We start from the raw sequence: 288,358 nt of genomic DNA on the forward strand, positions 1-288,358 counted from the left end.
AGAGACGAGAAGCTGGCGGCCCTCTGCCCAGAGGTCCCCACACTAAATATCATCTTGGAAGTGCTTCACACTGTTGCACCAAGGTGGAGTGGAATGAGATGGAATAAGAAGTCAGAAACAGTGGAGTTTTTATCTCAGCTCTGTCACTAATTACTTATTTAACCTTGGGCAAGACACTAAAACTCTATCTCAGTTTCTTCATCTGTGAAATGGGGATACTAATGACTGGCCTGCCTATTTCCCACGATTGCTATTTCCCACTATCTCACCATGGATCAAATGAGATAATATACTTAAAAGTGTTTTGGAAAGTCTAAAGCACTGCACAAATGCAAGTCATTATTAAAAGAAATCTTCCTTTTAATTCCTGCTTCCACAAACATCTCATCACATACCCTTGGGTTCCTGGGTTATGTGGTAAGATATGTGGAGTAGCTCAGCCTATGCATGATATGTACCCCAGAACCTCTTCTTCTTCATCTCCAAGATATTAAGACATTCTTCTAGTCTTGCATCTCTCCCCAATTTATATAGCTATATATGTTCCTTATTCAACGTTCATTTAAAACATATGTCATTGAGCACTTATATACACTACTATGCTAGAAACTAGGGCAAAATAAAAGAATAAGACAATCTCTGCCCTTGAGGATTTTCATAGCTTATTGGATCTGAGAGGTCAGATATCGGAACAAGTAAGTGCCCAATCCTACATTTGTTTGGGGAGGTAATTTTATGTTCATTTTAATTATTAATAGTATAGATATATATGTATAATTTTTAGTTTTGACTAAAACTAAAATTCTTGGTAGCCCCTATTCACATTTTTCTACCATTAATGGTTTTTGGATTTTAATTGTAGAGACTGGGAATCTTTTTTCAGATTAAAGTTTGTGGGATCCCATTTTTCTTTCTATCAGTACAGCTATGGAACTTTAAGGAAAAACAGCTGTGATTCATTATAGGACTCCCCCTGAATATTTTCTTGCCAATTTCTCTTATAAAGTAGGATTTGCTTTGACTAGAAGCACTGTCCTTGGGGAAGACCATTCCCCAATCCAGTTGAGCAATTAAACTGCTAGGTACATTTGGGGCTGACATCTCCAGGCAGATTCTGGCATTTCATGTGCTCATCTGCTGCTCAAGTTTTGAGACACCACCACAAGTCCCCCCAGCTTCTGATAGGGACCAGGAAAATAGTCACCTAAATGCACAGAGTAGAATTTAGGCTTAACTTTGGGGAAAGGCCAATCGCAAGAGTGCAGTGCCATACTGCTAATCAGTCAGGCTGCCCCCAACTCTCCCCAAGGCAGTCAACAGCCACTGCTGTTACTCTGACATTTTCCCCTTCCAGCTATATATCCAGTCCTTGCAAAACTGCACATCTATGTTAATAATGTTGTCATAGCTGCAGTCACTTCTGAAGTTGCTCTTTGGGGACAATTCTTCTTCTCTTGCCTACATATCTCCTCTACTAAATCTCCTTTCCCCCCCATCTTTCCTACATCTAGGAATAGCCTCATCATGCCTCAAAGTACTGAGGTCACTGCTTATACCTTGATCTACCTTTCCTCTCTCAACTATGCAGTTACTAGTCTTAGGAGCGAGCCACTGCCCATCTTTTCTGCATTCCCACCGCCCCTGCCTAAGTCCTTATCTTCCCAGTTCAGGGAAGAAGCTCTGATGTCTATTGTTTACCTGCCTCTATACATGTTTTTCCCATCCCTGGAACAACCTTAAACCTCTAAATATGAGAAATCTCCTCTTTTCTTCACTTGTTTAAATTAATCTTTTGGTCCTCCAATTATAAGTCCAGCTGTTGAGCTCTTCCTGGAAGCCTTCCCTGACTACCTGGGCTGAGACAGAGCCCTCTGATGCACATGATCTGAACTGTCCTCGCTTTCTTTATCTCTCAGCTCCTTGCACAGGATCTGGCCTATGGTAAATAGTCACTAAAATGCTAGTTGATGGGTTGGACTTGCTTGTTCTCATCTCTTAGTCTTTGCTGATTCCAATTTCTTCCCTTGATTTTCCACTCCTTTTTGGTTTTGTTTTTACCAGTTTATATCCATAGTGTCCTTCAAAACATTTCTTCAGTCATAGCCTTCTCCTATTTCCATTCATAACATTTGAACCTATGCAATAAGTTTAACATTGTAACAAATTCAACAAAAGTTATATGTGAACATAAGAGCTACTGTCTTAAAACAGTCACCTTGAGAAACTGCACATCTATTTTAACAATGTTGTCATAGCTGCAGTCATGTCTGGAGTTGCTTTTTGGGGATAATTACCTGACATTCTTCTGAATCTATTGTAATAGTGACAAATCTGACCATTGTAGGTGATTTTTCAAAATCTTCTATAGCCAAATCACTGTGAACTATCTTTAGTAAGTAAAGAGGATGATCAAACTGGTAACAGTTTGTGGGACAACAGCTAAAAAGTAATGTTATTATCTTTCTCTGAACGTATTTGCACAAGAAAAATTCCAAAACTATTTCTGACTAATTATGTTATTTTTGAAAAGAGTTTCTAACATCCCAAGATGAATACTTTCGATAATAGTATTTGCTTATCTGTTCTAAAGAGTTTATTAAAAAATATAGTTTGGGGACATTATAGGCCTATGCTCATACTGATTTGCACTTGTTTAGTGTTGTTGTTGTTTTTTTTTTTTTTTTTTTTTTTTTTGAGACAGAGTCTCGCTTGTTGACCAGGCTAGAGTGAGTGCCGTGGCGTCAGCCTAGCTCACAGCAACCTCAAACTCCTGGGCTCAAGCAATCCTTCTGCCTCAGCCTCCCGAGTAGCTAGGACTACAGGCATGCGCCACCATGCCCAGCTAATTTTATATATATATTAGTTGGCCAATTAATTTCTTTCTATTTATAGTAGAGACGGGGTCTTGCTCTTGCTCAGGCTGGTTTCGAACTCCTGACCTCGAGCAATCCTCCCGCCTCAGCCTCCCAGAGTGCTAGGATTACAGGCGTGAGCCACCGCGCCCAGCTTGTTTAGTGTTGTTTTACATTCTAGTTCAACATCTATCATGTGATAGGTGCTAGGGATGAACAGGCCATGGTCCTTGCCCATAAGGACCTCCTAATCTAGTTGAGAAAATAGAAATACAAAAAATCCTGTGTGAAAAATAGATATCGGTGTAAGATAAAGAAGAGTACAGTGTTGGAACTGTTAGGGTGTTGGCAAAGCCTTCTAAGGACTGAAATATGAATGATGATCAGAAGTTCATCAAGAGGAGGAGAGAAGGAAAGGAGGAGGAGTTGTTCTAAGCCAAGGGATTAGAAGGCACAGAGACTGAAACAGCAAGATATGTTTAGGGAATCTCAAGTCCTATAATATTATTATTGTGTCAAGTTCACAATGGGAACAGGGAGGACTGGAGATGGGGCCCAGTCAGGGAAAAGCCTTGTGTGTAACATTTAGAAGTTTGGACTTTATCCTATAGGAGTTAGGAAGAGGCTCTATGGGTAGAATTTCCCATCCCAACAGGATTGTAAACTCCCACATCCAATTAGTCACAATAGGTTTTGCTCCAACTCCCACCCTTGATTTTGTTTTTCAAGATTGTCTCATATCCAGCCCTCTGACATCTGCCTCATTAGTTCAGGCCTTCATCACTACATGCCTGGATTGTTTCACAAACTCTTGACTGGTCTCAGGGTTCCAGTTCACTTCTTGCCCCTGACAATCAATTTTGTACAGGATCATCATAGCAGTCTTCTCTTCCATCAAGTCGAACCCCTCTTCAAAACCTTCAGTAGTTTTCTGTGACCTGAGAGAAAACTGCCTCCCCATCTTTTCAGCTTACCATTCAAAGTCTGCACAAGCTGGTTGCAATACTCTTCCCTCCCCTCACTGCTAACAGTGCCAGAACTCATTTACTTATTCCCTTGTCTCTACCTTTGCTTTTATGATGGTTCTCCTTTGCAGTGATAGGCCCACACGCTTCTGTTGTTGTTAATTTCAGCTCTTGTCTTAGAAGCCCACTTGTGCCCAGGCCTGGTCACATGCTCCACTCTCCTGCCCTGGAAGTAGCTACTCTTCTGGTTATATTCTCTTACTATATATATGCATCCACAATTAATATACAGCATTGTTTTGAAAAAATTAAATATATGTAAATGGTATACTTTATGTCTCCTTCTGCAATTAGTATTTTCCCTATCATTTGTTTTTTAAGATTTATTCCTATTGACATATATAAAGGAAGTCTTTTGAACTACCGTATTGCATTGCTTTTTATAAATATACCACACGTTATTCATCCATTCCTCTAAGCGTGGGCATTTAGGTTGTTCTTAATTCTTGGCTATTACAATGTTACAATGAATATTCTTCGATAGTCTCCTTGTTTTACGGACTTGTTTTTCTCCTAAATTTTACAGACTTTTCAAGATCTTGCTTTCATCCCAGTTACTCCCTGAAAGCCTTCCCCGAATACCTAGCCCGCTGCAGCAAAGTCAAGGTCCTCGAAGTAGCCTGTGCATCTTTGGTGTGCCCCTGTGTCGAGCACATTGCTGCGCAAAGTGAGGCGCCTCCGAAACATTTGCTAAAAGAATGAATGAATGAATGAATGAATGAATGAATGAATGAATGGTGCAGCACAATCGAGGCCACAGCTCCGTTTCTTTTAAATGGACTTTGGCGCCTCAGCCCCCATTTCCTTCTCTGACAGCACTCGTCACTCTACCGCATTCCTCTACTTAGCAGGTCAGTGTGTGGATGTGTGGGTGTGTGGGGGCGATGCCGATCTCACTAGATGAGGGCCGCCTCTCCGGGCAAGTTCACGGTCCCGGCAAACCCCAGGGCGTGAAGTTCAGAGCCCGCACCCCCGCCCCCGCGCCCCGGGCAGGGGTCCGGCCCAGCTCAAGGCTGCCTCGCTTAGCGCGGCTCTCCCGATCCGAGGCGGGTCGGGGAGGGGGCGTCTGCCGGCGCGTAGTGGATCCCTCCGCGCGGAGCTCGGCCGGCGCTTCTTCCTGCGGGAAACCCCTGGGTGCCCAAGGCGGCGCGGCCGCGGCGACAGAGGGGCGGGGCTTGTGGTGGGAGCAGGCGGCCGAGGCGGAAGGACACACGAGGCTGCTTCGCTGCACACCCGAGAAAGTTTCAGCCGAGCTTCGGGCGGCGGCTGAGGCGGCGGCCGGGATCGACGGACTCGGGGCGTGGGGCGTTGAGGCGCTGAAGCCCGGGCTTTGCGGGGCGGCGGCGGCGCCAGGCTGTGAGCCGCAGAAGCAGGGGGAGGGGAGGACAAAGTGGGGCTCCTCTGGCGGGACCCCCTCCCCATGTGGATCTGCCCAGGCAGCGGCGGCGGCGGAGGAGGCGACCGAGAAGATGCCCGCCCTGCGCCCAGCTCCGCTGTGGGCGCTGCTGGCGCTCGGGCTGTGCCGCGTGGCCCCCGCGCGCGGTGAGTATCGCGCTGTCTCCCGCGCCCCCGCTCCGCCCGCCCGGCCGGCCGGCCCCTGGGCGACCGTTCCCCCTTCCGTCCCTCTCTGCGCGCGAGGGCCGGCGCGGAGCGGGGCCTCTGAGTTCCCGAAAGTCTGGCCGGCGTCGGGGCCCGCTCGTGGCGGCCCCTCCCCCCGCCCCCCTCACGCCTCCTTGGCCGGAGTCTCAGAGACTCCCCTTTTCCGAGGACTGGAGCTCGGGGAGTCGGGCAGTGTTGCCCTTCAGCTTGGGCGTCTCTGGGGCCGAGCGCGAGCAGCCCGAGCGGACGTCGCCGGCCCGGGTGGGCTGAGCGGAGGAACGCCGGACCCCGGCGCGGGGAGCGCGCGCGGGGCAGGGCCTCGGAGCCCCGCCGCCGGCACCTCCGCGGCCGGGCTCGGCTGTGCCAAGGGGAGGCGCGCACAGGCGGCGTGCGGGGGTCTGGTCGGGATGGCGACAGGGTTTTTCTGCGGCTCGCCCGGGTTTGACACTCCGGCCGGACCGACGGTCTCGATGAGGCAGGCGGGTGTGGTGCTGGTGTCTTTGAAAGGTGGAGGCACGAGCGGCAGGGAAACTGGTGTGGCTGCATGCTGAGGCACATGATTTAAAAAATCTCAACTGCTGTTATTCTTTCCGAGGCGCGGAGCTCTGGTGCTGTTTCAGTGTGTGTCCAGACTCTGGAATGTGGTGTGACGATCACCAACTCCTCCAACCTGGCAGCAGCGTTTGCTGCTCTTTTGGCATGGCTGGGGGTGGGGCAGGGGCGGGTGAGGAAAAGTTGGATACGTTAATTCAAAGCGCTTCCTTAGAGAGCCTCTTTACGGTTGGATATTTCCAACAGTCTTTCAGAACACGGTTGGAACAAGGAAAGGAAATCGAATCGAATCACGTCTTACCCATCCCACCCACACTATTAGATTCTGAATTTCTTCAGACTCTTTAGTAGGAAGAGGTTGGGCTTGGGAGCCCTGCTCTGTAATCCTGGCTTCAAATCTCTGCTGTAATATTAACTCACCAATAAAATGAGAATGAAATTACCCAGCTATTAGGATAAATTTAAAAATGTATGTTAAACCTATGGCACTTAAAAGGTGTTCAGAAAGTCCTTTCAGGGCAGGGACTGTGTTTTCTTCTTTATGAAATCTATTCTTCCAGTGGGATGATGCTTTGTGCATGTTTGTTGAACTGAAAGGAGCCCTTTCTTTTCCTGGGCCTAATCTGAAGAGAGATTTTGCCTTTACCAAAAAACTAGTACATGAACTACATCTCTTTTCAAAGAAAAGGTTAAGAAGATGATGAGCTTCAGAAAAATATGGTCTTTGTTCATTGTTAATAGGCAGTTGATATGCCAATCACAGATGTGTAAAAAGAGAACAAGGTTGTTTATCACCTGAAAACAGTACTGGGTTGTTCAGCACCAACTAGATACTTCTTGGAAAGTTCAAATTTCATACATCTCTAGGTGTAAGAATTTCAGAAGTGGACTAGGAGGCTTTGTGATGATGAAACAAAACTGTTGTTTCTGAAACAGTTAATAAAGAGCGTGTAATGGTATTTTTGCCTTTCCTTTTTCTCTAAGTGGAAACTTTAAGTGTAGATTTACGACACAGAGGAGCCTAATCAATGAGAGAATCTGAGGGTTACAATCCTTGCTCTACCATTAACTTGTTATAGTAAATAACTTAATTTTTATGACCTGGAGTCTCCTCACCTATGAAATAGGACTAAAGGAATAACCTACTTTAGAGAGTTGTAAGAAATAATAAATAAAGTGATTTGCAAAATTAAGTGTTAAATGATAAGACTGATGTCAGAGGTGGGATTACTCTGACTACACAGGGCTACTTTTATTCTAGTACTGCAGTGCATAAAACTATGAGTTACTGCTGTTAGTAGCTAGCTTTTAAGTAGTCAAGTTGAGTGTTAGGTTGGCTCAAAGGATAGGATTTAGATATTTTGATTTTTAGACAGGTGTTCTTTAGATGCTAAACTACTGCAATAGAAGAGATTAAGAAGTCTGTTTCTTGGTACAGATCTTAAATCTTCTCAGAGTCTAGCAGTGAAGGCTTCTTGAATCCTCCTAATTTATTATTGTGTTTTGTCAGGGTACCAATTATAACACCCTTTCAAACTTTTGAGTATTCCTGTGTTTGGCTTGTGGCCAGTTGTTAATTTAAACATCACTGAGTCCTAAGGCAAGGAGCTGTCATCCCATCTGTCTGATTGTCTAAACAGCTATCCAGGACCACCCTTTGCTCCTTGTTTTCTTTTGCTTTGCAATGGGAAGTGACTCCCTGATTTTTTTTTTTTTTTTTTTGCTGCCCTCTAGATACTTTCTCAGTTGAATTCTTCTCTTGCTTTTAAAAAAATCACAAAGAACAATTGTTTTTTTTTTCTTTCATATGGAGATGAAATTTACCCTAAAACTATTTTCCGTATTTCTTTCTTCTTGTTCTTTCTGTATTATTATTATTCTTCCTTTCTTGGGGTAGAGTGGAGGAGAGTGATTAATTCTACCCTCTCTCATTTTTCCTTATGTTTGGATTTTTAAGATATTTACCCACATCTCCTTGGCATCTCTTTGCCCCATTCCCACACTATTGCTTCTCCTGTAGGCTTCTGTGGCATAGAGGAGCAACTTTTGGTTCACCTGGATTATAATTGCTGACTTCAGGACCTTTAGAGAATGTTTAAATTCAGTGGGATATGCATGGATGCTTCAGAGCAGCCTTACAATACATTTTAAAAATATCACACCCACAGAAATTCTATTTTGCCCACAAAATTTGCATTGATCTAGTTCCCACTCTCTGATGCCATTCCTAGTGATCCTCCTCACTGCCTCTTCCTTTGTAGTAGAACACAGTTCTGTTCTGGCTGCATCAAAATTAGCTGGGGTGATTCTCAGACTCGAAATCCAGGGATTCTGATATGGCAGGTCTGAGAGTCCATATTTTCCCAAGGTTTACAGGTGATTCTGACATAGTAACATAGGTGGAACGCACTGATTATGTAAATTTTTTGCCTTTAGGTGTGTATATGGGCTCTTTCCTTCTAAGTTTCTTTCATAATTTCCATAATGAATCTAACCATAGCCATTCCAGTATTTAATGATTCTAACTCTCAAGGAGTTTTAAAGTTGCTAACATAAAAGCTATGGAGTATAATGTCATTTCTTTTGTTCATCTAGGTGCAATGAGTCTCCATTATCTCTTTAAAGGGCCTCATATATTTGAATGATATTATAAATTCCCCTCCCCTTTTCTCCTATTGTCTCTTTTTCCTTAGGCATTATTGACATATGTCATTTTTTGAACCTTTATTTGTCTGTAATGGTTTTAGAGAAAAATATTCCAAGGTAGGATTTGAATAGTAATATAAGAAGAGATTTTTGGCCAGGTGTGGTGGCTCACACCTGTAATTCTAACACTTTGGGAGGCTGAGGTGGGAGGATTGCTTGAGTTTGAGGTTTCAGTGAGCTACAATGATGCCACTGCACTCCAGCAGGGGGAACAGAGTGAGACCCAGTCTCAAAAAAAAATTTTTTTTTACATCATTGTCTTTGTGTTGTGTTTACACTCCATATTTAGGTGCATCCTTTCTTGAGATCTCTAGCTGAATGCCAAAACTTGAACTATTCATTTTCCTTCCACCTTTCCTAATTATCCTTCTCCTGTCTTCTTTCTTTCCTCTGTAAATGACTTGAAACCAAAAGGTTTTCTTTTCTTCTACTTTTCTTTCTTCATCAGTATCCTATGTGTGTAGTATTTTATAGAGATAACTGAAAGAGGAGCCAGAAGTCCAGAATTCTCCTCCAGGTCTGTTATTAATTGGTTTTGTGACCTTGTAGGAGAGACACTGTTTTGGTCCTCCACTTTCTCATATACCTTGTCTGTGGTCACAGAACCAGTGAGAGTTGATACTAGAATTCCTCTGTTCTGGTTCTCAGTCTGGTACCTCACCACTCTCTAGACTGCTTCTGTCTTATGTACAAATGAGCATATGTACACAAAATACCTATAACATCCTCAAGTGCTTATTGTTAATGTGTGCATGAGGAAAAGAATTGAATCTTTTAATTTATGTGTTTAATGCCCATACCCCTACCCCTGTACTTGGCATGGTGCCTTGACATCTAATAGGCATTCAATAAATATTTGTTCAATTGAACAATTACTTTTAGTCGTTTTCTTGTTCTGGAGTACTGTGGTACTACCAGATGTTTTTGAAATAGTGTTTGCAAGAATCATTTCTTGCCTTACATTTGGGGAAAAACCAAATTTTTCCCATCCCCAGAAATTTTATTTAAACTTGCCATTTTGAATTTCTTTGTGTGTGGGGTTTCTCTTTCTTTTTTTTTTTTTTCTGATCACTTCTGCAATTTATAAAGGTCACTGTGACTTTGGAATCTAACTTCAAAGGCGCTGGCATCCACTGCCTGCCTCTCACTCAAATTCGCTCTACTGCTTCCTGTATTACTATATTACTAGGTCAGCAGTTTCTATTATTGTGTTTATAGTTACCACATCTTATTGTAATTTTGTCATTTTTTAAATACTGTTTTTAAAATTAGAGTTAACTAAATTTATGTTTGTTTTGATGAACTTTGTTTTTGACGTTTTTCATCTTGGGCTGGATATTGCAAACTTAGGCTGAGAGAATATGTACATTTAGTAAAGTATATTTGTTTTTTTCCCACCAAGACAGTTCCCAAAATATCCTACCAACAAAAACTAAAGGTGAGAGATGATAAATAAATATCTGTGTGTGAGCTGTCTCTGCCACAAGATTTTGCTCCTTGAGGGCAGCGACTCTGTTACACACATCCCTTCTCTGTGCTATAGAACTTGTCTGGAATGTGCCCAACATTCAGAGTCAACTAAGCAGCAGGTCTTGGTCATAGCACCTGTGACTCTTGCTTTGCCACTTTTGGGGCATTCTGTAGGAGAGGCTGATGATGAGTCTGGGTGTGTCTCTATGCCCTTTATTCCTTTGAAGAGATAGGATCAGTTGAAAGCTGTCCACACCTACAGACTTGTATGTGATCCCTTTTTAATAATTAAGGAGTGGCTGAAATTTTCCTTTTTGTTGTCTTATGCAATGGCAGGCACTTTAAAATTTATCTAGTCCTTCTGTCCACCCCATGAATCTGATCCTTTTGCAATGTGTCCTGGTCAAGAGATAAGTGTACCTTCTGTCTCCTTGAACACCTTTTGTGGTAGATAGTTCCCTGCCTCCAGAGGCAATTTATTCCATCTTTGGCCAGCTTTAATTCTTAGAAAGATCTTATATTCAGCTGTAATCTGCCTGCTTATGACTTATACCCATTGAGATCTTCTCAGGAATTTGTCTCACAGAGCACTGTGTGAGTGACAGGGATCCAAAAGGGATGCTTATATGTACCCCCTACTGAATGAACACTCACCCTTCCATTAAAGGAGTGAAATCCAGTGAAGAGCATGAAGATGATCCCTCTGGTATGATTGCTTGGGCGAACCATCTTAGCCTTGTGTGTTTCATACCTCCTGGCCCAGGTGGATGCTGGTGGGAGAAAATAATTTGTGGAGCAGTGTTTCCTTTACTTCTCTTGTGATAAGAATACCTGCATGTTCTGGAGGTTTTGATTAAGTGGGTCTGGAATTGTGTCTGGGAATTTGTATGTTTAAGAAATAGCCAGGTGAGGCTGGGCACAGTGGCTCATTCCTGTAACCCTAGCACTCTGGGAGGCCTAGGTAGGCAGATTGCTTGAGGTCAGGAGTTCAAAACCAGCTTAAGCAAGAGCGAGACCCCATCTCTACTATAAATAGAAAGAAATTAATTGACCAACTAATATATATAGAAAAAACTAGCTGGGCATGGTGGTGCATGCCGGTAGTCCCAGCTACTTGGGAAGCTTAGCCAGCAGGATTGCTTGAGCCCAGGAGTTTGAGGTTGCTGTGAGCTAGGCTGATGCCATGGCACTCACTCTAGCCTGGGCAACAAAATGAGACTCTGTCTCAAAAAAAAAAAAAAAAAAAGAAATAGCCAGGTGATTCTTATATTAGGGAAGTTTTAGAATCACTGTAGAGTGAATCTGGGGAAGGTTAAGGTTTTTTGTTGTTGTTTTGGTTTGGTTTTTTTTTTTTTTTTTTTTTTTTTGAGACAGAGTCTCACTTTGTTGCCTAGGCTAGAGTGAGTGCCATGGCGTCAGCCTAGCTCACAGCAACCTCAGACTCCTGGGCTCAAGCGATCCTTCTGTCTCAGCCTCCCAAGTAGCTGGGACTACAGGCATGCGCCACCATGCCCGGCTAATTTTTTCTATATATATTAGTTGGCCAATTAGTTTCTTTCTATTTATAGTAGAGACGGGGTCTCGCTCTTGCTCAGGCTGGTTTTGAACTCCCGACCTCGAGCAATCCGCCCGCCTCGGCCTCCCAGAGAGCTAGGATTACAGGCGTGAGCCACCGCGCCCGGCCTTGGTTTGGTTTTTGTTTGCCCTTTGATAGTGCTAGACATGAGTTACTTTAATTGGGTTCTGGGGTCATTTTTATCCCCTTGAAAGTGCCTGCTTCTTGTTGAATGCCTAACTTACTATAGAGAAGGAAGTGGCTCTGGTATAAGAACAGTAAAGTTGTTCATTTTGTCTCTCTCTCTTTTTTTTTTATCTGTTAACTATCCCATGTTGTAGGACTTCTGTTTGTGTCATGCATGACTTTGGTGGAAGCCTCTTTATCTCTCCATCAGAATATTACCTGAGATGCTAGAATGTATAGGAGTTCACAGCTTTTTTGGTCCCCACTAAAGAATTCTGTCCTCAGTCCTTGTGAATGATGCTTCCTTTGAGGATGTCTGTTTGTTAACCCATGAACACATATCTGGTGTCAGGAGTTTCCCTCAGATGTGTTACTGTGAAGAGATAAAAGGTCACTCCTTTCAGGTAATCCTGTTTTTGGGGTGTCTAGGCTGCTGCAGTAAATGGAATAAGGAAGGGAAAATAAAGGAAGAATCTGGGGCCTCTTGAGCAAAGCAGAGCAGTCTGCAAAAAGGGACCCAGAATTGCTCCTCTTACATAGACATGATGTCCTTGCGAGGGGAAGGAAGTGGCTTCAGATCTGAAAGGATATGCTCATGGGCTTGGGACGGCACAGCTGTGCAATATTCACTGGTGTTGGGAGGAGGCTTGCTATACATCTGCTTTTTTCTCTCCCTTTTTTGAGGGGAATAATAGCTCTTTGGCAGAAAATACGTTGTGGCCTTAAAAAGAAGAGTAAAGCCAAGAAAGGGGATGATAAGAACCATAGCTTGGAGTGAGAAAAGCAAAGACATTTTTATATTAATTAATTTATATATGTAAATATGTATTATATATTTTTGTATAATTCTCTGGTAGGATGCCTAGTTCTTGGCTCTAAGATTTATTATTTTTGAGCTCTGCTGTCTTAATGGTGTGTTGGAGAGTATTGTGGTATGTTGTCACACTTAATTTGTGTGTTTCCCTTGGCATCATGTGGTAGAAAGTACAGGGTAGTCTGCTCTTCTAGATGTGTGGGAATCATTGACCAAGTGGAAGATATGGTCCTGCCCCCAAGGAGCTGACATCATCGTGGAGACAAGACAGATGATGAGCACACAGACTGTATTATGAAATACAGTCATTGAGTCATTTATCTACAGTCTATGAAAGCAGTTTCCTGCAGTCAGGGTGACTGAGAGCTGTAGGGTGTAGGGGAGTAAACTTTAGGTCCTGATACCACCAGGGAACAGCGACCCCAGCTCACCCTTGCTGGGCTTGTCTGCTTTTGTGAGCTGTCTGCCATTTTCTCCCTTCTTTGTTGTAATTTAGAAGTATCAAAACTTGAATTGGGAAAAGACAAAAACCCCTTTGTCTGGTGGGGGTGTGAATATATATTTGGCACATGTTGTGGTGTCTATTATGTTTATTAGTGGGTTTGTGGCAAGAGAGACAGCTGTGTTCTTAGTCCTGGGTGCCAAGCTTGATCTAGGACAAGTTAAGGTGGAAATATCTTCTTTGGAAGATCCAGTTCTCAGTGGCAGTAGGTGAAGGAATTTCTTGTCACAGCTAGGCAAAGACTGAAGTGTGGTGTGGTCATGCCCAGCGTTGCTGCCTCAGGTGGCATTGATTAATCATATTAACATCTCCCTCACCCATTTGTACTTGTCTTGGCAAAACCCTGTTCTACTAGCTCCTCAAACATTTGGGCTTTGCTAGATATGATTGAACAAGTTCTTGGGGGGTCATTTTGCTGTTCCTTGCCTCTCTTGAACTTCAGGCCAGCTACCTTGGTCCAGCTGTGATACCCTTGGTCTTTAGGGCAGACAGTGAGGGGGGTCTCTTCCCATTGTAGACTGAAGCACCTTTCCCTGGAAGCCTTCCTAGGGCAGGTTCTGGTCTCCAAGTCAGTTCCTTTTGCAGGATATTGGCAGCTGGGCAGGGCAGTAATTCTGAGTTCTTTGAATACATCAGCCAAACATCATGCCAAGCTGGACTCATTATGCACAAAGACAGGTTGGATTTATGGGTGTTGCAGAACCTGTTTCTGGGTTAAGAGTAGCTCTCTCACCCTTCTATATGTTTATTCATATGAAGAGTGTGTGTGTGTGTATTTTGTGAAGTAAGGAAAACAAGATGGTAATATTTTGATTGGAATCAGATATTGTCTCCTTAATAATATATTGCTTTTAACAAATAGTGTTCCTTTAAAATGCAATTTTGCTTGCTGAATAAAGTGTTATACAAGAAGCTGTGGTTATATTCTAAAGTAATCTGCCTTGTTCAGAAGCAGGTGCATTTTTAAATTGTTGTTTGCTTCTTTATTATTCTTATTCTTGTGAGTGTGTGTGTGTGTGTGTGTGTGTGTGTGAAGATTCTGAAAGGTTTTTAAGCCTTGAACATTTTCAATACTCTATTTTAACTGCTACCTAGCAGGGAGAGATTGCTCTGTTGGTGTATTTTTCTAACATTCAAGTAAGAATAATTGAATGCTGTTTACTTACTCTATTCTGTTGGATTTCCAAGTATGAGTAGTCACAAAACTAGATAGTGCTAATGTGTTAACTTTTATAAATGATTAATATGGTAAGCTCTGCAAGGACACTTGCTTAATTCCCTACTCTCACATGCTGTTGTTCAGAAAGTGTTGTGACTTAATTGAAGTTTGAGGGCATGTATATTTTGATTATTACTTTTTATTATGTTTTTCTTTGCTGTGAACATGACTTTATTTATTTGCTAGATCTTCTTTAATTAGAAACGTTAAGTTGGAAGATTGCTGGTATAAAAATAAAGAAACATTAAGGACATTTACTTTATGTTGTCATTTAAAGCACTTTTTAATTTTTTTGAGGATTTTTAGGGAAAAGATCATATCTCTAAAGATTTGAATCATGCAAATCTTTGACATTATGTTACTGTTTAAAGTAAGTAACAGTATATATAGTGGCTCCTGTGACATATACTTTCTGAGACATGAAAGGCAAATTGCTGTAACTAAAAACAAACATTGTAACAGTTTAAGGTAGGTTTACATAGCAACAGAATTATTTCTTATATTTACACACAATTAACTTATATTTATACTTTGTTGATTTTCTCTGGCACCTTTACAAGATTTTTTTTTTTTTTTGGTAATAAAGAGTAGTTATATTTAAAAGAGGTTAATGATATTTGAAATATCTAGAAAAGTATAAGCAAAATATTCACAATCATGCTACTGTTAATATTTTAGTATATATTTTTAATATTTTCCCCTTAGTTTTTGATTCATATATATACAATTTTCTGTTCTTTATTATAAATATTTTTCATATTTTCAATCATTTTTTATAAATTTAATTGTAATGGTTAAATGATATTCTAATAAATAGGTTTACTGTGTTTTGACCACTCTCCATTTGTTGCATATTTGGTTGGTTCTAGCTCTTTATTTTTCTTATAGAAATGGTATTGATCATCTTTCTACAAAATAAATTTTCCTCTTTAGGATTTTTTAATTAAGCTAGAGTTCCAGAAGAGAAATTACTGTATCAAAGAGAGTGATGTTTAAAAATCAGGAAATAGGATTTTTAAAAAATAGAAAAACATGAGAGAAAATTAAGATCTTCAGTAATCCCATCATCTCTAACCAAAACCCATGATTAATATTTCAATGCATTACAGTTTTTTTCCTTGTATCTATTATTGTAATTGGGATTTAAAAATATATAGTTTTATTATCTGCTTTTCACTACTTAAAATATTATGAACATTTCCTCACATATATAAATATTCTTTAAGAATATGGTTTTAATGCCTTCATATTGTTCCAGCTTAAGGATCCACTATGTTTCATCTAAACTGAAATCTATTTTTAGTTCCCAATTTTAGTAGTTGTAAATAATCATGTGATGAACATTTTTATTTATAAATCTTGGTAGGAATATTTATTTCCTAACATATTTCCTAACCCAGAAGTCAAATTATTGTGTCAAAGAGTATGGACCTCTCATATGATTTTGATTCATACTGTCAAATTCCTTTCCATATAGTTTGATCAAGTTATATTTTCATTAGCAGAATATGAGACTGTCAGTGTTTCCAGCCATTGTCAACACTAGATTTTATTTTTAAAACTCTTTACTATTTGATAAGTTATAAATGCTACTTCATCTTAATTTGTCTCTCTGATTATAGTGAGGTTGAATGTTTTTTCATATCCTCAGTGGCCATTTGTATTGCTTTTTCTTTCTACTTATTTATTTTGGTAAATTTTATCTTTTACTCATCATGGTATTCACTTTTTTGGTTACTGATTTGAAAGCTCTTTAAATATTAAGGGTATTAGTACTTTGTCTATCTTAAATATGTCACAATATGTATAGCAGTAATTAGCAGTACATAGTATCAAATTGTTGCCAACATTGATATAAAAATTGTTAATTTGATAGGTTAATTTTTTTTATCTTTTGATTTCTAATGAGCTTGGTCAATTTTCAATGTATTTGTTAGCTGGCATTTTCTGTATCTACTTTAAAGTCCTAATCTTACTGTATCGTAAACCAACATACCGTCATTTATGTGCCCAGGAAATCTACATTTACTTTAATTCCTAAAAAAAAAGATGTTGGAGGAAAACAGTATATTCTGGAGCCAAATATGTGATTTTGGGTGGGTGAGGGGTAATCTACTACTGTCCTGTCTTCCTTAAGCATTTAACACCCCTTAAAGGCAGGACTAATGCAATGTCCACCATACACTGCTAATTCTGACACTTTGACCTCATTGATTAGCCTGTACAGTGGTCTAGCCAGTCAGTTTGGTCAGACAACAGGATGACTAAGGTTCCCTCCTCCTCCCCTCACCAAATTGATTAGTTGTAGGACAGAACTGACTGAAGCAACCTGTTGTTTTGGCACCCTGTGGACACCACCTGTTTCTTCCATTCCTCCTTCCAGCCTCTCTCTGCCCCAGTGCTGTGTGCACAGTGGGTAGGAGATCAGTGTTGTTGCTGAAGAATGTTGCAATAAAGAAGAATAGATTGCTTTTTTCTAAGCTTGTGTGTTTTTAAGGCACCCCACTGCTTTTGGCATTCAGTGCTGCAGCTGAAATGCTCTATGCTGAAGCGCTGCAGGTCTCAAGTGTTTGTTTCGGAGTAATTTCAGGCAATATGAATGCTTTCTTAAGTATCATTGGAATTTACTGGGCTGGTTGTTTGCCAGCTATTACCATATTTAGCATGAGGAGACCTGGGGAATGAGGACATTTTTGGCCAACCAAAGAAGGAAACCTCTCTGAAGGACTGCAACTTTTTTTCTATGAGGTAGTTTGGAGAATGCCAGTTAGACTGAGACTTGAGTTTGTGTCAGCTGGTCTTTGTTTCTGGTCCCTCTTCACAAAATTAATTTAAGAACGGGAGAAGAGATTTGATAGTGAAGTTCTTTCTTACCCTAAAGTCTAATACTCTTTCTGGGAGGAATTAAGAAAATTATTATGCCCAGATTGTGCACTGAGAGGATTAATCAGCAGGTGAAGCTGCTGATTAAAAACATAGGTTGATGAGTATTATTCTCATCTATCTCCTTTAAGGCTTATTAGGAGTTTCTGCTTTGTCTTGGTCTCAATTTATTTTGGCTCAGCCCTTATGTCTCCACCCTACTTTTGGAACCATTAGCTTTCCCTCTATGGCTTAACATTTCACTACCTCTGTTTTTCCATTTTAAAGATGAAGAAAGTATTTGGAAGGACTGGTAAATACAATTAACATAAAAATTATTTTTATAGAATAAAACAGCCCCCAACATTTATATGGCAATTTATAGTTTACAAAATACTCTTACACAATTGCTTCCTTTAATCCTTACAACACTTTGCTGGAAACGAAGCCTCAGAGGAGTTAGGTGGCCTGTATAACATTGTTTACACCTAGATAATAGGTGACAGAGCTGGGACTTAAACTTGTGGTTTGATTTTTTTTTTTTTTTTTTTTTTTTTTGAGACAGAGTCTCGCTTTGTTGCCCAGGCTAGAGTGAGTGCCGTGGCGACAGCCTAGCTCACAGCAACCTCAAACTCCTGGGCTCGAGTGATCCTTCTGCCTCAGCCTCCCGGGTAGCTGGGACTACAGGCATGCCCCCTTGCTCAGGCTGGTTTTGAACTCCTGACCTTGAGCAATCCGCCCGCCTCGGCCTCCCAAGAGCTAGGATTACAGGCGTGAGCCACAGCGCCCGGCCTTGATTTTTTAAAACATTAGCTTTTTTCTTTTTAAAAAAGAATTTGTTGAATTTTTACTACGTGTCCATCATTCTGCTGGAAGCTTTACATGTATTTCCTCATTTAATTTACAGGGTCATCCTTTGGGGTAGACAGTATTTATCTCTATTACATATAAGAACTTTGGAGCGAGTCATATGGTTAGTGAGAGATGAAGCCAGGTTTCAAATCCCTGTCTGGCTCCAGAGCCTCAGAGTCAATCGTGGTATTTTATGTACATTCATGTAGTTACACTTCACAACAATCCTATGAGACAAGGGATAGGTAAATGGGGAAACTGAGGCTTGTATCATGCTCAGGATAAGTAGTAAGAGGCTTAGTTGAGATTCATAGCAAGATATGTTTTTATCTATAACCCTCACTCATTCTAGTATACTGCAGGTACATATTTTTATGATGCATGAACCAAATATTAATTCACAAAACTACCTTATTGACTGATGAATTGATGGCCCTTGCCTTCTCTGAGTTGATTTCCATTACCAGGACAAGCAAATAGAATTTGGAGAGAGAGGAGCTGAATTCCCATTAAGGATGAGGCTTTAAGCTAAATGGCCATAGCGACGAACTTTTCATGGGGTTGCTTGTAAGAGCAATGGTGCAACTCCTGTGAGCTCTGTTTTGGGACATCCCTGTTTGTATTTATGGAGACTTCTTTTTAAGGGAGGGATGTCAGATTTTGGGGAACAGGGGGAGAAAGTGGGGATACTTAGAAGTCTGGCTCTAAACCAGGCATCCTCAGACTATGGCTCTCAGGCCACATGTGGGTGTTTTTGCCCATTTGTTTTTTTACTTCAAAATAAGATATGTATAGTGTGCATAGGAATTTGTTCATAGTTTTTTTTAAACTATAGTCTGGCCCTCCAGCAGTCTAAGGGGCAATGAACTGGCCCCCTGTTTAAAAAGTTTGAGGACTCCTGCCCTAAACTCACCAGCCCTGTGTCTTTGGGCATGTTTCTTAAGCACTTTGTTCCTCAATTTCATTATTTTTAAAATAAGAACAGCAGTATTTAATTATTGGGGTTGTTATGAAGGTTAAATAAGCTAATATTAGATTCATTGGAGAATGCCTGGCACATAGTAAGAGTGTAGTAAATATTAATAATATTATAGTTATTGTTGGTGATATTATTTTATGTTGCACTATGGATTGGGATTTTGTGGCATTCACTTTTTTAAATCAAAAGTGAATGAGTGGCCAGGCGGTTGGCTCACACTTGTAATCCTAGCACTCTGGGAGGCCAAGGCGGGCGGATCACTCGAAGTCAGGAGTTTGAAACCAGACTGAGCAAGAGTGAGACCCTGTCTCTACTAAAAATAGAAAGAAATTAATTGGCCAACTAATATATATAGAAAAAATTAGCCGGGCATTGTGGCACATGCCTGTAGTCCCAGCTACTCGGGAGGCTGAGGCAGTAGGATCGCTTGAGCCCAGGAGTTTGAGGTTGCTGTGAGCTAGGCTGACGCCATGGCACTCACTCTAGCCTGGGCAACAAAATGAGACTCTGTCTCAAAAAAAAAAAAAAAAAAAAAAAAAAAGTGAATGAGTGATTGGGGACTTTGATGAGGAGCTTACCAAGTAGGAGCTTCTTATCTTTGCAACATGTGGATTGTTCACTGGTTTTATGTGATCTAATAAATATTTAAGGATTTTGTATTTGAATCTGTTTCCTTAATGGGATACGCTTCCAATTTGTCTACATGCATATCTCATTTTATTACACTTCACTTTGTTGCACTTTACAGATACTATTTTTTTTTTTTAACATATTGAAGGTTTGTGGCAACCCTGTGTTAAGTATATCAGCACCATTTTCCCAGTAGCACATGCTCACTTAGTGTCTCTGTGTCAGCATTTTTTAGCCATTACGTGTTTTTAAATTAAGGTATATATACATTTTTTTAGACATAATGTTACTGTGCACTTAATAGACTACAGTGTAGTATTAACATAACTTTCTTATATCCTGGGAAAACAAAAAATTTGTGTGACTCGTTTTATTGTTATGGTCTGAAACTGAACATGCCATATTTCCAGGGTATGCCTGTATTATACAAATTGCATTGATAGGTGTTAAATCATTTCCCCATTATTTATTAAGCAGATATTTGTGGTTGGATGTTATGTTTAGTATAGATATTGTGATTTTCTGAGGTGTAGCTTTGAGAACAATATCTTGTTCCCAGATTTCCTATGATATGGCAAACGTCATCACATGCCATCTGGTGTTGCCATGTGGAATACTAGTCTGAAGCCAAAATACTTGAAGCAAAATACTGTCTCTGTTAGACATTTTGAAATAATAAAAATATCCCATTGTCTCTTATTACAACCTCAGGGTCTCCTGGAGATGTTGGGATCTCAGGCCAGAAACACCCATCTAATTCATCCTTGTTTTAAAGATGAGGAAACCAAAAACCCAAAGAAGCAAAGTGACTGGCTAAAGTGCTCAAAGCTAGGTCAGGATTGAGGTCAGAATCCAAGCTCTTGCTTTTTCCACCAGGCTTATTACTCAAATGATGTATCAGTATATCCCCTCTGGTTTTTGATGTCTGAAAAGGGTTAATGTCAGAGCCAACAGTGAAGAAAGAGGAAGGGTGTGGGAGGGGAGAGGTGTGGCCATATTGAAAATGTCAATGACAACAGTGAAAATATTTGCCCTAAGTCCCTGCCTGTCCCTTTGGACTTCTTTGCGGTAGTTGAGGCAACCTAGCTGGTCTGGTGTCATTAGCGATTCAGCATTGGATTAGTCAGGACTGGTGGAGTTACTTTCTCAGAAAAGAGCTTCATATTTTAACATTTGTTTCCCATGACAGTTTGCTTATTCTCAAGTTTTGGCAGCCTTGAACAAATGGTTGTCAGGTTCTTTGTTTTGTTTTGTTTTAAGAAAAAATTCCAAATTTTATTTTGCAGATTTAGTAAACTTTTCTACCTACCACTCCCTTCTCTGCTCCCTCTATAATTATTTCTAAGACTTGTTTTTCCATTGTGGGAGCACTATGAAAAGTTTTCTTTTACAGTCTGAGATATTTATAATTATGTGTAAACACACAGTTTACAGAAAATGTAAGTGATGCATTTGTTAATTCAAATATCCTTAACCCTTTGCACTCGCTTGCTTTTTTCTTGATTCCTTTATTCTACTCAGGATTTAATTTTTTAAATACCTCAGCTTTTACAAAGGGCGGCAGTAGAATAAAAAACTAGAGTTTCTTTTCATACAAACTTATTTATTTGGATTTTTTTGTATTTCAAATTATTGATACATTCAAAGAGTAATTTTAATCTCTATAATTTTTCACGATGTGATATTTTTTGAAACATTCACCCACATGAAGACCTGGTTTACATTCACATGTTTCACAAATATAAATCATCTCTCTTCTTCCTCCTTTGATTTTTCTGTTAGAACAAACAACACAATCTTTGTGTTTTTTGTTAGGGTGAGGTGTGATTATATGGAGCTTTCCATCTAAACATTGCTCTAAGTTAGTGGATAATAATCTGCCCCTGGAAGTTAGTGTACCATCTCTGCATTTACATTTTACTTGTTCTTTCATGCTAATGAAAACAAGAAAAGATACTGGAAAGATAGACAAAAATCCCCCTTCCCCCCCAGGTGAAACTATGTGTTGAATGTGGCTCGACATACAGCTGCTACCGATGCTAACCGATGCTCACACTCGACATCTGAGTGCAGAGGGTTAAAACACTTAAAATATTTTGCAGTAATTTAAGTCTTTCCAAAAAAGCGGCTGAAGCTGCTTAAGGTAAGAGAGAAGTATACACTAAGGTTAGCAGAATTTGGATGTAATTAATATAGATAAATGTGAATATCACTTTGGAGGAACTGGAAGTATTTACATGAAAGCTGATCAAGGCATGCTTCCTTGTTAATAGAGTGAACAAAACAGACAAAACTCTTTTTTCATGGAGCTTATATGAGTAACAATAGCTTATATATACTGAGAGTTTATTATGTGACAGATACTTGGGAAGAAAGTACTTTACCCTGTTTCCTTTAGTTCTTTTTTTTTTTTAATTTCAGCATATTATGGGGGTACAAATGTTAGGGTTACGTATATTGCCCATGCCCCCCCCCACCCGCCTGACACCCGATAAATGTTATTGTTTCCTTTAGTTCTTAAAGTAGATGTTATGATTCCTGTTTACAAGGAACAGTCAGCCAGGTGGTATAGAGCCGCAACTGGAACCCTCTCACCTGACTCCAAAGCTAACACACTTCATAATGTTTGTTGGACATTATATAGTCTCACAGATAAAGTAATTTTGTATTTAATAATACTTTGTATACTAAACTGAATTATATTTTACTCTTTTTGATAATATCTTAACTCTGAGTGAACATTTGCATAACATGAGAATATTTAAACTATGGAATTCCATTTTGAGGAGTTTTAGTTGTTTTAAATCTTTTTGTAACCAGGAAGAATGGATTTATATTTGTTGTAATCCAAGGAAAGTTGTTTAGCATTTCTTTCCCTGCTATGTCTTGATCCTCAAAGAAATCTTTAGTAGATTAAAACCAGAAATGAATGTATAGCTTTTTTTAATAAAAAAATTAAGCCGGGCGCGGTGGCTCACGCCTGTAATCCTAGCACTCTGGGAGGCTGAGGCGGGCGGATTGCTCGAGGTCAGGAGTTCGAAACCAGCCTGAGCAAGAGCGAGACCCCGTCTCTACTATAAATAGAAAGAAATTAATTGGCCAACTAATGTATATATATATAAAATTAGCCGGGCATGGTGGTGCATGCCTGTAGTCCCAGCTACTCGGGAGGCTGAGGCAGCAGGATTGCTTGAGCCCAGGAGCTTGAGGTTGCTGTGAGCTAGGCTGACGCCACGGCACTCACTGTAGCCTGGGCAACAAGCGAGACTCTGTCTCAAAAAAAAAAAAAAAAAAAAAAAAAAAAAATTAGAAAGATCAAAAATGGCAATCCAGAGTCATATTTGTGCTCAGAAATGTTTTATGCCAGCATTTTTGTACAAATAGCTTTTTTTTTTTGCCTGTGCAGTTGTATTCTTATTGTATCATTCTGAAAGCCATGTCAGAGACCATGTAAAATGATTGGAATGCCTAAGCATCTGAACAATGGACATAGCCAATTATTAAAACTACCCAGTACTAACCTATCTTGGCCTGGGAACTTTGGAATTAACTGTTAGTAGCATTTCTACACAGATCATTACAGAACAAGCTTGATAAACTTGCTTTTTCTTTTCTGTGAATTTTTCATTGTTACTATCTCCTTTGTTGCTAAAAACTGGTGGTCATCTGTACTGATCGATAAGAGAAGTATGTTTAACACTAGTACATAATCTCAGATTATCCCTTCTGTTTTAAACCTGTGTCCTTAAACATGTGGGTCCTTTCAGACATACTGGACTTTGTCCTTAGGTTGTAGTTGTTTTAACTGACAGTTGGATGGTGCAGGAGAGAATGCCCAGGAATATTAAGCATAATAAAAGAGATAAATGGCAGTAAACATTATTTTTAATTATCTTTCAGAATGACTTTTAGATACCCTTCTCACTGCATTTTGATTTGATTAGCATAGATAGTAATTTTGATTACTTTAGCATAGATGGTGAGTTTTAGAATCAGGTAGACCTGGCTCTGACTTGTACTAGCTAATAATATTGGACAAGCCCCTTCTATAAGTCTCAGTTCCCTTATTTATATAATGGGAATAATAGTAATATCTAACTTACAGGGTTGTTTGTAAAGATTGAAAACAACATATTTAATTGTGCTTGCATGGTTTTGGGCATAAAATAGGCACCTAAGTGTGGGGACCCCCAAAGTTTTAACTTCATTAGTCTCATGATAATCCCCCCACTTTAAGATATAGGTTGGGTATACTTGTCTCTGGACCTCCTTGTTTCGGTTTCTTTCAATGACTCCCTTTAGGCTGTGCTCCAATGCCAAGGCAAGATTATGAATTACATAAAGAACAGACTAAAGGCACTATTGTCTAGTAATTTCAAGTTTGTAGATTAACTCAGTGTGATTTAAAAGCTTTTCTAACTCTTGTGTCTGTTCATAGTTTGCAGCATCTTGCACTTTTCATTTCGGAAATTGTTGATTCATAGAAAAAAAATTAGGATTTCAAATTAAAGCTGAAGAACTCTTCAATAAGAAGGAACCTATTTGGTTGGATATTTGTTTCCCTCTTTCACTCCTGAGTCTTCATGGAAATCAGTTTTGAAATGTTAGAAGTAGTTGATTTTCAGCATTGGGAAAGCTTATCTAATCAGGCATGTGAAGTGGCCTATGTCAGATTTCTGGGCCAGAGAAGGCTACGGGAGGTTGAGGAGATTATTGTACTTGCTTGTAATTCCTGAGCATGGTTGAATCACTGGGTGTGCAGTGTGGAAATTGTTTTTAAAAAGTGATTGAAGTTAGTTACCCTAGCCTAACATGCTTATACTTCCTAACCCCGTCTGTGCTGCAGGAATGGACCTCATAATAATATAGGTGTATGTGACCTAATTTGAATCATGTTATCATTTCTGAGCTAGATAGTGAGGATTTTCTGTTTCACATAATTTTGGGCTGAAATTGTGCTATTTATTATAAAGTAATATTTTACATTAAATAATGCTTTCCATATTATAAGTACCTTAATAGACATGATCTTATTTGAGCCACAGATGAACTCTTCTGAGGATGGAGGGCTGGTTATATTATTTTGCTTGTACAGATGAGAATAAATAATCCCAAGTAGTTTAAGGGAATTCCTTGAGATCACATGGTTAGTATATGGCAAAGCCAGGGCTAGGACCCAAATTCTGCTTTCTAGAACAGTTCTTTTTTCATTATACTCTTAATTCATTAATTCTTCCGTGATGTCCCTAAATCTGAATTCTGTTCCTCATGCTATGGAAGGATTCTGTTCTTTTCTGTTTGATTAGCTGTGTAAGTTAGAGCATGACCGTCATAAAGCAGAATTTAAGAATCTTTTCCTAGATGGGTCAGTTAGATTTTCTTAAAGCTATTCTGTGCCTGCATTGTTAATCAGTTGTCCTTGGTACCTAGACGGGGTGTTGATCCAAAGTGAAATAGGCAGGAGAACGTGGCTGACTCAGCTTACCTCATCACAACATAACTTTCATATGTTCTGCCTGTGAGTCTATAATGTCATGTTCATTTACAGGCATTTTGTGTTCTCTGATGTCTATTTCTTAGTATGTTTCCTCTACCATTTTTAATGAGCCCTAGTCTTTCCTGAGTGGCCTGAAGTGATTTTGTTGTTTCCTAAAGCTTCCCTAAAATTTCTCAAGGAAAAGCTGTGCTGTAGGCTCTTGATGTAATTTTATTTCCTAGCTCTTGGCATTTCTCACCTTAATCGTTATAACTTTAAAGGGAATACAAATTGTGTATGCAGATGGGCGTGTCAGTATTTTGCTGTCACTTATGTAAGTGCAGTTTAGCATTTCTTCTTTTCTTTTAATCAAAATGAGGAAATAGAAAATGTTTTGTTATGGTAGTTTTACACATACACCCACAAGGAAATGCGTGTTGAGCCTCTGTGGGAACTGTAACTGATATATTTCAGGGAAGAAAATGCACGATGGCTAAAATTTTAATTCTGCCAAATGTTTGCAGGGAAAGAAAGAAAAATTAGTGAACTCACATATTACACTTCAGTTTAGTCTACTAATTCTAAGGTTAATAACTTATATAAGAGTCCCTACCTTGTTTATATCTGTTCATATATGAAACTATGCTTGCCTTTCCACAGTAGTGCATTTCACAAGTTGTGCCTTTTGTTCATGGAGCCTTCTTAACAAATATTCTTTCAGGTGTCTAGTGTATGAAAGCTTACTACAAGGAGTGGCCAACTAGTTGAAGGTTTGATAATATCTTAATATCAACAAAATGCCAAGTGGATCATTTTGACTCTTACAGCAGTCAAGCTGGGCCATGCCCTGTGGTCAGCTGAGAGCTTCCTCCGTGAAGGCTACAGTCATGTTGCCACACTAGGGCTATGCACCTCTTTTCCTAGGAAGAATTCGGCAGTTGTATGTATATCATGAGAGCTAAGATTCACCATTCTCCGCCTTCCTGAGGAGAGCTTTGATAGCAGGGCTGCTTCTAAGGTACATAGATTATTCAAAATGCATGTAATTTTTTCATAGAAAATTGGGGGTATATTACATATTTAATTCAAGTCAGGTTGCAATTAATAAACTTGTTACATTCACTGCAGTAAAGGAATATGTATGGTTTTGGGAAATTTTTAAATTTTGAATTTGAAAATTTAGATATCTGAATTAAATATTAAACATCCCTGATGAGAGAGAGAGAGAAAGAGAGAGAGAGAGAGAGAGAGAAAGTATGTGTATGTGTTGGGAGGAGTAATAGACCTTGGAATTGTTTTTTCAAAACTTTTTTTTATCATAGTGCCTATTCTCAGTTGGCAGAGAATAGCTATCCAGAATGCTGCACAGGCCTAGTGAAAAGATTTAGGGAAGTTGTAACTAGTTTAATAACCATCTGTGGAGTGACATAGATTGACACACCCAATTACACAAGACCTGAGTCTGAGAACTGTTGATGTGCAATCATCCCATCAGCATCTGCTCATCATTATCAACAGCAATATGGCTGAACTATTTATTTGAGGCCACTTGAAAAGACAGTATACCTGTAGCAAATAAGTCAGATCTGACAAAAACTTAGCCCTTCTGCAACCCTTGTTCCCAAACTTCTTTTTAAACATAACCTTTTGTGAAGTTTTGAAATAATTCATTTCACTTCTTGTTTTTTTTTTTTTTAACTAATTTTTCTTCTTAAATACTATGCCTTTTCAGCTCAAATCCCTGCCCAAACCAAGAAGGGCCAATATACTGTGGGTCATTTTTCCAACTCATTTGTAATTTGAAGCCTTCTGTGTTTTCATGCTGCTTTATGTGTATGTACATATTCTATTTCTTTTCCAGTTTATATTTTTGTCACAACTGCTATTAAGCCACCTAAGGGCACTTTCTAATATAAATGATTTTGGTCACTGTGAGTGGGAGGGAAGTAATCAGTTCACAGTTGCATGTTGAGAAGATAATATGTAATAGTTGCAAAACACTTTCATGTGCATTGTATCTTTTATTGAGACAAGGCCATGTGTTCATTTGTAGAGACTGAGGCAGAGACCCTGTGAGACCTAAAGCAGAGAGTCACACTACAGGTACTAGGGCTAGTTGGGAGAACCAAAGCCAGACTTTTGTCTGCTTCTTGGTACATAACTGGATCATTATTTTATTGGCAGAAATATGGAATCTTCTTGTTTTTGAAAGGCACTCTTTTATTCTTAGAAAGTATGCTAAGAAATCCTTTTCAGAGTTGAAAGAAGATAGTTATATTTTCCTGCCTTTTGATGAAAACTATTGTGTTTTTTATAAGTCTTGGATCTGACTAAAGTCTGGTGGCATTGCAGGGCATCTAAGGTGCCTTTTGAGAAATTACCAAGCTTTTCCATTGCTTTCTGCAGGAGCAGCCTCAGTGATATAAGCATGTATTATTTAACTTATCTACCCATTACAAACCTTCACTTTGGAATTTTAATATCTCATTATCTTCTTTCTAAAATGTATATCTGTGCATAAAATGGATGCTTAATAAGGTCTTATTGTTTTAGCAAGTGGTGAAACACAAGATGAGTATTGGTAGAGCAGTGCTATTATAACTTTGGTGCAAGTTTCCTGTGTGCAGATTGGCTGGGGGACCTCCCTGGAGAATCAATGTAAAGTTTGAAGAAGCACCCTGAGCCTGCATTTTGGAAGTCCTGATAAGGACATTGTGAGCCCAGGAAATGTACTTAGATAAAAAAAAAAACATTTAACAAATAGATTTTGCCTTCCTTTAGGAGTCAGGCCTTGTGCTGAATGTTAGAGTAGTTTCTTCAGAGGATCTCTTTGTCTTGGTTAGGTTTTATTGGTGAGCTAAGAAGAAGCAGAAGAGGAGAAGGAATTCTTGGGAATTTCCTTGCAGGTTGTGGCTAACTCTAAAGAGTCTGGGTTGAACTAGATGAGTAACTAGTTCCTAGGACTAATGAACTTTGCAGGAATTCCTTTGTTGTACAGGCAGCTCCTTGAGATTGCTATTGGTTTCTAAATTATCACAGTTTGTAATAGTGTTTTTCAAATTTGAGTGTGCATTAAGTTTTGGAGGGCTTGCTAGAACACAGATTACTGGGCCAACCCCCAGAGTTTCTGATCTGATAGGGCTGGAGTGGGACCTGGTAATTTGCATTTCTGACAAGTTCCCAGTTAATGCTGGTGCTGTTTTGGGAAGTACACCTTAAGAACCACTGGCTTAGAGCAACCTCAGGGTGTTTGAATTTTTGGGCAGGGCATGCTATGCATACTTGGCTGGGATCTCTTCACAGCTCCTCCAGTGCATAGAAGCGAGCCTTTAGCTGTATAAATTCCTTCAACAAATATGTGTGTGCCTACTATGTGCCAGGCACTGCTATAGTTGCTAGGGAATATTGTGAAGAAAGTTTGTGGAACTTTAGAGGGAATAGGCCTGGATTAACCTGTTAAGAGTCCTGCTGATTATTGATACTTATAAGTGAGCCTGCTCCTTCTTTCTAGCCCCTTCCATTTATTTTGCTTTTTTTTTTTTTTGGAATCCTTAAATTTATTAATTATGATATTAATATTATTAGTCATCACCATAACTTTTTATTTAGTGTTTATTTTGTCAGATTAAGTGATTTACATTCATTATCTCATTTAATCCTTAAAAAACTCTAGCATTTGAATCTCAATTTAAAGATGATGAATTTTGAAAAGATTAGTAGTTTACCCAAGGTTGTGCAGCTAATTAATAGTGGTGCTGGGTTTGTGTGACTGCAAGGCCACACTTCTTACTAAATGCTCTAGTTTTGTGATTTTTAAACTGCAGATTGTGAATCACTAGCAGGTCATGAAACCAATTTGGTAGGTTTCAAACATCATTTGTAGAAAAAAAAGGAGTAGAATAAAGAGTATCACAGAGTTAGGCTAAACAGTGTTTCTTGAAATTTTTGCTTTTGCTATGTACATAAATATATGAATATCGAGTTCTAGTGTAAGATCTATTTCTTACTGTAGGTCACAGTAAAACATGTTTATAAGCTACTGCTTTGTTGGCTATAGGATCTTAGGTCATCAAATCATTTTTTTTTAACAGATTAGAAAATTTAGGCCTTAGAAAAATAAGTAATTTTTCAAGAGCACAAAAATAGTCAGTGGCAGTAAGTAGACAAGATGTCTGACTTTTTAAAAGCCCCAGGTCCACTGCTTTATCCTTCACACCATATTGCTTGCTTAAAAGTGCACTATAATGCCAGGGAATTGAATCTTATCTTTCCATGTGATGGGAAATATGTTGTGGAACCTTTAGGGATGTTGACAAAACCTGAAAAGGGAAGTTGAATCTCAGCCTGTTCTGGGTAGGTGAAAATTCTGCCCTGGAGTCCCCAACATCTGCAGATAATGATGCAACATTTTTCCTGTTCTGGTATACTGGATGAAATAAGGGTAATAATAACTATCAGTGCCAGGTTGTAAACTCGTTCATATCTTAACTTGTTTAATTAACAGTTCTGTTGATAGGGTGGCCATGGCTGGGACATGAACTCAGCTGCTTTGAGTGAGAGGGGGCAGCCTACCAGCGTGAGTTAGCACTTCTCTATGCTGTCCCCAGTTCCTCATTTTGTTCCTGCTGAGTTCAGAGCTATTTTCCTCATAGCCTGGCTTACCTGGGGATGGTCTCAGCTTCATTTTCTTTTGCTAGATCATATATCTTCATTAGGTGGGTAATTTTGGTTTCTGTTATTTTTTCCTCTAAAATTATTATATTGCTGATTTGGATCAGGTGCAGGGCTATTAATTGTCAGCATGATCAGGTGATGGTAGTTGTTGGTCTTGAATGCAGAATGTTGCCCCAGGCACTTTACCCACAGTAGCTTACAGTCTATCCAGAAGTAATGGGGGACACTGAAAGTGACTTGAAAGTACTTACAGACCCTTCCAGCAAGTGCCCTTTAACATCATAGAGCCATCAGTCCTTGGAAGCTGGGGGAATGCAAAGTCCAGGCCTCATCAGGGAAGGAAAGGGAAGGGAAGGGAGGCTGAGGTTGGGGAGAGTAGTGGCAAAAGTGTTCTAGTTGGAAGAATGATGTGCTGGAGCAGGAAGCATGTGAGGATGAGATGAAAAACTTAATTTGCCAATAACAAAATTCCAGTGGGAAGGAGCCCAATAGCCCTGGAAGAGTGAAGTGATTAGCCCTTGGTCAGATGGTGAGATGATAGAGAGCCAGGCATGGAACTCAGAACCCAGGTCATCATTTTGTGGCCTCCTTCATCCTAAGGCATGTTCACCACAGGTGTCTGCCAAAGCTCCTGATTACAGAGAAGAATTAATGTCACTTACCCTAGAGTGAGTGCGAGAGAGATGCCAGGAAGATGTACCAGTTTTATTCAGTTTCTTAGCATTTTTCCAGCACACTGTACTCTCAAGGGTATATATATCCTACTTTGTGAAATGTAGGGATAAAGCAGTCCGAACTTTAAAAAAAAATGTATGCCCCAAGAAAAACATTTTTTTTTGCCCTCTTTTTTTTTTTAATTTCAGCATATTATGGGGGTACAGATTTTAAGGTTTCAATAAATGCCCATTTCTCCCCTCTCCCCACAAGTCTGAATCTCCAGCATGACCATCCCCCAGATGGTGCACATCTCACTCATTATATATGTATATACCCGCCCTCCTCCCCCTCCCCAAGAAAAACACTTTTGAGCATAGATCCTCCCTCCATGTAAATAAATAAATGTTTATGAATTGTATAAATGCACAGCTATTGAACCATATACATTTGTTAACTCTTAGTAAAGCTTAATTATATGTTTTTACATTGTGAATTTGTAGATGTGCTAAAATTTCTTCCAGTACCCCAGTGGATGGTTTTCTACCTCCCCTACTTCTGGAGTACTCACACCTCATTCTTCAGACCATTGGTCCAGTCAGAGCTATTAATTCTTTTGTTAGTAGATTATCTTTTACTCCCAATATTTCTAATGTCCCTTTGCAAAATAATTTTTGAATAAGTTTTAAATTAACTATCTTTCTGGGTGGAAAAGATAAGGATAGAAGATGTATGCAAATTAGATGGAATCTGTCTCTGAGAGAGAACTGTTTTTATTCTAAAGAGAATTAATAACCTTCCCTTCCATGGTCTGGGTTGCTGTAAGTAAAACCCTTGTTTGATGTCATTAAGTCTTTCCATCCCACCATTATAGTGATTAGCCTGATTCATAATTTAGAGTTAGGGCTTTGTAAAAGTTACAGATTTTTTTTTTTTTTAATTCTTTCAGCACTAACTAGAGAGCAAGCAAGAGATGGCAAAGCAATGGAATAGAGAATCTACCAAACTTTCCTATGAGACTCTGTTGAATGATACTGGAAGCATGCAAGGGTTGTTGATTTGTTGTGGGCCTTCTACTGTGTCACCCAAATTTGAGCATGACATGTAACTAAAAGTAAGGAAAATAGATTAGACACTTGATTGTTTTCGGATTTTGGAAGCCCAAGACTGGGGTTTAGCCGAGATAATGATACACTGAGCATATACACTGAAAGATTATTTTGGTAATTAGAAGCATTTCCATTTTTGTAATGGAATAGATAGGAGTAACACTGGTCATCATTTGTGGAGAGACTCTGGAGAGCAAATTAGAAAGAGGCATGAAACTCTGGCTACACAGTCACACCAGACCAACTCAGGGACATGCATACTACATATGTAGGTGTTTCCAAATATTTTTTCAGTTGTGGGTATGCAAATCATTTCAATATTAGAGCAGCACAGTTCATTACTGTTACTGGAAAAACAGGTTAAACCAAACACATGTCCTAGTGAGGGTGAGTCAACAGTGTCATTTTAACATAAGGAGGGACAGTACATTAAGTGAGTTATTCCAAGTCCTGTGGTTTTCCTCCAGCTGAGCAAAGACAGCTGTTGTTTCAGAAGTGGGGCTTAGATGCACAAAAAGAAGTTGCCCATTTCCTTTCTTTCTTGATTATAGTTATTTAGTTTTCTTTTTGCCAGAGACTTCAAAAATTCATCTTCTCTTTACATTTCTATCATCAAATTTTCTGAATTTTGATAGTATTTATTTATAGAGTATATCATTTATTATGGACTTATCATAGTTTAAAATTTTATTTTATTTTTATTTATTTATTTTTTTTGAGACAGAGTCTCGCTTTGTTGCCCAGGCTAGAGTGAGTGCCATGGTGTCAGCCTCGCTAACAGCAACCTGAAACTCCTGGGCTCAAGCAATCCTTCTGCCTCAGCCTCCCGAGTAGCTGGGACTACAGGCATGCACCACCATGCCCGGCTAATTTTTTCTATATATATTAGTTGGCCAATTAGTTTTCTTTCTATTTATAGTAGAGACGGGTCTCACTCTTGCTCAGGCTGGTTTTGAACTCCTGAGCAATCTGCCTGCCTCGAGCAATCTGCCTGCCTCGGCCTCCCAGAGTGCTAGGATTACAGGCGTGAACCACCGGTGCCCGGCCAAAATTTTATTTTAATTCATCTACCATTTCAAGGTCCATGGTTGCTATATATGTCAGATATTCTTTTAAAAAACGTCATAAGGAAAACAGAAAAGAGAACTAATTTATTTAATATGTCATTATTTTCTACAGTTTTCATTGGTGTGAACATGAAGTAGGTAGTATTTTATGGGATAGTATACCAAACTGTAGTGATAAAATTTATGCTTTTGATTTTAGAAGATAAGAATCTAGTGTTCTTTACCATGTGGAAAAGACAGTGCTGTGAGCTATCTGAGATACCTAAATTGAAGTCCAACATCATGAAGGGACTATGTCTGGATAGTTTATGTCTTGGTTTCGAAAGGTGAGTTTTTGTGGGGTTTTTTTTTGTCCTCTCAGTTGATTCCTTTAATTGGAGAGAAGCAGACCAGATCAAGAAAATCCTCTCTTACAGCGTTTTTGGTTTATCACATTAGTTACTACCCATCTTCTCTGAGTAGCAGGCCACGCTTTTCCTGTTTTGTGGTTCAATTTTCACTAAGTTAACTACACATGTGTTCTTTGGAGGGATTCATTTCTAATCAATTGAATTATGGGTACTTTGATGAAATAATGATGAGTTGCCTACTTTTTAATAGGGTCACCATGTTTAAGAGTAAAATCTTGTCAAGATAAGGTATGATCTCTCACTCCAAAATTTCCTTTTGCTTCTGTGGTGCTACTCTGTTATTGAAAAGAAATGGTATTCAGTGACAGTTTTACAAAGAAAGAACTCTAAACAATTCCAGCCATTCTTTTACCTCATAGGATAGTTTTTTTTGTTTTTGTTTTTTTCTCCCCAGAGGAATAATACGTAGCAGTATATTGAATCTTAGAGTTGGCATGTTTTCAGAAGTGGGTTTCTTTTGTTGTGAAGGTAGGGACGATTCAGATGAATGGGTATCAGTCATTAGGGTGTGTGTTTGTGCGAAGGGTGGTCTGAGGTGCGCGGCATTGGTGGCCCTTCTTGTTCTAGAAACTCAGTCCTGGTTTTGTTTTTTACAAGCATGTGGTCATTAGCTGATCTTTGGTGTAAATGTTTATGTGCATAGCTGGTAGGTGGTTATCTCCTTGAGAATGTTGTAGTCACAAATGTATATTGTGGAAGTTTTTAGGTTATGGTGGATATCAGGTTTTTCTAATTGAATTTCTACAGATGTAGTGAGTGAAAAGAAAGCTGGATCAGTAGGTGACTTGTGTTGTGGTCCTCGCTCAGATACCTTGATTTGTAAGACTTTGGGCAAATCTTTTACTTTTTTGAGTTACAGTTTACTCTTCTGTAAATTGGTGCTAATACCAATTTGCATGCCTCATTGGGTTGTTTTGGGGATCAAATGATATCATTTGTATGAAAATATTTGTAAACTCTGAGGGTACATTTATTATAGCATTGTCTTTGGCTGGCTGACCTTTGTATAGTCAGCCTTTTCAGGGCTGGGAAACTGAGAGTTGTGAGATGCCTTTATGATATTTTTGGCCACAATGTTCACATAGGCCCTAGAATGCTTGTAGACTTGGGTGAGGGAGCATAGATGGAAATCAGTTGAAGACCCCTGCCAATCAGGAGCCGGGATGTTAATCCTAAATATATTCTATGGAGTGCTATCTGATGCCTTGCTTTTTTTCATGATGGCAAGTCAATATCAGCTTCTTTAGGTAGAGTAGGTACCTGTTACTCTAATTTGACTTGAAGTACACTAACCAGCCAACTGATTTATGATATGGCTGGCTCATTTCTTAAATTCACATCATTAAAGTTACTCCTTGAGAGTATTGTGTCTTCTGAAGGTTGCTGCTGTTGGGTTATTTTCTGTGGAAGTGGATGGGCGCATACAGAAGCTCACTGTGCTCAAATTTGTAAGCTTGTTCTACTTAGCAGTTTTTTGAAGCCAGATCATATTGGGTGGGGGAGTGGATACTAGAGTCACTTGATGTTTTTATATAAAACTTAAGAGTATCTGAGACTTTCTTTGGTAACATATATTTAGGCTCATAGCCAAAATGATTACAATGCTTTGGTTTTAATTTTTTCAATGAGGTAATGTGTGCTTTAGTGGGGAGGAGGAGAAATGTTATTTAACCGTCAGCACTATACTAATAACCACATTTACTAAATCCTTTGTCCTGTTGCTTGAACTGAGGGTTACTTGCTTTAATACTGGTTTTCCAAAGGACTTAATCCTGTTAGTGTGATGAGGTGATGGTGGGAAGGACATTCCCACTGGGTCTGGAGTGGTGTAACTGGTAAAACTCCCTTTGTAAATCCTTCTTGTTCAACACGAGTGTCACTCCCATATCTCCATAGTGGAATGAATTATTATCAAGGAGAGAATTTTAAGAGTGATAAACAAAAGAGATAAAAATATCTCTGCCAGGTCATTGTGACCTTAAAAGGCTAGAATAAACTATCATTTTGCAGATTTTCCTTCTGTCTTGTGGGAAATTAAAGACTTGCTTATCATTCTCTTAGAGGGAGATAGAAAACTACTGGGCCTGCTCCTTCAGCAGTTTAGCTTGGCAAACATTTTCCAAGCACTTACCATGTGCCTGGCATCATGCATAGCTGGGTTGAAGCTAGGTGGAGCAAACATCACTTAGGTATGACCCAGCTCCAGAATCAGTCCTCTCCTGGCACTCTCTTAGGTTCCCAGACAAGAGGAGTGGCAGCTAATCAGATGAGATGGGTAGGCCAGGGCATCTGCTTTTTATCTTAAATCCCTCTAGAGATTTATTACTCATTTATGAGAGTGGGGAAAGCATTCAGCTCAAGAAAGCTAACTCCTCTTACAGGACTTACCCCCCAATTTTTTTTTTTTTTTTTTTTTTGAGACAGAGTCTCGCTTTGTTGCCCAGGCTAGAGTGAGTGCCGTGGCGTCAGCCTAGCTCACAGCAACCTCAAACTCCTGGGCTCGAGTGATCCTTCTGCCTCAGCCTCCCGGGTAGCTGGGACTACAGGCATGCGCCACCATACCCGGCTAATTTTTTATATATATATCAGTTGGCCAATTAATTTCTTTCTATTTATAGTAGAGACGGGGTCTCGCTCTTGCTCAGGCTGGTTTTGAACTCCTGACCTTGAGCAATCCGCCCGCCTCGGCCTCCCAAGAGCTAGGATTACAGGCGTGAGCCACAGCGCCTGGCCTACCCCCCAATTTTTAATTTAATATATTGGAGTTTATATTGTTTCTTTTGACCTTTCTGAGAACTCCAAACTGAAGCTAGAATAAGAGAAGTCTTGGTCTCTGTAGAAAGCCTCTATCAAAGGCAATGTAACTTTTTTGGTTTGCCAAATCAGGTATTGCGGCAAATAGAGAAACCTAGGGTTTCCTCCTCTGCTGAGAGACACAAAGATGGAAAGTTAAAGTTCCAATGTGGTTGCTTAATGTATATAAAATTTTCGATCTTTGTCATTCCAGCAACAATTGAACGAGCAAATAGAATGGACCTGCGCATTTGCAAACCAGATTGTGACTGTCTGTTAGTGGTTTGGGCTGTTTTTTATTAAAATGACTGTTAAAACTCCACAGAAATTAGTCTTAGAGATAAATTCTTGCTTATACTCACAATAAAGAAAGAGTAGTTTAAAGGCTTATAGAGTTGGAGGACTAGTGTTTTTAGGAGGAACTGATTGAACATTGAAATTCTCAGCTCTTCATCAAATATCTTTAAGTGTGCATTATTATTATTTTTATTTTTCTGTTGCCCATGAGGCCCAAGTTCTGTTGATATGGGACATAGATTTATGTTTGCAAAAACAAAGGAAGAGAGAAATTGAAAACAAAACTAAATAAATATTGAAGTTTGGAGTTATATTTCATGTTCTTTTCCTCTTAGCATTTAATAAAGATTTTGCATTGTTCTGCCATCTTCTTTCCTATGTTCCAAAGTTTTTGGCCTCAGGCATGTTCTCTGGAAATGGGAATGATGTACATTTACCATCTCCAGATTTAGATAGTTTCTTCACAATGCTAGTTTCTGTGCTTATTTGAAATATCCTGGGTATGAGTTAAGGGTTTAGAACCTTTTGAGGCTCTTGGGTTTAGACAGTTCTCAGTGCTGTGTACAGGAATTTTGGGTTGAACACTGTACACAGATGGACAGTTTGTTTTTGGCTAAAAGTATATAGAGCCTCTGTGACCCAGATAATAATATAGAAATAACCCATGTGTTAGGTCCTTAACTTTTGCAAACCCTAACTTTAGAGCAGTTAGCTATACATGTAGTTGGACTTTATACAGGAGTGCCTGATCTACTATCCACCATTTGTGTAGCACATGGATGGTAGTGTTCTGTGACTTGCCTGATTCTTGTGAGTAGTCTTCATTCCGACCAGCCAAGGTTTTTTTGTGTTTTTTTTTTTAAAGGCCATGGGGAAGGATGCCCACAGGGAAATCTGAGGCCGTTTTCTGGATTTTCCCTGTTTGGTTTTTGCAAATCTCCATGATTTTATATAACATATAGCAATGTTAGAGATTTTTACATTTTCATTTTTAACATGATTTTGTCCCTTATTTTATGTTTTGGGGGGGGTCTACCTCTAAATTAACAAACACTAGAAATTATCTACTCCATTTAAAAAGTATTCTGAATAATTTAAGCTAAAAGAATACTTTGTTTCTTTTGGGTGAATAGCAAGAAGATTGTATATAATATTTATAAGTTTTTTTTCTGCAAAGAGTGCTTAAATGCTTTTGCATGCATTTAAAATTTAGGGTTTTAAAAAAATTAAGCTGTACTTAACACAATAGTCTTCAGAAAACTTCAAAAAGAGAAGATTTACTAAAAGTACAGGAAATTTGTGACAAGCAAAATTTGTCTCAATAACAAGAACAGATATAGATAGTAGAACAGAAGCAATAATAAAAGATATAAGACAATGGAATAATAGCTTGTATTGGTTTTTTTTTTTTTGTCCACCAAGTAGCACACAAATATATAGCCCTTTGTGTAGAGAATAATTTAACTTCTAAATATGATATACTTCTTCCTCTCTGTGGTTTTATTATACCAAGATCCAGAACTTTTTCTACATGTAAATAAACTCTGTGATTATTTTGGTCAATGTAATTTTACAAAGAATTATATACTTATGCTGAAGAAATACATTGGGGCTTCTTTGTATCTTTGGTACTTATTATTTGGATCTTTGGTACTTATTATTCCATGGATGTGTATCAGTAAATCTACTCATGGAGAAAATGGTACTGTACAATGGAAACAGACTGTCAGTGGCTTACCATTCACTTGGAATTTTTTATTGTGTTTTTTGTATTTTCCATATAGATATAAATTATTTTGGCTTTCATTCAACCTATTTCAAAAAATTTTTACCGTAATACATATGGCTTAAGATTCATATGGGGCCAGGGGTGGAGGGTGTATCTTCCTTCATGCAAATTTTAGGACAGGAACTTTCAGAAGTGCTTTAGTTTTATGAGGATTAGAAAAGTACAATTCCACTTTCTCAACTTTTCATCTTCTTTAAAGGCCCGGAAATTTGCATCATTTTTTCATTCTCATTTTGCATAGAGATGGGAGGTGAACCACCACTTGTAGAACATCTGCCCAAGATGAAATGGGAACAGAGGAGGAACATCTAAAGCAGACTGGAGGGTCTCCAAGGGCTTCTTAAGGAATGTAATGCTTTATCTATAGTTTGAAATATAGTAGGAATTTAACAAGATGGAGAAGGAAGAAAGGGAGAGGAAATATTTTTCAGGTGAAAGAATGTACATGTGTGTAGAGGTGATGATTAGCAAATTGGCCACATTCTGAATTATAAGTATATGTAGATTTATCAAACCTTATAGTTCATGTGGTAGGGCTAAAGGCATTAGTTTCTTCTCCAAAACCCAGGAATTGAAATTTATCTCATTCATAAATTTAATTTTTTTCTGCAGTCCTTAAAAAGACAGCAAAATAAAAGAAGGGGAAAAAAAAACAGTGCATAGTAGATTTCAATATAGCACAGCAAATATTGATGAATTTTGGTTGTTGCAATAAATCTAACCATTATAAAATAGGATAAAATTGGAATTTTTAAAATCAGATATGCTACGTTTATCAACTCACTGGAATGAATTTCTTTATAAAATGAAAATTCTGTTAGTAATGCTGAAAGTACTCTTATTTGTAAATTCAGTTTTTGTTGATTATGTTTTCTTAAATCAGGATATATTTTCAGTTTTTGAAAAGCAGAAGTATTTTGTTATGAACCCTATAGCCTAATCCTTATTCTCTGGATCTAGTGTCTTCATCTCAGGTAGAAAACACACTTTCTATTGTAGATGATATCTGTAAAGAGCATAGACATCTTGGAACACTATCAGGAAAATAATATTGTTATCCCTTACTGCATTTTTAAAAATTTTAATCAAGACAGATTTCAAGGAGGAAAACAGATGTTTCTCCACTTTGCTTTTAAATGTACCACGTGGGATTTGAAGCTTCTATACTTTTTCTGTTTGTTTGGATTTTTTTTTTCATGGCTTGATCCTAAAAAAAGGGATAAAAAAATTCAGTGAAAGCTTTGTTGTTTGAAATTGCAGGGTGCTATGAGAATTACTGCAAATCCCTGATGTCTCCTTGTCTGCCCTCAATTCTCCTATTTTTGGTAATAATGCAAGCAGTCATTTTAGAAAATTTTGCTTTGTTCATTTTACTGAGTCTCTTCCAGAGGCCATGTGCCAGAAGCAACAGCAGCCAACTGCAGCCAAGATCCTAGGGTGTAAACTCAGACTTCATCTGTCTCAAATACTGCTACTTGATATTTGCATAAATGTTGAAGAAAAAATTAAAAGAGCCCTATATAACTTCTCTTATATTTTAGGAGCCCCAGACATTCAAGGCATTAAAATGTCTTCTAAGTGAGCAGTGGGTATAAGCACAAATAGATACCACCCTGCAGACAGGGAGCAGGATATGAAAGAAATCATGTGAGATAGACAACAGACAGAGGCTTATTTGAAGAGGCTACAAAGCAACAAGTAATGCCAATTTAAAAAGATTACATGTTAGTGCAACAAGTGAGACACATTGAAGCCTGCTCAGATTACACCGGCTGGGGTACAAATTTAATTACTCATGTTAGAGATTCCTAAAACAAAGGGAGGCTTTCAAAGTAGTGATATGTAGCTGGCATGATATTGAAAAGCCCTGGAAAACCTAGGTATATGCCTAGAGGAAATTTTAAGGAAGATTTCATCAAGTGTGAACACCATAGGCCAATCCCTAAATGGGTAAATTTCTGAGGCACTAGAATTGGTTAAAATCAATAGAAAGTTTATTCTGCTGTTTGCAGTTTTTATATACAATTGGGACTGATAAACTTGAATAAATACTGGAGCCTTATCTCTACTGAGTTACAGTTAGTGTTGAACAACGAAGGTTCATGTTGTATGTCTTAAAGGTTCTTTTTAGGATGATTCTGAGATTGATATTAAAAAGGTATGCTAAGCAATTTTTATTTTGTTTGTGTTTAACTTAGAATCATTTGGGTAGCTCACATTCTCTCTATCCCTACCCCTAGCTTCTCTCCATTAGATTGTAAGGGCCATGAGGACAGAGATAGTTTTATTTGTGTTTAATTTCCATGCAATGCCTAGTAGAGGGCAATGCACACCATAATTGTTGAACAGATATTAGTGGACCTATACTAAAATTGAATGACATTTTTATTTATATGTAGTGTTTAATATACCTTTAGTGAATTACTTCCTCTTATGCCTGCAGTGCTATACCTTTTTAACAGAAGAGCAGTGAGCTGTTTTTTTGTTTTTTATAGTAGTTCATTAGGTCTTTTGTTAGATTGCTAGTGGTGGCAACTGGGAAGAATTTATTCCATTTATTGATAATCACATTCTAACTTTTGTAGCGCTCTTCTGTTTTTCCAGATTTCTCAGTTTGTTTAAACTGGGTTTGATTGATATAATAAGTTTGCTAAAGGTACCATTTATCATGCAATCAGTTACCAAGAATTTAAGTATGTGAGTTAGCCTTTCTTGTACGTTTACTGTGTATCAGACATTGTTGTATGCTCTTTAAATGTATTAATTCAGTTAATTCTCACCAGGATGCTGAGAGAGATTATCTTTATTGTATAGATGAGGAAACTGAAGCACAAAGAGGATACAGAGATAGTAAATGGTGGAGTTAGAATTCAAACTCAGGCGGAGCGCAGTGGCTCATGCCTGTAATCCTAGCACTCTGGGAGGCTGAGGCAGGAGGATCGCTCAAGGTAAGGAGTTCAAAACCAGTCTGAGCAAGAGCGAGACCCCGTCTCTACTAAAACTAGAAACAAATTAATTGGCCAACTAAAAATATATTAAAAAAATTAGCCAGGCATGGTGGCGCATGCCTGTATAGTCCCATCTACTTGGGAGACTGAGGCAGAAGGATCGCTTGAGCCCAGGAGTTTGAGGTTGCTGTGAGCTAAGCTGACACCACTACTGCCCTCTAGCCCGGGCAACAGAGTGAGACTGTCTCAAAAAAAAAAAAAAAAAAAAAAAAATTCAAACTCAGATCTGACTGATTTCAGCATCCATGCTTTCAGCTGCTAAAGTGTGTTGCTTCAAATATGCAGAAAAGAAGAACTATTTTCTATTTTCTAAGAACTTAAAAGTGAAAAAGCAGAGACAACTAGAAGACAATATAGAATTAAGTGCTAAATTATGAGTTGTAAGTGTTAGCCGATAAGGGGTGGCAGCCCTGTGAGGACCAGAACCATCAAGGGGAAGCTTTGTGGGTGAGGTAGGAGGTGACAAGGCCTTGGAGAAATGGGTAGAAATTTAGATAGCAATTAGGGGAAGAGGAGACATGAGTGGAGGCATGGAACTGAGTTCAGTGATGATCTGTTCAGGCAAGAGGGGATAAATGAGCAGAGAAGGCAGTGGAAGTGGAGGGAGGTAATACTGGTCAGGTAAGGCAGGCTCTGATCTTGAAGACCAGTGTGAGAGTTCAGACTGGCTGAAGTAAGAAATGGCTTGTCCTTGGAAGAAAAAGGTACCAGGCTTGGTACTGTGTGAAGGTATTTCATAGACCTCCCGTTGGCTCTTCTGAGAGCCAAACTAAGAGTAAGTTCTGCAAACTAAGGAAGAACTGAAAGTCATTATAGGTTAGATAGTAATGGGGTGATGCATTACAAGTGGTGCTTCCAGAAGGTTAGATGCTATCAGAACAAAATCCTTACCATTTTGGGGGAGCGGGGAAAGTGGATGTCTTCAGTCTAGTCTAAAAAGGGATTACTTGAATAAGCTTATATAAGAAAGGGGAAAAAAACCCTTCACTCACTAGAGCATTTCATAATCTTGACTTTTTCAAACATAAATCTGTATCGTTTTCCTTATTTAAAACAACCCAGTAGTTTACCCTCCCTTACAGAATAGAAACTGTGATCCTTACCATGGCCTTTTGTGATCTAACCCTTGCCTGCCTCCCTGCCCTGTCTCCTATTACTTTTCCCCTTGCTTAATAATCTCCAGCCATATGAACCTGGAATATCAGTCTCATTTCCACCTCAAGGCCTTTACACAACTGGTTGTTTCCTCTGCCTGAGGTGCTCTTCCCTCATATCTTCATGACTCTTCCTCATTTAAATCTTAGCTCAAAGGATTCCTCTTCAGGGAGATCTTTCCTGGCTACTCTTAATAGATAAGGATAGGTAAAGGATGCCTTTGTACCCTAAGACTTTGTGATTTCCATTAGTGAGTTTTGTATCTAATGTAACTTACCACTGTTTGAAATGATTTTATTTATTCATTTATTATCTATCTTTTTCTAATAGAAATAAGGCTCGTTAGGACAGGAACTTATTCCATTAACCAGGGTATCTCTGATATCAGACCCTGCACCTGCCCATAGTAGATGCTTTCTGAGTATGTTCTGAGTGTTATAAAAAGCTAGTCCCCAAACACACTGCCTTGAAAATATTTGAAAATTGGAAATTGTCAAGTGATGGAGCAATGAGATTGAAATTCATTATTTCTCTTTGATTCTCTTTATGAGGGCTTGTACAGATACACACATACACAGATTGATTTCAGTCAGCCAGTATTTATTGAGTGACTGCTGTTTGTGGCTTAACATGACAATTTGGGGAAAATAATCATTCTTTCTAGTGACTGGTTTCTCAGAGTCTATTAAAGCATCAGTTTAAGCATCAGCTCTCTAACTATGGTATGATTTAGCATTTCTGTTTTTACTCCAAAAACATGAAGCTACTTCTAATTTCATTGTTAAATTTGTTTTACATTGGAAAAAATGTAAATTGAATTTTGAAATGAGGTCTTTCCCATTCTTACTTTCATGGTTTCAAGTTATCAAAGATTTTCCTTTTGTATGGCAAATAATTACGATATTCATTTAGAAGTGGCCCCTGAGTAAAGCAATGAATCCCAAATTTTACTTTTTTATTATAATTGACAATTTATAATTATATAAATTTATGGAGTATGAAGTGATGTTATAATTTATGAATACCATGTGGAAAAATTAAATCAAGCTAGTTAACATAGCTATCACCTCAAATACTTAACATTTTTTGTGGTGAGAACATTTGAAATTTACTCTCTTAGCAATTTGAAATGCACAATACTCTACTATTAACTATATTAACCACACTGTGCATTAGGACTCAAAAAAAGAAAAAAAACATATTCCTCCAGTCTTACTGAGGTTTTGTACCATTTGGTCATCATCTTCCCATTCCTACACCTCCGCTTCTGTAACCACCATTCTGCTCTCTGTTTCTGAGTTCGATTGTTTTAGATTCCACATATAAGTGAGAACACGTGGTGTTGCCTTCCGTGCCTGGCTTAATTCATTTAGCATAATAATCTCCAATTCTATCCATATTGTTGCAAATGACAAAATTTCCTACTTTTTAAAGTATGAATAGTATTCCATTGTGTATATGTACCACATTTTCTTTATCCATTTATCTGTTGATGAACACTTAGGTTGATTCCATTGTGAATAGTGCTGCAATGAACATGGAGTGCAGACATCTTTTTAACAAACTTGATGTCAGATCTTTTGGGCAAATACTCAGAAGTGGGATGGCTGGATCATATGGTAATTCTATTTTTAGTTTTTTGAGGAACTTCTATATTGTTTTCCATAATGGTTATACTAATTTCCATTCCCACCATCAGAGTATAAGGGTTCCCTTTTTCCCACATCCTGTTTATTCAAGGCAATATATTATCATCTAAGTCTACAGTCCCCAACCCCTGGGCCATAGACTGGTACTGGTCCATGACCTGTTAGATACCAGCCTATAGAGCTCCACTGCCCTACCTCCTGCCCTCATCCATGGAAAAATTGTCTTCCATGAAATTTAGGAAGCAGGAATGGGGATGGCAGGGGCTGTCCACACAGCAGTAGATGAGTGGTGGGCTTCATCTATATTTACAGCCACTCCCCATTGCTCAAATCACCCTCCCAGACCTCCCCCCACACCATTCATGGAAAAATTGCCTTCCATGAAACCTGTCCCTGATGCCAAAATGTTTGTGGACTGCTGATCTAGATCATCCAAGATCTCTAGTAGATTATTTAGTTTTAGGGGATTTTAAAGTGAACACTCATGTCTTGGTACAGTGGTTCTCAAAGTGTGGTTCCTCAGACCTGAAGCATCAGCACTATCTGGGAACTTGTTAGGAATGCAGCTTCTTAGGTCCCCGCTCTGGACCTACTCAGTCAGAAACTGTAGGGGTCAAATCCAACACTCTGCATTTTAACAGGCCCTCTAGGTGATTCTGATGCTTACTAAAGTTTGAGAATCATGGATTAGTAAATGTTAAATGTTCAAGGTAGCCTGATCCCACAAATCAGCCAAATGGCATTAATTATTAGCCTGGTAAGCCCACCTCCTTTTCAGTCACTGAGTTTGATTGGTTCACTAAGGCTAGGCTATAAAGTTATTTGCTAGATTGATTGCCACATATTGACTTTGGATTGTTTGTATTTCTCTGAACCTGTCACTGTAATGATTTGCCAGGATACTTAATAGGAACAGGCCCTGATTTTTTTTGCACCCACGGCTTTCTGAGTCATGGGTGGCTGGGTCCTTATGCCCTCCTGGATAGAATTCTCTAGGTACTGGGCATGCCACTCATGTACTTTTTTTTTTTTGAGACAGAGTCTCGCTTTGTTGCCCAGGCTAGAGTGAGTGCCGTGGCGTCAACCTAGCTCACAGCAACCTCAAACTCCTGGGCTCGAGTGATCCTTCTGCCTCAGCCTCCTAAGTAGCTGGGACTACAGGCATGCGCCACCATGCCCGGCTAATTTTTTATATATATATCAGTTGGCCAATTAATTTCTTTCTATTTATAGTAGAGACGGGGTCTCGCTCTTGCTCAGGCTGGTTTTGAACTCCTGACCTTGAGCAATCCGCCCGCCTCGGCCTCCCAAGAGCTAGGATTACAGGCGTGAGCCACAGCACCCGGCCTGACTCATGTACTTTTAATGAGAGAGCTGTCATTATTGGATCACAGGGAACCTTCAGGGGGATTTAATCCATTTCCAGCTTGGTTTACACGTAGGGAAATTGAGTCCCCATGAGGTTGTGTTTTGCTTGACATTGCACAGCTAGTTAGGGGTAGAAGCAGGATTGTAGGTCTCCTGACTCCTTCCACTGTACCAGGATTCCTGCAGGGGGACAGAGCTGCAGCTTGTTATGACTGTAGGACATTCCTTTCCTACTGAGAGTTTTTTTTTTTTTTAAATTTTAAGGAAAAAAAGCAAATAGAAAAAAAGCCAGGAAGTTCTCATTGAAACTAATAAAAGTGTCTAAAGAGAATGAAAAAATCAGCTTGAGAACTTTGGTATGGAGGAAATAACCTGACATTAACTGTTTTAATTATAGTTGTTGCATTGAGCTTATCAGTGTGGGAAGAGGGAGCATTTGAGTCTTACAGGGAAGTGGGATATGGACAACAAGATGACCCTCTTCCTGAATCTGCATGTTCAGGCCGGCATGCTAGTGACTGCTTGTGTGATCCCAACAGTTGTCATGGAGATAGGTTTGACTTAGAACGAGACCTGGGTCCTGGGCCCAGCAATGCCACCAGCTCGTAGTGTGATGCCCCATGAAGAGGCAGTGTAACCTTCCGGACCATCACTTTCTGGTAAATGGGTATAATATCTACCCTGCCCATCCTAAGAATTGCCAGGTAGTGGAAGCAGTGTATCTCAGGGGTTAAGAGCACAGTCTCTGGATTCAGACTCTCTAGGTTCAAATTCGGGCTCTCTAACTCATTGGCATGATGATAGGCAGGTCACTTATCCTCTCTGTTCTCTCACCTGTGGAATGGGTATAATGAAATTAGCTGCTTTATAGGATTGTGAATTTTGAATTAGTTTATCCACATAAAGTGCTTAGGACAGTACGTGGTATTTAGTAAGTGCACTGTGTTAGCTGCTATTGTTATTACTATTAGTATTTAAAAATTATTATTTTAAGGATGAGGTGAGATTTCTTTAAACATGTTCTCAAGTGATTCTACTGCTTGATATAGTACTGGGCAAACAAAGGGCTCTTATGCAGTAATTGTTAATGGAGAAGTTGTTCTGACATCCAGCTTGTGCCTGGGCTGCTGGTCTTCATGCCCAGGATGGGCAGCCTTAGAGCCTCTGATACACAAAGTTCATACATAGAGTGGTGTGGCTAGAGGAAACTCAGAGGTGGGAACTTTTCAGTTTTGCTTTCAGATATTTATACATGAACCATCCTGGGAGATGGACATCTTAATAAGCTCTAAGAAAGAGCTCATGAACTTCAGTTTTGGTTTTTAATTGTTTGACTAGGTTTCTTTCTGTCTTGACTTTCTATGTTGTTGGACTCTTGATATGTATTTTGCTAATGAAAATTCCAACTCTAAAAGCGAAACAATTAATCAAGATATTGTAATTATCCAGCAAGTGAGTGGCAGACTTCTTCCTCTCCTGGCTGAGATCAGTAAAAGTTTCTACTAGTGCTGTTTTTTTTTTTAATAGTCTGTTTTTGGGAGAGACTCAGGTGCTAAAGTGGTAAAGACACTTTTTCATTGTCTCTCAGTGGGACTAGGGGAATCAAGAGTTTGAGAATTTTTGGTTTTTCTATATGTATAAAATTCTCATTTTATTTATTTTGATCTTCCCTCCTCTGCAACCTCTATTCATGATCTACTCTTCATCTTTAGGTAAGCTCCTAAAAGCTAGAGATTATGTTTAACTCATTTTTCTGTATATTTCATTTATCCTTTGTTTCTAGATCCTAATGTAGTGCTTGGCACACAATAGGCTCTTAACCTTAGTTTGTTGAATGAGTATTGCTGACATTTCTGATTACTTATTGAAGGTGGCCTGTTTTAAAACTTCACCTGAAGGCCAAGCAATTAATTAATATGGTGACTTAGTATTTACCTTATATCTTTCTAAATATCCATTGATGAATCCTTACATTACTCATTTAAAGTATCCAAATCCCAAGATGATCTGGCATGTCACAGGTATTATAGCTTTATTTTTTGACTGTCATTGGGAGATACAGATGCAACAGGTGGGGATATTGAAGTACAAAGAAATAAGAGCATCATTGAAAACCACTAAAGCAGTTATTGTGGGAAGAGATGTTTGGGATGAGCTTCTGTGCTAGAAGCCAAAAGCTGAAAAACTGATTAAAATTCTAAAGGGAAACCCAGATCAGGTTGGATGTGGGAATTAATGTTGATCTGGATCATACTTCTTTGGTGGCTGAGGGTTATGATCAGTGACTTATTTCTAATGTGCATTTGTTTTTATTTTTAGCATTGCAATGTCGGGATGGCTATGAACCCTGTGTAAATGAAGGAATGTGTGTTACCTACCACAATGGCACAGGATACTGCAAGTAAGTTTTTAATCTTCATATATTTTATTTTTACAATAGGACACTGAACAAGATTTGATTGTACTTCTCTATGTTTAATACTTCCGTGAAATGCTACTGGTTCTTAAACTTTCTTTCTTTCTTATTTTAAAAAGACAGAGTCTTACTTTGTCTGCCAGGTTGAAGTACAGTGTGTGATCACAGCTCACTGTAACCTCAAACTGCTGGGCTCAAGTGATCCTCCGGCCTCAGCCTCCCAAGTAGCTGGGACTACGGGCATGCACCACCACGCCCAGCTATTTTTGTTTGTTCTTTGTAGGGACTGAGGTCTCACTATATTGGCCAGGCTGATCTTGAACATTGGCCTCAAGCAATCCTCCTGCCTCAGCCTCCCAGAGTACTGGGATTATAGGCATGAGCCACTGCACCAGCCTGGTTATTGAACTTTCCTGATGCAATTTTTGTGGGAGGTGAGGATGAAAGGATGTGGATGTTAAATAAATGGATAGTAAGAACTTCTTATTATCTTACTCTGATCTTTTTCATTATCAAAAAAGACTTCAGTGAGTGGCTAGTTATTATACAGGGTATCGCAAAAGTTGCCATACATAAGGGGAAATTGTAGCTACGTGTACCTTTACAAAATATTCATTAGAAGATTTTATGGAATTTTTCCTTTGTATGGAGAGACTTTTGGGACACTGTTTATTGAATTCATTCTCCTGAATTTTTCAGTTTAAAGCATAGTCTTAGAATCTCCCCTCAACATGTTAGCTGTGATCTTGTTTTTAAGTCAAACCAAGCAGATATCAACTTTAATTCCGCTCAGTATAAGTGAATGTTACAGTCATATGAAACTTCTTTCTAGTGTAAAAAATCCAGTTCTGAAAGAGACAGGGAGGAAGATATACCCACATGTGTGGGGTAGGGAGGGCAGCAGGGGCTGTGGGTGCACATTATGATTAGGGGTTAAGAGTGAAGATGAAGGCTAGAACTGGGAAATGTGGGCTAGTTCTTAGCTCAAGAGCATTTTTTTTCTTCATTTTCTCCAACCATCTAGTCAAGCCAGACTTTTTGTTTGTTTGAGGAAGGCTATGAGATAAATAGCTTCCCTAGATTTCCTGCAGACCGTTTTTTCCTTCTATATCAATTGAAAATTTTCAATGGGAACATATATCCATTCTATTTATTTCATGGAAAATGTTGAGGAAAGATTTGATAATATGAAATTTCTCTTCGTTTTCTTTACTTTTATGAGGTATAGCTTTTCTTTGCTTTGGTGGAAGTACTTGCTTGATAAACATTTTAAGCATTTTAAGTGAGTTTATCCAACACATTTTTGTTTTTTCTCTGGATATTTAGTTGAATACCAAAAATACTGTTATGACTTTTTTTTTCCAGTCAAGTCCATTCTGACACTAGAATCTAAGTTCTTTAATGTCATAAACAAGATTTTTTTTTCTAAGTCCGAAACAATTTTCTTCACTAAAGTGAAAATATTTTAAGCTGTGATGATAGTAAAGCTTAACAATAGGTTGTTTGGATTGGAATAAAGATAACATTAGAGATGAAAGTTTTTATGTAGCTGATTATGGGCTGCTCACTTAGTCTTTCTATCTGGGAGAAAAAAAACATGTGCGTTCTCCTCTAAGAATGGAAAAATGACTGGAGATAATAAAGGAGGGAACTTAGTACCTTAGAATTGGCTACTGAAATCTTATTTAGTCTCTTTGTGGCATCTGGTGCCTTAGGTGCTTGCTTTATTCTATTACTCAGCTCTCTTTTGGTAGTTAACCCCATGCATTATGAACACTTGTTGATACATTTGTTTTTGTCACTAGATTATGAGGTCTCAATCTTATGCATTTTTGTATAGTTGATGCCTAGTACAGTGCCTAGTGTATAGCTATTGCTGAACACTGTGTTTCTGAACTAAAAGGTGCTTAGTAGATATCATCATTCACATGTCTCTTATTCACTTACCTTAAATAAGAAGACAATGGTTCTCTCTCTTTGAGAATTTTTTTCCTCATAGTATACAAGATGATAATGCCATATAAAGAGGCATGTTAATTCTGTTTGGAGATAATTCAACTTAATGACTTATGCAGGGAGAATTTCAAATAGGTTCTAAATATTGGCCTATATATTTGTGGTCTGACACCGGGAGAGAGGGTTTCTAGGGGAGACCCGTTTCTGAGCACTTACCAGGAGAGACACTAAGGATCACTTTTGGGAAGAAGCATATTTGTGGGTTGCTAGCCTCAAACTCTCCAGCCAAGGTCAAAAGAAAAAAGAAAGAAACACTGCTAGGGGGCAAGACACTAACTTTGTGGTTGATTAAAATGGAGCTGCCTATATTCTGTCCCTGGATACTTGATAATTGTTGACGGGATGGAATAGTTATGGATATACTACTGAGTGTGTCTCTTAGATATCTTTCAACCTTGTTGTGAGGGAAACAAACTCCTTGAGAAACGGAGAGTAAGAAGAAAAATTGGTGAGGCCATCCTTTTGGGAGACCTAGATGAACAACCAAACTTGTGAAAAGAGAGGTTCCCTACCTCAGCAAAAGTAATATTAGCATCTTCAGGAGTGACAGGGTCAGTGTAACTGGACACAGGAAAAGCAAGAACAATATCAAAGAGGCCAAGTCAATCATTTCTACAATGCTGTGCCAATCTCCACAGAATTTTAAGCAAAATTTTAAGCAAAAATAATGTCTGCTTAGCAGACCTTTCAGGATATTTTCACCAACCTTCCATTTTTCCCTGGGGAAAGAAGGTAATTCAGCTTGTTCAGTAAATATTATTTTTACCACAGTAGTAAATAAATATTAAAACACTTAGAAGGTTTATAAAAATTATATCAGGCATGTAGAACATGTGATTATCTTTTTATTCATGAGCTTGCTTAGTGGATTAAAGAAAGAAGGTTGAAGCCAAATTCCTTTAATGGGGGGGGGATTGGTGGAAAATGTTTTAAAGTAGAAGGTATCTGACTAAAGAGCATGATGCTACTGATTCAGCTAAAATATAATGATTGTTTATAGAAATTATAAAAGTCCTTGATAAGATCACATTGACAGATGAGGATAAGTACTTTTAAAGATTAGTTTTGCACTCAGCTCAACTGTTTTTTTTCTCACTGTTCAGAGTCTAAGTACCCAGTCTGTGATTAGATTTTGATGCCAGACAAGGAGAATCTGTGTAATCTTGCATAAAACTCAATTATTATTGCTAAATAGCTGCTGTCAGATCTTAATAAAACTCTCTCACTATAGAGAGATAAGACATTTTATTATTTCCCTTGTCCTACTGGAAGGTATAAATATATAATTAACTTTGGATGTCATTAATCACTTTCAGGTTGTTTGCTTTGGGCTTTCATATGTAAACCATTCTAAATCCCAATTTGATTAAAAAATCATGGGCAACTCAAGTTCACTGGGATGCTGGGGATAGGTGATTTGTACATCACCTACGATTTGTACAATTTATACAATGTGCATTTTAAGGACATATTTATTATAGTTAAAATCCTTGTCTGCCAATTCTTAACATCTGGGTTGTCTGTGGGTGTGTTTTTATCATTTGCTCTTTCTCTTGACCATGGATACAATTTCCCATCATAGGTGTGGTAGTTTTTAATTATTTACTGGACATTGTAGGTGACTCATTTTCACGTTTATCTTCCACTAGAGAATGTTGAGTTTTGTCCTAGTAGGTGGTTATATTATTGGCAGATCATCTTTATCCTATGGATGCTTGGTTTTAGGCTTTGTTAGGATGGGTCTACTTCTGTTGTACCCTTGGTCCAACCACATAAATCTTAGTCCTGGGATATGGCCTTTATTCCCAAGATGTAACCCTTCTAGGGGATCAGTGAAAAGTATGAAGAGTTTGCCAAGCTCTCGGTGTTTATCAAGCCCTTCTAATTTTGTCAGGACTTGAATTCAAACCTCTGTCTCTCCAGCAACAGGAGCTGTCTGCTCAGTCTCTTCAGCTTCCCGACTCTGGCTTTCTCTTGGGTTTCCGAATCTCATCTTGCTTGTGCACAGCCAGGAATCATTTAAGGATTTGTGCAGAGTTGTATATATACTTTGAGGCTACCTCTTTGTGGTTCTGTCTTTTCCGGATTTTTCCTCTTCAAATTATAGCTGCTCTAACTGCTCCAGATACCTCTGTGACACCTCAGCCCAATAAGACTTCCATTTTCTGCTTGCATAATATTCCTTTTCTGCTGCATGGGCTGGGGAGTATCTTAAGAAGGAAAGCTGGCTGTATAAATTGGGTTTCATGTAGTTTGCTTCCTTTTTCCTGAGGCTTATATCCTTTCCAGTTTCTGCTTTTGTTTGCCCTCTTGATGCCTTTAATATTTTGTCTGAAGTTTAAAAATTGTTAAGAGCAAGATGGTTGGTCTGATGTAAGTTACTCTGCCATCATTTTTTTTTTTTTTTTTTTTGAGACAGAATCTCAGTCTGTTGCCCAGGCTAGAGTGCTGCGGCATCAGCCTGGCTCACAGCAACCTCAAACTCCTGGGCTCAAGCAATCCTCCTGCCGCAGCCTCCCGAGTAGCTGGGACTGCAGGCATGTGCCACCATGCCTGGCTAATTTTTTCTATATACTTTTAGTTGTCTGGATAATTTCTTTCTATTTTTAGTAGAGACAGGGTCTCGCTCTTGCTCAGGCTGATCTCAAACTCCTGACCTCGAGTGCTAGGATTACAGGCGTGAGCCACCACACCCAGCCTACCATCATTTTAAATAATGAAAATTGGACATATAAAGGAATTTTTCAGAATTTCCTACATACCACTTAGGAGGTATCTAACACAGTGTTTGTGAAATAGTGGAAATTCACTATGAATTCTATAGGCTCCTGTGGATGGGTGCTTGCACTTGAGAATCTCTACTTTTTGCCAAAGTGCATATCTAAAAACGACATTTTAAAGTGAATTGTTATAAGAATTATAAATAAATGTCACACATTATCTAAAACTTGTGTGCTAGCTGTAACATTGAACATTAACAGCTAACAATTTTCCTTGCCAGGATTAGGGAGGAGTAATGGTGATAGTCCAGACAGACCTCTTTAAATCCATCCAAGAAAACTGAAGCTATTGCTTTCTTTGTTCTCTTGGTAAATTTCTGTATAGTAAGTAGAGAATAGAGACACTCAGAATCTCTCAGAACCCAGTTTATAATGGAAGATGTTTTGTTGTGCTGCTCCTCCAGGAAGACATTTTCAAAAGTCATGACTGACTCAACATTTTCCCCTTTTACTCACCTTGTTAGTACATTCAGTGCTATACAGGGGCAGTGCCGGATCAAAGAAATACCCAGGGAAAATATCAACTGTTAAATCACTTTCTTCCTCTGCTGAAACTGGTTCTGCCAGCTTCTTCCTTCAAGTGGGGTGCCCTGATTAGGGGAACATCATATATATAGTTTTTCTGGAAGATGCTAGCAGAAGCCTGGTCACTCTTCCATAGTTATTTTCTCTTTTTAACATAAAACAAAGAATGCTATCTTTTGACTCACTAAATACCTTTCACAGAGTAATCTTTTTATTGAATGTGATGTTTAAGGATTTATTGATTTAAGAGTTATTTATTGCATGCCATCTGTGTATACCCCATATAACAGATAAGTCTGTGGTAGCAGTTGCAATTAATTGGTATTGTTATTATATAATTTCACACTTCTTTGGGAAGTCATAAATAATGATCAGTTCATTAACCTGAACTTCTTAGAGAAGTTCAGAGTAAAGTCAGGTATAAAATAACTTACTGTAATGTGGTCTTCTTTGCAGGAACCACCAGTAAATGGCAGGGCTGGGACTAGGGGGAGGAGAGTGAGGGACTTGCCTCAGATGGGAAATTTAAGGGGGTGCCAAAAAACTCAGTAAACCAAGGTCAATAATATTTTAATGCAATAGTTAAATCAAAATTAATGGAAAAAAGATGAAAATTACCAAATTTTAAGTAAAGAGAAGGTCAGTATTATTGATTTTTTCTTTAGCCTCAGGATCCAGTATGTTCAATGTGGCATTGGTGGGTGGATTAAGGCACCTGGAAGAGCCTTGCCTGGTGATACGGAGAGGACATAGTTTTTTATGCCAGGTAGATTTTAGTTTGAGTTGTAATTCCTGTTAACAGTAGGATCTTTGGCAAGTTAAAGACTTTAATGCTAGCTAACATTTATTGAGCACTTACTATGTTCTAGAGTCTGTCCTAGAGTTATGCTCTTTACATGCATTATTTTAGTTCTCATATGAGATAGAAAGTGTTAATATCCGTGTTTTACCAATGAGTATATGTAAGCCAAGAGACGTTAAGCAATTTGCGCAAGATTATAGTCTTTAGCTGACCTGAGATGTGCTTTTGCAAAATGTGCTATTATTCTGAATCTCAGTTTGCCAATCAATAAAATAGGACAAAATTACCTATTTTAAAGTGGTAGTTCAAGCAGGACCTTCTGAAAAGAAAATGTGAAACATTTGAAAGTATGTGAAAGGTGGCTTTTTAGATCAAGAATATGATTAAGACTCTGCTTTATACAGTTTCTGAATTTAAAGTAGAGATAGTAGCATTAAGTAGGCCTAAGCATCTCATATAATACTAGAACATTGAACCTACTTATAGCTACATGAGTGTGCATGGGCCAGGCTTGGTGAGTGTGGCATTTCTGACAAGTGGCCTTTGATTGGAAAGCTCAGTGTAGTTATGTAGATGAAATATAAGAAGAGGGCAGTGAAGGTGGGGAAAGAGGATATTGTCTGTGAAAGTGTGCTTCAGTAGAGAAAACTAATTTGAAACTTCTCCCTTCTTTTTTTCTAATAGAACATAAGCAAGTCCAGACAGATTTTATGCAGCTGTGAAATTGAGACAGGTCAAATGCAATGACTTCTGATAAATGTTACTGCCAGCAAAAAAGTCCACAAGTTGTTAAACATGGCACCCTACATTTGCATAGTGAGTTACAGATGTACGTGTGTATGTCCTACAAGGCCTTCCTTGTTTAGGACTTGCAGCCTGGTCCCTTGGACAGTACCATTCCTTGGTGATTTTTATTATTAATACTTAATGTGCTTTAAAAATCCTTTACAAGTATGGTAAGTGTCCATGAGGGGTCTTTCATAAAGGAAGTCTTGATTACCAGCTTCTTATCAACACAGCAACAGAACTCCCATACTCTTTTCAACTAATCTTTATTCTTTAGGTTGAAACCTCTTTTTATTTCAGTGTTCAGTAGAGAAGTAGGAGAAGGTGATTCTTGGTTCTGCCTTTATCCTTTTGTCTGTCTTGGGTAACTGCCAGTAAGTTAAATCAACTAATTTTGGCCTACAAACCTGGCATTAAGAGATGTTGGTTTAGTAGATTCTTTCAATGTGGTCTCTAGGTTAACCATAATCCTACATGAAGTTTCTTTCTTATTGTTCAGTTGTGTCATGTCAGCACCATTAATTTAATGTAGGAATTCTCTTATTCTCCCTTTTCCTTGTGAGTAAGCAGAATGAGAAACATTTCTCTTTCAGAATCTGGAGAAGCTTAATTAAATCCTTCATTTCAATTTTGTCTATATTATCTCTTAATTAAGACTAGCAAAGGAGTAGGGGATATCAGAATGTGATGAAAATGTAATTATCTAAAAATTTCCAAGCACTTTTTTATTTGTTAAGCTAGCATAAATGTGTGGATGTGATGGAGGTTTTCATTAAGCTCTCTTCTCAACATCCAGTAGCTAGGAATTTTATAGGTAGGAATGAAGTTTCAAGTGTCTCCTTCACTCCGTGTGTGTGTGTGTATGCATGCATGTGAGCGTATTATGTGAGTATTTTGTTATCATATTTGTCCTAGTTAAGTTTTACCTTATATTCCAATGTAAGGTAAATTAAAATTTCTCTTGGATTTCCCCAAATTTTCTAGATCCTGTTTATTCGCTGTCAGTAACCTTCACCAGCACTTTTAGTCTTCTGTGTCTGAAAATCTATTGCTGATTCTGACTGATGCCAATCAGCCTTCCCTTATTAAAAATTAATGCAGTTACTGTTTAAAATGTTCCTCTCCTAAATAGTGTCCTACTTTATGAAAAGGGGTTTATGAAAGAAAAGTGAAAGCAAAGAGGAAGAAAGGCATTATTTAAGTGACTGTTGGTATTGCTCAGTGAACATATTCAACTGGAACATTCTGTTCAATTTTTTTTCTTCACATAAATATGAGGAGAAGGTAGGTGTTAATGAGAAAATAATCTGATTGAGATTTATGTAGAATAGTAGCATTTAGGGTATTGAATCTGTGTAGGTAGGTAGAGGCTACTTTCCTGCGGTCACTATTTATAATCCTGTATCCTGAACACTGATGGTTAGATTGATTCTGAAGCAGTATAGCATTCGCACTGTTCAAACAAAAGTTTAGTTTTCATCACACTCATATTTATTGAGCAGGCTACTGTGATTGACTGCTGTGCATAGTATGGTGAATAGCTAGAAAAGCCCAGGAGGCTTGTGTTACCCGACTTCCTTATTCACAGTATACATACCTAAGGAGTATCTGCCAATGAATGTTGTGTTTCTCCTGCATAAGACATGGTGGCAGTTCTCTGAAGTCTTGTTGGTGGGGAGATGAAGCACACATAGATGTATAAAATAAAACGGTCTGGTGTAAATAAAAATTGCCTGGTGTAGTGGCACAGATAATAACTGTGGAGAATCAGACAAGAGAACAACTACTGTGAGACAGAAGAGTAAAATCAGAGGATTTTTTTGGTGTACCACTTAGATTCTAAATCTTAGAATATTAGTGGTGCCTTAGGGGATGGATAGGTAGAAGAAGGATGGAGGTAAGGGGCCTGGGAGACTAGAAGCGACTATTATTTCATGGAATAGTCATTACAAATTTCTTCATCGTTTTTTCTTAATGACATAGTTTCAAAACTTATGTACATCTTGGTTGCTCTCTTCTGTCTATACTCCAGTTTTTGTGAGGTTTCACTAAACCAGTATGTGGATTAATCTAGTTTCACAGTGACAGGTAAGTGATTCAAAAGTCATTCCCTTAGGACGTTAGCTTGAATGTTTGGAGGTAGAATGCCTAGAGAGAGGGTTCAGGGGAGGACCAGGGGACAGGAAGAGAGGGCAGCTGGGAGCAATTGCCTTCCTACTCCAGACCTTTTTGGCTTTGACTGTTGATTCTTGTACTACAGCCAGACAGAGCAAGCAGGTAGGCTTGTGGCCAGGTTTTGCAAGGAAAATCAGAAGCCAATAATCTCTAAAGCAAGAACAAAATGAGTTGGGATGGGGGAGTGATAGAAGACAGGAATTTTCATATACTTCATAGTTCATTCTTTTCAGTTGAGAATTCAGGTATCTCAACCTCAAATATCTTCTGTCCAACATGTCATTGACCAGATCCAGTTCATTTGAGGGATCCAGAGTAAGCAAACATGTGTTAGCCAAGTCTTTGGTTACCCCAAATTAGCTCGGGTCCTTTACTGCTTGTTTCCTCTGATTATATGGTGCATGTCCAAACCCTCAATTATCCAGAATAAACCAGAGCTGCCTGTTCTGTATGGAAAACATTTGATAGTGATTATGATTCTCTTGCCTAAACCACGGTAGGGCCTTAGTTATTTAACTGCCTGTCACTTTAAGATTTTGAAATGCTGGGTCTTCTTTTATAAGCCAGACACATCTCCATGTGGAATTATTTTACTGGGCAGCTTGCCCATTGTGAAACCTCAGTCATCCTGCAAAGTATCTCAGGAACCTCCTTGCCTTTAATTTTTCTATCTTAGTCATATTTGTATATAATGGTTTTGGTGTCTGATTCTCTGTCTTGTATTGCTGAAACTTATGGCCACGGATTTCTGGATCACTCCTAAAAAATGGACGGAACTTGATTACTAATGAAAAGGTGACTCATTTCCTTCCAGGCAAAGGCTGACACTAACTATCAGGGTTCATAATTAGTCTTCACAGAGGCAAACTCTCTAATTATGGGACAGCACCTATTCTTTCTAAATTTTATAAGAATTAATGATAGCATGATGAGCTGGGGAAGTAAGATAGACATTTATGCTATGTTGAGAGGATACATAAAAATGATATCTGGATAAAGGTCCTCCATGAATTTATTTAAGTGCTTGATTCCCTGTGAGTTTAAATGTAGTGCTTCTCTTCTCAGACCATCATTTTATATACACATCAGTCATTTCTAGTCTTGTGTAATTTATCAGCAGGTCAGATTCCATAGAGACTGAAATGCTGTCTGTCATTCTCTACTGAAGAAAACAGGCTCACAGGTTGGCCAGTTGTTTTGGGGAAGATAGTAAGGCCTTTCTGTCCCTTTTAGGTTCAGGATTCCTTTTCATTCTGCTTATCTTGTTTAAATATATTCTTCCGATTCCTTTTCATTCTGCTTATCTTGTTTAAATATATTCTTCCTTCTCCTTTGCTGATGCTTTGCTTTCCTATGCTTCCTGTGAGTGGGTTGTGTCACTCATGCTTCATTTACATAAGCATGTATTGAACTATCTGTGCACTTAGAAGTGTGATAGGTAAGCACTGTAAGGGATATAAATGAAGACACACAGCACTATTCTTGCCCCAGGGAACCCCTGCTTGGAGTGGGGTAGTGGTCAAGTCAAACACAACCATGGACTTTCAAGCATTAATATCAGCAAGCATCATCACATCCTTGGGTGGTATTGCTGAGGGGATTCGAAAGCCAACATGTAGAGTCATCACACTATGAGGTTGAAGGGACTTAGGAGAGCACCTTTCATACTTCCATTGTTGGGGAGCCCAAGGCTTAATACAGCTAAATGAATTACCCAGTATTACATAACTGATTAGAATGTAGACCGGGACTAAGAGCTGTTTCTCCACATGACATTAAGCAATCTAAAGATTCAGCACTATTTCTTTTCATTTATGAGATCTAGATGAGCATAATTATTTTTGAATTAGGAATCTCTTCAGACCAAACAGTAAACTTTTTAAACTATCCTGCTTTTAGTTATTTTTGGATTTCAGAATTTTGAAGGTGGTCATCTGCCAGCATTGGGAGATGGAAAGCAGGCTCCCACGTTCCCTTTTCTTCCTAGAAATCTTGTTTAATTTTCACTGCCAGTGTCTAAAGAATCCAGCAGTTCATGCTATTGAGGCCACTTTGTAGGATGTTCTATGACTCAGGGCTCCAGGTCCCTGGTGGTTCATGTAGTTAATCTTCTGTCAAAGACTAATGAAAGACTAATAAAAGTGAGAGAGAGAAGACTCTGTGTGTGTTGGTTAACGTAATATATTTTTTTTTGGAAATGTAATGAAAAAAATAATCTCCATATGGGGTTGGCCCACTTTGAGTGATTTAGGGGTGAGTGAAGCTTAAGAAGTACTTTATATATATCAGGAATCTTGATTAGTTTTGAAAATCCTTTGGGTAAATAGCTCAACCTAGTGGTTCTCAAACTTTGAGTGTAATTAAAGAGTCTTTTTAGGGTGTAAAGATTCTATGCACCCTTGCATTTTGCCCTTTGTCTTGTTAAGAATATGAGCACTGGAGGCCGAGGTGGGCAGATTGCTTGAGGTCAGGAGTTCGAAACCAACTCGAGCAAGAGCGAGACCCTGTCTCTACTATAAATAGAAAGAAAACTAATTGGCCAACTAATATATATAGAAAAACTTAGCCAGGCATGGTGGTGCATGCCTGTAGTTCCAGCTACTCGGGAGGCTGAGGCAGTAGGATTGATTGAGCCCAGGAGTTAGAGGTTTCTGTGAGCTAGGCTGATGCCATGACACTCACTCTAGCCTGGGCAACAAAGCAAGACTCTGTCTCAAAAAAAAACAAAAAACAAAAAAGAATATGAGCACTGAATAGTTGAATGCTTTCTATATGCCATTTACTGTGTTAGGCACTGAGAGTATGGTGAAGAATAATTCTTAATCTATTAGGTAAGACAAATAATCATAATGAAGGCTAGTAGTGATATGATACATCAGGGTTATGGAAACAAACAGAGGGGGTGTCAAGGCTCTTTCTCAGAGGAAATAATATTTAAGCTAAGGCTTAAAGGAGTTTAAGGGTTTAACTATGAGAAGAGGATGGAGAAAAGGATTTGGGGCTGAGTAAACAGCATGTACAGAGGTCTGGAGGTGAGAAGTGGTACATTGTAGCATATTCTGGGAGTGGAAAGAAGTTGAGTTTAGCAAGAATGTAATGCATAAAAGAGATGATTTTGAGAGGAAGCCATTTCTCAGGCTGTTGTTCGAATACAATCTATGTCAAAGTCTGAGAATTCAAGAATTATTTTAATATAACTTTATGTTTTAATAATTATAACAGCATCTACATATGTTCAAATATGTACAAGATACATTTAGTAGTTTAGAGAGTGATTTATAAGGATTGCAGATCCCTTGCAATAACTCTGCAGCTTACAGCTTGGGAACAACTGGCTTAAGTCATTCATTTTTGCCTGTTATGTTGAAGGATGCTTTTTGTAAAACTCATTATGTCTAGGGTGTGTTCCCATGTTTTAATCACCAGTAGGTACTTTCTCAGGGATCAGTGCAGTGAAATACAGTAAGGTCCTGATTATGTGCTGGAAGACAGAGGAAAGATCAACTTCTGTTATAGCAGCAACACAAGTCTTTCAACACTGTGTGTCCCTGCCAGATCCTTCAAGTGATGATTGAAGAGACTAGGCGCTCAGATCAGCCTTTAAGTTCTGATAAATGAGCCCAGAGCATGAGCTGGAAGATGAGGGCATTTGCACAATTCTTATATAAGTAAAGTGTGGTTTCCCATTGCAGTGGCTACTGATTTTGGTCTCCAATGAAGATGAGTGAAGTTGTGCAGTAACAGCTTTAAAGTCTGTACCCCTTCAGCTTCTTTTTGGTTTGGATTTATTAAAATAATATGCATTTATTGCTTTGTTTGGATGAAGGGATGAAAAACCTGAACATATGTAAACTAAGTGAGGTGGAGTTTCAGACGATAATTCCCAGCCTCACAATTCCCCATGAAGTTCTTTTCCTGTGGGAAACTTTTAATTTGGAAGCATACAGCCTAATGTGGGAACCAAGATTAACATTTTCTGAAATACTTTTACAAGAAAAGCAGAAATGTTCTATCCAGGAAGCTGAATTTACATAGTAGAAAAATGGGCTGCCCTGCACTATTTGGTAGTCTTTGTGTATTAATTGTGATAATAAGTTTGTGTTGTGGGTGTGTGTGTGTGTGAGAGAGAGACAGAGAAAGAGAGAGAGAGGAGAGAAGAGAGGGATTGTATATTTGTCTTTGTTTCTGTTGTATCAAATTGGTAAGGCCCTAGAAAGTGTTTTACCACAAACAGCCCAGTTCTGGGCCCTCTATACATGAATACTTTTTTTTTTTTTTAGTTCTTTTTGTTTTTCCTTCTTGCTGAGTAAGCTATAGGGTTTCCTTTTTTTTTTTTTTTTTTTTTTTTTTCTATTTTTGGGGGATGGGAGGTGAGAGTGGGAGTGGGACTGGCAAGAAGAAGTCAACATGACAGAGCTTCTTCCCTTTTCTTCCCTTCTTTACCAGGAAGTTAACTAGAAGTCTTCATGCATTTTTTTTAAAACAGTCAGTAATTAGTATAACCCAGTTAGTTACCTTTACACAGAATTACAGAATTAAAAACGTTGACAGTCTGATGAGATATCCTACTGTAGGTGTTGAGAGGAGGGAGGATGAGTTAGACCAGTGGGAGGATGAGTTAGACCAGTAGGTGGATTGGGCCTCTTGAACACCACCCTAGGAGTTTAGACTGGATTATGTAGGCCCTGGGGTATCTATGAGTTTGCAGCCAGAGCCTTGGGAATTGAATGTTATATAGTAGCCAGAGCCTTGGGAATTGAATGTTATATAGGAACTTTCACTGGTTCTAGCCAGCCTTGGCTGTTAGCAATTATTTTTATCTACTTTAACAGGAGAACAGGGGAAGGGGCAGGAAACTAAGCTGGCATTATGGTCACAGGAAAGAACAGACTGATTTGGGGCCTTTTCAGACTGCAGACCTTTGTTACTGACCGATGCTTAATTTGGTTTCTGGGTTTTGTTAGTTTTTTCCCCTGCCCTTACCTCATTCACCTTAACGACAGCTCCCCCCTCTAGAGCTCAACTAGGGCAGGCTGCCACTACGGATTGGGAGGCCGAGAGGCCCAGAGCAAGAAGAAAGTGGGTTGAAAGCGGAGTTCTGTTTAAAGAATTTTCTGCTGGAAACTAGCCCAGAGGGAGTAAAGAGGAGCTTTAATGAGGAGCAGCTGCAGTGCCGACACAACCCACAGGAGACATTTTTTCCCCTTCGTTCCACATTCTGTATAGTTTTTTAAAAATCATGATTTTGAAATAGCTGTTTTGTAAAGCACGGCTCCCTTTTTCTTCTTGTATGTAGTGGAGTTTTGCTTTGTTGTTGTTTTCTTTTAATGGACAAATCCTCACTAAAAAAAGCTAAAGACAGAGTTGCAGCAAAGCCCTGGATGCAATTTGGGCTCACCCTGCCGATACAGAACATTCGGTGGAGAAAACAAGGGGAGAGAACACTAGCTTTCATTTGGAAAAGGGGCTTATTTCCTGCTCAGACTTCAGTCATCTTGGAGCTGACACAAGCTGCTACACTGTTTTAAGCTTTTCTCTAGACGAGTGGCTATTCACTTAGAAACGTGAAAGAACAAATTTTTCTGTCCTGTATTACTAAGGAGACTGATCCTGAACTGCAGCCATTGCCAGATAGGTTGGAATTGCTATTCAAATCCCAGCTTTGCTGAAATCTGTAAAGTGGCTACATGTAAACTAATCCAGGCTGCTGGTGACATGTGAGAGTTGGGGTCTGGTTTTTATCTGCTTCAGTGCGGGGGGACTGTATGGATATCCTTTCAAATGGAATGTTTTCTAGTTCCATTAGGAGAAATCCCTTGTTTTTCTCTCTTTTCCTCCCTCCTCTCCTCTTCTTCACCCATTCCCCATGTGTGTGTTTGAACAGTAACAATGAAAAAGTGGATCTCTTCATGTCAGAAACGGCAGACTTTTAAAGAAAAAATCATGAATGTATCTGTATGGACCAGATAAGTATTTGGACTAGTTTATGGAATTGTTTTACAGGGAAACTTGCCTTCCACCCCCCCCCCCCCACAAAAGCTTTCCCTGTATTCACAGCCTCATCTGTGAACTATGTTCTTTCAGAGTTCCAAAGCTAGAGTAGAGGGGTAGAATAGAAGAAAATCACTGAGAATTCCCTGCAGAAGGGAGGCATTCATATAGTTTGGGAACAGAAGACAACTGTTAGATTTATTTGGTTATTTTTTAGAAAGCTTTTTACATACTCTTATAGTCTAAGCTGTAGACTGTTTTTCAAAATTTCTATTAAGTGGGTAACTTAATAGAATTATAGATTTGTGAGAAAACTTGGATGTTTATCTAGCTATGTCTCCAGCCTCTAAACAAACTCATCTTGAGCCATCTCAAGAAGAGAGCCATTTAAACCATTGTTTTCAGCCAGAGAGTCTTACTTCCCATTTAGACTCGCAGGGTATATGGTATCTTTATATTATAGTTGAGCAGGGATTTGTGAGTTGAAAGATCACCTGCCTTAGGAAATGGGGGTTCATTATTTCCGGGTGCCTCACCCATTACTCCTCCATCGCATGTTCATAATTCTGCTTAGTTTCCTGGAGTATGAAGATAGTTGTGTACCTCAGGATGACTCTTAGGGTTGATTTGGCTTGTGTTCTACCAGGCAGATTTGAATCATGTACCAGATTTGCATTGAGAGACTGACTTTATCTATCATATGAAATTTAACCTGCCTTGGAATCAGTTGCTCAGTGGGACGGAGGTACTCATAGTATTCAAGAAACATGCACCAGGAGTTTAAGACATACTGTTTCTCACAAAAACTATCTATATGGGAGCTTGAGAGAAGCACAGGAAAGACATAACAATGGCTGAGATGAAGAAGAGCCATACTGTAGAAACAATGTAGTGTATGACATGGCACGACATTTGCTATTGGAAGGATCAGAGGTAGGTGGATGGTTTGGAGGAGGCTTACTGGAGGACATAAGCTTTAAGAAGATCTTTGAAAGACAGAGGGAAGAAAGGAACATATATTGGAGACATCTCAGAAGGGAAGCATAAAATTACTCACTGGAAATTAGAAAAAAGATTTTATATAGGGGACAGTAAACAAGAAAAGATTGTGGAAATAATCTGGAGTGTTTGAGTCATGGATTGCTAAAGAGTAAGATGGTTAGATGTAGGAAAAGGGAAGACAAACAGGTTAGAGATTCCAAGGAACTTGGATTTGAAAGGCTGGGTCCTAATGCTAGTTTCTAAGCAGAAAAGTGACATGGTCAAAATTGTACTTGAAAAGGATTATTCTTTAAGTAGTGTGCTTAGTTTCAGCAAGGAATCTCCAGACTGACTTTATGGAGAGGTGTGGATAGGATGCTGGTCCAGTTAGGATGATAGAGGTGACTGAATAGTCTTGGTACACTTTTAGTAGTCTTAGTAGTACACTTTAAGCAGTACACTGTGTTATTGAAAGATCTAGTGAAATTAGGGGTATCTTTGTAAAACTGGTGCAAATTATTAGATTCACAGATGACAAACTTGGGGCAGGTCAGTTAATTTTTGTATCCTTATCAGTGCTGTAAGAGGTTCAGACCAGTTGGTTTGTGAGGTATGGTTCAGTGCTGAAATTCTGTGATTGAATATAATGTAAAAGTTGTCTCAATCAAGGAAATTGGGGGTAAAGATTCAACATGGTAAATTTAAAAGGAATAAATGACAGTTCCAATTATTGGGTTCAAAAACATGTGGCACAAGTATAGGATGAGAGAAATATGGCACAAAAGTAGTTCATGTGAAAGAAAGCTCTGAACTTTTTAGCTGAGTGTGTCTTCGGTAGCACATAGTAGTATTTTATGGCTTCTAAAAAAGTGAACACAGCTTTAAGCTGAGATAGTAGAAGCATAGGCTCCATGTCAGGAGGTAATGGTTCAAGTCTGTGCTGCCCTGGTGAGAACACATGTGTTATGTGGTTTTCTATTTTGAGCCTCATCTTTTATAGAGGTTTTGAATGAACTGGAATTATCCAGTGGGAGGAAGCAAGATAGCTCAGTATCAAAGTACCCCAGCTCTAGGGTCATACTTGAGTTTGAATCCTGCCTCTACTATCTACTAGCTATGAAATCTTAATTTTTCTAAGCTTCAAGTTTCTCTTAAATAGTATGGAGATTATAATATAACATTATAAGGAGTAATAAAAGAGATAATAGCTGTAAAATACTTAGCAGGTGTATAGTACATAGTAAGTGCTTAAAAAAATTGGTCCTTATGAGTATTATTACTATTGTGTTAAGCATAGAAGAGCTACCTAAAAGGTGAGGAAGTGGGGAAATAACTTTATATGGAGGAATTGTCCAAAGCACTGAACCCTGGAAAAGGAGAAAACAAAGAGTCAACATATCTACCTTCAGATTCCTGAAGGGACTATGTGTAAGAGAAGTGGAGGTTTGTTCCTTTTTATTCTAGGAGGAATAGCCTGGAAACTGTAGAGAGACAGTTTGGTTATTTTATTTTATTTTATTTTTCTTTTTTTTTGGTTATTTTAAAAGTTAAGATATATTTCACATACTATAAAATTCACCCTTCTAAAGTGTACAATACAGTGGTTTTTAGTATTTTCACAGAATTGTGGGACCACCACCACCATCTAATCTCAAAACATTTTCATCACTGCCAAAGGAAACTCTGACTCGTCAGTATTCACTCTCCATTTCTCCTTTCCCCATCTCCTGACAACATTAATCTACTTTCTATGGGTCTTCTTATTCTGGACATTTCACATAAAGGGAATTATATAATATTTGGCTTTTTGTGTCTGGCTTCTTTCACTTAGCCTGATGTTTTCAAGGTTCATCCATGTTGTAGCATGCATCAGAACTTCATTCCTTATTATGGCCAAATAATATTTCGTTATATGGATATATCACATTTTATCCATTTGTTTGCTTGTAGACATTTGGATTTCCACTTTTTGGCTATTATAAATAATGCTGCTATGAATATTCTTATTGTGTGGACATATGTTTTCAGGTATCTTGGGTATATACCTAGGAGGAGAGGTAGAAAATGAAGAAAGAGCTTTCTGACAGTGGGATCCACCTTCATTGAAGACTGTTCTTTTGTTGAAGTAGCGAGCCAGTAATTTTATACTTTACTTAACAAATCCGTGGTGTTTACTATGTACTGGATAGTGTACTAAGTGCTTTATCTAAGTTGTTTTATTTAAAAACCGTATGAAGTAGATGCTGTTATTAAATCTATTTTACAATGAGGAGGTTTAGTACCTTGTCCAAGATTATGTATCAAGTAAATGGTGGAGCTGGGATTGAAATCCAGGTGGTCTCATTCTAGAGTCTATACCCTCTTTTTTTTTTTTTTTTTGAGATGAAGTTTCTCTCTATTGCCTAGACTAGAGTGCAGTGGTGTCATCATAGCTCACTGTAGCCTTGATCTCCTGAGCTCAAGAGATCCTCCTGCCTCAGCCTCCTAAGTAGCTGGGACTATGAGTACATGCCACCATGCCTGGCTAATGTTTTTATTTTTTATTTTTTGTAGAGACAGGGTCTTACCATTGCTCAGGCTGGTCTCAATCTCCTGGCCTCAAGTGATCCTCCCACCTCGGCCTCCCAAAGTGCTAGTATTTTTTTTTTTCATAAAGAGGTTTATTTGGCTCACGGTTCTGCAGGCTATATAAGAAGCATGGTGCCAACATGCTTCAGGAAGCTTCCACTCATGGTGGAAGGTGATGTGGAGCCAGCATGCCACATGGTGAGAAGAAGGGAGAGAGAGAAGGAGGGAGAGGAGGCAAGTGCCAGGCTCTTTTTAACACTGAGTTCTCACAGGGACTAATGGAGAACTCACTTATTACTGCACAGATGGCACCAAACTATTCAACAGGGATCTGTCCCGTGACCAAAACTCCTCCCCAGGCCCCACCTCCAACACTGGAGATCAAATTTCAACAGGTGATTTTGGAGGGGACAAATATCTATACTGTATCACCCAGGAATAACAGGAAGATTCTGATGAAGATTGGAGGAGAGGGGCATGATGCTGCACCGGCCTCAGATTTCTTTGTTTACTACACAACTGCTAAGGGAGCTTTGCTAGAAGGCCCCTTGGTGAGGAGTTAGGGTTAGCCCCTACTCCCCACTTCCAGGCTCAGCATACCACAGGGACCTATTGCTTATTAGGGCTAGAGTCACTCACAGGGTCATCCCTACAAGATCTGTTTGTATGAGGTCTATCTGTAAATTTTTGTCTTCATCATGTTCTGAGGGGTCTGTATTCCTGCATTCCTCAAACTCCCCCTTTTCACCTCAGTATGTCTGTGGGAGCCAAGAAACCCAGCTTGCCCTCTTGAAAGGGGGAGGTTGTTATTACAACATGAAATGGATGGTCTTTATTCCTAATGCAGGAATAGATCACCAAAATGACAAGTTTGCAACAAAGTCTTAGGTGACCAGTCCCCAGTATCCCCCAGATGGTCCCCTCAACTAAGCAGGAAGTCTGACAGTTGTTTCTCTAGGACAGGCCCCAAGTTTTGTCCATTTTTCCAACACAGGTCTGAGTAGGAAATCTGCAGCAGACTCTTGATTTGGATGAGGGAATTCTTTGTTTCCTGAGGATACCTTAGAGTGAACTGGTTCCCATGAGCAGGTTTTCCTATGATCCAGATCTACTCGTGGTGATTTCTAAGCAGGAAAATCAGCACAGCAACAATTAGGCCAATCATAAATAAATCCCGGTATGGTTCAAGGATGTTGTCCAATTTCATCCATTTCCATCTCATTGTAAAATTAAAAAGCAGAATATCTTGGAGCATATGCACAGTTTCCAGTTTCATGAGGGCAAAGAACACAGGTATGTGAGCATCTGGACTTGTTTGAGCAGCCATGTCATATAATCTCCTGGCCAAGTGAATGTCCTTTGCAATACCCAAGCCGTGTTCATACATGTAGGCCAGACTGAACATGGCTTGTGCACTGTGGTATTTGTCAGCTGCGATGCCATAATGTGTGGCTGCTGTTTGATAGTCTTTCTTAGTCTCGTAGCCATAGTAGTGGTAATCTCCAATTTTTACTCTAGCAAATGCATTGCCTTGAATCACAGCTCGATTCCATAGGACAAGTGCCATTGGATACATCTTCTCTTTTCCGAGAATTTTAGCATTTTTAGATTCCAAAATGAATGCTGAATTGCTTTGAGCTACTTCATACCCCATTTCTGCAAACAGTGCATACTGAATAAGAGAAGAATCTATATTACCATCCTTATAGACAAAGTAAGCTGTCAGGAATTTCTCAGCCCAGTGGCCTAGTTCACAGACACCTTTATATAGCTCCACAGCAGTTCTGCATGATTGTAACACTCCTGTTCCTATCGCATATATCTTGGCCAGATAATAAATGGTGAAGGGCTGCCTGCTCTGCGATGCCAAGTAAAAATATTTGAAGGCAATTTTATAATCCTTCCATACTCCAGAGCCAGAGTAGTACATGAAGCCTAACTGGAACTGTGCATTGGGCCACCCTTTCTCTGCAGCTTTTTGAAAGTATTTAAGTTCTTCAGAATAATTCACGGCAACTCCTTTTCCATAAAAGTAAAGAAGACCAAGCCCATGAAGACCAATTGCATTGCCCTTATTGGCTGCCATGGAAAAGTATTTGAAGGAAGTGGTGTTATTTTGGGGTGTGGCAGCATTCCCCTCTAAATACATTATAATCTGCCACCTTCTTGTAGTGATATAGGGCAATTTCATAATTCTGTAGAACATTGATTTCTGACAAATATCTGTACTTCAAAATCATCTGGGACATCATGCTTCCTCCAGCACTTCCAAAGGTGTAATATATCAGTGCCTTGGCTTGATCATATTCCATTCCTATTCCATAAGAAGATAAAAATCCTAATGCCTGAGACCATAGGAGACTCCACGGGAGGAGGTTGCAGAGGAGAACTGGAAGCAGAGACCTCCAGAGCAGCCTGGAGACCAGCGGCAAGGCAAAGTGCTAGTATTATAGGTGTGAGCATTGCACCTTGCCTAAGGTCTGTACTCCTAACAGCAGGAACAATAATAACTTATTGCTCATTAGATTTTTATTATTTGGCAGTTACTGCACTACATGCTTGCATTCAGGCAGAGGCCAGTGAACATGTTTCAGAAATATTTTAAAAATGATTATTTCATTTGGTAGAAATTACCTTAATATACTTTGAATCTCAAGGTTGTGTTATTCCAAGGATGGATGGGAGTGGGAGAAAAACCAGCAACAAGATGTCTAACCCAAGGCTTTTAAGATGATCAGTATTTGTATCAAAAAGAAAACTGAACATGAATGATAAATATTATCAGAATTCAGTTAACAACATTTGTCAGAATATCATAATAAATTATACTACATAAAGAGATTAACTAAAAGTGACTTTAAACTGTGAGTTAGAAAACGGTGCCTTAGAAAAATAGAGGAATTAAAGTTTCGTGGGGAAATGATCTCCTTTTCCAAGTGTTTAGCTTAATGTAGCATCAGGACATATTAGGGTAGATGGCTTTCAGAATATTTTGGGGTCATTTACACGAAGGTAGTTGTTTAAAATCAAGTGAACAGCAACAGCAGCAAATGCATGTGAGTTTAAGCCCAGACTTAAACTTTCAGATGGCTGTAATTGATGGGGAAGAAGGAGAAGAGGAATCAGCAATCTAGACTAAGACTTCACAGGGCTCTGAGATGGACAGAGGGAGTCGTAGAGGCCAAGGTTAAAAAGATTAAAATGGTGCATGGAGTGATCAGCAATACCTCCTATTGGAGAGAGAATTTTTTTTATGATGACATCTCAGATGAGACCACTTGACAGGGGGAAAGTCATTGCTCTTAGAACATAGTTTCTAGGCAATGATTAAAATAAAAGTTTTGTCACAAAGGACAAGTAAGTAGATGGAAAAGAGAGAAATATCTGTGAAATTAGGCTACAGTCATAGAGGGTTGGTTGTGAAGGAAGAAGAGTTTAGAAAAGGAAATGGGACTTAATGAAAAATGTAGGCTAACAGAAACTTGTATATGTTTCAAGGTAAATGTAAAGAACCATCCTTCTAGATCTTTTTAAATAAGAAATTAAATCTTTATTATACCAACAGTAGGTCTAGTTCCACATAGAGAAAAGATGTGGTTCTGTACATGGACTTTAGGAGAGTAAGTCTGTTGTACATCATATCTAAGTATTAGCTCCCTTACAGGAAAACCCTAAATTCTTCTTTATGATCAGTGGCCTAAGGGCCCTCCATGATTCGCGTTCCACATACAGGTCTCATCTATTTTCTGCTGCTATTTTTCTTACTCCCTTTGCTGTAGCCACAGAAGTAGTCCACCAGGTCTCCTTGTTCCTTAAACATGCCAGGACTCTTTCCTGTCTTAGGGCCTTTACAATTGCTGTTCCCTCTGTTTTGAACACTTTCCCCTTAGATATCTTCATGGCTAGTCCCTCACCTCATTCAGGTCTCAACTCAAATGTTGCCTTTGCCGTGAGTCCTCTAATTTTCCTATTTAAAACTGAAATACCTCTCTTTACCCACACCACACCCCTATCCTCAACTCTATCCCTTCCTGTTTCTTTTCATAGCACTTAATTCCATCTAACATATATCTTTTACTTATTAATTTTATTTTTGTCTTCCCCTACTAGAGTTTAAACTCCACGAGTGCGAGGATTTTCCTAGTACTAGAAAAATGCCTGGCACATAGTGGGCACTTACCATTTGTTGCATGAATGAATGAATATTATGAGTTTAATATTTTTTATGGAAACTCATCATTATTAATAAGCACATTGGATATTATTCATAGAATTAGGCTTCATATATTCTCTACTCAAAGGTTGGCAAACTTTTTCTGTAACGTGCCAGAGAGTAAATATTTTTGTAGGCCATGTGGTTTCATTGCGACTACTCAGCTCTGTTGTTATAGTGCAATATAAGCCATAGACAATCTGTAAATGAATGAGCATGACTGTGTTCCAATAAGACTATTTGTGGACACTGAAATTTGAATTTTACATACTTTTTAAATGTCACAAAATATTATCCTTTTTTGATTTTTTTCTAGTCATTTAAAAATTTAACAACCATTCTTAGTTCACAGACCATACAAAAACAGACAGTGGGCCAAATTAGGTCCACAAGCTATTCTTTGCCAATCTCAACTTTTATTAGTTTCTTAAACATATCTTACTTGAAACTTATTTTTCCATGCTTGGTAAGAAGCAACAATGTGGATTAAACTATAGAAAGAGATAATTCAGAAATAATTCTGTTTGGCTTCAGAAACTTTCATGTTGTTTCGTTTTTGTTTTCCTGGGAACCTTATGTTTTCATTAAATGCATTTGCATTCTCTTAGCAGATGCCACATGATAGTGTTGGGGGGGGAGGGTAATAGTCCAGGAGCAAAGCTGGACAAAGCCCACCCAGGTTTAAAAGCTTGTCATTATTTACAAGGTGAATAATTCCCATATGGGAGAATCAGGAGTCATCAACCAGGCCTAATGCCCAGAAGACTGTCACTGTGAATGAGAATTGTGTTATAGTTTTTAACATCATTTGTAACACATTTCTTGAATAAGCTGCAAATGCTTTTAATAATATATCTCAGGGTTAATTTTAGCTATGCCACATTGGCACTTTTTGCTCCTCTACATTAAAAACAAAAACAAACAAACAAAAAAACTATTCTCTCATCAAATCAGGTTGGGATTTTGATAAGGCGTCAGATTTTCCTCAATAAGCACAAAGGAGAGAAAAAAAAAATGTTTTTCAGTTGCAAAACTTTTTAGTATTTATAAAAGTTTTCCCGTACTTGATTTTGGTCAATTCTCACAGCAATCCCATGATTGTAGGTAGCCCTCTTAACTATTTAAAATGCAAGAGAATGGATAGTCAGTGAGGATATATAACTTGTCCAAGGTCACAGCACCAGCTGACCTTCTGAGGTGCAAACCCTTCACTGTTACCTTCAGCCAGTCATTAATTTCAGTGCTGTGAATGCTTCTTTGCTTCTTGGTGTTTGGTTTCACCTCCTCATGAAGATGCTCAGAGCCCCAGCTACTCCTAGCTCTGCCACATTTACCTGATACAGCTCTGGGAACGGGTGAGGAGGGTGTGTCCAGTTGTATCACGACCACTGTAGCTATTTACCAGCTCTGTTTTCTCCTCCAGGCCTTTTAGCCTACTGCACAATTCTTCTGGGCATGTTCTATCTTAGTTCCTTAATATGTGGCTGGCTTCTCTTCTCAATAATGGTGACCCCTGAAGACCTCCTCACTTTGCCAACCAGTGGCTAATGAAAGGTCTTGGATATGATTGGCAAAAACATAAAGTAGTCTAACATGACTGCAATGCTTTAGGTCAGGGGTCCTCAAACTTTTTAAACAGGGGGCCAGTTCACTGTCCCTCAGACCACTGGAGGGCTAGACTATAGTTAAAAAAAAACTATGAACAAATTCCTATGCACACTGCACATATCTTATTTTGAAGTAAAAAAACTAATGGGCAAAAACACCTGCATGTGGCCCACGGGCGTAGTTCGAGGACGCCTGGATTAGGAGAATCAGGACATCAGGGATTGGGCATAGGAAGACATGATAGGAGCTGGTCTTGAGAGGGGAAGATTTAGAGTTTGGTTTAAATGTGTTATCATTGAGATAGTGGTGGATCAGCCTTCTAGATTTGGTTTTCTGTCCTCCCAAAAGTAAAGTGAAGGAATAAGTTGAGCCAAATATCTGGGGCACCAGCCAAATATCAAAATTTATATAGTTAGAGTCAAAGTCTTTGTATTCCTTTTTTTTTTTTTTTTTGAGACAGAGTCACACTCTGTTGCCTAGGCTGGAGTATAGTGATGTGATCATAGCTCACTGCAACCTCAAACTCCTGGGCTCAGTGATCCTCCTGCCCACTGCCTCCTGAGTAGCTGAGGCTAGAGGCATGCGCCACCACACCTGGCTAATTTTTTCTATTTTTTTCTCACCATGTTGCCCACACTGGTCTTAAACTCTCTGCCCCAAGGAGTCCCCCTACTCTGACCTCCCGAAGTGCTGGGAACACAGATGTGAGCCACTGCACCCAGCCCCCTTTGTGTTCCCTTTAAATGCTTCTTAGAGGTGCCATTTAAACGTTTTCATTATGAAAACGGAGACTTCCCATGTCTTTTTGATATTGTTAAGAGAAAATTGTCATAAATATTACATACCACACAATTTGAGATAGTTGTGCATCTTATGAATCACAGGGTAGCATATACAAATATTCCTCAATACCCCAAATGTTATAGAATGTTATTCTTGAATTGTTTCCTTCCTTCACTTTGGTGTTTATATGGTATCTTAGATATTTTATGTTGTCTTATGCCTTTTTATTTGGTTAAAAAAACTACTCGCTACTTATATATTAACAAATTTTTAAATGCCACTGTGAACCCTTCTCCATTCTTGTACCTCCATCCCCTTTCTTTTTTCGGTCTTTGTTACCTGAATATAACCCAGAAAGTTAGGTATAGGCCAATTGATGTTTCTGTAGAAACAAGAGAAAGAAGAGCTTACATTTCTCAATGCTTAATTGAGAAAAAGCACATGATATCTTATATATTTTAAATTGAGGGGGATAAAAGAGTCACATTTATGCATTATCATGTGAACATCTTAATCCTATCAAATGGCTTGGTTAAAATGAAAAAGTAAATGAATTTAAGCAGACATGTATGAACAACGCTTTACAAAGAGGTGCTGTTGCACCATCCCAACCTGTACCTATGTGAAAAAAGCTATCATGTATTATGCCTTGAATAAGGGTCAAGCTGGCTGTCTATGGTAGACCCTGCTGCATCATGCACCTGGTGTTCTGGTACCTGCCAGGACTCAGAAGGACATGTGAGTATGTGGTTGATTTCACTAAGCACTCCTCCTTCTCATAAAGTAAGGCAGTTTTACATGTTGCATGTTTAGGTCTCTTGATTCACAATCTAATGTTTTCTTGAATAGACTATATTGTCTTACTGTAAGTTTTTGGATTTAAAAGAAGTCAGGTGTTTTCATGAACTCCTCTCTTTTCTGTACAGATGTCCAGAGGGCTTCTTGGGAGAGTACTGTCAACATCGAGACCCCTGTAAGAAGAACCGCTGCCAGAATGGGGGGACCTGTGTTGCCCAGGCCATGTTGGGAAAAGCCACATGCCGATGTGCCCCAGGGTTTACAGGAGAGGACTGCCAGTATTCGACCTCTCACCCCTGCTTTGTGTCTCAGCCCTGCCTGAATGGAGGCACCTGCCATATGCTCAGCCGGGATACCTATGAGTGTACCTGCCAAGTTGGTTTTACAGGTAACAAATGGGACTCAAGCCTATACTTTTCTACTTTCAGCAGATACCTTTATTTAGCATCTTTTAGATCTTGGTGTCTGGCTCTTAAGGGTTCCCCGACTCTGGTGCACATTTAACATTATGATAAGGAAATGGAATGTTCCAGACAACTATTCTTAACTTTGTTTTGCGAGTTTAAGGGGCAAAGAAGGAGAAAGAGAAAGGGCCAGATATTTAGAAGTATTTGACTGTTTAAGGTATATATGTCAGAATTGGGGATCAGAATTGCTTCACTAAAAGAAATACACTATCACCAGAAGAAAAGCTGCTGATACTATTGACTACCCACTTCTTGAAATTTCCTCTCCCTAGACATTTAAGGCACTGGCTTTTCTGGTTTTCTGAACTCTGATTGTTCCTTTTCTTCTCCATTTCCTTGTCCTTATCCATTAAATTTTTGTGTTCCCTTAAGCACTGTTTTGAGCCCTCTTTTGAGCCATACCCCAGCTCTCTGCAGGGAATCTCACTATCTTCATTGCCTCCTCTTCTGCTGTCTTCCTTAGTTGCTGATGACTCATGTAGTCATCCCTTTAGCTTCAACCCCCCTCTGACATTCAGGCTTATGTTTCTAACTATCTGTTTGACATTCTTATTGGGAATTTTACAGGTGCCAACTCAACATGTTGATAGAAATAAATATCACCAATGTACACTGCAACTACCCAAACTAAAAACTCTTGTTCTTATCTCACTTAAACTCAGTCACCCAACCTAACCTCTGAATTACCTCTCACCTGTCTTCTCTCCATTTCCTCTGCTACTTTATAGTTGAGGGCCATGTTAATTCTCACCTGGATTCCTGAAGTAGTTTCCAAATGGGTTTTCTTACATTTATTCTCTCCCCATCTCATTCAGCCATCATATTGCAACACCTTTAATTACAAATGTATATCTTCTAACAAACTCACCTGCTTACAATGTCTAATGATTTTTTATCATTTACAGAATAAACTGCAAATTCACACAGGGATGGGGAACATGTGGCCTTCTGGATCCTTGAGTGCAGCATTTTGATTGAATCCAAACTTCACAGAAGAAATCCCTTTACCTTAGGTGCAGTAGAGGGGCTGCACTTTTGGCAATCTGGAGGGCCACATTTGGCTTTGAGCCTGCAGGTTTCTCACCCTTGGATCCTTACATCTTTTGTAGCCTGACTTCCCCACAAGCATCTATGACCAGTCACACCAAATTCTCATCATTTCCTGAAAAATGTCATACTTGTTATTGCCTCCATGCACTTGCACACCCTTTTGCCTGGAATACCCTTTTCTACGATTGGTGATTGCCCAGTATTATTTAAAACTGTGTCTTAGGCCAGGTGTGGTGGCTCACAGCTGTAATCCTAGCACTCTAGGAGGCCACAGTGGAAGGATCAGTTGAGGTCAGGAGATCGAGACCAGCCAGAGAAAAAGTGAGACTCCATCTCTACTAAAAATAGAAAAAGTTAGCCAAGCAATTAAAAGTAGAAACAAAAAATTAGCCGGGCATGGTGGCGAGTACCTATAGTCCTAGCTACTTGGGAGGCTGAGGTGGGAAGATCACTTGAGCCCAGGAGTTTGAGGTTGCTATAAGCTAGGCTGATGCCACAGCACTCTAGCCCAAGCAACAGAGTGAGACTCTGACAAAAAAATAAAAATAAAAAATAAAATTGTGTGGGTCTTGGTGACCCTTTTATGATTAGGCAGTTTGTCTCTAAGTTTCTATTATTTTTATATGTCACATTTTATTACGATTATTTTTATACATAATTGTTCTTTAGAAATGAGCCTAGGTTTTATTCAAAGTAAACCATAAATGTTTATTAAATTAGATGAGAAAAAGAAGAACATTTTCTATTTTTTTCCCCTGCTTTAAGCACTAAATCAATGCCTCTATAAATCTACTAAGCAAAAAATGAAAAATCTACTCAGAAAACTAGACTGGATCAGTTAGTTTGGAATACTTGTTCTCCACAAATTTTTCCTCAAAAGATGTTGGTGGGGGTAGAGCGTGGTTAGGATGATCCATTATTTTCATCATGACTATGCTAGTATTGATGATGTAAGTCATTGAAGAGATTTGGTGGTTACAAGAGTAGTTTCTTCCTGATTGTCAGTTTTGAGTTGTTTTACTACCATAAGGCAAAAGAAAGGGCACACCCATTTAAAACATTTTAACCCTGACTAGTGGAAATGGCAATAATGCCTTCTTCATAATTAAAATGCTGCTCTGAAATGGTCCTTTGATGAAAACTTCTTCCTTTGCCATTAAAAGGATCTCTTTTTGGTATTCTCCAGGGTTCTGACCATCTTTCTACATTAGCTACTTTTGTCTATCACTTTAGGAATCACCACAGATCAAGTTCATCTTTTTGGTTTTTGTAATAGTCCTATACCTCGCCTAGTCAGATCCTGTTACCTCATCTCCACTCAGATGAATAAGCAGAGGCAGCAAGTTAGTGCCTATATATAATATAAAAGGGAAACCAAGTTCAGGGACCTTTCTGTTTCAGTTGTGGGCAAACACTCTGATATCCATGTTGCCAGAAGTAAGCATTTGTATTTCTTCTCTGCTGTAAGTAAATACCTCTAGTGGAAAAAATAAGAAGAAAAATAACAGTTCCTTCATTTTCTCTCTGCTTGGCACCCTAAGATATATGCCCACATTTACGTTGTGCCTTTCCCTTTTCATTGACATTTCCTGATAGGCAAAGAACATTGCTATGTGTTCATGTGCCACCCTTGTCCCCTGCTAGAAAAGCTGTCGTGTCTCTCAGTTGCTTTTCTATGGGGGGGGTCAGAGATTTGGATCTTTTCCTAGACCACAATTGTAGTATTAATAAATTCAGGCAGTTTTTATCTCTTTAGTTTAAAAAATAAAAGGCTTAGGCTAATGAAAACAAAAGCCACATGAACACCAAGTTCCATGAGTGTATTTGTTCTCTTTCTTTCTGCCTCAAAGAATCTTCTTTGCTTCCCTTGGAGTCATGCCTTAGGATTCAACATGTCAGAGTCTTCCTGCTACTGCTGGTACTTTCCTACCTGACAGAGTCCACAGACTTACCTTTCTAGAGTTCTATTCTCATAAAAGCTTTTATTTCTGTTGATACATAGGGAGCCTTCATCATCTTCAGACACATCAAGCAATATTTATAATAAGACAATGATTAATAAAATGTTTCCCAGAATGTTTGCATTGTGTTTAAAGGAAATAGAATAGTATTTACCTGTTTCTATCACCAATGGGTCTATTTAGTAACTAAATAGCAATACATTTTATTCATTCAATAGAGATGATATTAAAGCTTACTATAGGGACCAAGATGGCAGGTGGTATAGTAGAAGGAAATAGCAAACTTGGTGTATGTGTGTGCATGTATGTATGTGTGTGTGCATGTAGGGGGTGGCATAAAGAATGACTTTACAGAGGTTGTGACTTTTTTTTTTTTTTTTGAGACAGAGTCTCGCTTTGTTGCCCAGGCTAGAGTGAGTGCCGTGGCATCAGCCTAGCTCACAGCAACCTCAAACTCCTGGGCTCAAGCAATCCTGCTGCCTCAGCCTCCCGACTAGCTGGGACTACAGGCATGCGCCACCATGCCCAGCTAATTTTTTCTATATATATATTAGTTGGCCAATTAATTTCTTTCTATTTATGGTAGAGACAGGGTCTTGCTCTTGCTCAGGCTGGTTTCGAACTCCTGACCTTGAGCAGTCCGCCCGCCTCGGCCTCCCAGAATGCTAGGATTACAGGCGTGAGCCACCGCACCCGGCCAGGTTGTGACTTTTGAGTAGAGTTGTCAAAATAAGTGAGAGTTTGCTAGGTCTATAAAAAGGAAGATGGCATTTCAAACAGAAGAGCAGCATGTGCAAAGATTATGAAGATTTTGAGAGGGTGGATGGATCCAGACCCTCATTTGCCACAGGATCTGATAGAATCCTGCATGACTGGGCTTCATGTGACTAACATACAGTTTACTCTGTGTGCTCCATCCACTGTGTCTTTGTGTCTCTAATGAGGGTCTTAGAGAGTGCTCTGCATCAGACAATCTTGAAGAGACTCTGGTTTGGCCTTCTTCTGTAAGGTTCAGAGTTTAGAAATTCTCCATGCAAAAGCTCCCTAATGTCACCTATTTCATGGGGAAATGGGATTGTCGAGGATGGGGCTGGCTCCTGTTTCTGTGACCAGTACTGAGTTCTGTTATCTTTCCTTTAGGTAACCTGTGCCAATGGACTGATGCCTGCCTGTCTCATCCCTGTGTAAATGGAAGTACCTGTACCACTGTGGCCAACCAGTTCTCCTGTAGATGCCTTGCAGGCTTCACAGGGCAGAAGTGTGAGACTGATGTCAATGAATGTGACATTTTAGGACAATGCCAGCATGGTGGCACCTGCCTCAATCTGCCTGGTTCCTACCAGTGCCAGTGCCCTCAGGGCTTCACCGGTCAGCACTGTGACAGCGTCTATGTACCCTGTGCACCCTCCCCCTGTGTCAACGGAGGCACCTGCCGGCAGACTGGTGATTTCACTTTTGAGTGCAACTGCCTTCCAGGTAAGGAGCTCCCTAATGTCCTGGGGTTGTGGGACAAACCCCTAGCACAGGAGGAAGGTGGAAAATGTGGCTTAATTGCTTATTTACGAAGCTGCCTAAAGAAAAAGGGAAGTGAGAATTTGTGTGGGGTGGGTTGCTGGTGAGGGAGGAGTTTTATGGGCCCACTGTGGTCCATAAACTGAGTAGAGGATAATTTAACATGTCAGGGTTTATGATGATGAGTGGCTAGAAAATTGTTTATTGTCCCTTTTAGAGACACAGTGAGAAATAAGAGGAACAGAGCTCTGGGAAAGGGGCAGGCAAATCTAAAATGGAAAAGAACATAGTGAGAATTAGACATTGGAAAATATGTATGTGTGATTAATAAAGTGCATTTAATTGAATTAACACTAAAAATAGGTAACCAACTTTTCCTATATGCTTTTGCCTGTCTTGGAGTAATTCATTGTTTTCTTATCCACCTAAGTGCACCCACCTGCCCTTTCATGATATTCCCTGGACTACAGAGGCTTCAGAACCCTGTCCTATGTACCCTCTCTGACTTGGGGTATCCCTGCCCTAACTTGAAGCTGGGGAATTTTGAAACTGAGGAGGAGGTCCTCTGTGGATCAATGAGCACTTTTTGATGAGATAATGTATGTGAATCTGTGTGTGATAACAATCCTTTGTCACACTCTTCACTGCTACAAGTCCCCCAGAGCACACATACAACCCCAAGATAGGAGCAAAAAGACTACCAGTATCTGGGAACCTGAGGCCTGGAGTTGCATGGAGAGGGAGAAAGGAGCAAGCCTGGCCAATTTGCTTAACTCCTTATAAAAATGATGAGGAGGCTGAAAACCAAGAATTTTGATTGGGAACAGAACATAAGCAGCTGGAGCAGATGAATTACTAAGCAACAATGATCCTGTTTTTATACAAATATCCTTAGTACAAAAACAAAAGAAGGAAAACTGTAGGGGGGAATAATGTGCTAAGTTAGCAGAATCGCCTCAAAAAGAAGTTGTTCTAGCTACTCTTTCAGAGAAGGGATCTTAGATTCTGGTGTTGTCGATACGGTTCACATACAATGGGATTGTGTGTTTTATCTTTTGGGGATTAAAGGTCATATGTTGGTCCTCAGTATAAAACCACCAAATTCATTCAGTAAAAATTTACTGAATGTCAGCTGTGTTCTAGACACAGTGCTGTGTGCTTCAAATGCAGCAGTACAAGACACTGCCACATAATCAAAATGAAAACTTGATATTGTTTAATAACTTACAAGAACAAGCTATTTAATTATATTTTAGTTTTTCTTTTAATAAAGATTAGAAAATGTTATTATTCTTGATATTAAATAAATGTTTATTAACTTGATATTACTATAATCCACATTATCTTGTAGAAGAAATAACTAAAATGTAGATTTCTTCATCCCTGTATTTGTTTGCATTTTAAGGATTCAAGACAGAAAATAGAAATGTAAACAATTTAATATTGCAAATATTCTCACGGTCTAATATTCTGATAATCTAATTGGCTAGGATTTAAGGTTAGTGTGATTTATTGTTGAAGGCTAAATAATTTTTCAGTTTTAAGAAATATACTTTTAATAGTTGCCTAGAGAAAGAGGTTGATTTGGCAGCAAGATATTGACGGGAAGTTAGAGAAGTCAATAAAGGAAGTTTTTAGCTGGGAGAGAGTGATTATTCACTTCCATAGTCCCTGCATTGTTATCCATTAGCCACGATAAGAACCTTAGGGAATTCTGAGAGTGTGTCCAGGAAAGAATCTGTCAAACTAGAATAGTATCTCCTCCTTGAGAAAGGAAATAACCAGGGATTCCGCAGTCGAGAGGCTGCCAGAGCTAGTGAGATGGAGTAAGGAGATCTTGGCTGTCTCTTAGGCTCTGCTTATAGTTTAAAGCAAAACAAATTTATTTATTCACTGATGGCATGTATGTGTATATTTGTGTCTGTCTGTATTTATGTATATGTGGATCAAGGTGAAGGGTGTGAGTGGGGAGAAGATTTGGCAAAGAGAAAACTAACATTTTTTTATGAGTTCAGGTACTATGCCAGGTACTTCCCCATCCGTTAGCTCAATTACAAAAATCCTTGGGGACAGATATTATTTTTTGAGTTTTCCCATGTGAAGTAACTGAAGTTTGGGGATGTTAAGTGATTTCCCTGATGTTGCACAGCTGATATGTGGTTAGGCTGGATCCTGAAACCCAGGCAGGTTATAAAGTCTGTGCTTTGTGCATCTTACTGTCCCATACCACACTGCTCATCCTGCTTCCTAAAGGTGTGAAGACATGAAACTTTTTGTGAAATGCTTTGAGCTGTTTGGGTTAAAAAACATGTTCAATTATAAGAAAAATGAGATACTCCTAATTATAATAAAATAGGTATTTATTACATATCTATCTATATATCATTGTGCAGATATTTAAAAATAGTTAAGTAGACTAGTTCTTGCCTTGCAGGGTCCCATGATCTAAAAGAGATGACTTTATCTTTGGACAATGTATGGAAGGAAATTCAAAAAGAATTCAAAACAATAGATGATGCAGTGACACTATGAATAAATATGTATTTAAACAATTTGTAAGATTTTATACTCATTGTTTTTATGTCCCAGGTGGATTTTGGAGAGTGTTCACTTTATTTCCATGTAGGGAAATAGTGCCTGGAGATGGTTTTCTTTAAAAAGCCCTTTTCATAATGGTATGCCATCTTCTAGCCCCTCTTTCCATTGCTCCTCACACTTATCAAGTGACTAAAATGTTACTTCAAGTAATAGTCACCACCTCAATGTAAATAGCACCCTTATTTGAAAAGAATTATTATTTTGGTTCTAAAAATGAGGAAACCAAGTCAGCAGGAAGCAAAGTAGCATGTTAAAGTATTCTACAACTCCCAAATGGCTGCTTCCCACCACATTTCGTGTCTTTGCACTTCTAATTGAGGCCTACCCTGACCACCCTATTTGAAATTGTAACTGTTCCCCCAAACCCCTTAATTATTGACCCTGGTTTACTTTTTGTTTTCTTTTTCTGTAACTCTTATCTTCTTACTATATAATTTGTACTATGTAATTTACTTCATTATGTCTATTGTTTATTGTCTGTCTTTTCCAAATTCTGCTGCCTCCTCTTCCCCTCTCTAGAATGAAATATAGGATCTTTGTTTTCATTTACTGTTGTATCCCAAACACCTAACTAAGAACAGTGCCCAGTATATAATAGGCCCACAAATATTTATTGGCTGACTGGCTGTATGAGTTTAGTATCATGTCAGAGTATTGAGGATGTAACTTTGGTCTTCTCATTTCTTCCGGTGTCCTGCACCCTAGATGTAGTTTGGCTTCTCCCTTTGTCCTTATACACTAATACTGGATAAGAAATTTTGGAATCTTTTCCAACTCTGAGTCTGTGAATGCCATGATGATTATATTTAAATGGTTAAGTTATAATTCTTTTCCTGCAAAGGGTACTGTAGTCACTGTGAGTGCATTTTAGTATTATTTTAGGACTCATGGGGAGGGAATTAAAACTGCAAAAATGACTCATCTTATGTGACATAAAAAGAAAGTTTTCTCTACAGAGGGAGGAAAAAAATACTCTTTGAGAAAAAAACTAATAAAATCAAATCAAGGAACTGCATTTCGTTTCTCTCTGGATCTGTAACTGTTAATATTCCAGGCACTTCATGAGCTTTCTTTGTGTAAAGTCTTCAGCAGAAGCTAAAGGAGGGGCACTCAGCCACAGTAATTTTAACTTAAAAACAAACTAGAGCATGAAAATAAATTACTGAATCACTGACTCATAGTATTTTTGGGTTAGGGCCAACCAATGGGAAGAGAATGAGTTAGAATGGTTTTCTGTTTGTGGATATTTTAATAAAGTAGCACCAGTAATCAGAAAACAGTGGGCTGTTTTAAATCTACTAGCCATCCCTTGTGAGTTCACAGTTGGATTGGACAGTCCTCATTGTACTTTCCCTTTTTCTTTCTTTCCCACATCTCTTCATTCCTCTGTGATTTTTTTTTTAACTTCATAAAAAGCTGTCTGATCTGTCCTCTCCAAAACATGAAGGTTTATCCTTTGTAAACCACCTCTGCACTAAACAGGCTGATTATATGTAATATCCCTATAGCATTAAAATAAAGCTTAACCACACTGTGTGGCTTTTGTGTCTACTCAGTTATTGCTGAGCTTAAGAACTATTAGAAATAATTCCCTCTTGCATTTTCACACTCAGGGGCATGTGATGTTCTCTTGGGTATTATGCTAATCATATTTTGGCAGCTTTCTCTGGAGCAGATGCAGAAATGATCATACCACTTTCCAAGGTGTGTTATTTTAGCTCCTTTGACTTTGGTCCCAAGTCCAGTTTTACCTGATGTTCCTGGAAGTGCTTACTGTTCTCTCATGCTTGGTGTTTTTGCCTATACAGCCTCCTCAACTTTTTATACCTTCTTCCCATGTTTTATATAGAACTCATTTATAGTTTGTCAAAGGCACACTATTTCACTGAAATGCCTTCTATATTCCCTACCTCCATGTTAGAGACCTTCTAAGGTTTTTTAGCAACTGCATATCTCTAGCACAGCACTTATCAAGTTGTTTATCTGTTCATCTTTTCAAGTAGACATTCTCATTTTAACTTTTCCCTCTAGTAGCCAACATAGTGCCTGGCACAAAATTGAGCCTTAATGAATATTTAACAAATGAATGAATTGAACATGATAACCAGAAGAAAATTCTTATATTCTATAATTTTTTAATGTACTTAAATTATTTTAAATGCCTCCCCGTTGTCATTTCTTTGGCTTTTTTTTGGTAATAAAGTTAGAATAAAAGTAGAGATCACTGGGGAGATATCAGGGGAGGCAGGTGGGAGCAGCAAGCTTGAGTGGGTGAGGGTCAGGGATGAGGGGGGCTGCCATGGGGGCAGTGAGCTAGTCTGGGCCCATCAAAGGATGGAAGGTGGTACCAAGAAAACTAGCTGGGCAAGCATAGGACAGCAATTCTTGTATTCTCACACTCAGGGGTATGTGACATTTTCTTGAGGGTTATACTAATTATGTTTTGGATGGTTTGCTCTTATGATAGACTTCTTTCCAGAAAAAAAAGTAGCTGTGTATCTTTTCACCTTGGTCCAGTTCCCTGTTTTTTTCTCACTCTTTCATCCCTGTTCATGGAAGCTTTACCTGAGGACTTTCAGCCTGGCCTGAGAGAAGCTTGGTTGTGTTATCTTGTATTCTTCTTTCTGCTCTCTTCTTGTTCCTCTCCACTGAGCCTGCCCACCAGGGTCTGAAATGGAAAGACAGGGCACTCTCTTAAGAGATGCTGTTCTCTGTGTGGAATGACAGTGATTCTTTTCTGCTCCTTACCCTCGTTGCCATCATTAATCAGATAAGTGGCCTATAGTTTTATAGCAGCACAGTCTTAAAATGTTTCTTCTAAGTTTAATTTCTCTCCTTTTGGCCTTTTAAGGATGTGAATTGGCTTTAGGCAGTAGACTCCTTTTAGTATGGCATGTGAGCCTCTCTGTGAACCTACTACACCCATCCCACCCAAGGGTCTGCAGACTTGTCTGTTTCCCTTTCCCCTAAAAACGTAACATATATTTTTAAGGAGTGACTGCACTGTAACTTATTCAGATAGCCCTTTCCCCCTGTTTGGGTAGACTTTCTTATAAGAATTTGTAGTTCTTTCCAGAAAGAGTCCTGTATCTCTATTTTTAAAGTATAAATCCTGTCTTAACTTTGGAGAACTGATTTGGCTTGAGTTTTTTCAGACTTGGGAACTTTTGACCTAAGGTCAGTTTTTCACATTGTTGGAAGGAAACTCTGGGTTCTAGAAAACATATTGACTGACACTGGGTAAAGTTTCTGATTCAGCACTGATTCTTAACCAGCTAGCCATGTAATCTTGGGTAAGTCAGCCATGTGCCCCTCAACTTCCTCATCTGTAACATTAGAGTTCGAGTAGGCAGTCTCTAAGGGATGCTCTTAGGGACCATTGATATGTAATAATATTAGCTGATATGTGTAAGGCACTATTTTAAGTGCTTTCCTCCTCTTATAATGGGTTATTGAGATTTAATTTATATACTGTGCAATTTGATCTTTCAAAATATACAATTCAGTGGATTTTAGTGTGTTCATAGATATGTGTAACCATCACCAAAATCAATTTTAGAATATCTTTTTACTCCAGAAGAAACCTTGTACCTATTATCAGTTATTCCCCATTCCTTCTAACTCTGTCCCAACCCTAGGCAACTACTAATCTTACTTTCTGTCTCTATTTGCCTATTCTGGACATTTCATATAAATGGAAACATACACTATGCAGTCATTATGACAGACTTCTTTCACTTAACATAATGTTTTCAAAGTCCATCCATCTTGTAGCATGTATTAGTATTTCCTTCCTTTTCATGGCTGAATGATATTCCATTGTATGGATTTATCATATTTCATTTATCCATTCATCAGTTGATTGACATTTGGGCTGCTTCCACTTTAAGGGTATTATGAATGATGCTGCTTTGAACATGCTTGTAAAAGTTTTGTGTGGATATATGTCTTCATTTATCTTGGGGATGTATGTAGGAGCAGAATTGCTGGGTCATATGGTGAAACTGTTTAACCTTTTCAGGAACTGTTAGACTGTATTCCAAACTGGGTACATTATTTTACATTCCAGCCAGCAGTGTGTGAGCGTTCCAATTTCTCTACATTCCTTGCTAACAACACTTGTTATTATCTGTCTTTTTTATCATAGCCATCCTAACGGATGTGTTAGGATATCTCCTTGTGGTTTCGATGTACATTTCCCTGGTGGGTGATGATTTTGAGCATCTTTTCACATGCTTGTTGGTCATTTGTGTATCTTCTTTGCAGAGTATCTATACAGATCCTTTACCCGTTTTATAATTGAGTTATTTGTCTTTTTATCATTGAGCTGTAATAGTTCTTTATATATCCTACATATAAGTCTCTTATCAGATAATATTATTTGCAAATATCTTCTCTCATTCTGTACGATATCTTTTCACTTTCTTGGTGTATCCTTTAAGGCCTAAATTTTTTAATTTGATGAAGTCCAATTTATCTATTTTTTCTTTTGTTGCTTGTACTTTTGGTCATATTTAAGAAAATTTTGCTTAGTCCAAGTTATAAAGATTTACTATGTTTTTTCACCTAAGAGTTTAATAATTTTAGCTCTTATCTTTAGTTCTCTGATGAGTTTTGAGTTAATTTTTGTGCGTGAAGATGGAGTCCATCCCAACTTCATTCTTTTGCATATGGATATTTAGTTATCCCAGGACAGTTTATTGAATTAAGTGTTATTTATATATAACTCATTTAATCTTTACAATCTTTGAGGTAGGTCCTGTTTATCCTCCAAGAAATTTTAAGTATCTTTTCCACTGTCACTCAGCTATTGCATGGCAAGGCTGAAAGTTGAGCCCAGGCAGTTTGGCCTCAGAAGCCATGCTTTTAACCAGAATTAACTCTTTTACTTAGCTGCCTTCTTACCTATCTATCTAGGTAAGATAGGGAAGAACTACCTAAAAAAATAGTCAGTTTGTCATAAAAAGAAAATACTTTATTTCTTACCTGTTTTGATTATGCTTCTGCTTTCTTAATTTGTCTGTGGTTAGTGAATTCAGTTAGTTGTAACATTGGCTAATATCAAGTCAGGGCCACAGTTTCTATTCCTTATAGCTTAGTTACAAGGGCTTTACTACCTCCCTGATGCCCTAGTCAACCCTATTTAGTCTTAGTCACCAGAGAGATCAAGTTAAGAAGAGGATGATCATCACTAGTTCTAGTACATCACCAAACCACACAAGTTCTAGCAGTTGTGGGCTAGGAGCCCATTTCCTCCAACAATCTAAAACTATATCTTTTCTAACTGTTCTAAAGAATGTCTTCATTAAGAGTACTAGAGTAGGAACATAGATCTCAGTCCTCATTCAGGGACTGCTACTTGATAGATATGTAGATTCAGCTTCACTTTCTTAATCATAATTAGGGATGGCCTTAAACAGTTCATCATTTTCTGGCTCATTCGTCTATTTGTATGATTTTTCATAAAAACAGAAATTCATATTCCTATTTTTCATATAAACAGAAATTCATATTCATATTTCATAAATAGAAATATGAAATATAAATTTTAAAAATCCAGATATATTTTCATAGTCTTTCTTGGGCTTACTTAGTGATTTATGCACTTGAATGAACTGGGTACCAAATAACTGGAAAGATATAATTTCTTTCAATTAAGCTTTCAATTATTTCCATCTTCCACGAATTGATTTCCTGGTAATTTTTTTTTTTTTTTTGAGCCAGAGTCTTGCTTTGTTTGCCCAGGCTAGAGTGAGTGCCGTGGTGTTGGCCTAGCTCACAGCAACCTCAAACTCCTGGGCTCAAGCAATCCTACTGCCTCAGCCTCCCAAGTAGCTGGGACTACAGGCATGCGCCACCATGCCTGGCTAATTTTTTTGTATATATATTAGTTGGCCAATTAATTTCTTTCTATTTATAGTAGAGATGGGGTCTCACTCTTGCTCAGGCAGGTTTCGAACTCCTGACCTTGAGCAATCCGCCTGCCTTGGTCTCCCAGACAGCTAGGGATTTCCTGGTAATTTTTTTGGCTACTTGGTTTATGTTCATTTACTTGACTGCCACTGTATTCAGAGAAACCAGCATGTTCCAATGTAGCAGAGCAGACACAGAATTCCAGGTAACTATAGTAAGGAATGAATAAAGCAAGGTGCTACTGATGTCTGTCTCACTGACTAGATGGTAAATGCCATGGATGCAGGGACTCTGTCTCTTGTAATCACTATTATATCACCAGTGCCTATTGTAAGAAACAATAAATGTTTGAGGGAGCGAGAGGAACCTTAAGGGATATTTTGAGGAGGCCAAATACTTAGTTGTACTGTTTCATTGTACATTGTCTTATCTTAAAGCTGTTAGTCTTCTAATTTATTTGCTCAGGGCTTTGGTAGCCAGGAAAGAGAAAGGAAGTGGCCTAATATATAAATTACAGAGGACCACACTGTGAACAGTTAGGGTGAAGTTTGAGGTGCTGGATTCATTTTTCATAAAAGAAAAAAATCAAGAGGAGGGAAGCAATGCTTTAAATTCAGAGAAGAACATGAAGAATTTGAAGTGCTGGTAAGTTTAATTAATAGTAATGCCACTCCATTTTCAGCTAGAGTTTAACATTTGTATAGCACTTTACTCATGATGAGGCATTTACAACAATCTAGAAAGGCAGGCTGGGCAAGTGGAATTAGCCTTGTTTTACAGATGAGGAAGCTGATTCAGGGTTTTCTCTTACCATGTATTAAATAGCTTATAGGTAGAGAGATTGGGACTTGACTTACATCTTCATACTTTAAGTGCAATATTTTTCCTGTGTCCTCCCCTACACCATTGCCCACCTAGTTTGGAGGCCTCCTTGAGCAGTCATTCCAAGAAAAAAATTAAAGGAATTTAAATTTAATTAGGTAGTCTTTATTCTGTTCTTCCCATTAGACTAGTCTGGAGCTGGGGAAAATCTACTACCCTGTTTTTTAGAACCAGCAAATGTCTGTCCCAATTAGACATTTATCTTTCCTGGGATTTTATTTCATGAAAACATTTTGAAATACTTGTGAGGTAACTATGAAGGTGTGTCATTGGCATGAGTCACTTTGACTGTCTAACTATGCTTGAGGCCAGAGAAGACAGAGGATTGGGGAATTTTTCATGAGGTGAGTCCTGGATTGAGCAGCTGCTGGCTGCTGAACTGAAATCATGAAACAGGTCTGTTCTGATGACTGTGTCTTGTGGGAGAAGGGCAGTTCACTTCTTCTGTACAAGAATTCATCTCTTGTTCTTCTCTTACCAGGTTTTGAAGGGAGCACCTGTGAGCGGAATATTGATGACTGCCCTAACCACAAGTGTCAGAATGGAGGGGTTTGTGTGGATGGGGTCAATACTTACAACTGCCGCTGCCCCCCTCAGTGGACAGGTACGTGCAGTTCCGCGCATCCACCAGAGTGGGATGTGGATCGGTAACCAGAGGCAGACAGTGAATGAAGTCAGCACTTTTTACAAATTGTCTTAGGGCTGATCTGGAACTAGTGTGTGAACTGAGCGGAGTCTTCATGCTAGATCACTGGATATAATGCTAATCCCATATGTTCTCCCATGCTCACTCTAAGACATATTTTCACAGGTATTATTGGGCAGCTGCTCTGAACTCAGCACCTTGCTAGTTCTTGTGGCAGATATGAGAGAAGAGCTTTGCTAATAGACCCTAAGCTGCTTATCTGGAAAAAGCAGCATATTGCCTGTAACACAGTAGATGCTTAATAAATATTTGAGAGGAATACTGAAATGCCAAAATAAATTGCACAAACCACAGGAGTTCAGAGCTTATTGTTTGTTGATGGACAGAAATCTATCCCACCATATGGTTGTGTCCCATAACTAGGCAAAAGCTCGGGTAGGTACTCTTGATGATGTTATTTTTATGATATCCATCCTACATTTCTGTTTTTTCTTTCTTTTATTCCTTTTTGCACATAGTACAAAGTTAGATTTTTCTGCCTCTGACATTAGAAGAGTAGTCTTGCTTAATTTACAGCCTCTTAGAAGTTTCTGACAGTGTCTTAGGAAAGCTTTTCACTTATTTTTGAAAGTTGAGTGATTTTATATACACATTTGTTTTCAATTTCTCTTTATATCTGTTCATCTATCTACTGGAAGTGGAGACAACTGATTAAGGGACTAAGAACTGAGCCTTTTTGAGAGAAATTGATTGATTTAATGTGGAAACCCAAGAAGTAAGTTAATAATATAAGAAGAAACTACAGTCCAGTGATGGACTGTCTCCTGCAAAGAAGTCTTGATGTTGGATTGCAGCCGTTACTACCTGGTATTCTTTAGCGTCTCTGAATTGTTTTTCCTTATCTGTAGCATCTAATTACTTAGAGTACTCTTGAGAGCTATAGACTATGAATAGAAAAAGACAAAAAGGATTTAAAATTTCAATAACATGATTTCCTGGAAGGGCACACATGTCTGCTTTTAATCCTCAAACTGCGCTTTTTTATACTTTCCCACTGGGTTTCCCTAGAATTGGACTTCCCCTAGAATTTCTTCATTGTGTCTTGATCCTAGGACTTTACTCCTCTGCTCTTTCTGTCATATTATTTCTTTCTCTAGCTTTGCCATTTCTATGGTAGATTTTTCAGAGGCTATTTTTTAAACTTAGAAAATTACTCTAAAGTTAATTACACTCAGAATCCATAGGAACATGTAAAAAAAAAAAAAAAAGATAAAGTTAATTACACGAGAAATAATGACTGGAAAGATTTAAATTTTTTTTCTTTTTAATGATCCTCACAGTGTTGGGCAAGATGAAATACTTGTTAGGAACTTGACCCTGTTCTAATCTCTTGCTTGCGGTGTGGGAGAGTGACTCTGTCTGGTACCGAGGCTTCTGATGCCAATGAAGATCAAACGGCATTGTGATTTCGTTGCTGGTTTTTCTTTGATACCACACTTTGTTTCCTGCTTTGATATTAATTAGGAAGGCCTGCTCTTGGGGGAAACTTTCCCAGTGAAATGATATTTTACCCAAATTTCCTACCCCAGGAGGTTTAATAAATACCTCTTTTCTATCAGAGTCCTCAGAAGATGTTTCTTTCTGTGTTTTTGTATTTCTGGAAAGGGTGGCAGAGATCGTGGATAAGTTTAATGTGGTAATTTTTATTTCTTTTGATCTGCTATCTGTCATTTAGAGTGACCCTCAGCTTTTGGTTTTCCACCACAGGTTTCCTTCCTCTTTTTCACTTTTTCATGCCAATTCTTTTTTTGTTTTTGGAGACTAAGTCTCACTCTGTTGCCTGGGGCTGGAGTGTAGTGGCATCATCATAGTTCACTGCAACCTCAAATTTCCTGGACTTGAGTGATCCTCCTGCCTCAGCCTTCTCAGTAGCTGGGAATACAGGCAGGCGCCACCATGCCCAGCTAATTTTTCTATTTTTTTGTAGAGTCAGGGTCTCACTATGTTGTTCAGGTTGTTAATGCGAATTCTGTGATTTCCAATGACAAGCCTTGTTTTTTGCCCTGCCTGCCATCAACAGGATAAAGTCCAAGGTCTTTTCTCTGTTATGTAAAGCCCCATATGGCTTCAGCCCTGTCTCCTTCCCTAGTCTTCTCAGGCATCTGACAGCACTTCACACTCTAGCAATAAGAACTGCTCCCAGTTCTCTTATAATTACTGTGCATTGTTTTACATCCTATGTCTCCATTCATGCCTTTCCTTTTCTCTAGATTTCCCTTTTCCACCACTCCCCCTGTTCTCACCAATTTTGCCTACCTGATAGAAATTAAGTGGTTACTTTCTTCAGGGTGCCTCCCCTGACCTCTCTCCAGGCTGAGTTTAGCGTTCTCTGGACTCCTTTAGTAACACCACGCATTCCTCTGTGATAACACTCACCACATTTATATTGACATTCCAGGGGTCCTCAAACTTTTTAAACGGGGCTAGTTCACTGTCCCTCAGACCATTGGAGGGCTGCTGGAGAGTGTGGTGCACATTCCACACATGCACACTGTGGGCCCGGGATGAGCCAGCTGCTAAGCAGTACAGGCAGCGGTGGCAAAAACATTCAATGGGCTGGGTAAATGTCCTCTGCAGACCACATATGGCCCGCGGGCCGTAGTTTGAGTATGCCTGATATGATGTGAAGGAGATACCAAGTTATGGGGTGGTGGAACTGTTGATGACAGCAGTTAACTAGCACTTCTTAGAAACCTTTGTTCTCAGTAGCATGTAGCTGAGCTGGTTACCATCCTAGCCCCTCCATTATGAAGAGAAGAACAGAAGAAAATGTGTGTCATAGAGCTTCTATTTCTATTGATAATTGGATCTTTAAATTCAGATTAGTATTTTCTGCTTTATACAAATAGAGGAAATGAATGAGGTTGGAGTCTAGGAGCTAACTAACATTAGCACCCCAATACTGAGCTAATTACCATGTTTTATTTTATACAGTCTTTGCAGTAACTGTAATAGGGGTAGAATTTAGTAAATATCTTTTTTACAGATGATGACGCATATTCAAAAGGGTTAAATAATTTGCCCAGGGCACATAGTGGTTGGGTTACAGTTTGAATCTAGGCTTGTTGAACTCCAAATATGTGCTCTTTTTCTCTACAGAGTTGATTCTATTAGTTGCCTTGTCTGTTTTTTTAAGGACTTTGAATCTTTCTAATGATTTAAAATTTAATTTATAATTTTATTATTCTAAGATTTAGTGATTTACTCTTTTTGTTTTTGTTTTTAAGAACCTGGCTGGTTACTGTGAGGTTAAAAGTTAACATTATGTGAATGTTTTATATTCAGTCTGGTGCTTTTGTCACTATACCTATGAGCTTTATTACAACTTTCTTCAGAATTCCCTTTACAATTTCCAGCTGTAGAGTTGAAGCATGAACTGTTTGGTCTGTCTTTTGACAAAATAGAAAAAGGGTTGGAGTAGTCTAGGATAGGAAATAAAGTTGCCAGTTATCTGAAAAAGAATATGTGGGATTATATGTCTGAAAAAAAGCTGGGCATTAATCTTAAATAAATGGAGATTTGGGAATTTGCCTTATTTTTAATGAGAAGAGCCTGATAGTTATAGTTTTGTTTTGTAAATGCACATACATAAAAGGCTAGGTCTTATGTACCAAGTTCTAGACTTCAAGATGAGCAGAAATTTTTCCAGCTTTATTCATGGTTTGATTTGGGGTAAATATGTCAGATTCCTATTCTTAGAAGGGTTTATTTGCTTTTAATGAAACTGATATCTCTTACTTCTTTGAGGTATTGGGAGAATCAGTGATGTGATAAAAATCTTTTGATCTTTTCATTTATTCAGAAAACTATCATGCTAAACATTCTAGATTCATGCTGTTCAGCATGGTGGTCATGAGTCACATGACTATTAAATATTAAACATCTGCTATGTGGCTGGTCTAAATCGAGGTGCGTTATAACTGTATAATGCCTGATTTTGAAGATGTAGTATGAAAAAAAAGTAAAATACCTTTTTAATGATGTTTAAATATTGATTAGATGCTAAAATGATAATGTTTTAGATACATGGAGTTAAATAAAATATAATATTAAATTTAATTTCACCTGTTCCTTTTTACTTTTTTTTTTAGTGACTACTAAAAAATTTAAAATTATGTCTGTGACTCTTATTATATTTCTGTTGGGCAGCATTACTCTGAATTTAAAGATGGTATGTGGGTGCCACGCTACTGCTAAGTGGGAGCATCCATACTGATCTTTGGAGGTAGAAAGATAGACTTGTAGCCATCCATAGGTGAGGCCTTACGTTGCCATCAGTGGACGAAAGCCTTATACTGGTGTGGTTCTCCATCACCTATGGGCAGAACTGTGTTGTAGTCTAATGCAGGCCCTTTTACCTTTGGTGGCTGTCTAAATAGAGTTTCTTTGTGCCTCCAAAAACTATCACTCTTTTGCACTAGCTTAAGCTCAGGTGAAAAAAGAAATTGTTAGGGAGTGAGAGTGAGCAGATGGTTTACTTCTTAACAGGAATCTTGCTACAGAGATAAATCTGAATAACTCGATGTTCCTTCAGGACATGGAAGTATACCTAAGGGTTTGGTGAAGACAGAGCACAAATGTCTCTATTATACTGTAGTTGGCTCCAAGCCATCTTATCAGAGAAGTTGTGCACTGGCAGATATCCATTTAAGGGAAAAAAAGGTTTTAAAAGGCTCAAAAATTTATTAGAGCAATGTAGATTAATGTTTTGTCTACATAGATTGTTATTTGAGTTTTCTTTTAAAAGGTTCATTTCCTTCAGAATTAAAGTTGACTCTAAGCTCAACTCACAAATTCCTCTCTGTGGCTGCTTTTGGTTTTGGGTTCACTCCTGGGGCAGATGTGATTTATTTTCCTGTGCTTATTATTAATCTAGAAATGGAGTTTCAGCTTGGTCTTAGATTAGTGCTTTGGGACATTAAGCAGAAGTGAACAATGTAAGTTAGGTGGATATGAGTCACATAAAACCGACCAAATTTTCTCTCAGCTTTCCTTTATAGCATGATGATCCTAAAGAGTTGGTTAAGTTTTCCATTGCTGTCAGTTGCTCCAATTTCAGTAAAAATTTTTGGCATGAATTAGCAAGTACATATGCCAGAGGTGGTGCATGAGCTCCTTGTGTCTGGGAAGGGAGACTTTTGATGGTATTTTAATTTTGAACTAGATGTTCCTGTCTCAGTCCAGCCTCTAGTAGATGATAAGTTTTTCTCTAGCATGAGGCTTTTCTCACAACCACCACATTTCTGCCTTCTTTTTTTTTTTTTTTTTTTTTTTTTTTAAGAATATCAGGATAGAACTTTTTGTTTGAGTATGGAAATGATTTAAATATATCTGAGACTGCAAAGGTATTCTCATTTATATTCCACTTGGAGAAATGTATCTCAAATTTCAATTTCTCTGCTGTCAACTTGATTGTGAAAACTCCACAATAAGCCTGTTCTCTGGAATTCTGCCTCTTCACCCCAATTCCAGTGTCCCATCAGTTGGGCAGACTGCTGGAGTGCTAACCCGAAACACCCTCATCCCAGAGGTCCCAGCAATGATTAGTTGCCAACATGGTGGAAACAGGGGTGAGTGGATAGTACAGTCCTGCAGAATGCTAGAGATGACACCAAAGGATCTTTCCTGCCCTGTGGTCCATGACTCAGCGTCTAGCTTTGACTTAACTTCATGTTTTTCAAGTTCCCATGGAATGGTTATGAGTAGGTTCAATAACAGGTATTTATTGGTCAATTAACTACTCCATTCAATATATTGTGCTAGATACTTTAAGAGACAGAAAGAAAAAATATTAATTTCTGTGTTTAAACAGTGGTAAAATTTACTAGGAAGAAATAAGAAAGTCTACACATAACCACAATAAGTGGTAGAAGTAATGAATGTGAGTTTGAAAGAAGCATGGGTAGGAATTGGGAATCATGTAAGTACTTGGTGGGGTAAGGAAGGAAATTGAGAAGAGTTAACTTCTGCTTTCATCTGAGTAATGAGAGAATGTAGGGGCTATTGACAGAGTTAGAGAAATAGGGTAGAGACAATGGTAAGTTTAAGGTGAGTGTTCCAAGTGAAAAACATACAGCAGGAAAACGAACAAGCTAAGAATAAAGGCACTGGCTAGGGACTCAGATTGTAAGTCATTTTGGGGGTATCATGGGAATGTATCAAGTCTATAGTGGAAAGTATATGGAGTGAAAAGAAGGGAGGCTTTAGACAGGAAGTGTAAGAAATGTGTAACACTTCAGAAATGGATGGGGAAGGGGATCCAAAGAAGGAAGGCAAGCAAAGGGGAGGCATGATAGGTGGGAAGGGAGCTGGGCCATGATAGTATCACCAAGTCAAAGGGATCAGCACTGTAGATTGCCCTTGACTCATCTCTGCCTGCCTATGGGCAGCTCCTGTATTATTTTATGTCTCTGACTGGGTTTAGGTGCTAAGCTGACCTAACAGGCTATCACCCTCTGGAAGATTGGAAACTTTTCTTATTTTGACAACCCCAGGACAGATTTTTAACCAACTATGATTATTGAATGAATGACAACCAGCAGACCCCAAGTAAGTATGGTAACCGCAAAAGGTTAATCAGAATTTTTGAGGTTATTAGAAATCTTCTGAAATGCAGTTTCAATGCAAAGAAGAGAAGCTGAACTGCAGAAAGTTAAAGAGAAAAGTGAGTGTTGAGGAAGGAGGAAAGGTAGCAATGGGTTTGCATAACTTATTCAAGACTTTGCACAGAAAGGGTTTCCTCAAGAGGAAGAGAGAAGAGGTACAGGGCAGAGCTACAGGGGACAGAAACTTTGTTCCCGTGACCCACCACAGAGCCTTGGCTAGACTAGGAGATCAGACAGCTAGTAGAGGGTTGGCTAAGAACCAGCTTGTTGGGAGGGGTTCACTCTTACACTTGTAGGTGGGGAGTAAATTAGGTGGAATTGTTGCTGGGAATGGGAAAGGAAGAAGAAAGGAAATCATAGTTAGAGAGTAGAAGTGCCAAGTGTCAGATCTTGGACCAGAACTATGAGTGTCTTGTAGTGAGGTCCAGAAGGTGCGTGTGCTGTGAACTGGAGTGGATGTGGAGGTCTGTCAACTTGACAAAAGTAGGAACTCTTGGCTCGGGTGACCTTATTTACCCTCAGCCCAGATGTTGACTTCCTGGGAGACAGAAGGGGAAAGAGGGAGAAGAATATAAGCCACGTGTATAAGTCATTCAAGGAAGTAGAAATTGGTCCATGAGCCCGACAGACAGAAGTGCGATGAATGAAATTAGAATTTAGTATTTAGTATTTTCATTTTTATAGGAAAACATGTTTAGGCAAGTTTGGAGTTGAATCAATTAACTTCCCTAATTAGTTGTGTCAAAACTGACACTGTATTTACTGATTCCCTCCTATGTAAAACGAGGCGTTAGAATAGGTTTATTTCCTCTTCTGTTTTCCCTACACTCTGCATATTTTGTTTATATAATCTGGGATTGAAAATTCATTTCATAGTATTATTATGATTGAATTTTAAAATGTCATGCATCTTTTAAAAAAATTCTCGATATTCACAATGTTTCATAACCTAATTTATAATCTTTTAGCCTTAGTTTTATATGAAACTTGATTTGCATTAACTATCATGGCATTTATGTCACAAGTTTTTTATTCCTGAGTTCTTTAGATTGTTTTTTTTAGTCAAATAGCTATATCTTTGAGTAGTTTTTTTCAGGAAAGGTAAATGTTGGCATATATTCAGAGCTCTTGGATATTTAGAAAATCTCTTTTGATCTAGTTGTTTCATACACAAATGGCATCTCCTCAGTGACTAGCTTTGGCTCTGTTCCTGGCAGGATCCAGCATCACTTCATGGCTTTTCACGTTCCCACAGAATGGTTGTAAGTAGTTTCAATAATAGATATATCTTGAAGAGCTATTACATCCTATATATATATGCTAGGTGCTATAAGAGACAGGAAGAAGAAAACGATTCACTTGCCTTCCCAGATATTGAATTGTTGAGTCAAAAATTAATCTCCTGAAGCTCCTAGACCATTCCTTTGCTTCTCGTGGACAGTATTATGGAGAAATGTCATGTCAGAGTGTGTTTCCTCTTCCTTGGTAGCTACTCTGCCCTCCTCTCTCTTTCAAAACAAGTCTTCAACCACTATTTGTTTAGGTATACTCTCTTTTTTTATTGTTTCCGTCTGAGTACTTGCTGAGCCCTTTGGGTTTGCAGACTTAGATCTACTCTCAACTGAGAAAAGAGTGCCCTTGCTTGTATGCCTGAGTGCCTTCAGGAGCAACTGTCACCTTTGCATTGAGTCTTCCATCTTTCTTCCCCACAGCTCAAATCTTCTAATTTTTTAACTTGCTTGTTTTTCCCTTTGTATTTACAAGAGCTTCCTAAGCTTTTCATGTCTTATATTCTTTTTGTGCAGTGTCAGTTCCATACTTTATGGCTTCCAATCCCGGTTATTTATATTGCATTCTTATTTGCTTTAATAATTACTCTTCTCATTTAGGTCCTCTGCCTCTCAGCCTTCCCTCTTTGCATCTGTGTCTGATGTTCTATGTTATTTTTCATTTCCTTATAAAACCTATGTATGTGCAGATGTCTTGAGAACACAGAACCAATTTTTTCTAAAATGTATTAGCTTCGGAAGTGAATAATTTTCACAGTATGTTTTTTGTTACATCTCAAGCGTTATGTCCTCCATGTTTTATGTTGTAGAATCTTTTAACGGGTGCCATGTTGGGTTTTTCCATTTTACTCATTCTGTGCAGAGTAATTGCTTGCTCATAAATAGGGGAGATTGGTGCTCTGTGGATCCCCTCACTCAACCTGGCTACAGCTAGTTTTGCCTCCCAGTGAAGTGAGGGGCTGTCTTATGGAAACTGGTTTAACAGCCCAGCAGCCTAAGGAAGCAGGGAGAGAGCCGAAGAGTGAGGGCCCCCTCCGAGGGGACCAAGCTTGGCATTACTTTCCCCTCTGTGTGGACAAGCCTCTGCAGCAGGGGTGAGCTTTCTGAATGCCCAGCCCTGGCCCAGCTTTCACGGCTCTCCATGCCACTGCTGAGCCTGGGTGCTTTTTGGTGCAGCTGCATCTGGAATTTGCCCCAGGTGCACTGCAGACCTCTTGCTGCTAGAGTGGCCACAAGGACTGGACTCCCAGTGCTTGAAATTACTGTTGACCTGGAAGGGTGAGATGGAGTTCAGTCCATTCTCCTCACTGCAGCAGAGTGGGCTTTCTGAAACACAAATTGGATCGAGTTGTTTCTTTGTTGACAACGCTTCAGTGGGTCCTCCTTGTCTTTGGATCAAGTTCCACAGCTTTGTGTGTCACTCCCTCTCTAGCCACGTCTCTCTCCACTCTCCCATGCATGCCTTGTAATTCAACCACACTGATTTTTTTTTCATTGCCTCAAATGAGCCATGTTCTCTCTTCTGTTCAAGCCCATACACATCACTTCCTTCTGCCTGAAATACTCTTACCCCACCCCCTTCTCTACACACGCTCTCACACACTTGCACACTTGTACACAACCTGGCAGACTCCTATGTGCTCTACAGGCTTTCCCGTAAAAGCTTCATTCTCTAGTTTTTCCTTATTGTCCCTACTCTGTGCTCCCAAGGCACCAAGTGTCTGTTAAAGCAATTGTCATCCTATGTTATCATTGTTTGTGTGGTTATGAAACTTGTATTTGTAAGGTCTGCAGAGTAGAAGGCGTGACTGTTTGGTTCACCGTTATAATCCCCGTGTGAACAGGTCAGGGTCTGGCCCATGGTGTGCATGTGTGTGAGGGTGTGTATCTACATATATATGCATATATTTGTTGAATAAACAAATGAATGGATCAATGATAGTGTTCAGTTTTCCAGTTCCTGGCTTGACCTCACCTCTCCCAATTCATAGCTCTTCTTACCTCCCTGAGATACTTTAGTATTTTTTTTTTTTAGTGTGGCCCCGGTGTCTGCTAAATGTGTAAAGCCAGACTAATGGTACATGAAGATTATATTTGACAATCAATGTGAAGCACTTGTCACCATGTCCCACACCTAGAAATTACTTACTACATTCTATTTTTAGTGTTTGAGTTCAGTAGTGGCCTTGGGGAGTGAAGAGAAAGTCTGTCCTTCCACCCTGAGTTTCCTGTTGGTGGCAGTGTTTGGAAGAGGAGGACCAGAGAGCGCTGCCAGAGAAGGCCAACTGGGATGGTGTCTGTGGGGAGCTGAGGTGTCAGTCAAAGAAGGACGGTGTCCACCGTAATGGAGAGTCACCCGTGGCACATAGGTGAAGGGTTAGTGGGCACAGGCAAGGTGAACTTGGGTGTGGCATAGATGAGATGGAGTTTAGTGACAAAGGAAGGGGACTGGGATGCATAGGTTGAGTGTGGGCTGGTGGATATAGATAAGGGGGTGATGGAAACTTAGGGTATGAACAGATGGAGACACCCTTTGCTGCTGTGAGGGACGAGGTGAATGCTGGTCATCATTTGGGGATTAGGTTGATTGAAGGAAGAGAAAACAGAAGCAGATAAACATTCATTCAGCAAGTACTTACTGAGCACTTGTCCACTAGCAGTATTAGCTGGGCGATGTCCTAAGTGCTGGGGTCTCAGCGATGAGGGAACAAGCTACCACCCATTTCTTAATGGAACTGACAGTCTGGTGAGAAACACAGGCAGAGATCATGTAAGTACCTGTGAAACTTGGAACTATAATAAATGCCTTGCAGGGAAAGTAAAGAATATTAGTAGAGCGTGTTAATAGGCAGAAATAATGGAGGTTGGTGTAGGCAAGGTGATGTCTCTTTGAGAAAGTGACATTTCAGCTGTGCCATTCAGATTGGGCAGCCCTGTGGACGCCGGTGCTCATACAGAGTATTTCACCCAGTTCACTCAGCGTCAGTCCCAGTAGGTCGTGGAACAGTCAGGCGTGTTCTCTGTCTTTTAACTCCAGCAGCAGCATGGAAATGTGTACAGAGTAGAGGTTTTATAGCAGAGAGGTGACAAGAATGCTCTGTTGTGTATGAAAAGGGATGGAACTCTCAGGGACTCAGGAGCCTGGGTGGCTGCTGGTTGGAAGGATGTGTCAGAGACTGAATTCTCTTGACTGAAGGGGGCAGTAGCAGGGCCAGGGCAAGGGCCAGCCAAGCTCATTTCCTATATGTTTCTCGTGTGGGGATTGTTGTTGCCATGAGAGTTGACCCTTAGGAGGACCACTGATGTGATGAAACTTTTCCCACAGCCCTCACAGGGGAGAGATGACTGGGAAGGGTGAGGGCTTCTCCACAGACTGCTGAGACTGAGCAATCTTTCCTTTCCCTTCCCTTCCTTTCCTTGTCCTTCTCTTTCCTCTTCCCAGTCACCTGTCAGATTGATGGTTCGCTGGTGGTGCCCTGAGAGAGCCACAGTGAGCATTCTGTCCCTGTGTGCTATGGCTCTTCAGTGGTGTCTGTTCACTGGTCCCCACTGACTTGACTCGAGCATGGTGTTGATGAGGGCCAGCCTGTGGTTTCGTGTCAGCTTCACTCTGTTCTCTTTATTGCCACAGGCTGTGCCCACAGTCTCCCTCGTTCATCCTAAAACTGTAGGATGGGGCCACAAGAAAAGATCAGCATGAAAGTGACCCTAGTCCTGCAAAACCAGCACCTGATAGTTATTTCAGTCATGGTGGGTTAGTAGTGTCATGTCATCTGACTTGTGGCACAGTGAGCTGTCTTTGTCTTCCCCACTTCCCCAACAGTCAGTTGAGATTCTCCTTCTCCATTTTGAAAACTAACTTGAACTGCAGTAATCTCAGATCCCCAACGTCTTTTTCAGGATATAAAAAGTTCCATTTCCAATTTTCTGACAACTGGCTGTGCAATCTTGGATAAGTCACTGTACCTCCCTGGTTCTTGTTTCCTCGTCTGTCAACTGAGCATGTTAGATTAGATGTTGTCTGAGGTCTGTTCCTCCACTGACACCAAGGGTCTAGTGCAGTGCCTGACGTGTATACTGAGGTCAGTGACAGACATAATCCCTGCCCTCCTGGAGCTAATAGTGGAGTGAAGGAAGAGACTTTAAAGGTTAAATTAATATAAAATCACAGCCTGTGGTATATGCCAAGGTGAATCGAATGGAGTAGATGCAGTGGTAGCGAACCATGGGGAAGTGTGCACTTGGAGATCTACTGTAGTCACAAGACAGGTAGCTAGTCTTGTGAAGAAGGGGAAAGAGTCTTTTGGGTGTAGAGAGCATCATATGCAGAGGCTCTGAAGCCAGAAAGAGCTTAATGTTTGTGGATCCAACAGGAAGCCATTGTGGCTAGAGTAAAATGTATGAAGAAGAGTTATGGATTTGAGTGTATTTACAAGGCAAATGTGGTCAGCTAGAAAATTGTCCATGGCAATAGGTGGCTCTCAGTGTTTAAAGTATCACCTAAGCATTTTGTTGTTTGACATTTCAGTTCAGATTGGTCCAGACTCATGGTGGCATTGAAGAGGGTAGTTTCTAAAACAAGTTATTTCCTTTCCCTTTTGTCCATAAGAAATGGAAAGGACTTAACTAGTTCTTACTACTGATGGTAAAGGGCAGTAGCCTGCAGTATCAGGCAGGTGGAAATTACTAAGAGGATAACTATTGCCCTGGAAAACTTGCCTAACTGAGCTTTGTGCAACATTTTGAGAGTTCACCAGCTAAGTTTGTGTGGACAGAGGTGATGATACATGCTGAGACTTGTTTGAATTGAAGGTTTAGTAGCTTGGTTGAGCATGGGAACAACTCAGCTCTCGCTTTTCACCACAGGCTTTTATATGCTAGGTAGCTCATAACTTAATGCTCTCTCCCCATCTCCGTACTAAAAGAAAGGTGTTTACTTTTAGTCCCTTCTATGTTCTGTCCAGTTCATCTTCAGACATAGTGTGGATTATGTCATCCCCACCCTCGTTTGTTGTATCAAATTTAGAATTATATTCAAATTCAAAGCCTCAAGTGACCTCCAATCTTTCCTTCTTGTCATACTCCAGCCAAAGAATCCACTGTAGTCATTTTGATATCTTCAAGACACTGCCGCCCTTATTAGCAAGCCTTCTCCCTCCAGCCCAGGCTGGTCTTTCTTGCCATGGAGTGGTGGGGAAACGGCAAATGACCTTGGACCATACACCTAACACCTGTCGGTGATTGCCAAGAACTTTTCCTATCCTAATATCTAGTGACCTTCTGCATTCATTCCTCTCTACTATGGGTGTCCCGTCACTGTCCTATGCATTTATGCCTTCTCAGGGTGCTGTAAGACCCTGGGACTAGCGACCTAGTCTGTAGATCCTGTTGGTCAAATCTAGGGCTGGATACTCAGCTGTGCAGCAGCCAGAGAGCATCAGATTTACAGTCAGACTGAGTGTGTTTGAATGACAGTGCTCTCACTCAGCACCTTTGTGAACTTGGAGAGCTTATTTCCTCTTCTGAGTCTTAATTTCTTATTTTTGGGCCTCTGCATTGATTTTCTTCTGTGCCAGGACAGTGGTGACATGAAGGAAGTATAGTCACCACTCAGCAGATGTCCCACTGGAAATTTTGGAGCAAGCAATTGTAATAATGGCCAACCCGGTTACCATTTTGCTCATTCTGAATTTTAGAACCAGAATTTTAAAACCAATTGATAGAATTGTAATAAAGGGGAAAGACATCTGGCCAAAATAAGGCTTGGATAGATCGTTGTTCTGGAAAAATGTGCTTGAACCTTAGGGAAAGGTGATTAATTCTGTGGAAAGTTACTTATAAGCCAGTATGCTCTTGGGTCTCTAGTTTTCCTGTCTCTAACAAACACTACCTAACAGATACATGGTGCTAAGGTGTTCAGGGAAGGCATCTAATCTTCAACAGTCAGTCTCATTGAAAAAATAATGAACTGTATCCAAAAGTACATTTTCATTTTTTACAGGAGTTAGCAGTCACAAGATTTTCTAGTAACCTGTTGTTTAAATAATTATCTTAGTTCTCCCCTCCTCCATCCTCCCCACTTCCTGATGCCTGTGTGCCCTTGGGAAAACCAAGGCATGTAGAGACAGTTTGATATGGTCAAGTTCATACCTCAAGTCTTTGTTAAGAAGTTTTTAATCAGGCAACCCAATTCAAATCCCAGCTCTCCTGCACTCACTGCCTCATGTGGACAAGTTATTTTACCTCTCTGAGCCTGTTCCCTCAGCTATAAATGAGATAAGTTTTTTGATAGCCCCAAGCACAGTGTCTGCTTCATAGAAAGCAATCAGTGTCTATTGGTTTCCTTTCCTAAGAGTACCAGATTTCCATTGCAGGCATTGTTTTATTTACTTAGTCTGTCTAACTACATTACTTCAGTGTCTATTATAATGCATAAGAAATGTAGGGCTGGACATGGTGGCTCATTCCTGTAATCCCAGCACTTTGGGAGCCTGTTATAGGAGGATCACTTGAGGCCAGGAGTTTGAGACCAGCCTGGGAAACACAGGGAGATCCCATCTCTACCAAAAATTAAAAATTGGGTGGGCTTTGTGGTGCGTGCCGATAGCTCAGCTGCTTCAGGATGCTGAGGCAGAAGGATTGCTTGAGCCCAGGAGTTCGAGGTTATAGTGAGCTATGATCATGCCAGTGCACTCTCCAGTCTTATGAACAGGACCTCATCTCTTAAAAAAAAAAAAAAAAAAAGAAAAGAAAAAGAAATACATATAAAATATTTTTAAACACAGTGTTTTATAGTACTCCGAATTATCACAGAGCCTCAATAAAGAAAAATGACATCTAAATTGGTTGGTGAGCATCATAGATATAATAGGCAACCACTCAGCAATTTTCCAAGTTACAGTAGCTCTTCTTCTACTTCTACATGTTTTCATTTCTCAATCCTGCCTGCATCCTGATAGCAGAGCTGTTACTCCTTTGAGGTAGCATTTCTGCTAGCACTGTAAGGGAGCAAAAGTTTTTATAGTAAATGATATTATCTGCCCTAAAGAGAGGATTGTCAGTGAGTTCTCCTTTCCTCCCTGCCTTAATCATTCACTCATTTACTCCCTCTTTCACTCACCCCCTCACTCCTTCCCTCACTCACTGCCTTAATAATTCACTCATTCACTCCCTTCCTCACTCTTTCACTCATTTATTCCCTCACTCATTCACTCCCTCCCTTCCTCACTCACTGAGTTTGTATTGGTTAATACTTTTGGCTGCAGTTCTTCATCTCAAATTAGGACAACCCTTTGCAAGAGACATCTCAGAATGGCTGTGCCACTGAGTGAACTCAGGAGGAGTTGGGGTTCAGGAACAACTGGAGCCAAGAACTTGAATGCCACTATGATTTTATTTTTCTCTCTGTGCACTTCTGATTCACTCTTACTACTTTCTCTGCAGACCAGCCTCCTCATCCTTTTGGGCCATATGGCAAAGTATCTCTAGTCCAGTAATTTGGGAAAGAGACACCGTGATATATCTTGGATCAGATGCTGATCCTAGATCAGTCAGTTATGGCCAGGAGGGTGCAGTCATGTAAAGACATGGTGGTTCCTTCAGGAATTGTATAGATGGAGTGAGGAGAGGATCATGGAAGGGGCATGGTGAGCACAGAGTTCCAGAGACTTCCATATACCTACCCTGCCATCCTAGGCAGAGGGCTCTTCACAGAGAAAAAAAATCTGGAAACTGAGGCTGCTTGCAGCCAAGTCATGGGAGATGGATGTGCAACCAAATAATTGGAATAGAGTAATGTTGGTTCTATAGTAATGGAGATGCATGTTAGATAGGAGTAAAGAAAAGATGGTCAGTTAGGTTAGGTCAGACACAACCAGCATCTGCCAGCACTATAGGCCTTCAGCAAATAAATGAGCCAGTTGAGTTGTTAGGTATTCTGGGGACTAAGGCTAGCCTTGGAATTTTCAAAGCACAAACATTATGTATTTTTTCATTAATAGGCCTCTTCATCAGAATGCCTTTTTAAATTATTTGTTGAGTTTCATTTACAAAGGAAGAATGAAGGACACCTTGGTCTTTTTTTTTTTTTTTTTTTTTTTTGGTTTTTGAGACAGAGTCTCGCTTGTTGCCCAGGCTAGAGTGAGTGCCATGGCGTCAGCCTAGCTCACAGCAACCTCAAACTCCTGGGCTCAAGCAATCCTACTGCCTCAGCCTCCCGAGTAGCTGGGACTACAGGCATGCGCCACCATGCCCGGCTAATTTTATATATATATATTAGTTGGCCAATTAATTTCTTTCTATTTTTATAGTAGAGACAGGGTCTCGCTCAGGCTGGTTTTGAACTCCTGACCTTGAGCAATCCGCCTGCCTCGGCCTCCCAGAGTGCTAGGATTACAAGCGTGAGCCACCACGCCCAGCCTACACCTTGGTCTTTTTTGAGTGTTAGCAACTTTTCATGTTTTAAAGAATTCAGATGATCTAAATTTTAGTTCCCTTTGATAGCTCTTTAAGCTGGTTTTAAAAGACCTCACACAGGACCAATTCATTAATTTATTTTATAGCTCATGTGGCCAGGCACTAAACTGCTTTTGTTAATCACAAATTTCTTGGTTGTAAGTTGATATCCTCTTTTCTTTGTGAAGGGCCTGAGAGCCTTTGTCATGGTCCCCATGGTTGCTGCAGCATAGCCTTAGGTAGTCTCGTGTTTAGCATCCTTCAGTGAGCTCTTTTCTAGGTAGAGCAAACTAGACCTTTTTCCATCTCTTATTACATTGGGTGGACTTCCTGTGTCTTATTCCACAAATCCACATCCTTCAAGCTTGGCCGCCTCAGGCTGAGCACAGTTTGCTGCATGCAGTCTCATTATTCTTGGTCTTACCTTTCACATCCATACTTTACTAGAGCTTTTCATTGTCCTTAATCTCTTCTCTCTATCCTCGTTTGCCCTAACATTTTAAAAAAGTATACTTTTTATTTTGAGAAAATTGTAGTTTCCCATACAGTTATTAGACTTCATATAGAGAGATATTCTGGACCCTTTGTATTGTAGATGTACTGTAAATGTAGTTGTATTATAGGACATCATACAGAACTGTTCTACAATATCATAACCAGGATATTGGCATTATACAGTCAAGAGGTAAGACAATTGTCCTAACATTTTGACATGTAGATTCCTTCTCATTTTTTTCTTACTCATTTTTTAGACTCTCCTGTTCTTTTTGCTTGTATATTCATTGACCCAGGGATTTAACTGAGTCAGGGGTCCTACAGGTCTTGGTCTTACCTTCTCTTTGATAAGTTGTCAGAGATTCTAGGGGTGGCAACTTCTAAGCACAGAATTCTTCTTGAAATGACTTAACCTGAAAAAATATCATGTAGAAGGCTCAAGGTGGCCTTAAAATTCATGTGAGTGTCTGGCCTACTGTGAACTCTACCTGCCTTAATTTCAGGCAGGCCACATAAAGGTATACAGGGACTGGTATGGTACTAATCTTTTGAGACTCAAGACCCCTAATCAAAGATACTTTCCCCCAAAAGGACAGTTTTGCACAGAGGACGTGGATGAGTGCCTGCTACAACCCAATGCCTGTCAGAATGGGGGCACCTGTACCAACCGCAACGGAGGCTATGGCTGTGTGTGTGTGAATGGCTGGAGTGGAGATGACTGCAGTGAGAACATCGATGACTGTGCCTTCGCCTCCTGCACTCCAGGATCCACCTGCATTGACCGTGTGGCCTCCTTCTCTTGCATGTGCCCAGAGGGGAAGGCAGGTAAGGCCAGCAGGCCAGGGCTGGAAAACAGGGAGGGGGCCGGGAGCATTCAGGACTTCTGTCTTCTCCTTCATTCCAATAGCTGTGTTTTTTGAATTACCATTTGTAGAAACATATCACTCAGGACTGTTCTTCTGGAAATGTAATCTACTAGCCAAAGTGCTATGAAGTTAATCTTCTTCCTTAAAACTTCAGCTCTGAACTCCATGTCTTTCAGTTTTTCATTCCAAAAAACGGAAGTTAGTACCTACTGTCTTTGAAGCATCTGCTGAACTCCTTATGATCTTAGACTGAAAAGCACTTCAGGTATTAAGACAAAATGACTAATAATTGGATTCACAGACTTCATTTTAAGAAGAAATAATGCATTTACTCAGAAGGAGTTGGCAGGAGAGAAACAATGAAGTGTGTTTCAACCCTCAATGTCTATGAAAATACTACTTTAAGGGAAGATTTTTACAGACTAGAAAATTTAACATTACACTAGCCTCTCAATTTAACAGCTGCTAGTTCTAGGAGTAGAAGAGCAATGTGATGGAAGAAGATAGTTTAGCTGGGAGAATTTCTACCCAGCAGTTTTGAAATATTCTTATACTTGTGCCTCTCCAAAAGCCCCACCTCCAGCTTTGTGGTAGAAGCCTTGGTTACCTGTTTTTAAGTTAATTGCAGACTGGAAAATCCAGTTCTCATGTGAACTATACAAAACAGGAAGCCTAGTAATATCTTTAGTGACCTGGCGGCACCTGAGCCAGGAATGTTGATGCTATTAAAAAGGCTGCTGTAGTAGAAGCTGATGACATTCAGTTGCTTTTTTCTTCTAAGGCAAGTGAGATGTTGGTGGCCCCATGATCATTAGGTAAGATAATTTTGGGGAATTAGGGTACCAGATAAAATATAGGGTGTGTAGAATATTTGAGACATACTTAAACTAAAAAATTACCTTTTGTTTATCTGAAATTCAAATTCAACTGGGCATCTTCTATTTTTATTTGCTAAATCTGACACACAATGTGGAGCATATCTACATTTTCATGTCTCCCTCTTCTTATTTTCTGGGCTGTAGATGTTTCTGCCCTGGCGGAGAGGTCTAGATGATGGCTCAGGGTCAGAGCTCTAGGATTGTCCAGAGTAGCTAGTTGCTCTGCTGATGGCTGCAGCATGTCCCCAAGGTAGGATCAGTCAAAGGAGAAGTTGCCTCTGAATCTCCATGTTGGATTGTGAGGAACTGATCACAAGGTTTTCCCTCCTTGGTGAAAGAGAAAGCACTTCCCCAAGCGAGGGACATTTCTCTTAGTCTCCTCTGCCCCACCCTGTGACAGGTCTCCTGTGTCATCTGGATGATGCATGCATCAGCAATCCTTGCCACAAGGGGGCACTGTGTGATACCAACCCCCTGAACGGGCAGTATATTTGCACATGCCCACAAGGCTACAAAGGGGCTGACTGCACAGAAGATGTGGATGAGTGTGCCATGGGTGAGTACACAGAACCTTTCTTATTCTTTCGAGTTTCTGTCCAGATCAGCAAGTGTTGAAGCTGAGGCATATTTTACTCTAGAAGTGTGTTACATCAAACCTCAGATTTCTCTTGTTTCATGTTTACAACTAACCCTTTCAGTGTCACTGTAAGCGTATATTCTATTCTGGGAATGAAGTATATGGAAGAGCTGTACTTGATTCTTAATAGAAAGCCCTACCTCAGTGACAGTTTGGGCAGAAACTGAAATAGCAAAAATGCACAAGAGTTGAGATTACTCTAGTCTTACTTCTTTTTTTTAATTAAGAAAGAAAATAGAAAATTAAGAGTGAGATTATTAAAGCTCTAGTGCTGATGTTATAACCATCAGACCCTCTTTTATAGTTCACATTTCTGGAAACTTTTTCAAAGTGCTTTGATCCGAGTAATCAGTGTTTGTGTCTTCCAGCCAATAGCAATCCTTGTGAGCATGCAGGAAAATGTGTGAACACGGATGGTGCCTTCCACTGTGAGTGTCTGAGGGGTTACGCAGGGCCTCGTTGTGAGATGGACATCAATGAGTGCCACTCAGACCCCTGCCAGAATGATGCCACCTGCCTGGATAAGATTGGAGGCTTCACATGTCTGTGCATGCCAGGTGAATGGGCCCATGAGAGAGGAGGGATTACACTGCACTTCTCTTAGTAGAGCAGTCAGCGTATTGTAGCAGTTTCATGAACTCTGTCAACATTTAATTCCTCATGCTGAGTGGGGACTATAGGAAGTCAGGGTTGCCAGACAAACCCCTTACTTGAAGAGTAAGATAGTGCTAGAATTCTTAGAGCTATGTAGACCAAATTAAACAAGCCTATTATGTCAAAATCCAGGTACATGTAATAGAAAATTTCAGAAATGATTTACTATAAGAATCCTTTATATAGTAAGCTTTTCTGATCTCCTGATCTATTATAAATATCATACCATTCCATTTATAGAAATAAATTTTACCTACAGTTATATGGGAACTTGCCATTTATCCAAAGTGAGGCACATGTTTAGTTGTATTCTGGAGCCTTTCTGCAGAGACCATGTTTTGAATCCTCAGAGGATGCAGCCAAATCCAGTTTGAAATGGTGGCTGACATTGGCTGCTCTGCCTAATTGAGGATGCTGGCTGCTCTAGCTTGGAAAGCCCTCCTTACCCTGACCTGCATCCTGTGAGCAACCATAGCTCCAACTCACTGGTCTTTGGGAACATCCAGTGGGGACACTTTGGGCCTGGCGTGGTCCAGGAAGTGTGGATTGGTCACAAAAACTGTGGAATAGTCTTTGTTTACATGCTAGGCCTTCCCAGTGTCTTTGGAGGTAACCCCTTACCCCTCTTTGCAGTGACATGGATGTCTCACAGTATTCCCCTGAACTAGAGTGACTAGTTCCCATCAGGGCAGAGTCCCTTTTCTCTTTGCAGAAGTGTTCATGCTCATAGAAGATGTTGCCATTTTTGGAAATTTGTGCTTTCTTGGCTGGGATATGCTTTTCTCTCCTTCTAAGCCACTTGTGTGGTCCATTTTGTTCAGGTTTCAAAGGTGTGCATTGTGAATTGGAGATAAATGAATGTCAGAGCAATCCTTGTGTGAACAATGGGCAGTGTGTGGATAAAGTCAATCGCTTCCAGTGTCTGTGTCCACCTGGTAAGTCCCACCCCCTGCCTCTGTTTTCTCTTAAAGCATAAAGCCAACTGACCACAGGGAAAGGAGGAGGGAGAGAACGTGTGTGGGCTGTACATGAGGAAATCATTAAAATGAGTACTTGGTGATAGGAGTGTGTGTGTACAGAAAAGGGGAATTTGTTTTAGCTAGTATATCCAAATCCTTTGTGGCCAGAAGTCAAAGTCTATTCTTGAATGGCCCATGACCTCTCTGTCTGTGTATATATTTCAGAATACTCAGACTTCACAGAAGCCTTAGTTGTAGGCTATTCAGGATTTTATTTTTTCCCATGGGTCATATTCTTGAATGCACTCTGTGAGATTATTATTTTTAGACATTTCACCCCACAAGTTCAGAAATAGACAACACATGTCAATTTTTTCCAAGATCTTCTGTCTTTCCTCTTTTTCCCCCCAAGCTATGGTTGAATATATGCCAAATTGTCTGCCATAGACTATGGCCTCTCCCATTGTTTCTTCAGAGAGAAGATTCCTGTTGCCTGTGAAACTACATTTACTTGTTTGAGGGTTTTGCCTGTAACATTTCTGTTCCTACTTGCTTTATCTATAGGTAAAATCTATGCTGTCCAGAAACAGTGGTGGATACATACCACAAGTGCCCTGAGCTTCATCCAGTTAATCAAGAGACCTTTTGGGGACTGTGCTTGCTGGCCTGTTGTTATAATCCCTGCCAGTAACCTAACCCACCTCTCCTTAGACATCATTCTCATAGTAAAGGAAGACACAGGATAATCTGTTGACTTGTGTCATTGCTGTGCCTTTTTAAGGTTTTACTGGGCCAGTTTGCCAGATTGATATTGATGACTGTTCCAGTACTCCATGTCTGAATGGGGCAAAGTGTATCGATCACCCAAATGGCTATGAATGCCAGTGTGCCACAGGTAAGATTCTTATCACTTTTCATTCCTCTGGTAGGTCCATCTGAACAAAATAGGCTTACTGTCACTGTCCTCTGCTATTGGCCACTCCTAGGGGCTACTCTTTGTTTAGAGAGAGCTTCTTCCAATGGATTTTTTGATGCTGTCACTGTCTCCTTCTACAACACCTGCCTCCTTCTCCGCCACAACAGTGGTCTGGCTGGATATTTCCATTTGGTGTCTGTGTCTTTCGAGGACGGATTTTGGCAGCAGTGATTTCCAGCTGGCTTGATTCACTCCTTTAGGAAAGAGAAGAATTCCAGTTAAAAGCTATTTTTTCACTGGGGCTTCTAAGTAGGAGGCCTGTCTCTTTATTTCTTGAGCCAAATGACTGAACAAAAGCCCAGAAATCTAAGGGCTGAGTGTGAACAAGTGTAGAGATTTTTTTTTTTTTTTTGGCATAAAAGGCACCTAAGGCTATTGAGAGTCAGGTGTGTAAATGATGGGGGGGAATGAGGAGAGAGAGAGCACATGTGAGAGCTCTAATTGGAAAAGTTTGGGTCCTCTTTGCTGACTTCTACTAGAGTCAAAAGGCTCTATTCACAAATAATTCCACATTTTTGGGTCTGCATTCACATTTCTCACTTGGGAGTGGATTTCAATAAGCTAAGCATTCCCTGTTACATGTTTCCTTCTACACAGGCCAATATTGTAGAGAAGGGCTAGAAATTATTAAAAGAGGTGAACTTCTTTATTGTCTGACTGGTTGAGAAAGAAGTTATCAATATAATTCAAGACATTACATTTTAGAGAATCGATTATTAAAGGTTTGTAGGCATTATGTGTGTGATTTCTTTCTAATCATAGAAAAGCAAATTTTCACAAAAATCAGTACAAAAAGTTAATATCTCTAATAATAAACATACTAAGTTAAGAAGAGCCATTTAACTTCTTCTCTTTTTACAAATAGCTGTCTCTTCTTGGAGAAGTTCCAGGTTTTGTCTTTGCCTGGCCAGATTCTTTTTGTGGAGGATAAGCTTCACCGGAGATTAAAACCTTGACCTCATGTTTAAAAGGGAGGAGAGGCCAAATGGAGCCTTTTAGAGAGAGGTGTGATGTTGGTCTATTTAAGCCTGAAAAATAGGAACTCTTATTTGTCTGGTTTACTTTTTTTTTTTTTTTTTTTTGAGACAGAGTCTCGCTTTGTTGCCTAGGCTAGAGTGAGTGCCATGGCGTCAGCCTAGCTCACAGCAACCTCAAACTCCTGGGCTCAAGCGATCCTTCTGTCTCAGCCTCCCAAGTAGCTGGGACTACAGGCATGAGCCACCATGCCCAGCTAATTTTTTTCTATGTATATTAGTTGGCCAATTAGTTTCTTTCTATTTGTAGTAGAGATGGGGTCTCGCTCTTGCTCAGGCTGGTTTCGAACTCCCGACCTCGAGCAATCCACCCGCCTCGGCCTCCCAGAGAGCTAGGATTACAGGCGTGAGCCACCTCGCCCGGCCTGTCTGGTTTACTTTTAAATGCTCATAATTGCTCCATTCATTTTATTCAACAAGTATTTATTAAAACCAGTATATATACATAGTACTCTGTGAGGGGTTGAGAGAAATAAAAAAATTCTCTGCCCCCACAAAGTCAGAAATGTGAAGATAAGATACGTGAAACAATTAAGCTGTATGTTGGGCTTGGGAGGAAAAGAATACAGAGGTAAATATATAAAGGAAAAATGTTTGAGCAATTACAACCTGAAGCCCAATAAGAAATTAAGATGTAGTTAAAGCTGCTTTGCAGCGAAACTAGTGGTCAGTCATAAAGGTATATGGATTCTAAAATTTGATTTGGAAATCTGTATTTTAAGCACACCTCTCCATGCATACTTCCTAAATCAATGAACATAGTCAATTTCTACTGCTCTAGGCCAGCAGTTTTAATTGATCGTTCTTGGGATGTATGGGGTAAAAATATATAGCTACACTTGTGTTCGGTGTGGAGCATTTGCCTTGGATTTTGAGACTCCTCGGTAAAATTCCTTCTAAAGGTTTCACCGGTGTGCTGTGTGAGGAGAACATCGACAACTGTGACCCCGATCCTTGCCACCATGGCCAGTGCCAGGATGGTATTGATTCCTACACCTGCATCTGCAATCCTGGGTACATGGGTGCCATCTGCAGTGACCAGATTGATGAATGTTACAGCAGCCCTTGCCTGAACGATGGTCGCTGCATCGACCTGGTGAATGGCTACCAGTGCAACTGCCAGCCGGGCACGTCAGGTGAGCCCACTCTGTTTATGTTTGGTTTGGGGTTTTCTCTGTTTCTCAGAAACAACTTACACAGCTGTCTCAGACTGTTGGCATATGCTCAGATATGTAAAGAATAGTCCTGATTCTAAGAAGCACAGCCAAAGCCACACACATAAATATCTCAAAGACAGATGGCCCTAACCTGGAGAATTGTATAAAGCTGATGATTTTATGTGTATGTGTTTTTTGTTAAATGGAGGCACACCACTTCAAAAATTGAAATTATTATTTAAAATTGAAAACTCTCTTAGTTTTGTGGCTTGATTTGATGTTAGTTTTTCCTTAACTCCCCCACCCCCACCCCCACCCAGATCGATGAAGTCTCTCCCCCCTTCCCTCCCTCCTTCCCTTTCTTCCTTCCCTCTTTCCTCTCTTCCTTCTTTCACAGTCCAGTCTCCTTAATGTGATACTTTTCTTCTGCCCCTTTCCCTAGTGGGAACCTTGGCATCTTGGGGGATTCTAAGGGAGAGAAGGTACTTTGCAGCACATCACAGCAATTATAAAGTGGGACTGCCATTTCCCATCCTCAGAGTTCATTGTTGTTCCCTGACCCTAGTTGAATGACTGCTTCTGCTTGTTAGTTGTGAGGGCATCTGTTCCTTGCAGGGTGGGGGTGAATATTGAACTATTTTCTCAGGCTGCAGCATCTCACAGGTTTCACTGGATTCTGTTTTACTTATTAGATGAATGGTTATGGTCACAACTGTGGTTAATGGACAGAGAAGTACTATGTCCCAGATCAAAGGAAAATACATTAGTGGAAGATTAACCACTATGTGCCTTTGTTCGAAGGGAACCTGCCAATATAAGGGAGTGATTTATTAAGAACTCATTCTGGACTTGAAGAAAATGACCTATATAGGGGGCAGAGGTAAAAACAAAAGTAGTTAGTTGCCCTCATTTTATTTTGTTATTTCCAAATCTATTTCTTCAAACTTGTCAAAGGCCCTGGTCTTTATCCAGGGCCTCATACATGCCAAGTTTGAAAACAAAGTCCTTTTTGAATTGCTCAAGCATACAAAAAACATCCCATGCCGTCACAGCTGAAAATGCCTTCGACTCCCCACGTTTAGATAACTCACTAAAAGGGCTGAATAGATCTTTGTGAAAACTTCCAAAAGCAATTTGCTTCCGGGCTGGTCCCCAGACATGAGAAATTGCAGTACGAAAAGAAATTTGAGAGATTTACAAGCAATTGAATGGCTGCCTGTAGAATGGAGGGACTGTTTAAGGCTTTGCTATCATTCCCATCATAACAAATATACTGGAAACCTGGGTGAGGGGTGGTTTGGCAAGCAGGTTGTTTCCTCTGGGATTATATCCTTGTGCCAGGTTGTATCAGGTGTGTTTTCTGAGGAGGACAGAGAGGCATGGTGTATGTAGTTGTCACTTAGAAGGTGAGACGTCAGTGTGAGTTGTCTGCAGGCAGGGCAAGGAAAGGAAGACCCAGAATCTCTCAGAACCTGCCAAATCCATTCCTGCAGCTGTTTGGAGAATTAAAGCACAGAGATGAAGGCAACATAAAGAAATATATGTCTGTAATGGGTGGAGAAAGAGCTGGCATGTACCAGGGACTTGGGTGGAAAGTCTATTAAGTAAGATATTATGAATAGACTCTCAAGTTCTACAGTAAGACTCCCTGATCCATTTACAAAATCGTCTAAGTTGGTAGTTTGGTGTTTGGATACAGGTGTGGATGGAAGGGATACCTTACAATTTGCTCCTTAAAATTGTGTTGTTCACTCACTGGGTACCTAAAGTGAGGTGTACCCAGTCAGAGTCACTTTCATCTGCCTTCTCTCATCTAAGCTTTTATGGTGCCGAAAGCTGTTTTAAGTAAGTTTCTTTGGGTTTCAAGTAACAGAGACCAACCTGAGCTAACTTAAGAATCATTTACAAACTAACAAACCAAGAAACAGAACAAACGTAGTAGAAGCACACAGAAGCCTCTTACAGATTCCAAGCAAGAATTGAATAATGAGGATTTGGAGAAACTAGCAGGAAACAGGGCAGTGTGCAGAGGAGAGGACACGGTCTACATTTCAGCCATGCAGGGAGAGAATCTTGTCCCAGCTTGATCCAGATGTCTGTTCCTGCTCAAATAAACCATGGAAGGGGTCTGGGGTCACATTGGATCACCAGGGCTTTATGGTGGGGTGCTGCCTTCATGGACTGAGTGTGAAGGGGGATTATTAGTCAAGGGCTAGAAACATCTGCAGATACCCACTGGTCTGCAAGGAATATGGAAATCCTTTCCTCATTTTGGTCAGTGAGGCAGTACAGCCCCATTAGTCACAGAAAGATGGCATGGCATTGTGGGAAGAGTAGAGAGCTGTGAAGCCAGAGAGCCAGGATTTGGATCCTAGCTGTCCTGTTCTGTGTGGCCCTGTGCAAGTCACACGTAAAGCGGGTGTAATTCAGCCTGTTCTCTTTGAAAGTATTATCAGTAAACATTAGTACAAAGTGTGAATGAATCGTAAGTATGGCATTTTGTCCTGAATGTTGTTTTTTTTTATATTCTTATTACCAGTTTTTATTTTTAGGCATTTTAAACTACCAAAGTATTCTATGATTCCCAGAAAGCACATCACTAAATTAATTAAAAAATAGTGAAATAACATGAGTATTTTTACAAACTAATAATAAAAGTAATTATTGATATATACCTATTGTTTAGTTATCCATATTCAAATGTAAGCTTGTGTTAACATAGCCAAACCCTTCCAATCATCTGCAGAATAGACCTGGAATAAGGCACCGTAGGTCAGGAGAAAGTTACCCAGGTCCGTTAAGGTTTATCCTGAACTTCAGCACGTAACACTGACAGTGTCAAACTTACAATGATGGATACAAGTCTGAAAATTCTAATTTTGATTTGAAAGCTCAAATTTTATCTTTGGCATAAAATTCTGTCATTTGTTTTCTTTGAACTCACAAGTTTACTCCTTTTTTCTTAATATTTGCTATAAATTCAATTCTGAATAACCCTAGTTTGTCTGTCAGCTGTTTCTAGATTTAAAATGAGATTCCATGAAGAAAGCAGCTATTTCAGCTAACACCAGTAGTCCTACGACTGCTTTTCTGGAGTTCTCATGCTTAGCATGCCACAGAGGTGCTTTACACACTTCCCATTTCATTACATGGGATAGCAGACACTCAGGGTTCGAGACTGAGTAAAATTGTAAAGCTAATCATTTTAACTTCTTCGTCAAAGCCATCTTTTAAATGAACCTGTCGCTTTCGCTTGCTTCTTTCACCGTGGGCACGTGGAAGTGGGAAAGGGAATGACTAACTGCTGGTGCAGATTGGTGCCTCTGCCCTGATTTGTGCCATGATACCACCAGCTTTGCCCCCTTTGCCTGTACACCACCACTGTGAATGTCAACATGGTGAAAAAGGCAAATAGTCGCTAAGTATGACTGATGCAATCCTCTGGACCTCAAGATACCCCTGAATGAGTATCTGGACTGTACTTTGAGAACTGCTGCTCTATCCTGTCTGAAGTTGGCTAGATTCTCCTTAGATTTCTTAACACACAGCATCACAGGCAGAAAGCGGTGGTATTTCTGTGGTAATACTGAATGGTTTCTCTTTGGTTTTCTCTGCAGGGGTTAATTGTGAAATTAATTTTGATGACTGTGCAAGTACCCCTTGTGTCCACGGTGTCTGTATGGATGGCATCAATCGTTACACTTGTGTCTGCTCACCAGGATTCACAGGTAATGCTCCTTGTATTGGAAAGCCCCTCCTTCAGCCCATCACTTTAAGAAAATGGCACCAAAAGGAAAGTTATTTTTCAAACATCTCCCATTTCTATATCTCTCTAGGAGGATAGATGTGGGTTTCTCTGATGCTTTGAACCAATTTTCCTCTTACATGTCTTTCCTAAACTGAAACAGTACATCTTTCATTAATTAGGATTTTTAAATCATGTGTTTATTGCTACCTAAAGAGAATTCCTAGATAGACCATAAGTTTCCATTTTTTTACTTGAGTTACATGGCTTCCAAAGCCAACTTTATTCCTCTGTAGGTAGTACTCAATGCATTCTGTAAAGCCATACTTAAGGTACAATTCTAAGAAAACACTAACTGCTTGTTTCTGGGTACTTCCTCTTCTAGGAGATTGTTGGATGAAGTCAGAATTTGGGGAACCCTCCCCCTAATTTGGGTGGCATGAGTAAGATAATTCTGTCTCAAGAGGAAGAAAGTAAATGGCTAAAATAATTTTGAATATTACTCTTCTTAAAGCATAAAGTTAGTCCACTTATACATGCACATGTATGTGTGTGCACATGCACACACCCCTTTCCTCTCTTTACTTGTTTGTATTACCTTTACCTTTTACCTTCCTGATCAAAAAGTACTGGAGGCTACTACCATGGAGACTTGGAGCCCCTCAGTGACACAGCTAAGTTTGTTATTGGCACCATCACAGGTCATACACTGTGTATTCTGTTCTTTCTGGACATTGCCACAAACAAGCAGTCACTAACATAATTTTGCCTTTTGATACTTTCCATGAAGTCATTTGCACTCTGTTTGAGAAACAGCCTTTGGAGCTTTTGACAGAGCCTACATAAAGCAGCCAGAGTCAAAGTGAATATCTGTCATTCACTTGCCAGGAATGTCCTTTGCTCTCTCTTTCACAAGCATTTCTCCTGCTTGGCATGATTGTGGACACTTAAGAAGAAAGTTTGTGGCCCACATGGATCACAGGGATCCTTGTTCAGTGGGCAATCACTGAGAAGCCAGGTGTGATGAAAACTTTCATGCCAGCCCAGCCCTGTCATGGTAGCCTAATGTATTCTGTGTCCTGAAGCTTTTTTCACCCCAAGATCAAGTGGGTATTAAGTGAACACACACAGAAATCCCTATTAGATAGGTTAATAGGGGCATTGTTGTTCAATGGGTGATATGAAAAGAACAGCTAACCTTTACTAATGGCTTATTTTGAACTGGGCACTCAATTAAGTGCCAAACATCACTTATCACTACTATGATTGCTCCTATGATACTGATGAGAAATGCAGAGCTCAGAGAGGTAAATGTGCACTACCAGTGCACTACAGCCAGAATCCCATGCCAGATAGCCTGACCCCAGAGCCATGCTCATTTCCATGACACTGGGCAGCCTGGGTAGGTGCCTGTCATAAGGTCTTTTTGGATTTATGCAAATCTTCTACTGGACTCTTTTTTCCTTTTTGAAATACTGGTGAAACATATTCTTTCTCTTTTTAACATTCAGAAAACCAGGAAGGTCAAGAAGGGAGGACATAGGCTAAAAATATTCTAAAATAAACTTGAGGTGTAGCATGAAACTCCATAACCAAGAAATGGAATGTTTTGGTTACTAGGTGGTACCCTGTCCTTGGAACTGTTTGCTATGTCTGATTTTTTTTTTTTTAAATGAGCCGCAGAAAATATTACAGACTACTGTGGTATACATACTCATAACCGGTAAATGTGAGGAATCTTATTCTTTCCCTTGTTTTATTTTAATACTTTTTCATTTACCATTTTAAACAACTTTGACAGATTTTAGGGAGAGTTTTTTGGTTTTAAAACTAAGTTCTCTGTTTTCCTAGACCTCTTTGAATGGGGGAAAGTAAGAAAATACATGATACTCATGTAAACTACTTTTCAGATTTATAAAGCACCTTCATATTCACTGTCTTCCTGAATTCTCACAACAGTCCAGAAAGGAAATTCTACTACTACCATTTAACAAGACAACTAAGAGACGGAACTTCGTATATGCCCATCTTTAGTTAGTGAGTTGCACAGTGAGGACTGTGAATTCCCAGAAGGCAGAGACCTCCTTTAATCATCTTTATAGCAAGTGTCTAAAGCAGTGTCTAGTGCAGAGGAGACACTAGTAAATATTGCTGAATGAGTGAGTGAATGGGACTCCAATATAGCACTTTTACTGTCCAACTCCAGACACCATAGTGTGGACTATACCATGCCTTCATTTTTTAAATGCCAATTTATTGACTACCTAGGGAATAAGAATCATTGGACAACTTCTCATTTCAGTAGTTACTGAGTCCAACAAGGGTACATGGCCTTGCAGTGAATATTTCTGATGCCCAGTAGAAACTCCTTGAGAGTGACCCTAGCTGGTGAAGCATCTGTCAATCAACACAGTAGACTGCACAAGGAGGCACTTAACACTCTTAGAAAAAGATGGTTTGAAAATGTATTCTGCAAAGAATTTAAAAGAAAATGAAGTAATCTTGGGAGGAGTAGCTTCCAAGGAGATGTTTCCAAAAAAGACCAAAAGTGAAAAAGGCTTTTTTTTTTTTTTCCTTATCCTCCACCTCATTGCAGGCTGAGGCTGGCTCTGTGGGTGAAGAGCTCTGTTTTGTATCTTGGTACCAGTGACAAACATCTCAAAGAATCAGTGGTCAAGGCCAAGGGAAATAGTATTTCAAAATAAGTTATTAATGAAACAATTAAGAGGAAAACAGCAACCACTTCCAGATTATGGGCCTTTTACCACAAGAACCACCAATTATGGCTTAGAGAGCAATGGAGGGTGAAAAAGGTTAACACTCTTATTTATATGGGTGGGTATCTATTTCACTGGGAATGTTCTGTTCTAAATGCAGGATTGCCGTTTCTTAAATGAAAAAAATGGCTGCTTTTTAATCTGAACCAGAACATTGTATTCTTTGAAATTTATAAATTCCTTAGTAGCAGTTGCTTGATGCTATTCATATATGGACTTATGGGTAATTTTAAAATTTCATATCATTTTGGAATATGTAGTTAAATCTCAGTTATTTGAAACATAACAAATCAAAACACTTATATAACTGTCCTATGTTTAGCCTTTATTTAGCCTGATGCAATAAATATTGTTATAGCAGACATCTTTTCAAAGTGCAATCTTGTGTATGTCTTAGAGGAATATATATTTACTTCAATTTCATATACTCTCAGCGTTTACACTGTTAGATGATGGAAAGTAATAATTGTCTAGAAGAGAATTTCTCAAAATGTATTGTTTGTATCCCCTACATTTAAAAAAAAATGTGTTTTGCTGGACTCTACCCATCAGTCTGTAGTGATGGGGCCTAGAAATCACCATTTAAAATAAGTACTTTAAGCAGGTATTCTACATATTAGAGTTTGAGAACCACATGTCTAGGCTGGGAGACCCTGAATTGTTTTCTCTGTCATTGAACAACAATAAAATTATGCTTAGGGACTCTATATCCTAAGATTTAAAAATGGATTAATATAACTCTAAGAATGAAAATAAAATAGCTTTTCTTTATAATCAATTTAATCATTAAATTAATAATTCATTCACTAAACATTCCAATTAATTTCAGTTTGACTAGAAATATAAAAGGCTAACTGAATAAATGAATTTTTGGTAAATCAGCAGATAGGATGTTAAGGAAAGCTTCTTTGAATATACTCAGGACAGCAATAAGAGGAGAAGCTATCTTTGGTAACATTTCATATTCTTTTTTAAAACCTTGTGAAATTTCCCCATTTCCAAGAGGGAAGGAAAAAGAAATTCATGTAAAAATGCTACAGCATTATTCCAGCCTTTCGTTAACTTTGCTTTATTAACAAAAGTCCGTGTTCCTTTCTTGGTTGGCATTAAGTACTATTGGGCATCTCTTCCTTAAATCTTGACATTTGGTGCCCCAAAGCACCTCAAGGCCTATACAGATGAAGAGTGTCAGCACAATAGTCTCCCAGTTCTGGGTCTATTCCATAAAGCATTTGGAATGTGAGTAACACTGTCCCCCTTCTCTACAGGGCAGAGATGTAACATTGACATTGATGAGTGTATCTCTAATCCCTGTCGCAAGGGTGCCACATGTATCAACGATGTGAATGGTTTTCGCTGTATGTGTCCTGAGGGGCCACATCACCCCAGCTGCTACTCACAGGTCAACGAGTGCCTGAGCAATCCTTGCATCCACGGAAACTGTACCGGAGGCCTTAGTGGGTGAGCAGCTGCCACATGTGAATGGTTTCTTATTGACCTGTGTCAAGACAGTCAGTGGTTTTTAGTATAGGCAGTAGCTTGAAAAAGTCAGTTGGGGATGTGAGCTGAGACTTGACTGAAGATTTTGGTAGTTTGCATCAAAGCCTTCTAAATCACCACTTCATCCTTGGAAGCTGGCCCCAACTTTCCATGACTGTGAGGACCTAGGTGGAAAATGAGGAGGAATGCCTCCCTTATACAGGTCATCAGCAAGGACCTCATGGGAAGAGCCCAAGCTTATTTTATGAGGCTTTAGTGATTGTGCTTTCAGTACTTACTACAGGACTTATTTCTGAGGAATGTTCTAGCCTTTGATTTTTTTCCCCTGCTTAAACATAGCTCAGCTCTGTTCCCTCACAGTACCAGTGCATGCTCTGAAGTAGAGCTACTTTGGACAACTTTATTCGTGGCCCTGCTAAATCATATGCACTTGGCAAGGCCCTCAGGACCATGTGAAGTGTTGGCAGTATTCTGGAATTGCGGAGTATGACTTTAGGTCCTATAAGATGGTCTTATATTCTTGCTGTGCTTGCTGTAGGACAGGGCTTTGGGCCAGACTTCCAACGGGTAAAATAATAAACAGTATTTTTAGAGGTAAGTCAGAAATAAGGTTATTTTTAAATGAATTAACTCAGTATTCCTGTTTTATAGTAGAGCAGGTTTCAAAGCACCCTTATCCATCTACCTTTTTCTTAAAGATCTCCAGAGAGAGGCTATTATTTTCTGATATTACAATTTAAGTGCTAATTATCTTCAAATTGGAGATTATGTATTTCAGATTCCTTCATTCTTGTACATTTTCATGCTAGGTGCTTTCTGAGACCAGGTTTCAGGTCAGAATAAAGCATGACTTAGATGTAAGACATCCCAGGATTGCATCAGAGTAGATTAGTCTCTGGTGGTGACCTATTTCCTAGGTGACTATTTTGCACTAGAAACAAGTGATTCTAAGGTTTGTTTTACTTTAGTTTTAAGTGTAATAAAATATATTGTGCAGATTTATCTACTTAAATGTTTCCTTCAGATTGTCCCAATATATTGTATAAACTATTATTTACATATAAAATTTCATTGCAAATAATTAATTTCACTAGCTTCTGGGTGAGCCAAGGAAGCACCATGTAGGTGTCTTTCCTGGATGGCCTAGGTGGTCCACGTGATTCACGTCATGTGCAATGTGATACAAGTACAGGTCCAGAGAAAAGTAGAAATGAGGTTAGTTTACCTATCAGTTCCTCTGTCTCCCATTTCTTAATCAAGTCCTGTATTTCTCTCTGTGACTCAGTCGTATATTTGTACCTCCCACAGTAAAAAGTTCTGTCTTCTTTCAGATATAAGTGCCTCTGTGATGCAGGCTGGGTTGGCATCAACTGTGAAGTGGACAAAGATGAATGTCTTTCTAACCCATGCCAGAATGGAGGAATTTGTGATAATCTGGTGAATGGATACAGGTGTACTTGCAAGAAGGGCTTTAAAGGTGAAAATAAAAGTGCATCTTTCTCTGTCTGCTCTTTGTCTTGTTGTTGCATACTGCTTGACTCACTTCTTAGTTTTTTTTCCCTTTATTATCATTCATTCATTTAGTAAACTTATTGAGCAATTATTACTTATAAGGCACTTAAGGAATAAAAACATAAATACAATTTCTACCTTCATGCTAGCACTGAGGTCAGCTTTGAAGCAGTAATATTGAAGATGAGCAGTTTAAGACTCCACTATACAGCTTTGGACAAGTGTCTAGTTGTATGCTTCCTAGTCCAGGTTTAATTCCATGGTAATTTAAGTAGCTATATGGAAATAAAATGAAAATATTGATATTATGATAGCAGCATTGCTAAAATTATGATAGCAATAACATCATGGATGAATCTGTGTGATCAGAACCCTTTCAACAAACTCTTTTACACATTGAGATAGTCTTAGATGCTTAGTTACCTGTGGCCTTCTGGAAAAATGTATAGTTGTGAGAATTATGTCAAATCTTTTTTCATTGAATTATTACTGTTGTATTTCTACATTTTCTTTGGATACTCATCAGAGAGACTCAAATGACTAAATCATTTATATTAATAGTTGTATTCATCTATGTACTCATCTATTCATTGATTCTGTACTCAAGCATTGTGCCAGACTATTGTGATACATCAATATGTTTTAGAGCCAATTTATGTGATTACTTGAAAATTTTCTGAGACCATATTCTGGCCTTTAATTTTCTGATATATTGCATTACATTTGCAAAGAAACTCATCGATTTAAAAGCACTTCTATTTCTTTATCTTATTGAGACTTACTTAGTGAGCAAAATAAAAATCAGCAAGTAAATCCAAAGTCATATGCCCATTGAGCAGCAGGGTGCATCTTGAACCCAGACCTCAGTACTCCTAGATCATCATTTTCTTCTGCACAGTGCCATAGTGTGAGGCTCTGTGTGAGTCTGTATTGAAGATGCAAAGGTGTGCAATGTTTGGGTATTTTCCTGTCTCCACTAATCCTTCATTCCTTTTCTCATTTTTTAGTGGGAGAAGGTTTCGTGCCTTGCATCAGGAGTAAACAGCTTGGTAGAGACTATACATATGAAAGAGTGGACAAAACTCAGAGGCTTTGGTTAATGTATTTAAAAGGTTATCCCTTTTCCTGATCAGAAACTTTGTATTCAAAGGGCTTATGTTTAGATCAAGGAATAGGCTTTCACCCTTAATGAACTTCTCTGCTCATGATTGAGAAGTTACATGTATTTAGAGGAGTATTAGGCTTTTTGGTCATTAGAACAGACTGTTCTGCCATTTTTCTTTTGACTCATTGAGTGCTGGCATTTATTGACTAACTGTATGTCATGAACCTGTGGCTGAAATGAATGAACTGGTGTTTCAGTGGCCTGAAGAAATGAATGCAGTTTCACAGGTGTTTAGTTTTAGGTAAAACCAAGCAAATTGGTTAGTATTTAATAATCGAGATAATGAGGAGGCTGACAGAAAGTTTCACTGTTTCTGTTTTTTTTCCATTTCTGTCTGTAGGCTATAACTGCCAGGTGAATATTGATGAATGTGCTTCAAATCCATGCCTGAACCAAGGGACATGCCTTGATGACATAAATGGCTACACTTGCCACTGTGTGCTGCCATATACAGGTGGGTCCTGCAGGTGCCAGCAGGGACCAGAGGGGATGCTTGGCCATGCCTTGCCAGGACCTGCATCTCAGCACCCAAGTCTGTGGGACAACGATGGTGCTCTGAGGACTCACTCCCTAGTTTCCTTCTTGTCCTCACTGACCAGATCTTGAGTTTTGAAAAAAACACTGTGGCCTCCTCAGGTGCAAGTGGTGGGCAATCATTTGCCTTCTTTGTGCTTTAGTGTTCAAATTTCTTTTTTTAATTACATATGGCTGGAACCTGATACATAGCTAGTGGGTTACTCCATTATATTTCCAGGACTTGCCCTATTAGTTTTAGTTTCAATAATGCAACTATCATTTATCAATAATTTGTCATATACAAGATGCTTTTTATATGTTGGGTTATTTAATCTATCCCTCAATAATTCTACAATATAGAAGTTTCCATTGCCATTTTGTATGTGGGGAGGCTGAGACAAAGGGAGCTCACTTACTCATGGTCACATGGGTAAGCGGTCCATCTAGAATTTACCCACAAGTCTCTCTGAATCCAAAGCTTTTCCTCTTAACTTCCATTCTGCTCCTCACAATCAGTTCCGCTATGCCTCATTCAGCGGTGTCACCCCTTGGATGGCTGTTGCACACTGAGAAGACACAAGTGTGACTTCACATCAGGTGCTCTTTCTTTCAGGTGTTATGTTTGAATTATGCTTAGGACATTTATGCTTTGTTTTTGTCTTGCCTTACTACTATCATCTTGTGATTGGATTTCTGTGGCTTGTTTATCTTCTTTTCTTCCATTTTATTCAGGGGGAACAAAGCACAAACATGGACAATGGCTTTGTCTGTTTCACCAGGTTGCAGCATGCAGGCAGGCACATGGCCAAGTATTTCTTCTCTGGAGTCTTGGGTGTTAATAGTAGCTATTAATAGTGACTGTAACCTATAGAGTAGCAGACTGACCTACCTATAGAATAGCAGACTGATCACAAGCATGACTGTTATCTGATGGTCTTGATTCTACCTTGTTACCTTTATGCTCTTATGAAAGAAATCTTAGTGTAGGGAAACTGCATTTAACCTGCTTGGTTTATAAAGTCAGAGTTATAGGAGGTCCCTAACTATCCTCAGACAAAGGCAACATAAGTAATGTCACTCCATAGTGACAGTTCTGATCACATTTGTTAGTGAGATTTGATGTACAGCCAGAAAGAGTGAGAATTGATGGCTGTGGGGAGATATAAGGAGATGTTACCATGCTCAACCACATCCTAGACTTACTTGCTATGTGTCTCAGATGTATACAGCTTATCTGGGCAGTAACTTATTTGGTCATCATGCTGCTTAGACACACTGAGAATGAATATTTGATTATGTGCTGGTAGTTGATTTTTTTTTCCAGAGAATGATCCCAATTAAAGAATTTACTATGTGTGACCCTGGAGATATTATATCTGACCAAAAGCCTGTGCAGATTCACATTTTAGTTCTCAGTGTGGCTAGGGCTTCTAAACTTTGTCAAGTTTGTCCAGAATAAGGGACAAGTGGCATTGCTTGCCCATGTAAGCCACTATCTGATCAGATACATTGGAAACTGGTTGAGGCTATGTTGAGGAAAATTTGTGATAACTGTTACTTCTTTCTGAATACAAAATTTTAGGATGAAACTTAAAGTTGAGCTAGTTGTAACTTCACTTTAAAGAAAACCTCATCTCTCTTTTAATAAAAACATTCTTATTTAATTTTTTGTTTGCTTTTGCTTTAAGCATATAGCCAGCATACTAGGTAGGAAGTATTGATGGACAGATAGTGAAATTGGTATAGGTATGAGAAGACAGGTTGCCTCACAGTTAGAATTGCTTCCCTGCCTCCCTCCTCTGAAGTGCCTTCTTTCAATCCCTCTCCCTTATGGAACAGGCCAGCAGAGGTTGTGAGGAGCAGGAGGCCATACTTTTGCCTCTTCCCTGCCACACACAGGTGGATCTGTGTGGCTGAGTTTCTGAGTAGCTGAACCTTAGCTACGGAGATGCAGAAATCATCACACCCGACTGATGCAGGTGTCCAAATCCGTGTAAACACTCACGATGTAACAGTGAAGATGTCAGCAGCCAAACTGTGGTTGAGCACTTACTCGGTGCTCCAGGCTTTGTGGGAATAAGGACTTAGTGTGCATTTTTTCGTTTAATGCACACAAATTCTCTTTGAGTTACATACTATTCTAATTCCCATTTTATTTATGAGGGGCTCAGATAAGAGCAATAACTTGCCCAAGATCACACAGCTATGTCAGAGCCAAGACAGAAAAGATCATGAGTCTCTCATATTCCAAAGCCTCTTAACCACTACTTTAGACTTGAATTCTGAGAACATCCTTGGTATACAATTTGGGGAATTTTTCATTTTCTTGGCTGGTTATTTATCATAAACACTGTCATTTGCTTTCCAGGCAAGAATTGTCAGACTGTATTGGCTCCCTGTTCCCCAAACCCTTGTGAGAATGCTGCTGTTTGCAAAGAGGCACCAAATTTTGAGAGTTACATCTGCTTGTGTGCTCCTGGCTGGCAAGGTAACAACATGGGGGTGGAGATACCAAGAACATGCATTCTGAATGTTAAACACAGTGGTGAGGGCATCAGATGACGTGAGAAGCCCTGGTGTTCTGGGGCCTACCCACCCCTGTCAAAAGGCTTTGCACAGGAGCTGCTAACTGGAATGACTTAAAAAGCCTTTCCATTGTCCATGTCTTTGGGGCCCCCTAGTGGCTGGAAGACTCCAACCTGAGAGTCTCAAACCATGATTATCTTTCTACAGTTAGTTTTAGCCTCTTGGCAATAACTTCCCAGGGGTACAGAAGCCTTCATGGGACTTCCCAAAGTATACCAGCCAGGATGTCCTTGGAGTAGTCCCACCCACCCCAGCTAAGCTCAGGCCCTGCATAGATTACTGTGGGAATCAGCTTCCAAAGACTAGGTTGTTCATTGCCCTGTGTTCCTAGGTCAGCGATGCGCAATTGACATTGATGAGTGTGTCTCCAAGCCCTGCATGAACCATGGTGTCTGCCATAACACCCAGGGCAGCTACATGTGCGAGTGTCCTCCAGGCTTCAGTGGTGTGGACTGTGAGGAGGACATCGATGACTGCCTTGCCAGTGAGTATGGCAGCAGGTCCAGAGCCTCTGAGGGAGCAGAGGGCACACAGGGAGCAGGGGAAAGCTGGGTGTAGGCTGCCACCTCTCATGCTGACATCAGCTGTAGTATTCATTTGTGGAGACTGTTTAACAGTAGCCTTTTTTTTTTTTTTTTTATGAGACAGAATCTCACTCTATTGCCCAGGCTAGAGTGAGTGCTGTGGTATCAGCCTAGCTCACAGCAACCTCAAACTCCTGGACTCAAGCAATCCTTCTGCCTCAGCCTCCTGAGTAGCTGGAACTACAGGCATGCACCACCATGCCTGGCTAATTTTTTCTATATATATTAGTTGGCCAATTAATTTCTTTCTATTTATAGTAGAGACGGGGTCTCGCTCTTGCTCAGGCTGGTCTCGAACTCTGGACCTTGAGCAATCCGTCTGCCTTGGCCTCCCAGAGTGCTAAGATTACAGGTGTGAGCCACCACGCCTGCCTGGCCAACAGTAGTCTTTTAAATGTTTCTTTTGAAGATAGTATCTTTAGGATTTGGGGCAATGGAATTCTTTTTAAGCATTCATTTCCCTATGAAGTTTTGAACATTGACAAAGTGGGAACAATGCCAGGATAGCCATTTTTTTAAACAATTTATTGAGGTATGATTAACATGCAATGAAGTGCAAATATTTTAAGTGTCAGTTTGACAAATTTTGACATGACAACTGAGCCTATCACCCAAGATAATGAACATATTTAAAAAGTATCTTTAGGCCGGGCGCGGTGGCTCACGCCTGTAATCCTAGCACTCTGGGAGGCCGAGGCCGGTGGATTGCTCAAGGTCAGGAGTTCAAAACCAGCCTGAACAAGAGCGAGACCCTGTCTCTACTATAAATAGAAAGAAAATTAATTGGCCAACTAATACATACAGAAAAAATTAGCCGGGCATGGTGGCGCATGCCTGTAGTCCCAGCTACTCGGGAGGCTGAGGCAGTAGGATCGCTTGAGCCCAGGAGTCTGAGGTTGCTGTGAGCTAGGCTGCCGCCATGGCACTCACTCTAGCCTGGGCAACAAAGTGAGACTCTGTCTCAAAAAAAAAAAAAATAAATAAAAAAAAAAATAAAAAGTATCTTTATCCTTTTATAATTTAATCTTCCCTCCTGCTTTCTTGCATCATACAACTATAGGTTTACCTTCTGTCACTATAGATTAATTTTTTTTTCTATTTTATATAAATGCAATCATATAAGCATTTTTTTGAGGGGGGGAGAGGTTCTGACTTACTTCAGTCAGCATAATATTTCAAACTTGTCCATGTTGTTGTTTATATCAGTAGTTCATTCCATTTTATAATTGCATAGTATTCCATTATATGGATATACCACAGTTTATTAGTTGACCATTTGGGATTTTTTCCCAGTTTAGGGGTATTAAAAACAAAGCTGCTGTGAAAGAGTCTTTTCGTGGACATAGGATTTTATTTGTCTTGTGTAGGGAGCGGACATAGGAATAGGATAGGTAGATTATGTGATAAGTGTATGTTTAACTTTTTAAGAAATTGTCAAAATGTTTCCCAAGGTGATTGTCCCATTTTTATTTTTATCAGAATTGTATAAAAGCTCTAGTTGAACCACATGCTCAGGAACACTTGATAATATCAGTCATTTAAACTTAAGCTCTTCTAGTAAGTGTATAAACCTATTCTTTTGTGATTTTCATTTGTATTGACCTCTTTACTAATGATGTTAAGCATCTTTTTGTGTGCTCTTTGCCCATCTGCATATCTTCTTTGGTGAAACATCTCTTCAAATCTTTTGCTTATTTGAAAAAATTAGGTTGTGTTCTCATTATTGAGATGAAAGAGTTCTTTATATTGTAGATACCAATTCTTTGTCAGATGTTTGCTTTACAATGATTTCCTCCCAATTTATAGCTTCTTTTTTGATTATCTTTTGAAGAGGAAGATTTTAATATTGATGAAATCAGTGTACTGATTTTCTTTTATCATCCATGCTTAATGTATCTTGTTTAACAAACCTTTGCCTAATCCAAAATCAAGGTTTATCTCCTAAAATTGTTCTAAAAGTTTTATACTTTTAGCTATTACCTTTGGCTATGATCTGTTTTGAGTTAATTTTTACATGTAGTATGAGTTCAAAAGTCAACTGTAATTTTTTCATAACTTTACAAAACTCAGTTTATGAGTTCTAGGTTCCTAGGTTAGCTTTTAGACTAGTGTTAGATACCAAGAATTTTCTACAGAGATAATCGTGTCATCTATAAATAAGGACAGTCTTTATGCTTGTTATTTCAACAATGTATGCCTTTGTTTTATTTTATTTTACATTATTGTATTCTCTAAGACATTCAGAAAATGTTAAATAGCAGAGATGAAAGAAGCCAATCTTGCCTTGTTCTTGATCCTGAGAGGAAAACATGTAGTCATTCACCATTAAGTAACATATTACCTGTTGGTTTTTCATAGATACCCTTTATCAGGTTGAGAGATTTACCATTGTACTTCTAGTTTACTGAGATTTTTTTCTTTTTATAATGAATGAATGAATGTTGATTCTTTTTTCAAGTGATTTCTCTTCTTCATCTGTTGAGATAGTAATATAATTTGGTTTTGGTCTTTTATTGTAAATGAATTATGTTAATTAATTTTCCAAATGTCAAACTAATCTTAAATTCCTGGGATATATTCCACTTAGTCATCATGTATTATCCTTTATATATATATATTACTGGATTTGACATGCCAAAATTTTGTTAAGGATTTTTCTATCTGTGTTCATGAGCGGTATTGTTCTCCACTTATAGTGTACTATAATTGTCTGGTTTTGATAGGAGGGCAATGCTGGCCTCATAGAACAAATTGAGAAGTATTCCCTTCTATTTTCTGAAGAGTTCATGTATAATTAATATATATTTATTCCAAACATCAAGGCATGGAATTTTCTTTCTGGAAAAGTTTTTAACTATAAATTCCTTTAATATATGTAGTGCCATACAGGCTATCTTTTTTAATTGAGCTTTGGTAATACGTGTTTATTGGCTGGCATACAGTAATTCATAACATTCCCTTATTGTGCTTTTAATGTCTATAAGATCTGTGGTGATTTTTCTTCTCTTGTTGCTGATATTAGTATTTGTCTCTTCTCTCTTTGAGAGACAAGAATGTCTATTTTGAGTTTGTTTTGGTGGAACGTTCTATAAATGTTATTAATTCAAATTAGTTAATAGTACTATTTAGTTCTCCTATATCCTCCCTAATTTTCTGTCTACTTATTCTATCAGTTATTCATAGAGGGATATCGAAATCTTCCACTGTCTTTGTATATTTGTCTATTTCTCTAGCAATTCTATTATTATTTAATGTCTTTTGAAGCTCTGATATTAAGTGCATATACATCTAAGATTGTTGTGCCCTTTTAAAGAAATGACCCCTTTATCATTACAAAATGGCCATTTTTAAACTTCTATCATATTCCTTGCTCTAAAAGCTACTTTGCCTGATATTGATATAGCTACTCTAGCTGTGTTTTGTTTATCATTAGGGTATATATTCTTTTCATCTGTTTACTTTTTGCCTGTGTCTCTAAAATTGGTTTCTTGTAGAGAATATATATTGGGTCTTACTTTTTTCCTCCAATATGACAATATCTGTCTTTTAATAGAGGTGTTTAGGGAGTTTAAATTTAATGTCGTTTTTTATATGACTAGGTTTAAAATTTGCCATCTAGCTGTTTGCTTTAACTTTGTTCTTTCTGCTTCTTGTTTCCATTTCCCTCTTTCTCTGTCATCTTTTGGAATAATTGAATATTTTTATGATTACATTTTATTTCTTCCCTGGCGTATTAGCTATATCTTTTTTTGTGATGGTTGTAGAATTTACAGTATGAAACTTCAATTTATCATAATCTACCTTCAATTATAACAAATATAATTGAAGGTAGAGTATAAGAACCTTAGATTATAAGAACATACAGAGTATAAGAACCTTATAACAGTATGCTTATATTTGTATTCCTCCTGTTCTCTTTTGTTATACAATTTATTAAACCTTCCAAATACATTATTTTTGTTTTAAAAGGTTAATTATTTTTTCAGGAAATTTGAAAAATAATTTAGAAGTCTTTATAGTTACCTACATATTTATAATTCTTGTTCTTCATTTTTTTGTGTAGATTTGCAATTCCATCAGGTATCATTTTTCTTATGTCTGAAGAAATTTCTTTAATATTTGATGTAGTTCTTATCTCCTCGTGATGAATTCTTTCTGCTTTTGTGTGTCTGAAATACTTTTATTTTGCCTTAATTTTTGAAGATATTTTCACAGGGAATAGAATTCCAAGTTGACTTTCCCCTTTAGCACTTTAAAGCTATCGTATTGTCTTTCAGCTTGCATTATTCCTGAGGAGAAATTTGTGACATTTTTAAATTTATTCCTTTATGTAATTTTCTCACTTGTTGCTGCTTTTAAGATATTCTGTTTCCACTGATTTTTAGCAACTTTATTATGGTGCCTATTGGTGTAGTGTTCTTCATGTTTCTTCTGTTTGGGGTTCATTTTTTGGTGTTTTTTCCTCCTCAGTGTTTCATTTTAAATTATTTTATCATTTAAAGATATCTTAATATATTTTCAAGTTAACTGTTAATAATTGCTTCCTCTGTAGTGTCTTATTTACTGTTAATCCCATGTAGTATGTTTTTCCCTCAGATATTATATTTTTATATCTAGAAGTTCAATTTGAGTCTATCTTACAACTTTCTCTTTGTCATGCTCATGCTTTGATTTCCTCTTGAGCATATGTAGTATAGTTGTTTTATAGTTGGCAATAGTTGTTTTCTTGTCCTTACCAACTATTCTACAATATGGGAAATTCCTGTGTGTGTTTCTACTCATTAAATTGTATTTTCTTTGCCTGCCTGATAATTGTTGATTAGATATAGACATTGTAAATTTTATATTATTCCATGTTAAATATTTTTAAAAATCTTTTAAATACTTTTGATCTTTGCTCAGGAATTCAGTTATTTGTAAATAGTTTAATCCTCTTGATTCTTTACTTCAAGTATGTTAGATGGGTCCAGACAGCCTTTAGAATAGAGCTAATATGCCTCACTACTAAGATAGTAGTCTCTTAGGACTCTGCTCAGTGCTACAGTTTCTTAGTTCTGACTGAATGAACCTGTGCTATTCTCAGCCCAGTGAAAACTCTGGAGATTATTCTGCCTGCTTATTTCTGATGGTTCTTCCCCCAGCCTTCATGTGCATACTGATCAGTCCTCAGTTACTTGCATGGTGATTAAATCATTGAACTTCAAATGAGTTTAGCACAATTCATTAAGAATAATGAATTCACAGGATATATAATTTCAGATCATCATTTGGAGGCTACCATGCTAGGTGCTGGCAGTGACAAGATAAGTAAAACCTAGTTTCTGCCTTCATGAAGCTCATAGTCTATTAGGGAAGACATGTAGTTAAATAATTTTAACACTGTGTGACAAATAGTAAAAAAAAAAAGTGTCCAGGGTACAATTGATGGAGAACTTTAGGAAGTGGGATCAAACTATTTGGGTTCCTTTCTCACATTAATTAATATGTCAGTCAAAATATTTAGTATTTAAAATTTTTTTCTATATGAAGTGGGACCAGCAATATTTACAGTGAGTTTAAAATAATTCAGTAAATTGTGGATGGTAAGTTTCCTGAAAGATGCTATGGAAATTATAATACCTGTGTAAAATGATATTTATAATTGCTCTAACAGAGACTGCAGATGAGCCTTAGAATGGAATTAATTCAACAGCTGAATAAAGTACATTAAATATCCCTATAATAAAATAGGAGTCACATTACCATCTAGTGTTTAGTTTTCTTTTTACATTTAGGACCTGTCTTTGCAATTATATTTTTAAGGCCCTTAAGAGCAGTAGCTACATCTTGTTTTTCTTTTTCTGACTTGTATGCCATCTATGTTGCAGAAGGCCATGGCATGATTGTAGCTCAAAATTTGTCAGTTAATTGATATGAATGTGAAGTATGTTATGATCAAGCTATGTGATATTTAAAATTTTAAAAAACCCACAAAAACCAAACCTTTGTTTAGTGAGGCTACCTAAATTTAAAGAGAGAGTTAATGAGAGAGAGAAAGGGAGAATGAGAGAGAAGATTAATTTATATTATATGCCCGAAACAAAATGAATATATGTATTTTGTCTTCCTCTACCCACTCTACTGTCACATACAGCTTTTGAAAATATTGATTAATAGTTGCGCTATTCTGTGTGTTTGGGCACATGTTTGATTTGCAAAACGTAGGGAGGGGGGGAACCAATGCAGGTTTTATGACTATTAAATAATTTTACAAGACTAAAATTATAAAAGTGATGATAAAGATAAAGCTTATACAACCTTATTAAATAGGTGAAAAATCTCCAGCAAGTGTTACTGAATTCGTTTTCATAAATGGGCAAGTCAAGGCAAAATAGACATAAAGAAGTCAAGTATAAAAAAGTCAGACTTGTGCTGCCCTCAGTGTGACTTAATTCAGGTTATTCACCTTTGAGAATCTAAGATTAAATTGACGCTGCTGTTCTCCTACAATGGCTTAGATCCTTGCCAGAATGGAGGTTCCTGTGTGGATGGAGTGAATACTTTCTCCTGCCTCTGCCTTGCGGGCTTCACTGGGGATAAGTGCCAGACAGACATGAATGAGTGTCTGAGTGAACCCTGTAAGAATGGAGGGACCTGCTCTGACTATGTCAACAGTTATACTTGTAAGTGCCAGGCGGGATTTGATGGAGTCCACTGTGAGAACAACATCGACGAGTGCACTGAGAGGTAAGCAACCAATGCAGCAGTGTCTTGTGAGAAAAAGGGAGAAAGGGGAGGAAACTTCAGAGCACAGTGCTAGGATTGTGGGGCAGGGATGAGGCATCTACTTGGGCCCCATTCCACAATCATCTCCTATTGCCCAGTTCCTGATTCCTGATAGACACAGTTATTATAGTTAGAAGGTCGAAAGTCAGAGGTTGAAAAGCTTAGTGGAGTGGATCATTATTCATTTCTTGCTTAGGGAACAGAAAGAGCTACAATTAATTCTATTCTGTTTTTCCCTTGGTCTCTTGTTTATTTCAGTTGACAGTGGATCTAAAAATTCCTATTTCTCTGTAAATTTGTTACTACTTTTTAAGTAATTTTGGGGAGATTTTTTCATTTTTTTCTATTATAATATTATTATGAAATATGTTTGTTCTATTTCTCTTTCATAAAGAAATCTAGAGTGAAAAGCTATTTAGGATTTTTCATATAAATTAAATTGACTTAGGGATAAAATGAAATATGATACATGAGAAAACATAAAAGGAGTGGGTAAAACCTGGAAAACTTCATTTTCCCTAGGAATGTTAGTAAATTCAGCCTTTTAAATACTCCCAAGCCTTTTGGTTATAGAAAGGTTGGCACTCAGGGCTTCTGGCACCCAGTTTAGCTTGGAAAAAAGTAAAATTTACTGGATATAGGAATTTGGAATACTCAAGGGTATTTGCCTCTGTAACACCTTAGATTCCAAAATTCTTGCCTTCCAAATAGCGGATCCGAGGAACCAGATGCATAGCTAATGTGGTTCTCCCTATTTGTTCCTCAGCTCCTGTTTCAATGGTGGCACGTGTGTGGATGGGATTAATTCCTTCTCTTGCTTGTGCCCTGTGGGTTTCACGGGTCCCTTCTGCCTCCATGAGATCAATGAATGTAACTCTCATCCGTGCCTGAACGAGGGAACGTGTGTTGATGGCCTGGGCACTTACCACTGCACCTGCCCCTTGGGCTACACTGGGAAAAACTGTCAGGTAATTAACGTCCTTCCCATCCATTCAGTTCCCCAAGAGCAGCTGAGTATTACACCTATTCACTTTCTAGGCAGAATAAGCCCTTTCTAAAAGAGAAAATTACAGATCTCAGGAGTGTCCCTGAGATAAATCTGGGTAACTTCTTAATAACTGGTAGATTGTAAAATGGTGAAACTGGCAATATGATTTGGATTAACACATGTAAGATTGTTATTAGAGGCTAACCAAGAATTGCAGAAAAAGACATGTAGGAAGTAAGCACATATTTATAGATGTCTTTTGCATAGAAAACACTGAAAGAGGGAAAACAAAAAATTTTAAAGGGCAGATGCAATATCTAAGGGGATAATAATAATAATTATCACATCCTATAATGTTGTAACATTCTTGAAAGCAAACTATGTACATATATATTTTAAATTCAAATACTTAAATATACATTTTCATAGAATCTTAGGATGGAAGGAGCCCTCCTAGGCAACTACTCTAACCTTTCATTTCATGAAGAAGTAACTAAGACTCAAAGTAACTTTTCCAAGGTTGTATGCTAAACAGAATTGTGTTTAATTTTATGCTATCTCACCTCTTTAACAATGATAGAATAATGGAACTCCAAAGAACATAGGAAAAAATGGCAAAATTTAACTTGACTTACAGGGTATACTTCAATAAGGCTTTGGCTGTGTTGGACGTGCAGTCCCCCAGGTCCTCATATGACATGGCTTATTGCTTATTCTGTGGATCATGAGGGCATTCTTCGTTGGGTTCCTGCTCATTCTCAGAGTGTAGATTGGATGTGCTGGTGAAGCACTCTTTCCTTCTTCCAACAGATAGTCTCTACAGAGACTGTGGCCTTCCTCTCTCCAGGAAGCCAAGCCACTCCATGTGAATAAAGAAGATGATAGGTGCTAGTCCTCTTGCATTCTTTGCCTCACATTTTTCATAAGGCTAATTGTCTCCCCTTTGAAATAAGCTCTTTGACAGTTTTAGGTTTATTAACAGGCTCTAAGTCCTTTAGCCCATATTTACCACAGACAGATTTGATAAAGACCCATGTGGATTTTTCACACCGAATTAACAGGAAGTGTGAACCTATGTGACAGCTTTAACTCTCTTTCTAGGCCTACAGGGTGCCTATTTTTAGAGGTGCAATTATGTCTAGAGCATTAGGAATAATTCAGTGTATTGGGTTCCCTTGAATTCTTAAACTTTTGTGATAAGAACTTTTTAAATAGCGGAGCTAAGGGGACTTAGATTTAGATAACATACTTATGTTCGACATCATTTTGTTATAATGGTGAGAAAAAAAATTGATTCCTGACTGGGGCCACTATCTGTGTGGAATTTGCATGTTCTCCTTGTGTTTGTGTGGGTTTTCCCCAGGTACAGTTTGCTCCCACATCCCAGAGATGTGCACATTAGGTGAACCGGTGTGTCTGCATGGTCCTGGTTGAGTGAGTGTAGGTGTGAATATACTCTGTGATGAGGTGGGTTTCCACCTTAGCCTGAGCTGCTGGAGCTGCCAGAGAGGCTCTGACCACTCTGAACCCTGAACTGGAATAAGCAAGTTGGAAAATGAATGAATGAATGTACAAATTATTATAAAATAAAAATTCGTAAAGTTTACGATAATCATACAAACGCATGGCAATAAATAATGCGGTATGAAAGTGCTCAGTGAGCCTACCATATTTGTTACTGGTTTTGAACTGCATGGTGATAGGAGGTGCTCCTTAGAATTTTCACTTTGCAAATGTTTCTTTCTTAAATTAACCTACCACCACTATGACTGCTATCACTCACTGATTCACCAGAAATTAGATAAATAATTCTCTTCTTTGTTTTTATTAATTTTTCATAAATGTATGTATAGCTCACATTTATTTCAATATTTAATATTAGAAGGGTTTGGGTCTTTATTTTGAAGTTTGGTGATGTTTTTGTGACCAGAAGTATGCTGTAGGAACTTAAGTCTCATTTATATCAATTAGCCTATGGTAAAATTGATTTCATTGTACATTTTGGAAACAGTGACTTTGCTTACAGTTGTAGTTTCCAAGAATCTATTAATGATATTAAGTATGAACTTACTATATATAAAAATGATTAGGTGTACCTTGGAACACTTGATCTAGTTTAAGGCTTGGGTAAGGGCTTTTTTTTTTTTGATAATTAATTAGTGTTCTTTCCTTTGATTTCTTGTAACACAATGAAACTTGTTTTCTTCATTTCTAGTATTTGGATTTTGATGTATGTGTACCTCTGCCTCTGTTTCAGACCCTGGTAAACCTCTGTAGCAGGTCTCCATGTAAAAACAAAGGGACTTGTGTTCAGGAAAAAGCAGAGTCTCGGTGCCTGTGTCCATCTGGATGGGCGGGTGCTTACTGTGATGTGCCCAGTGTCTCCTGTGAGGTGGCAGCCTCCCGCAGAGGTGAGCCCTGCCCTCTTCATGTAGGGCAAGCGTTGTTATGTGAGATGAGAGTGGACAGGCAAGGCTCTGGAGAAAGGGCCCAAGACAGAAGGTAGAGTAGAGGAACATGCTTAAAGATTCCAAAAAAAGATATATTTGAAATGAAACTATGACATATTCCACTTTCAGGGCTTATTTATTTTCAATACAATGTGCTGCTGAGGGCTGTGAAGAACTAGACAAGAATAAAGTTTGATGTGTGTCAGCTGGATTAAGATTTGCTCACTCATTGGTTGGTCTGAACTGGGAGGGTGTTGTGTGCTCTTCTGTGATCGTTCTTCCTCACTGCATTTCCCAGGTGTGCCTGTTGACCGCTTGTGCCAGCACTCAGGTGTGTGTATCAGTGCTGGCAACATGCACCACTGCCAATGCCCCCTGGGCTACACCGGGAGCTACTGCGAGGAGCAGCTCAATGAGTGCACATCCAACCCCTGCCAGCACGGGGCCACCTGCAGTGACTTCATTGGTGGATACAGATGTGAGGTGAGGACACTGAGCGGGCAGAGGTCAGAGACCTCCCAGGAGATCGTGCAACTGTTAATAAGCATTAGGATATTGAATTTAACAGCTTGTGTCTTATGTTTGCAATTTATAGATTTTTACCAGTCACCATCATAGTGTTTACTGTTTCTTTCAGCCTCCCTATGCAGTAAGTTAGCATGGCCCTGGTAAGATATTATTTACAGAAGTCAAGAACCATCCTACCTCCTCAGACTTCCAGGATTCAGAGCCCAAGTCACCACCAGACCTATACGGCACAGCAGTTGCTGGCACTTCCCTGAATAGCAGCTGATATAGGAGAAGCTGCTTTGAGGAGTGTCCCTTTGGCCCATGTCACCTATGTGTGCAGTCACTGATCAGTCAACTAATAATTCTCTCAAAACAAAAAATGTTGCTCAGCCTGTTCCCCATAGCACCATGCTAGGTGTTACATGTGTATATTTGAGGATGTAGGTGTCTTTAAAGGACATGTCATTAGTCTTCTTAATGTGTGGGCTGATAATTGTTAGAGCAAGATATTAACAAAACACCAGAGTCTTAATTTGATACCAGTTCAGACCATCAAGCAGAACTGAAAAAAGCTTTGCCTTCTCTACTGTTATATAAATGAGCCAAAGATACCTTCTGTGTTTTGACCCCTAGGTTGTTTATTTCTTCACAGCAGGATGGGGCCCATTAAATCAGAAGCCTACCAGCACCAAACCCAAAGCTTAATACATATGATTGCTTTTAAAATAGCCCAAAAAAGCAGATTTTTAGCCACTTAGAGTGTGCCTGCTTGCATATCCTGCAAAACTATAGCCAACATCTGTTAGCCATAGGATAAGTTAGGCTAAGATAAATCCTGGGGCCATAAAGACTCTAGGCTGATGCTGCCCATCGGAGCTCTCTGACCTTGCACCCTGCCGTGGGGCTGCTGAGGGATATCACTAGACTCAAGACTCGGACATCACTAGACTCGAGACTCATAAGCACCCTCTGACCCCCCTCCTCTCCTAGAGTTTGCTTGCTCTCTTCCCCTCAACCCTGCCTCTTCTGCAAGGCCCCATGCTGTGAGGGAGATCCCCCACATGCAAATCTGTCGAAGTGTTGCCTAAATAAAGCCACCTCACAGTTATATCTTTTTTCTTGATCAGCCCTGAGATCCTTCCAACCACTATACCTACCACAGCCAGCCAGCATCCCATCTCTGTCTGTCCCCATCCCCTGTCTCAGTCAGTTTCTCACACATATATGCAGTATCCCAAACCTGGAGATCAGTAAGTACTATGTCTTTACTACCATCCACATGTACGGGCTGGCTGAGTCATGGGGTCCTCATCACATACAAAGGAATTTATATTTTAAAGATGGAGAAACCTGTACACAGGAGGAATGAAAGTTGGGATCATAGCTGAAATATTTGAGAGAATATTCAGTCCCTGCCTTCCTTTACAAGTGGCCTTTTCAGTTGGAAGAGGACTGGGCAAATGCCACCAAGCTGCAGGTTGTCCCACATGGGATGATTAGCAGAGAGTGATGATTCCAGAGAAGCATGAAAGCTTAAATGGGGAGGAGGGAAAGGGTCACAGTAATGTTCCAGATCTCACTTGCTGTCATGGTCTGTTTCCAATAATGGTCCAATATTTCTTGTCCTTTTTGCTTCCTCCTGGCAGTGTGTCCCAGGGTATCAGGGTGTCAACTGTGAGTATGAAGTGGATGAGTGTCAGAATCAGCCTTGCCAGAATGGAGGCACCTGTATCGACCTTGTGAACCATTTCAAGTGCTCCTGCCCACCAGGCACTCGGGGTATGAAATCGGCCTCATCCATCCTCCACCCAGACCATTTTCTAAGTTATAAATCCATTCTTAGTATTGAATGGATTTTGAAAAATTAAAGACAGTAAAACTAGCTTCATTCCAAGCATATAGTCTGCATCCTGGTCATTCAGGCCATTTTATCCTTTCATCTCTTGGTAGCTCTGATGCTCTGGTTTATGTTCTCAGTTTTATCCAGGTGTTGGACATCTTATGCCCATGAAACACAGAATGTGGAACTAATATAAGGTTATTATAAAATTAGGCTGATCATCAAGATCAGGGAAAGCAAATAATGGTCTCTTAAATAAATAATTCACATTTACCTGCTTTTGTATTTTTCTAAATTAGCCAGATCCTGCCTCCATAAAGTGGGAGAATGGGAGACTGATGGTCTAAGGCTGTACCTTAGTAATTGCAGTGAAGCCTAATGAGATGCAACCCAAGACTGTGGATGGTAGGGCATTGCCTCTGCCTCCCCACCATCTTTTCGAAAGAGCTTTGAGTAGTGTTCATTGGAAGAAATCTGGTTATTAAGAAAACTGGATTAAAAATAAAAGGTCTTCATGAAAAAAATCACCATAAAGAAAATAAAAATATAAAAAATAATCTATTGGGAATCTTTGCATTTTGCATCGTAGATTGTTAATTTCCATAAAATATGAAGACTAAAAACAACATAATGGACAAAAAAAGGACAGAAAGGGACAGAGAAACCCCAGGAAAAGGAAAACCAAATGATTCTTATATGAGAATATATTCATCCACATGGAGAAGAAGCCAATACCTTGACACGTTACACTTCAGCAATACTGCTTAAAATTATAAATGCACATACCATCCAATCCAGCTATTCCATTTCTGAGAATTTATATTCTACCAATACATTTAATATGTATGCAAGACAACCCAAATGTCTATTATGAGGGCACTGGTTAAGTAAAATATGGCATGCCTGTTAAAGGGAATTGTGCAGCTATAAAACAGATTGAGGACGTTCTGTATCTTAATATAGAAATATCTCCAATTAAGTAAAAAAAATCAAGTGAAAAAGAATATCTAAAGATCTATCATCAGAGTAAAAAGTAGGGGAAATAAAAATATCTTTGTATTTGGCTTCTATATATATGAAGAAATCCAGAAGGATATATATTTTAAAAACTCTACAAAGATACTTAAGAAACTAAAAGTGGCAGTTACCTATCTGTGGGACAGGGAGAATTTGTTGTTGAGAGAGGGATGAGAATGAGAAGGAATCTTTTTACTGTATGCTTTTTCTATGTGTGTGTGTATATGTTTTTGGCCCATGTGTATATATGCGTATATATGTATATGTGTATATATTACCTTATTACCTGTACACAAACTAAATCAAAAACAGGAAAGTAAAAACAAAAAAATAAAAACAAAACCAGTGTGTGCTCCTATTCTCACAGAATATTTGATACTTAGGGACTGCTTATAAAATGAGCATAAATGTCTATCTTCCCATCAGAATGGAATCACCAGTAATAAACAGACCTGTCAAGTAAGAATGAATTCCAACCTCAGCCTAAGGCAAGAAGGGCATAACTGTTACAGTTTAGCCCTTGACCTATGCAATTGGAGGGGTAAGCAGGCCAAGATCCAAAGCTCAGGAGTCTAAAGGCAAAAACACATATTTTGGTAATTCTCACAATGAGGTTATGGGACTTCAGAGTTTCCTGTAATGTTCACTAAAGGTCAGAGAGGTTGAGCCAGGATAAAAAAAATATTGTTCTACATATCTAAACAAGCACACATGGTATAATAATCCAAGGAATTCTAAGAAAGATAAACTCAAAGAGATCTACACTTATGTACATCATAAACTGTCAAAAGATAAAGAAAGAATCTTGAAAGCATTGAGAGAGGCAACTTATCATATATGAGAAGGGAGTCTCAATGAGATTAGCAGCTGATTTCTCATTAAAAACCATGGACAACAAAAAGCAGAGGGGTAGCATATTCAAAGTGATCAAAGAAAAAAGACTGTCAATAATAGCAAAACTATTATTCTAAGACATCCTTAACAAATGGTTAGAGACGACAGAAATTTTGTTGTCTTCTGAAATGATCCATTCTATGACTGGACATATATAATTAATGAAAAGTTCATGGCATAGCAGAGATTTTAGAGTTCCGTGAATATCCATGTACTCTGCCACATTTCCCAGCCTCCCTTGAGAGTCAGGTGGAGACCATTTAATACTTCTGGCCAATATACTGTGAGTTATAGTGATGTGCATTGTTTCCAGATTGAGCTAGTAAAAACTCGCTGCACAACCCTTCAAGTGTTTCTTTTCCCCTGCTGTGGAGGCCTTGGAGGCCCAGTGTTTCAAATCACATATCCAGAACATAGAGAAAGGTAGCCCAACACATATTTGACTTTGAGTGACAAAATCACTGTTGTGTTAGCCTTAAGATTTGAGGTTGAATTAACTACCACAAGAATAATAGCTTGTCCTAACCAGTGCAAACTAATAATGAATTAGAATTGACTTCTCTTTCAACCATTGATTCCTCAAATACAGAACAACTCTCTTCTCACATTACAAACCTTCCAATATTTAAAGGCTGTTTCTCCTTAGTTTTCTCTTCCTCTTTAACCTCATTCCTCAATAACTAGCATACTAGTGGGATACTTTTCTATTTAAATTTAGCCAAACTGATCTCGAGGAAGGTAAATTATCAAAATTCACTGATTCATAGGTCTAAGACCGTATAAATACTTCTCTGACATTCTATTGTCTTTGACACTGAGGAGAACAAACTGCCCCCACCATTGTGGGTGTCCTTTTACACTTTTTCCACAGCCTGCTCAGAACAGGCACCATCACTTGATTCACTTGATTTTTTTTTACTTAATTGGAGATATTTCTATATTAAGATACAGAACGTCCTCAATCTGTTTTATAGCTGCACAATTCCCTTTAACAGGCATGCCATATTTTACTTAACCAGTGCCCTCATAATAGACATTTGGGTTGTCTTGCATACATATTAAATGTATTGGTAGAATATAAATTCTCAGAAATGGAATAGCTGGATTGGATGATATGTGCATTTATAATTTTAAGCAGTATTGCTGAAGTGTAACGTGTCAAGGTATTGGCTTCTTCTCCATGTGGATGAATATATTCTCATATAAGAATCATTTGGTTTTCCTTTTCCTGGGGTTTCTCTGTCCCTTTCTGTCCTTTTTTTGTCCATTATGTTGTTTTTAGTCTTCATATTTTATGGAAATTAACAATCTACGATGCAAAATGCAAAGATTCCCAATAGATTATTTTTTATATTTTTATTTTCTTTATGGTGATTTTTTTCATGAAGACCTTTTATTTTTAATCCAGTCAAATGTATCAGTTTTTTACAGCCTATGGATTTTGATTCATAGTTAGCAATATCTTATACACTCTAAGATTATAAAGAAATTCTCCCATATTTTCTTCAAGTACTAGAATCCTGGAGCACTTTTTCCATATAGGTACTGATTTATCCCTACACAATTTACTGAGTATCTGATCTTTTATACAATGATTTGAGATGACACTTTTATCAAATTCCAATTTTCATGTATATTTGGGTGTTTTTCTGAACTTTCTTTGTTCTGTTCTATTAATTTACCAGTAACAATCTGTTTTAATTATTAAGGATCTTCTTCTTCATGGTTTTCCTGGTTATGATTATAGTTTATTTTTTCATTTAATTTGTCTATTAAAAATTTTTTATTGAGGTCTCATTAATAAATTAGTATAGAGAAAATTGACATATGGTGAAGAGTCTTCCTAACCAAATCATAGTATATTTTTCCATTTATTCAAGTCTCCTTTTGTGGCAGGACATTTTTAAAGTTGTCTTCTTGTAGATATCACGCATTTGTTAAGATTATTCCTAGGTACTTTATTTTTTTAACCACTTCAGTACTGCGCTCAGCGGCTGCGAAACCTTGCCCACAACTTGCACTCACCATGGTCTGCACGACAGTTTGTGCTGTGCATTGACAACGAATCCGTTTTTGCTCCTCTGTGATGAGGAAAGCTTTAAAGCACTGAAAGCTTGTTTCACTTTACAGGCAGCTTTACTTGTAATGTAAATCAAAATAGGTAACATGTACATATATGTTTTTATTATGTTAGTTTTAAATGTTCACAATTTTATTTTGATAAATGAAAAGTTAGAAAAGTCATATGGCTGTCGGCTAAAGTGGACGCTCAGTTCATCTGTGGCTATCGACTGTAGTCGACGCTCAGCTGTGCGCATTCATCTGTGGCTGTCAATAATAGTCGATGCTCGTACCAAAGTGGTTAATTACTATTGAAAATGGGGCATTAACTTACATTTCTTTCTTTTAAAGCCTTACTTTTGTTAATGTATACTACAAGTGCAAGTGACAGGAATATAGAACTGTTTTGCTTTTGTAACTCTTTGAATTAATCATAGAGTAATTTCTAGAATAGTCATTGATTTCTTCTGTTTCTGTCTAAAAGCAGTTTATAGATATTCATACTAGATGGCTTATTTACATCTATAGTATATTAAAGTTCTGTTTAAAATGGAATCACCTTTGAACTCTCAGCAGCATATTTGCTCACTCTCTTTCTTTTTTAAATAAAAGGCATTAGATGGCCAGGCTCAGTGGCTCATGCCTATAATCCTAGCACTTTGGGAGGCCAAGGCAGGAGGATTGCTTTATCCTAGGAGTCAAAACCAGCCTGGCGATAACAAGACCCCTGTGTCTACAAAAAATAAAGAATTTAAAAAAAAATAGCCAGGTGTGGTGTCACGCACCTGTAGTCCCAGCCATTTGGAAGGCTGAGGGAGGAGGATCACTTAAACCCAGGAGTCTGAGGTTGCAGTGAGCTGTGATGACACCACTGCACACCAGCGTGGGCAGCAAAGCAAGACCCTGTTGCCAAAAAAAAGCAAAAAACAAATGCATTAGAACACTTATACTATCTTATAAAATAAAGTCAATGATTATAAAACTTAAAAATATATATCATTCAAAATTCAGTTCTACTTCTTACCAATATTCATATATATATATAGATATAGATATATAAAATCTATATACAGTTATGTGTCACTTAACAATGGGGATACATTCTAAGAAATGTGTCATTAGGCAATTTGTAATTATGTAAGCATCATAGAGTACATTAACACAAACCTAGATAGTATAGCTTACTGCATACCTAGGCTATATGGTAGCCTATTGTTCCTAGGCTACAAAGCTGTATAGCATATTACTGTACTGAATATAATAGGCAATTGCAGCACAATGGTATTTATGTATCTAAATATATTTAAGAAGAGGCACACTAGAAAATGTAAAAGGTCCAATAAAAATGCAGTATGAAAGATAAAAAATGGTACACCTGTATAGGGTACTTACCATGAAGGGAGTTTTCAGGACTGGAGGTTGCTCTGGGTGAGTCAGTGAATGAGTGGTGAGTGAATGTGAAGGCCTAGGACATCACTGTATTCTACTGTAGACTTTATAAACACTGTACACTTAGACTACAATAAATTTATGCATAAAGTAATTGAGCTACAACATTACAATGCATATGATGTTATTAGGCAATAGGAATTTTTTAGCTTTATAGTAATCTTATTAGGACCACTACAGGATATGCGGTCTGTCGTTGACCAAAACATCGTTATATGGTGTGTGATTGTATTTACTAAGTTATGTTCTTTTTTGAACTGTTTTTATATTTTGAATTAATGAAAAATTACTGAGTCTCTCTTGAGCTCTAGCTTCCTAGTCTTTTTGATAGGACAAATAATAGTATTAATACCTACACCATAGGGCACTACTTCAGTGAATTGTGTGGGAGAGTACATGTGGATCCCTAAATATCGTGGTCTTTCCTTGGCTCATACTGCTCACCAGAGGATGACAGCTGCCATGGATGGGGGATTTGCTTTGTTCTACATGACCTGTAGACCTGTTACACTTCAGTTTGAGGAGTGTAGTCTGATTAATTGTGAAAGTGCCAATAAAGGTGGTTTTCCCTTTCTGGGAAGCAGCTTTCAAAGGATTTTCATAATTTTGTATCTCTCCTCCTTTCCCCAGGCCTACTTTGTGAAGAGAACATTGACGACTGTGCTGGGGGCCCCCATTGCCTTAATGGTGGTCAGTGTGTGGATAGGATTGGTGGCTACAGTTGTCACTGCCTGCCTGGCTTTGCTGGGGAGCGGTGTGAAGGGGATATCAACGAGTGCCTCTCTAGCCCCTGCAGCTCTGAGGGCAGCCTGGACTGCATACAGCTCACCAATGACTACCTGTGTGTCTGTCGCAGCACCTTCACTGGTGAGAGCCTCCACAGCCTCCTGGCCACTCTGCTTTGGAGGAGCATTTTAGTGAGCAGTGCCAGTCCTATGACTTGTCCCAGACCCAAGTGAAGCTTTTCCTATATAGAAAAAACAAGACCAGCTTAATTAAGGGCCTAGTTTTTTTCCTAAGTCTATGTTCCATGGACATTGTAATCAATCTTTACCTTTATTTTTTTTCTGAGAGACTCTTTGTTATGCATTGATTAATCACGTTATAGCAGGAATATTAAAAAATTGTATGTTGGGAATAGTGGAGCAAAATAACATTTATTTATTGTGGTAAAATACACAAAACCTAAAATTTACCATCTTAACCATTTTTAAGTGTATAGTTCAGTGGCATTTAGTGCATTGACATTGTTTTTCTGCCATCACCACTACCCATCCACAGAATTCCTCTCATCTGAGCAAAATAACATTTTGTCTTAGGAACCTTACATCTAACTCTGGTTTCCTCACCCTGCATCCTTTGACATATAATGACTTGAGTTACTGGGTAGTTCCTGCCATTAGGATCTTTCTACCCCTGGAACCCAGAGAAACTTAGGACCTGTTAGGATACTCAAATGGAACAGGTCCAAATTGGGGTATGTTTAACCAAAAATCAGTTAATGAGGTATGAATAAGAAAGCTACAGTAGTCACAATGTGTCCTGCCCAGCTAAGGCTTGCCCATGCTCCTAGTCTTTGTTTCTTTTCATCATAGGACATAAGGATGACCAAGCCCTGCCTTGGGATAGAGGGTTTATCACAGACACTTATTAGTCACTTCTGGAGAAGAGCAGCATGGTGACTTTTAGGGACTAATACAGTTTCTTGTATCTAGATGTGGTGAGATCATAAGATAGATTTGAAATCTGTCTTGTATTTTCTGGGGTTTGTAGCTGTGTTTTTTTTTAATTTTTTTTTTTAAATTCAGCATATTACGGGTATACAAATGTTTAGGTTACATATATTGCCTTTGTCCCACCTGAGTCAGAGCTTCAAGCGTGTCCATCCCCTAGATAGTGCACACTGCACCCATTAGGTGTGAATATATCCATCCTCTCCTGTCTCCTCCCACCTGTCTGACACCCAATGAATGTCACTAATACATGTGTACTTAAGTGTTGGTCAGTTAAGTCAGTTAATACCAATTTGATGGTGTAGCTGTATTTTTTATACAGAGGGTGTGCTCAAGTTCTTTGGGAGTCAGATAATAGGCTGATGTAGTCTCTTAATAATTTGACAGACTGAACCCTGCTACATCTTGAACCCATCTTTAGCCTTTATTCCTTCCAATTTTTAAGATATGCTACCTTTGATAATCTTGGAATTTTATAAAGAATGGGGTGGGGGGTGGATTTTTGCAATATGAAAGCTGCCTGGATGCATTAATATCAAAAGAGAAATATTCCATTATGAACATCATACCTACTGAGGCAATGTGGGACAGAAAGAGTATGGATAATCTATCTACAGCAATTTATTAACTATTTCCTTCAACTTACAAAAGCTAAAGTGACTTCAATACGGTGAGGTGTGATTTATCCCCCTCCCTTTTTTTGGATGGGATTTGATTAACATTTTGCATCCATCCTGCTGTGTGAGTTGGTTTGGAGATGTTTGCCACATGAACATATTATGTAGGCATAACAGAGGAGGGGACTGGTCTGAGTCAGGAATGGACAATTTTGTTGAGACCCAGTGAGTGTTTTCTTGTCTACTCAGATTCCCGTAGGCTTAGAACCTGAACTTCACACCCTTTGGTCCATGAGTGGCAGGTTCCCACCCAGCAGGGTTTTGTTCAGAAGCTTGTCATTACTACTTCTGCCTTTTAAAGCCCCTTTTTATCTTCTGAGGCCGTCACTGTGAAACCTTCGTGGATGTGTGTCCCCAGATGCCTTGCCTGAATGGAGGAACTTGTGCTGTGGCCAGTAACATGCCTGATGGTTTCATTTGTCGCTGTCCCCCGGTAAGTGCCCTGTTGCAGTTTTAAGTGGCCTTCTCTCTTCCATACAATCTGTGACAAAACTGAAATTAAACCTGGTTTTATCAAACTCTGTGATGGGCAGGTTTCTTGACTTTAAGCTCTTTCAGAAGAAAATGCTTGAGTTTTCCATTAAGAGCTGTTTAGACACTCTTAAGAAACAATGAGCTTCCTAATCTGTGACTGTCAACCTTTCACCAAGGGAAAACCACAGGAAGTGGTGAAATGTCCCCTCAAAAATAGGGCTGATATCTCTGGCTTCTTGGTCCCATGCTGGAGGGCAGTCTTACTGCCCAGGTTGGACCAGAGTTGGTGGAAATGCCACCTGTTTACATTCTTTAGCAAGACCATTTGGGAGCAAGTTGCCTCTTAGTAGAAAGCAGCTTAATTTTAGCTGTTTGCTATAAACTTTTTTGCAACTGCCAGTGGCAGAAACCTTAAAACAAAGATCGCTGTGTGGGGTAGATACCAAAAGGAAACCTATCTAGTAACCTTGGCTTGGGCTGAACAGGAAGTACAAAAATGAAGTGAGATATGGATTTTCTAGAAGCCCAAAACTCTCAATATGACTTTTTTCCCCAAATATATTATATGAGTGATCTAATGATTGGAGAAGATACACACACAAACACACATACACACACACACGCACATACATACATATATATAGAGAGAGAGAGAAAGAGAGAGTGTGTCACCTGATCACCTGACTTTTATCCCACCATGACCTTTAGACTTAACTTCTAGAAGTGAGCTCTTCAAGTGAGAGAACTCTACATTCATCCCATGGAACCTTCAGCCCTGACCTATGGGTTGGCTTGAAGAGTTCTTTCCTTGAACTTGGTCCAGGAGGGTCCGTGGAAGGATCTTAGCCAAGTGCCCCTAGTCTTTATCTCCCTAGTGGTTAGAACAGAGGGGATTGGGAGGGAAAATGGTATATACCCTCAAGAGTCTGCCTGCCATCCTCATTTCTTCTCTGATTTCCACAGGGCTTCTCTGGGGCAAGGTGCCAGAGCAGCTGTGGACACGTGAAGTGCAGGCGAGGGGAGCAGTGTGTGCACACTTCCTCAGGACCCCGCTGCTTCTGCCCCGACCCCCGGAACTGTGAATCAGGCTGTGCGAGTGGCCCCTGCCAGCACGGGGGTAGCTGCTACCCTCAGCGCCAGCCTCCTTATTATTCTTGCCAGTGCCCACCGCCATTCTGGGGCAGCCGCTGTGAACTCTACATGGCCCCCACCAGCACCCCTCCGGCCACCTGTCTGAGTCAGTATTGTGCGGACAAAGCCCGGGATGGCGTCTGTGATGAGGCCTGCAACAGCCACGCATGCCAGTGGGATGGGGGTGACTGTTCCCTCACTATGGAGGACCCCTGGGCCAACTGCTCCTCCCCGCTTCCCTGCTGGGATTACATCAACAACCAGTGTGATGAGCTGTGTAACACAGCCGAGTGCCTGTTTGACAACTTTGAATGCCAGGGGAACAGCAAGACGTGCAAGTAAGGGATCCAGGTTCTCCAGGAGCTGAGGGGAACTGTCACTAACACACCTTGGTTTCTGGTTCTTGCTTCTAACCACTCCAGTGCTTCAGCCCAAGCTGCATCTGCTTTTCAGATGGTGCCAGCCTTGTCCCATCGCACGCTACCCTGTGCTCTCCCTTGCTGACAGAGGGCTGGAAATGCTCATTGCATAATCACCCCCTCTCTCTGCCTATCTCTGCCTTCTCACCTGCTGCTCTCGTGACCTGGGGGAAATAACTTTTGGAAGTGGTGTTACCCACTCTCAGGCAGCCTCTCACATAACCTGCCTGCAGGATGGATGGAAAGGTCTGTATCTCTCTCTCTTTACCCGATTCTGTTCCCTAAGACTGGTTTTCCCCAGCTAGATTTATCAGGAAGCATGAGCTAGATTAGGCCTCTCAACCATTCTGGTCTTTATTATTGCAATTATAGGATGCTTTATGGTTTACATGGTAACTTTCCTGTTAATCATTCCATCTGATTTAACCCACTTACTTCTTAACAACCTTATGAGGTATAGATATTGTTAGTGACCTTTCATAAGTGAGGGAACTAAGGCCCAGGAGGTTAAAGAACTTACCAAAGCATGTATAGCTATTCCTGATTCCTAATCTTTTTTTCTGAGCTGTCATGGCAAGTTGTACCAAATGGTGTAAATATATCAAGGGGTGGGAGGTGGAGGCAGGAGGAGAGGAGGGTATAGATGAAATGGTTTGTGCATTATTTAGTTTAGTTTGGGGGTTCTAATTCCTTTTTCCAGTATTTAAAAGGGACTGTACAAGTTACACCTGGCATCCTATATGGACATACCTCTTCCCTCTTACTTTCTGTAGTTGGGATTCACTCCTGAAAGGGAAAGAGAGAGGCCAAATTGATATGGTTCTCTGTATAGCAACTCTTGTTGGTTCAGGGCTATTTATCTGGTTTCTGGAGGAGACTTTCACTTCTTACAGCCCATTGTTACCTTATCAGGGGCAGTGGATACAAAGTAGAGGAAGCATGAACTAGGGTGACTTTTGTTTCAGATATGCAGCTTTGTTTAAAAAACTGACTTAAGATTGTGAACTGCCTTGGAGTCCCTAAGCCCCAGCACAGTGAGCACAATGTTGTTCCTCATTCAGGGAGCACTCAACAGTGATGAGAGGCGTAGACTGTGTAGACTTTATGACATCAGGGATAGGAAATTCAAAGAAGGCTTCACAGGGCATTTGGGTCCTGATATGGGCTGCAGAGGCGGGTAGGACGATCCACGGCAGTTCCAAATGAAAAACCATACAGAGCTCCAGTCTAGTCTGAGCCCCTTTCCCTGTTCTCTCCCTCCTTTTCCTCCCCCTACCTAGGTATGACAAATACTGTGCAGACCACTTCAAAGACAACCACTGTGACCAGGGATGCAATAGTGAGGAGTGTGGCTGGGATGGTCTGGACTGTGCTGCTGACCGGCCTGAGAACCTGGCGGAGGGTACCCTGGTTATTGTGGTGCTGATGCCACCTGAACAACTGCTCCAGGATGCTCGCAGCTTCTTGCGGGCACTGGGCACCCTGCTCCATACCAACCTGCGCATCAAACGGGACCCCCAGGGAGAACTCATGGTATATCCCTATTATGGTGAGAAGTCAGCTGCCATGAAGAAGCAGAGGATGACACGCAGGTCCCTTCCTAGTGAACAAGAACAGGAGGTGGCTGGGTAAGGTTTTTGGTCTCTGAACTTCTTAAAGTTTAATTTTATAAAGCTTAGCACTTTGATACACAGAGGAAGCCATAACTCAACCTACAAAAATGCAAACCTCAGGCAAATGGAATGGCCCACCACTTAAGACAAGCCCATTATCCCAGTACTTCTGTTGCAGGGTGAAGACTTGCCTTGGTCTTGGGGTCCTGAAAGGTGAGCTGGAGTGTGCTGCCCACAGCTCCAGCCCCCTCTTTTGACAGAGTTGCTTTGGATTCCTTTATTAGTGGCTCCCTTTTTGTATTAATCCTTGCCTTATTGTCAAGGCCTTTATTTATAATATTAGTCTCTTTGATAAGGGATAATAATCTTCAGTTGCTCTATGATTCACACTCCACTATTTGTTGGTATATACCCAAACTTTCAGCCCTCTATCTAGGTGAGATACAGATGCAGAAAAAAGGAGAATAAGGACCCAAAATGTGCAGGGGTGTATTTTTAGATAGCACTAAGTACCACTGAGTAGGCAGGAAAGGGTGGAAGAAGACCCCCAAAATCTTCAGAAGCAAAGCATTAGACACCAACCTTACCACTCTTCTCACTTTGTCAAGTGTTGCCTCCATCAGAAGGCTTAGATCAGCCAAATGAAGGAAGGGGAAATATCCCGACATGGGAATTAGTGTTTAGCACCCAATGGGACAGCATCTGATTCCTGTGACCTTTTTGATGGCAGTGTCCCAGTGTGGGGAAGCGTGATGCTGAGATGGGGAGGGAAGGCCACATCACTCTTTCGGACTCACCTGCTGGACCTGCACCCTTCTGTTTCCCCCATTTCCTTTCCTCCTCTTCCCTTGGCATCCCACAGCTCTCAGGTCTTTCTGGAGATTGACAACCGCCAGTGTGTTCAAGACTCAGACCAGTGCTTCAAGAACACGGATGCTGCTGCAGCTCTGCTGGCTTCTCAGGCCATCCAGGGGACCCTGTCATACCCTCTCGTGTCTGTCATCAGTGAGTGACACTGGTGTGGAGGGGAAGGGTAGGGAAAGTCAGCATTGGGGTATGCTTTTCAACATGCAGCTCTCTCTTTCTCAGGGCTGGTGAGGTTAGAGTTGCCCTCTAAATGAATTTAATGCTGATATTGAGAGGTTGATATTTTATTCACCATTTTCCCTCTCTCTCCTGACTTTCAGGTGAATCCTCGATTCCAGAACGCACTCAGCTCCTCTATCTACTTGCTGTTGCTGTTGTCATCATCCTATTTATTATTCTGCTGGGGGTAATCATGGCAAAACGAAAGCGTAAGCATGGCTCTCTCTGGCTGCCTGAAGGTTTCACGCTTCGCCGAGATGCGAGCAACCACAAGCGTCGTGAGCCAGTGGGACAGGATGCTGTGGGACTGAAGTAAGGCACTGCCAACAAGCCACTGTGCACAGGAATAAGTAGGGATGCATAGAACAGTGTATTTCATTGAGTTATTTTAAATTCTAAGCTCTGGACATTGGATCATGTTGACTGTGATTCTTAATGCCTTGTGAGTGACTATAAAACCTCAGTCACAGTCTGGGTCTGGGTTCATCTGTTCTATACATATTATCACAGTGGTGCTTAGCTTCTGTGTTGAGGCACACTGTAGTTGTAAGCTCTTGCTCATTGGGAAGGGAAAGGATGAATGCTCAGGAAATGTCACATAAAATACAGCCTATCCTCTCTGGGCCAACGCCCCCAAAAGTTGGTATAGCCATGGGAGGGGGTCATGGTAGAAAAAGTGTTGAGAAAATCATTATATTAGTTTATGACATCAGCTCTTCTCTTGTTTTTCCCCTTTATAATCAATCACATCAGAAATCTCTCAGTGCAAGTTTCAGAGGCTAACCTGATTGGTTCTGGAACAAGTGAACATTGGGTTGATGATGAAGGGCCCCAACCAAAGAAAGTCAAGGTAAGCTGGCTGTGGTAGAACCACCGTTGTCAGCCATATCTGGTTGCATTTCAAATTTCTGTCCTTTAGTTCTAGAGTTTCCTGAATGGGAGGAAAAGGTCATTATATGTTGCCCTGACTAGCTATCCCAGATTCTCTTGAACAGCAGGAATCTTCAGGTCATTGATGACCTTGGGTTTCCTATGTATGTTTTTCAAGAAGGAATCTTTAAAAATATTAAAACAAACATGCCTTCTTCCACTAGTGTCATACTGACAATAGTCAAGCCAACTGGTGTATGCAAATGGGAATTCCTTCATGGCTAGATCACTCCCTTATCTTCTAATGGGCTTTTCTCCTTCTGTAAGAGAAGATGGAATCAAACAGTGAAAGAGAGCCAGTGACCATTGACATTAGAGGTTCCACATCCTGAGCCCTCAAAACTGAGACCATATAGAAGCAAGTGGTAGATTGGGCTGAGGATGAGGTGAAAAAGGAGACCATCTGTCCATAGCTAACCATGGCTGGAAGCCGGTAGAGCAAGATGGTTAAGAACATTGCTTTAGTTACAGTTAGAACTAGATTCAGATCTAAAACTCTGCTGCTTAGTAGCTGAGAAGTTATTTAACCGCTTTGTATTTGATTATCCTTACTTGTAAATTGGGATAATAATAACTCTTTCCTCTATTAGTTGCTATGAGGATGAAATATAGCAATTGATGTAATGTACCTTACTTATTTCCTATAATATACTGAGTATTCAGTAAAAGCTAGCTGCTTTGAGATTATCATAATTATTATTATTCAACAGTCTTTTCTGGGTGCTTGCTACATGCTGGGTACTGTGTTAAGTATAGGGAGGCAGGCTTAAAGAAGGCTTATTCCCTCTTCTTGATAAACTTGCAGTCTGGTGGTAGAGACTGCCATGTAATGTGACATGATTAGTTAAGTAGAGGTAAGCACAGTGTGCTTTCTAGGACCAACAAGAAGCAGTAAAGTCTAATTTCTATTTGGAAGGTAGGTAGAAGTTAGTCTACCTGCTGAGAATTAGAGACCATTGCAGGCAGAGGAAACAACATGGGCAAAGGCTCAGAAGCAAGAATATGGTGCTTTGGGGATCTCGAAGTAGTATTTTAAGGCTAAAACCTAGAGTTTGGGATGGGTAGGTGGGGAGAATTGTCCACATGATGCAGGAGTGGCGAGCAGGAACCACATCAGCAAAGCAGTGGGAAGCCGCAGTGGATAGTCAGAGCAGGAAGAGAGAGAATTGGATGGGAGATGTGGAAGGGAGGTAGGATACTGTACCAGCTCCTCATCAGCAAGCAGTTTTGGAGGTCAGATTGAGAGGAAGCATTGTTTTCTCCTTTCAGGCTGAAGATGAGGCCTTGCTCTCAGAAGAAGATGACCCCATTGATCGACGCCCATGGACACAGCAGCACCTGGAAGCTGCAGACATCCGGAGGACACCGTCATTGGCCCTGACTCCCCCTCAGGCAGAGCAGGAGGTGGATGTACTGGACGTGAACGTCCGGGGCCCAGGTCAGCGCTGGATAATGTCCCCTTTTCACTAGACTGTGCTTGCCTTGGGCCTGCGTTGCTGTCCTGTGTTTGCCCTGCCTGACCATATGTCTCTTCCCAGTTTCACAGACTCTAAATCAACTTGAGGAAATTAATACCTAAAGAATACAGACATGCATAAATCATGAACTTAGAAGAGAGGGGAGGATTTCACATTGCTTCATATACAGTGTGTTGAGACTAAACAGGCTGATACATGGGTTAGATTTTAGTAGGTAGAAAAGTAATATCCCAAAGCAGAGGATAGAGAATTACTTGATACCTTATACATGTAGTTCTGTTAATACTAGATATTTTTAAATGTCCAATTTAAAAGAACATAACTCTGGAACAGAAAAGCTTAACTTAGAGAAGAGCCCCTTGCTTCAAAAAATTCTTACTTTCTCATTACTCTTTACAGAAATGACATTATCAGAGGAAAAGTAAGTGGCAGATGTAAAACTAATTGCCAGTTACCACAAGAAGTACAGGAATTCTTTGTGCCTAAGAATAATTTTACTCAAATGAAACCATTCCAACAATAGGGTTAACTGCTTTTCCTCCTTTGAATACCTTTTGGAATTTTCCTTTCCTACAGATGGGTGCACACCATTGATGTTGGCTTCTCTCCGAGGAGGCAGCTCAGATATGAGTGATGAAGATGAAGATGCAGAGGACTCCTCTGCCAACATCATCACAGACTTGGTCTACCAGGGTGCCAGCCTCCAGGCCCAGACAGATCGAACTGGAGAGATGGCTCTGCACCTTGCAGCCCGCTACTCAAGGGCTGATGCTGCCAAGCGTCTGCTGGATGCAGGTGCGGATGCCAATGCTCAGGACAACATGGGCCGCTGCCCTCTCCATGCTGCAGTGGCAGCTGATGCCCAGGGTGTCTTCCAGGTAAAGAACTTGAGAAGAGTTGGTTTGAATAATAAGAATTCCCTATGGCTTTATAATGTTTTATCTTTTTTAAGGTACTAGTATCTCATCGAATGTATTAAATTATTTGAGAGATTAGGACAGGTGTTAAGGGTCATGCTTCCTAGACAGGAAAGCAGGAAAAGGGAGGCAGGCAAACTGACCTAGGTATATATACAGTCATTGTGATAGAGGCAACAGCAGAAAACACCAGTTTTCTGATAATTAGTCAGTGATATTTGGGTTTGCCAAGATGCCTCCCAAATGCATGTATCAGATGAGAATGATACCTGTTCTAAAACCTTTCATTAGTAGCATATCCTACATGTAGCAATGTAGCTACTCTCTGTAGATTTGTCTATGTGGGCTTCTAGCTGCTCATTGGCAATTTTCTTTTTTTGCATTTTTTATTTTTAATTAATTATTAAAAATTATCGCTACATAATAATTGTATATCTTTATAGGGTATATGTGATGTTTTGATACAAGCATGCAATATGAATTAATCAAATCAGAGTAATTGGGGCATCTACCACCTTAAGCATTTATCATTTGTTTGTGTGGAACATTGTTTGTATTTGTGGAACAAATGTTTGTGGAACATTTCAATTCCACCCTTCTAGTTATTTTAAAGTATACCCTAACTTATTGTTGATTATAGTCATTTTGTTGTACTATCAAATATTGTTCATTCTATCTAACTAACTATATTTTTGTACCCATTAACCATCCCCACTTTATCCCCCATCCCTGCTCCCCTTCCCAGCCTCTGGTAACCATCATTCTACTCTCTGTCTCCAAGAGAACAATTGTTTTTAATATTTAGTGAGAACATGTGAGATTTGTTTTTCTGTGCTTGGCTTATTTCACTTAATATAATGTTCTCCAGTTCCATTCATACTGTTGCAAATGGCAGGATTTCATTCTTTTTGTGGCTATATACCGGTAGTACTTCACTATGTACATGTACAATTTCTTCCATTCCGTCCATTGATGAACACTTAAGTTGATTCCAAATCTTGGCAATTGTGAATAGTGCTGCAGTAAACATGCGAGTACAGATTATCTTTTCAATATACTCAATTCCCCTCCTTCAGATATATACCCAGCAGTGGGATTACTGGATCACATGGTAGTTTTCTTGACATGAGTTCATAGCATACTCTCTGATGCCCTTTTATTTTATCTTTATGAGGAAATTGGAAGCATTCTGAATAACCTGAGGGTACACTGTGACTGAAGTTGTGATCCCACATCCCTCCTCTTTTCTTAGAAAATAAAAGGCCCATCAGTTTACATGGTTCATTATGCCTTGAGCACCCATTTGTTGGTTTATTTATTCATTCAACAAATACTCATTGATTGGCCATGAAAGAATCTTGGGCACAAAGATAATAAGACTTTCCTTGCCCTCCAGGAATGTACAGTGTAGCCTTCGCTCTGTTGCCCTTGTTTCTTCTCTGAGTTTCACTATTTTCCTTTGTCCAAGTGACTCTCTTTTCTGTACCTTTCTCTTCATCTAGATTCTGATCCGCAACCGAGTAACTGATCTAGATGCCAGGATGAACGATGGCACTACACCCCTTATCCTGGCTGCCCGCCTGGCCGTGGAAGGAATGGTGGCAGAACTGATCAACTGCCAGGCAGATGTGAATGCAGTGGATGACCATGGTAGGGACAAGAAGCAGGGATTTGGACTCTTACCTGTAGAGCATACCTCTGATGAGGAAAATTATCCTTAAAGAACTGTCTCAGATCCGAATCCATTGGTGATGCACTCATTCTTTCATTTATGCATTCATTCATGTTGAGCTCAGAGAACCAAGTTGTGGGAGGTCCCTATTTAAGATGAGAACAGAAGCCAGGCCTTGGGGTGCATACCTGTATTCCCAGCTACTTGGGAGGCTGAGATGGGAGGATCTCTTGAGCCTAGCACTTCCAGTCCAGCTTGGCCAAGAAACATGGCAAGACTCTGCCTTTTAAAAAAAACCAAAAAATAAGTAAAAATGAGAAGGCATTTTTTTAGTGAGTGTTTTTTGGACCCTAAAGCAGGTCCATGAAAGGTTTGCTGTGTTGTTTCCTAGGTATAGCACTCTTGATAAGAGGATTTATAAGAGCTGACTTCACTGAGAGAGTTGTGGGATATCCTAAATATACATTCTGGCATGTAATAAATAACTAAACAGATTATTGCCTTCATCTGCCATATGAATCATGGATACCTCATACAAGTGATCCTTCTACCTAGAGGTCTTCTGAAGTCTGTGTAGCCTGTACTCAAGTATTTCTAGAACAGGGGAATGGAAAATATTACTTTTTCCTATAGGCCCCCACAGAGAATTGGCTTTCTGCTGATCTCTGGAGAGTTCAAGGTTTCCTTGTACTAGTCACACATGCCATGGTGCTTTATTCTAAGAGTAGGATATGTCTGCTTATAAAAATGTTTTTGCCCTGCAGGAAAATCTGCTCTTCACTGGGCAGCTGCTGTCAATAATGTGGAGGCGACGCTTTTGCTGTTGAAAAATGGGGCCAACCGAGACATGCAGGACAACAAGGTACAGTGTGTGTGCCCTGAGCATGAGGCTCATAGCAGTGCCCCAGTTACGAGGCCCATGCCTTTCTCTTATAGCTTCTCTTGTGGTACATACAGCAAAGGTGGAAGCAGGTTGGGCAGGAACGGGGAGAGCTTGATGGAGGATGTTGGGCTTGTCCAGGGGAGTGTCAGGATTGAGCTCTGCCCACTCAGTACTCAGCTTGCACCGGTCTGGCCTGGAGATAAGTTAGTGCAACCTCCCTGCCTTTTCTCCGTCCGACATTGCCTTTTCTCCAGTTCTCCCTTCTCTTCACACTTACTCCCTTTTCTCTTGTTTGTTTGTTTTTTCATTTTTTATCCTGGTGTTCTTTTCTTCTATCCTCAGATACCATGAAGTTTTCTTCTTTGGCTTTCTTTCTCTGAGTTTTTTTGTCATGTTCTCACTCTCATTCATCTTCTCTCATTTACTTCCCCTTTTCCCTTATTTTAGTTCTTTCTTGCACAAGTTTTATGTCATCTTTCTTGGACTCTTTCCCTTTTTTCCCTAGTGCTGTAGATGCTTTAGTTTTTTCTCCTTCTACCTTTCTTACTTCTAACTCCTTTTTCAATTAAAAAATTACTTTGATAAGCTTAGTACTCTTTTAAGTGAGTCTCTGGTTCAGCATATGCATTATTTTATGAATTCTCAGCTGAAGAGATGGCCCTAAGGAGCAAAATTAGTTTTTGGGGAGTGCTCTTTCTATGTACAAATCACAGGTATACACTCAGTACATAGGTAGATGCACAGCCTAATCTGTGCTATTGATATTTCATGGTGGAGACGATTAAGACAATATTTTTAAGGGGGTGATAATAAGCTTGAGAAACCCTGCTATATTCACAAGAGTATTATTAAAATGTGTTCTGTGGTGGGCCTTTTCTGTAGGAAGAGACACCCCTGTTTCTTGCTGCCCGGGAGGGGAGCTATGAAGCAGCCAAGATCCTGTTAGACCATTTTGCCAATCGAGACATCACAGACCATATGGATCGTCTTCCCCGGGACGTGGCCCGGGATCGCATGCACCACGACATTGTGCGTCTCCTGGATGAGTACAATGTGACACCGAGCCCTCCAGGCACGGTGCTGACTTCCGCTCTCTCCCCTGTCATCTGTGGGTCCAACAGGTCTTTCCTCAGTCTGAAGCACACCCCAATGGGCAAGAAGCCTAGACGGCCCAACACCAAGAGTACCATGCCCACTAGCCTCCCTAACCTTGCCAAGGAGGCCAAGGATGCCAAGGGTAGTAGGAGGAAGAAGTCTCTGAGCGAGAAGGTCCAACTCTCTGAGAGCTCAGTGACATTGTCCCCTGTTGATTCCCTAGAGTCTCCTCACACATATGTTTCTGACACCACATCCTCTCCAATGATCACATCCCCTGGAATCTTACAGGCCTCACCCAACCCTATGCTGGCCACTGCTGCCCCGGCTGCCCCAATCCACGCACAGCATGCACTGTCTTTCTCTAACCTCCACGAAATGCAGCCTCTGGCTCATGGGGCCAGCACAGTGCTTCCTTCAGTGAGCCAGTTGCTGTCCCACCACCACATTGTTCCCCCAGGCAGTGGAAGTGCCGGGAGCTTGGGTAGGCTCCATCCAGTCACAGTCTCAGCAGATTGGATGAACCGCGTGGAGGTGAATGAGGCCCAATACAATGAGATGTTTGGTATGGTCCTGGCTCCAGCTGAGGCCACCCACCCTGGCATGGCTCCCCAGAGCAGGCCGCCTGAAGGGAAGCACATGACTGCCCCCCGGGAGCCCTTGCCCCCCATTGTGACTTTCCAGCTCATCCCCAAAGGCAGTATTGCCCAACCAGGTGGGGCTCCCCAGCCTCAAGCCAACTGTCCTCCAGCTGTTGCGGGCCCCCTGCCCACCATGTACCAGATCCCAGAAATGGCCCGTTTGCCCAGTGTGGCGTTCCCCACTGCCATGATGCCCCAGCAGGATGAGCAGGTAGCTCAGACCATTCTCCCAGCCTATCATCCTTTCCCAGCCTCAGTGGGCAAGTATCCCACGCCCCCTTCACAGCACAGTTACGCCTCCTCAAATACTGCCGAGCGAACACCCAGTCACAGTGGTCACCTCCAGGGTGAGCATCCCTACCTGACACCATCCCCAGAGTCCCCTGACCAGTGGTCAAGTTCATCACCCCACTCTGCTTCTGACTGGTCAGATGTGACCACCAGCCCTACTCCTGGGGGTGCTGGAGGAGGTCAGCGAGGACCTGGGACACACATGTCTGAGCCTCCGCACAACAACATGCAGGTTTACGCGTGAAAGAGTCTGCCTCCAGTGTAGGGACAAAACTGCCTATTGTAAATGCTGCTGAGGAACAAATGAAGGTCATCCGGGAGAGAAATGAAGAAATCTCTGGAACCAGCTTCTGGAGGCAGGAGAGAGAAGATGTTCATATTTTTTAGATAAAGTGAAAGAAGCAATCTATTAGTTTCACTGGGTATCTGCAAGGTTTTTTGGGAGAGACATGGTTCCTTCTAAATCTCTTACTCATCTAGCCAAGTTCATGAAAATGCAGAATGAATACAACCGTTGGGCCATGTTTACTCTTTTCTATTTGGAGAATAAGATGGATGCCTGTTGTAGCCCAGATATTCTTGCAGCTTGGACTACATCTTAAGCCCTGGGGGCTTCTGCCATATCCATGAGAAGATGCTACACGAGAATCCTATTGGGGATTGTGCCCAGGAATTCTATGTGAGTTGACTTATCTTCTCATCCTTGGAAATTCCTTCATCTTCATTTGGTGCTTTCACTTTTGCACCTCTCCGTGATTGTAGCCCTACCAGCATATTATAGGGCAATACCGCTGTGCTTTGAATCATTCCTGCCCTGAAAAGCAATTTAAGCAACTTCAGCCCCCTTTTTCCCTCTTGTTTTCCCAGCATCCCTAGGAGTCTCACAGTTTACTTTGGTTGTGGTTCTCAGCATAAACCTTTCAAGTATGTTTTTTTTTTAGAAAATATTGTATTGTGTTCTTCTACATATATCATTCCTAGAGAGAGAAGAGGAGCAGAATATTTTTCTTCAAACCAATTTTTAAGGTAGAAGATACCTTCAAGAGGTTGCACCTTAATTTCTCTTGTCTCAATGCAGGTCTTCATGTAAACTTTGCCGGGAAGGATATGAGTCAGTTGTTTTTGTGGACCTAGTCAGTATGAGATTTTGTCCTTGGTAGCCTAGTTAGTATGACGCCCCCCTCCCCTTTTTTAAACCAGAAAAAGGGTTAGAATGTTGGAATAACCAAGAGATAAGCTAACTCGTGCAAGGAACAGTTACCCACGCACAGGTCCCTCCACTTAAACTGCCAAGCATGCCGCTGACTGCCAGTTGAAACACGTTTTTCCCAGATCTTAGAACCCCAGGCCTGTTTCACATACTCATCCAGCAGATGAAATTAGTCTTAGCTGTTGAGCCTTCCTTTCCATCTCCACAGAAGAAAATGTCTCAAATGATATACCCTTGCCATTTAGGACTGAGCTTTCCTCAGCCCAAGAGACTCAGTGACAGTCATCTTCCTTTTATTGGTGATCACAGTCTGTATTTCCTGACTCTCTTTCTGATCACAGGCTTGTTCACCAGTCTTCCCTCCACACTGTGGCCTGAGTTACTGGTGCACCAGTAGGTTCCCACTGTAGATGTGGATTTTCTGTGTTCAAGTGCAGGGAATGGAAAGCTGGACTAGTTTTCTAGGGTCCAAGACAGCCCTATAAGAAGGTTGGGAAAGGAAGAATATGAGGCAGCCTTTGCTGTTTTTTGCTACCATTTCTTTTCCTCTGAAGCAGTCATGAAATTCCCTTTGACAACTAACTTAGAAATGTACCAGGGATGTTGTGTTTTCCTTAGAGTCCCCTTCTAGGTGATTAGTGGACAACTACGGACTTGCTCATCATTGTCATCCTTATGTCCAGACTATGATTGCACCTCCCTGAGTCTGTTGTCTGTGTTTGTGGTCTTGGCAACCCTTGTATCTCTTTCAAGAGCAGAAGCATTTTAGTTAACTGTAGAAATAGGAGAAAGTTTTGTTCCTCTTCTCCCTGGGTCAGTTAATAATTGGTCCCATGGCTACATTGTCATTTCTATCCAGTGCTATGATGCTTATGACACCTGGGCAACAAGTTCTGCTGGGGCATTTTGTAGATATTAATAGGTGAAGTGCTTGCTCTGTTTCGGTTTCAATGATTATTCTCATTCCTGCTGTGGCTGGAGGTGTACAACAGTGCTCCCCATGTACCTGACCAGTCTTTCCGAGGCCCCCTGTGGAAACCCTGGGTTTCTGTTGGTATGTCAAACAAATGGTTTCTGCTGTCCCATCCAAGTTCATTAAATCAGCAAAAATAATTCATTCTGCCCTGTGACATAAGCAGATTAAGTTTGTTAGTTTTGTTTTATTCTCTCACGTGGTGGTATTCTGCCAGCCTTTTTCATAGTGTGCAAACATTTTACCATTCTAAATGGTGGCTTTCTACCTTTGGACCCATTTATTATTCCCAGCTGGGAAGAACCTGTCTGCACAGACCTCTCCGGACCACATACATCTGCCCCCTCTGCCCTCCTGCTCCAGCCCCACTTCCTGGAAGTATCAGCCTCTGACCAACTATTTGGATCTTTTATACCCTCCTTCCTCCCCAAAACCACCCTGTAGGGTTAACTTGCTTGTTTCTTTTTCTTGGGATACTTTAATTTGGATCCTTTGGGTTTGGGGGAGGGCAATGTGAAAGCTGTCATTACAGACAACAGGCTTCAGTGATGAGCAGGACAATACTGCCTTTCAAACATTTTACCGATCTCTTAAATTTTAAGAACTCTTTGAATTGTGTAGTATCTAATAAAAGGGAAGGTAAGATGGATAATCACTTTCTCATTTGGGTTCTGAATTAGAGACTCAGTTTTTATGGGACACATCTTTTATGCCATGTATAGATCCTCCCCTGTTTTTGGTTAATCTTTATTTTTATAAATTCTTCCTTTCTTTGACTCCTTTTACCTGCCTTTGGGGATAGGTTTTTTTGTTTGTTTCTTTCTTATGTTTTGTTTTAAGTATCATTTTCTGATTTATGTGATGGTAGGGGAGGGAGAGGTTTGTGGGGAAGAAAGACTGAGAGTTCAGGATTTTAGTGTAAGCAATCAGCTCAAGTCCATTATATCATCTTATTATTAAATTTGCCAGTTTCTTGCATAGAAAAGAACCAAAGGTATAATATTTTGTTGGCAGGTGGTTTGGGGATTTTGGCCCTAACCAATATATTGAATGTATGATGACTATTTGGGAGGACACGTTTATATGCCCTGAGGCCCCCACTAATACCTGGTACTATGATGACTTCCTTGTGTACATTTCTCTTAAAAGTGGTATTATATCTGTTTGTATGAGAAACCTAATAACCACAAAATGACTGCATATTCCTGACTATACATAGTAAGGAAAATGTACACTTTGTTTTTACTTTTCAAAGTTTCATTCTAAAAGTAGTTAAGATGAAATTTATATGAAAGCATTTTTATCACAAAATAAAAAAGGTTACATGTCAAGCTCAGTGTTGTTGCATTTTTTTTATTTTCCAATCCTGCATCCCTGGCCTTGCAATGACTCCCTCATGATGTCCTGATTTGCTGAGAGAAAAACAATTTTCTTTTCATTCTGAATTCCACAAGGCCTAGCATTAAGCTTCTCTCTTCTTCCTTTAGTCAGATCATAAATAATGCTTCTTAGGAAAAAAAAAATCTAATAGGAAATGTCATAAGGCAGAGCACTCTTCTGTGCACTTACCATAGCTAGTGACAAATGGACTAATGCTTAGGACAAAGTGCCTTCCAGTGGGAATGGAGAGTATTTGCTATAGCAAGAATTGAATTGGCAATAGGCAATGTTAATGATGCTGTTACCTAAACCACTGGTTTGTAATATTCCTCAAATGTTGAGGAACTTAATATATAGATAGAACTTAATATATAGAATTATAAAATCATTTTGCATATAAATCTGTGAATGTATAACCAGGTTCACATTCACACATGTACTCATTAAAGTCTATCACTGAGACATTTGAACATGACTATTTGGTGCTGGTAGTATGTGTGGCATTAGCAGTCTTATGTCAACTTTAGCATATTATTTCCATATTCCATTATTTTGAAGAAACTTCTAAATCACACATGCGTAATTATAAATTGTAATAGTATTTTTTAAAACAAGTTGACTTGAAATAGGACATGCTTCTGTCAAGCAGGTAAAATGCCTTTATTCTCAGACCTGCACAAATATGTTTTAACACAATTAGTAACATTTATTGGTTATCCCCAGAGTGTTTTATATAAAGTGCATTTGAGTCTTCATGTTGGGTTTTTAATGGTGGAGGAAGAAAATGAATTTGAGGGCTAAAGAAGGACTACCTCTGCAGGCCAGTCTTGCAGAGCTGGAGGTGCCTCTTATAGACTATTAAGGAAGTAAAACTTGCTCCGTGAAAATCTACTTCAGTAGATCTGGATGCAGGCCACTGGGTCACTAACCATATCCTACCCCTGCAATTATAAGCCTTAAAACCTAACCCTTGATTGTGCAGGGAGGATTCAGGGCTCTCCCAGCTGTGAAAGCGATGGAACGGGGCAGAGCTGAGGCCCTGTGCTGCCCCATCGCACAGCTAGAGCAATAGGCTTGGGCACTGACCATGAGCATGCAGGAGAGGGGTGGGTGCCTCTCTGTCGTGCAGCTAAGGAGCCTCACAGCCCAATGGGAGGGGCTGGTTCCTCTTTCAAAACAACCCTCCTTAATGCTCACATGCTGTCCAGGATGTGGGCAATATGGAACTGTGAGTCTGTTACTGCCTCTGCTGCTAAATTTTCCAGCCATAGGGTGTGTGTGTATAGGTGTAGGTGTGTGAATGTGTGAAACACAATACAACTCTCCCTTCTTTTGACTTACAGCTCAATAAAATACATGTAAAACAGTGGTCCCCAACCTTTTTGGCACCAGGGACTAGTTTCATGGAAGACAATTTTTCCACGGCAGTGGGGATGGGTTATGGCAGGGAGACGGAACTCAGGTGGTGGTATAAGCAATGGTGAGCAGCTGTAAATACAGATAAAGCTTCACTGGCTTGCCCACTGTTCACCTGCTGCTGTGTGGATCCCTGGTTCCTAAGTTTCATGGAAGACTATTTTTCCAGGGATGAGTGCCATGGGGGCGAGGGCAGGCAGTGGAGGTAGGGGATGGCTCTGCAGCCCAGTCTCTAACAGGCCATGGACCATAACTACTCAGTGGCCTAGAGGTTGAGGACCCCAGATTTAAAACATTTGCACCAGCCAAGTCCCAGTCGCAAAGTGTGGGCACACTCATATTAGGATAAATCAAAGAGGGCTATTTACAAAATACTTAATAAAACTCTACAGTAACTGTGGTTATTTTACGGTTTTACACAGAAGAATGGGAGAGAGGGTTAAGAAGACCTGAACAATCCAAGAAAACTTGCCAGAAAACTGCCATAAACCATTAAGGATTCAGTAAATAAAATGATGTAAAATTAATTCACAGAAACAACCTAATTTATTATAGACAAAAACCAGTTGGAGCATGTAATTTAAAAGAAGCCCACATTTATAATAGCAAACACACACATACCATACACACATCTCCTATCCAATAACCTTTTAAAAAATTGCAAACATGGAGAAGAGGCTTCAGGATGCCCTCTGGTACTCGTCTCCTCCACAAAGAAGAACCAAAACAGCAAGGAGATGATCACATTTCCAATAGATCATCTAAGAACACTGGAATTCAACAGACAAGTGACAAATAACACCTAAGGCAAAGAAGGAGAGGGAAATTAGACTATTTCCTGGGCTGGGATCAGCTGTGGAGCCCAAAAAGGCTCCCCAGTGGAGGAAAGGGTAAGTAAGAGACCACCCAGTGGTCCACATTCCCATCATGAACTCCTACAATCCTAACCACAGGAGAATCCATAGAGAGCTGCCTGGAGACCACATGATGGCATTGCTTCAGAGAAGGAGCTCACGCTGGTCCCACACACCCTCAAGTCCCAAGCAGCTACAGCAAGACATCACTTTGAGAGCCCAGCCCCCAGCAGACTGCATCCTGCCCTGGGGCCCAATAGCCCCTATATCTCCACATCCTTGGTGTCCCATTGACATCCCACCTCCACAACGACCCCTCGCTGCTGACTGTTGCACAAGCCATTGGCAGTGACCCCACCTGCCTCCAGAAGTGGGCTTGTTGCACATTTACAAGCAGACTGAGGACAGGCTACCATACCCACAGCCACCACCTGGAGCCAAGACATGCTCTCTTCAACCATCTGCCTCCTGCTGCTACTGAGAGCAATGCTGCCCTCCCCAACAGGAGGGTCACAGTGCACCCACTGTCACCTGTACCTGAGCATTCTGCCAGTGATGGGATAAACTCACCCTGTCTAGCATAGCCAGTGCCCACACGCACCACTCGGGCCTGAGGATAGGCCTTCCTGGCCCAGAACTGCCCTCCCAGTGCCTGAACACACTGCCTGAGAACCACTCTGCCCCATCCACCACCTTTGGTACCTGAGCACTTCTCCTGGGGGCCTGAGGATGGAGCCAACCAACCTGTCACTACCACCACAGATGGCACCCACCTGCATATACCACCTGTGAACCCAGGAACTGGCTCAAATATCAGTACAGATTGCTTGGGAGCCAGAGAGTTTTCCCACCACTGGTACTGCCATGCCCACTTCCCAGGGGCCCAAGAACCCACCCGCCCACCTCTCCCACTGTTGCTATTGCTGGCACCTGGGCAAGCTCTCTGGAGGCCCAAGAATCACCCTACCTTGATCTGCTAACACCAATACCAGCATATGCTGCCCTGGGGGCCAAGGATAGGCATACTTGGCTCACTCACTGATACCACCACTTGGACCCAAGGACTGGCCCACCTGTCATACCCATTCCCAGCAAAATGTCACCACAACTTCCACTAACACCTGTACCTTAAGCCACTGAGAAAATAACAGACACCACTGATGCTGTTTATAGACAAATCATACAGAGACTACACTACTGCATGCATCCAGAATCAAAGCCAAAATATCCTACCCAACCAAGATCAAGATACATCTTCAGGAAAAAGTCTTCCCATACAAAAGCAAATTCAAAAAATTGGAAAAGCAACGGTTACACTAGAGATGCAGATATCAGTGTAAGAACATAAGAAACATGAACAAGCAAGTAAATGTGACACCTCCAAAGGAACACAATCATTCTCCAGCAACATATTCCAATTAAAAAGAAATTTATGAAATCTCAGAAAAAGAATTTTAAAAAATTATATTTAAAAAGCTCAGTGAGATACAAGAGAACATGGATAAGCAATACCAAAAAAAAAAAAATCAGAAAAATAACTCAGATATGAATGAGATATTTGCTAAAGAGCTAGGCATCATAAAGAAAGAATTAAAATTCTAGAACTGAAAAATTCATTGAATGAAATAAAAGATATATTTGAAAGCTTCAAAAATAGACTAGATCAAGCAGAAGAAAGAATGTCAGAATCTATTTAACAAATAATAGCTAGAAAAGTCCCAAGTCTAGCAGGAGATTTAGATATCCAAATACAGGAAGCTCAGAGATATCCAAATAGATACAATTCAAAAAGGTCTTCTGGGCCAGGTGTGGTGGCTCATGCCTGTAATCCTAGCACTCTGGGAGGCCAAGGCGGGAGGATTACTTAAGCTCAGGAGTCCAAGACCAGCCTGAGCAAGAGCAAGACCCAGTCTCTGCTAAAAATAGAAAGAAATTAGCCAAACAACTAAAAATAGAAAATATTAGCCAGGCATGGTGGTGAGTGTCTGTAGTCCCAGCTACATAGGAGGCTGAGGCAGGAGGATCACTTGAGCCCAGGAGTTTGAGGTTGCTGTGAGCTAGGCTGACACCATAGCACTCTAGCCCAGGCAACAGAGTGAGACTCTGTCTCAAAAAAAAAAAAAAAAGGACCTTGCACAGCACATCATAGGAAAACCATGTAAAGTCAAATACAAAGAGAATTCTTAAAGCAGCAAAAGTGTCTAGTGACTTATAAGGGAGCCCCCATCAACCTAATAGATTTCTCAGCAGAAATTTTACAGGCCAGGAGAAAATGGGATGATATATTCCAACTATTGAATGGAAAAAACAAAACAAAATAAACAAAAAAAGCCTTTTGACCAAGGATACTATACCCAATAAAGTTATCCTTCATAAATGAAGGAGAAATAAAGTCTTTCCCAGACAAGCAAAGGCTGGTGGAATTCATTATCACTAGACAGGCCCTATAAGAAATGCTTAAGGAATTCTTATACCTGTATGCAAAAAGATAATATTTACCATCATGAGAGTATAAAAGCTACTGGTAGAGCCAATGTACAAATAAGAAAAGAAAGGACTCAAATGTTACCACTACAGAAAACCACCAAACCACAGTGATAAACAATAATAGAGGGGAGAAAAGGAACAAAGTATATACAAAACAACCAGAAATCAATTAATAAAATGACAGGTATAAGCCATCCCATATCAATAATAGCCTAGAATATAAATGGATTAAACTTTCCACTTAAAAGATATGGACTGGCCAAATGTATGAAAAAACATGTCCCAACTATATGCTACCTACAAGAAACTCATCTCATCTATAAAGACACAGAGAGACAGAAAGGAATGGAAAAGGGTATTCCATGCAAACAGAAACCAAAAGCCAGCAGGAGTAGTAATACTTAGATCAAACAGACTTTAAGTCAAAAACAGACTTTAAGTAAAGAGAGACAAAGAAGGCCATCATATTAATATAATGATGAAGGGATCAATTCGGCAAGAGGATATAACAATTCTAAACATATATGCATCCAATGCCATGCCGCCCGGATATATAAGGCAGTTCCATTTGTGCCTCAGGAAGTATCATCCTGGAAATATATAGCCCTGATTCTTTGTCCCAGCCTCATACATCTCAGTGAGAGAAACAGAGCACTAACTAAGATTCTGTAATCTTGCCTCTCCTGACTGGCAAATCTAGTTCCTCATAGAAGACCATAATTATTGATTTAAGTATTGATTATTGATTTATTGCCTCTTAGCTCTAAAATCATCCTTTTGCCTGCTCAGTGAAAATAGATCCAGGCCCTGTAAATATTTTTGCTTTGCTAGCTCGCACTGTGTTAAGCTTTGTCAGTAGAGGGTGCTGGAGAGATATGTCAGGAGTAAGAGGTTTTCTTTCCTAGTCTTGGTGACTCTTTGGACAGACTCCTTCAGCAGTGTTGTAAGTGGATTCCCAGGCTCCTGCAGTGCAGCAGCTTCTCCAGCACCCAACGTTTGCAGTATACAGCAGCCAGAGGCACCCAGCACCCAGCAGCAATCCCAGGCACCCCACCTGGATGTACCTTCCCGTGCACAACTTTTCCAATGCCCCTCAGCACCTCAGTGAGACACCTTCCTATGAACAGCTTTCCCCCATACCTTAGAGGTTGGGTTTCAGGCAAGATCCTCTAGTGTGGAACCTCACTGATTTCTCTGCCTTTCAGTTGAGTTGTGGCCATGCCCGTGGATCTCAGCTCAAAGGGAAGGAAAGCTCTTTCTTGGATGATCTATTTCAACCTTGAGCATAGAGGCTAGATTATATTATTTATATCTTATTATATACTATCTGCTGTATTATGTATTATATCCACTATTGCAGTGTTCTTTAGAGTTCTCTTCACATTTCACTAGCCAAACTGTAGTTATACCAATCCCGTTATAATTTACAATTTTTTATATTACACTTCCCCACTTCAATTACTGTATGGTTTCTCTCCCTGAGTGAATTCAAGCTGATACAGAAGGTCACTTTTGTAGAGAAATAAACATTGCCTTATGTTGTTCTTAGTTTTATCTTAATAAGTCATAAACCTTTTGGAATCTTTGTAATTCTTACTTACCAATTTTTTTGCAAAAGGGACATAATGAATCATGAAGCCTATCTCAAAAGCTTGATGCTTTTTTTTTTTGAGACAGGGTCTTGCTCTGTCACTGGGCTAGAGTGCAGTGGTGTTGTCATAGCTCACTGCAACCTCAAACTCCTAGACCCACATTTTGAGTGTTCAGTAGCTAGAGATAGCTAGTGGCAATAGTACTGGACAATCTTAACATTTCCATCATCACAAAAAGTTCTGTTGGACAGGGCTGGTTTATAGATAGTTTGTAAATAAGCACAAGAGTTTTAGAAGGTGTTTTGATAATATCAATCAATATGGCCACCTGAATTTTGTTCGATCTAACACTTTCAATTATAGAAATCTATGGAAATAGGCTGGGCATGGTAGTCACACCTGTAATCCTAACAGCCTGGGAGGCCAAGGATCACTTGAGATCAGGAATTTGAGACCAGCCTCAGCAAGAGTGAGACCCCTGTCTCTCCTAAAAATAGAAAGAAATTAGCCATGCAACTAAAACTAGAAAAAAAAATTAGCCAAGCATTGTGGTGCATGCCTGTAGTCCCAGCTACTCTGGAGGCTGAGGCAGGAGGATGGCTTGAGCCCAGGAATTTGAGGTTGCTGTGAGCTAGGCTGACACCACAGCACTATAACCTGGACAACAGAGCAAGACTCTATTGCAAAAAAAAAAAAAAAAGAAGAAGAAAAAGAAAGAAATATATGGAAATACTTTCAAGGAGCAAAAAATATGTGTGTATTTATACATAAATATATACATATAAATTGTTGTAAAAACATATATATTTATATTTACTGACATAATATAGAAAACCTTATAAACAAGATCAATGTAAAATTTTAAACAACACGACTATATCATCCATACATGAGGTAAATGGTTAAATAAATATTTACTTCCATACTGTAGAATAGTGTGCATTTATTTGAGGCAATGATCTAAATCTAGAAAAACTATTTACAATACATTTTTCACTTAAAAAAAGCAAGTGTCAAAACAATATGAAAAGTATTTACCTATGTATGTATTTATTTGAACCAATTTGTGGCATGATCATATGTAAAAATCTGTATATATTTAATATATATATATATATATCTCAGTGAGTTGGGGGTAAATATAGAGCTGTGAAACTAATAGCAAGGCCATAAACATAGCCACCATCTCCCAAAGTTTCCTCCCACTCCTTTTATTATTACTGATTTTTCTATGTGTCTGTAGTAAGAATTACAGTAAGGAATAGACCCTCTTAGCAAATTTTAAGTATATGATACAGTACTGTTAGCTATACACTAGACTGTAGTAGATCTCTAGAACTTATTTAACTTGTATGGAAATTTATTTAACTTAATGGAAACCTTGTACCCTTTAACCATCACTCCTTTCTCCCTCCCTCTAGAACCTGGAAACTACCATTTTATTCTCTGCTTCTATGATTTTGACTATTTTATTCCACAGATAAGTCAGATTATATAGTATTTGTCCTTCTGGGTCTGGCTTATTTCACTTGGCATAATGCCTTAAAATATAATTTCTATGCTTCTAAAGACATATCAAAAGATTGAGAAAGAATCAAACCTAGTAGTCCCATCAGGGGAGGGGATGTATTGGAGGAGCATGCAGGGTTGGAGGGTAATGGAAGCTTTTATTTGCTGCCCTGTATCATTCAGGGTTATTGGTATCCCTTATGGAATTTTACCCAGCACATTGTTCAGTTAAGGTTTCCTTCTTTCCCATGTGCTAGAATAATTGCTACAATTGATTGAGCACCCATAACATATCAGGCAGTATGTATCAGCAACTTTAAACATATTATCCCATACATAATTTTTGTAAGTAAACAGAAATGTGTCAAAGCAGGGTATTTCCACAAGGCTTTGGATCTGAAATGCAGATGCTACCGAGTGTAGCACACAGACTGTATTGTAGCAATAGGAATTGATGAATTAGTGTCTTTCATCAAGAAAGTCTTAAACAGCCTAAGGAAAAGTGGTACAGAAATGAAATCGATGACAAAATAGAATAGATCCAGGAAATAGATCCCAGTTGCCCTCTTCAATTTAGGCTGCTAGGTGTGGCTTGAGAAAATCAAAACAGATCTATAGACCAGGGAAACTGCAATTCGTGGTTTGCAACCTAAACTAGGACCTCAACACACTCGGTGATACTTTCATTTTCGCCGTGATTGCATGACAGACAACATGGCTTGGTGAAGAGCTCCTAACTAGTCTCCCTACTCAAGCCTGGTCCTTTTTAATCTTTTCCCGAAACACAGCCAGAATGATGCTCCTAGGAACAAAACTGAAAACGTTCCTCTTCTGCCAGAATCCCTCCAAGTCACCTCGTGAGCCTGGGATTTGCCCTCTCCGTAGACCAAAAGCCCCTCTGCGGTCTGAGCTGGGTCTTCTTACCTCTGCGCCTGCCCCTCATCAATCCGCTACAAGCATAACCAGCTCTTTGTCTTTCTCTGAAAGCTCCTGGTTTGTGCTCCTCTACCAGATACTTTTTTCTAGAGTCTCCTACCACTGCACGTGGACGCGAAAAGTCACGCTGATTGCAGGCACCCCAAGGACGCACAGCAGAGAGAACCGCCGGGCAAGACGAGCTCAGGCCGGTTCCCTTGCCTGGCGCACGCCGGAGCCGCAGGGCCTTCTCCGAAGAGACCGCAGCTGAAGCCAGAGGCGCCGCAGGGGCCGGGCCGGCCGGGGCGTCTGCCCTGATGCTCTCGGGCTCGGTTCAGACTTTTACGGGTTCCGGGGATTCCAACCCGTGTGGCCTAGGGCGTGCAGACACAGACGGAACTGCGCAAGACGTCGTGAGCGTTTAGCAAGTCCTCTTCTGTTCCTCCTATTTCTCTGTTCCTCCGTTTTCCAGGGTGCTCGCCGCCCCTTTCCATCCCACGCCCCAGTAGCCCCTCTTTTTCTCATTTATTCTCCCCACCTTTCCCTCCATTCTTCCTCGTGCGCCCAACGGCACGGCCCAGGAAACGGACTAGATGCGTTGGACAGGGCGCGCGCCCGTCGGGAAAATCAGCCGGACGGAGCCGTGGGAGGCTGGGGTCCCTCCAACCCCTAAACTCCCGGAGCTCCGCACTTTGCGCTCCAGCGCCTCTAGCGGCGGTCCGCGAAAATGTGACTCAAGGCCCGCAGCAGGACTGAGTGGGGGACAGAGACTCAGTAGCGAACATGAGGTGGGTGTGGGCTTCACTGCCCCAAGGCCGCTCGCTCCTCGTGCTGGTTCTGGCGGTGTTCGTTGTTGACTCTCTTGATGAAGATACAATTTTTCACCCGGAATGGGGGTTTGACTCCTACGAAATCACCATCCCCAAGAAGCTCGGCCTCTGGAGAAGTCAGCAGAATGTGGACAGTCCGGTGTCATACCTCCTGGAGGTGGAAGGCAAGAAGCGTGTCCTCCACTTGCGGCCCAAGAGGTTTCTGTTGCCCCGTCATCTGCGCGTTTTCTCCTTCACAGAACAGGGGGAACTGCTGGAGGATCACCCTTATATCCCCAACGACTGCAACTACATGGGCTCTGTGGAAGGGTCTAAGGACTCTGAAGTGACTATAAGTACATGCATGGGGGGTCTCCGAGGTGTACTGAACATTGATGCCAAACATTACCAAATCGAGCCCCTTAAGGCCTCTTCCAGTTTTGAGCATGTGGTCTATCTCCTGAAGAAAGAACAGCTTAGCAATCACAGCTGTGGCTTAAGTAACAGTGAACTAGAAGGGCGAATGGGGCGGATTAAGTCCCTGACTAGTCTAAGGGACTATCATGGATCCTATACACACCCAAAGTATTTGGAATTGGTCCTGCTCTTTGATCAACATAGATACAGGTTTGTGAACAACAATCTTTCTCAGGTCATAAATGATGCCATTCTTTTGACTGGAATTATGGACACTTACTTTCAAGATGTCCATGTGAGGATACATCTAAAAGCTCTTGAAGTATGGACAGATTATAACAGAATATATCTTGGCTATCCCAACTTAGCTGAAGTTTTAGGCAGATTTATACTATATAGAAATAGTGTACTAAATGGCCGGCTTCCAGCAGATTGGGCACATTTATATATTCACAGAAAATACACTGATGCCCTTGCATGGTCATTTGGAAGAGTGTGCTCTCAAGATCATGCTGGATCAGCAAGCTCTTTACTAGATGCAAATATCCTTGGCCCTGCCACCTGGTCTACGCATGAACTAGGCCATGCTGTGGGAATGCTACATGATGAAGAGTACTGCCAGTGTAAGGGTAGGCTCAATTGCATCATGGGCACAGGACGCACTGGGTTTAGTAATTGTAGTTATATCTATTTTTTTGCACACATAAATTCAGGAGCAAACTGTCTAAATAATATCCCAGGAATGGGTTTTGTGGTTAAGAGATGTGGAAACAAACTTCTGGAAGAAGATGAGGAATGTGATTGTGGTTCCACAGAGGACTGTAAAGAAAACAAGTGTTGCCATTCAAATTGTACATTGAGACAGGGTGCCAAGTGCAGCATTGGACTTTGCTGTCATGACTGTCACTTTCGTCCATCTGGATACATATGCCGACAGGAAAAAAATGAATGTGACCTTGCAGAGTACTGCGATGGTAATTCAAGTTTCTGCCCAAGTGACTTTTTTAAGCAAGATGGAACCCCATGCAAGTATGAAGGCCGTTGTTTCAATAAGGGGTGCCGATCCAGATTTATGCAGTGCCAAAGCATTTTTGGACCTGACGCCAGGGAGGCTCCTCATCAGTGCTATGAGGCAGTTAATATAATGGGTGATCAATATGGTAACTGTGAGATCACAGGAGTTCGAACCTATAAAGGGTGTGACAAGCAAAATGCAATATGTGGCAGGCTACAGTGCATAAATGTCAAAACCCTTCCTAATTTGCCAGAGCATACTACTATAATTTCTTCTCATTTGCGGGCAGAAAAGCTCGTGTGCTGGGGCACAGGCTATCATCTAGCCATGAGACCCCTGGGAATACCTGACGTAGGTGTGATATATGATGGCACATCCTGTGGTGACAACCAGATATGTTTTAACAAAAATTGCATCAATAGCTCAGTCTTGAACTTCGACTGTTTGCCTGAGAAGTGCAATGCCCGAGGTGTTTGCAACAATAAAAGAAACTGCCACTGCATGTATGGCTGGGCCCCTCCATTCTGTGAGGAGGAGGGGTATGGGGGAAGTATTGACAGCGGGCCTCCTGGACCGCTAAAAGTAGAGGTGTCCTCGTCAATTGCGATTGTGTTCATCATGATATTTCGCCTTCTTTTATTAGTCATCTCAGTGATTTTTGTGTATTTTCGGGAAACGATAGAAAACTTTTTAAAACCCAAAGAGCAAGCAACATCACCAGAAAAAGCTGAAAATAAAGAGCCTACAGCAAATCCTGGAGATAAAACGGCCCAAGCAAATGCTGGCAAGACACTAAAAAAGGAACCAGGCAATCCAAAGGCTCAGTAACACAGGCTCATTTTCTTTCACAAGCTAATCATTTATCCAAAGGCTCTCCATTCTTTTCCCAGGACTTTTTTACTCAAACTTTTCCACAAGTTTTGATCAGCAAATAAATGATCCTGTTTTGAAAACAAATCAGTGCATTTTATTTCCCTACTATTCACTTGCCCCCTCAGTTTGTGATCAAGTTTTGGGTATCCTGAAAAGTATCCCCTAATGGCTTTTCTGAACATGAAAGCTGTGGAAGTGGTGGGTTTCATAGAATAACTGTGGTTTGCAAAGTACAACTCCGTTTCTCAGAATCCCAACAAACAAAACGATTGTCTGCCTGTCCCTCCGCCTCTCTCAACTTGATCAATGCAACGTCTGTGCCTGCTCCCCATGCTGAACAATAAATGGTGACAACACATTTTGTGACTAGAAAGTGTGCATTACAAGAAGTGTCCCTTCTATACACATATTCCCTGTTACCATCACTGTATGGGTCACTCCAGCGCTGTAGACACATAGTCTGTGACTCAGTGTTGGAGTGACCTCAGATAGGTGAGCAGCACTCCTCTGTCCTAACTCCTGCATTGCGGCACAGCCTGTAGATGATGACAAGCCCTGGCAGTGTCTGGAACAAAGCTGCTAACAAAATTGCGTGTTTGGGATTTCTGCTTGCAGGGGCAGGTATTTTGTGAGTGTGTGCTGAGGGACACCTGGCTCTACGTTTGCCACGCCTCCAAGTGGAGCAGAAGAGACCTTTTACTTGGGACCTTTTACTCCCAAGGACCCCCGTGTCTCTGCCTTCAAATCTTCTCTCTCCTCTGCACAGCGCAGTGGGCAGCAGGAGAGGAGGACCGAGGAGTGCTTTAGGAGGAGTTAGTGTCTACATCTTATGTCCAGGGAGGGTCTTGTCCCTCCGAGATCTGTGCCAATCCAAGGTTTTTGGTTTTGTTCTAGGAATCCCTTTATTCTAAGGTTCAGGCACATTTCTCCAGAAAAACATTCCCTCTTAGCCTCATTTCTGCCAGATGTTTTTTCCTCATTATTACAATTTTTTTTTTTTTTTGGAGAGAGAGAGAGTCTCACTCTGTTGCCCGAGTTAGAGTGCCGTGGCGTCAGCCTAGTTCACAGCAACCTCAAACTCCTGGGCTCAAGCGATCTTCCTGCCTCAGCCTCCTGAGTAGCTGAGACCACAGGCATGTGCCACCATGCCCAGCCAATTTTTTCTATGTTTTAATAGAGACGGGGGTCTCTCTCTAGCTTAGGCTGGTCTCTAACTTGCGAGCTCAAATGATCCGCCCACCTCAGCCTCCCAGAGTGCTAGGATTACAGGCATGAGCCACCACACCCGGCCTCATTATTACAATTCTATCAACTAAAATTCTAAAATTCAGAATGAGCAAAATGGTAACCAGGTTGGCCATTACTACAATTGCTTCTTCCAAAATTTCCAGTGGGACATCTGCTGAGACACTATACTTCCTTCACGTCACTACCCTCCTAGCACGGGAGAAAACCAATGCAGAGGCCCAAAAATAAGAAATTAAGACTCAGAAGAGGAAATAAGCTCTCCAAGTTCACAAAGGTGCTGAGTGAGAGCACTGTCATTCAAACACACTCAGTCTGACTGTAAATCTGATGCTCTCTGGCTGCCGCACTGGTGAGTATCCAGCCCTAGATTTGACCAACAGGATCTACAGACTAGGTCGCTAGTCCCAGGGTCTTACAGCACCCTGAGAAGGCATAAATGCATAGGACAGTGAAGGGACACCCATAGCAGAGAGGAATGAATGCAGAAGGTCACTAGATATTAGGATAGGAAAAGTTCTTGGCGACCACCGACAGGTGTTAGGTGTATGGTCCAAGGTCATTTGCCATTTCCCCACCACTCCATGGCAAGAAAGGCCAGCCTGGGCTGGAGGGAGAAGGCTTGCTGAGGGAGGAAGGGAAGGGCTTAAAGGAAGAAAAGGTGGGACATCATTAGGAGCTTTGAATTCCAACATGAATTCTGAACTTGGTACAAGAAGTAAAGCAGAGTGTATGTAGGTTCATGGATGCAAAATGACATGATCAACAATGTGCTTGTAAATGAGTTGACAGTAGCACATAGGAGAGACTAAAGGCAAATGACTCTGTCAATAGGCAGAGGAGGAGGAGACAGCATTAAGTTAGGAGCTACCTAAAAATAAAAGCCTCTGGTGGAAAGGGAGAGCTGTGTTGTTTCCATGCCCTGGCAAGCTACTAAATCTTTCATTCAACAAGTCTCAGCATGTATCATTATCTATGTTGACACACAAACTTTGCTGGTGAGCTCCCAATATATGTTGCACAAAGCTCAGTTAGGCAAGTTTTTGAGGGCAACAAGAATCCCTCTTAGTGATTTCTGCCTGCCAGATATTGCAGGTAAGGGGCATTTAACATCGGGCTATGGCAATGGGCTGATACATCCTTCTCGTTTCCTATGTGCAAAAGAGAAAGCAGTAACAACTTGTTTTTAGAAACTATCTTTTCTAATGCCACTGTGTGTCTGGACTAACACGCCATGACAGGTCATCTTGCCCAATACTTGGCTGATACATTAACCTTAAAACACTGAGAATCACCCATAGCTACTGCTAACTTTCTGGCTGATCACTTCTGCCTCTTATATATATTTCACATCTCTCTTTTTCCAGTTCCCATGCCAGCACATTTTTGTGGGAAATCAGGATCTCTCTCCTAACTGCTGCAGCAGCCTCCTTACTGGAAGCCCCACATCGACTGCTCTTCAATCTATTTTCTATACAATACCCTGAAACATATTTTTAAGATAAAAATCAGATTATATTGTATCCTGCTTAAACTTTCAGTCACTCAAATACAACTAAAAACGCTTTTCACGACTCACATTATCCTGCATAATGTTGACTTTTGCTCCAATCTTAACCAAGCTCCACTCTCTTCATACATTTCACTCTCTCCATACATTTCACTCTCTCCATACATTTCACTCTCTCCATACATTTCACTCTCTCCATACATTTCACTCTCGCCACAATGGCTTCGTGTTGGATCCCCGAATGTTAAATTCTTTCTGGCTTTGGAGCCTCTGCATATGCTGCTCTCTACACCCCAAACACTCCTTATTCACAGTTAAGACTAGTTGTAAGACTAGTTACCTGTCTTACAACTGAAGTAGACCTCCAAGTGCACTCTTCCCCATGATTCGCTACCACTGCATCTACTCCATTCAATCCCTCTTGGCATATACCACAGGCTGTGATTTTATAGTAATTTAACCTTTAAAGTCTCTTCCTTCACTCCACTATTAGCTCCAGGAGGGCAGGGACTGTGTCTGCCACTGACCTCAGTATACACGTCAGGCACTGCACTAGACCCTTGGTGCCAGTGGAGGAACAGACCTCAGACAACATCTAATCTAACATGCTCAGTTGACAGGCGAGGAAACAAGAACCAGGGAGGTACAGTGACTTATCCAAGTTTGCACAGCCAGTTGTCAGAAGAATTGGAAATGGAACTTTTCATATCCTGAAAAAGATGTTGGGGATCTGAGATTACTGCAGTCCAAGTTAGTTTTCAAAATGGAGAAGGAGAATCTCAACTGACTGTTGGGGGAAGTGGGGAAGACAAAGACAGCTCACTGTGCCACAAGTCAGATGACATGACACTACTAACCCACCATGACTGAAATAACTATCAGGTGCTGGTTTTGCAGGACTAGGGTCACTTTCATGCTGATCTTTTCTTGTGAGCCCATCCTACGGTTTTAGGATGAACGAGGGAGACTGTGGGCACAGCCTGGGGCAGTAAAGAGAACAGAGTGAAGCTGAGAGTACACTGACACGAAACCACAGCCCGGCCCTCATTTCTTTTTTTTTAAGTTTAACCAGGTAGAAGTTTCTTTTTTTTTTTTTTTTCATGTAACACAAAGTCTGTGGATAGGAAGCCCAGACCTAGTATATTGTTGCAATGATGCCATCAGGAGTTGAGGCTCCTTCTGCTTTTCGATTTAACTTTCATCCTCAAGTTTGTCACCTCCATAATCTAAAGATGGCTGCTCACTCCTTCATCACATCCAAGTTCCAGGCAGAAAGAACCGGGCAGGGAGGGAAAAATACAGTGCACCAACTAAGAATCCCTCCTTCAAAGAGCTTTCTGGGATGCCTCACCAGTAATTTCTTCTTATACCTCACTGGCCAGTATTTTGTTACACGGCCGCCCATCTGCATAAAAGGCTAAGTTCATTATCCCCATGAATAAAACCTGGATGGGCAATCAGCAGTGGTTGCAATAGCGACATAAAGCAACAACAGAACACAATACTTTTGTTTTCACATATTGTTAATTTTATCCCCTTAAAATAAAAAAGGAAAATGAGCAGGCATCCTTCTTTTTTCATTGAAGACAAGTCAAGGCAGTGGGGACCAGTGAACAGACACCACTGAAGAGCCATAGCACACAGGGACAGAATGCTCTCAGGGCACCACCAGCGAACCATCAATCTGACAGGTGACTGGGAAGAGGAAAGAGAAGGACAAGGAAAGGAAGGGAAGGGAAAGGAAAGATTGCTCAGTCTTAGCAGTCTTTGGAGAAGCCCTCACCCTTCCCAGTCATCTCTCCCCTGTGAGGTCTGTGGGAAAAGTTTCATCACATCAGTGGTCCTCCTAAGGGTCACCTCTCATGGCAACAACAATCCCCACACGAGAAACATATAGGAAATGAGCTTGGCTGGCCCTTGCCCTGGCCCTGCTACTGCCCCCTTCACGGTTAAGTCAAGAGAATTCAGTCTCTGACACATCCTTCCAACCAGCAGCCACCCAGGCTCCTGAGTCCCTGAGAGTTCCATCCCTTTTGATACACAACAGAACATTCTTGTCACCTCTCTGCTATAAAACCTCTACTCTGTACACATTTCCATGCTGCTGCTGGAGTTAAAAGACAGAGAACACGCCTGACTGTTCCACGACCTACTGGGACTGACGCTGAGTGAACTGGGTGAAATACTCTGTATGAGCACCGGCGTCCACAGGGCTGCCCAATCTGAATGGCACAGCTGAAATGTCACTTTCTCAAAGAGACATCACCTTGCCTACACCAACCTCCATTATTTCTGCCTATTAACACGCTCTACTAATATTCTTTACTTTCCCTGCAAGGCATTTATTATAGTTCCAAGTTTCACAGGTACTTACATGATCTCTGCCTGTGTTTCTCACCAGACTGTCAGTTCCATTAAGAAATGGGTGGTAGCTTGTTCCCTCATCGCTGAGACCCCAGCACTTAGGACATCGCCCAGCTAATACCGCTAGTGGACAAGTGCTCAGTAAGTACTTGCTGAATGAATGTTTATCTGCTTCTGTTTTCTCTTCCTTCAATCAACCTAATCCCCAAATGATGACCAGCATTCACCTCGTCCCTCACAGCAGCAAAGGGTGTCTCCATCTGTTCATACCCTAAGTTTCCATCACCCCCTTATCTGTATCCACCAGTCCACACTCAACCTGTGCATCCCAGTCCCCTTCCTTTGTCACTAAACTCCATCTCATCTATGCCACACCCAAGTTCACCTTGCCTGTGCCCACTAACCCTTCACCTATGTGCCACGGGTGACTCTCCATTATGGTGGACACCGTCCTTCTTTGACTGACACCTCAGCTCCCCACAGACACCATCCCAGTTGGCCTTCTCTGGCAGCGCTCTCTGGTCCTCCTCTTCCAAACACTGCCACCAACAGGAAACTCAGGGTGGAAGGACAGACTTTCTCTTCACTCCCCAAGGCCACTACTGAACTCAAACACTAAAAATAGAATGTAGTAAGTAATTTCTAGGTGTGGGACATGGTGACAAGTGCTTCACATTGATTGTCAGATATAATCTTCATGTACCATTAGTCTGGCTTTACACATTTAGCAGACACCTGGGCCACACTGAAAAAAAAATACTAAAGTATCTCAGGGAGGTAAGAAGAGCTATGAATTGGGAGAGGTGAGGTCAAGCCAGGAACTGGAAAATTGAACACTACCATTCATTCATTCATTTGTTTATTCAACAAATATATGCATATATATGTAGATACACACCCCCACACACATGCACACCACGGGCCAGACCCTGACCTGTTCACACGGGGATTATAACGGTGAACCAAACAGTCACGCCTTCTACTCTGCAGACCTTACAAATACAAGTTTCATAACCACACAAACAATGATAACATAAGATGACAATTGCTTTAACAGACACTTGGTGCCTTGGGAGCACAGAGTAGGGACAATAAGGAAAAACTAGAGAATGAAGCTGTTACGGGAAAGCCTGTAGAGCACATAGGAGTCTGCCAGGTTGTGTACAAGTGTGCAAGTGTGTGAGAGCGTGTGTAGAGAAGGGGGTGGGGTAAGAGTATTTCAGGCAGAAGGAAGTGATGTGTATGGGCTTGAATAGAAGAGAGAACATGGCTCATTTGAGGCAATGAAAAAAAAATCAGTGTGGTTGAATTACAAGGCATGCATGGGAGAGTGGAGAGAGACGTGGCTAGAGAGGGAGTGACACACAAAGCTGTGGAACTTGATCCAAAGACAAGGAGGACCCACTGAAGCGTTGTCAACAAAGAAACAACTCGATCCAATTTGTGTTTCAGAAAGCCCACTCTGCTGCAGTGAGGAGAATGGACTGAACTCCATCTCACCCTTCCAGGTCAACAGTAATTTCAAGCACTGGGAGTCCAGTCCTTGTGGCCGCTCTAGCAGCAAGAGGTCTGCAGTGCATCTGGGGCAAATTCCAGATGCAGCTGCACCAAAAAGCACCCAGGCTCAGCAGTGGCACGGAGAGCCGTGAAAGCTGGGCCAGGGCTGGGCATTCAGAAAGCTCACCCCTGCTGCAGAGGCTTGTCCACACAGAGGGGAAAGTGCTGCCAAGCTGGGTCCCCTGGGAGGGGGCCCTCACTCTCCGGCTCTCTCCCTGCTTCCTTAGGCTGCTGGGCTGTTAAACCAGTTTCCATAAGACAGCCCCTCACTTCACTGGGAGGCAAAACTAGCTGTAGCCAGGTTGAGTGAGGGGATCCACAGAGCACCAATCTCCCCTATTTATGAGCAAGCAATTACTCTGCACAGAATGAGTAAAATGGAAAAACCCAACATGGCACCCGTTAAAAGATTCTACAACATAAAACATGGAGGACATAACGCTTGAGATGTAACGAAAAATGTACTGTGAAAATTATTCACTTCCGAAGCTAATACATTTTAGAAAAAATTGGTTCTGTGTTCTCAAGACATCTGCACATACATAGGTTTTATAAGGAAATGAAAAATAACATAGAACATCAGACACGGATGCAAAGAGGGAAGGCTGAGAGGCAGAGGACCTAAATGAGAAGAGTAATTATTAAAGCAAATAAGAATGCAATATAAATAACCGGGATTGGAAGCCATAAAGTATGGAACTGACACTGCACAAAAAGAATATAAGACATGAAAAGCTTAGGAAGCTCTTTAAATACAAAGGGAAAAACAAGCAAGTTAAAAAATTAGAAGATTTGAGCTGTGGGGAAGAAAGATGGAAGACTCAATGCAAAGGTAACGGTTGCTCCTGAAGGCACTCAGGCATACAAGCAAGGGCACTCTTTTCTCAGTTGAGAGTAGATCTAAGTCTGCAAACCCAAAGGGCTCAGCAAGTACTCAGACGGAAACAATAAAAAAAGAGAATATACCTAAACAAATAGTGGTTGAAGACTTGTTTTGAAAGAGAGAGGAGGGCAGAGTAGCTACCAAGGAAGAGGAAACACACTCTGACATGACATTTCTCCATAATACTGTCCACAAGAAGCAAAGGAATGGTCTAGGAGCTTCAGGAGATTAATTTTTGAGTCAACAATTCAATATCTGGGAAGGCAAGTGAATCGTTTTCTTCTTCCTGTCTCTTATAGCACCCAGCATATATATAGGATGTAATAGCTCTTCAAGATATATCTATTATTGAAACTACTTACAACCATTCTGTGGGAACGTGAAAAGCCATGAAGTGATGCTGGATCCTGCCAGGAACAGAGCCAAAGCTAGTCACTGAGGAGATGCCATTTGTGTATGAAACAACTAGATCAAAAGAGATTTTCTAAATATCCAAGAGCTCTGAATATATGCCAACATTTACCTTTCCTGAAAAAAACTACTCAAAGATAAAGCTATTTGACTAAAAAAAACAATCTAAAGAACTCAGGAATAAAAAACTTGTGACATAAATGCCATGATAGTTAATGCAAATCAAGTTTCATATAAAACTAAGCCTAAAAGATTACAAATTAGGTTATGAAACATTGTGAATATCGAGAATTTTTTTTTTTTTTTTTTTTTGAGACAGAGTCTCACTTTGTTGCCCAGGCTAGAGTGAGTGCCGTGGCGTCAGCCTAGCTCACAGCAACCTCAAACTCCTGGGCTTGAGTGATCCTTCTGCCTCAGCCTCCCGAGTAGCTGGGACTACAGGCATGCGCCACCATGCCCGGCTAATTTTTTACATATATATATCAGTTGGCCAATTAATTTCTTTCTATTTATAGTAGAGACGGGGTCTCGCTCTTGCTCAGGCTGGTTTTGAACTCCTGACCTTGAGCAATCCGCCCGCCTCGGCCTCCCAAGAGCTAGGATTACAGGCGTGAGCCACAGCGCCCGGCCGAGAATTTTTTTAAAAGATGCATGACATTTTAAAATTCAATCATAATAATACTATGAAATGAATTTTCAATCCCAGATTATATAAACAAAATATGCAGAGTGAAGGGAAAACAGAAGAGGAAATAAACCTATTCTAACGCCTCATTTTACATAGGAGGGAATCAGTAAATACAGTGTCAGTTTTGACACAACTAATTAGGGAAGTTAATTGATTCAACTCCAAACTTGCCTAAACATGTTTTCCTATAAAAATGAAAATACTAAATACTAAATTCTAATTTCATTCATCGCACTTCTGTCTGTCGGGCTCATGGACCAATTTCTACTTCCTTGAATGACTTATACACGTGGCTTATATTCTTCTCCCTCTTTCCCCTCCTGTCTCCCAGGAAGTCAACATCTGGGCTGAGGGTAAATAAGGTCACCCGAGCCAAGAGTTCCTACTTTTGTCAAGTTGACAGACCTCCACATCCACTCCAGATCACAGCACACACACCTTCTGGACCTCACTACAAGACACTCATAGTTCTGGTCCAAGATCTGACACTTGGCACTTCTACTCTCTAACTATGATTTCCTTTCTTCTTCCTTTCCCATTCCCAGCAACAATTCCACCTAATTTACCCCCCACCTACAAGTGTAAGAGTGAACCCCTCCCAACAAGCCGGTTCTTAGCCAACCCTCTACTAGCTGTCTGATCTCCTAGTCTAGCCAAGGCTCTGTGGTGGGTCACGGGAACAAAGTTTCTGTCCCCTGTAGCTCTGCCCTGTACCTCTTCTCTCTTCCTCTTGAGGAAACCCTTTCTGTGCAAAGTCTTGAATAAGTTATGCAAACCCATTGCTACCTTTCCTCCTTCCTCAACACCTACTTTTTTCTTTAACTTTCTGCAGTTCAGCTTCTCTTCTTTGCATTGAAACTGCATTTCAGAAGATTTCTAATAACCTCAAAAATTCTGATTAACCTTTTGCAGTTATCATACTTATTTGAGTCTGCTGGTTGTCATTCATTCAATAACCATAGTTCGTTAAAAATAATCTGTCCTGGGATTGTCAAAATAAGAGAAGTTTCCAGTCTTTCAGAGGCTGACAGTCCCTTAGGTGAGGTTAGCACCTAACCTGTCAGAGACGTAAAATAGTACAGGAGCTGCCCAGAGGCACACAGAGTTGAGTCAAGGGCAATCCTACAGTGCTGATCCCTTCAACTTGGTGACACCACCATGGCCCAGCTTCCTTCCCATCTATCATGCCTCCTGTTTACTCGACTTCCTTCTTTGGATCCCTTCCCCATCCATTTCTGAAGTGCAGGCATTTCTCACATTTGACAGCAGAGAAAATGACATTTGAGACGCATTTTCCCATTTCCCACGCAGAATATAAATGAGAATGCATTTGTAGTCCCGGATATAATTAAAAAGTTTCCATTTTCAAACAAAAAGCTTTCATTCCTATAGTTTTTTCTTTTACAGCAGAAAAGAGAAAAGTGGTTGTGAGAAAAGCCCCATGCTAGAGAAAAACTCATCACCAACTGGAGGCTGGACTGAGACAGGATCATCTAGTTCAAAATTAAAATACCATGAAAAGTCTCCCTTCCCAGACACAAGGAGCTCACGTACCGCCTCTGGCATATGTACTTGCTAATTCATGCCAAACGTTTTTACTGAAATTGGAGCAACTGACAGCAATGGAAAACTTAACCAACTCTTTAGGCTCATCATACCATAAAGGAGAGCTGAGAGAAAATGTGGTCAGTTTTATGTGACTCATATCCACCCAACTTCCATTATTCACTTTTACTTAATATCCCAAAGCATTATTCCAAGATCAGCTTGAAATTCCATTTCAGGAATGATAACAAGTACAGGAAAAAAAATCATGTCTGCCCTTGTGATGAACTCCAAAACAAAAGCAGCCACAGAAAGCAATTTGTAGGTTGAGCTTAGAGTCCACTTTAATTCTGAAGGAAATGAACCTTTAAAAAGAAAATCCCTGGCCGGGTGTGGTGGCTCACGCTTGTAATCCTAACACTTTGGGAGGCCGAGGCGGGCGGATTGCTCAAGTTCAGGAGTTCGAAACCAACCTGAGCAAGAGCGAGACCCCGTCTCTACCAAAAATAGAAATAAATTAATTGACCAACTAAAAATATATATACAAAAAATTAGCCAGGCATGGTGGCGCATGCTTGTAGTCCCAGCTACTCGGGAGGCTGAGGCAGGAGGATCGCTTGAGCCCCAGAGATTGAGGTTGCTGTGAGCCAGGCTGACGCCACGGCACTCACTCTAGCCTGGGCAACAAAGTGAGACTCTGTCTCAAAAAAAAAAAAATAAAATAAAATAAAATAATAAAAAAAATTAAAAAATAAAAAGAAAATCCCACTGGGAGGCCTAGGCGGGTGGATTGCTCGAGATCAGGAGTTTGAAACCAGCCTGAGCAAGAGCGAGACCCCGTCTCTACTATAAATAGAAAGAAATTAATTGGCCAACTAATATGTAGAGGGAAAAAATTAGCCGGGCATGGTGGTGCTTGCCTGTAGTCCCAGCTACCCGGGAGACTGAGGCAGGAGGATTGCTTGAGCCCAGGAGTTTGAGGTTGCTGTGAGCTAGGCTGACGCCAAGGCACTCACTCTAGCCTGAGCAACAAAGCGAGACTCTGTCTCAAAAACATAAATAATGTAACCAAAATGTTAAAAAAACAAACAAACAAAAAAAACTTTTAGCAGGTGGTGGGCAGGCAGGAGTGGGAGGAGGAAAGGGATGTATGTTTCCATAACGTGTACAGTGCACACCACCAGGGGATTGGACATTTCGGGGGGAGGGAGGGGGCAGGAGCAATATATGTAACCCTAACAATATTTGTACCTCCATAATATGATGAAATAAAAAAAAACATAAATAAATAAATAAAAAGAAAGAAAATCCCAATAACAATCTATGTAGAAAAAACATTAATCTACATGGCTCTAATTAGTTTGGAGGCTTTAAAAAACTTTTTCTTTCACAAATGGATATCTACCAGAGCAGAACTTCTATGATGAGATGGCCTAAGGCCAAAGAGAATATACTAAAGACATTTATGCTCAGGCTTCATCAAATCCTTAGGTAGACTTCTGTTTCCTTCAGGATCATCATTCAGATTTACCTCTACAACAGCATTTTACTGTGCAGAAGCAAACCACCTGCCCTTTCTGTCAGGACATCGCCCCATGCCAACAAGTTCAAGTAAAAGGTTGCAGAGTTGTCACTTTATCATTGCTGTAAGCTGCAGGTTTTTTTCTTCTTTGCCATTGCTATCCACGTGCATGAGACTCTGTGTGTGCACAGGCGCGCTCTCACGCGCTTACACGGTGAATGAGCTTTTGAGGACACATGAGGAGTGGATGCGGGAACCTCAGGCCATGTCCTCTAGGTTCTGCCCTCATCTCTGGCTGTCCCTCCTTTCCATGTTTGCTGGACTCTTTTGGAGGACACCAACCCTCACTTCTGCTTTTAGACATCTTGTCTAGATGCCTCTCAGACATCTGGAACACTCCAGCAACCCTGCCCTGGCGGCACTCTAGCCACAGGCCCACAGGACCTGGGAGCGGTGGAGGAGTCCTCTGCTCTGCCAAGGTGACCGCACTTCCTGCTGTGAAAGGCCCTAGATTTGGGATGATTCTCTCCCCCCTGTGCAGCGCTTGGCACCACAGTCCAAGGCTCTAAAATGGAGCTTCCCGGCTCCCCAGAGGTACTGCTGTCGTTCCGGGGACATTAGGTCAGGTCTGTGTTCTCCATCTCTGCACAGAGGATCCCCTCCAGTCCTGGCATCATCGCTGGCCTGGTTGGGACCAGGGGTCACCTCTTATGCTTCCTCCATGTGTCATATGGACAATATCAGACCCCACAGATCATCGTGCTATGCAGATTGAAATAACCCACCTGCATGTTTAGCACAGTGTGGTTCCTGGTACAATATGTGTTGACAGGAAATTATATTTTTTCCTTTAATTGTGTAATACGATAAGCAGAAAGGTGAATAATATGTAAGTATAAATTCCAATGTTATAATTTAACATGTAAGCACCACCTGGAACATTTCTAGTTCCCAGAAGCTTCCCACATGCCCCTTCCTGATCATAGGTCCCCTCCAACCCTTAGCAGCTACCACCTTCTGATTTTCATCATGTTCAGTCCTTACTTTATAAATTTCTGCTTATTGTGAACCTCTAACAGGTCTGACTTTTAACTAGTAATCATACAATATGTTTTCTTATGCCTGATTTTTTTTTCACTAAAATTGTGGATTTCATAGTCAATAGTGATTCATCCATTTCCATTGCTAATGAAACATTCTACAATTTCTTTACTCTGTTCTCTTAATGATGGATATCTGGGTTGTTTCCATTTTGTGGCTCTTGGGCACAATGTGGCTATGTTCTTTCTTTTATGTGTGTGCTGGGCAGGGGAACACTCATACCTGTGCTTGGGGTTACACACAAACAGTGGAATGACCCCTATTTTTTTTTTTTTACCAATCTAAGCATTTTGGGAGTTAAAAAATTATAAAATGAAAGAGTCCCCAGAATCAGGGGAAGGGAAAGGGGTGAGAGGCTGTTTGGAGAAAGGAGGGTAGGAAATTAGAGACCAGGGCAGGGTGTGTGTACAGAATGGGGTAAGGGGCTCCAGAAAGGAGTCGCCAGTCTGCGGCCAGGCAAGAGAGCCTCCTTGTTGTTCAGCTCTCATCCTTCCCTTCCTCTGCCTCCTTCTTCCTCCCACATGTTGCCTCCTGTGCTGTCCCTTTCCTCAGCCCTTTCCTCCCCTCTTCTTGCCATCCTCCTCCCTCCTCTTGTGTCTTCCTACTGCTCCTCCACTTCCCTAACACACAGGGCAACAGCCCCCCGGGCACTGGAAAGGGCTGCCACAGTCTGAGAGAAAGATAAAGGAATACTTTGCACCAGCCTAAGAAGCACAAATACCTTTCTCTCTGGTCAGGACCTGTGTTATGAGGAGACCGAGTAAGATGGCGCCACCTGAGGGGCTGAGCCTCCACAGCCAACTGCTGAGGCCTGGGCAGCGTGAGGCTTAAGGTGACCCCTGGGATGGTGGGACCAAGTGTCAGGAACCTCTGGACACTAAAGGATAACATCCAACCCACAGTCTCCCAGGAACTTTGAAACCAGCAGACATGTCAGTTCCCTGTAAGCGGAGTTCCGAGGGAAGCGCCACGGCGCCCTCTTGTGGCCCCTGCGGGATCTGCAGACGGCGAGCCACACGGACCGGCGCGGCCCGGAAGCTGCACGCAACCTGGAGGAGCGACAGTAAGAGCAACTTATTCTTTAGGTACAGTAGGCACATGAAAATGTTTTCATTCATTTTAAAATAAGGATAAACATACAGGGAGTCAGCAGTTGTAGTGCAAACCCTTTGTCCTTCGTGGCCTCTAGAAGGAGCTTCCTTCCTCTAGTCAGTGGGGTTCCACGCGGAAGCCACGGCAGAGTCCCTCAGTCTGAGCCTTCAGCTCTGACAGACAGTTCAGCCCCAGCTCGCCTCTTTCCTTTTAGTGCTGGACGTTCTCAGAGCTCAGGGGAACAGTGTTCTCTTGAGGATCGCAGTTGCTGCGTCTTGTGTTAGGGGAGATAAGGAAGAGACGCGGTATGCATCTTGTCAGTGACCCAATTTTCTCCAAATCCACAGGATAAGCTGAAGTGAGTAAGAGTTTACAGAGGGCGGGTCACTGAAGGTCCCTGTGAGACAGCAGCGCAGGGGCAGCTCCTGAGTGAGTGACCCCACCACACAGCCGCCATACCACACAAGCTTTGTACCTCATTGCTCAATATATGAAATAGGACATTAAAGTTTTGATAAATAGCACTCTAAGTAAATCATTGCAATGTGACTTTAAGTAAGTCAGACTTTTATTAGGTTTCATTTCTCCTCAGATTAAGAAGAATGTGGACAACGTTTTTCTACCACACAACATACTTTTGAGCTATTTCACACAGCAATATCATCCCTCAGTTCATTATGTAGTGAGATGGCGGTGGACCCCAACTTTTTTTTTTTTGAGGCAAAGTCTCATTCTATTAGTAGCTGGAACTACATGCATGTGCCACCGTGCCTGGCTAATTTTTTCTATGTATTTTTAGTTGGCCAATTAATTTCTTTGTATTTTTAGTAGAGACGGGACCTTAGTCTTGCTCAGGCTGGTTTCAAACTCCTGACCTTGAGTGATCCACCGGCCTCGGCCTCCCAGAGTGCTAGGATTGCAGGCGTGAGGCACCACGCCCGGCCTCAACTTTGAAAACTGTTCTGCCCTGTCCTTCCTTCACTTAGTCATGAATGCTTAATGGAACATGTAGAGTTAGCCATTGTCACTGGTGTGAAGCCACAAGCTTAGGCAATCCAGCAAAGTCACAGACATACCGTGGGAACCTCCCACATCTCAGGTTGGCAAATCAGGAGTAGGATGTAGGTTAGGAGATGACCCACTTTTCTGCCACACCTCTCTTCCTGACCCCAGCTGCCTGCCCACTAAACAATACTGTGTGTACTTGACATATATCTTCTCCCTGACCGTGACCTACGTTTTCCCATGGACTGCACAGGTCATTGGTACATACCAACACAGGCAGACCTAGTATTGTTTCCCATAGAAAATGCTTTTATGTCCACTCTTCTTGAAAATGAATAGCATCCTATTGAATACATGTATTCGAGGAGATATGTAGGAAAGTTTTAAATGACTCAGACAAGTAGGAAAGAGACCCTATGGAATTGTAGTGAAATTCATAAGTTATGTATATAGGGTTTAATTTGCATAGAAATTAAAAATCAAAACAAACCACACATATCAATGGAGGGTGAAGTAGGGAGAGAGATGTCAAAATTGCCTTCAAGTTACAGGAAACCCAACATGCTGCCTTGTAGGGCAATTGAGTCTATACTGTAACAGGATATGTTCATGGCAATACTAATAGGCAGGCAGGAAATATATGCTTTTGCTAAATTGACTAGGTATAATCCAAATAGAGTATTATCCTCAGATTTTGATTCCACACTCTCAAAAGTGTGTGAAAAATTGGCAAAGACTAAAAGCAAAATGTGTAGAATTTTACATATTCCTTTGAGGAAAAGCCCCAAGGACAATTTTCATTGATACAAATTGATGAATGACTTCAGCAGAAGCCTCAGTAAAAAGAAGGAGAAGAGAAACATTGCTGCCTTGACATTTTTCTGTGCACATGCAAGAATGAACGAGGAGAAAGCCTGAAAGTTTTGACAGAGTGTGTGGAAGGATCAGCAGAGGGAAGTTCATCCTGGAAGGGGCTCCTGGAGGGACGGTCCTTGTCATTGGAGACCTTCAGAGAGAAGCCCAGCAGCCTCAGGGCTCTGCCACACTGAGCCTTGTCTGTGAGGGTCAACAGCTCTAAGGTGATCTACAGTGGGGCCCCATGGCACTTTCTCACGAGACTTTACTTCAACCTGAAGAGAAGAATCACAGCTTCCTCACGCCCGCCATAATTTTAAAACACCTTTGTTTTTGATAGATTTATTCACGTTTGTTTTTCTTGTCACATACTTTTGGGATCCTGCACTTCTCCTCGTGGTGTCTGTCTCTGGTCCCCCTCCCACAACAGTCTCCAGGACATTGTTGTCCACATTCTTCTTAACCTGAGGAGAAAAAGAACCTAAGAAAAGTCAAGCGGCTTGCTTAAAGTCACACTGCAATGATTTACTTGGAGTGCTATTAAAAAAAGACTTTAATGCCGTATGTCATATATCGAGCAATGAGGTATAAAGTTTACTAGCCTGAACCTTCTCAGGATGGTTAGAGCTAGCTTTCAGAGTGACGGTTGGTTTTTGAGTCACTTGCACACTGGGAACTCATTTTTTGCCATAGGAATAGATTAAAGCAGAACATATTCTGTATAAAAATTTTACCATGAATTCAAAAATCACTGATTTTCTAGAAAAATAATGAGATAACTTACTGAGAACAAAGAACACTGGTCAGCTCCATTGGTGTGCATAGAAACAGTATTCTCTGTATGGACTTAAATAAGCTACCCACATGCTTTCGCCTCTAAGACCATGTAATAAAAAAGGGACATTCAATTTACAGATTAAGGTGACTGAAGTTGATGACAAGGACCAGATGGTATCAGGGAAATATGGTTTTGGGCTTTTGTAGTTGCAAATGGGCACATGGAAAAGAACAGCACATGCTTTTGGAAGGCACTTAAAAGGCATATTTGGCCATGAAAGTCACTGAATATTATTTCTGCCTGTCACTTTTTACACTGATTATTCTAGTTTGATTTTGGCCAACAGTGACTATTGTATGAAAGGTCAGGGAACTGTATATGAGCACATCCACCCAAATTGGAGATAACATAAGAGATTGGATTGATGACTCACAAAAGTCATAATCTTATGTAGTATCCAGTTTTACTAACATTTTTAAGGACAAAATTAACTGTGAGGCCCAAGCAAATCAACAAGAAGTCTGCGATGCCTGCGCCAAGCACAAGAGCCTTCTTCCCACATCAGGACACGTCTGGTCCAGACTGCACATCTGAGGTCTCTAAATGAAGCAGGAGGCCATCACTTGTAGGAAGTGGAGATGGTTTTGGTCACCTCCATTCGTAGTCACAAACTATGTGATAGTTCCCAGGGAACTAAGCCACATAAATCCACAGATTCTGTTTGATTACAAAATCAGTTGTACCTAAACCAGATATGTCTTACTAAATGCATTCCAGAGGTAAGGGCTCCCCAATAGTAACTATCATGAATGCATTTGCCAGGAAGTTCATTGCTACATGTTCATAAGAAAAATGGACTGGGATACCTTTCTTTCCAGCAATCCTCCACTGAAGGGAGATAACAGCAACTAAAAAAAACATTGTATCCTTTCCTTATCCAGGGGGATTTTTTGGCCACCGCCTATAAATCAGCAGGAGTTCAATTGTCTTACTCTGATGAAAAGGTACGATATTTTCTTCCTAGCATTGCTTGTTTTTTTTTTTTTTTCTAGCATTGCTTGTTATTCAGTGCCAGATTTCAGAGTTAGCTAAGGGTGTTGTTCTCAGAAATAGCATGTTGCAATCCTGTCTGGCACCATAAACTACTTATGAGCACACATCTGTTTGGTATCATCTCTTCATTTCCATTTTATTATCAGTTTGACCTGCATCCTTTCCCCAGTAATGGAGCCAGCTCAGATGTGCTCTATAACCTGGAGGTGGGGCCAAGGAGAGGCATGAGCAAGACAATAATGGGACAGCATCCAAAGTTAGCCATACTGTGGCCATGTGCACTTATAACCCAGCCTGAACTACCATTAGGGACATGCGCTACCGTATTTAATGGCATGACTATGGTGTATTGTTCCTTAATATCCACCTCCCTGGTAAAATATGTTTAGATTTGGGCAAGGGACCACAGGATCAGGCAAAATGAAAGAACTGTGTGTGCTGGGAAAGATTCTAAGTTATCTAAGCTGCACTGAGTTACACAATTCCATTCTCTCTTGGCCCCTCATTTCCATCTTTAAAACCAAGAAAAGTTTTCAGTGAATTTCCCACTTTAATTGCCATTAAATTCAATGTGAGGACACGATGGTTTAATGTATTAACCGAAACCTTCAAATATTTCCCATATCCTCTTTTGAATACCAAGTGTTTTGGTTGCCCATTCCCATTTTCATTGAGACCACTACAGTTAGGGTGACAAGTAAAGCGGTATGTCCATGTAATACTGTGTTTGTCTATTTCTGTCCTCAGAGTGTCATCTGCAGCCAAGCAAATCCCGGAAAGTGCTGTAAATTCTAAAAGTGCATTTTCTCTGGGTTGAGCTTGGGAAATGAGAGCCAGCACTTGGGATTCTCTTGGAGCTCAGAATGGCTCTGGATGTTGCAGGATAAGCTGGCTGCGAGAACCATAAACATGGCTCAAGAGAGCACACATGGCCGTGTGCGGTGATTCGTTCCTGTAATCCTAGCACTCTGGCAGGCCGAGGCAGGAGGATCACTTGAGGTCTGGAGTTCAAGACCAGCCTGAGCAAGAGTGAGACCCCATCTCTACTAAAAAATAGAAAAGATTAGCCAGTCAACTAAAAATAGAAACAAAAAATTAGCTGGGCGTGATGACTCACACCTGCAGTCGCAGCTACTCAGGAGGCTGAGGCAGGAGGATTGCTTGAGCCCAGAAGTTTGAGGTTGCTGTGAGCTAGGCTGATGCCACAGCACTCACTCTAGCCCAGGCAACAAAATGAGCCTCTGTCTCAAAAAAACAAACAAACGAACAACAACAAAAAAAAAAAAAAATGGGAGAGAGAGAGCACACACATTGTACGATGTGATTCATGATGTTGTAGGGGGTGTCTTAGTCTGGGTCTGAGGCTGGTTGATTTACATAGAAAAGAGGTTGATTTGGCGCAAGGTGGTGCCAGCTGTACAAGAAGCTGGCAGGTACTTGGCTCCTGGCAAGGCTTTTGTGCCGCGTCACAACATGGCTGAATAGGTCAAAGGGGAAGTGGGCAGGTGTGAAGAGGGACCAAACAGGAGGAAGAGCCTTGCCTTTAAAACAACCCCCTCTCCAGGGAATGAATCCATCCCCACAAACACTAATCCTATCTGGCCAGAATGAGAACTCACTATTGCAAAGACAATACCAAGCTTTCCATGAGGGATCCGCCCTCATGACCCAAATACCTGCCACATTGGTGATCAAACTTCAACATGAGTTTTGGAGGGGATAAATAAACCATATCCAAGATATAGCAGAGAGGAAACGATTTTCTTTCCCCATTCAAGGTTCATGGCTAAGGCCCCCATAGCAAAAGATAGATAAATAAGAGAAAAACATACCTATTTGCTTAATATAAGTTTTACATAGCTCAAGAGTCTTCTTAGGAAATGAAGACCCAGGCTGGGTGCAGTGGCTCATGTCTGAAATCCTAGCACTCTGGGAGGCTGAAGTGGGAGGATTGTTTGAACCCAGGAGTTCAAGATCAGCCTCAGCAAGAGTGAGACCCTACCTCTAGAAAAAATATAAAAATTAGCTAGATGTGGTGGCATGTACCTGTGTGCCTGTAGTCCTAGATACTTGGGAGGCTGAGGCAGGAGGAATTTTGGAGACCAGGGATTTGAGGTTGCAGTGAGCTATGATGACGCTACTGCAATCTAGCCCAGGCAACAAAGCAAGACTTTGTGTCAAAAAAAAAAAAAAGGGCCAGGCATGGTGGCTCACGCCTGTAATCCTAGCACTCTGGGAGGCCAAGGAGGGTGGATTGCTTAAGGTCAAGAGTTCAAAACCAGCCTGAGCAAGAGTGAGACCCTGTCTCTACTACAAATAGAAAGAAATTAATTGGCCAACTAAAAATATATAGAAAAAATTAGCCGGGCATGGTGGCACATGCCTGTAGTCCCAGCTACTCGGGAGGCTGAGCCAGAAGGATTGCTTGACCCTAGGAATTTGAGGTTGCTGTGAGCTAGGCTGACACCACAGCACTCTAACCAGGGCAACAGAGCAAGACTCTGTCTAAAAAAAAAGGAAATGAAGATCCAAAGAAACAGGTAAACTAAAGTGTTTTTTAATGCTAGGGTTGTATATTCCTGGACAGGTATGATTGGAAACGGGTGGTATGATAAGAGTCATAAATGGCTGGAATTTAGCAAGGCCTATTTGTTCAGATTATTCTCTGTGTCCCTGTGTTTTCAGAAATGAGGCTGTTCCTCATCTCTAGTTAGATGGAGATCACCCCTCAAATGGGTAATTTATGACTCACTTCAGGGCAGAAGGGTGGTGAAAGGTGAGAGTGGCTTTCTCGCTTGTGTAGTTTTCTTAGATTCTTTCAGCTTAAGAAATTTGGGGGTAGTGCAAATTGAGTCTCATCACTGTCATGAAATAACTATACAGACATACCACAGAGAATTTAATGTTATCTATAATATATTGTGCTTCAGTTTGTACATCCGTGAAGATACCATTAGCTGACATGATGTATAAACCCCCATTTCTCAGGGGGTTATCCTAAGGGGAGTTTATTTCTCTCTTATGTGAAGTCTAAACTGAGGATTCGTGTTTAGTGTGGAGGCTTTGCTCCAGCTTGGGGTTCAGGGACCCAGACTCTTATCCCGTGGCCTTACTCTCTTGTGATGGTTAAGATGACCAGGCCCGTTTGTATGAAGCAGGTGAGTGTGTGAAGGCCAGGATGGATGGTGGGTGGGACGGTTTCAGGCTGGGCTGGGAGAAGCCCTGCAGCACTGGGCTTTGTATTTCATTGGCTGGAATGCCAGCCACATGGGCACATGAAACTGCAAAGGGGATGGGAATGTCATCTTGCTTGTGCCCAGGACAACAGGGGCGTTTTACTATTAAAGAGAGCGTAGTAAGTTTTTGTTAATATTATGTCAAATTAAATAACTTAACTGGAACTCTTTAATGAAAAAACTTAATTGAAAACCTGAGGAAGAACATTATCAGGCATTTCTCTTGGTACAGGGGACCCGAGTACCATGGATCTGAAACGGAGGAGTCGCTGCTGACTCAGGTGTTCACTGTTGGCCTCCTTTTCTTTGCATCTAAGAGAATGAGATTGAACCTTCCTGGGATTAGGGACAGGGAAGAGCTTTTTAGGCCTCTGCTCAGCTGGGGTTGCTAGAATTTCCTGCCCTGATATAAAGTTCCTCCCTCCTTCCCACAAAAATATTGTTTCTTTTCTTTCTTTTGAAATTGTCCCCTTCCCCTTGCCAGGGAGCGTAGATGACCTTTGGGACAGGATTTTGAATTTCTCTTTCTGTCCTTCTCCTGGCTCTCAGCCCTGCCCACCACCAACACACACACACACTCCAGGAATATGCAGGAATACGCAGCACAGACCCAGGGGATGACGAGGAATCCATTTCTCTCTGGTCAGGACACTTTGGAGGTCTTTGCTGGGGAGGCCTAGGAAGGTGTCGCCAACCCGGTGCCTGAACATCAGCAGCCTGGCCCCCCAGCTCAGCAGCCCTTGGCTGCTCCCAGCTTCCTTCTCCTGGGACCTGTGGGCGCCACTGGGGTGGCTGCTGGGTGTCCGTGGTTCCGCGTATGCACCGAGTTCTGTTCTTACCAGATGTCGCTGGTCTCCCTGCACGGTTTGGAGCTCTGAGGCTGCCTCCACCTGCTGATCTGCCTTCTGGGTTCCACGAGAAGGTGAAGGCACAGGCATGGACAGCATAGCTCAGACTCCGGGTGGGTGCACCTCCACACACAGGAGGAACCACACCGCCACAGGACACCACCGACACTTGATTTGGGGCTGTCCGGAGCCTGACTTTAAAAAAAATTAATGGACATTGTTTTTAGAACAGTTCTGGGTTTGCAGGTAAATTGAGCAGATAGGACAGAGAATTCCATATACCCCCATCCTCCTGCACACAATTTCCCTATTATCAGTATCTTACATTGGTGTGGCACATTTATTGTGATTGACAAACCAGTATAGATATTATTAACTCAAGTCCACAGTTTATATTAGGGTTTGTTTTTTGAGTTTTACAGTTCAATGGGTTTTGAAAAATGCAGAATATCATGAATCCCCAATATAATAACTTAAAAAATGGTTTCATCACCGAAAGCAATCCCTGTACTTCACCAATTTATGTGCCTTCTCCTCCCTCACCCCTGCCAGTTCTAAAACTGATGCTATTGAACAAGTCTACATCACTGAATCCTACATGTATCATACAATGGGTGACTTTTATTGTATGTAAATCCAATGCTAATTTAAATAGTAAGGAAGAGACAGCCCAAATCACAGGGCTGTGGTACCCTGTGACCCTGTGCTGAATGAAGCACGTTTGAGATGTAGCAACCTGCAGTCAGAGAACATGGTGAGTTCTGGTGTCACAGGCTTCAGTAACGGATGCTGTCTCTGTGCCTTCAGCTTCTGCCCTGACGGTTTTCCCTTGCAATCCAGAGGGCGGAGGCCATCCAGCGAAGGTGGCCTCAGCTGAAGTCACTGCATCTCCCTCACAGCCACTCCTCCCAGGCCTGAGCATACCAAGGTGCAGGGTGGAAGGAGCAGAACCCGCCCTGGAGCCCCAGATGCTGGCTCCATCTGGCAGAGACCTGGGGTTTGAACACCGCGCAGCCTGTAGCTAGAGCAGGACTGGCAGACAACGGGTGCCAAATAAATGGTCTAAATGTATTATTTTACACTAAAAATTAGCATTAGTAAATGGAAGCATTCTGCTGCAGGGTCTTTGGGAGACCGAGAATTCCACTGTGGACTGTGTTAGTCTTAGTCCTAGAGGATCCTCGAGAGGGAGGATGTCAAAGGTTTTTCAAAGGTGGCAGTTCTTTAAAACCTGTATTGTATTCCTGTAATATGCTGAAATAAAAGAAAACTTTTCAGTGTGCTCGATAATAAAGGACATTGTCTTAAGTTTTTAAAGACTTCAAAATATTTAAATTCTATATTCTTAATCAGCCTGCTTTAACTTCATTTGTGTTTTTGGTGGTCTATTTGTTAACTTCATTCCATGTTTTGAATGTGAATATAATCTGAATAATGAGGCCCGAGTGAGATGATCTCTAAATGAAAGTCTTTTGTAAAGAGAAAAGTACTATACAAATATAAAATATATTAATAATAAATAGCTTTATGGGCTTACAAAAAAAAAACTCCCCAAAACCTGTATGGTCAGCTGATTTAGAACCAGGCAAAGTGCGATCTTGGAAATGCGTAGCGGGCACCACCTGGAGCTGCACTGAGCCCCCACGCAGGGCTGTGCAGCGACATCAGCCTGGGAGGCGTCTGTGGGCTGAGGTAGGAGTGAACCCAGAGAGCTACGGTCAGGAGGAGAAGCTAGTGGCCATGGAGGCAGCCTGGAGTATGACAGAGAGGGTAGGGGGAGGGAGAGGGACAGTCAAGAGAGGGAAGGAGAGAGGGGAGGCTGAGACACCATCTGAGCTCCCCAAAGCCTCGAGTTACCAGGTCCCACACAGTCGCCAGCCCTGAGGCTTGAGACCCTTTCCAGAGAGGAGATTGAGAAGAGCAACTGTGGCTCTGTAACCCTATCCTAGGTCATTTGGGGCCTTTGGGCTGGTTTTCTTTGGATCTGCCCTTTTCTCACCTCCTGGTGACGGGCAGTTCCCCTTTATATAACCTTTTCTTGAAACTTATCCCTGAGGAAAGTGTCTCTTTAGTTTGTTACGCTAGTGTAAGGAAGGGCATAAAAAAGTATAAACATAGGAGAATGAAACCTAGGATTCTTTACTGGGATTTTGCACCTTGACAAAGTTAGATTAAAAAAGTGATTTTTCAACTTGTATTGTTGAACTAATTAGTGGACCGTGAAAACAAGTTAGTGCGTAGTGATCTGCAGGTTTCACATTCAAAATAGAAAACACTGCATTTAATGGCTTCATAGAAAAGGGGTATTGTATTTTGTACACTGGGTTCCTATGTAATATTTATTACCATATCTTGTATTCAGAATATTTGGGAGCAACTTTGATCTGAATATACAGGTTATAGTTCTAGAAATATCTTATCCACCCATCTCTTTTCTGTGGCTCTGATCTCAGGCCACTCGTACAGTTCTGCTGTGAGAGTGACGCTGGTTCCACCCATGGCTGTTCCTCAGCTTTGCTGTGAAACAGCCACATACACAGGACATGTCTGCTGCTCACTGAGACCCTACCAGACCCATAGTCCTCCTAATCCTTAGATGCACAGTAGGGGGGCTTTTTGAAAATACTGATGGCCAATCTACACCCAAGTCTATTTAAATAAGAATTTAAGGTGTTGGGTCAAGGTGTTCATGCTAGTTCCAAGCTCACCCAGTGCTTAGTACATGACAACATGATTTAGAACTACTCAGTAGACCTGCCCTACTTCACACCATTCTTTCTGCTTCTCTCTGGGTCTCCTTCCATGGCTTCAACCTCGCTGGCCTTCAATAATTCCATCTTCCTTCTGACGGTGTCAGGTAAATCACTCACCTTCTAAACTGGATGTGTCTGGGGCAAAGATTGTCTTGCATTTTTGTCCATGTTCTGGAACTTCATAAAACTGGCTCCAAGTTTGATTCACTGCAGTGCTCTCCTATATTCTCTGGCTTCAGATTCACCTGAGTGAATTTTTCTACCTTTCTAACTGAACATGTAGAAGTGGTAAGAGAAGTAAACTAGGAGATCCCAAAGCCTAAGCACCTCATCCTCTATGCATGTTTGAAATCCTGGCCTCTAGTGGAAATTTTCTCTCCATGGCCCATGACACGACTCCACTTCCTCCCCCTGCCTTGTGGTCCTTCTAACTGTGGCCCCACGTCCTTATCCAACATCACTTCCCCCCACTGCCTTGTACACATCCTCCCCTGGAGTCGGGCTGCCCCTCCCTGACCCCAGCCCTGCACCAGGAGCCTTCCAATGTCCAGGTCTTTGTCCACAAGCTCCTCCCTCGGCCTGGTGTCCCTCCATTGTTACTCAAGGCACAGTTGGCTAGTCATTATCCATCAGTCACATAGGACACTCAATAAGATTTTTATTTTATGATAGTTGGTATTGGTCTGATGGGGAAATCATCTTGAAACAGCAAAACTCCTGGTGAAAGACGGGTCAAATCCAGGTCTCCCAATTCCAGCCCTATGCATTTGCTATCTAGAATATCAAGCTGTATGAATGTTTTTAATTATCCATACTTAATTTCATCATGTTGTTTTTATCTGTCTTTTCCAGAATACTAAGTCTTATTAAACTTATGCTTTGAATAGTCTTTGCATTTACTGGGGAAAAGGGAAAACATTTTCTCGAATTTCCAAAGTACATAGCATTAGTTGGGCCTGTGGGGAAAGTACTCAATGAAAGATCAAGTTACAATTTAGCTTGCATTCGTTTCTTCCTGTGCGGACAGGACGGGAAGGCCAGACCACTTGTGGCACCGCTGCTGTGGTCCCAGCTGTGCACACTATTCACGTTATCACAGGGACCCCACACAGGGACCCCATCCTTGTATAATTTGAACCTGTCTACACAGATGAGTTGGCCTCTCCTGGCTGGTGTTTAATGATGCCCTGGCAGGGCCGTCCCCTCCCCCACTCATCTCACTCCTGAGGTTTGTGTCTGGTCATTTCCCTTCTTCCTCATGGGAGCCCAGTCCTGGCTGGGGTGGTTCTGAGTCAAAGCCTGCATCTTTACAATGGCCCCAGGACAGCCAAGGTGAGAGCAGAGACCCTGGGGACAGGGGTGGGAGAGACAAGGACCTTTGAGTCCCCGGTTGATTTCCCACAGAGCCTCGTGGAGCTGCATCTCCACCGGGAGGGCAGGAGGAGCCGCTGGCTCTGCTCACTGAGTGCACCCAGGGGTCTGTCGCTGGGGCATCTCTGGCGGGGCTGCAGCAGTGCTTTCTGCCAGCCTGGCAACATTCTTATTTAAGCCTAAAATCAGTTCAAAATAATTTGCCACAAAAGGGAAAAGGAAAGGGTGAGCACCCCTCACAGCCTTGTCCCTGGCTGATCCAACTGCAGAGCAGTGGAAAGAGCCTGAGCCCATGGAGTCAGGCAGATGTTCCCACTGCCCACGCATCAGGGCCCCCTGGGCAAGTTGAGTCACCTGCTGAGCCTTGGTGTCCTCAGCCACTCAGCTTCAGTGTCAGACACCACTGCCTACTTGAGAGTGTCCCTTGAGGATGAATGGGTTACAGTGTACACAGAGCTCCCTGGCAGGGGCATGGCATACAACAGATGCAAAATAAGTGTGCATTTCATTTCTGTGTTGAGAATCACTGTGATCCTGGGAAAAGCCCCTGCTTCCTTGAACCTCAGAGAGAAATGGAAAACAGGAAAGGGATGGTCCCAGCAGGAAAAGCCAACTGCTGACTGAAATAGGATGGAGAACAAAATGTTTAATGGTTAATTTTGTTATAAAATATTCAGATATATTGGAGGACGTCACACAGTTTCTTGCTCTTACTAAACGATAATTTGATGGGCAAACTCCTAATAATCCACATAAACTCCCACGATAGAAGTACACAACATAGAGAGAATTATGAGAAGTGAAGATTGGATTTTTTTCTCTACACACCCTATGAAGTTGCTACTACTTCAAGGGGCTTCTGCTCAACAGGAGGGATGTGCTGGAGATTACGGGATGGGAACTGCTCTGCTCAGCTCACAACCCAGACCAGCACACTGGTCGTTGATGGTTTATGTGAGAATATAACACGGAGACTAGACACAGGACTGAAACTACAAACCCACAACATGGCAAATATCACTTGTGCTGCACAGAGGATGCAAGCCACGGCCATATTACAGAGGATGGGACACTAGACTGCTTCAGCTGGAAGGAAGCCACCTCAGAGGATATAGAGAATCTGGCTTGGGATGCAGGAGTCATGAAAACAGACCTCCAAAAATAACTGGACAAAACTGCCAGCACATGTGGACGGCCAGAGAAGAGTGGAGGGGTGTGGCTCAGCAAATGCAATTAGCAGCATCGTTTCATGAGAGAGAGCTGTCTTAAAGAAGGAGGTCTGTTAACACAGATTTTTCCAGGTGAGAATTTGCAATTATCCCTGACCTTTTTTTCCTCTATTCTGTCCTGATACCAACAGCATGCTCTTGGGAGAAGGGGCCAGGTGACAGGGGAGCAACCAGGGACAAGAGAAGAGCAGAGTTCCACACATGTGATGTCTGTGCTTCAATCTGGATCCAAGAGCCACATTCGAAAACATGTGAGTCTTCAGTGCCCGCCTGCAGGGATGGCATGTCTCAGCCTGTCCTGCACAAGTTGCAGTAAACAAATTATACAGGGGCTGCCTGGGAGACCAGTGGAGCTTCATGACCTTCACAATGGAGGACTCACAGGCCACCTCTGGAGCAGGGCAGGCTGCCATGCCTCAGATGAGTGCGAGGTGCTCCGGTAGGGATGGTGGGGTCAGACTGCTCATGGTGAACTGAAGGAGTCCAGTAACCTTCATCCAGTGAGTCTCGGGGGCTTCGTGCTCTTTCACCGCCGGCAGCTCCCTGCTGAGCCTAGTGGGTGGAGAAGACTGAAGATCAACACCAATTTATCCGTAAACCTACAGCTGTTCTAAAAAATAATGTACACTATCTGGGTGATGGGCACACTTATAACTTTGACTCAGGCACTCCAAAAGCAATCCATGTAACCCAAACATTTGTACTCCTGTAATATTCTGTAATTAAAAAAAAAAGTATATTATTATTTTTTTTAAAGCTAGGATGCAACAGCCCCAAATCAAACTTTTGGTGCCATCCTGTTGTTATATGGTTAATGCTGCGTGTGGAGGTGCACCAACCTGGAGTCTGAGCTGTGATTGCCATTCCTGTGCCTTCTACCTCTGGCCTTGGGAGTCCCCCTAGTGGAGACAGCCTCAGAGCTCCAGGCAGTGCAGGGAGACCAGAGGCATCTTGTAAGGACAGGTAGACACCACCCCAGAGGGCAGAATTCAGTGCATACGCAGGAACCCTGACCCTGAGCAGCTGCCCCAGCCGCGCCCACAGGAGAGGGAGGCTGGGAGGGGCTGAGAGCTGTAGGGTGGGCTCCCTCCCTGAAAGAGAGAAGGAGCTCCTGAGACTTCTGTGAATTTTGACAGAGAATCAGAGCAAGAACAAAGAATAGTGGTGAATACTAGAACACCCCTGGGTGGGCTTAACCCACCAGTCTTTTCCATTAACAGCCATATGCTAACCAGTTAGGCCACAATGATGAAATATCATAAAATCACATACTGTCACCATGGGGTGAGAATGTGCCCCCAACTCTTCCATCAATCTCCAAAAACGCATTCAAAATCTGTTGGGACCAACCAGAAATATTGAGTCTTCCTCTGGGCAAGTTTGGGCATCAACACAAAGAAGCTGGGGCACTGGACACCTGAACACCAGGCCAGGACCTCCCCACAGGTTTCAGTAGCCTCAGAGGCTGCCCAGCTGCAGGTGATAGCCACATCCCCTTCGGCTAAAGTCATGCATTTGCCCTTCTTTATCGTGTTCCACTCCTTGCACTCACTGCCAGTCCCTCGGGACCTGGCAGGCGGGCACTGGGAAGGACACAAACTGGCTGTGCCCTTACCTCTCTGCCCTCTCCCCATGCCTATAGAGGAGAACACCATGAGATGGGGACCTGAGATTTGCTCACAAGAATGTCCCTAGCCCAGAGCAGGGTCTGGCACCTAATAGATGCTCAGGGAAAGAAGGCATTCTACAACAGGATCCCCGGGGGGAACCAAGAATTCCACTGTGGCTTACACATCCTATACATTTTTGGTCCTAGGGGATCACAGAATGCCAGGCTGTGAAAGGCTTTCAAAAGTGGCATTCTTTTTCAATCATTATGCCATACTAGCAGTTGAACCACGTTTCCTCATCCTGGAAACTGGATGTCTAGAGGGTGTCTAAAGGCACCATCTGAAACCATACAGCACTCCCCACCTGGGATGGTGCAGCTGTCCTAGTCTCGAATAGGGTGGGCAGGGAGGGGGCGAACCACAAAAGTTGGAGGGGAGAAATCAGGTGGAAGTAGGGCAGCAGGGTGAAAAGAGAAGGGGGGAGGGAACGGAATGGAAAGTGGGAAGGTTGGTGGGAGAGAGGAAGAGGAGGACGGGGAGAGGAGAGGTATGTGCACAGCTAGCCGAAAGTCCAGAAGAGAACACTGTCATCTACATAAGTAAAATGACTTACACCTGACCACAGACCACAGCACTGCAGGTCATGGGTGGCACACCCTGGTCAAGGTGTGATGTTTAGGAACCATGACATCTTCTCTTTGAATCCGAATTGTAATAGAGAGATGACTTTCTGTCCAGTTGAAGCCGGAAATGCCATGTGATTTTTACCTTTTGGATCTGGCAGCAATCTACTTTCTGTCCACCTTGTGTGAGGCAGCTCTTGGCACACCAAACGACAGCAGTTCAGTGTCCAGAGTTGCGGAGACCTCCCCAATGCCCTTGAAAGGAGGAGTTGGCAGTGCCCTTAGGGTGGAGGCCAAAAGCACGCAGTACTGAGGCTCCAGGAGGACAGGAAGGGTGAGTGCCTAGGTCGCTGGGAAACTTTGCTTACATCTAAATGGGCCATGTGAGTACCTTTTCGTTGGACATGTTCTAGCCAGGTGTCCCAGGTACCTACCTGTAGCATTCTAGGTAATGCAAATCCCTGTACTTTCCGACCTTGGGGGTGGGGCACATAGAGGCACCAAGATCTTTCCACTTGGAACTCAATTTGCAAAGAAAAGGGCTCTTGCTGGTTTCAATTTCCTTGGACTTGGCAGTCGGACTTAGCTTTTCCAACAGGAACTGGAGTGTGCCTATTTTGGGGGACCGCAGCTATGGAGTTGCCTTGGATCTGCCAGTTCTGCCCAGCCTGGAGGAGTGGCTGTTGGTGTCACCCCACCTGGCCTCCCCAGAAGAAACCCCCAAAGTGTCCTGTCCCCTGGGACTGCAGTAGCACACTCCTGTATTGGTCTGGAGCGTAGAGGTGGGTGTGGTGGGAGACGAAAGAGGAGTGCTAGCCAAGGAGGAGAAGAAGGGGACAGAAAGGGTGGAGAGTTGAAGGGAGCTGGGGGAAGTGGGTGAGGAGGAAGACAGTAAAGAAGACAGGGAGCAGGAGAGAAGGGGGGGGGGATCAGGAATAGAATGGGAGGAGGAGGAGGAGGAGCTGCTAGCAGAAATCCCATGATATTCCAAATCCTGTGCTGAAGGTCGTCAGCGCATGGACGAAGGGAAGAGGACAATTGCAAAGAAAAAGAAAGGGATACCTTTTGGAAGAAGGCAGAAATTTTATATCATGCCAGGAAACTCTAGGAACTCAGGAAGGGCAGAGGGATTCGGTGGAGGCCCCAAAAGCTCTTCCCTGTCCCTAATCCCAATAGGGATTTAATCTCATTCTCTGAGATACAGACCTACAGAGACAGGCAGAGAGCACAGGAGCCAAGGGCGACTCCTCCCGCTGCAGGTTAGTGGTGTTTGGACCCGTTTGACAAGAAGAGACACTGGGAAAGAAAATCTCCAAGGGACGGGGCCTGAGAAAGGACTTGCCTGACTTCACTGAGTCAGAGTGCCCTACCTGGGTGGTTCCATGGTGTAATGGTGAGCACTCTGGACTCTGAATCCAGTAATCCGAGTTCAAGTCTCGGTGGAACCTTTATGTCTGGAGCCCACATTTTACTCTGGGGCCAGAAATGATTCTGGACAGCAAACTTGCGCCTCAAACACGGAGTGAAAGAGCGAATGGAATGTGGTTTCTGCTTCCTCGTCCCCTCCACGTCCTGGTTCGGGGAGACGAAGCTTCGGGTCCCGGAAGGAAGCTCCGCAGCCCACGCGTGGCCCCAGGTCCCCGCGTCCCTCCTGCCCCTCACGACGCGCTCTCCTGCCCGCTCCCCGGGAGTCGGGGTCCCAGAAACCGGGTTCTTAGGGTGGGGGTCCACACAGGAATTGACACCACATCGAGTCGGGGAGACCGCCTGGCCCGGTGCAGTCGGAGGCCCCGGCCTGGCCGCCAAGGGGCCCAGCGACCCAGCAGGTCCCCACGTTCTGCTCAGCGGGACCCTCGGGCCTGGGAATGGGGGCGGGGAGAAGGGTCTCCTGCACTCACGGGGCCGCCGCCCCGAATCCGAGACCCCGAGGTTTCTTTCCCTCGTCCAGTTGGGCCGTTGCGGTGTCTCTCCGGACAGCAGGTGATCGGTACGGGGACCTGTGCTTCGGGTCCCTAATCCCGCCCTCTGTTGGTGGGGGGCGGCTCCCCGTCCAGACCGCGGGTCCGTCTGTCACCTGCGCCCCGCCCCTCCGCAGCGGACGCTCCCCCCCCCCCCCCCGCCGGCGGCCCGCGGTCCCCGTCCCGCGCGACTCCGGGACGGCGACCAGACGCGGCGCTCGCCCCGCACTGTGGCACTGTGCCCCCGCCCCCCGGGAATCGCCTCTGTCAGCCGTCACGCAGCCAGCTTGGAATCCGGCCGGGCGGCGAGCGTGAGAGGAGCGGGGCGAGGGCACCGCCCGCCTCCCTCTCCCGCCCGGACCCGCTCCCGGGCGAAGACGGGGCCTCAGGACCCGACCAGATGGAGCCGCCTCTAATCAACGGAAAACGTTGGTCAAGGCTTCTGAAGGACCGTCACAAAATGGTCGCCGCCAAATCCCCCTCGTTTGAGACTTTAAGCGCATACGAAGACTAAAAACCTAAGTGTGTTTTGAGGGCTGACTCTGGAGGGTCTGAAAAGAAGGGGGTGAGGGGTCCTGAAAGACAGTGAGGGAGGGTCACCCGGACAGCTCAGCTGCCGCCTCCTGGGACCTGGCTCCCGACCGTGGGACACTCCAGCAGAGGGGCTGAGTGCCTTCTTTGTGTCCCGGGGACTGGGCTGTACTGGAAGGCCCAGGGCCCAGACCTTCTTGTGTGGCATCTGTCCCTACGAAGTTTCTCTTCACTGTTTGGGGGATGGGCTGGGGATAAATAGGTTCACAGGTGACTGGGAGCCAAGTCAGGACCTCGTGGAATCCCTTGCGGTTAACTAGCAATTAGCCTCCTTCCCCCATTTCTCCCCTTGCAGGCCGACTGCAAGGCCAGGGCACCCAAGGCCACCAAAGATGCCCAGCGACATGTCTGGGATGGAGATGCCCTGGCTGAGAACTGTGCACTTCTAGGGCAGGGAGTCTGGGGTCTGGCCAGGAAGCTGAGCAAGGGGATAGGCAGGTTAACCAGCAGGCTCCTGCACAGCAATGCACACACTCCTCTTCTCCTCCCCACTCACCAAATCGGGTCTCCTACCTCCTCTTCCCAAGGACCTTTCCCCAGAACTATTCCTTTCCTGGAACTGCAAGTTTATAGCACACATTTCTGTTCCCTTATCTGGCCAACCATCTTCAGCTGCCAATGGCCAGGGTAGCCTCACTCCCTATCAAGACCTGAGCTCAAGACTTTACTCTGCCTCAAGGAGAAGATGCCCCCTTCCTTTCTTTTCCTACCAAAACCGCCCTAGTTCAGGCCCCATCTTTGCCTGGTGACCAGGACAGTCCCCTCACCAGCCTCCTGACATTGGGAAGGGCAGATTCTCATTAGCTCCCAGCCCCTCTGAGCTCTCAACAGGTACATGTGGCTCCAGACCATAGAGGTATATCCACAGCGGACACCTCTCAAAACTCTTTTCCCTTCACCCTATGTCTGTCCTAGACTGCATATTCCCATCACAGAACTGACATGGTTTTCTTCCTGTCCTCATTTTGCCCCAGTATTTGCTTCTTTCTCTATTGGAACTATCCCTCCCTCTTTGGACAATGTCTTCCTGGTACTCTTCATGAAGATGCCCCACCCTCGCCTGCTCAAGGAGAGGGGATCTGACCTGAGCTGAGCCCATCAGATCCATTACTTACCTGAAATAGGAAAACAGAGGGAGAGGAGTGACCAAAGATTAAATAAATCTCTGAAGTTTATCCACTAGAGACAGTGTCCCTGAAGATACGGGTCTTTTGTTCCTGCTATGTATATCCACTGTGACTGAACTCTGAATAAAATTTACATAGTTATAATAATATAGTAATTGAACCCGTCAAACTATGATACATATATATTGGAGGGCAGGGTAGTGAGACACATGTTTGAGTGTGGTGGTAATGATGAGCTAGTATTTGAAAGAGAACACCTAAACTTGAAAATCAAAAAGTAATAATTATTTAGAGATTGGGAGATAAATAAATAATTGGTTAATGAAGTTTGTGGGAGTACCTCAGGGGACTGCTGGTGGCAATGGCATTGGTAAGACCTAATATATATTGAACAATTACCATGTGACAGGCACTGGGCTCCACTTTACCTGCACATTTCATGTAAACATTGGACAATCTAAGTATTCCTATTTAGCCTGTTTTACATGTAGAAATGGAGGCACATTAAATTAAAATAATTTGTTTTACTTCAAACCGTGGTAGATTAGGTTTGTTACCCAGAGCCTGTGATTTGGGTTCTGTTATTCTCCATTTTAGGGATTTCCACTATTCCAAGTATGTGAAGCTTAAAAAAAAAAAAAAAAGACTCAATCTCAAGAAAGTGCTATTCCATGTCATTCTTGATATTGGTGACATGTGTCTTCTTTTATCCATAATCAGCATGGTTAGGGGCTTATAAATTTTATTGACCTCAGAAAATAAGCTTTTTAATGTATCATAGAGATTAGAGGCAGAGTTGGAGTTGGGAAGATGTGAAAAGGAGGGCTAGAAGGTCAGGAGAGTCACCAAGAAGGTAATTAGGAAAGCAAATATGGCCAGTTGCTGAAGTGTGACCACGAAAAGCTGATGATGAAATTATATGTGAAGCTGCTACTTTTGTGGGTCTGAAGCCAAACATCTGGTGATGGGCCTAGTGCCACTGTGGGTCGACAGTGCCAGCAGTCAGAAAGAAGAGCTAGGCACAGAACGGAGGAGGTCAAGGAAAAGCTGGAATTTACCACCATCTCTTCTTCTGTCCACCACCACATCTAACCACAACGATCCTAAGAGAGTAACGGTATTCCAAAGATCACACAGATTTCTCTTTTGTCTAATTTCTCTTTGGGCTAACTCTAACCCAAAATGGCACAGAAAAGGAGATTCTGAGGGACTTAGTTTTAACCAAGTCAACTTGGTACAGCACAAAACATAGTATCAACAAAACAGATTCAAAGACAGGAAGTATTACCAGAGCTAAAGAGGGATATTTCATAATATAAAGGGGTCAAGCCTTCAAAAAAACATCAAATTTCTAAATGTGTATGCACCTGATACAATAGCTTCAAAATATATGAAGAAGAAATGGACAGAACTAAAGGAAATCCACAATGGTAATTAGAGTTTTAAACACTCATCCTTCTGTAATCTCTCCCCCTCTCCTTTCTCCCTCAGCTGCTGTCCACAGTCACTCACTCACCCAACTCTCTTTCCAAAATGTGCCCCCCAAAATCAGTTGTCTTTTTCATTCCTTTGTAACTATGGAAAGTTCCAAAACTGAAAAATTAAAGAAAAATGCTCCTGAGCACATTTTAACTAGGTAGGAAGATCTTTCAAATCCTCATGGAAATTTTTCTATGAATGGAAGAGAACAGAAATAAGGTTTTCAGGATCTTCTCCTCCAATGGTGTCTTCTCGGAGCAGAGTCCCCGGGGGAGGAAGGAGGAGCCCCGCGGCCCGGGTCTCTCTTTGTGGCAGCCTTTAGGGCTTAAGGGGAGACCCCCAGCCTGAAGTGCCAAGACCAGGACAACTGCGGCCCCTGCTGGCCGCTACGGAGCCGCAAACGCTCAGGATTCTGCCGGCTGCGGGGAAGAATCCGGTGATAAAATGAAATGCACCCAACCTGCTCTTACCCAGGGCCCGGAAATTGAGTCTCGCCATCCCACGATTGAGCAAGGAAACGCAATTTCATATTGGAATTAGTTTCTAGCCGTGCAGAAATGGGACAGTCGGTCCAATTACGGGATTCTTGGGGTGAAAAAACCCTCGGGGTCTAGGATTCGGGCGGCAGCCCTGTGAGTGGAGGAGACCCTTCCCCGCCGCAGGCCCGAGGGTCCCGCCGAGAGAGCGTGGGGACCTGCCGTGTCGCTGGGCCCGTTGGCGGCGGGGCCGGGGGCTCCGATGCGCGGGCCCAGGCGGGCTTGCCGAGGACCGGGACGCCCCAGGCTCGGTCAGCCCGACTCGATGTGGCGTCAATTTCTGTGTGGACCCGCCACCCTAAGAACCCGGTTTCTGAGACGCTGACTCCGGAGGAGGGGGCAGGAGAGCGCGGGGGGACGCGGGGACCTGGGGCAGCCCGTGGTCTGCGGAGCTTTTTTTCCCCCCTGGACCGAAACCTTCCGAGCAAGCGGAAACCACATTACATTTAAGGAGTAGAATAAGAAGAAAAAAAAAACCCAGGTTCCACCGAGATTTGAACTCGGATCGCTGGATTCAGAGTCCAGAGTGCTCACCATTACACCATGGAACCACGAGAATTGGGGCGTTCTGACTCACTGAAGGTGTACAAATGCCTTCTCGGCTCCATCGTTCCGGAGGTTTCCTTCCCCAGTACCTCTTTTTGTCAGACAGAACCCAAACACCACCAACCTGCAGCGGGAGGAGCCGCCCTGGGCTCCCGTCCTCTCTGCCTGTCTCTGTAGGTCTGTATCTGGGAGAATGAGATTCATTCCCTATTGGGATGAGGGGCAGGGAAGAGCTTTTGGGGCCTCCACCAAATCCACCTGCTCTGCCTGGGTTGCTGGAGTTTCCTGGCCCGATGTAAAATTCCCACCGCAACCGGAGTATAGATTTACTGGGATTTCCCTTCTGCTCCTCCCGTTCCTCCTCCTCCTCCTCCTCCTCCTCCTCCTCCCTGCCCCTCGCTCTGCGCAGCACGGGCTGTCAGAACATTGGGAAAGGCTGCCGCGGGGGGAAAAGGTGAGGGAACGTTGTTCTCCAACGCCAGCAGCACAGCTGCCTCTGTGGCCAGGACCCTTCGGGGGTCTTTGCTGGAGACAGAGTCAGATGGCCCCAGCTGAGTGAGTGGCTGAGCGCGGCAGCCGGTCCCGAGGCCTGGGCAGCGCGGGGCTGTGACGATCCTGTAGTTGGGACGACCCCAAAGTGGAGAACCTCGGATTCCACGCGGCTCACTGCTGTCCTGGCAAGTCCAGGGAAACGGAGCCATCTAGCAAGGTTCTTTACTGCCCTGGTGGAGAAAAGGTGACGATGGCCCGCATCGCGCCCTCGTGGCTCGCGGCTACTTCGGTTCTGCGCACGGTGCCTGGGGCAGCTGATGGCGAGGAAAGAAGGCTGGGAGACACTCGCGACCTCGGCAAAGTCCAACAAAGGACTGACTGAGATAGATGCAGGAGGAAAGAGTCATGCTCCTCTCTCCTGGGTACAAGTAGGAGTTGAGAAAGCAACTATCTGGGATTTTAGGATTCAGAATGTGGATAGTCTCTCCAATATGGGTCTGGGCATCATTGTTAGGCAGAAGAAAGACTGATGAGTCGCAGAACCTCCAACTTTCCACAGCTGGCCCTCCGGCCGGTGAGCTCCCAGTGGCCCAGAGACTCCGCCCAAGCTTTCCCAGCCCAGCCTGTGCAAACCAACCTCACAGCGCAGACACTAGAGACTCTTGAGGAGAGAACCGGGTGTTAGACTGTGTGGGAGTGGGGAGCGGAGGGAAGATTTTGGCCCTTAGACTGAGTTCTACTAGTCAGATTCAGCGGAGAATTACAAATGAGCCGGAGCTGCGGTTTATGTAAGGTTAACATAGTGGTTGCCTCCCGGGAAATTAGTGTGGAGGAGAGGAAATTAATTCTTTTTTCTATGTATTCCTTTATCCTGTGGGTAACTTATGAAGAGATGAGATCTATGTATTCCTTGTATTTTAAAAAGTAGGAATAAAATAAGACAAACAAAAAACAAAAGATGATTCAGGTGCCAGCGTGGCAGCAATTTGATCAGGGAGGGGAGAGGAGATGTCTTTGGGGAGAGAACTCGGAGGGAGTCAGAGTCTGAGAAGATCCCGGGGAGTAAAGCTGGGGCTTGGGGCAGACTCCTCCAGGTGAGATCCTCTGGAATCCATCACCACCCTCTTCTCTAACTGGCTCTCAAAACTACCTTCCTCTTCCTGAGACTTGTGAAATGAAGGATTGATCGCATGGGATAATGATTTCACAATAATTGAAACCCATTTCCCACACTTAAGAATGACCTGGTCATACACACACACAATGGAGTACTTTGCAGCCATCAGTATGAGGAATAGCCCTATGAATGGATGTAGAGTTATTTCCAGGATATTTTTTTTAATGTGGAAAAAAGCAAGGTACAAAGGAGTGTGTTAAGAAAGAAGAGGAAAGTGATATTCTTGTTTTACAGGGACGATAGGCTAGAAAATAATGAAAATGTTTTTTATCTAGGAGTGCATGGGAATGGATTCTAAGATATAGAAATGGAAGAGACTTTTCTAAGTATATATCAATACACTTTTTATTTTTTTAAACCATGTCAATGTCGTATATATTCCAAAAAAATAATGAAAAGGCTAACCTTAAAACTGAATAAGGCAGAACAAATGAACTTAACTATATATTAACATTAAATGATATTATAACCACATAGAATATAATTGATTCAAGTGAATTTTGAAGGCACTGCTTGTCTGTACACTCACAGTGGGATATAACCTGAGGCTATCTTGAACTTTACTTGGTAGGTTTATTGATTATAGTAGATTTGGTATAATAATTCTGAAGCTGTTTTGCATATATTATAGGATGGAACAAAAGAGTAAATACATCGATTTGTTAGGAATCAAGGTTATCAACTTGGGAGAAGGAAGACAAAAATATTAAGTGGAAAAAGTTGAGGAAGGACCTTATGGTGTTGGATTGGAATTGGAGATATCTATATTAACTCATGATACCCACTGATAGAGTCTTGAAGCAATGGGACCCCCGCAGCAATGAGCATATCTACTGCCCACCGCTTGGTTTCTGAATACCATTTCCCACTAAAAGAAAATAGGATTTCTTGTAAAAAAAAAAAAAAAAGCCTGATTTTAGGATTGACAAAGTAGAAGTACAAGATGAGCCTGGAACATCTTATTGTGCCCAAAGACTAATAAGAACATGTCAAAAGCTCATAGAAATCGACTTGAGGAGGCCCCCTAGTCAAATAGACAATTGGAGCATCAAAAAATTAATAATGTAATGTATTATAACCTATAAATAAGAAAGGAATCATAATACATACATGTTATATACACATGGTATAATGCAGTAGTATCCTCAAAGAAAAAATGGGAGAGAGAAAGGTATACATTATAGAAGAATAGCAGTTAGTAAGCATGGGAGGAAAAACAAAATTATTTCTGTTAGAGAATCCAGGATTACCAAACCCAAGGTCACTAAGATTTTCTCCTATGTTTCCTTCTAAAAATTTTATAGTTTTAACACAAGTAGGTCTATGAAAAATCTCAGGTAAATTTTTACATATATGGCATGAGGAAAGAATTGAGTTTTATTTGTTTTTGTTTTTCCCATATGGCCATCCAGTTGCTCCAGTGCTATTTGTTGAGTAGATTATCTTTTTTCACTGAATTACCTGGGAACCTTTGTTAAAAATCAACTGACTATAGACACATGGCTCCATTTCTGAACTCTCTACTTTGTTTCATTGATCTGTTTGTCTTCCTTTAGACTGATACCACATAGTCTTGATTACTATAGTTTTCTAACAAGTTTTAAAATTCTGTAGTGTCATTCCTCCAACTTTGTTCTTCTTTTTCAAAGTTGATTCAGTTATTTTCAGTTCTTTGAATTTTTATATAAATTTTAGAGTTAGTTTGTCAATTTCTCCAAAAATCTGCAGTGCTTTTTTTTTATTATTATGATTGCACTAAACCTATAGATACCCACTTTAAATAGAAAGACACATATAGATTAAAAGCATAAGGATGGAAAAAGATATATTATGCTAATACTAATCCAAAAAAAACTAGAGTGCCTAAATTAATGTCTGACAAAGCAGATTTCAGACCAATGATGGGTCAATTTCTTAAGAGCCTGTAACATCCTAAATGTTTTGACACCGAATAACAAAGCCTCATAATAAACAAATCAGAACTGATACAACTTTAATATTCAGACAAATTTGCAATCATAGAGATTTCAGCCACTCTCTCAATAACTGGTAGAACAAGTAGACAGATTATTAGTAGGGAAACAGAAGACTTGAAGAAAACTATCAGCCAATATTTCTAATTGACATTTATAGAATACCCTAGGCAGAAGAGTAGAACACATATTCTTTTCAAGTGGACCTGGAACATTTACCAAATTAGACCATATTTTAGGCCATATAACAAGTCTCAATAAATCTAAAAGGGTTCAAGTCATACAGAATATATTTTATGACCACAATGGAACTAAATTAAAAATCCATTATAGAAGATATGGAAAATCCTCAAATATTTGGAAACTAAATATAACACTTCTAAATAACCCATGGATCAAAGAAGAAATCAGAAAGAAAATTTCAAAATGTTTTAAACTAAATAAAAATGAAAATGTAGCAAAGTTTGTGAAATGCAGTGATATTTTCACCAGATACAGGGTTCTCAGTTGATAGTTCTTTTCTTTTAGCACTTGAAAGCACTTCCTTCTTTTCTTTACAGTTTCGGATGAGAACTCCATTGTTATTTAAATTATATTTCCCCGTTAGGTAAAGTGCCATTTCTCACTGCCTTCAAGATTTTTTTATTTAGTTTTCAGAAGTTTGACTATGATGTGTCTAGGCATTTCTTCGTATTTATCCTGTTTGAGATTTACTCACCTTCTTGAATCTGTAGGTTTATGTGTCTTGCCAAATTTGGTAATTTTCAGCCATTATTTCTTTTAGAACTGTTTAAGCCCCGCCTTCTTTTCTTCCATGGCTCTAATGACAGAAATATTAGATCTTTTGCTATAAGATCTCAGATCAGTTCTCTGAAGCTCTGTTCATTTCCTTTTGGTCATTTTTTTTTCTCTGTTGTTCATATTGGGTAATTTCAATTGTTCTATCTTCCTGTTTACTGACTCTCTCTTTCTTCTGTTTCCTCCATTCTGCTGTTAAGCCAATACACTGAGATTTTATTTTGCTTATTTCATTTTTCAATTCTAAAATTACTTTCTGGTTCTTATTTATATACTTTCTGGTTCTTATTTATATCTTTTATTTATTTGCTAAGATTTTCTATTCCTTTGATAAGACTTATTTTTTTCATTTGTTTTGAGCCTGTTAGTAATTGCTCATTGAGGCATGTTTATAATTGCTTTATTTTATTTATTTTGGGACAGAGTCTCACTCTGTTGCCTGGGCTAGAATGCCATGGCATCAGCCTAGCTCACAGCAACCTCAAACTCCTGGACTCAAGCAATCCTACTGCCTCAGCCTCCTGAGTATCTGGGACCACAGGCATGTGCCACCATGCCCGGCTAATTTATATATATATATATATATTTTTTTTCAGTTGTCCAGCTAATTTCTTTGTTTCTCCTCTCCTCTCCTCTCCTCTCCTCTCCTCTCCTCTCCTCTCCTCTCCTCTCCTCTCCTCTCCTCTCCTCTCCTCTCCTCTCCTCTCCTCTCCTCTCCTCTCCCCTCCCCTCCCTCCCTCCCCTCCCCTCCCCTCCCCTCCCCTCCCCTCCCCTCCCCTCTTCTCTTTTCTTTTGAGACAGAGTCTCGCTTTGTTGCCCAGGCTAGAGTGAGTGCCATGGAGTCAGCCTAGCTCACAGCAACCTCAAACTCCTGGGCTCAAGCAATCCTTCTGCCTCAGCCTCCCAAGTAGCTGGGACTACAGGCATGCGCCACCATGCCCGGCTAATTTTTTTCTATACATATTAGTTGGCCAATTAATTTCTTTCTATTTATAGTAGAGACGGGGGTCTCGCTCTTGCTTAGGCTGGTTTTGAACTCCTGACCTTGAGCAATCCACCCTCCTTGGCCTTCCAGAGTGCTAGGATTACAGGCGTGAGCCACCTCGCCCAGCCTATAATTGCTTTAAAATCCATGTCAGATAATTCTAACATCTATGTCAATTAATCCATGTCAGATAATTCTAACATCTATGTCAATTAATTGTTGTCATGTGTTAGTTGCCTTTTCTCATTCAAGTTGAGCTCTTTCTGGTCTTGGTATGACAAGTGATTTTTTTATTGAAACTTGGAAATTCGAGGCATATGAGACTCTGAGACTAATGAGATCTTATTTAAACCTATTTTAACTAGTTTCCTCTGAAACTCTCTTCCTCTGACACTTCTCAGCCAGGGAAGTGAGGGTATTGCTTCACGACTGCCAGGAGGAGGTGGGGTAGAAGCCCAGGTTCCCCCCCTTGGTCTCAGGGAGGTGATGCTTCTTGAGACTTCTGGGCAGAAGTGAGTTCTGACTCCCCCAGGCTGGGAAGGGTAGTCCTACACAACCTGACCTCTATGTCTTGCTAGGCTGCCCCTCTCCTGGACCATGAGCTAAAGAGACCAGGGAACTCACCACTGTGTCATTTTTGGGATTCTGAGGTTTCTAGTCAGCTTGCCTTTTTTGCTCCATCTTTCAAAGTTTTCCTGTTTACTGTAAATATAATGTCCAGGGTTTTAGTTGTACTTAGTGGGAGGAATAGAGAAAAGTATGTCTAGTCTATCTTCCCAGAGGTATTATAGAAGTCACTCCTTCAGTTTTTTAATATAAGAAGCCCTTATTTCATCTTAATTTTATGAAACATATTTTCACTGTGTAAATAATTCTAGGTTGCAGCTTTTTTTTCTTTCAGTATTTAAAAGGTATATACAAACACAATGAGTGAGATGTGCAACATTTGGGGGATGGTCACGCTTGAAGCTCTGACTCGAGGGGGGAGAGGGCATGGGCAATATACGTAACCTTAACATTTGTACCCCCATAATATGCTGAAATAATAAAAAAAAGAATGTTATACAAATGGAATCATAAAAAAAAATAAAAGATGTTGCTGTACTGTGTTCCAGTTTACAGTTGTTCTTATGATAAGCCTGCTATCATCCTTTTCTTTGTTCCTTTGTAGGTAACTAGTCATTTTTCCTCCGGTTGCTTTTACACTTTTCTTTTTATAATAGGTTTTGAGAGATTTGATATTTCGCCTTAGTTTAGGGTCACCCCTCCCCATTTCTTGTGCTTGGGCCAATTGAGCTACTTGGATCTGTGGCTTTACAGGTTCTATCCAATTTGGGGACATTTTGGCCACTGTCTTCAAATATTTGTTCTCTCTCTCTCTTCTGTCTCTTTTGGGTACTGTAATTGTTTAGCCCATTTGTATAACAAATGTATAACAAAATACCACAAACTAGGCAAGTTATAAATAATAACAGGAATTTATTTCTTACAGTTCTGGAGGCTGGAAAGCCCAAGATCAAAGCATTGGTGTGTGGTAAGGACTGCTTTCCACTTCCAAGACGGATCCTTGCTTCTGGCTCTTCACATGGAAGAAAGTGGAGGGGCAAGAAGGGTCTAACTCTGTGTGATGTCTCTTATAAATTCCTTAATCTCATTCACAAGGGAGGAGCTCTCATGACCTAATCTCTTTTTAAGAGGCCCCACCTCTTAATACCACCACAGTGGGGATTAAGTTTCAACATGGATTTTGGAGGGGACACACATTCAAACGGTAGTACCAATTGTTATACCACTTGAAGTTTTTCTGCAATTTACTGATACGCTATTCATTTTTAAGTCTTTTTTCACTGTTTTATTTTATGAAGTTTCTGTTCTTACTGTCTTCAAGTTTAATCTTTCTTTTGCAATGTCTAATGTAACATTTATCCAATCCAGTGTATTTTTTCTTGTGACAATTTGTAGTTTTAATCTCTAAAGTTCCATTCAGGATACAGATAGATAGATATTTGTATATCTATAGAGACATATATAGATATCAATAGTTATATATCACATATCTACTTAGCATGTTCAATCTCTCCTCCAGTTTTTTGAACATATAGATTAAAATTACAATAATTGTTTCAATGTCCATTGTCTTACATTTCTATCCTGTGTCAGTTCTGAGTCAACTTCGATTGATCTTTTTTTCTCATTATGTTTTCATTTTCCTATTACTTTGACTGCCTCATAATTTTGTTATTGGATATTAGACATGGTGAATTTTGTCATTTTGTGCTGAGTGTTTTTGCTTTCTATTAAATATTCTTGATCTTTGTTCTAAGATATACTTAAGTTACTTGGAAACAATTTGATCCTATGGTTCTTGCATTTAAGATCAGACCATAGCAGTGTTGTATTAATTTCCTATTGCTGATGTGACAAATTACAAGCTTAGTGACTTAAAACAATACAAATTTATTATCTTACATTTCTTTAGTTCACAAGTCCAAAATAGCTTTTACTGGGCTACAATAAATCCATCTGTGTTTCTTTTGGTGGCTCTCAGACAGAATCCATTTCCTGGCCTTTTCTAGCTCCTAGAGGGTACCCATATTCCTTGATTCATGGTCCTTTTTCGTCTTCAAAGCCAGCAACAGCAGGCCAAGTTCTTTTCCTGTCCTATGACTCTAATCTCCCTCTTCCACTTATTATACTGGGCCCAACTACTAGATAATCCAGGATAATCTCTCCATCTCAAGGTTAGCTAATTAGCAAACTTAATTCCATCTACAATCTTAGTTCCTCTTTGGCACATAACCTAACATGATCATAGATTCTTGGAATTAGTACATAGACATCTTTCGAAGCCCATTCTGTCTGCCACAGCTTTTCATCTTGGGCTAACTGTTCCCCACTACTGAAGAAAAACCCTTCTGAGTTCTGACCTTCATGTTCTCAACTCAGGCAACAGTTTACCATGCTGGAGACTCAAGTTTTTCCAGTTATAACTAGGAAGCAATCTCAGAGTGGTAAACTGGGGCAATCAAAGGACTCACCTCATCAGTTTTCCATGTTTTAGAGATCATTGTCCTTCATGGCTTGGCATTTAATGTCTACTCTGGCTTGAATGTATCCCCCCAAAAACACGTGTTGGAAACTTAACTCTTTGCACTCACTTTTTTCTCATTGTCCACTCGACATTATCCACACTGGACATCCAAGTGCAAAGGGTTAATCCCCAATGTAACAGTATTAAGAGGTAGGACCTTTTATTTTTATTTCAGGATATTATGAGGATACAAACATTTTGGTTACATTTTATGTCTTTGTCTCACCCAAGAAGGATTAGAGGCATGCCTTTCCCCTCTACAAAGCTCACCACGTCCATTAGTTGTGACTTTACTCCCCCACCCCAACCCCCTAATCCCGGGAGAATATTTCTACCATGTGAGCACCATAATGTTGATCAGTTAGTGCCAATTTGATGGTGAGTACATGTGGAGCCCATTCTTCCGATCTTGTAATAAGAGGTAGAACCTTTTAGAAGTAATTAGGCCATGAGGGCTCTGCCCTCGTAAATGGAGGTTTGTTATCTTGGGAGTAAGTTCCTTATAAAAACATAATCTGGCCCCCTTTTCTCTGTCTTCCCCTCTTGCCCTTCTGCCTTCCATTACAGGATGATGTGGTACAAATGCCCTCGCCAGATGTTGGCCCTCAATCTTGGACTTCCCAGCCTTCAGAACTGAAAGAAATCTGTTCTTTACAAATTACCCAGTATTGGGTATTCTGTTATAGCGGCACAAAACAGACTAAGACAATGTTTGAAAACCGTTGTTTCATATATTTGTTTCTGGATTGTTAGTTGTTTTAGATGGGACAGTAAATCTAGTCCCCATTACTCTGTCTTGGCCAGAAGTAGAAATCTCCCAGTAATCTTTGATTGGATATCAAACATTATGACTATCTACTGTTCCTGAACCACCTGTGTCTTACATAATTGTTGATACAGGGGAGAGAGGAGGGTTAGAAGGGCTATAACAAAAGACCCCAAACCAAGTGGGTGGGGCAGTAAGAAATGCTTTAGGAAGCACATGCCAAATGCATGTTTGGGCCCAGGAGAAATGCTGGTGCCATTTTGTTGTTTCAGTGACCAGGGCACTGATGTTTAGGACACCGTTCTTCCAGAGGGTAAGTCCATATCATATCCACCACTGTCCACCTCTAGTCGGTAGGCAATCTTTGGCCGTGCTATTGAGGTTTGATGTTAACTGTTCTGGTTCATTTCTACTACCACAGGTTTTCCTTACATGCCCTTCTTACATTCCCACCCCCTCTCACTAGCTCCCTATTCTTCTCACACTGTGGTCACTTGCACACTGTCATTCTCTTCTCTCCCTTAAGAAAGTTCAACTCAGTTGAATCTTCAGAGCAGCAAATATAGGAGAGCTTGGTTACTTTAGGCAAAGAAAGTCCAGAGGCCAGTTATGTAAATAACAGGATGAGATAAAGCTGTGAAATAAAGGGATGGAAAACAAAAATTATTCTATTACAATGATGGCCCTGAAGGCCATCAGAGGTAAGTGATTTGCTGTCAGAATAAAGTATATAATCTGTTTTCACATATAATTAAGTATATAATCTGACAAAGAGAGACAGGAAGGGTCCAGGATAAGTGGTCCTCAATCCTAAATGTATATTAAAATCATCTGGAGAACTGAAAAAGCACAGATGATGCCTGGACCTCATACCACAGATTTCCATTTAATTGGGGTAGAGGTAGATGAGGCATCACTATGTTTATAGAATCTCTATAGGTGATATGAATGTGCAGTCAGGGATGAAAATCATTGGGTCTCAGATCTCAGCTAACCCGGCATAGGATAGCTAAATGTACAGAGAAAATGCTGAAAATCAAATCATTGACTGAGTTTTTATTCCTGTAATTAATCTTGGCATAGCCTGAAACAGAAAAAGTGACAGATGGAGGGACATCACTTTTGTCCCCTCCTATACCTATGACTTTATTCAAATGTGCCTGTCTGGCAATTTACATTCTTTAGGTCTTGATACTACCAAGGCAGGTAGATATTGATAATATAATCAGTAATCAATAAACAACTCAAATATTATTGCTGTATAATACTTTTATTAAAGAGTTTTATGGAAAAACTCACATTTTCGTACGTGTTATATCATGTAACTTTCAGGCATATCAGAGTCCAGTGACAAATTACATTTGGAGAAAAGCTTTAAAATTCATACTTATATGTCACTCCTTTGTGAAACACTGAGAAGCAGCTCTGTATCTCAGTATTAAAGGTTACAAAAAGCACCATTTAAAAGAAGACTCTCACATATTTAATTCCCTTCAAATTATGGTCTTATCCCCCATTTCTGACAGATACAGAGCTGTACTTACTCAAAATACTTCAGTGTAATACCAACCAATAGCCTCCAATTTGCCAAAATTCAAACAAGTTTCATAAATGGGACCCAGTGTAGAGATAGGACTAAAACAATAGTGAGCTTTGGCTGTCCTAAAACCACAAGCTGGATAGGTTCAGTGTTCTGCTGAGGGAAATAGAAAAGAACTAAGATAATCAATACCTAACATGTTACTTAATGTAGGTATAATTGACCATTTAACCTGACACCTACAAAATACAGTGTTTAGTATTTCACACCAATCTTACGGCAAAAGTACAGTGCTACACACAATTAATTCAAGTGAACACCAACTAGTGTTGGTACTAATAAAAAATTAATTTTTAATGAAGCTTATTCACTTCAAAGCACAATTGAGAAAAGCAAATCAAGGCAAAGCCCAAATTAGAATCCTGGAGGGATTCCTTTGCTAATAATTGGATTCTACAAGTAACAGGCTTGAGTTTTTCTATCTTTTCTTCCTTCTTATAATTTTAAGAAAGATTTAGCTTTTTACTCCAAAAGTTGGGTTCATTACAGAAATCACAGTCCTTCAATCTCCAATTGTGATTGGCACTTGAGAAGAGACAAATGCTTAGATCTACAGAGTTTTGAAAGACCCTAACTGCTTCCCCTCCCCGGTCCTCCATTCCCTGGGTAACAGGAGCCAGCAGCCCCTGGTAGAAGACAGCAAGAACTTGGCTTTAAGGATGAATCAGAATAATGCAGGAATGAACTGTATATCTGCTGTTAAGCCCATGCCCCAAATTACTAGAATGTGAGGATGCAGAAACGTCTAAGAATAGAATGTATTTCAAACACATACAAACACAGACTATTGCATATCATTTTTAGTTGAGGTCAAAAATTTAAAAGCCCTATTTCCCCAGTCAAAAGCAGGGAATTCTATCATTAGTATGTCTCCTTCACTTATAGCCCAGATTAATATAAACTCAGTAGGGAGGTATCACTTCTTTCTAAATTTAACTTCATTTTAGCAGCATATATGGAGTATTGATACTTTTCAAAGGTTTTATCTCAGATCCATTAAATCTACAAAAGACTAGAAATAACTGAAGGAAAGTGAGTGGGCCTGGGTCTGCAGGATCCACAGAAACTTCTCTTGGATTTGCTACCATATAAGCATATGTTTAAAAGTATGCCTAAAATACCACTGAGGCTAAGGGGTGTTGCCCACAGTGGTTACATCCCAGTCAACTAGGCTTACAGCAAGCTAATTATCATGGGTAGAAGTTCTCCATACCAGCAAGACAACTAACCTGTCTGTGTTTTAGGTAATGTGTGATTTGAGACTCTGGCAAAGTCTACCTGACAAAGGAAGTTAAAGCAAAATACAGAGGAAAGGGTAGAGAACAGGAACAAGAAAAGGCAAAGGGAAGATGGTTTATACACTGTTAAGTTTTGTACAATGAGATCCAAGAAGACCACCATGTTATGTGTGATTTCATGTTTTTTTAAAAAAGGATATTTTTTAGTTCTGAGTTATATAAGCCTTTATCTTCCTAATATCACTCCTCAACTCAGTTGCTCTTCTTTCTTGTCCCCACAACCCCAAAAACATGTTGCAGTTCTTTAAGGGTCGGCCCTCCTGAAGACTTATTATTCTCCCAACTTTGACCCTGAAATGATAGGCAAAAAAAAAAAAAGGCTAAAAATTTTTTTTGCCTTTACTCATTTTCAAAATCTGCCAAACTCTCTTCTGCATAAAATAAACTATCCCTTTAACTAAATAAAAGGATGAGTGAACTGTACTTTAGACTACCTTCCTTCTCTCTCCTCCAGAACAGCGTCTTGAGGAAGGACCGAGATAGGGCTTCTCAGAGCCACGGGTGAATCAGCAGTACAGAAAAAGGACAGCGCCAAGTGAGTCATCACGCCGTTCTTCTTCACCATCCTGTTCTATACCAGCTGGTGGGCTCCTGTTTCACATCTGGCTGAGAGATGACCTCAGGACTTGAGAAACTGACACTCTTTGCACACTTCCCTATTGGAAAGATCTGAAGGTCACCAGCACCAAAACCTACTGGCATTGGGACCAGACCCAATTCACAGAAGCCTCTGGCCTGAGGGAAACTGAGGACATCTATTTTCCTGCCTCACTCTACTGATACACCTGTGTGGAGTAGAAATTTTAATATATGAACACATAATTACATCTCAATACTTCTGACAAAAAACGAGTACAACAAAATTCTCCATGTAACAACCAAGATTCTGAATCCTCCTAAATGGCCCACTTATTTAATGGGTTTTGGAAAAACATAAAATTCTACTGTAACTGAAAACTATGTAAATCCTGAAACTTGGTTAGAATAAGATCTGGCTTGGATTTTTAAAATGGCACGTCATTTAAAAAATAGTTGGGACCATAAAAGGTTTTCCACAAACACCTTTTGCTGCAGAAGGTGGCCTTGGATGGCTAAAGCAGTCTTTCCTCTCAGCAATTAACCACCAAAGCTTTCAATAATTTGCATCCCAGCAAAATAATGAATCCACACCTTATTGCCTCATACCTGGCATCCAAGAATGCTACATGCCCAAAGACAACTGTGTTGCCAGCCTTGCGTGGAAAAGACAGGAGGTAGCTAGACTGACCGGCGGGTGCCCTTTCAGTGTAGTGGGACTTAGCAGTCAAGGAGTTTCTCAATCATCAACAGTTTGGCCTCTTCAGTGTTGAATGTTTTGACTTGGTATCTGTAAAATGGAAGAGCCACAGATACTTGGGAAAAAAGTTTTATCTCTGAACCCCAAAAGTGGATTGACTAGTTACTTTTCAGTCTAAAATTGAAATCAGTGACCCCAATTCATCATTAAATATTTTTTTCATCATCAAATATTTTTAAAAGAAGAGGCAGAAGAAACAAATGATTTCATTAATACTTACTGCAAAGAATGATATTTTCAAGGTTGAGAAAACCAGGAATACTTTCTTGCTTCTTGGCTTAATAAATCTTTAAGTTAAGGGAACCCTGCTGTGCATCAGATGAGTTGAATGAAATTGTACCTGGAACAGTTTTGAGTGTAATGATGTGCACAGGATTGGCCATAATAATGTAAGATTGTAGAGGGCTAGGATAGAGAAGAAAATCTTAAGAACCCTTTATCAAGAGCCTGAAGTTCTCCAATGCAGTCTCTTAAGACTAATGGAAAGGCATTTTTTTAATTAAAGAAAAATGCAGGCACATAAAAATCTTTCAAGGATGAAAGACATGAAAGTTTTCCCTAGTTCCATTCTTACCTTCAGAGCTGTCTTCTCTGAGAAAAGATAGAAGCAAGGCCAGCCCTAGTGGGAAAACCTATGGGAATGTGCCAATACAGCCTAAGCCTTGGGACCAAACTGAAACAAGAAAGTAGATTTTCTGCATTCTGCCTTTTTAATAATGCTGAGACATATTTTCTTTAGCAGAAGTTAAAACAAGCAGTAACAAAGTGGCCTGGACCTGGGCTGGGCTAGGCTAAACAGGAAACCTTTCGGAAACCCTAGTCTCTGAGGTGGGTCAGGTCCCATATAACTTTTCAAAGGGGTCACACTTACCCAATTAGTTTTGTGTTAGGGAGGGGTCAAGTATGTGATCTGAAGGAGGCTATTAAAGGAAGAATGTGAACGAGAGGGAAAAGGGATCTTGTGGGGCATCCAGTATCATACAAAAAATACAGATTGTGCTACATACTCTGGGAATACAGAGAACCCATGCAAGAAAAGCTACCCTTGCAATGAGGCAGCTGTGAGTAGGGCAGCAGTCTAACACAAGTCCATCCCTTGGAAAGCCAAGGTAGCAGTGACAGAATCTCTGCCCAAGAAGGATCCTAAGAGTTTGCTGTTCTTTCATTTTAGGAAAAAAAGCTTCCTGTATAGTTATTCCTACAGCTCCCCCAAACAGGTCTTGGTGAATAGCCGCAGGCAGACAGAATGCATCTAGCTGGGGCTAGGAAGCTTCCATTTACCTTCCTCTCATATATATATATGTATATATATCTTATTTTTCTTAAAATAAATTCCATGAACTCATAAAGCTCTCATCTGCAATCAAATGCAAAAGCAGAGCATCCTACTTGGAGGCTCTGAAATACACATATCAGCCTCAAAGCAAATCAGCCTTCTAGTCTCAGATAAGACTGGTTCAATCCAGAAAGGCAAGGGAGATGCTTCTCCTGAATCCTTGGAAGAAGAAGGGATTCTTTCAGATGGGCTTGTACAACAGAGTAGTGACATACTTCTTCTTATAGCGATGGGTTGCGCTAAGGACCATCACACTGTCCTGCAAGGAAAAGAAACATATACAGCTGATTCATTAGTCCAGGCAGTAGGCAGCTCTTCCCAGCCATCAGCCCTTCATAGTTACTCACTTTTAACAGACATAGTTTGATACAATAGAAAGAGGTTGGTTTTGGCATCAAATTTGCTTCAGTTCCAATCCTGACTCCTATTGTTATTCTACTCGTGGCCTTGGATGATAGTAATCTACTTAATCTAAGTCTTTTTTTCCTCATCATTACAAAGGATAATACCTACAATTAAGGTGGTTGTGATAATTACATAAGAATATTTGGCACAGTATCTGACATATAAAAGGTGCTGAAGAAATAATCTCTTACCTCACTTCTTTCCCCACTTTAAATTCTAATATTGGGTTTAAAACTAACAAAGAAAAAAGAGAAAGAAATATCTTGGCATCCATTTCTAGAAGAAAGTCTTAAAAGCAATGAGAAGAAAAAGAAATGATCCTTCTGAAAAACCATTTCTAAGCCCCAAAGAAGGTCTAATTTCCATTAAATACCAGGGGTGAAATAAAAAAGTGCTCTTTGATGTAGGGAACCTGGGAATCCCCCTGTATCCTTGAAAAAGTGAACCCCAAAATTTTCTTTAGGAAAGCACTCAATCCAATGGATCAACTCCAAACAGCCTACCCAATCTGAGAGAATCAGGAATGCGTCAAAGCCAAGCTGAGCCACAATAATCAAGACCTTCACCTGGGTCAGAACCAGTAAGAAGAGAGCAAGAGATACCATTTCCCAGGCTGTGTTACAGACCATGGATGTATCACAAGAGATGGCAGACCTATGGGTATCAATTGACAGCCAAGGAGCAGTTACTAGAGGCAAAATTCAACCAGATCCCCAAGAACCCAAGCAAATCCAATCTAGAAACCAGTGCATCTTCCTACCTTCCCTGTACCATGTTACTCACAACAAATGCTAATCAGGCTAACATTCTGTGGCCGGAGTATGCTGGAACAAATTCTAAATATGACAGAAGCAAGGCAGGTAAAACAAAATTCACCTCCAGGGCAAGTTTTGTAGAAACAAGGAGCAGGTGAGAGAAAGATCTACTTGGAAAGACCTGGCACAATGATATATAGGAAAGAGCATGGAGTTAGGATAGAAGGACTGGACCAGTCCTGTCTCTGGTACTTACTGGCAATCTGACCTTCTCTGAGCCTTAGTTTCTTTATCTATAAAATAGGAGTTAAAAATAATACTTACCTCACAAGGTTATTATAACAATTAAATTCAATAATATATTTTAAAACTTTTATATATTACCACATAATTTGTTAAAGTCTGCTGTATCAGTGATTTCCCTAATTTAGCTACACATCCAAGAAATATAAGCAGCTTTAAAAAAAAATTACTGGGGCCCATCCTAGATGCACTTATTCGGAATCTCTGACCGAGCATCTGAATCTATATTGTCACAAACCTCCCCAGGTGGTTCTGATGCTGATCAGCCCAGCTGGATAACCACAGAGCTATATAACTTTATTCCAAAAGACAAACCACAAAGACACAACAAGACAGAACAGAATGGATATTTTCAATCCAGAGTCTAAAGCAGTAGAGAAACCAAGGAGGACTCTAGAGTTGAAGGGGCCAGGGCAAATCTGGTCACATTCTCCTTTACCTAGTACTTAGGAGAGATGCAAAGCCTTGGATATATATGAATGAGGCACCTTAAAAAAATTCTACCTTTAAAAAAGTGGAAGCCTTAATGCCACGTTCAAGCACTCTCTGAACTTGGAAGTTAAACCTGCTTTTTCTACAGATGAAATCCTATTGCTATGAACTCAAACTTAGTAGGTGGTATGAAGGTTTAGCCCCCCAGAATGAAATGGGGAAGCACAAAAGTCCATTCAATCACAGGGCAATTCAGCTAGCCAGAACACACATACAGAGACTGAGACTTAAAAGCAAACAAAACAACCCAGTAGTTAAAATAAGGTGGTTCTTCTATAACAGGCATCCTCAAACTACGGCCCATGGGCCACATGCAGGTGTTTTTGCCCGTTTGTTTTTTTATTTCAAAATAAGATATGTGCAGTGTGCATAGGAATTTGTTCATAGTTTTTTTTTAAACTACAGGCCGGCCCTTCAGTGGTCTGAGGGACAGTGAAATGGCCCCCTGTTTAAAAAGTTTAAGGACCCCTGTTCTATAATTTGACCATTACTGCCAGCTTCAGCTTCAGTAAAACAGCAGAGCAAGTAATCACTGGAGAACATGTGTTAACTCTTGCCCTCTCATTTGGGGAAGAGCCAGGACCACCACTTACCTTAATGGATAATGCATAGAGATGATTCAGCATAACATGGTTGGGCTCAGGGAGTAAGGCTGGGTCACACTGAGAGAGGAAAAAAAAAATCACCAAGTAGAGTTAATGCACAGATAAACCAACAGCTCATTCTTTCTCAGAGCTCTTTGGGACTGTTGAGAAACTCTAAACCAGATGCATTATCTTTTTAAAATAATGCACCCATTCTAGTATTTATTAATAATACAATCCCATTACAGAAAATTAGAAAAATTCTCAGTACAGGGCAAAAATCCTAAGCCTCAACATCTACTAATCTTCCTTAATAGAGCCAAAACAAAAACCCTGCCCACAATACAAGATTTGTGTTAAGAGATAAAAATAATCTTACTGGGAATCAAGTAGATTGACTAGAGATGTAAATTATATGTAAAAAAATTTTGTAATTCTTTCCTATATCCTTAAATGGTAAGTATAGAAGTCCAGAAATTGGTTCTGGCAATCCATAGCTCTGATCTTGGTTTTATTAGGATCAGGAGACAACTATGAATTTGACACCAGTACCTGAAGAAGCCACAACTCAGCCCTAGAAAAAGTAATCTGTAATGCTATTGATATCTATATGATTTGTAATCTCAACACAACCTTGGTAATAATCCCAACCTCTACGATTACTGAATTTTGGCCCAAATTCTAGAGACCCCCAGATGGCTTAGTAATACTCAGGATACTCACAGAAATATTAGTGTCCTTGTTAAGAATAACTTGGAGTAGGTGGGGAGGAAGGATGGGTGGGGATTTGAATCTCTCCTCAGATCGAAACACATACATTTCTTGACCATAAGGCCCTGGAGGTGAGCTGGAAAGGTCTGGAAAATATTTATGCAAATATGAGGGAAAGCTGTAGAATGAATAAGAATGTATGGAAAAAGCTATGAATACATGGCAGCTAATATTATGATAAATACAGTAAAAGTCATCAATCCTAAATGTGACCTGTTTGGCTACTGAAAAGTAGCCAAAGAAAAAGGCCGAGTCATGCTGGCCATAATCCATGAAGTTCCTCAACATGGCAACATGATTTGGGGCAGGAAGAAGAGATAAGTAGTCAAAGACCTAGGCTCAGGGAAGAGCTGCTCCATTTATCAGTTGTATGACCCTCGACAAATTCCTGCACTGTGGTCAGTTTCCTCATAAAATAAAAATAATAATCTTTGCCCTATTTCACAATTTTTTTTTTTTGAGACAAAGTCTCACTTTGTTACCCAGGCTAGAGTGAGTGCCGTGGCGTCAGCCTGGCTCACAGCAACCTCAAACTCCTGGGCTCAAGTGATCCTCCTGCCTCAGCCTCCTAAGTAGCTGGGACTACAGGGATGCGCCACCATGCCCGGCTAATTTTTTCTATATATATCTAGTTGGCCAATTAATTTCTTTCTATTTATAGTAGAGACAGGGTCTCACTCTTGCTCAGGCTGGTTTTGAACTCCTGACCTCCAGCAATCAGCCCGCCTTGGCCTCCTAGAGAGCTAGGATTACAGGCGTGAGCCACCGCGCCCGGCCATATTTCACAATGTTTTTAAGGAAATCAAATGAGAAAATGGAAGTGAAGATGCCTTGTAAACTTTCAAACAATGTGACAAGATTAGATTTCTTCTTTTTTTCCAGCTAAGCAACAGACAACAAAGTTATAAATGCCAAGACTACTAATACTACAATGATTGAAGTAAATATAAGATGTACACAGTAGTCATTAGGGAAATGCAAATCAAAACCACAATACGATAGCACTTCATACGCACTAGGATGACTATAATCAAAAAGACAGACAATAACAATGTTGGCAAAAAGGTGGAGAAATTGGAACCTTCATATCATTCCCATTGCTAGTGGGAATGTAAAATAGCACAGCCACTTTGGAAAAGGATTTGGCAGGTCCTTAAAAAGTTAAACACAAAGGTACCATATGACCCAGCAATTGAAAACATGTTCACAAAAAAACTTATACGCAAATGTTCATAAGAACCTTATTTACAATAGCCAAAAAGTGCAAACAATCCAATTGTTTATCAACTAATGAACTGATAAACAAAAAAGTATATCTATAACAATGGAATTTTATTTAGCCATAAAAAGGAGCAAAGTTCTGATATTTGCTACAACATGGATAAACCCTGAAAACATTATGCTAAGTGAAAGAAACCAGACATGTAAGACCACATATTGTATGACTCCATTTAATGATGAAATGTACAGAATAGGAAAATCCATAAAGACAGGAAGTAGATGTATGGTTGCCAGGGGTGGAGGGAAGGAGGGAATGGAAAAGTGACTGTTAATGAGCACAGGGCTTCTTTTTGAGGTGATAAAAATGCTCTAGAATTAAACAGTGGTGATAGTTGCCGAATTCCATGAATATACTAAAATCACAGAATTATACAAATGGTATGTGAACTGTATCTCAAAAAAGGGAAGAAAGTATTCAGACAAGAATAGAAGAAAATACACAAAAATGAAGAGAGCTATATTATGATGACATTTAATTTAAAAAATTTTAATGTTTCTATAGTGTCCAGTGAAAAAGATTTTATAATAATAACTATTTCATTATGAGAACTAAATTTTGACGTTCCATTGCATAGTAGGGTGAATATACACAACAAAAATGCATTGTATATTTCAAAATAACTAGAAGGGAAGATTTTGAATGTTCTCACCACAAAGAAATATGTTTGAGGAGCTAGATATGCTAATTACCCTGATTTGACCATTACACAATGTATACATGTATCAAAACATTACACTATAGCAGTATGTACAATTATGTCAGCTAAAATAATTTTATTTTTGAGGCAAAAGAAAGAAAAAAGTAGCCATAATTTTGTGATATTAAACAATATCTTAAGAATATGCAGAATTTGAAAGTTTTCAAAGTATTTTCAGTTATTTTGTCATGTGATCCACAAAACACCCTTAGGAAGTACACAGAACAGCTTTTATACCCTGTTCATCAGGAAAAAAACTACACATTTGTTAAATGATTTGCCTGAAGTCAAGCACATGGCTAAGTGGCAGATGAGTACAGATTAAAACCCATTATCTGTAGATTCCTAATAAAAATATATTATAAGCATTACATCAGTGAATCAGGAAATTGAGTGAAAGAAGGAAGAAAGAAATATCACAAGTATGCTAGTCCTCTCTCTATATAATTAGAATTACATGCCTATTATTCATTGGTTGCTTTCCCAGAATCATATAATACAAAAATTTAGTCAAGTGGCCTCATAATTTAATTCAGTGTTTTTAAACTCTTTAAAAATCATTGCCCCACCAATAGTGTTCAGCTTAACTTTCTTAGATAATGACAACAATATTTTCAAATATTTCCTTTACAAATAATTATTAGAAACTGAATAAGCTACCCTTCTGCCCTGAAATTTGAACATGCTCCACTTAAAGTACCATGCCTCTTCTGCTGAGATTCTCTGCTAAGAATCACTGAGAGTCTTAAGCTCCCAATTTTACTGTGAAGAAACTCAGAAGCAAAAAGGTTGGGAGACTTAACCCATGATGACAAAACTAGTCAGTAGCAGAGGCAGGCTCTGAACTCACAAGAGAGAAGTGTGCTAACTAGGAGTACAGCACACAGTTTTTTTAGACAATCATAGTTCTTATTGTAAAGTAACAGAACAATAACTATGAATGTGGTTAGTAAATGAAGAGATGAAGGCCTTGGATAAAACAATATTAGAAGAAATAAAAGTATATAAGCCTTTTCCCCTACCAGGGAACTTTTAACTAAAAACAAAATTTCAACTACATACAAAAGAACTGTGGTTTTTTTTTTTTTTTTGAGACAGAGTCTCACCTTGTTGCCCAGGCTAGAGTGAGTGCCATGGTGTCAGCCTAGCTCATGGCAACCTCAAACTCCTGGGCTCAAGCAATCCTTCTTCCTCAGCCTCCCGAGTAGCTGGGACTACAGGCATGTGCCACCATGCCCGGCTAATTTTTTCTATATATATTAGTTGGCCAATTAATTTCTTTCTATTTATAGTAAGCCGGGGTCACGCTCTTGCTCAGGCTGTTTTTGACCTCCTGACCTCGATCAATCCACCAGCCTCAGCCTCCCAGAGTGCTAGGATTACAGGCGTGAGCCACCACGCCCGGCATGAACTGTGGTATTTTTTAAAACCCCTTTTTCTTCACGCTTACGGGGCCTCATAAAACTGTAAAACTGCCAACTGAGCTCTCTTAAATGGCAAGATTTAGCTGAGGCAGGTTAACAATATAAAACCACGCACATCTAGCCTCTGATGGGTGATGCTACCAAAAGTCAACAGAAAACTTGAATTATTACAAACAGCTTTCCAAACTAATAGGCTGTAGCCTATTAGTGGGTTATAAAAGATAACACAGAAAATAGAGTCTATCACCTGTAATCAAGGCAAATATTGTACCCTGAGACTTGTTCTACAGTTTATATATGTATGTGTGTTGGGTTGCAATGTAAAACAAATGTCCTACTGTAGATCCTGGTTAAAAAGTTTGAAATAAAATACGTTAGACTGAGATTTTTTTTGCCACAAAGAAGGGGATCTAAATGTTTGCAGGAGAAAGGTATGTGTAGGATTCAGAAGATTCCTGAAGAGAAATAGAAAAACAAAACAAAATAAAAAATAACTTTTGGGAAGCAACATGCATTCAAGACAGACACAGCACAAAAGAGCAAATACTACAAAATTACCTCGACAAGATGTCTCTGAGCTTTCCATAGAATCTAGCTTTAAAGCATCAAACACCTCAAAATCAGATTTCTTGACATGGATCAAATTGTTAATTGTGCCGAGCTGACTGGTAACCACAGGCTGCAATAGTCAACAGAAAAAATTATTGAATCCCCTTTTCAAATCCATTTCTTTCATCCAACTTATTTCTTTTACTAAAAGTTAAACATGATCATACTCAGCCCTTCCATTTTTTATCAAGAAGGAAATCCTCCAGGGTAGGGGAGCTGCTGCCCATCAATCCTAACAGCTAAAATGAGACTGAGTCAATATTTACTCTTGGAGATCAAGGCCTTACCTCTGATGGATCATGTACCCACTGTCCATCCACAAAGAACTTGTATTGGTGCTCTCCCTCAGGGAGGTCCAGGATGGCAACAAAGTCATTATGGCTACAGAAGAAAATAGAAGGGCAAACATGCCAAAGTCCTTTTAGAAGACAGAATGTAAAAACCAAGTGGCAATCACAGTGCATACCAATGACCTCCCATATTCCTAAGCCACTGTATCCCTTGGTGTGAAAAATAACTTATAAACCCATTCTCCTTTTCTAAATCACACTACACATGCATTTACTGGCCCCTCCTAACAACCTTAGTTCTTAATCAATATCTGGAAAAGAATAATAAAGACATTAATCCTCCCAATGGTTCACCTTAGTACAACTATTTTTGCTTCAGTAGAGTAGGTTCCTCATCACAAGTATAAATAAGGTAACGGGTAGGTTCAGGATACAGAAGTGCCTCAAGGTACTCCTTCCCTATTTTGGTGAATGTTTTCTGGAAAATGCCCTACCATACAAAGGGCCATTCTGACAACCAGTTAAAGAATTCACTATTGCTTTGCAGGCAACAAATCACATTACTATCAAGAATTTCACAATGTGTTTTGCTTTAGTGAAGTCAGACAAACAAGACTCAGCCAGTTACAGAGGACCTCCCACAAGCATAGAAAGGTGTAACACGGTCCCAAAGAATGTATCCACAAAACTGTTATAAGTCCCTCTGAGGCAATAATAATTCTATCAAAAGTGGTAAAACATCTCTGACTCACTATGAGGTTAAAATAAAAAAATTCCACAGATAGTAAGTGGTCACAGGGCATGTTCTAGAATGATTCTCTAGCAGGTGGACAAAAGCAGTCCAGCTGAGTAGCTGAGTCTCTATTCCTAGACACTATAGACTCAACCAAGACACTTGTCTTCACCTCTTAATCAGTGGAATCTTGGTGCTCCAATTGTTGAAGGAACCAGAGATGAAGACCTCCTTGCCTCCTTCAGACCAGCGGATAACAGTGGGCCGGGCCTGCTGTGTGGGCTTTACGGAGTCCTCCAAATCCTGCTGCCATGATACAAACTCTTTGTCCCCAGGAAGCTGTAAGAAGGAGTAGGTCATCCCTCGAATAAATTGTGACCCAAGAATTCTTAAAAGGTCACTTTCCTCCCTAGAGTAGAGAAGGGTGCTAGGCTTCAGCTAAGGATTTAAATCCTAAAATTTGCAACTAAAACAGATTTTGAACAAACTATAGAAAAAGAACTCATCTAGGACCAAAACCGGTTAAATGGCTCATGCTCAACCACTGTCTAAATCATAGCCTAACTTCGGAGGGTGCATACATCACTCATAATTTCAGAGCCTTAGGATCTCCCTTTTAAAAAAACAAAACAAAAAATCCTTACTTCCTATTTCCAGTTTAACTCAGGCAGGCATTTATGATATACTTCTGAGCCTCTCTTAAGAGAAAAAAATATGAAGACAAAGTATGGCTCCATAAAAACTAATTAAGTTAGCCATATATATTTTTATAGGTTAATATGAACAGCTTTCCATTATCAGTTATAATGGAAATTAGAGATATCAAAATTCATAAGGAATTCATAAACTCTATTTCAGCTAATAGAATAGAAAAAGGGACATTACAAATTTTTAAATCAGATCACTGATTATTTAAAATTAGAGAAATACTTAAGAAATCTTATTTGCTCTCCTATGCCAGGTTTATACTAATTATTTCAGGAATAGGAATGGAGCTCTGAGGAGCAAGAGATGAAAAACACAGCTTCCTTTAACAAAAGCAGTTCCATTATCAAATGAGGTTTGTAGGATTCTGAAATAAATTAACTCCTTAATAAGTTTGTTTTCATTACCATCCTTTAGACCAGGAGTTTGCAAACTAAGGCTGGTGAGCCAGATGCTTTTATTGCGTTTTATTGGGAAACTACCACACTCATTCGTTTACCTATTATCTACAGCTGTGTACCCATGACAGTGGCAGAACTGAGTAGCTGTGACAGAGACTATGACCCACAAAGTATAAAACATTTACTATCTGGCCCTTTACAGAAAAAGTTTGCTGACCCCTGCTTTAGACTGGCTTAACTGGCCTTGGTAAATATGTAAAAATAAGACTGTACAGTATTAAGTCAAAATATTACCAAATAAAATAATGTGGGTTAAAAAAAAGGACTAGCTTATTCATTTGGGCTTTCTTTTCAAGAGGATTGAGGTAGTTTACCTTCCATACTGTCTCTCAATATCCTCAAAATGATAGTAGGAGACATTAGTAACAGCATAATCCAAAGTAAATGCAGAATGAGAACTGAAGGGACTTTCACATTACATAAGAATTGGCTTATGAGAAAATCTTGATCTCCGTATTCTCAGAGCAATGCACTCTTGCCTGACTGGCTACGTTAGAATTACAGGAACTTTTACATATGCCTAAGAAAAACTCTCAGATTCTGATTCAGATATAGGATCTGGGAACCTAATTTTTAAATTTTTAACTTAAATTCCTCCCCCTCCCCTAAGATGAGGTCTTGCTATGCTGCCCAGGCACCTGCCTTGCACTCCTGATCTTAAGCAATCCTCCTCCCTCAACCTCCAAGTCTCTGGGATTATAGGCATGAGCTACTGTGCCGACTTTGGAAAGCTATTTTTAAAAAGCTTCCCCCCCAAAAAAAAAAAAATTAAATAAAAAAAAATAAAAAGCTTCCCAGATAATAATGATCTGTGATTATATTAAAATAAAGGAAAAAACTCATCTTTAGAGGTATATTCTAAAATATTACAGATAAAATAATATTTGATAGAATGTCTGGAATTTGCTTCAAAATAACTGATGGGAGGACAGTGGATTAGAGTATAGATAGATGATATACATTCATTCATGATTTGATCATTGTTCAAACTGGGTGACAAGTATATGGAGTTCATTATACTGTTCCCCCTACTTTGTAAATGTTTCAAATCTTCCATAAAGTATGTAACACAAATCTCAAGTGATTCTAATGTGCACAGGATTGAGAACCACTGAACTAGTCCACTGAAAAAGGCCAGTGTTCAAAGCAATGTAGGCCCCTCTGCCACTATTTCTATCAGTTAATTTTATGACTTATGATTTTCAGGTTAGAGTTTGAACAAGCTACAAACTATTAATATGCCTCGCTTTGGAGGAAAGCCTTTCCACTTATGACATGACATTTCCGTGGTAGGAATGAATGCAGCTGACTAGCAGAAAGATTGTTTACTCCAAGTTAAACAGTCAGCAAGACTACCAGGAAAAGAGGCAAAACAACAATTAGAGTTACAGTTTGACCATGTATTTAAGTAAGATGTGGAATTAGAAGTAAAGAAGATAGATTGAGAAATACAAAGTTTTAGATTTGCAAGAGACCCTAGGAATTATCTGAACCAACTTTCTTATTTCGCAAATGGCAAGACTGAGGTGAGGGAGAAAGAATGATCCAAAATAGGCCCCAATTCAGACAGAGCAATCTGGCTTTTATTCAGGACACCGATTACTGCAGTCACAGTTTGACAAATACACTGTACTTAAATCCTGAGTCATCAATGTTGGAAAAGGATAAAAATACAATGAGGCTGATCACTTTGAGAAAGCCCCGAGGAAGTAAATTCAGATGGCTGGGTAGACAGCCCAAATAATGAGGAAGAAGTCCTGAAGTGGGAGAGGGAAGAAAGGAATGGAGAAGAAATCCCAAGAAATGCTCCTTTTAATCACTTTCACTTCTCTGTGATTATGTTCTCAATGGGATCCAAGAAAATAAACCGCAAAATCCAAATTTCACATGTTACCAATGTGGCAAAGCCCAGTTTGATGGGAAGTGATAAAGTGATAGGAAACATCAAACACCCCCCAATCTCCTCAATCCCTCCAGTTTTCTATTACACCCACTCAGCCTATCTGGAAGAATTAAGTGTATTTAATGCTGACAGCTCTAAAAGCGATTAGAAACATTAGGGTGGTAATCACATTGCTGTCAGCTCCATCTGTCCTTTCTGTAGGGTGAACATGTAGGGTGCCGTTTTCCTGAAAGTCCTTGGAAATGAGAGCAAGGTCTTCAGGGCAGCTGTGGGTTGTTGTTTCCAGCCATGGCAACATTTTGAAGTACTACCGAGACTGGAAAAATCCTGGAATCATTTGCTCTCCCACTTGAGGAGTAGCTGGGTGTGAAAGAAGCTCAGCCTCAGCCACCACAATTATAAAGTATAGGACAAAAATTGAGCAGTCAACCAAATGATGTTTTATTGATCCCCAAGACTAGGAGAAAGTATTCAAATAAGCAAGTGGCTGATGCTCACAGCCAAAGAAGAAGACCACAAGCGCAGAGCTCCTAGAAGGGCAAAAATGATACCGATACACAGAAATTTTCGGGAAAAAGAAATTCATTTAGCCAGCTCAGAGCAAAGGGGAGAAACTACCACTTACTTAGGTAAGCGGCTCACGCAACCTAACCTCTGAAGTTTTCCACCAGGGCTTACACCTATAAATTCAGCAGCACTGTAGAATAGGGCACCCGGGCATGTTAGGGAAACCAAGGATGGGTCTGGGGGAGGTGTCTATTGTCCCCATGCTAAAAAATGTGGCCAACACAGATCAATCGGAACACCAGGAAAACAAGAACTCCGCCTCTTTATCTGATTTTGAGGCAACACCGCCAGAGGAATTACCATCTAACACCTCTGTCCCTGGAAAATCCCTTTAATTCAAAAAACCGTAACCCAGATCAATCAGTGTGAGAAAGAACCAAGAAAGGGAGGGGGAGCCCGAAACCAAGGCTACAGCGTCGCCCCCAGCCGGGCGCGGGGACGCTTACCTTGGAATCGGGCAGGCTGAAGACGCTGGGGTCGTCGGTGCTGCCCACCATGATCTTGTGCTCCTTGCCCGGGCCATGGCCGCCGGCGCCCTCGGCGCGTGCAGCCTTGGTGCCGTGGCGCTCCCCGGACACCCGGTCGCTGGTGGTGTTTCCCATGGCTGCAGCTCGTGTCGGGGGCCACCTGCCGCTGGGAACCACAGGGCGGGGAACCCCCGAGCCGCCGCGTCAGGGGCGCCCCCGGCCCCGCCCCTGCGCCCTGGGACCCGGCAAGGGAAATCCCCGCTCCGGGGAAGCCGTGCCCCGGGTCCCCTCCCTCCTGGCCTGCAGAAATGCCCGCGAATGCCCAGGCCCCCTCGCCGCCCCAAGCTCAGGAAGCCGCTGTCGGGAACAGCCCCGCACTCACTGCCCCGGCGCCCCCAGCCCAATCACCTCCGGCGAAGCGCTCCCTCCTCCTCTGGTCACCGGCGCTGTGGCTGTTCTGCGGACCAAGCCACCAATAAAGTTGTTGAAATTGAAGCCGCACCCCGGGCGAGCGATCCGGGTTTCCTCCTAAAATGGCTACAAGGCCCGCGGCGCCGGCCCGCCCCTTGCACGTCCCCAGCGGCCTGCCTCCGCGCCGCCCCGGGCCCGCCGGCCTCTCTAGCTGCCCTCGCCGCCTCGATGGTGGGCAGCCGCGCGCAGCCTCCGGCGCCAGGAGGGGGCGCCCGGGGAGCGCGGGAGCGCTGAGCCCCCGCGAGCGCCCGGCGGAGCGGACGGGCCGGAAGAGACCCTCGGCGCCGCGCTGCGGTGCTCGGTGTCGGCGGGAGCTGCGCTGCCTTCTCTCCGGCCCCTTACCTGGCCTCAGGTGCGCCGCACGTTTTCTGCCTAGCGTCCTTGTGATAGGCGACCCGGAGAGGTGGGTTCCTATGGAGAATGAGAAAACAGACCTCCAACTCAGGGCAGAAGGAAGTGGTGGTTAATTGTTGGAGGTTGAAACTCTGTGTGGTGGGGAGCGACAAGGAGGGAGCTGTCAGCACGACTGGAGGTCCCAGAGAATTCAAGATGGGGTGATTAGGGGATAGACCTTGACAAATTAGTAAAATGGTAGTCTCAAGAGGAGAATGTTCTTCTAGGCTAAGAAATAGCATATGCAGCAAGAAACCCCATAAAAAAAACCAATTCAAGATGCAGGGCAACAACAAAAACATCAGAAGGAACACTATAAGTATAAAACGGGCAAAGACAGTCCTGGAGTTGGGAGGGGGAAATCCAGTGTGTGTGTGTGTGTATATATATATATATATATATATATACACACACACATATATGTGTATATATATACATATGTGTGTAAATATATATACATATGTGTATATATATAATATATATATAATATATATGATGGAACTTCTAAGGTATTTATGAATTCTTTCTTTGTATTATATGCATGTCTCATCCCTCACTAGAAACCTTGATCACTCAACGTGTGTTACCCAGACATGCAGCATTGGCATAACTTGGAAGCTTGTTAGAAACGCAGAATCTGAGTCCCATGCCCATGATGTTCAGAATCAGAATCTGCATTTTAAGATTACATTAAAGTGCCAGAAGCATTGCTTTAAGAGCTGGCAGGCAGCAGATCCAGGTTTGATTCCTTTTCATATTCTGCAGGCACCTTGGACAGAGTAAGCTTTTAATAAACATTTGCGGAGTCAATACTGCTATACTACATTTCTAACAGCCTTAGGGTTAAACACAGCTGTGATGGGGGACCCGTCTCACAGACCAACCTTTCTGAATGTGCAGCTTTGTTTGTTGAAAAGTTTGTTTTTATATTATGAAGTTGAAAATCCACTAAAGTCCAACAAATCCACTGCTCCTCCATTCTTTGCTCTGCCCCTTAAACACTCATTCTCTGTCTCTTAACCAAAAATAGTTTGCAGAAAAAAGGTACAATTATACTGCAACCTCTTGCTCACCCCTTCAAAAACTTTAGTGCTGGGTACCTCCTTTTTGGTTATTCCTATCTTTCTCCCTCCACTCGCCGCCCCCCAGTTCCATGGGACTCTGAAACAAGACACTTCACGGAATAATACATTAAACCTTGGTTTGTGTACATCTCAGTTTTCTGACCCCAGGGTGGTTTCTCCATGCCAAATAATACGTCCTTGGTATGTATTTCCTTGCAATAGTTGAATCAGCTTAGTCAATGGAAAACTTAATTAAAGAGAGATACTGTTTTTGTAAAGCTAAATGGAAATGACTTTTAGATCATCTGCTTTGGGAAACTATCCATGACACTATTCTGTTCTAATAGCATTTTTAAGACACTCAACAGTCGATAAAGTCAACTTTGAATATTGCATGTTTTAGACACAGAACAAAAGTAATTTGATGCTGTAGGCAGAATTAAGTCTTCTCCTTATTCCCAAATTCCTTTTATTTTGTTTTTTAGACTCAGGAATTAGTAGGTAAAAAAACAAGATCCTTTTAACCAATGCCAATGTAAGTGCTCCCTTGAGTTTTATTGCTGTCACACCAATGCTCTGTATTTCCTTCAAGAGGAAAGGAAAAGACAGTAATAGGCAAAGTAATTGGTGGGGGTTCTCCTGATATTACTGTACATAGGATGTCATTGCCACTGATCTCCTCAGATCAACCATTCTGTCTGGTAAACAGGAAAACAGCAAAAAGTGTGGGAGGCCTCACATGCAAGCTTTCATGCACACTGCTAAAGGTGTCAGACTTCCTCTGAGAGGTGGGAATGCAGGAAGAGTGTATTGATTTTACAGAACTGGATGACAGGTTAGATTCGGCATCTGGAGGCTAATAATCCCATCTCCACTCACCAGGTCCATCTCCCATTTATGATCAAGGATGGGTATGACATCTGATCTTGATGTTTTCTATTGCAAAAAATAATCTGATCTTTTTTATAGTTAATCATATACTTATCATGCAGCCTAGTAATCCCACTCTTAGGTATTTATCCAAGTGCAATAAAAACAGGTTGACATAAAAACCTGTACACAAATGTTTATTTGTAGGAAACATATTTGGCTTTATTCACATTCATCCCCAAATGGAGAAAACATGAATGTCTTTCACCTACTGAATCAATAATCAAAATACGATATAGCCATAAATGGAATACTACTCAGAAAAAAAAAAGACTAACTCTTGATACACACAACAATATGAACGAATCTCAAATGCATTATGGGAGGTAATGCCAAGCCCATTTTGCCATTCTGGAAAGAGTAAGACTATAGGATCAGAAAACAGATTAGCAATAGCCAGAAGTTGGGGGTTGGGGAAATGGTTAACTACTACAGAGGAGCATGAAGGCATTTTGCGGAGGGGAGATATGGAACAATTCTGTATCTAGATTGTAGTGGTGTTATCAAAACTCACTGAACTATACACTAAAAAGGGTGAGTTTTGCTGTATAAAAATTATACATAAATTTAAAAAAGTACTATGAATAAAATTAGCTGTAGCAAGAGGAAAGATATAAGTTTATATACAAAGAGACTACTCAGCTATTGGGTAAACTAATTATTTTGAAAACAAACACTAAAAATTTTATTTTATTCTCAATTTTTTATAGTTTTTATATAGGGTAGAGAAGTGGTAGAGAAGGTCATACATATTGCCCATCCAAAGGAAGAAAGACCGAATTCAAAGCTATAGAATTTTCCCCCAATGCTATCATAATTCTGCCTTTCAAGTTCCAAAGGATTTACATATAAATTATATCATGTGATCCTCAAAACTGTACTGTGAGGGTAGGCAGACCAGATGACCAGTCATATTCCATTTTATAAATGAGGCTCACGCTAAATATTTACCCAGTATTTCTGGAAATGATATATACAGTCCATTAAGTTCAACAAACCTTGATTCAGCCTATGCTAAGCAGCCATTGCGCTAGAGGAGCACACACTCTTGAAATCTCTATAGAAACCACTGTGACTCCAAATGGGTGTGATGTATCGTGACAGCTATGACCTAACACTCACAGAAGATGTCCTTTTCCAAAATTATAGACTTACATTATTGGAAGAATTAGTATCTCAATTAGCATCTTAATTAAACTGCACTGATTGAGTACCTAGTATGAATACATCATCACCACATAAGTATTGATTTGGTGCAAGTAGACTGCCCACTGTAAATTGTTCGACTTAGGGCAAGTGTCTTTATCTTTCTAGTTGTAAATTTTCTCATCTGTAAAATGAGAGGATTATGCATGTGGTCACTAAATCCTGGGTTAGGGTTGGAGACATCAGTATGAATTCATGTTTAGCTTAAGATAGGTAAAGATGGATAAATATATTAATAGAAATACTTATAAATATGTGTTTACTCGTAGGTTAGTAGACACATGTATTTCCAAGCTTTGTCCTCTGAGGGACCTAGAAGCAATGACAACCAGGAGCAATAAGTACACCCAGTTCTTGGTTTCTAATACCATTCTCTAATAAAGGGAACCAGGGCTCCTGGGAGAAATGGCTGATTCTAGGACTGGGACAGGAAATATAATGAGTCTGGAGCACCTTATAGTGCCAGGAAGTAAAGAAATACTTAAAAAATAGTGAAAAAGTGACCAACTAAAAGAGGTCCCAATGGCTTTAGCTGGAATAATTTGAACAATAAAATAAATAATTCAGAATTGGATTATAACTCAAATTATAAAATATATACCCATGAGTCCATACTGATATAAATGATAAAATAAACAAATAAATGGGAGATCATTCTCATACTGAAGAATTCCAAAAATGTATATAGATACTTTGCTGTCAAGGAGATGGAACATAATCATTCACCCCTTAAGTGTGAGCTGAGTATAGTTACTTCCTTTCAAAGCATACAGTATGGAAAGGGGGAAAAAGAATAACTCTACAGTGGAGAAACTTGACAAACTCTACCTCCGCCAGGTGATCAAGGCTAACATCATTAGTAATAAGTCATTAATAGCACATACCCTTAATATAATATAATAAGAATAGCACTTTATCTCTGTGTCCTTCCTCCCCCAAACCTAGAGCTCCAGCCTAATAATGAGAAAAAATATCAGACAATCACAAACTAAGGGATATTCTACAAAATACTTAACCAGTACTCCTCAGAACTGCCAAGGTCATCATAAACAAGGAAAGTCTGAGAAACTATCACAGTCTAGAGGAGACTAGTGATTAAAGATAGTGTGGGATCCTCAGTGGGATCCTATGACAGAAAAAGAGCATTAGGTTTAAATTGAATAAGTGAAAATAAAATATGGAACTTAGTTTTTTAAGAAGTGCCAAAGTCCTGAGAGACAAAAAAAGACTGAAGAACTGACAAAAATTAGAGGAGACTAAATAGACATAACATGTAAATGCAATATGGGATCCTGAATTCGATCCTGGAATGCAAGAAGTAAATTAGTGGAAACAGTGGTGAAATTTGAATAAGGTCTGTGGTTTAGTTAATAGTATTGTATCAATATTCATTTCTTTGTTTTGATAACTGTTATAATGTTATGTGAAATGTTATCTTCAGGGAGCCTGAGTAAAGGGCGTACAGGAACTGTACAGTTTTTTGCAACTTTTCTGAAAGACTGAAATCATTTCAAAATAAAAAAGTTAAAAAAATTACTAAAGTAAAACAATAAAAACACTAAAAATACATGAAGTCCAGTTCTATAGTCAGAAGACTCTTCTCATGAGAGAAATTTGCACTCAAGAAAATGGAGAAAAAAGACTCTGAAAAGAGCTTTAAATAAGTTTATTGAAAATCCTCAAGGAAGGCAAGATGCTAGTTTGAAAACATCCCAGCACCATACCAACTCCTCACCCCTGGCCACACAGTTTTCATAAATCAGAAGCTGTCAGTACTGGCAGATAGTGCAGAACAGTAAAGGCCTCAGGATCAGTTGGAGGCCAGACAGAGCACGTACAGTTCTACCTCTCCTTCTGGCTAACTCAATGTGTTCTCAAACTTCACTATGTATCAAAGTTACCTGGAGGGCCAAACATGCAGATAGCTGGGCCCAGTTTCTGATTCAGTCAATCTCGGGTGGGGCCTGAGCATTTCTGTTCAAGTGCCAGGTGCTGCTGCTGCTTCTGGTTCAAGGAACACAATTTGAGAAACACTGAGCTAAGCAAGTCAGAGTCAAGACCAGTATTGGAGATCCCTGATGAAAGGAATTATGCAGAAAGGAATTAGCTGATTCTTAGAACCATAAAAATGCTTCCCATATCTCAGAAATAAACAATCAAAACCAACCAGGATGTGGGGGAACAAATCTCTCATACAGAAGAATTCCAAATAATTTATGAAGATACCACCCTCTCAAGCAGGTAGAGCATGACTCCAGGCCTGTGACTACTTATCCGTAGAAAGGCCAGCTTGCAGGTTTGGCCATGGATTGTGTCTGGGAACTTAGATGTGAGAGGAGGTTCTTACCATCCTAAGCATAGGAGTGGCTCACTGTGTGTAAAGTCTGTACACACAATGCAGTTTATGTTGAAACCTGCCTTCCTTCTGGGAGTCTGAAATTTTGACATGTGCTAAGCAGAGTGTGCCTATGTGACTAGCCCCCAGTAAAAACCTTGGGCACCGAGTGGAGAGATGTGAAAATCTTCTGATTGCTCTATTTTCTTAGAGAAAAAAAGAAGCAAGGTGATTTGCTGACTGAGGAAACAGAACAACGTATTTGAGGTTTGCACAGATGGGAGGTATAAAATAATCAACTAGAAGAGTGGGACAGAGAATTAACTAGAAAAATGAAGTGTGATTGACAGGTAGCACTGAAGGCCCACTTATGTTTGGTGGTTATGAATTTAAGACAAGGCAAGTCACCATAGTGTTATTTTTCTCTTGCCATGTTTAGCTGTTTTGGTGCAGGCACATAACCAAAAGTGAAGTTTAGCCAAACAAGTACACAGGAGGGCAACAGAAGAGTTGAGACTGCATGGTAGGTAGTGTGTGATTATAACAACGGGCCATGGGTTTTAAACCAGGTGGGCTGGGCAGTGAAGACTGAGCAGGTTGATGAAAGGCGCAATGGAGTCAAAGAACTGCTGGAGCTGGAGTATCAGAGTGAATGAACTGAAAAGCTAAGAGATAGTTTTGGAGAAGGGGATGCTTGAAATTGATATTTTAGTGATGTTGCAATAATTAGTAATGACAATGCCTTAGATATGACCATGGGTGTAGGAAGATAAGGTGAAGCAGATCATAAAGTCATTGTAGTAAAAAGGCCACAGAATTGAAAGGCCAGGTGAAAGAGAGTGTTAGAGGTCTACTTTAACATTCATCCTCCCTTCCTCCTTAATAACAGAACATTGATTTGTATCTGGACACGTTGCCTCTCTGTATAAAGACACATTTCCTACCCTCCCTGGTAGCTGCTACATATATGTGATTAAGTTATTCCCATGAGATCTAAGTGCAAATGTTATATGGAACTTCTGTTAAATTTCCTTAAAAGAAAATGGGTGTGCTGTTTTCTTTTTACATTTTTCGTTCTTTCTGTGTAGAATGTCCATATAGTAGCTAGAGACCAGCAGCCACCTTGGACCATAAGGTAGAAGCCACATGCTGAGGATAGTGGAACAGAAAGAGGAGCTGGGGAGCTGTTACATCATCTCAGGGCTATTTACCTCCAGACTTTTTTATGTAAGACGAAAATAAACTTTAATCTTGTTTAAGCCATTGTTTGGGGTTTTTCTGTTATATGTAGCTGGACCTAATCCTAACTGATACATTAGATTGATGAAAGTATTACATAGATGTTAACATCAACTTCAGGAGTAGTTATGAATATATAGAGAGGCAGAGAGCTTGGTGCTAACATCTTCACTAAATGAAGAGGAGTAAGCAAGTCTGTAAATACCTTCAATTTAGAGAAATTATGAGTGCTTCAAAGGACCTGAGGAATTTGAGAAAGCAAAGAGAAACAGCAATGAGGATCAGGGCAACACGAGGATCAAGGAAGACATATACATCACCTTCTTTCTGTGTTAAGATCCTCACTTTTTAAGTCCCGTGTTTGAGGAAATTAATTATAGATGGAACATACTGCTTGTGTTTCAAGTCACAACCAAACATTAGAGGTAATATACTGACTGAGTCAATGACTCAGAATATTTTCTGGAAGAACATGCTTGTTCTCACAGACATTTCAAGATGTTAAGCACCTTTTGATCTTCTTAATCACTTTTTATAAAAGTAGTATTCACTATTTGATGTAATCCTTTAAAAATCATGTTTACTTTTCGTGTGGAATTTATTCATTCAATTAATTAATTCTTAATTTACTGAGGTCTTACTATGTTCTAGGCACTACATTAGGCACTAAGAACATACAGATTAATTACAAAGTATCTTCATCCAAGGAGTTCACTAGCTTAAGGAGGAAACAGGTGAGAGAACCAATTGTTATTATGTAGTGTCATAAGGATATTCATCAAATATAATTGAGGAATATACTAGGTATAATGAGAACACAAAGGAAGGTCACCTGTTTCATATTGGGGACCAGGAAGACATTCCTGGAAGAGATAACAGATGAACCAAATCTTGAGGATAGTATAGGTGGTAGCTAGGTGGGCAAGTAGAGAATTTAGAGGAGGCGACTACTGCACAAAAATGCGTGTAGAAGCATGGGCCCTCCCTCTCCAAGATGGCGTCCTTGCTGCAGTTGGAGAGAGAGAGGGTTCTCCGTCTAGTCCAGGGATAAAAGGTTCAGGCCCACTTTCGCAGCTCTATTTCTCCCACTATTGTAGCGAGTTGCAGTTGCTGGAATGTGTGTCTCACGAGGTGGACTCTCATTATTGTCCCAGTTGCTTAGAAGATACACCATCGCCTGAAGCCAAACTAAAAAAGAATAGATGTGCCAATGCTTTGACTGTCCTGGCTACATGTACACCCTCTCCACCTGGGCAATAAGTATCTCCACATAGCTTCCAGATGCCCCAGCCAAGACCACTGTGAAGAAACCTATTACCTGTTCCATGGATTTTGTAGCTAGATGTCTGTAGATATGGGCATAGCAGACAAATCTGTTGCTAGTAGTGGTTGACAAGAACCTGAAAATCCTCACATGCAACCAATGGACAAATTGATTGAATATTACCAGCAGCTTGCTCAGAAAGAGAAAGTTGAGCATGATTGCAAGAAACTGGCACGGTGTAGAAAGTACATGCTTCTGGCTTTTTGGGACAAATATGGTCTTGTGTCGTGGCCTGTTTGCAGGATGGAGGATGAACACAGAACACAAAACACAACGCAGAACACAAAGAAAAATGCGGACACACATACAGACAGTTGACTCGAGTAATAATACACGGGGTCAGTTTTATTTTTATACTCTAAAAAATTAAAGTTAGTTCCTTGTATGTAACCACCCAGGCATTGCAGCAATGGCCATAAATTCCAGAATACGTAGCCTTAGGGAAGAAGATATCCCCTGGCTCAAGGTTTCCAGGTGGTTGCTCTAGGTGCTAGGCATAGATCATGGACTGAGATTAGCAAGGATGGGCAAGGCAAGTCACAGGGGGCATTTCTCATCCCCAGCTTTTCTTAGGGTGATCCCCTAAGATCTTCGGCTGAACCCCAGTGGCTGTGCCTGGCTTAAGTGCCCCTCCCTTGAGGGGTCTTATCCGTCATTGACTAACCAGCCACCTTTGGGGTGTATGCAGCAATCACAGGAACAATGTGTTTATCGTGTGGCCTCCAGATCCCCAATGCTGTGGGGCGGGGTAGCTCTTGCTTACTTGCAACTCAGGTCCTTTGTTATGCCTCAAGGCAACAGGGGCCTTGTCCAGAACATATTACTTTTAAATGCTCTGGGAAGAGCATGTACATTACTAAATTTAATTCTTAACTAGGAAAATATATGTCAGTCCCCTACAGTCTTGGAATCAGGCTTCATGGACCATGAGCTGATACATCCATCAGTACCCTTGCCAGACTTTCCCTTAAAGAAGGAGAGGACCAGAAAGAGATAAAGATTGGGCCAGCTTAGGCTATAGTTGAAGTGGAACCTCTACCTGAAGACTATTATCCAAGACCAGTAAATTTAACAGAGGTGACCACCCTTCTGCAGCATCTCTTACAGCCTGATTTCCAACCAATCTGTGCTTCACAGCTCTATCCTTGCCACAAACATCTTCTGATCAAACTGTCCCTGCATTGCCACAAATGTGAACATAATTTGAACAAGCCAGAATTTAATCCAACATCTATCAAATTCAAAACCCAACTGGTTGCTGTCAATTGTATTCCAGAAGTGAGAATTCATGTCAATTTTCAACCTTTGCTACATAAAAGAGAGCCAGGTCCTCCTGACTCTTAAGAATCCAGTGGAGGATCTCACCCATGTGACTCTGTTGGAGTGTGAGGAGGGAGTCCCTAATAATATCAAGTGCACTGCTAAGCCTCACAAGGAGCTTATTTTCGCTGGCAAGGACTTAGCCCTAAAGTACAATGAGTTGCAGAACCCCAAGACTTTCAGGACAATCTTGACATTATAGCCTTCAGAAAGGCCAACAAAGTGTGTATTTTCATCAAAGTTACTCCACAACATGAGGGCACAATGACCGTGTGCTTCAAGATGAAGCATGATTTTAAACACCTGGCAGCCTCCATCTCCCCCATTGAAGATAGTGACCAGGGCACAGAAGTCATCTGGCTCAGTCACCATGTAGAACTCAGCGTGGGCCCACTTCTACCTCAAAAGATTACACTGGTGAGACAGGTGGATTGTTTGAGCTTAGGAGTTTGAGACCAACCTGAGCAAGAGCAAGACCCCATTTCTATTAAAAAAAATAGAAAGAGGCAAGGCGCGGTGGCTCATGCCTGTAATCCTAGCACTCTGGGAGGCCGAGGCGGGCGGATTGCTCAAGGTCAGGAGTACAAAACCAGCCTGAGCAAGACCCCGTCTCTACCATAAAAATAGAAATTAATTGGCCAACTAATATATATAATATAAAAATCGGCCGGGCATGGTGGCTCGTGCCTGTAGTCCCAGCTACTCGGGAGTCTGGGGCAGGAGGATCGCTTAAGCCCAGGAGATTGAGGTTGCTGTGAGCTAGGCTGACAGCACGGCACTCACTCTAGCCTATGCAAGAAAGCAAGACTCTGTCTCAAAAAAAAAAAAAAAATGGAAAGAAATTAGCTGGACAATTAAAATATGTATAGAAAAAATTAGCTGGGCATGGTGTCACATGCCTGTAGTCCCAGCTACTCCAGAAGCTGAGGCAGGATTGCTTGAGCCCAGGAGTTTGAGGTTGCTGTGAGCTAGGCTGATGCTGCAGCAATCTAGCCCAGGCAACAGAGTGAGACTCTGTCTCAAAATTAAAAAAAAGGTTCCACTGGCAGGCAGATCCCAAAGGACAGAGTTACCATAAACCTGAATGGGGAAACCACTGCATCATTAGGCCATGTTTATAACAATGTACCCACACACTACCGAATCCTATTCCTAGGAAAGTGGGAGCATAGGCCAGGCATTAGGAACACAGGGTAACTGCTATTCCTCTTGCTCTCACCTCTGGTGACCCCAGTAAGTCTGTGTCTTCCTCACTGAGCTCTGCATGGTGAATAACGACAGCATAGTTCCATCCCAGTAAAGGGGATGGCTCTTCCTTGGAGTGGCATTAGATTTACCACCTGAGAAGCTCTGACTATACTATCTCTCGATCTGATCTCACGAAGGATCACAATCTCACAGATGAAACTTAAAAATGATAACCCGAAGGTGGACCTGCTATTAATGATCCAGCATGGTCTCAATTTACCAACTGCTCCCTGCATTCTAATAAGTATAATATTACAGTCTAATACATGTCCCCTCACTTACCTTCATGGCTCCCATTCTGCCATAGATTGCCATTTGACAAAAAAGTACAGTGTCACGTTGTCTTTGGTTTTGTGATTGGAGAAACCTGTGAAATTCTTAAGACGCTCTCATTTGCCCCCTTCTAAGTGAATATGGGATATTGTGAATATTAGTTGCTCTTAAATTCTTTCCCAGTAAGGATGGAACTGTTTCTTTTGAGAAGAATTTGAGAAGCAAGTAATTAATTATATGTCACGTCAAGGGGATAGCAAATTCCATTCATTTAAATATCGCTACAACATCCAGGGATTATGCTGCCACAGGGGCAGTCTTTATATGTCTTACTTTCTACCCCTTCTCCTCTTTAACTCAAGTTGTTCTGAGTATCTGGGACCTAGAAAGAGCCCAGAGAAAACCTGAGTGGATACATTCACTTCTGGAATGTAGAAAACATTTTAAAATGCTAGATTTTTAGCATGATCTGAACTAATGTTCTTTCCATTGATTTGAAGGGGAAATTAACTGTTACAATCTCCTGAATCCAAAACTGGCTATTTTTTTTAAATTATTTCATTTTATTTTATTTTTATTTCGGCATATTATGGGGGTACAGATTTTAAAGTTTGAATAAATGCTCATTTCCCCCCCTCCCCCCAAAAGTCTGAGTCTCCATCATGACCATCCCCCAGATTGTGCACATCTCACTCATTATGTATGTATATACCCGCCCCCCTCCCCCCTCCCACCTGCCCAATACCCTATTACTGTAGCACCTATGTGTCCACTTAGGTGCTACTCAGTTAATACCAGTTTGCTGGAGAATATAGCTGGTGCTTATTTTTCCATTCTTGGGATACTTCACTTAGTAGTATGGGTTCCAGCTCTAACCAGAAAAATATAAGATGTGCTATATCACCATTGTTTCTTAGAGCTGAATAGTACTCCATGGTATACATATACCACATTTTATTAATCCATTCTTGGATTGATGGGCACTTGGGCTGTTTCCACAGCCTTGCAATTATGAATTGTGCTGCTATAAACATTTGAGTGCAGGTGTCTTTTTTGTAGAGTGTCATTGGATCATTTGGGTAAAACTGACTATTAAAAGAACTTTTCCCCTTTAAAAAAATGTGTATAGAAGCATAGGAAAACATGGCACTTTGGGAAATCCCAAGCAGGCAGTCTGGAGGATATTTATGTACTATATTACTATTAACTAAAGTAACAGGGCACAGACCCAGTATTAAGTAAAATTACCTTACTTATGAATGCACCTGTCACTAATAAACCATAAATTTTGCTAGTAGGGACTCCTGGCATAATGCATTCAGCTACAAGAAAGAATTAAATGATTTTAAGAAGTTGTGTCTTTTCACCTTATATCACCATTTCCCACCCTCTACAACTATAGTCTGTACTTTAGTCAGCAAAGGAAACAAAATTTCTATATTAAGTTACATTATGCTCTATTAGAACAACTTAATTTGTATAATAATCATGAAAAAGATAGCAATTTAAATGACTGGTACTACTAATATTCTTCCTCCTCTGAGAAAATTCCTTTAAACTCTATCTCTGAGTCAAATCCTGAACCCAAAACACCCTATATTTCTTCTGCTTATTCTTCTTATTATTAATTTTTAATTTTAGAATAGGTTTAGATATAAGAAAACTTGCAAAGATAGCACAGAGTCCCCGTATACCCCACACTCAATTTCCTTTATTGTTACTATTTTACATTACTGTGGCATATTTGTCACAGCTAATAAACCAATATTGATACATTATTGTTAACCAAAATGCATATTTTATTAATATTCCCTTAATTTTTATTTAAAGTCTCCCCCCCTCTTTTTTTTGTTCCAGGATCCCATCCAGGACACTATATTACATTTAGATGTCATGTCTTAAGCTCCTCTGTACTGTGACAATTTCTCAGACTTCCCTTGTTTTTTTTCTCATGGTTAGACTGGGTTTTGGTCATTGGGAGGAATACCACACAGGCAAAGTGACTTTCTTATCACATGATATCAAGAATACATACATCGTGAACATGACTTATGACTGTTGATGTTAATCTTGATCACATATATATAATCTAGTAGTGTTATCAGATTTCTCCACTGCAAAGTTATTTTTTCCCATTGCCCTATTATCTTCTTTGGAAGGAAGTCACTCTATGTAGCCCAGGATTAAGAAGTAGGGTATTATGCTCCATCTCCTTGAGGGCAGAGTACATAAAATATTTGGAATTCTTCTGCATGGTAGATTTGTCTGTTCCACCTCATTTATTAATTTATTCAATCACTTATATCAGTATAGACTCATGGTATTTTTTTATATTTTATGTTATAATCCAATACTAGTTTATTTATTTTATTGCTCAAATTATTCTAGCTTTGGCCATTGGGACCACTTTGATTGAGATGGCTCCTGTGTCCCTTTGATATTTGACATTCAGTTGGCTTTTTGAGCACTTCCTTACTCTCTGGCACTATAAGAATATATTTTTTGTAATTGTATTTAATATAATTTGGAAAATGCTATATAACCTTTTAATATAATTAGAAGAATGAGATATGGTAAACCAATGATACTAGTAGACATTCATCAGTAATGAGGGCTCTTTATCTTGAGTTGTTTTGAATTCAATTTCCTAATCACATCTTACTCTTAGTTTGGCTTAGAAATTGACCAATGATATTTTGTAACTTTACATATTACAAATAAAATGAAGGAGTTAATGAATTTAGAATTAAACACATTTTATTTAAAGAGGAAACTAGCATACTTATTGCTGATAACTAGGAATTATATTATCAAAGGACTGTTAATCCAACAAATTTACCTATTGAAAGAGAGGCAATTTTGTATGTTTAAAGAAGGAAATTAAAAAGAAGCAAGAGACCTTCAATTTACTTTTAAAGAGTAATCAAAGTCCTGAGTGGGCCAAGAATTTTTGAAGAAGACCCCCAAAGCAATCACCGCGGCAACAAAAATAAACAAATGGGATCTGATCAAACTAAGAAGCTTCTGCTCAGCCAAAGAAACTATCATTAGAGTGAATAGACAACCTACAGAATGGGAGAAAATATTTGCTCTCTACTCTTCCAATAAAGGTCTGATAACAAGAATCTATCTAGAACTCAAAAGATTTAACAAGAAAAAATCAAACAACCCCATCAAGAAATGGGCAATGGAAATGAAAGGAAACTTTTCCAAAGAAGACAGAAGTATGGCCAGCAAACATATAAAAAAAAATGCTCAACATCTCTAATCATTAGAGAAATGCAAATCAAAACCACAATGAGATATCATCTAACCCCAGTGAGATTGGCCCGTATCAAGAAATCCCAAGGCAATAAATGCTGGTGAGGATGCGGAGAAACAGGAACACTCTTACACTGCTGGTGGAACTGCAAATTGGTGCAACCTTTGTGGAAAAGAATTTGGAGATACCTCAAACAGCTAAAAATAGAAATACCATTCGACCCAGCAATAGCATTATTAGGCGTCTACCCAAAAGAGCATAAGACATTCTATTATAAAGACATTTGCACCCGAATGTTTTTGGCAGCACAATTCACTATTGCAAGGATGTGGAAACAACCTAAGTGCCCTTCAATTCATGACTGGATAATTAAAATTTGGTATATGTTTACAACTCAATTCTAAGAAATGACAGCAAGCTAACACTGCTTATACTATCCTGGATTGAGCTTAAGCCCATTATCCAAAGTGAGGTGACACAAGATTAGAAAAATGGGCTCCATATGTACTCGCCGTCACATTGGTACTGACTGATTTTCAATATGGTGATAAAAGGGTGGTGGTGTTCACCAGAGATTCGGGGGGTAGGGGGATAGACCCACATCTGAAAGAGGCGGTGAACAGTGTGGAGGGTAAGGGCATACCTCTAACCTTAGCTAAATAAAGGCAAAATTATAAAATCTAACCAAAATGTAATTAAAAGAAAACATTTATCTGGTGTCGGGCAGGTAGAGGGCAGGGGATGGGTTTATATATATACATTATAAGTGCATTGTGCATTGTTGGGGGCATGGACATGCTTGAAGCTGACTCGAGTGGGGAGGGAAGGCAATAGCAATGTTTGTAACCTTAACATTTGTACCTCCTTATTATGCTGAAATAAAAAAAAAGAGTAATCTGCAGATTAAAAAATAGTAGGTCTATTTTAATAGATGATAAATTCCTGGTGTCACAGGATTAGGGAAGGAAAAAGACCTCAGAAGCAATACCAATTCTCAATTCTCTAATTCTCAAAAGGCATTCCACAGCTAATTAGACAAAATGGCAGGCCATTGTCCAAATAGTTATGTGATTTGGAAGAAGTTGTAGTTCTCATATTTCTGGTTCTCTTATGTGTATTTGTATTAGGAAAGATAATAGTTTCTAATGTTCTTTCAGTTCAAAATTATGCTATTGTTAAGTAACAGGGAGCAATCCAGAAATTTACAAACATATTGTGCAACAGCTACTTATGAACATACACCTGGCACTTTCGTTCCTTTCTTTATGGAGTTCAGTATGCCTGAAAGCTGACACTTAGTTAATTTCTCCATGAAACAAAAACAGCAAAACTTCTACAGAAGAGAAAACAGAATCAGCAGCAGCACTGGGACGTAAACCCAAGCCCCTGCTTTCCATTTCAGTTGCTCTGTTTTTCAGAACTACACTGTCTGACATAAGAAAAACTGGTATAAGCAGAATGCCCCTACATTTAGTTAATATCAATTCTAATTTAGTACACAAGTGATTTCTTTGAATACTTATTACTTAGATTCCATTTAAGGGAATGGGGAAGGGGAGAAAGCTAGAGTGGAGGAAGATGAATCAAATCACATTTGTAGACTCCAGTACAACAGTCAGCATATTTCCTAAGATAAAGTCCTCTTGGATCCTATTATGGCCACTAAGAGATTTAAAAAAAGATAGGATAGCTAATTTAAAAATCCCAGACTTCTCAACCAAGTTGAATCTATTGGTCGATGCTGGATTATTAAAATGAACTATGAGCCTGGAAAGTTGAAGGTAGTTTCTTTATTGAGAAAATAAAAACATGTTGCTTAGGGAAAAGAAGTAGATATGGCTAGGTATCAGGCATACCAAGTGAAACAAAATGTCTGAAGTATCTATATGTCTTATCTTAGATACGTACAACTATTATAAGACCATTATTTCTCTTATCTCTCAGGAAACATACATTTAGTTATAATATTAAAAGCATACAAAATTGAGCTTTTAATACAAAACTAAATCCGATCAGGAGCAGAGTTACATGGAATAAGGAATTTCTTATATAGATGCTGACTTACACTCCCCACTATAGTATTTGATAAACAACAGCATTTATGAAGCACCTATCACATGTCAAGAACTCTGCTAAGGACATAGAAAGATGACTAAAAGACTACCTCATCTCACAGTCTAGGGATTATTAGAAGGAAAAAGTGATGGATCATGAGAGGGAGATGAATCAATATAAATGAAAAACTGGGATTTCAATGTAGGAAACAGAGGAAAGAGGATTGATGCTTTTAAAAGAGACATAAAAGTAGATTTCTGGGCAATATAAAGGTGAGAATCATCCAATCTTGTTAGGTTCTGAAGGCATCTCTAGATCAAGCTTCCCAGTGAGAAATGGGGCAATGACAATGTGACAGCTAAAAATAAGCCATGATTACAGCAAAGAAAACAGCAGCCAGCATAAACCTGGCCATTGTCATTGTTGAAGTGGTAGAATTACTCCTTTCAATTGTTCTTGTCATCATAGGCTTCCTGATACGTTCATCTGTAGTGAGGATAGCTTTTCGAGCCCCATCCCACTTTCCAGGGCCCTGTAGACGATACTGGATTGGAGTACTGGGTCCCGTTAATAAGTATAATGCCAACTTGGGGTCAGTGAAGGCCAGAGATAGCAAATTGGGCCTGACCCCCACCAAGTCAGCAAGCTCTTCCATGGTGTCTACATAATCTCCCTGAATGGTGTGGCGTTGGCTCTCCACATACCTGAAATAGAGACGACAGAAGCCATGGCATATCAACAATTCAATTACTCAATCAGCTAATCAATCAATCAGTCAGTTAGTGTTTTCTAAATGCCTGCTATTGGCTCAATATTGGGCTAGGAGCTGTGGAAAACAGAGAAGAAAGATATTTGTCACTGTCCTTAACGATCTTTTAATCTACTAAAGGAAATGAAACAGATATACATGAAGCAGAGAAAAATATAAGATTCCTAGTAAATGATGTGGTTTTAGACTGCTAATAGAAATGTAGAGAGGGGATAGTAAAAAGAGAGCTATCATAGTTAGGTTCTTAAAGGATGTGGAAGATACAGATAAGATGAGGAGTAGGTATAGCAAATCCAGATACAAAAGATTCTGATATTGTGAGAAAGAGAGAACCTACCACCAAAATTCCCAATTATTTGGGATCCTCAATTATTTTATGAGGGCACTGTGGAAGAGTCCACAGAACAGGACTTCCCAGGGCCAATGTTAATTTGGAATCCTGAAAGGATGAAGGAGGATGACTTACCCTACAGGAGGAAGTGGCCCTGTAAATGGAGCCAGATGGAATGATTATACCACGTTCAGCTTTGTATAGTTAAAAGGACTTTTTATGGGGGAAATGTGGATAACAGAGAAATATGTGTGGAAGGAGTGGGATTTTTACTTTCTACAATGAAAATAAAGAACAGTAGGACAGAAAGGAAGTAAGAAAAAAGCCAAGTCAGACTAACTGAGATTGAGGAATCGAGAACAAAGATAGGAAAAAAATGATAGAAAATAAATTTGAGGTAGAACTGGTGAGCTGATAGATAATCAAGTAGGAATTTGTTGAAAGGGGATCAGATTGAGAAGAGAAGAGAAGACAGGAAAGAATTTGAGAGCTTTCCCTTATGGAGGTTATGTTGGCTCAAGGGTTTGTAGGCATGCATTTATTTATTCTATAGCAGTAGGTCAAAAGCTATAGCATTCATGAAGGTTTCACAAAAGAGATGCACTAGTTCCTGCTTGGTAGGGTTATTATGAGGATTAAGTAAGCTCATGCATATAAAAAACACTTAATGGGTACATATAGTTGGCCCTCAATAAAGGTTAAATTATATCCTTGGGGACCACTCATAGTCAGGTGGTTAGGCAAAAATGAGTCAAAGGGAAGAGAGAAGGAAAGTTGAAATAAGATGGTTTAGTGCCAGAAAAGAAAAGAAAAGGAAGCACTCCAAGAAGGAAGAAATGTTTTAAAGTACCAAACTCAGCAGTGGAAGAAAAGTAGAGGAAGGAAAATGAAGTCGGTCATGGATGACCGTCAGGAGAGCAGTTTCAGGAGTAAGGATGGAAGTTACAATGCGTGAGGCTTAGGAGAGAGCAAAGGGTGAGGATGCACAGGGTGTAGAAAATTTACTGCAGAAGTTTGACAGTGAAAGGAAGTAGGAAAATAGGAGAATACCTGTAAAGGGTCATAGGGTTAAATAAAAACTTACTTTTTCCTCTTCCCAGATAGGGGGAAATTATGCTAGTATAATCAATTGAAGAAAACTACCTCATTAGGCCTGTACCTCTAGCTTTTCCACAGAAATTTAGGAACTTAACATCAACTTCTACTTTGTCCAGATAAAAAACACCTGGTGATTGAGCTCAAGTTCTGAAATTCAGACTGCTAAATTACTGTGGTCACCAAAGCACTAAGCAGCTGGCTGAGGTTACTGTCTTCCCAAATCATGTGTACTATGTATACCATAAGCCCCTGTGACCTGAGTATGCTGTCACATGATGACAGCCAGCAAAGTGACCACTGCAGATTGTTAATCTACCTATAGATTTGTAATTTGACCATATCTAACTCTCCTTAATTCATTGTTACTCTTCCTTCCTCTGGTAGCTCTGCTACCATTACAAGTAATCCTTATAAAAATAGTATACCTGCCATGTACTTTTCCTACTCAACTTTCCTTTTAGGGCTTACACATAGGATTTTAAATACTTTTTTAAAGCTTTTCATTCATATTCTATTATTCCCCCCCCTTTTTTTTTTTCAAAATATAATCTAAATCCTGAAACTAACATGAGGAACCTAAATATAGTACAATAATATTGCTCTTATTAAGAAATAGGTAGAGGCCAGGTGTGGTGGCTCACGCCTGTAATCCTAGCACTCTGGGAGGCCAAGGTGAATGGATTGCTCAAGGTCAGGAGTTCAAAACCAGCCTGAGCAAGAGTGAGACCCCTGTCTCTACTAAAAATACACAGAAATTAATTGGCCAACTAAAAATATAGAAAAAAATTAGCTGGGCATGGTGGTGCATGCCTGTAGTCCCAGCTACTCAGGAGGCTTAAGCCCAGGAGTTTGAGGAGTTTGAGTTTAAGCCCAGGAGGCAGAGGATTGCTTAAGCCCAGGAGTTTGAGGTTGCTGTGATCTAGGCTAATGCCATGGCACTCTAGCCCGGGCAACAGAGTGAGACTCTGTCTCAAAAAAAAGAAAAGTAATAGGTAGAAAAAGTAGCCATATATTTTCCTGGGCGACTTTCTTACCTTTTTTCAATTTCCTTTTGAGCCTTAGATATTTCTGCCATCATTTCACTTTGTGAGGGAAGTGTCTTTAGCCCTAAAGAAAAAAATCAAAATTTTAAGTGTAAAATACCTCAGTAGGAACAACAATCCTATTAACAATGATTATGCTATGGAGAATTCAAAGAAATACAGGATGGTTTTCTGTACTCAGGTGGGTTACAATTCGCTTAATCACCTTGTCCTACCACCACAACCACATAATAATAGTAACATCTGTAGCTTATTCTGTTCTGCTTTGTCTTTGGAAGATATTTCTCTTCCTCTGCCTCCCAACCAATGCCTGCCTCCTCCTAACATAGTCCGTCAATTGGAAAATGGAAGAAAGACAGGAAAAAATGATAGCTGACCTTAAAAGTATATGGAAAATGAGGTACAAAGTGGAAGGTCTGGGGAGTAGGGAAACATACCTGCACCTTGCTCTTGATAACAAAGGGGCTTTATACCACAGAGAGAGAAGGAAGTAAAAATAAACTCTCAATTACATTTTATGTCTAAAGTCCTATGGAAGATAAGCCTTTCCTTTAAACTTTTTTATTTGGAAAGAGTGGGGCATAAAGCCAAGGGTAACTCATGATACCCAATCTTGACAGATAAAATTTAAGCACTGAAGCACAAACAGTTCCAGTAGGAGGAATTTTACACCAAGGACAGGGCTAGACAAAGGTCTTAGTATTTAAGTCAATATAAACAACTCTAAGCTTGAACAGTTTTTTTGGTTTTTTTTGAGACAGAGTCTGGCTTTGTTGCCCAGACTAGAGTGAGTGCCGTGGCATCAGCCTAGCTCACAGCAACCTCAAACTCCTGGGCTCAAGCAATCCTTCTGCCTCAGCCTCCCAAGTAGCTGGGACTACAGGCATGTGCCACCATGCCCAGCTAATTTTTTCTATATATATATTAGTTGGCCAATTAATTTCTTTCTATTTACAGTAGAGACGGGGTCTCGCTCTTGCTCAGGCTGGTTTCGAAATCCTGACCTCGAGCAATCCACCTGCCTTGGCCTCCCAGAGTGCTAGGATTACAGGCGTGAGCCACTGCGCCCGGCCTGAAATTCAGAGATTTTTTTCAAGGGGCCCAAGACAAGGTAGGAAGGAAGAGAGCCTGGATTACAGTTCTGTGGGAGTAGGACTTTCCGTCTGCTCTTGGGCCTAAGATAGGTTGTCTTTGTGTGATCCAGACTGGCCCCTGAATGTTTCAGTATAAAGATGAAAAGAGATAAGGCTGCCACTCTGCTCTTCCAGTCTAGCCAGGATTTAACATGCCTGGAAATAAGGTAGTTCATAAGCCGAGATCCTCAGATAAGAAGTTTCTACTTCAGCAATTAGAACTTCGTTTATGTCAAGGCTAAACTGGTGTTCCTTTGAATAGACATGGGTTAGATACCTCCTGTGTGCTAGGCACTGGTCTAGGCTTGGAATACAAAGGCAAATAAACACAATTCCTGGAGCTTTCAATATATTGTACTACTAAGGAAGGGAGGAAATGCGCACAGGCTTTTTCTACACGAATATAAAGTAAAGGGAGGGCATACCAAGAAGGAAGGACAACAGAAGCAAAAGCACAGGGCTCAGGGCACCTACCGTGTTTGCTGCTTACATTTTCTAGTGCATCTAGAGGACTGTAGGGTGTGTGGGAAAGATTAGTGAAAGATGGGCCTGAAATTTCAGTTTGTATCCCCTTTGTGGAGTAACAACCTTGTGGATGGCGTGCTACGACAAAATGCTTTCCTGTGATGCAGAGGATCAGCATAACTTAATATGGTTTTCAAGGGAAGAAAGTTGCCGAATGAAAGTAGAATACTTGCGAGAGCTGCAAAAGAAGCATAGGAAAAAAGAAGCTAGGTTTCAGTCAAGGCAAGAAGTGAGTTCAGTGTTCTACAAGAGGGTAAAATATTTTCTTGACAAGAGAGCAGAAATTCCATAAAACAGAGGAAGAAGGAAATGAGGCTTAGTAGGGGAGGGAGAGGCTAGGGATGGGGACAGGCTTTGTTGGACAGACATGGAAGAATGGGAGAAACCAGCTGGTCATAAGGGTTTAAAACTGTCACAGTAAATGTAGAATGGAGGGAAGAGAAGGCAAGGATTTGGTAGGTGGACAGGTGAGCCATGGATAGAATAAACTCAGGGTTCCTGTTGGAAGTTTTGTAAGGTTGTAGGGATTCTTCTGAAGATTTCTTCCTTGCAAGTGTTAGGAGAAAGCTGCAGGAATCGGTACTAGGCTTCTGCTAGCACAGAAAACTGGGCTTTTTGCACATTTCCCCTAAAATCCCCTAATCCCACAACCACAATGTAGCCTCTTGTAAATACTCATTTTCCCTATTCTTCTCAACAGTTCACTTGGTCCTGGAAAAGACTCTCAGTCACTTAAAGTATATTAAAATGCTGCAGCCTGTTTTAATGAACCTTATACCCTTAAATTCCCAATGAAAAGATCCATTTACTATGACCAGAGGTAAGCCAACCCGATGGGTTGTTTGCATTATATTGCTTGTCTAATGCTCTCAAGTAGTACATGATCTACTGGATAAGACTGGAAGGAATTGAGAAATGATAGAAATTTGGGAAAATTTGGAAAGGTTTTTGATCTATCAACTCTAATACCATTGCTTCTTTTTTTCTCTGCTATTATCACGATCTTCGCTAGAGAAAAGAAAGCTGTACTTCCAACAGGAACTCTGAATAGTTCTAATGAAGTATTAGTAATGATAGAAAATTTTATTGTAACAATGATAGAATCAATGAATTCCTTCTTTAGAAGGAACATTAAAAGTTATCTGGTTTCGCTCTATTCTAAGGCTTGAATCTACTCCATATCTCCCTGGCCAAATGGCCATTCAGTCACTTGGCATCCTTTTCCTATTCTGCCTGGATTCCTCACAATTTCAGAGGCAGCCCATTCCATCTTGACATGGCACTGGATGATAGAAAAAACTTTTTGGGTTTTTTCTTAATGTTAACTTGATACTGTGCAACCTTCAAGATTTCACTCCTCGCTTCTGGTTTGACCATTTGAAGCTACACTGAGTAAATCTAACCTTTCTTCCATGGGCCATCCCTTGAATCTTATCTTCTCCAGGCTAACCCTTTCCAGCTCCTTCAGTTGTGCTCCAGATGACATGTTTTCAAATCCCTTAAACCATTATTATCTCTATCCTTATTTAATTCACTCCATCTTCATTTTAAAAATATATCTTTGGGTATAGTCTGATCAGTTTAGAGAAGAACAATTATAATATTCTAGGACATTATAATTTTTTAATGATGCTATATTTGATTATGCCTTTTAGAAGCCATGCCATTCTGTTGACTCATATTGAGACTACTATCCCAGATCCCCCAATGTTTTCTTCATGTGCTTCTAGCCAAAACTGAAAGAGGGGAGTTATGGGAAAAAAAGTGAGGATTTAAGAGATTGAATATTCTACGTTATGAACTAGTCTCCAACCAGGTAGTCTTAATTTCTGGCTGAAATCAAGTTATACCATTTCTATATTTGACTTTATCTCTAATGAAAGAAGACAAATTTCTTTTACTTCAAAATATATGCCAGTTGTCTAAAACCTAGATGACTGAATTCTCATCTGGAATGCACTTTGGAATCACTGGGGAATAAATATTCCCTTAATGATGTTAAGCCTGTCCCAACCCAGACTTAAAGGAATGGGGTGAAAGCATGCCTAGCTTGGAAAAATGATCACCAAGTGATTCTGGTGTTTGTCTGTGGTTGTAAACCACTACTTTTGATTTTACTCAGAAGTGAATTTACCAGTACTAACTTTGTGCTAAGCACTGTTCCAGTGCTTAGTCTCCAGCCATATATTTAAAAGCAAGTACACAAACAGAATTAAACTTACTATCAAGTAATGAAGTAGTCAATTTGCATGGTCACTTACCTTTAAATACTTGAGTGGCCCAGCGTCCTTGGAGCTCTGAAATGGGCATAATGGCTCCCAAGGGCTGAATCAAGCCTATGATTGCAAGAGTTGGCTTTTCCAGGTTAGGTGGGAAGACCTTTTTATACAGGGATATCTTGTTTTTGACCACTCTGACAGAATCTTCAAGAAAAGGAAAGGCAAAGGTATAGCCTGTGGCAAAGATAACAGCATCAATGTCATCTTCCCGGGAGCCATCCTCAAATATGGCAGCTGTCTCTGTGAATTCCTTCACATTTCCTTTCACTTTCACCAAGCCAGAAATTATACGATTTGGCAGGTCATCGTTTACTGTTGGATGCTGACTCAGAGCTCTGTGAGTGGTGATAAAGACCAAGAGAAGGAGAAATAAGAGAGAGAGAGAGAAATCAGTATCATGTAAATAAAATTCTGCTTTGGTGGAGGTAAACAGTATGCCAATGGTCTCCTCCTCAGTCTATCCATGGAATTTGGGAAATATCTAATTTACTCCATCTTGAACACAGATCAAGGTCTCAGAGCAGAAGTTGAACCCCAGGGGGCATTGAAAGGGAGGATATTGGACAAGTGATGAAAGAAGAGTCTTATTTGAGGAGTGAATGTATGGTTTCTCAAGGAACAGTAATGTCCTAGGATATGATAAGGCCACAGGCCAACAGTTTCCATCCACATATCAAGAAGACTGGCAGAACTAAACTATCGACATTCTATTCAGTTTTATTTCCAGTTTCAAAGGCCCAAGAGCTAGACGTAGACCATCATTTTCCAAACTGTGTAATAAATTACACGTATATAGCAATTTACAGTTTGTAAGTTGCTTTTATATGCATTAACTTATTTGACTCCCAGAAAAATCTACGAAGGGGGCGGGACAGGTATCATCATCCAGGTTTTATAGATGAGGACCTGAGGCTTAGAAAAGGTAAGTGACTAGCCCAGTGTTTCACAGACTAGGATTTTAGAATTTATATTAAAGTTGTTTTCAATGAACTCCCTTGGGATACTTTGGGCCTCTTAAATAGTGTTTTCTAGAGACAACATAGGATAAGGCTACAAATAAATAAATAAAGCTGGTTTCCAGTATCTTGGATCTTTATAAAAAGAGGTCCGAATTCCTGAATCCTAAATTAACTCAGATTCCTCAGCCCCTCATCTTCTGACAGAGTTGGCCCAGCCTCAGGAGTATTGTATATTTAAACGACCATTACTGGTTTGTTGCATTTAGTTATGCTTTGACTTTAACCTCTGGGTAGATTTTATTTTGCATTCTAACCTCATGATTTCATCTTTCTCTCCAAACTTACTACTTTTCACTAACAGTACCACCATCCACACAGTTGCCCATGCCACAAAACTGTAGTCAAAGCTTCTGGTCACCAAGTCTTTTCTCTTTCTCCCCTAACATCCCCAGAATAGTTTATCTCCTCCTTATCTCACCTGGACAATTACAGTTCTCTTTATGCCCCCCTGTCACATCCCTATTCACCATTTTAAGAATGGTCATTCTAAAATACACTTATTATTACATCACTCACTTTGAATGGCTTTAAGACTGTCTTCATTCCAGATCCTTTGTTTAGCAAAGCCTAAACAAGGTTTTCATGTCTGAGGAAGCTGGAGATATATTCAATCCCTCGTCCAACCTTGCCATATAGTCCAGCCATACCAGACTACTTGCGGGTCCCAGAGCATAGTATCATTTTTGCTATTCCAAGACTTTGTACTTATAATTAGAATGCTACCCCCCTACCCTATTTGTTTGGCTGTCTCTTGTTATTCCATAAAGCCTCAATGTATTTATTTTGTAGCCACCAAAGATATACATGTTAAAATAATGAGGTGAGAGGCTTTTGGTAAACACAGTCTCCAAATATTAACCCACTGATTAGCTTCAAAAGGAAAAATATCTTTATACTGGAGACACTTGGTAGATACCACCTTCCCCAAGTGATCAAATTTAGCGTCATTACTATGGGATAAACTGATATCATGCGGCTCCTGATGTGATCCATCTAAGAAGATCAACATCACCTATGTAGTATATGTGCCAAAAATATTTAACCTGAATATAATAAAGGAAAAACAACTATGCAAGTCCAAATTTAGAGACTCTATAAAATCATGCCTTGGATTCTTTAAAAGAAAAAAAAAGTTTTGTCAACAAAAAAAAAGAGTGGAGAATTATTTCAGATGAGGAGAGATTAAAGAGACATAACAACTAAATGCAGTAATATAACTGATACCTGACAGGACCCTGGATTTAAAAAAAAGAAGAAAAAGGCTATAAAAATATCAGTGGGATAACTAGAGAAAGCTGAATATGCCAATATATTAGCTAATATATTTTATCAATGTTAAATTTCCCAAGTATGATAATTATATTATGGTTATGTATGAGAATGCCCTTTTTCTTAGACAATATATGCTGAAATATTTAGGGTAAAGTATCTTAATGACTGAAACTTACTCTCAAATGGTTCAGAAAAAAATATGTACTCATGTCTGTAGTATTCTATACCTATGTGGATCAATCTATCTTCAGGAGGGAGCAAGCGAAAGCAAATATAGCAAATGTTAACAATAGGTGAGTCCAGGTGAAGGGTATATGATTCATTGTACTTACTATTTTACAACTTTTCTGCAGATCTGAACATTTTCAAAAATAAAAAGTTGAAGGGAAAAGAATGTTAAGTCAGCCTTTAGAAATGCTTTCCTTTGGACCCCATCCTTTATACCCTCACAGCACTCTATGTATTTCTTTATTACACACTGTTGTCTTCCTTCTCATTAGAGTGTTTAAGATCTGAGCCATTTCTTGAGTCTGCCATTTATTACTGTGCTGAACTTGGGCACATTACTTTGTTTCTCTAAGTCTCAATTTTTATATCTGTACAATGGAGAGAAAAATAGTACCAACCAATAGGGCTGTTGTGAGGATTGAATGAGATGATGCATGTAACGTATTTTTTGTCTTATAGAAAGTCTTCAAAAAGGTAAGGTTTTATTATTTGTATCAGTATTGCAATACTGATTACTATCATGTCTTTTCTCTCTGTATTTCACGCCTGGCTTATAACGGGTGCTCAGCATTTGTTGGATGAATGAACCAATGATGTGCTGCCCTCACTGCCATTCTGTTGTTGTTTGGGGGCATTGTGTAAAAAGGACTGATACCTGGGGAAATGAGAAAATGGTAATGCCAATGGGAATTATACACCGAAAACCTACAGACCAGTGGGTCTTGGACTTCTGTGGAGGACAAGGCAGAAATCTGATCTTAGATTCTGTGGGTTTTCTTAATGTCTTGGTAGAGGTAGCTCTATTATTAGCCCCTGTGAACAGTCCTTTCCCTTGTGCCTGGGCCATTACCACCCCACTCCCATTCCAGGACATACCTGTGTTTAGGCTTCAGGCCGAACATTTCATGGTCAAATCTTTCGTTCATCCTTTTTTCCAAATATGTGTTTAATAATGATTGACCACATATCTTGGTTATAAAATATTTAAGTCGAGAATAGAACACCACATCAAAAGGATATCCACGGTCCCCTACACGATTCAGGATCCAGGCCCCTCTCCTGGTGCTGAGAAAAACCTGGGGCATGGGAGAAATGGTTTGCTTTTGTCACTCTGGCTCATAAACCTTCAAAAGCATCCCCATTTTCTTCAAGATGAAATTCAAACTCATTAGTCTGGCTTTTTAATCCCCTCACAATGTTTTGTTTGTTTGTTTGTTGCCATCTTCCTTCCCAAACACAAAGCTTAAAATTAAATCGGTATATTTACTATCCAAGAGTATGTCTTACTCTGATCTACCACTATATTTCTGTTTAATGCCATTTTGCCTGCCCGAAAAGCTCTCTCTCCTCTTAATTCTCAAAAGCTTATTCATTTTTAAAATCTATATGAAGTCTGCCTCCTCCTCCTTGTAGACACCACTGACCAGTCAGGCTAACAATTTTTTCTCCATTTTCTGCACTTCTCTAGTACTTACCACCTATAAAACTCATTAAAAATCGTGGCATGGTAAAGCTGAAAGCAACTGGGGATTATTTAATCCAAAACCCTCAGTCTTTTTGCCATTGACTTTGTTTGCATTGTTACAAAAAAAAAAAAAAAAAAAAAAAACCAACTCTCATATTTATCATTTACATTGATTTTAAACTTTATACACTCTTAATTTCTGTCTCTTCAAATGTGTTTTCTTGAGGGTGGGAGGCATAGCCTACACATCTTATAGTCTCCCTAACACATTATCATCACTTCCATTTATTGAGATTTGTAACCCGTAGGTCACTGTGCTAGGTCCTTTATCTATATTTTCATCTAATCCACACAACATCTTGGGGAAGGTATCATTATCCCCAGTCTATGGGCAAGGGGCATGGAGAAGATGAATAACTTCCCTGAGATCATACAACTAGTAGGAGGCAGAGCTGAATTTCCAACCCAGGTCCAACTGACTCTAAAACCTGTGCTTAAGAAATATTTTATTGATTAATTTAATAGAAAAAAATTAAGATTGCTAGTAGAACAACAGGAAGTTGGTCAGAGTTTCTGCATCCTCTCTGGTTAAAGTCCATGTTCAGAATTGATAAAGGTTTAATATTCAATTACGTGGCAAAAGCATCACTTTTTCTACATTATAAAACTCTCCGGAGACAGTTTCCAGACTTGTAAGATATATAAGTACATTGCTTCCTGGTCTTTTGTTTACAGTCTCATGTAAAAAGATGACCTGTCTAGATAGGGATAATCCTTTGCTTCACAAACATATTCTTACCTATGGTGACCATGAATGCTATGACAATTATGTACTTTTACATGTCATAGTTGAAAGAGCATACAAGGTCTTAGGAATTGAATGGTTTTGAGTGCAGGCTATATAACTTTTCATGAGCAAGGAAAATGGTCAGAGCCTTAATTACAAAGTTTCCTATTTATAAAATACTGACAATAATACATACATCACAAGGCTACTGCGAGAATTTGAGTGTTTTTGTAAAAGATGTGGTATATAGTAAACACTTGATAAATACTTGATGGCTGTCATAATTTTTACTTCAGTTTCCCACATATACTTGGTTTTAAGCAAACAACATATTTATAAGGAAAAAATGGATATGTCAGAAAAAGAAGTGAGGAAAATTCTTTAATCAATATAATCTTGTAAGAAAGAGATATTTTCTCTTTACAAAAGTGGTATACCACAAGAATTATACCAAAACTTCCTTGATACACTGAAATGTATAGGTCCATCTAAAAATTTTGATTTATAAACAAATTCTCATTAATGCAATTGAATATGTAAAGCAAAAAGTTAGAACCCAGTAACTGAGTTTCTTCATTTTGCATTTGTGGTGTGACGGTATTGCCTCTGTTATGCACATATAACTTTGCTATGCATTTTCTCTGGCTTTCTCCCATACACAGCTACCGTGTCTCCACATACTCAGAATGCTTTTGTGTTTCTTGGCAATCTACAATTCCCCAAGGCAAGTAAGGCCCAGCTCCCTTAGAACTGACCGTGCAAAGCCAATGATGTTAAAGAAGGCTCTTGCCATGGGTCCCTACTGCTTACTTGCACATTCTTCTAGCATAAGACAAATACACATTCTTACCCTTTCTTATTTTAATAATTATCTCCTGATAAGTTTTTGTTGGATTAATTCCTGGAGTAACATATGAAATCGCTTTTGTGGTTACAGACGAGGCTAGTACAGCCAAGTGTTATTGGAACAAAGTTGCTGAAGGAGAGTCATTTAACAAAGTTGTGGCATTAAGCTTCTATTTAAAAACAATAATAATTTAAGGCATATTTGTGGAGAAGCAAAGCTTAAAGTGACTGAATAACAACCAGACGTTTATCTATTGCTAATAGAGTTATGATTCAATAAAGACATAAATAACAAAATATAATAATGACATCTTTTTCCAGGAATTCAAAGTGAAGACACTTTCTTCCCAGTTCAAAAATCTATGATACAAAAACCAAAACAAACAAAACAGAAAACCAAACAGATAGAAATTGCTTTTCTTTTCTTTCTACTATTACATCTTGTAGAAATTGCTTTAGAATGAATGTCATTCTGAGTTACATGACTGTATGCAAAGGCTGAGGTGAGCTGCTTGCACGTGCTATAGTGTGGACTCTCTTTATACTAATATCCACATTGTCTCTGGAAAGATTAGATTGCTTTTTCTTTCCATTTGAGGAATGAAAAGGAAAATTCACCCACCGTCCTATGAGTGAAAAGTTTGTAATGATCCCAGTGAGCTTTCCTTCACAGAAGAACATGGGATTTCTGTTGGCTAACAGTAGAGCCACACTCCGAAGGTTGCATTCTAACAAGCTCTCCCAACAATTCGTTGGTATTTATCAAAGCCAGAGGCACACTCTGAGATGGTGGCCGGCTAGAAATATGAGCACAGTCTGTGGCCATGATCTAATTCCCTAGTGTAAGGCCAGCTGGTAACCTCGACTCCTCCATTTGCTTCAATCATGTTGCCAACCGAGGCAATGAAACCAAGCCCTCCACCTGCCACTGCACCTACGGGCAGGTGTCCATGCTCTCTCTTGGGTCCACCTGCAGCTTCCTTGCCGAGAGTGAAGCAAGAGTGAAGCAAAAGGATATACTGATTCCAACCTGCTTGGCCGTGTGGCTTATCTCCACAGCCAGATCCCCTCCAGAATTCCCAATGCCAATGATGATGACTCTCTTTCCAGTGAATCCCTCTGGGTTCTTATAGTCTCGACTGTGGAAGTACTGTCCTTTGAACTTCTTAATTCCTGCAAGAGAAGGGAAAATAAGTATTGGGTGATGGTTTATCTGATGAATATCATTTGTCAGATTACTCAGTCTGTTTGCAGAACTTAAAAGTCAAGCATATATTCTCCGTATGTTCTCCCTTTACTTGGCTACTATCTTGCCTTTCTGAATATTTTTGCCTATTTTCTTTTCCCATAGCCTCAGAGTAAGATCTTGTGATTTTGTTATCATAAGTAGTTTGCTTAACTTGGGATCCATTTGTATTTTGGATTTGTAGACTCACAAATCAAAATTTCCTCAGGAAACCTCCATTCCCATTTGTCTTTTAATCCCTTTAAATACCTACTCCCATTTCAATTAGGGTATATATGTTTTTTATACTCTAGAGTATACATAGGGTGCATTTTTTCTCAAACTGAAAATCCATGTCAAAGGCTGCAATTAAATTCTTGAAGTTTTCATTTCTTCCTTAGAAACTTAATATTTCTGTTTGTTTCCTCGATTGCTAAAAAATTCCTCATTCAACCTGATGCTCATCAAGAATTCCACATTCTTTATTTTGATCCTTAAAAAGACTAAAGTCATTGTGCAACTAAATAGATAGACCTCTAATTTGCCTCTAATCTCCAAAATTACCATTATCTCTACCTCCCCAAATGGGAATAATATAAGTTACCCCAACATTTTTCAGGGGAACATACAGATTAGAATAAGCCTTATTTCATCCGAAAGCAGGAATCACTCGGATCACAATCCTCTCATTCCTCAGGGGTCAGGTCACAGGCATGGGTCAAAGGCCTTCCTTCCTTGTGGGTTACTTACCAGGGAAGCTTTCTAAGGGTAGGTGAGCATTGGTGTGATGGCCAGTGCAAACCATGACTCCATCAAAGACATCCGTCACCTTTTTCCCTGCAGACTCAGTGACCACCTCCCACTGGCCTGAAGTAGAAAAATCAGGCCGCTTCTTCACACTGCACACAATGGTCTGAAAAAAAACAGTAATAACCACAGGGGGCTGTAACCACAGCCTATATGTGGGCATCTTCCCTGACATGACTCTGCTTGCAGGATGTTACCAAGGGCTGATATCACAGGCACCATCACATAATAGGGCCCATGCAGGGATATTTGATCTTTATACTCCACAAATAAGAACTGTTTTGTTTTGTTTTGAGCTGTGGTCAGAGTGAGAAAACTTCCAGGAAGAAGAATTAATAAAATAGAGTTGGCAGCCGGGCGCGGTGGCTCACGCCTGTAATCCTAGCACTCTGGGAGGCTGAGGTGGGCAGATTGCTCAAGGTCAGGAGTTTGAAACCAGCCTGAGCAAGAGTGAGACTCCCGTCTCTACTATAAATAGAAAGAAATTAATTGGCCAACTAATATATATAGAAAAAATCAGCTGAGCATGGTGGCACATGCCTGTAGGCCGAGCTACTCAGGAGGCTGAGGCAGGAGGATTGCTTGAGCCTAGAAGTTTGAGGTTGCTGTGAGCTAGGCTGATGCCACGGCACTCACTCTAGCCTGGGCAACACAGTGAGACTCTGTTTCAAAAAAAAAAAAAAAATAGAATTGGCAGGCTACTGTTGTACTCTCCACTGCTTCTAGAAAATTGCAAGTCACTAGGTCCCTTGGTCCAAAAGCCTGGGCTTTTCCTGTGCTTCTGTGGCACTCCATGAATGAAATGCCTGTTCCTCTCCTGACCCCCAGACATCCTAAGACCCTCTGATGGCTTCTTGCCCCAAGTCGTGTTCACACTGGCTAGCTTTAAACATGTGACTGAGCTATAGGGCTTCTTTTCCTGGCAGAGTAGAAAAACTTCTCAGTGGATCTCATTTTATATAAACGAATCTCTCTTTGGCTCTCATAAATGCCCATCTTATAAGTAACTATAAAGAAAAAAGCTATGAAATGGCATAGTCAGTAGTATAATTTTTAGATTTTTTTTTAAAAATAAAAAATATTGAGTTACTCTACTCAGCCTAAGCAAACACTGTGTGCTTCTAGGGTGTATGGCCATGATGTCTTGGTGGACTAACAGAGACACCATCCTGTATGCCCTAGCCAGCCAGCGCTATTTCCAGTTCCTCTCATGTTTTTTCACACAGGCTGGTACCTCTGCCTGGGTCTCCCTTGTATTCCTTCTTTGTTTGGCAGAACCCTACTCATCCTTTAAGAGTCAGCTTGGACATGATCTCTCCTAAGAAAACTTCCCTGGAACCTAATGCTTCATGCCCTGATGGGTTCAATATCTCTCCTCTGAGCTGCAATGTATAGATCTCTGTAGCATTTACCGCCCAGTAATTCTCTATTTTTATTAATTATTTTTATAATAAAAATTTTCTGTCTTTTTAAATAGACTTTTAAGTTATTGGGTTTTTTTGGTTTTTGTCTTTGCATCTTCACTGTTTAGCATGGTAACAAACTTGTTCAATCAGTGTTGTTTAAACAAGTGAAGAGAAGCTCCACTGGGCTGTAAATGTCTTACTTTGGAAGTTGTCACTGGATGTTACAATTTTATGATTGTTAAACAGAAAAAGGCATGACTTAGCAGAAGATAGACAATTGAGGCTTTTGCCAGCTGTCGGAAATGTCTGTTGTCTGTTCTTTTATGGTCATGGTTAGATATTATAGAAAAATCATGAAGACTTTATAGCTGGAAGGGACCAGTGAAGTGACCTGTACAATCATCTTGTTTTACAAATAAGGAAGTTAAGACAATTTGAAGTTCAGGAACTTATTTGTCTAACATCACAAGTTAATCAGTGGTAGAGCAAAGACCAGAGTTCAGGTTTTTGTTCCCTGATTCAGTGTTCTTCCCTCTTCATCAGGGTTAACTTCTCTGCTTCCTCAACAACTTTCCAATAACTACTTCACTGGATTGTTGTGGTGATTACAAAAAATAATGAACTGGAAAGTATTGCAGGAAATATAAAGGGGCAGTAGTGGAAAAATTGTGAAACCAGGTTTTTTTAGTGCCTGTGGCATCAGCCTCGCTCACAGCAACCTCAAACTCCTGGGCTCAAGGATCCTCCTGCCTCAGCCTCCCAGGTAGCTGGGACTACAGGCATGCGCCACCATGCCCAGCTAATTTTTTCTAATTTTAGTAGAGACATGGTCTCGCTATTGCTCAGGCTGGTCTCAAACTCCTGACCTCAAGTGATCCTCCATCTTGGCTACCCAGAGTGCTAGGATTACAGATGTGAGCCACTATGCCTTGGGACCAGAACCAGGTTTTAAAGTTCTCATACCTATCAGGTCCCTTCTGTAACTGGGAAAGCATTTCCCCTCATCTGTTTTATTGTAATCAAATAGTATAAAATGAAGGTGATGAAAACACTCTGGCAGGTGGCTTCCTGTATCTGCAGCCAAATAATATAAAAGAGAGACCTTCTCATTAATATTTTTCAGGTACAGAGAAGAAAAAGACTCCACAAAGTGGAGTCTTTGCCTAGGTAAAATAAATACATGTGCATATCAAGCCAATCTTTAGAAGTAAATATTGGTAAATGAAATGACAATGCTCATTTACTTGACAAACAACTTCAAACACAAAGATACACTTAAAGTTCTCTACCTTAAATCGAATATACTTTATAAGGTCAAATTCTTTAGCATACAGCCTGAAATACTCCATGACTTGGGAGTTGTGCATGAAGTTAGGGTAATGATCTGGGATGGGATAGTCGCTGAAGCACATCATCTCCTTAGAAGTATTGATGATCACTGATTTGTAAATACTGGCCCTTCCTTCTTCAGGATTTTCCTGTAATAAATAAAAAGCATTCATAGCAACTTGAAGCAATTAAATCTTCATGATTTAATAAGATCCAAAAAACATCTGAAAAAGTTTGCTGCAAGAAATGCCAATGAATACAAATCACACACACACACACACACACACACACACACACTCCTCCACATCTTCTAGTATAGTCCTTGTGTAGTGCCTTCCCCCTGAACCTGAGGTATCTTTATGACTTGCTTTTGACCCACAACATACAGTTGAAGTGACACTGAATGACTTCTAAGATTAAGTCATATGTAGCCTTGTATCTTCTGCCTGGGTATCTAAGAAAGCTCGCTTTGGTAGAAGACAGCAGTCACGTAAGAAATCCAACTACCGGGAGGGAGACCACCATAGTGTGAAGAAGCCCGAGCTAGCCACACGAAGAGAATGTCTAGGATAGAAAAATGTGCAGCCAGTCCCCATAAGTTCTAGCTATCCAAGCTGAAGTTCTAAATATGTGAACAAAGAGTTACTAACATTGAGTGATAGTCTTTTAAAAGAGTAAAAATGAGATAAAGTGGAAACATATCCTGGAGAATATGAACATATACTGGAACATATACTGGAGAGTGTAAGTTAGTACAGTGTTTTCTGGAGAGCAATGTCGTGAAAACCCTTGAAACTTACCTGATCTTTTAAAGAAATACTCAGCATTGTTGACAAATATTTATGTTAAAGGCTGCTGATGCCAGCATTATTCATAATATGAAAAGGAAATGAGCTAAATGCCCAACAAAATACATTAAAATTGGAGAACCACTGCTCTAGATCGTTGTTATCAAAATGTGATCTGTGGACCAGCATCAGGGGCATCACTCAGGAGATTGTTACAAATGCTTAATCTCAGGCCCTAGACCTACTGAATCAGAACCCACATTTTAGCAAAATCCTCAAGTGATTCAGATACACATTAAATCTGAGAGGCATTGCTTTAGATGACATTAATCCCCAACTCAGTGTTCTTCCCCATACAACAAACTGCTTTGCTTCCTCAAAAACTCCCTAGTAACTACCTCATAGGGTTGTTACTGTGGCGATCACACAAAATAATACACTCTCTACCCAGCCTATTATTCTGTCACAAATGACAAGTTTTCAAGTTATTAGATTTTCAAAAATAGTTTTGATTATGGAAAGTTGCTTTAATCAATTTGCATATCCTCCTCCCTTTTTATTCCAGAACTGAACAGATGTTGGAATATTGGGTATTACAAAATATTAAGTGCCCACAAAAAGAGAGTATTTTTTGGCTTTGTCCACATAAGACTGTTTTCCTTCCATTTTTTTTTTTTTTTTTTTTTTTTTTTGAGACAGAGTCTCGCTTTGTTGTCCAGGCTAGAGTGAGTGCCGTGGCGTCAGCCTAGCTCACAGCAACCTCAGACTCCTGGGCTTGAGTGATCCTTCTGCCTCAGCCTCCCGAGTAGCTGGGACTACAGGCATGCGCCACCATGCCCGGCTAATTTTTTATATATATATCAGTTGGCCAATTAATTTCTTTCTATTTATAGTAGAGACGGGGTCTCGCTCTTGCTCAGGCTGGTTTTGAACTCCTGACCTTGAGCAATCCGCCCGCCTCGGCCTCCCAAGAGCTAGGATTACAGGCGTGAGCCACAGCGCCCGGCCTTCCTTCCATTTTTATTGAAGAATTATTCACTCAAGGAATCCTAAATTGATCATTCCCATAATCCAGTAACTCATTACTTTTGACTGCTAATAACATTTTCCTGAGTTATCCTTTAAACTCTTTTCTTATAATCTATCCTACCCACTTCAACCAAAGTGTTCTTTTTAAAGTGTGACTGGGACTATATCTCTGCCCCAATTAAAATTTTAGATGTTGCCTTGCTTTCTATAGAACATATTTCCTATTTCTCAGCTTAGGATTCAAAGACCTCCATAATGTGTGTTTGTGGTCCCTAACCCCCACTACTAGTCTGGCCTGTTAGGGAATGGGCCTCAGAGCTCTGCTGCCAACCCCATCTGTGGAAAAATTACTTCCATGAAATTTTTTTTGTGGGGTAGTGAGCCAACCTTCATCTGTATTTATAGCTGCTCCCCATTGCTGGCATCTCCACCTGAGCTCCACCTACCCACCCATCACCCCTGCTCTCCCCATCCATGGAAAAATTGTCTTCCATGAAACCAGCCCCTGGTGCCAAAAAGGTTGGGGACAGCTGTTAGCATATTCCTTAGCTCCTCAAGGGGCTTAGATTATTAAGCCCCTTGCACTGTATTCATGGTTTTCCCTACAACATCTACAATTATAAACAAGCACTCAGTAAATGTTTAATAGATGTATATGACAAATTATATTAAGAAATGCATGTATAGAATAAGAAGTAAACTTCACATAATGTATAATGAATTAATGAAACATCAAAATTTATCTCAAAAAGAGTTGAATAAGATACATCTATCTCATTCACAAAAATTTGTTCTAAGAAAAATCACAAAATAATATAAAAGTTAGATGCATAAAGATATACATTTTAATATTATTTAAAATAGCAATTAATTAGAAACAACTTTAAATGTCCCCCCAATAGGTAAATATTTTAGTAATGTTAGGTTCGTCTATGTGGATGTCATTTGGTTCCCAGTGTCAAGAATGAGTGGGTGCAGTGGCTCACGCCTGTAATCCTAGCACTCTGGGAGGCCGAGGCGGGAGCATTGCTCAAGGTCAGGAGTTCGAAACCAGCTAAACCAGCTCTTGCAAGAGCGAGACCCCATCTCTACTAAAAATAGGAAGAAATTAATTGGCCAACTAAAAATATAGAAAAAATTAGCTGGGCATGGTGGTGCATGCCTGTAGTTCCAGCTACTTGGGAGGCTGAGGCAGGAGGATCACTTGAGCCCAGGAGTTTGAGGTTGCTGTGAGGTAGGCTGATGCCACACCACGCTAGCCTGGGCAACAGAGCGAGACACTGTCTCCAAAAAAAAAGCAAAAAAAATAGAAAAAAAATGTATCATGTTAATGTAAGATGTTAATAATTGGAGAATTGGACATGGGGTATACCAGAACTGTTTATACTATTATCCTAATAAATTTTATAAATCTAAAACTGCTCTAAAATTAAAGTTTACTTAAACATATTGTTTGTATATAATCACATTTAAAAAAATTAATATAAATGAATGAATGGCAAGATCATTTTGGAATTAAGATGTTTGCACGGAGAGTGGGGGGGAGGAGAAAGAAGGCACATTTCTAACTTCTGAATTTTATGTCCTTTATTCTTTCATTCATTCAACAGATATTTATAAAGTCCCTCTGTAATAAAATACTATATTAGGTGCTGAAAAATACAAGTCTGTCCCTATCTTCCAAAGGTTCAAAGTTTAGTACAAAGAGTAGAGCCACACTTTCTACAGCAGGTCTGTTGGGGTCACTGAATGAAATGAATCACAGATCTCATGTCTTTGATAATATTCATATCTTTCTATTCGTTTTGAAGTCACTAACCGCAACGAAGTATTATCTTCCGTCAACAAAAAACTTCAAGCCTCTTCTAGCCACCTGATTAGATCCTAGTAGAGTATATCATTGGGCCAACCCACTACTTTACAAAAGAGAGTGGGCACAGAGCAATATTGAGACTGTGAGTAGAAAAACAAGCTCTTAGATTTTATCATTTCCTACCATTGATGAACAAATCTGCCCTCTACAAATTTTGTACCAATTATATTTTCTACCTAGGCACAAGGCTCACATATTTGAGTAGGAAGTACATATAACAAGCGAGATAGCAGGGACGTAAGGTGGAGTGATCAGAGCAGAAGGGATTAGAGACAGTAATAAGGACAGTGGAAAGGAGAAAAATGACTCCCTTCGATGGAAGAATCAGGACATTTGGGTCTTCTGTCCCCTTGTCAGACTCTCAAAATCTCATGGGACAGCAGCTCTTTGAACTATTGTTCTCAACCTTGTCTGCATATTAGAATCATCTGGGGAACTTAAAAAAATCTAGAGAGGAAAATACATGCTTGGCTCTAGAAATATAATGATGAATCACATGGATGTGGTCTGTCTTAACAGAAGTCAGTGTTATGATGAAACATAGTTTATTTGTTTTCAAAGAAGCAGTTTATAAAGTGTTGGAATTTTGCCAAGAGGATAATTAGGAAAAAACTGCAAGTTAAGTGTTTAGCACAGAATAAATTTAAACCACTTTGGAGACAAAAACAGAAACTTGATAATCAGGTGGGATGATAGACACCTTCCCAAACTCCTCCCATCCTCAATTCATTTCATGCCTATTCAGTAATTGTCAAAACTGGCTAGGACGATTAGCAAAGACACCACATGCATGGGTCCCAGCCTAGCCCTACTGAATAATGACTGACATGTAGCACTGTGCACCTGGTACTGTTACAAATGACTGAAATAATTATTCATTTACTTAATCTCTCCAATAACTCTACAAAGTGGGTACTATTATTATCCCCTTCTTAAAGATGAAGAAACAGAGGTACCAGAGAGGCATACTGATTTGCACAAGGTCATACTGCTAGTACATGACAGAAACAGGATTTGAACCCAAGACTGTGCTCTTAATCTCTACACTATATTGTGGCTGGATTTCAAGAGTAGAAGTTTTTGTCAATTACTAAAAACTAATTAACAGGCTTTTTAGCCTCTGCCCAAGACTCATCATGATGATAGAGGCATATGGGTCTGCTAAGGTGATCCACTCTAGGTTTGAATAAGGACTATTGTCAAACAGAGTTAGTCCCTAAAACACAGCCAAGATACAAAAGGACTTCTTCTGCTCAACTAAAGAATGCTATAAAGGCATATTTAGGTAGCTGGTCAACACTGTGTTGGTTTTTATGAAGTATGAAATGTGAAACACATCTGGGGCACCTCACTACTATTCACTGGTTAAGAAAGTTTAAAAACAAACTCAATGCATGTCTGTTTGGAGATCAATAAAGGTGGTTGATATTCTCTGAAATGTAATAAGCATAACTATCATTTAAGTAAGCTACTGACAAGTGGCAGGGCTGGATGTGCATATTAAAACAATTCAAATTTAAAACAGTATATGCAAATTGCAGGTGCACTCTGCCCTATCCCTAAGACAGGACTTTGGACTTCTCAAGGAAAGGGAAAGTTCAAAGCAATTAAGGCAGCCAGATTTTATATTCTATTCAAGGATTAGGACTGTCAGAGAATTACCTAAAGTGAGCCAGAATTTAGAAAAAAACAGTAATAACACCAAGGTTAGAGAAGATTGAAATGGAGGATTCCTGGAAAGAGTTGCGAGCAGATAGTTCTAGCTCATTTACCTATTAATACAGACCGTGAGCAACCAACGCACCCCATTTTGCTGCCAGCCTAGGGCAAGAGGAACCTGCATAAAACCTGAAGTGGTAACTGTTGAGAAGAGGTCAGCAGGCTGAATCACTGTCAAGCCCATCATATTCCTGGACATGAGATAAAATATTTCATGCACCTAGATGCAGGGAGGGCTTCAAGTATTAAGGGATGAGGAGATGTACCTGGAACCTCCAGAGCCCTCCGATGTCATCAGTCCTTTCGAAGCAGACAGGTTCCAAGCCTTCTTCCAGGCAGCACTTGATGGAAGACAGCCCGCTCACTCCTGCCCCAATCACAGCAATTCTTTTCTTGGTCATGGTCTCCAGAGATCCTCACCTGGCTGGGTAAATGTCACTGAGGTTCTAAAGAAAGGATGACAAAAGACAGAAAGCACCCATCAGTCAACACTTTTCAAGAAAGACCGTGGCCATGGCATTCAAATAAACGCTGTGACAAGAGACGCCTTCTGTCCTCTGAGCCACTGGGAACCGCCCTGCGTGGCATGGGGGAGCCCCGCGCCCGCAAGACCCAGAGCGGAGAGCCCTCTGCCGTGTGTACCGGGTCTCCCGCCTTTCCTGGATCCCCTGCCAATCCTCCAGCTGCGATCTGCCGGGCCACTCTGACTCTTGGCTATCGTCAAATAAGTAGGAACCAACAGTGTACAAACAACAGCCACGGCCAATGGGGAGAAGCGGTCCCGCCCCACCTCCTTTCAGCCAACACCCCGCCCACTCGGCGGCACCCGGTCTCCCTCCCTCTGCAGGACTGAGGCGTGCGCCGCAGCGCTCGGGGCAGGAAGAATCTATCCCACAACTTCCCCGTTCTTCACCTGCAGTGACCCGCGCTCTCCAATGCTCTCTCTGGAAACAGAGTGGTCCTCTATCTCCGTCCTTCCCGCCTCTCCGCATCTACTTTCCACTTCCTGGTTTTTGCCTTAAAGTGACAAACTCCTGCTACTGAAGTGAAACTCAAGGACTCCCAGTCTTGCTCCAGATGCTTAAGTAGGGCAGCATTGACCTTTCAGGAGATCTGTTAAAACAGGCGATTCTGCTCCCTCTGTCACCCTCTCCTCCCCCCATAGCCCTCTCCCCAACTCTCGGACTGGAAAAAGAAAACTTGATTTTTATATCATACCCTACCTAAAAATTAATTCCAGTTTGATTACAGACATAAATGTATTAAAGTCTTAGCCAGTGTACTAAAATAAGAAAAAGAAAGAAAAGGCATTCAAATTGGAAAGGAAGAAATAAAACTGTCCTTATTTGCAGGTAGAAAGTTCCAAGAACTCTACAACCACCACCACCACCAAAGCACTAGAATCAATAAGTCATTTAGCAAGGTCAATATACGAAAAACAACTTGTATTTCTATACACTACCAATAAACAATTGGAATCCAAAATTTAAAAACAGTACCATTCATAATAATTTCCAATAAATGGAACATTAGGTTTAATTTTAACAGGATATGCAGGATCTGTATTCTGAAAACTACAAAATGCAGATGAAAGAAATCAGAGAAGACCTAAGTAAATGGTGAGACATATCCTTTTTGTGGATTGGACAATTCAATATGGTTAAGATGGTGATTTTCCTCATGTAAGTATGAAGATTTAATGCAATACTAATTAAAATCCTAAAAGAATTCTTTATAGATATGAACAAGTTAATTCTAAAATTCTTATAGAAATGCAAAGAAACTAAAGTATTTAAAACAATTTTGAAAAATAAAATTAGAAGGCTCACACAACCTGTTTTAAAGACATCTCATAAATCCATAGTAAAAAAGACAGTAGTATTGGTGAAAAGATAGACAAACAGATCAGTGGAACAGAATGAACACTCCAGAAACAGATCTTCACAAATTCAGTCAATTTATTTTCAATGAAGGTATGAAGGCAACTCAATGGAGAAAGGATAGTCTTTTCAACAAATGATTCTGGAAAAAATAGACATACAAAAGTAAAAAAAAAAAAAAAAGAAAAGAATATTGATCTATACTTCACATCATATAGAAAATTAACTCAAATGGATAATAGACTTAAATATAAAATCTAAATATAAAATATAAAACTATAAAACCTTCAGAAGAAAATATAGGAGAAAATTTCATAACCTTGAATTAGGCAAAAATTTCATGGTTATGAAACTAAAACCATGATCCATAAAAGAACAAATTGATAAACTGGACTTTGTTAAGATGAAAAAACTTCTGTTCTTCAAGAGGTATTGTTAAAAGAATAAAAAGATAAGCTATGGACTGGGAGAAAATGTTGGCTAGTCATATATTTGACAAAGAACTTATATCTAGACTATACAAAGAATTCTTAAAACTTGGAAAGAGGATCCAGTAAAAAATATGCACAAAAGATTTGAGTAGACACTTCATCAAAAAAGATATATGGGTGGCAAAAGAAACCCCACATGAAATGATGCTCAAATTCAGTACTCATTAGAAAAATGCAAAGTCAAATAGGATACTAAAATAAAATATACTGACAATACCAAGTGCTAACAAGGATCCAGAGCAACCAGAACTCTCGTACATTGATGGTAAAAATGCAAAATGGAACAATCACTCTGAAAAAGTTTGATAGTTTTTTTACAAAGTTAAACAAATACCTACCATATGACCCAGCAATCTCACTTCTAGGATTTAGTCTAGAGAAATGAAAACATATGTGCACACAAAAACTTTCACAAAGGTTCAGAGCAGTCATTATTCACAACCACCAAAAGCTAAAAATGATCCAAATATCCATCAACAGATGAATGAATAAGCAAACTTCAACCATACAATGAAATACTACTCAGTAATGAAAAGGAATGAACTACTGATACTCATAACATCATGGATGAATCTGAAATGCATTATGTTAGTGAAAGAAGCTAATCTCAAAAGCTTACATGCCTTATATTTCCATTTATACAAAATTCTGGAAAAGACCAAACTATAGTGATGAAGAACAGATTACTAGTTTTCAGATTTAGGGCTGGGTTGAGAGACTGGCTTAGAAGAGTTATAATGGAAATGTTCTGTATCCTGTTTGTGCTGGTGATTATAAGAATCTATGCATTATTAAAACTCATAGACTGTAAACAAATAAAGAAGAGTGACATTTTTGCTGTATGTACATTTAAAAATAATAAACAAGTCAAGATAAAGAGAGATTAGAGTCATCATCTTGGCTCAAACTGAAGATCTGTCCATATAGTACAATATTTTATAGCTAGTAGTGACATAAAATAAAATGGTTGCTGTCATCTGTGGCCTCATAGATACCAGCATCTTTTAATGGTTATCTATGATTGTATTCAGCATACTTGGCCTATCCTTACTCTGAAAATAATTTATTTTTACCTTTTTCAACCATATACTAAAGGTCTCGGCCAATGTAGTAACATTTTTTTTTTAAGTAGAAAAGAATAATAAAATTGTCACTACTTTATAGGTGTTAATACATTTTAAAAATGCAAAAGATTCCGCTGAATAACTATTAGTGCTAAAAAGTTCAATAAAGAGGTAGATTATATGATCAACATACACAAATCAATGGCTTTGCTATGTACCAATTAGAAAAAGTAACAGAATAAAGAAGCCCACTAATAATAGTAAGAAAAACTAAAACTTCCTAAGAATAAACCAAAAAGAAATATGCAAAATCTATATGAAGAAAATCATGAAGTCTGACTGAAAGACATAAAATATGACTTGAATAAATATGGTATTCCCAAATATGGAATTTTAATGTTGTAAAGATGATCAAGTCTTTCAGTCTCCCAACATTAATTGGTAATGTCATGGTAATTCAATCCAAATTCCAGTTGGATATTTTGTCAACCTTAACAAGGTGATTCTCAAATTTATGTTGACAATTAGAAAATAAAACATGTTTAAAAATTTAAAAGAAATACAAAAATTTAAAAAAATCTCAAAACAAACTATAATATTGTAATGATTGAAGCAGTATGGTATTTGGGAAAAGAAAAATAGATCCACAGAACAGTCAACAACAGACTTCTGTATATAAAGGAATTTAGTTTGCAATAAAACTGCTATTTCAAATCATTGGAGGAAAGGGTAAATTATCAATAAATGATGTTTGTTATCTATTTGGGGGAAGAAGCTAAAGTTAGGTCCTGACTTCACACTGTATAGAAAAACAAATTCCAGAGAAACATGTAAAAAACAAAATTAGAGAATACTAGGTGAAAATACAGGAAAATATTTGAATAATCTGTGAAATAACAAAGGTCTTTATAATTAAAAAACAATAATCCAAGAACTATAACGGAAAATTTCACACATGGAAATTCAAAACTTCTGTACATAAATAATACTAAACAATGTATAAAGAAAAACTGTAATCAGGAGAAAACATTTGCAACATATTTGCAACATATTTGAGGAAGAATTAAAATCCAAAATGTGTGAGGAGTTCCAACACAACTGTAAGAAAAAAGACAATACAATAGAAAAATAAGTAAGGATATAAGCAAGCCGTTTAAAACAGAAGAAATAAAAATGGCCAGTTTATAAAAAGATACTCCATCAGATATATAATCAAAGAAAATTTAGACAATACGACATTTGTTTTTGCTACGGTTTGGATGTTTGTTTTTTTTTGTTTGTTTGTTTGTTTTGAGACAGAGTCTCACTTTGTTGCCCAGGCTAGAGTGAGTGCCCTGGCGTCAGCCTAGCTCACAGCAACCTCAAACTCCTGGGCTCAAGCAATCCTCCTGCCTCAGCCTCCTAAGTAGCTGGGACTACAGGCATGTGCCACCATGCCCGGCTAAGTTTTTCTATATATATTAGTTGGCCAATTAATTTCTTTCTGTTTATAGTAGAGATGGGGTCTCACTCTTGCTCAGGCTGGTTTCGAACTCCTGACCTCGAGCAATCCACCCGCCTCAGCCTCCCAGAGTGCTAGGATTACAGGCGAGAGCCACCGCACCCAGTTTACGGTTTGGATGTTTGTCCCCTACACCTCATGTAGAAATTTAATCCCCAATGTTGGAGATGGAGGCTGGTGGGAGGTGTTTGGGTCACGTGGGCAAATCTTAATCATAAATGGCTCGGTGCTGTCCTCCTTGTAGTGAGTGAGTTCTCATTCAACTCTCTTGAGAGCTGGTTGTTAAAAAGAGCCTGGCACCTCCCTCCTCTCTCTCTTGCATCCTCTCTTACCATGTGATCTCTACACAAAGGCTCCCCTTCGCCTTCTGCCATGAGTAGAAGCAGTTTGAAGCTCTAACCAGAAGCAGATGTTGTCACTATGCTTCTTGCACAGCCTGCAGAACCATGAAACACATAAACCTCTTTTCTGTATAAATTATCCAGCCTCAGGTATTCCTTTATAGCAACACAAATGGACTAAGACAGTTTTATTTGTCAGATTAGAAAACAGAATGAAAAGATAGGTCAAAACAAAAGAACTAGAGGAGTGATGGAAATTGGCATGCTTATACACTGTGGGTGGAAAAGAAAGTGATTAAGTCTTCACGGTGAACAACTTATCAGTATTTATCAAAAATAAATACTGTATACAATAAATATTGTAAGTTCCATTTACACACTTCTTTGTAGAATTTCCTACAGAAATAGTTGCACATGTGCATAAACAAAAATATTTATTGCAGCATGTGTTTGGGGTATAGCTTGGGTGCCAGAGTCAGACAATGTGGACTTCACTACTAGTTTTCTGACCTCAGGGAAGTTAATATTTTTGTGTCTTGGTTTTATTGTCTGTAAGATGAGGAATAGGATACTACCCCATAAGGTTGTGAGGACAAAAGAAGATAATACAAGTGCTCAGCACCTGAGCTGGCATGTAGTTCAGGCTCAATAAGGATTAGTCATCATTAATATTCAAAAATTAATTTATTTTTTAACTTTAAAATTTTGTCATTAATTTACTTTTAATTGGCAAATAATTGTGTATATTTATGGAGTAACAGTGAAAAATTTAAAACGACTTCATAGATGTTCATCAAGATGGGGAAGTACCATATTATTATGGGATATTCATACTTTGGACTACTATATGTATATTTTTTTTAATGAGATGAATTTATACTAGCATTGAAAGATTAGGAAAGATTTTAACCAGCACAGCCCTTGTTTATTCTCATTATAAATAACTATGCCTCACGGACCATCAGAAGCACTCTCTGTTAAAACCCTCTGATTAAGAAGACTAATGATACATGCCATTGTTTGAGCAGTTTGGGGGGATGGAGGTGGGGAACTCCCTTGATCAAAATTACAACTGTGCCTCAGGGATAAAGATATGTGTGCAATACGGATCCTCATTTTTCAAACCTAAGACTCAGGCTTTGTGGGGTTAGGGCATAAAATGGTTTGGGGTTGTTGTCAACCAGAGGAGGTAGAAGATCACAAGAAGTTCTTAAGATTGTAGCCTCTAGTATCAAGATCACATTGTCTAAAGGTATTTCAGCTTAGGCTGAATCATGAGAAACATTTTGGCTTCATTTGTTGTTTTTTTTAATTCCTTTGTGTGGAAACATGTTACGAAAGTTAAATTTCCAGAGTTGGCAAACTCAAAAGCTTTCAGAAGCTAGCTAGATGGATTGCATAAATGTTATACTGTTGGCTGGAGTGAAATTGCATGTGACTAATTTGATGGCAGAGCATGACAGTCAAAAGTCACTCAGTTAAAAAGGAAAACGAACACTGTCCTGTCAAAGTACCTGTGTGCAAATTTTGCAAAATCTTGAAATTATGCACACAAAGATTTACTTGATAATATTCCAGTTTTATGACCTTACTGTTGGTATTAAAGGGGAATGGCAACTCTCTGAAGAGACTGGGCAAGCATCTTTAAAGCAGAGTTACTCTATTGCTATAATTACACTCTTTGGTATATTTTCCCCTGGCTTTCTGGGTTCTAAAATTTATTATATGTTACTTGATGCCAAAGATGTATGATTACATCAGAAATCAAAATATAGTTTTTCCTTTCTTGGAAGAAAGAAAACCCAAGTCTCTTTCATGCCAGTGCAGGTATTTTTCCACTCATGGGCAATGGCCCAATCCTAACTTAAGCTCAAAGGTCCAAGTTCATGTACTTAAGAAGAGAGCTGAACAAATGTTCACCTATAGTCACAGTTTTTACACAAGCTCCCCGTAGGACTCATTATTAGATGCTGCCAGCTGGTGTCCTGACATTACCTAACAGAGCAAGCACATAATGGACAGCAAACACAACTTGTTCCCAAATCTTTGATTGATCATGCTTATTCTGATAAGGTTTGTACAATCCTAAGGTCTGCCAATGGCGTGAGTTGGTTATCATTAATCTTATGGGGTTGCTGTTGCCAAAGGATGTATCCTTTCTGTGGAGGAATCAAACAAAGAATTAATGTGAACATAATGATTGTATAACCTTACCAATTCATGAAATAAGAGTTGGGGCTAGACTTTATTCGGAAGTTAACGTTGACCCACCAGAAAATACTGGATAAGTTTCCTAAACTTCCTGTGCCCATCTGTGAAATGTCCTCTCTGGACTTCAAGGTTCTAACAATCATAGATCCTAGATTTTAGAATTGCTCCAAAAGTACCTTATTCAAACATCCAACAATACATACTATGTGCACAGTATGTGCCACTGTTCTAGGTACAAATCTAACATATCCTAGAAGTGAATTCATCTTTCCTTCTGCACACCAGCTTTGACCTCCCATCTTCTCCATCTCAGTGGTGGCATCAACATCAACTTAGTTATACAAGTCTGAAAACCCTGCAAGTCAACCTCAACTTTTCTCTCTCTCTTAGCCATATATCCATTCAATGGCCAAGTTTCTTCAAGTGTTCCCCTACTAATTTTTTTTTTTGAGACAGCATCTCACTCTGTTGCCCAGGCTAGAATGCAGTGGCACCATCATAGCTCACTGCAACCTCAAACTCCTGGGTTCAAAGGATCATCCTGCTTCAACCTCCTGAGTAGCTAGAACTATAAGCATGCATCACCATGCCTGGCTAATTTTTTTCTATTTTTAGTAGAGACAGGATCTCATTCTTGCCCAGGATGGTTTCAAACTTCTGAGCTCAAGTGATCCTCCCACCTTGACCTCCCAAAGTTGCTAGGATTACAGGCGTGAGCTACCATGCACAGCCTAATTTTTAAAATCTATTACTCATTTGCTAATTCTGCCTCAGTGTCTTTGCACTTGTGGTCTCTTTGCCTTGAACACTCTGCCTCCAGTTTCACAAAGCTGGCTCCTCATCATTCAGCTCTTAGCTCAAATGTCATCTTTTCAGTGACATACTCTTCAACCCATTCTATCCGGAGCTGCTCCTCGTCCCACTCTCAATCTCATCACCCTGTTTTACTATCTTATTAGCGCTATACTACTTGATAACTTATTTGTCCTCCTTTTTTCTGTGTATCTTCATCACTAGAATCTAAGTTTCAGAAGTACAGGAAGCTTATCTTTCTTATTGTCCTCTATTCTAGACATGAGGGATATGACCAGTAAAATCACTCTTTTTACTCCCTGGCAAAAATCCAACCCTGGTAAAATCTATTCTCTTACTCTTCCTCCCAACCTGCACACAACATGCACCATGCTGATTGGTCTCATGACTACAGACCCCAAGTGGCCCTTGCTACTGCTTGGCAATGCTACCTACCATATGTCTCCAGTCAATCCACATTCTACTCCCCTTGACAACTATTTCACACCTTTCCCTTCTCAGACTTACAAAACTCCCATCCCCCTCTTCAAGCTTATCAGATGACATTGCTTCTTGTTTCACTTGGGCAATAGGAATAATCAGGAGAGTTCTTCCATGTGCTCTTACCAAATCTGTCTATGTCCTAGCTCTTCTACTTGTTCTGGATGAACTGTCTATGCCAATCCCTCTGCTTGTGCATTAGATCCCACCTCCTCTCACTCAAGGACATCATTCCTGTATCATTAGTTTTTCCCTTTACTAGCTCATTCCCATCAGCACCCAACATGCTTTAATGTCACCATCTTAAAATAAAACAACCTTCCCTTGATTCCATATCCCCTTTCAGTTGCTATTCCCAGTTTTTTGCTCCCTTTTACAGCAAAACTCTTTGAAAGAGTATGAGATGACCTGTCTCCACTTTCTTTCCTCCCATTCTCTTTTTAATCAACTCCAATTGGGCTGTTGACTTCTCCAATACACAGAAATTGTTCTTATCAAGACCACCAATGACCATCGCATTGCCCAATCCAATGATTATTTCTCTATGCTATCTTTACTCCACCTCTCAGCTGCATTTGACACAGTCATTCCCTTCTTCTTGAAACTGTTCTTCACTTGGCTCAGAGATCCTATGTTCTTAGTCTTCATACTATCTCTTTGGCTGCTCTTCTTAGTCTTTTCTGCTGCTTCTTCTTCATCTTGACTTCTAAATATTAGTTGTCCAAGGCTTAGTCTCTTTATAGCTCCCATCTTTATAGTTCCTAAATCATCCCATAGGTTGAAAGGCCCAAACTAGCCTAAAGGCCCAAACTAGCCTAAAGGCCCAAACTAGCCTAACCAGCTTTTCGCTTCTGTAACTATGCTTGCTCTTAGGTAATTAAGACCCCTACCCCTCCCTTTTTCTTTTTCTTTTCCTGTAAGTGTCCGTTGCAAGTTCTCAGAATTGGGTAGTGGTCGTGCAACTGGTTGTGCAAGATGGAGCTACTGGAATTTCCCCACCCTAAACTTCCCAGCCACCTGCGTGTGGTCTCACC

The 288,358-nt window shown here is 40.4% G+C and overlaps 4 protein-coding genes, 2 non-coding genes and 2 pseudogenes across 12 annotated transcripts; 4 read left to right on the forward strand and 4 right to left on the reverse strand.

Annotated features, from left to right (window-relative positions):
• The first annotated feature begins 5,091 nt into the window (after positions 1 to 5,091).
• LOC105869800 (notch receptor 2) lies at positions 5,092 to 163,703 on the forward strand. Its single transcript, XM_012761892.2, has 34 exons — positions 5,092 to 5,419; positions 47,572 to 47,653; positions 73,823 to 74,082; positions 78,313 to 78,648; positions 88,559 to 88,681; positions 106,218 to 106,451; positions 107,771 to 107,926; positions 108,376 to 108,564; positions 109,483 to 109,596; positions 110,402 to 110,515; positions 112,533 to 112,766; positions 116,405 to 116,515; positions 120,578 to 120,770; positions 122,141 to 122,286; positions 123,827 to 123,940; positions 126,371 to 126,490; positions 126,920 to 127,072; positions 133,670 to 133,898; positions 134,704 to 134,905; positions 137,183 to 137,336; positions 137,674 to 137,858; positions 139,532 to 139,664; positions 145,777 to 146,013; positions 147,877 to 147,989; positions 148,994 to 149,499; positions 150,861 to 151,208; positions 152,056 to 152,198; positions 152,381 to 152,591; positions 153,033 to 153,129; positions 154,479 to 154,647; positions 155,264 to 155,565; positions 157,107 to 157,254; positions 158,041 to 158,138; positions 159,042 to 163,703. The coding sequence occupies exons 1-34, from the start codon at positions 5,347 to 5,349 to the stop codon at positions 160,428 to 160,430; spliced, it is 7,416 nt and encodes a 2,471-aa protein (XP_012617346.1). The 5' UTR covers positions 5,092 to 5,346; the 3' UTR covers positions 160,431 to 163,703.
• LOC142861125 (protein sel-1 homolog 2 pseudogene) lies at positions 67,401 to 68,441 on the reverse strand (annotated as a pseudogene).
• A 9,366-nt stretch (positions 163,704 to 173,069) lies between the features above and the next one.
• Positions 173,070 to 175,723, forward strand: ADAM30 (ADAM metallopeptidase domain 30). Its single transcript, XM_012761893.3, has one exon. It carries the CDS (start codon positions 173,306 to 173,308, stop codon positions 175,589 to 175,591), a length of 2,286 nt encoding a protein of 761 aa, XP_012617347.2. The 5' UTR covers positions 173,070 to 173,305; the 3' UTR covers positions 175,592 to 175,723.
• A 30,568-nt stretch (positions 175,724 to 206,291) lies between these two features.
• Positions 206,292 to 206,363, forward strand: TRNAQ-CUG (transfer RNA glutamine (anticodon CUG)). The gene has a single exon. It is a non-coding gene; the product is annotated as a tRNA-Gln (tRNA).
• A 4,722-nt stretch (positions 206,364 to 211,085) lies between these two features.
• TRNAQ-CUG (transfer RNA glutamine (anticodon CUG)) lies at positions 211,086 to 211,157 on the reverse strand. The gene has a single exon. It is a non-coding gene; the product is annotated as a tRNA-Gln (tRNA).
• A 7,219-nt stretch (positions 211,158 to 218,376) lies between these two features.
• On the reverse strand, positions 218,377 to 238,997 carry PRKAB2 (protein kinase AMP-activated non-catalytic subunit beta 2). 7 transcript variants are annotated; one of them, XR_012918145.1, is made up of 9 exons: positions 238,861 to 238,997; positions 238,432 to 238,618; positions 234,522 to 234,688; positions 233,614 to 233,707; positions 233,276 to 233,396; positions 229,267 to 229,400; positions 228,553 to 228,621; positions 224,889 to 226,263; positions 218,377 to 224,698 (listed from the first exon to the last, which is right to left on the reverse strand). XR_012918145.1 is itself a non-coding variant. In XM_076000042.1 (9 exons), the coding sequence occupies exons 2-9, from the start codon at positions 238,585 to 238,587 to the stop codon at positions 226,244 to 226,246; spliced, it is 798 nt and encodes a 265-aa protein (XP_075856157.1). In that variant the 5' UTR covers positions 238,588 to 238,618; positions 238,861 to 238,997; the 3' UTR covers positions 218,377 to 226,243. The 7 variants fall into 7 exon arrangements, 3 of the variants coding, with proteins under 3 accessions (XP_075856157.1, XP_020139982.1, XP_075856156.1); XR_012918148.1 differs by having other exon boundaries at positions 218,377 to 223,623; positions 224,518 to 226,263; XR_012918147.1 differs by having other exon boundaries at positions 218,377 to 223,938; positions 224,518 to 226,263.
• Positions 238,998 to 239,186: 189 nt separating this feature from the next.
• Positions 239,187 to 249,548, forward strand: LOC105869808 (dynactin subunit 4-like; annotated as a pseudogene).
• Positions 249,549 to 252,994: 3,446 nt separating this feature from the next.
• Positions 252,995 to 279,293, reverse strand: FMO5 (flavin containing dimethylaniline monoxygenase 5). Its single transcript, XM_012761897.3, has 9 exons — positions 279,186 to 279,293; positions 278,810 to 278,989; positions 273,095 to 273,283; positions 270,343 to 270,505; positions 269,398 to 269,540; positions 266,146 to 266,345; positions 262,733 to 263,085; positions 258,805 to 258,877; positions 252,995 to 256,276 (listed from the first exon to the last, which is right to left on the reverse strand). The coding sequence occupies exons 2-9, from the start codon at positions 278,942 to 278,944 to the stop codon at positions 255,931 to 255,933; spliced, it is 1,602 nt and encodes a 533-aa protein (XP_012617351.2). The 5' UTR covers positions 278,945 to 278,989; positions 279,186 to 279,293; the 3' UTR covers positions 252,995 to 255,930.
• Positions 279,294 to 288,358: the final 9,065 nt, after the last annotated feature.

This window comes from Microcebus murinus, chromosome 2 (assembly GCF_040939455.1).
Source record: "Microcebus murinus isolate Inina chromosome 2, M.murinus_Inina_mat1.0, whole genome shotgun sequence".
In the NCBI taxonomy this organism is placed as follows: Eukaryota; Metazoa; Chordata; class Mammalia; order Primates; family Cheirogaleidae; genus Microcebus; species Microcebus murinus.

Bases quoted from the DNA above. Each gene is read 5' to 3' on its own strand.
- FMO5 (XM_012761897.3), bottom strand. From the start codon at position 278,944: ATGACCAAGAAAAGAATTGCTGTGATTGGGGCAGGAGTGAGCGGGCTG. The intron at 263,086-266,145 runs GTATGTCCTGGA...CACCACTCACAG, and splicing joins GGCCTGAAGCCTAAACACAG to AGCTCTGAGTCAGCATCCAA. The intron at 258,878-262,732 runs GTAAGTGACCAT...TTTTTTCTTTAG, and splicing joins GGCCACTCAAGTATTTAAAG to GGCTAAAGACACTTCCCTCA.
- PRKAB2 (XM_020284393.2), bottom strand. From the start codon at position 238,587: ATGGGAAACACCACCAGCGACCGGGTGTCCGGGGAGCGCCACGGCACC. The intron at 229,401-233,275 runs GTAATTTTGTAG...AATATTTTCCAG, and splicing joins CTCAGAGACATCTTGTCGAG to ACCTTTCCAGCTCACCTCCA. The intron at 226,264-228,552 runs GTAAGTGGTGGT...TTTTCCTTGCAG, and splicing joins TCTATGCATTATCCATTAAG to GACAGTGTGATGGTCCTTAG.
- ADAM30 (XM_012761893.3), top strand. From the start codon at position 173,306: ATGAGGTGGGTGTGGGCTTCACTGCCCCAAGGCCGCTCGCTCCTCGTG.
- LOC105869800 (XM_012761892.2), top strand. From the start codon at position 5,347: ATGCCCGCCCTGCGCCCAGCTCCGCTGTGGGCGCTGCTGGCGCTCGGG. The intron at 134,906-137,182 runs GTAATTAACGTC...CCTCTGTTTCAG, and splicing joins ACACTGGGAAAAACTGTCAG to ACCCTGGTAAACCTCTGTAG. The intron at 157,255-158,040 runs GTAGGGACAAGA...TTTGCCCTGCAG, and splicing joins GAATGCAGTGGATGACCATG to GAAAATCTGCTCTTCACTGG.